Source organism: Aquarana catesbeiana, linkage group LG05, assembly GCF_042186555.1.
Source record: "Aquarana catesbeiana isolate 2022-GZ linkage group LG05, ASM4218655v1, whole genome shotgun sequence".
Classification (NCBI taxonomy): domain Eukaryota; kingdom Metazoa; phylum Chordata; class Amphibia; order Anura; family Ranidae; genus Aquarana; species Aquarana catesbeiana.
In genome coordinates this window covers 466,541,285-466,829,642 of record NC_133328.1, presented here as the reverse complement: position 1 = coordinate 466,829,642, position 288,358 = coordinate 466,541,285, and the positions used below count along the sequence as shown (strand labels likewise).

The window sequence follows — 288,358 nt, the reverse complement described above, 5'->3', positions numbered from 1 at the left end:
CATACCAGCACATTATGAAATACTTACCTTAGAACGAAGCCCTCCAGTGCCATGCTGTCACTGGCTTCAATCTTCACCTGGTCTCCCTTCCGGGTTAGTGTCCTCCGCCCGTCTGATTTGCTGTGCTGCGTTGACTTTACTCATGTGTCTGTGATGTCACCGGCTGCATGCCATGTGAATATCTCATAAACAGGCTTACCTGTAGGGACAAGTGCCAAAAAGCATTTACTTCCACTTTAACACACTTTTTGCTGCGTATTAACATGTGTTGTGTTGAAGCAGCGCTATAACACATACACATCACTTTAGTGCGTTGGAAGAGCCTGTCCTGCTGGCTCCAAAATGAAACAGACTAGGAACTGTGAGTGACAGCTTAGTCATAGTGCTGGGGGCTGAGTGGGACTAAGTGCGCTCCCAGCACAAAATATTTCGGAACCTGTGATGTCATTACTGGGTCTCTATGCTTCTCTATGCAATGTAGGCAGATCATAGCTGGTGGAAAGTGAGCAGAGAGCTGCACATAACTCCCTGAAAACATCACAGTCCCTGCCTCAGTACTCCTCTCAAGCACCTTCAGCCCTGATGCAAGCAGGAGACAGGCTTTTGGGAGGTGTTATAGATGTCAGTCTGGAGGAGTGGGTAGACTACACTTTCATACACCCCTAGGTAAAACCCACATGTGATGCTGAGACTCCATTATTATAAAAAACTGACTTCCGATAAATGAAAGGGGCAGGTCAAGGCCAGAGACTATTAGGCTGAAGAGGAAGGAGCTAGGTGATGCTGGAAGTACTCTAGACAGTAAATAAGGCAGGGTCCAATGGATTCACTGCAGCTTCTAATGTACACTGTTAGAAAGCTCACAATGTGCAGTGAGATCAGTAAGAGTATTTTCAGTATAGGAGAAGAGGCGGTACAACTGGGTGAGACCGGAAATAAGGCTGGAATATCACATTTGCCCATGGTAGGCTTTGACCGTAATTCACAAACTCTTTCTTCAGCTTATATTTCCAGTTAAATTCTTATATCCGTGCACAAAGTCTTTGTTATGTGCTTATAAAAAGGCAACTTTCTGTTGTATTTGCATCCAAACCAATAAATCATCAAATTGATGATCACCCAATACCATTTTTTAAATTTAATTGACTTATTTCTGTACATTTTCTTGATTTTAGTTCTGGAGATATGGAGAAATTTGAATAATTCTTCCTAGCATAACCAGATGTTGCCATGTCATATATTGCATACTTTTAAGAAAACCTCTGGCCATGGATTGCATGCAACTGGCATCTGAGCAATTGAATTATCCCTGCAATCATTTCTGCTCCTTGCTCAATATGTCCATGTTCTAAGGAAAACAGATGAAGGTCAGTAAATTAGATCCTTGTAATAAACCACAAAACACAATTACCTTTGTTAACTTTTTTTTTTAAAAGAAATTCTTAGTGGGAAAAAAAATCTTTTAGTATGTGCATTGGCTTTGGTTTGGACCCCTTAGATTGTAAAATTTCCTACTGCTATTCTAAGATTTCATTGGATATTTGTGAGGTAGAGCAAGGGCAATGTCCATGATTTAATTGCTCCAACATGTAGAAGAGTGTCCTGAGCTATATTTTAGGGGAAAGAAAAGGGTTGGGGGGCTGCTAAATAATATTGATCGGCTAGTTTTGATGTATTATGTGTCGCTTATTCCCGGAGTAGCCACTTGGCTTAATGGGTCCCCTGTTTTGCCACAACATCTTAAACCGCTTGGTCCCCACTGACACACCTGATATAGATTGGAGGCTGCTCATACTTGTGTGACTTAAAGGGTAAGTTCACCTTTGTACACTTTTTTTTTTTTTTTTTCCTAAATTCCAGCCCCCTATGCACCAATATAGCATTCATGTACTTTTTTTGCAAAAATATCAAAGCTTTCCATTAAATCTACAGTCACTTACTTTTCTTGTCCTAATCCATGTTTCCAGACGTTTCCATTAGTTATGTCTTTCTTCCTTCCAGACTGTAGATCATGACACAGGAAGGAGCTGCCCAGCTGACCTCATTAGCACACACCCTGTATCATCTACCCACCCATTCCCAGGTGCACGTTTTTTAAATGAAATGCAATCAATCAGTGATCACCCTTCTCACTAAATACACGATATACAATCTGATTGTATAATGTATGGCCATGTTTATACACCTAAAATTACCAGTTGCGCTTTCAGTGCCATTAATTGTTAATGGCACACCAAACACAGAAGCAAACACACATTTTGCCATGTAAAAAAACGGGAGGCAAATGCTGCAAAATGCACAGTAAAAAACCTGCAACCCACAAAACGCCAAAATGTCCCATTAACCACATGTAGTGCAGCCAATTGAAATCAACGGGCTGCCCTATGCGTGTCACAGGAAAAACGAGACACAAAATGTGCGCTCCCACTATGCTAGATGTGAATGGGGCCTGAAAGTAAAATTGGTGCATTAACACAAGAACGAGGATCCATTCACATCTGTGTTTCCTTGCATTTCAGAAATGCACTGCACCAAAAATCACAGTAAAAAACGCACCAGGCTCCACTCTAAAAAAAGTTTGAAAACTTCTTTGCTGTGTGTAGGGCAGCCCATTCAGGTGGATGGGCCGCCCTATGTGTGATGAGTGAAAATGCTCCAAAATGCCTTCTCTCCTCGCTAAAGAAAAAAAAAAAACGCATGTGGGAATGCGAGTTCCCGCTAAGCAGAGTTGTGAACGGGGCTTGACAGCTGAGTATTTCTGTCCACTGCCTCCTATGTACTTGTATAAATACACTATGAAATCTGATTGTGTATTTAGTGAGAAGGGTGATCACTGATTAAATTTCACTAAAAAAAGTGCACCTGGGAATGGGAGGGTGGATGATACAGGGTGTGTGCTAATGAGGTCAGCTGGTCAACTCCTTCCTGTGTCATGACCTACAGTCTGTAAGGCTCGATTCACACCTATGCATGTTGCTTTTGGGCGTTTTTGGAGGTTTTTTTTTCATGCTTGCCACGTTTTTGAGCAGCGTTTTTGCGGCGTTTTTGCCGCGATTTGCGTTTTGCGTTTTTTTTTTTTTTTTTTTTTTTTACAGTTTTTTTTTTTTTACAGTCTAAAAAAAAATTTTAAAAAAATTTAAAAAATTAAAAAAAAAAAAAAAAAAAACGGCAAAAACGCATCAAAAACGCATCAATAACGCTGCAAAAACGGTGCACTTGCGTTTTTGATGCTTGTCCATTGAAATCCATTACATGCAAAACGCTGCTTTTTGCATGAAAAAAAGTCCCCGACCCTTTCCAAAAATGCAGAGAAACAAAAAGGCATTGATGTGAACATGTTCCATAGGAACCCATGTTAAAAAATTCCCGTGCATTTCTGCAAAATGCAAAATGCATCAAAAAACGCGCTAGTGTGAATGGAGCCTAAGGAAGAAAGACATTACAAATGTAAACGTCTAGAAACGTGGATTAGGACAAGAAAAGTAAGTGACTGTAGATTTAATGAAAAGCTTTGATATTTTTGCAAAAAAAGTACTCAAATGCTATATTGGTGCATAGGGGAGCTGGAATTTAGAAGAAAAAAAAAAAGTGTACAAAGGTGAACTTACCCTTTAAGCATTAGTATAGTACCACACCATATCAGTATTCAGGAAATAGGTCACAGACTACTGGGTGTTAGATAAAGCAAATACAGTATATTGTAATATGGCAAGTCAAGTACAAGGCATAAAACAGTAGGCAGGCAACTGAAAATGTTTAAAGATGCTGAACTAAATAGGGCGAATATTGGCCTATATTATGGCAATTAACCATACTGCGGCAATGCTAAACCAAAAAAAACCAATGCAAACAGGATTACAGGTATCAGGATTAGCTAATGTCAAAAAATAAATGAGTGCACTCTGCACAGACAGCCCTTTAGTGGGTGGGTTTGGAGGTTCCTGTCAAAGGAGTACCCCTGGAGGTGACTACAAGTACCTGGCACCTAAATATCAGTATTAGCCGGCTATTGCTGGGTCCTAATGTAAGATGGTGCACGTGAAGCTGTCCCTTTAAGACTGTACACACGGGATGGCTGTTGGGCTGTTAATTAAAGGGCAGTCTCTATTGGAGTTAACTGTGGGCAGCAAGAGATTAGGCTGGGTTGTTCCACTCACCACTCCTGGTTTTGCAACGGATCCAGTCTCATATGCTTGGTGGTTAGTTGCCCCAAAAGGCTCAGTTCTCACAATTAAGTCCTCAGGATTAGGTTCTCGCAAGGCTCAGTCCCAGAATTCAGACTCTCAGGGCTCTCTCAGGCTCAGTCTCTCTAAAGGTGGACACAGACAGGTAGAAGCAGGAGGTCTGTGATTCATACTCCGCAGCACAAGAGGCTCTCAGTGGTTCAGTTCTCAGCCTCTCTGGACGCAGCACACAGGGTGGATGACAACAAATACACCATACACTGTGACCCCCGAACAGGAAGTTTTGTTTTCCTTTTGGCAATTAGGGACAGACTAGCTGTAGCAAATCATGGGCATAGGGGGATTGATCGGCCAAGACACTACAAACTTCAACCACAACATATGAGCTCATCATTACAAGATAGAGCAGACAAATAGCACAGGTAATATAATTACACTAATACCTATTTGAAAACAGCAAAAACAATTGGAATTGTACAATACCTTAAAGGGGTGGTCATCGACCCTGTCATCAGGGCCCACTAACAGGCCAGGTTTGCAAGATAACTGAAATACATCACAGGTGTTATCATTTGCTGCTCAGTGATTACAGTATTCTAGTCTGCATCTCCCCAAGGTAATACATAAAACCTGGCCTGTTAGTGGTCCCTGAGGACAGGGTTGATGACCATTGCCTTAAAGGATCTATTCAGAATATTGCAGTGCATTATTATGCATTGTGATGCCTAATGAACCCAAAAAGTGCATGTACCATTTTTGGCAGTGCTGCACACCAAAATGCCCACTAGTGCATTGCCGTGTATTACAATGCAACACACATCTCTCAGCAAGGTGAGTTGGGGTGCCATTTAGAAGGAATGGCACTGCATCACATACACGCATGTAACGTGCGCTGCCACAATGTAATACAGGTAGTGTGAATAGGCCCTAAGAGCCCATTCACACACAAGCTGCAACACACCACAATGCAGTTCCCCATAATTGTAAAGGTTGGCTATTTAGATCAATATGCTGCATTTCATAAACAAACAAAAATTTCCCAGCACACTTACCAGCTAGCCTGCAAGCAAACCAAATTTACCCTGTTTAACAATTAACATTAAAAACAGAGAGTTTCATTGCACATATTTGCAAACATATGTGGAAACCGCAGTGCCCACTTTAAGGCCCCTCTGTGTACTGTGGTCCTAACTCTATATTTTTGAGTCTCCACGTTGGAGCATATATAGCAGTCAGGGCCATAGCAAGGGGTGGGCAGGAGGGGAAGCTGCCCTGGGCGTAATGGTTTATTGCAGGGATCGAGGTGCCCTGACCCTAACCCTAAGGGAAGGGGGGTGCAGTTTGGCATCTTTGCCCTGGGTGCTGGATGACCTTGTATCGGGACTGATAGCAGTGGATAAATTAAAGTGTTACTAAACCCACAACAGTACAATCAGTCTGTATATGCAGTAAATCATGCTTGTTATTCTCTCTCTCTCTTTCTCTCTCTCTCTCGTTATATATTAATATATAACTAAAGTGTTTTGTTTTTAATATTTGCCTTCCATTCCATTTTGATTCCTAGCTATTATAAACCCAAAGGTAATTTCTCTTCCTGACAAAAGTCATCTCTGCCTAGCTCCCAGCTGTTCTGGATTTGGTTGCTAAATATATGAGCTAGAAGAGATGGTCTTTCAGAGAGTGTTGAAAAGTTTGCATACTGTGTGTCGGCTGACTTGAAGATGGTATTTATGGCATCAGACACAGCCTCTCTCGGCTGATAACTTACACCATGAGCTCTTTGGATCCCAAAATTTTTTTAAACCAAAACAGCCATTGAAAGCCTGATTTCAGCTTGGTAGGTTCCAGACAGTTATATTAGCCAAACTTGATTTGATTCTAGCCGTATAAACATCTCAGAACACTGGCAGACTCCTTCCATAAGAAAGGTTACAAAGACAAAACCATCAACAACAGCACAAACACAGCCTTGAAAACCCGAAGAGAAAATCTCCTCCAATACACAGAGAAAAAAACAAATAACCAAGTACCTCAAAGATTTACAACCCATTATAACAGAGGATGAAACTCTAAGGAATATTCCAACAACCCCCATTATTGGCTTTCAGACAACCACCCAACCTCAGACACACAAACTAATCAGCAGGAAACTTCACTCTGATTATGAAGTCACAAATAATGGAAGCAAACCCTGCAATAAAAAATGCTGCAAACTATGCAACCAGATCAAACTATCCAAAAGTGTCACATACACAAATGGGACCTTCAGTATCATGGGATCTTACAACTGTACCTCCAGTAATGTTGTGTACCTCATCTAATGCAAAAGGTGCAGCAAAGGATCTTATGTTGGTGAAACAGGACAGAAGTTGCAAGCGAGGATAAATTTGCACAGACATACATCAAGGAACATAAAGAAGACAGTTTATGCACACCCGTGGGACATCACTTCTCACAACTGGATCACACTATAGAAGACCTCAATGTTTTAGTTTTTAAAGGGAATTTCAGAACTATCCAGGAAAGGAAAATGTTTGAACTAAGAATGATACTTCTTTTTGACACGAAAAATAATGGCCTGAATTTAGATATTGGTTTCCTTACCCATTATACTAAAGTTTTACGACCCCCTCTGTGACTAGCATCCCCCCCTCCAGTTTATAGCTCTCCCTCTGTCTTATCTCACTAACTCTGCTGCTATCTTTATTACCATTGATTTGTATGTTTGTTTTTCTCTTTTTTTTTTTCTTTAACATTCTGCTTAAAATTTTTTTAATCAGTACTGCTTGGACCTTGAAGAAGGGGAAATACCCCGAAAGCTTGTCCTGAAAATTGTATGTTAATGCAAATAAAAAAAGTATCACGAACAGTACTCAATTTTCATTAGCCAAACTGAAATGTATTCATGTGGTGACATTAACCACTTGCCGACCGCCGCACGACTATATACGTCGACAGAGCGGCACGGGCAGGCAAAAGGACGTATATGTACGTCCTTGCCTGCCCGCGGGTGGGGGGTCCGATCGGACCCCCCCCCGGTGCCAGCGGCGGTCGGCAAATCTCCCCCGGCGATCGGAGGTGAGGGGGAGGCCATCCATTCGTGGCCCCCCCCTCGCGATCGCTCTCAGCCAATGGGATCATTTCCCTGCCTCTGTATTGTACACAGAGGCAGAGGAAATGATGTCATCTCTCCTCGGCTCGGTATTTTCCGTTCCGGGCCGAGGAGAGAAGACTGCAATGTAAGTGCACCAACACACTACACACAGTAGAACATGCCAGGCACACTAAACACCCCGATCCCCCCCCCGATCGCCCCCCGATCCCCCCCCAATCACCCCCCCCCCCCTGTCACAAACTGACACCAGCAGGTTTTTTTTTTTTTTTTTTTTTTTTTTTCTGATTACTGTATTGGTGTCAGTTTGTGACATTTACAGTGTTAGGACAGTTAGTATTACCCCCTGTAGGTCTAGGGTACCCCCCTAACCCCCCCTAATAAAGTTTTAACCCCTTGATCACCCCCCGTCACCAGTGTCGCTAAGCGATCATTTTTCTGATCGCTGTATTAGTGTCACTGGTGACGCTAGTTAGTGAGGTAAATATTTAGGTTCGCCGTCAGCGTTTTATAGCGACAGGGACCCCCATATACTACCTAATAAATGTTTTAACCCCTTGATTGCCCCCTAGTTAACCCTTTCACCACTGATCACTGTATAACTGTTACGGGTGACGCTGGTTAGTTTGTTTATTTTTTATAGTGTCAGGGCACCCGCCGAATAAAGATTTAGCCCCCTGATCGCCCGGCGGTGATATGCGTCGCCCCAGGCAGCGTCAGATTAGCGCCAGTAACGCTAACACCCACGCACGCAGCATACGCCTCCCTTAGTGGTATAGTATCTGTACGGATCAATATCTGATCTGATCAGATCTATACTAGCGTCCCCAGCAGTTTAGGGTTCCCAAAAACACAGTGTTAGCAGGATCAGCCCAGATACCTGCTAGCACCTGCGTTTTGCCCCTCCGCCCGGCTCGGCCCAGCCCACCCAAGTGCAGTATCGATCGATCACTGTCACTTACAAAACACTAAACGCATAACTGCAGCGTTCGCAGAGTCAGGCCTGATCCCTGTGATCGCTAACAGTTTTTTTGGTAGCGTTTTGGTGAAATGGCAAGCACCAGCCCCAGGCAGCGTCAGGTTAGTGCCAGTAGCGCTAACACCCACGCACGCACCGTACACCTCCCTTAGTGGTATAGTATCTGAACGCATCAATATCTGATCCGATCAGATCTATACTAGCGTCCCCAACAGTTTAGGATTCCCAAAAACGCAGTGTTAGCGGGATCAGCCCAGATACCTGCTAGCACCTGCGTTTTGCCCCTCCGCCCGGCCCAGCCCAGCCCACCCAAGTGCAGTATCGATCGATCACTGTCACTTACAAAACACTAAACGCATAACTGCAGCGTTCGCAGAGTCAGGCCTGATCCCTGCGATCGCTAACAGTTTTTTTGGTAGCGTTTTGGTGAACTGGCAAGCACCAGCCCCAGGCAGCGTCAGATTAGTGCCAGTAGCGCTAACACCCACGCACGCACCGTACACCTCCCTTAGTGGTATAGTATCTGAACTGATCAATATCTGATCTGATCCGATCAGATCTATACTGGCATCCCCAGCAGTTTAGGGTTCCCAAAAACGCAGTGTTAGTGGGATCAGCCCAGATACCTGCTAGCACCTGCGTTTTGCCCCTCCGCCCGGCCCAGCCCAGCCCACCCAAGTGCAGTATCGATCGATCACTGTCACTTACAAAACACTAAACGCATAACTGCAGCGTTCGCAGAGTCAGGCCTGATCCCTGCGATCGTTAACAGTTTTTTTGGTAGCGTTTTGGTGAACTGGCAAGCGCCAGCGGCCTAGTACACCCCGGTCATAGTCAAACCAGCACTGCAGTAACACTTGGTGACGTGGCGAGTCCCATAAGTGCAGTTCAAGCTGGTGAGGTGGCAAGCACAAGTAGTGTCCCGCTGCCACAAAGAAGACAAACACAGGCCCGTCGTGCCCATAATGCCCTTCTTGCTGCATTCGCCAATCCTAATTGGGAACCCACCGCTTCTGCAGCGCCCGTACTTCCCCCATTCACATCCCCAACCAAATGCAGTCGGCTGCATGAGAGGCATTTTCTTTATGTCCTCCCCCTAGTACCCCTACCCAACGAACCCTCCCAAAAAAGATGTCGTGTCTGCAGTAAGCACGGATATAGGCGTGACACCCGCTATTATTGTCCCTCCTGTCCTGACAATCCTGGTCTTTGCATTGGTGAATGTTTTGAATGCTACCATTCACTAGCTGAGTATTAGCGTAGGGTACAGCATTGCACAGACTAGGACACACTTTCACAGGGTCTCCCAAGATGCCATCGCATTTTGAGAGACCCGAACCTGGAACCGGTTACAGTTATAAAAGTTACAGTTACAAAAAAAGTGTAAAAAAAAAAAAAAAAAAACACAAACAAAAATATAAAATAAAAAGTAATAGTTGTCGTTTTATTGTTCTCTCTCTATTCTCTCTCTCTCTATTCTCTCTATTGTTCTGCTCTTTTTTACTGTATTCTATTCTGCAATGTTTTATTGTTATTATGTTTTATCATGTTTGCTTTTCAGGTATGCAATTTTTTATACTTTACCATTTACTGTGCTTTATTGTTAGCCATATTTTTGTCTTCAGGTACAGCATTCACGACTTTGAGTGGTTATACCAAAATGATGCTTGCAGGTTTAGGTATCATCTTGGTATCATTCTTTTCAGCCAGCGGTCGGCTTTCATGTAAAAGCAATCCTAGTGGCTAATTAGCCTCTAGACTGCTTTTACAAGCAGTGGGAGAGAATGCCCCCCCCCCCCCCCATCGTCTTCCGTGTTTTTCTCTGGCTCTCCTGTCTCAACAGGGAACCTGAGAATGCAGCCGGTGATTCAGCCAGCTGACCATAGAGCTGATCAGAGACCAGAGTGGCTCCAAACATCTCTATGGCCTAAGAAACCGGAAGCTACGAGCATTTTATGACTTAGATTTCGCCGGATGTAAATAGCGCCATTGGGAAATTGGGGAAGCATTTTATCACACCGATCTTGGTGTGGTCAGATGCTTTGAGGGCAGAGGAGAAATCTAGGGTCTAATAGACCCCAATTTTTTCAAAAAAGAGTACCTGTCACTACCTATTGCTATCATAGGGGATATTTACATTCCCTGAGATAACAGTAAAAATGATTAAAAAAAAAAAAAATGAAAGGAACAGTTTTAAAATAAGATAAAAAAGCAAAAAAATAATAAAGAAAAAAAAAAAAAAAAAAAAAAAAGCACCCCTGTCCCCCCTGCTCTCGCGCTAAGGCGAACGCAAGCGTCGGTCTGGCGTCAAATGTAAACAGCAATTGCACCATGCATGTGAGGTATCACCGCGACGGTTAGATCGAGGGCAGTAATTTTAGCAGTAGACCTCCTCTGTAAATCTAAAGTGGTAACCTGTAAAGGCTTTTAAAGGCTTTTAAAAATGTATTTATTTTGTTGCCACTGCACGTTTGTGCGCAATTGTAAAGCATGTCATGTTTGGTATCCATGTACTCGGCCTAAGATCATCTTTTTTATTTCATCAAACATTTGGGCAATATAGTGTGTTTTAGTGCATTAAAATGTAAAAAAGTGTGTTTTTTCCCCAAAAAATGCGTTTGAAAAATCGCTGCGCAAATACTGTGTGAAAAAAAAAAATTAAACACCCACCATTTTAATCTGTAGGGCATTTGCTTTAAAAAAATATATAATGTGTGGGGGTTCAAAGTAATTTTCTTGCAAAAAAAAATAATTTTTTCATGTAATCAAAAAGTGTCAGAAAGGGCATTGTCTTCAAGTGGTTAGAAGAGTGGGTGATGTGTGACATAAGCTTCTAAATGTTGTGCATAAAATGCCAGGACAGTTCAAACCCCCCCCAAATGACCCCATTTTGGAAAGTAGACACCCCAAGCTATTTGCTGAGAGGCATGTCGAGTCCATGGAATATTTTATATTGTGACACAAGTTGCGGGAAAGAGACAAATTTTTTTTTTTTTTTTTTTTTTTTGCACAAAGTTGTCACTAAATTATATATTGCTCAAACATGCCATGGGAATATGTGAAATTACACCCCAAAATACATTCTGCTGCTTCTCCTGAGTACGGGGATACCACATGTGTGAGACTTTTTGGGAGCCTAGCCGCGTATGGGACCCCGAAAACCAAGCACCGCCTTCAGGCTTTCTAAGGGCGTAAATTTTTGATTTCACTCTTCACTGCCTATCACAGTCTCGGAGGCCATGGAATGCCCAGGTGGCACAAACCCCCCCCAAATGACCCCATTTTGGAAAGTAGACACCCAAAGCTATTTGCTGAGCGGTATAGTGAGTATTTTGCAGACCTCACTTTTTGTCACAAAGTTTTGAAAATTAAAAAAAGAAAAAAAAAATTTTTTTTTTTGTCTTTCTTCATTTTCAAAAACAAATGAGAGCTGCAAAATACTCACCATGCCTCTCAGCAAATAGCTTGGGGTGTCTACTTTCCAAAATGGGGTCATTTGGGGGGGGTTTGTGCCACCTGGGCATTCCATGACCTCCGAAACTGTGATAGGCAGTGAAGAGTGAAATCAAAAATGTACACCCTTAGAAATCCTGAAGGCGGTGATTGGTTTTCGGGGTCCCGTACGCGGCTAGGCTCCTAAAAAGTCCCACACATGTGGTATCCCCATACTCAGGAGAAGCAGCAGAATGTATTTTGGGGTGCAATTCCACATATGCCCATGACCTGTGTGAGCAATATATCATTTAGTGACAACTTTGTGCAAAAAAAAAAAAAAAAAAAAAAAAATTGTCACTTTCCCGCAACTTGTGTCAAAATATAAAATATTCCATGGACTCAACATGCCTCTCAGCAAATAGCTTGGGGTGTCTACTTTCCAAAATGGGGTCATTTGGGGGGGGTTTGTGCCATCTGGGCATTTTATGGCCTTCAAAACTGTGATAGGTAGTGAGGAGTAAAATCAAAAATGTACGCCCTTAGAAATCCTGAAGGCGGTGATTGGTTTTCGGGGCCCCGTATGCGGCTAGGCTCCCAAAAAGTCCCACACATGTGGTATCCCCATACTCAGGAGAAGCAGCTAAATGTATTTTGGGGTGCAATTCCACATATGCCCATGGCCTGTGTGAGCAATATATCATTTAGTGACAACTTTTTGTAATTTTTTTTTTTTTTGTCATTATTCAATCACTTGGGACAAAAAAAATGAATATTCAATGGGCTCAACATGCCTATCAGCAATTTCCTTGGGGTGTCTACTTTCCAAAATGGGGTCATTTGTGGGGGTTTTGTACTGCCCTGCCATTTTAGCACCTCAAGAAACGACATAGGCAGTCATAAATTAAAGGCTGTGTAAATTCCAGAAAATGTACCCTAGATTGTAGGCGCTATAACTTTTGCGCAAACCAATAAATATACACTTATTGACATTTTTTTTACCAAAGACATGTGGCCAAATACATTTTGGCCTAAATGTATGACTAAAATTGAGTTTATTGGATTTTTTTTAGAACAAAAAGTAGAAAATATCATTTTTTTTCAAAATTTTCGGTCTTTTTCCGTGTATAGCGCAAAAAATAAAAACGGCAGAGGTGATCAAATACCATCAAAAGAAAGCTCTATTTGTGGGAAGAAAAGGACGCAAATTTCGTTTGGTTACAGCATTGCATGACCGCGCAATTAGCAGTTAAAGCGACGCAGTGCCAATTTGTAAAAAGTGCTCTGGTCAGGAAGGGGGTAAATCCTTCCGGGGCTGAAGTGGTTAAAAGGAATGTATGTGAACAAAGGAGCTTTAGACCCCTTTCACACTGGGTCCATGGGCGTGTTAGCGCTAAAGCGCCACTCATTTTAGCGGCGCTTTACCACTGTTTAATCTGCACTTTTGCACAGCTTTTCTGCCGCTAGCGGGGCACTTTTAACCCAAAAAAAGGGGTTAAAACTCCCATTTTGCAGCGCTTTTAAGGCGCTTTGAAAACGATGCCCATAAATTCCAATGGGCAGGGGCAACCCGCCCCAAAGATGCTGCTTGCAAGCACACCACCTCAGTATAAAAAGGCACACTGGAATGAATGAGAGGCGGTTTTCAGGCGCTTACCAGAGACTATTTCTAAAGTGCCTGAAAACCGCCCCAGTGTGAAAGGGGTCTTCATGGGCTGAATGTCGGAGAGACAACGGTCGGTTAAAAAAAAAAGTCTGACATTCAGTTCGTGTGTATGTCGATCTGTCCGACAGAAGCCGGTCGCTCATGTTGGAAAACCAGCAGCCGACCGACTCCCAATCAGCACTCTCAGCCAATGACAGCGATCGCTGATCGGAGTGTTCTGGCGGGGGGGGGGGTGCGTCCCCCTGTCAGAACACAACAGCTCATCGGGGGAGATTGCTGAACTAATATTGCAATTATTGTTTTCATGCAACCCAGTAATGTGTATCCGGCTTTAGGTATAGGGGAGAACTGTGCTGGGGAATGAGGGGGGACACGCAGTTAGTGTTAGCTGATGGTCATTTTAGCATACAAGGGTGGCTCCATAGAATGTTGCAAGAGAAAGGAGCCACCATATAACAGAAAACTCGGGGCAGTGGTCATGGCAAATGGGAAACATAGGCAAAGATAATAAGAAGCTCTTGAAGATTTACCCTCTTTCCTAACCAGGCCATTTTTTGCTTTTTTGGCACTGCGCTACTTTAACTGACAAATGCATGGTCATGCAATGCTGTACCCAAAATGAAATATATATCATTTTTTTGACAGATATAGAGCTTTATTTTGGTGGTATTTGATCACCACTAGGTTTTTTATTTTTTGCTCTATAAATGTAAAAAGAACGATAATTTTGAAGAAAAAAAAATATTTATTACTTTTTGCTATAAAACATATCCAATAAATGTATTTATTTTTAATCACATTTTAACATAAATTAAGGCCAATGTGTATTTTGTTACATATTTGCTACATGTTTTTGGTAAACAAAAATCCCAATAAGCATATATTGATTGGTTTGCATGAAAGTTATAGCCTCTACATACTATAGTATATATAATGGAATTTTCATTTATTTTTATACTAGTAATGGCGGCGATCAGCAACTTGCACTTATACAGGACTGCAATAGTATGGTGGGAAATCTGACACTTTTGACACTTTGTGGAAACCATGCACTATCACTGTACTAATGACACTGGCTGGGAAGGGGTTAACATCAAAGTCGATGTTAAATGTGTGCCTAACCAGTGTTTATGTGTGTACTGTGAGCTGTTTTTACTAGGGGATGTGCAGGTTTTTATTCCCTGTTTTGCAGGGAAACAAAAACCGGCATATCCCCACTGACAGGACAGAGCTCTGTATTGGTTACATTCACAGAGCTCTGTCCTGTCTTCCACCTCGCTGATCAGTGGGTGCCAGCGGTCAATCATTTGGCCGGCACCCACTGATCAGCTTGTGCAGTTACTAATCGCTGCACAGCGGCACCCTACCTGAAAGCGCTGGATCACGTACTAGATATGTAATCCGGCACAGGAGAGCTGCTCTGCCGCTGTACTCCTACGTGAGGCAGTCGGCAAGCTGTTAAATCTGCTGCTGAATGCCTCATGCACATTGGACTTTTGCAGCTGCTTCTAGGTGCATCAGGCGTTTTTTTTTCCTGCCTCTAAACTCCACTGCATCTAAGCCTATGTGTTCATGCATCAGAGATTTGGCAGAAAAAATGCTTGGCACGTCTAAACGTACCTATACTCTAGGTGCACTTAGCGCTTGAGTGTTAATGCGTTTCAATGGCCAGAATAATAATTTAAATTTAAATGAATTTACTTCTTAAGCTCTTGAAGCCTGTAAATGTACCTAAAGGCTTTAGACACTTTTGCAAGCGTCAGGCTTTTTTTTCTGCCAAAATGCTGCTGCCAGGAGGAAAGGTTTCTTGGAGAGTTTGCAAAACGTCCTGTGTGCATGAGGCCTAATAATACTATTGTTTTCTTTCACTTGCTTCAATACTAAGCATTAAAGAAACCCCTAAATATGAGAAGGGCAAGGGAAGGCACTGGAAATGTGCAAATGGAAGAATTCATATTTACTCCTAGCAGGTTCCAGCATTTGGAACATTGTTGCAACTACAGACTAGTGCTCAAGTGGCATACCTCCCAACTTTTTGAGATGGGAATGAGGGACACCTATCAGCAAAAGTATGCAGGCATAGGAGACACCCCATTGCCACGCCCCCTTAAAGGAGAATTGTACAAAAAAACAAGATTGGTTAAACCCACAAGTGCTTTTTTTACCACTACTCTTCCTTTATATTGGCTTTTGGAATTTACAAATGCAGCAATTTAGAATTTTTGATAGATAAAAAGTGCATTTTATATACATCTATATAGATCAGACCAAAATGAGGGACAAATGAAGAGGAATGAGGGACAGAGGGACATTGCTCCAAATCAGGGACAGTTGGGAGGCATAAAGTGGTGTAAAATTTGCAAGAAACTCTCACTTTAGTGGCCTAGTTAAACTCACTGCAGTATCATGTACTTTACTGCAATGTGTGGCAATACACCTTAAATGTGTTGGTGTGATGCAGTGCCCTCCATTCTGAATGGCACCTTAGTGCACCTTATGACGGACCTGCATTGCCGTGCAAAGCACGGCAGTGCACTAACATGCATTGTGCTACAACACACATCTGTTGGCAAGGTGCTTTAGGGTGCCATTCAAATGAATGACACTGCATTGCGCCAATGCATGTAGAGTATGTTGCCACTGCAACAAAATGGTGTGAACGTGCTCCACTATACAGGGGAAGGTTACAGAAACTCTTACTAACCTACCCCCCCCCCCCCCAAGTCAACTTATAATTACCTTCCCAATCCTTTCCTACTGACCCACACCTCCAGGAGTCAAATCCTGGGTAAGCTTCATATCTGTAAATACTCAAGGTCGATTATGTCACCCCCCCCTTCATGTTACAGTGCACTGCATAGTTACATAGTAGGTAAGGTTGAATAAAGACAATAGTCCATCCAGTTCTACCTGTGTAGGTGCACAAGTGTCAGTATCTGTAATTATTTCCCATATCCCTGTATGTTGTATTCTCTAAGATGCACATTCAAGAGTCTCTTAAAAATATCCATACTCCCCGCTGCCAACACCAATTGTGGAAGAGAGTTCCACATCCGTATTGCCCTGACAGTGAAAACCCCCCCTGCGCAGTTTAAGGTTAAACCATTTCTCTAATCTCATTGTGTGGCCCCTTGTCATCTAACACTCCGTGAGACTGAATAGTTTTTTTTCCTATGCTGGGGTCACCATTGAGGTATTTGTAAATTGCTATCATATCTCCTATCTCCAGTCCCCTATTTAGTTTCGTTGCCTTTCTTTGGACTCTCTCCAGTTCCAGCACATCCCTTCTGAGGATTGGTGACCACAGATGTGGTCCAACTAGAGTGCATGATGGACAGAGGTCACATGCTCTCCCAATGGATGTACAAAGGGGAGTGCAGGGAAGGGGAGTGCCCTGAATGGGCAAACAGACACAATTTCTTTTAAAGAAAGCTGTACTGGGAGAATATTGAAACTACCATTGCTGACCTCTCCTTCTGCAAATTTTACTTACCTGGCTATCATGTTGTTCTAATGCAGTGGTTCTCAACCTGGGGGTCGGGAACCCCACGGGGGTCTAAAGATGATTTGCCAAGGGTCACCGAACCCTGGGCTGTTACTGAAGTCCACACTGCTCTCCCAGCCTTTTTGTGGACGCCCAACAGGAGCTTGGAGCTTGTGGCCACCCACTCAGCCTCTTCGCAACCGCCCATTCAGTTCATGCTATGATTGGGGGGCAGAGAGGTCAGCTGACTGGGGAGGAATGTGAAGTGGGAGGGGCTGGAGGAGACCCTTCCTCCTGATTTCGGCATAGGTGTCACTGCTACGAAAAACAACAAAGTCAGAGACACAGTGAGTAACACTACCTGTGATTATAGTTGCAAATAAAAGTCCCCACGACAGTTCTCAGATCAGCAGATGACCTTGATCAAGAGCACCTAAGTTGGCTGATCAGAACTCCCCCCAGCACTGCCACTGATCCCACCCTCCACCCCCCACCCCCACCCCACCCCCAAGGAGTAAGAGAAGGAATAAAAATAGAGAATACATGGAAGGGAGAGGAAAAGAGGGGGAGGAACAAAGAAAAATTGATACGAAAGAGTAAAAGAAAGAACAAGAAAGAGGGCTAGAGAGAGGGATGGAGAAAAAAAAAACAAGAAATTAGGATAGAGAGAGATAAAAGGGAAAGAAAGGAGAATAAAGAGAGTGGTACATCCCAAAATGTACCATAAGGGGTTTTAATACTTTACGAGTGAAAGGGAGTGCTAAATGTCCGTGGGTTAGGGGCGCAAATTACTTGTCTTGCCTTGGGTGCTGACAACCCACTCTACAAAAATAATTTTACTGTTGTTATTCCCTGTACACACGATAGGATTTTCCGACAACAAAATCCATGTTTTTTTTTCTGACGGATGTTGGCTCAAACTTGTATTGCATATACACGGTCATACAAATCCTGTTGGAAATTCCGAACGTCAAGGACGTGCTGACATAAAACGTGTACGACGAGCCGAGAAGAATGAAGTTCAATAGCCAGTGCGGCTCTTCTTGCTTCTGAGCATGCATGGAACTTTGTGCATCGGAATTGTATACACACAATCGTAATTTCTGACAACAAATTTTGTCAGAAAATTTGAGATCCAGATCTCAAATTTTTTGTTACAGGAATTCCTATGGAAAATGTCTGATGGAGCCTATACACGGTCGTAATTTCCGACAACAAGGTCCCATCGAACATTTTCCGTAGGAAACTGACCGTGTGTACGGGGCATTAGGGGTCCCCACAACTTGGGAAATTTTATCAAGGGGTCACGGCACTAGTAAGGTTGAGAACCACTGTTCTAATGGCTTTCTGAGACCCAGATGGAGTCTGCATGTAGGCAGGTGCAGTCTACTTTCTCCCATGCAGGTGGCACTCTTCTGCAGCGGCACCACAGCTGGAAAGGAAGTCAAGAAGAACACAGTTTCTCTATGGTTTCCTGGGTCACTGGGGAAGCACCCAATTGGATGCTGTCGCCCTCTGTGACTCCGGCAGTCATCTCTTGTCAGGCAGATCCTTTTGAAGGCTGATGTGGTATGCTTCAGTGGTCAGCAGTTATACAGTCTTGAACGGAAGCATAGCAGGACAGTTAATCCCGAGATCCCGGGAACAACAGCACAGGACTGTACTGCTATGCATTCAAGACTGTTTAACTGCTGACCACTGAAGCATACCACATCAACCACTCTGGCTGTGAACTTACAGGGATCCTTGTGTGGAATCCCGGGGGCCACAGTTTTTCCCTTCCACCTGTGGGGACCACAAGTTCTTGCATATTAGGCACAGCAACATTTTGGTTTTAGAACACAGCCAATCTCTGGCTGACTGCTCTGTAGAATGCAATATCTTTTGTGACCTTCTATACCAAGGGTAGGCAACCCCTGGCACTGATGCTGCAAGCGGCACACGAAGTCTCTTTTGCCGGCACTTGACTCCCTCTCCATCAGCAGGGAAGTGTCAGTGAGACACTAATGCATTCCAATTTCAGATTTCTCCATGCCACACCTGCACTGAGGGGGAGGCACTGTACCCCCACACATTGTGAAATATGGGAAACATTGTTTGGTTCTCTAACTGCTGTAGCTGCGATTGTCAGCTTTTGTGATGGGGAAGAGATTGGGTGCAGTTCTGCTAGGGGGGTCCATGTTTCCAGGAGGAGGAGGACTGTCATTGGCCACTGCTAAAGCCAAACACAGTCCTGATACCATTTGGAGGAAGATGATTTGCTTGGCTGCTACTACCATACTCAGAAAGAAGAGATTTCACTGTGATTGAGAAAACCACAATCAGGTGACAGTTTGTGGAATTACTGTTGAGCTTCTGGGAACTTTGTTGAAATTATTCCTGAACCTTTGAGTCACTTACTACTGAACCCCCGCACTCTGTGTCCCTTTAAGCCAGAGCCAACATTCAGTGCAATGAAAATCACACCCAACTTTTTCTGTGGCACAGAGCGCCGCACTTTTTCTCAGCTGTGGGGGCCCGACTTATAATCCTGTACACAGGCCCACTGCTTTCAGAAAATGTCCCCAACCTGAGCTCATCATTGCGCATCCATTCCAGATTGTATGTGACATCACATACATTCCATAAATCACTTACAAGCACGTGGGCTGGATGCGAGAGGTGGATCAGCAGGATGAGTGACAGGTAGATGTGTCTCATCTCTACTTCCTTTCACCACTCTGCATATCACACATATCATAGATGAGAAGAGGGTACAGAGGTGGAGCAGATGAGCAGGAGGGTACAGCGGCGGAGAAAATGAGCAGGAGGGGTTCAGAGGTGGGACAGATGAGCAGGAGGGTACAGCGGTGGGGCAGATATGCAGGGAGGTACAGTGGTGGAAGAGAGGGGAAGGGGGTTCAGCAGTGGGACAGAAGAGCAGGGGGTACAGTGTTGGGGCAGATGAGCAGGGGGTTCAGTGTTGGGCCAGATAAGCAGGGGGGTTCAGTGTTGGGCCAGATGAGCAGGAGGGTTCAGAGGTGAGACAGATGTGCAGGAGGTACATTGGTGGGGCAGATGAGAAAGCGGGTTACAGTGGTGGGGCAGATGAGCAGATGGGTTCAGGGTTAGGACAGATGAGAAGGTGATTCTGTAGTGAGACAGAAGAACATGGGGATATGGCAGTGGAGCAGGTGTGCAGGGAGGTACAGTGGTGGGGGAGATGAGAAAAGGGGGTACATTGATGGGTTAAATGAGAAAAGGGGGTACACTGATGGGGCAGATGAGCAGGGGGGTTACAGAGGTGAGACAGAGCAAGGGGGTACAGTGGTGGGGCAGATGTGCAGGAGGTACAATGGTGAGAGGGATGAGAAGGAGGTTCAGCAGTGGGACAGAAAAGCAGAGGGGTACAGTGAGGGGGCAGATGAGCAGGGAGTTACAGTGGTGGGACAGATAAGCAGGGGGGAGTTCAGTGTTGTGCAAGATGAGAAGGGGGTTACAGTGGTGGGAAAGATGAGCAGGGGGGTTCAGTGTTGGGGCAGAGGTGAAAGGAGGTACATTGGTGGGACGGTGGAGCAGGGGGTACAGAGGTGAGGCAGAGGAGCAGAGGGGTGCAAAGGAGAAAGGAGGTATATCGGTGGAACACATGAGCAGGGGGTTACAGTGGTGGGGCAAAAGAGCAGGGGGTACAATGGTGCGATAGATGTGCAGGAGGTACAGTGGTGGGGCAGATGAGAAAGGGGGTTACAGTGGTGGGGCAGATGAGCAGATAAGTTCAGTGTTAGGACAGATGAGAATATGTTCAGCGGTGAGACAGAAGAGCATGAGGGTACGGCGGTGAAGCAGATGTGCCGGGAGGTACAGCGGTGGGGCAGATGAGAAAGGGGGAACATTGGTGGGGCAGATGAGCAGGGGGTTACAGTGGTGGGACAGAAGAGCAGGGTGGTACAGTGGTGGGACAGAAGAGTAGGGTGGTACAGAAGAGCAGGGTGGCACAGTGGTGGGACAGAAGAGCAGGGTGGTACAGTGGTGGGCAGAAGAGCAGGGGGGTACAGTGGTGAAACAGATTTGCAGGGGAACAGTGATCTGAGGTGTGGAGTTGTAGGAATTGGGGCTGATCTGAGGTGTAAAGGTGCATGAATTGGGGCTGATCTGAGGCGTGAGAGTGCAGGATGTTAATTTCTCACTACTAACGTAGTTTGTGGCATCTACTTTATAAAAAATCCTTTTCGTGATTGAGAGTGTAAAGTTGTCATTTTTTTGTTATAAAATCGGCACGCTCAATTTCTTTGAAAACATTTTTTGGCACACTGTGCTCAAAAGGTTGCCTACCCCTGTTCTATACACATGTGCCCCTGATGAAGGGACATATCTTGACCTGAAACGCATTGGTTATATAGAACACAAGACTACGCATGCTACGACAGTCATTATATGTGTTTTGACAATCCGTGTTTTTATTGGTGATGTATACACCATTTTATATGTTTGTACAAATAAAATTTGATACTTTTCTATATATGTGTTTTCATTAAGTTGCCTTCAAAGTCCCATTAGTACTGGGGGGGGGGGTACTTTCAATTTTATCATACTTCTATACCAGGGATAGTGGCAACTGTCTATGGCTTATCTGGGTGGTCAACAGTTTATCTTTGTATAGTAGACACTGCGCGCTACCCCCAGTTATAATAAACCAATGTGAAAAAAAAAAAAAAGTGTAAAAAAACTGATTAAAGTTTTGAAAAAAATTACTTAAAAACAATGTGAAAAAATACAGGTATGTGAGAAAATGATGATCACGGGTGCTGCAACTTAAAAAACCTTGAACATGAGGTTTAAACAGTATAAAAGAATTTTAGGTGCGCTACCCAAATTAAACAAAATTGATACATTGAATATATGTGAGTAAAAATATATAATCCATATAGGAACTGGTTGATATCGTGAACCGGAGGTGCAATTCCTCAATAAAAACGGTGTTGTCTTCAAAAGATCTTCATTGTATCTTCATAGGCAGTATAAAGATATAGAAAAGGGGGGCTGCTTACCAGAAGTGCTGGACCCCTATTACAGAGATCGTGCAAGCTCGAACAGATTATCTCCTATTTCAGGAACAGCTGATCCTAAGCCGAGACAGGATACCCTCCACGTCAGACAGTTCAAACTCCTGGGGCGGCAATCAGGAACAATCCCCACTGCTCACTACTCCGGCAAGACCACTCATAGCATGTGATAAGATGTTTGAGAGAAAAAGAGGCGCTTCATTGTGCAGTAGATTTAAAATACTTTTAATCCATAAAATGGACAAGCATTGGCAGAGCAAACACAGTTGCAACTAAAAAACACAGCCGTGGCTGAAGCCGATCAGCTGGGAAAGTGGTGACGTCAGGTCCTCAGGCTCCCCCCAACGCTGTGTTTCTGGGAGAGGAGGCTCCACCACTATTCAGCCTCCTCTCCCAGTCGATGCCTGTTACAGAGAAATGCAGCATTGGGCGGAGCCTGAGGACCTGACGTCACCACTTTCCCAGCTGATTGGCTTCAGCCACGGCTGTGTTTTTTAGTTGCAACTGTGTTTGCTCTGCCAAAGCTTTGGTTGTCAGTTGTCCGTTTTATGGATTAAAAGTATTTTAAATCTACTGCACAATGAAGCACCTCTTTTTCTTTCAAACATCTTATCACATGCTATGAGCGGTTTTGCCGGAGTAGTTAGCAGTGGGGATTGTTCCTGATTGCCGCCCCAGGGGTTTGAACTGTCTGACGTGGAGGGAATCCTGTCTCGGCTTAGGATCAGCTGTTCCTGACATAGGAGATAATCTGTTCAAGCTCGCACAATCTCTGTAATAGGGGTCTGTGACAGACCTAGCCAGGAGAGAGACTTTTGGAGGGGACTGTATGCTGGCCTCTTGCCGATCGATCGGGGGCCTTTGCATTTGGGGGAACGGTGCTCTTTGTGAGCTGTATGCCTGGGGACTCTTGAGGTGGTATTACTGTGGATTCGGGTCCTGGTCCCCCAGGACACACAGACTCTGGGGACCCTGGATTTGCCATATTGGAATAGTGGCTGATTCATAATGCTGGGACAGATACTGTTAGGAGATACTGATGTAAATTCCAACACCTGTCTGTCCATTGTCTGCTAAAATGTGTATTGCAATTAAGTCTACTATGGGATCTAAGAGTCATTAGATCACCATTGTTATTTGTGTTAATTAACTCTGCTATTGTGTGAAGAAGAGTCTATGTTGATTGTGATAATGTTGATTGGATTTTCTGAACTACAAGACGGCCAGTCTGGCCTAAAAGTCATGTCTGAGTCAACTAGGCTGTCTAAAGGGATTAGTTAATTAGCTCATGTTAATTAGGTTAATTAGGTTACAGCTGTATTGTTAGAGTAATATGAGCAGGAGGTCCGCACCTCCACTTTGAGTGTATAAAAGCCTGTATTTTGTCAATAAAGATAGATTCCTGTTTGAACTTACATACAGCCTGCCTGGTGTTTGTTCTGAGCTATCACAACTGGGTTAGAACGGCACATAGCTGAAGTTCTAATCCCGGAGCATTGGATGACCGAACCATCAGACGTTGCAATTTGATTCTATAGCTGCAGAGGAGTGTCGGGAGAGTGGAACCGAGCGAGCAAGGGGCTCGTTACAGGGTCCAGAACTTCTGGTAAGCAGCCCCCCTTTTCTATATCTTTATACTGCCTATCAAGATACAATGAAGATCTACTGATGACAACACCGTTTATATTGAGGAATTGCACCTCCGGGTCACGATATCAACCAGTTCCTATATGAACTATATATTTTTACTCACATATATTCAATGTATCAATTTTGTTTAATTTGGGTAGCGCACCTAATTTTCTTTTAAACAGTTTATCTTTACATCATTGGAAACTGTAAGTGTACCCAGTTGGGCAGGCATCCCTCCGGGATGTTGTGAACTGTCGTTGTATTACTTCAGTACAAGTTTTCCATTGCACCGGTCTGTGTGAGTTACTGCCGCTGAACCCCTCCTACATGCAGGTTAAAAGTGCTGGCTTCCTAAGTGACTTTCTAATCTGCATACTTGTTCCAAGTCTGTGACACAAAAATATATATAAGCTATAGTCAGTCAGGACACTAGTATTCATAGAAGGAGATCAACAATGACATTAATATTTTCTCAGTACAGATTTCCTTTAACATAACAGCTTGATATGATACATATACAAAACTTCAGACTGCAACATTTCCAATCAGTTCCCATATAATGTCAGACTGACTCATATCCTACTAAGTCATTGCTATGGTGAGGTTCTTGCTGCAGAGCTAGGAGGCTAAAAATGGCCATGTCTGGCAGCTTTAGAAAATGTTCTGGCTGCCAAATCACTTTTTAAACTGACGACTAAACAAAGAAAAAAACACATATTTACAGAACAGGCAATCCTGACTTCACTGTTATTATTCTGGAATACTCAGCCAACAGACCCTCTTTCCAAAATCTGTCAGGAAGTTTTGGTGTCAAATAAACACCTTGCGGAACCTCAGCTCATATGTGTAGCATCCGAATAAGATCATGCAAAGTCTACATTACCTCAAGCGTGTAGATAAGATGGAGGAGGGAATACATGCTACATGGCTCATTGGTGATTTCTGACATACAGAGTCAAAATGGAAGTTATCTTGGTGGTAGCTGAGGTTGGTTGCAGCATTATTATTGCTTTCTAGCAACAAATAAGGTAACCCAACCCAGTGTCAAAAGGCAAGTGTGTTAAATGTAACTGTAAGCTATAATTCAAGCTTTTGGGTGTTAAAGGCCAAAGACCAGTATGGAGAACTTATCATAACTGGGAATTGTAAAAAATGAAAATTCCTAAAAGTGGGGGCACAGTAGGAGGAGGTGGGTGGGGCTAAAAGCTGCACCCTAAGCGCACTGTGGCAAATGGTGGGTGAGGGAAAAATGCACTAACAGTCAGAGGGACTTAACACTTGAGCCTATGTAAAGAGTGAGAATGTAATGTACATAGTGCAGGGGTTTGGGGTGGGTAACAAATATAATGCAGGGGTATAATGCACAGAGTGTGGGGGTCAGGGGAGGGTAACGCACAGAGTGCAGGGGTCAGGTGTATGTATGTAACATGCATAGTTTTGGAGTTAGAAGTTTATACAGCTAGGCGCGCATCACATCCTGTGATTCTTTTCACCACTACCTTCTTATACATAGGACAGCAGTACCACCTATGCACAAACACATTGCATACACACGCATATACAATGTATTGGAAATTCAAGCGATGTAATGATTCAAGTAATGACCCGGCAACAGAAGCTACATTGTGGTATTGCCGGGTCAAATCCGGTAAGTTCCCAGGTATGACAATTATTCTACAAGCTAGTGCAACAAAAATACAAAAAATAACCGAAAAAAAGGCAGAAACAGCTAACATCTATTTCTATGGATTAAGTGTTCAAAAAAGTTTTTAAAAGGAGTTTACTGACAGCAGAGCCCGGTGAGGTGAGTTTCCTTGCAGTTTCCATTTATCTCCTTATTGCTATGGCACATTCATTTGCCAGAATTCAGAAAACGTGTCTGTTAAACTTTGGTAAATTTACTTCAAACTTCAGAATTCAATAATAAATTGCAGTGCCATTAACTGAACCAACCCTCAGGTTTATTTAATTATTTATTACAGGTACTGATATAGCGCCGTCAATTTACACAAGGCTTTACACAAATACATTGAACATTCACATCAGTCCCTGCCCTCACAAAGCTTACAATCTAAGGTCCCTAACTCACATTCATACATACGGTACACATAGGTTGGGAGTCTTTATTCAGTTCTATGCTTGGTGCTTTGTTTGGAGTCTCCTAATTGCTGCTTTCAGTTTACATACGGCCTTGGAATCAGCTGTTTTCTTTCCATCACTCTTTCCTAATAGATATCTTTAGTCACCAACCCTGGGAAAAGCAGAAGTGGGACAGAAGAATTATTATTAGCAACACCACCACTATTCTATCTCCATCAACACTAGTAAATACTTTCCAAAAACTACTCATGTGACACACTCTTCCTTCTAGAATTGTGAGGTTCCATATTAGCTAAGGAATTCCCATCTTTACTTTATATTTTTATGAAATCTGACTTCCTCTTTGTTCTTTAAGTGCAGTGAACCCCCCATTTGCATGGTCCCTCATATAGTTTTGCTTTTACATAACATATCCCCACACATATACAGTATATTATATATTATACACCTTTGTGAGGAGAACTGCAGCTTATACACTGTATATGTAGCTATACATAATGTAGCCCATACTGTCCTATATCTTCTTTTCTGTTTGCTACATGTCTGTTACATTTGGTTGGGGTTTTAATCAAATAAGTAGTGCTTCTTTGACCCATTTCACACTGAAGGCATTTTTCAGGTGCTAAAGGGCTAAAAATATTGCCTGTAAAGCGCCTGAAAAACACCTCCCCTGCAGCCCCAGTGTGAAAGCCCGAGTGCAACCCGCTGGCAGTGTGAAAGGGCTCTTTGAGTTTCAACTTCAACATATTTTTTGACTTTTTAGGAAGATGTGAAGGAGGTATATACTTTGTACAAATAAAATGTAAGCAAAGCAGTGTGTGCAATGATTTTCCTTGTTAAAGGGGTTGTAAACCCTTGTTTTGTTTTTTTTTAAATAACAAACATGGTATACTTACCTCCACTGTGCAGTTCGTTTTGCACAGAGTGGCCCCGATCCTCCTCTTCTGTGGTCCCCCGGTGGAGCTGGGAGCTCCTCCCTGCATCGGGTGTCCACGGAGAAGCGCTTTCCTTGGTGGACACCCATGCAGGCGTGCTCCCGAGTCCTGCTTATTGCATGTATTCACACACAAAGCAGGACTCGGCCCCGCCCCCCGCGTCATTGGATTGATTGACAGCAGCTGGAGCCAATGGCTGCGCTGCTATCAATCTATCCAATCAGGACCCGAGACACCAGCTAGAGTTGTTGTGCTCGTTCCCCAGCTGGAGGAAGACAGCATTCAGGTAAGTAAAAGGGGAGGGCTGGGGGGCTGCAGCACTACAGAAGGTTTTTCACCTTAATGCACAGAATGCATTAAGGTGAAAAACCACGAGGGTTTACAACCCCTTTAATCACTTGCTGCCCACCCACCGTCAAATGACGGCGGGGCAGCGCGGCTTCCATTCTGAGTGGACGTCATATGAGGGCCTCCCAGAACGACCTCTCTCGGGCGTGCAGCGCAGCGATCACAGCGTGATGCTAGGACATGGCGCGACCGCGATCTGTGTAAAGAGCCACGGCTCTTTAACCATGTGATCAGCTGTGTCCAATCACAGCCGGTCACATGTAAACACGGATATGCTGGTAATCGGCTCTCCTCGCCTCACACTGACAGAGTGTGAGGAGGGGAGAGCTGATCAGCGGCATCTCCTCACAGAGGACATCTAGGGATGTAATCATCAGTGCCCTGATTACAATTAAGTGCCAACAATGCCACTGATGCAATCAGTGCCAACCAGTGCCCACAATTGGCATCAATCTGTGCCCACAAGTACCAGCAATCAGTGGCCATCAGTGATGCCAGTCAGTGGCTATTAGTGCTGCCCATCAATGCTCATCACTGTTGCCCATAAATGCTCATCACTGCTGCCCATCAGTGCCCCCTATCCGTGCCACCTATCTGTGCCCACCAGTGCTGCCTATCCGTGCCCACCAGTGCCGCCTATCTGTGCCGCCTATCAGTGCTCATCAGTGCCACCTATCAGTGCCCAGAAGTGCGGCATATTCATGCTTCCTCATCAGTGCCACCTAATCAGTGCCCATAAGTGCCGACTCATCAGTGCAGCCTATAATTGCCCATCAGTGCTGCCTCATCAGCGCCCATCAGTGAAGATTAAAAATTAGTTATTTACAAAGTTTACTGACAGAAACGAAGAAAAACTTTTTTTTTTCTCAAAAATTTTTTTTTAATTTTATTTTTTTTAGGAAAAAATAAAAAACCCAGGAGTGATTAAATACCAGTAAAAACTCTATAAGAAATGTAGCGCATGAAAAATGTTAATAAGATGTGCTCCCAAAGACCACAAACCTGTCAGCCAGATGTGGTAAATGGAACAAATAATGGTAAAAGTCCATGTGTCATAAAAATTAAGTGAAGGCCAGAGTCTCTAAATGTGCACATAAAGAAAGTCACTGGTAATGAAAGATGTTCCGAATGTAGGAAGGAGACTTGGTAGATCAGTACATGGACACCTCCTCAACTCACAACGGCATCAAAACAGAAAATGGTAGGCGTAAACTCTTACCGGATCCAGTGGACTCCCCTGTCAAAGACATGGAGTCATGAAGGCATGGTGCCACCCAGGGCATGTGGAACGATATCCGGACCGTCAAACCTCACAGGTGAGTAATTCACAGGGAACTGGCAGGGTCATCGGATGGATGTTCACGGTGGATCTAGGCTGGATAATGCCGGCTGGGATGTGCTGCGTATGGTGGAGGTTGGGCATTCACTTCAAAAATAAAGCCTCCCTATGGTGCAGATAAAAAAGGTATCTTTTATTGCTAAAAAAAGATACATATATAAAAAAAGTGATCACAATAGAGGTCAAGGGTAACAAATGAGATTGTGTGGAAGCCCGATGCGTTTCGACCCATAGGTCTTCTACTGGGGCATAAACCACGCTCAAAGTTGCCAATATTTATAAATAATACATAAAATTGAAACCAATCACAAAGGGAGAAAATGGCTCGATGTAATTGGACCACTAGATGTCAGCTGGTCAGAAGATGGACAGCTGCACATAAGTCAGCCAATAATGTCCCACAAGTGAAAACAGATGGGCTCAGCAGCCAATCCGTAAACTAGCAAGGAACATGTAATGTTACAACTCTAAATGCCGCATGTCAAACAAAAGGATGTGATGTCCGGCCCGAAAGGGCGCCAAACGTCAATCCTGAGTCATGTGGCAAAGGACAGAGGACCTACCAACCAATGAACACAGCCTGCAATAACCCTGTCCATAGCTGTAGGTCGGCGGGTTCTACATTGGAGTCCCACATTGCGTACAGTGGCACGCCCAATGTCGGACTCCTAGCATATGACTAGGGGCAGAGATTGCACGTGATCACGTGCGGAGAAGTCTCGCAACATCTCCAACATCCCGGCCGCGTCTCCTAACAGAAGACGGAGATCGAGCGTGATCGCGTACGGGAAGATCTGACAACAGATCCGACGTGGTGGGGACTCAAAGCGTCTCGACCAGGAAGTACGTGCAGCCAGCGTGACACAAAACTCAGTGTCACCTAGGCTAATACAAACCGGAAATGGAAATGCAGAAATATCATATTAATAACCTGAAGTAAAAATGTTAATATTGAATACATATAAAAAGGCAGTCCTACAGACGCTACAAATATTCAAAAATAGAAAGAGAATGGTGATCCAATTCTCAAACATAAAAAATGTCCTAAAAAGAAAAATAACATATAGAAAAATACGTATATATCCCCTGTTAGTAGTAAGTGGCAAAACGGAAAGGGAAAGTCCCTATGATTGATTAATAAAAGAGTTGAGGTCCCATTCCACATTCAAACCGAACAGGAAAAAAGACCTCAACTCATATATCCAATACGTTTCGAGGCGAGAAAACGCCCCGAATACGTGATTCGCCCCTCCAATGAGGAACAAATCTGCCAATCACTTGGAAGAGAGTCCCGGTCGGATCTTTGTTGTGATACTGTAAGTAGTGGCGTGGTACCGTATGTTTGCTTTTCCCTCTTCTAATGCCAGTCACATGTTCATTAACTGGGATGGAGAAGGTTCTAATCGTGCGGCCTATGTACCTAGCCCAGAGAACCAGGTACCATGTACCTAGGATGTCGTCTATGTACCTAGCCTAGAGAACCAATTTGGGTCTCCAGGCGGCATAGACTACATCCTCTTTCCACTGGGCCATGAAGAGGTTGGCAAGGCTGGGGGCAAATTGTAAGAAGACACTGGAAGGTGCTCTTGAATGACAGGCTGCTTGGTCCAGTTCTTCCAGAACGGGCAGCAGTCATTTTTAGAGGGGCACGATCCATTCAAGGACAAATAGCCCCTGACATAATAGATCCACCTAAAAAAGTTACATTCTTCCAGGAATGTAAGGGCTATTACCCTTGCCGCAAATGCAAGGTGTGCCTCTGTAATTCTGGAGGAAGGTGTAAAAGTACTACCTTTAAGTCCACGGTTACCTCTAAAATATATACAACCCCTGGCAAAAATTATTATCGCTCATTAAGTCAATGCCTCAGAGACTGCAAGCAGTTATAAAAGCCAGAGGTGGTGCAACAAAGTACTAGTGATGTGTTGGAGTGTTATTTTGTTTGTTTTTCATGATTCCATAATTTTTTCCTCAGAATTGAGTGATTCAATAATTTATTCCCTCTGCTTGTTCTATATAGCTAACTGTTACTGGCCACCACAATTATTTTTCTTGATTTCTTTTAGTGTTTCTTAAAGCCAGAAAGTTGCCATTTGAAATGCCTTTAGTTTTTGGCCATGTCTGTGATCTGCTTTTTTTCTACAACAATAAACAACTGAAGGAACATCCTCAGGGACTGGTGATTCCATAATTTTTGCCAGGGGTTGTAGTATGAAACACTTTATCACCTGTTCATCACATACTTATGTGCAGCTGTCCATCTTCTGACCAGCTGACATCTAGTGGTCCAATTACATCGAGCCATTTTCTCCCCTTGTGATTGGTTTCAATTTTATGTATTATTTATAAATATTGGCAACTTTGAGCTGGTGGTTTATGCCCCGTAGAAAACCTATGGGTCAAAACGCGTCGGGCTTCCACACTCTCTCATTTGTTGCCCTTGACCTCTATTGTGATCACTTTTTTATATATGTATTGTTTTTTTTAGCAATAAAAGATACCTTTTTTATCTGCACCATGGGGAGGCTTTATTTTTCTCTTTACATAAAGAAGTGAATGCCCAACCTCCACCATACGCAGCACATCCCAGCCGGCATTATCCAGCCTAGATCCACCGTGAACATCCATCCGATGACCCTGCCAGTTCCCTGTGAATTACTCACTTGTGAGGTTTGACGGTCTGGATATCATTCCACATGCCCTGGGTGGCACCATGCCTTCATGACTCCATATCTTTGACAGGGGAGTCCACTGGATCCGGTAAGAGTTTACGCCTACCTTTTTCTGTTTTGATGCCGTTGTGAGTTGAGGAGGTGTCCATGTACTGATCTACCAAGTCTCCTTCCTACATTCGGAACATCTTTCATTACCAGTGACTTACTTTATGTGCACATTTAGAGACTCTGGCCTTCACTTAATTTTTATGACACATGGACTTTTAGCATTATTTGTTCCATTTACCACACCTCGCTGATAGGTTTGTGGTCTTTGGGAGCACACCTTATTAACATTTTTCATGCGCTAAATTTCTTATAGAGTTTTTACTGTTTGTTTTGTCACACTGTATGTAGCTGCTTTTCTTTGTCACCAGCTAGCGCAGTGTCTATTTTCACGTGATTAAATACCACCAAAAGAAAGCTCTATTTGTGTGAATAAAATGATAAAAAATTCACATGGTTACAGTGTAGCACGACCGCGCAATTGTCATTCAAAGTGTGACAGCTCTGAAAGCTGAAAAATGGCCTGGGCAGGAAGGGGGTGTAAGTGCCCTGTATTGAGGTGGTTAAAGTGAAACTCCAGCATTTCCCCCCAGGTATTTTTTTAAAATCGATATACATACTTTTTTCTCCTAATGCCCTTTTGCTCGTCCTGTAAATTCTTCTCTGATTTCTTGCCCTTCTTTCGGCAGAAGTGGGGGGGTGGGTATTTTTCAGGACTGAGCAGTGCACATGTTATGATGTGTGAACCCAGCCTGTATGATGAAGAGCTGGGCCCACGGGGGATGAACAGAATGACAGAACAAAAAAAATGTAAACACAATGAGCTGTTCAGAGGTGAAGCCGCTAGCACAAAGGTGATCAACCCTAAAATACAAATCTGTTGTAAAAAGGTGCAGCACTACATTTTAATTATAAAGTGCCACATATAAAAAAAATAAATACAGTATGTCACCTTGTTATATTAATAACAGTCCCAAACAGTCCATAAAGTGCAACACGCGTCCAAAAATGTGGAAATCATCTACTAAAGGTATGTTCACAGGTGATAATACACTCTATATGAAGGTATATTCTCAAGTGATAATACACTCTATAAAGTGACTAAAAAGTGCTTCCATGCAAAAAAGTGCCTCCGATGCAGTGCCCTTCACCAATATGCACTCACCAGAATGCCATTGGTAAACGGCATGTCATCAGAACAACCTTTTGAGGATTCCCAGCAACCATCCACTGGTAAATGGTACAACATCAGAATAGCCTTTTTAAGGTTTCTCCACAATCATCTGATGGATCTTCCACATTTCCTTGCATCATTGCCTTAGCTCTATAGGGGGTGATCTGGGACAAATAGAAAAGGATGTTTAACTGAAGTTTCACTGTAAAGGTGTATTTTTTTTGCCTTATTAAATAAGAAGTATCAGCATGTTTTCTTCAAGATACAGACAGAACACACAGTATAAAAACTCTTCTTCCCCTATGGGGAAATAAAATGTTTAGGATTATGCTTTGCATGTCAACAGTGATTTGTGTCATATTATAATGTGTCATCTAGCAAGTCATATGATTTTGTTATTCTAGGCATTATTAGAAGGTGCAGTTTAAATCAGTTTCACTATGCTATATTTTCTTTATTTGATCTTCAAAATAAAGATAATATTTTTGGCAAAATTTAAAATAGGACCTAAGACCTGCATAGTAACACAGAATCACCAGGTCACAACATTAGGTGAAGGGGAACACCAGGCTACACCTGTTATTGTGAGTCGAAAAAAAGAAAAAGAGAACATTGGGACTTTAAGTGAGGCGGGGACCTGGTAAGGTCAATTGCCTCCATCCCTATCTAAATGAGAAAAAGGGGACAGAGAATTGGGACTTTAGATGAAGCACGTAGGTGTAAAAGTTTTATTGGAAATCGGTTATATGTTGCATGATGGTGATCATGAGTAGGCATAAATAAATAAATATCCAATACAGTTCATTTAAATAGATATACATACAATAATGACACATTGCTACATAATAGCTGGCAGTAAATATCATATAATACATATGGTAAAACTGATCAAGTAAAACATGTAATGATCAAAAACGAGTTCTCAGTATTTTTCTATTTTGGTTTCAGCATTCATGCTCATTTATAACTATTTTTACCTCTTGGAAACTCCTTTCCTTGGATATCATCTTTGTTGAGTCCTGGGCCGTCCACACCACCTCAGCTCCTGCTAGTGATACCCCTAGGGGATCTCTTATTCATAGTGCCACACTTCCCTCATGTAGTTATTCATTAGAGAGTGGGGGGGGGGGGGGGGTCCAGTTAATTCTACTTCCTATTTACTTCATTTTAATTCCTCCTCCTTGACAGGGTCACACTATATAGATATTCTTTCCATCATACTACAATACTCATTTATTCCACGTGCATGCTCCTGAAGAGTGGATGAATCCACGAAATCCATAGAGCTACTATATGCCGTGTTTTTGCTCATTACATGTTTTACTTGATCAATTTTACTATATGTATTATGTGATATTTACTGCCAGCAATTATGTGGCATTGTACCATTAATTGTATGTATATCTAGTTAAACGAACTGTATTGGATATTTATGCCTGCTCATGATTACCATCATGTAACATATAACCGATTTCCAATAAAGTTGAACTTTTACACCTGCGTGCTTCATCTAAAGTCCCAATTCTCTGTCCGCTTTTTCTGGTATTGTGAGTCATCCAATCCATTTGATGTAGCCTTGCTAATTCCATCTAGAGGGGTCCACTGATGCTTAAACAAGAAGAGTGTTTATTTATGTTGTACACAGGTTGCTCTGACTCCTTTATTCTTACTCTGATTATTGTAATAGTGACTATTGCTTCCAGAGACTTCCGTGCCCGGCTTGAATATAGCAGAGACACTCACTGCGGACAATCTTCATCAGATGAGGTAACTAAACACTTGAAATCAAGGAGGATCTTTATTGCATTCAGAACATTGCGGCAATAAAATAAGGTGTTGTAGACTTGATATAGAAGTGTTTTAGGCAGGCAAAAAACAGCCCCTCACAACCTTATAGGACAGAATAGCTATAAATTGTAAGAGAGGACCCACCTCAGCATTCTCTGTATCTATTACCTTAGACGGGTGGGCATCTGTATGCTGAAATGAAGATGCAACGGGAAAGAAAAATTACGGAATGGTGAGTATACAATTTTCCGTTTTCCTGTCGCATCATGGCAGCATACATTTGGGAAAAAACTCGCCAAATGGGTGGGTTCAAGAAGAAATTACATTTAACAAGCAATTGAGGCATTGCTTTCATGATTGACCGCTCAAAATCCACAGTCGACAACTGTGCGGAATCTACTTTGTAGTGGGTCATAAAGGTGTTTTTGGAAGACAAAGTTGTGGCTTTGCATATTGTCTCTGCGGACACTCTGCAATACGCTGCCCATGAAGTTGCCACTGCCCTAGTGGAGTGAGCTTTTAGGCCCTCAGGTATTTGAACCTGCTGTAGGGGATATTTTTCTTTTTGATGATCTTCACCAACTACGAGGCGATGATCCCAGAGGAGGCCACCTGTCCCCTTTGAAGCCGCAATGAATGACTAGAAGGTTAACTGTCTTCCTAAATGTACATAAGGTATGCTGAGATGTTACCTTTTACATACAGTGGATGTGGATCACCTTGAACTGTAGGAAGTGCTGGAAGACTTATCTCTTGGTTAAAATGAAATAGTCCAAAGGTCTTAGGACCACTCTGTTTGGATAGAAGACTAAATAAGGTTCCTTCACTAGTAGCGCTTGCATCTCTGAAACCCTTTTTGCTGAGGTTATGGCAATGAGGAATCTGACTTAAGCATTAAATCCCATAAGAAAATGGCTCCGGTAGGGAAGAAAGGTTTGTGAGATAGTGCTTCCAATACAATTGATAGATCCCATGCCGGGAAAGTAGGTTTTCTGGGTGGTCCTATTTTTAGGCAGGCTTTTTGAAACTGCATGACGAGAGGGTCTTGGGCCCACTTTATTCCTCATGGCCGAGCTGAGACCTGAACTTTTAAGGTATTTGAGCCTAGGCCTTTTTCCAGGCCAGACTGGAGGAACTTGAGGACTTGTGCCACCTCTAGTGATGATGTGTCCCAACATTGTGGTTGTGAGAATGAGATAAATTTTCCCCAGATTCTCTTGTAGGTGTTGTTGGTAGTGGCTTTTCTGGCTTGGAGTGGAGTTTCTACCACTCTTTGAGAACAACCCTGGTCTAGTAACCTAGACCTTTCAGCCTCCATGCCATCAGATGTAGTTTCTCTGAAGAAAAAATTGTGGTGAAGAAATTGGCCCTGGAAGAGTAAATCTGATTTTACTGGAAGAGGCGGTGGATTCTCTTGGTTCATCTGCATGAGCGTTGTGAACCATGGCCTCCTCAGCCAGAAGGAAATCACTGCTAACACTGTTGATGTTGATCTTTTGAGTCGGAACAGGAACATCACAATCAGAGGAGTTGGAGGGAATATGTAGCCCAACTGGAAGATCCATGGATGCTGCAGGCAGTCTATCCCTTCCGCTGATGGGTAAGCAGCCCTCGAAAGGTATCTGGCATTTTGTGTTCTCTGGGGTTGCTGCCAGGTCTATGTCCAGAATACCCCAGGTCTGGGTTATGAGAGAGAAGGCCTGACGACTCAGAGACAACTCGTTGTTGTATAGAAATTTTCTGCTTAGGTCGTCAGCTAGATGATTCTGTGCGCCAGGGACGTACACAGCCCTCAGATCTGTCAGGTTCGCTTGTACCCATTCGAGGATGGGGCGAACTTCTTCCATCACAGAACAACACCTGGTGCCCCCCTGTCTGTTGATGTAAGTTACTGCCACTTTGTTGTCCATATGTAGTAACACCCCCTTGCCTATCAAGAGGGGACCGAATGCTAAGAGGGCTTGAAAGGCAGCTCTCAATTCCAGTATTTTGAAAACAATACTGAATCCTGGACTGCCTGGTCCGAAATTGGGCTCCCCATCCCTCCATACTGGCTTCAGAAGTGACCACTTCTTGTGGAGGGGGAACTATGTTCCTGAACCTCTTGAGGTTGTGTATATGGGTCCACCACCATACGGACTGTTTGACTTGATTGGTAATAAAGATTAGTTGAGACATCGACACTCCATCCCACTGCCTCAGAAATTAATTCTGAAATGTCCTTGTGTGCCACTGGGTCCACTGAACCATTGGTATGGTTGCTGACATTGAGCCTAGAGTGCTGAGGCATGCTCTGGCTGGAATCGATACTGCTGCCAGTAATGTTTTATTTTTCGGAATTAGGAGCGTTGTCTTCTCTTGGGGAAGTTGTACTCTGTTTAATCGAGTGTCTAGCTCTGTTCCCAGGAAGATCATATTGTGCGTGGGTTGAAGGTTGCTCTTTTCCCAATTTATCAACCAGCTGAAACTTTGTAGTGTGGCCGTGTATCCCGATGGAAAATTAGAGATTCCTTACTGTCTGATAGGAGGAGGTCGTCGTCCAGGTAATAATGGACTGTTCTCCCTCAGGAGGGTTATAACCAGTAACAGGACCTTGGTGAAAGTCCTGGGGCGGTGGAACTTAAAGTGTTGATGTTTTACCAAGAATTGAAGGAATCTTTGGAACGTAACGTGTATGGGAACGTGAAGATATACGTCTGATAAATCTATGGATAGCATCCAGTCTTCCAGATTTATCACGCAAAGGATTAATTGAAGACTTTCCATCTTGAAAGACTCAACCATGATTTTCTTGTTGAGATTCTTTAGGTCTAATACTGGGCGCAGGTCTCCCGCCTTTTTCTTTACTAGAAATAGTGGAGAGTAGAAGCCTTTACCTCTCTGGTGGAATGGAACTTCTACTATCGCCCGTTTCTGAAGCAAGTCCTGAATGTGCTTGACTAAGAGCATTCTCTTTTCTCGCAATGCTGGAAGCCTGGTTGCATAAAACTGGTCCTTGGGAATTCGGTTTTTGAATTTCCACCTGTGACCAAGCTGAACGATGGCCACCATCCAGGGGTCTCTTACGTTCTCCGCCCAAGCCTTCGTGAACTTCCCGAGCCTGGCTGCTACCACTGCAGGCTGGACGGACGCACCATCAAAAAGACTTTTGCTGTCCTCCTGTGTAGTAGGATTTTGTTTTTTGGAATTTTAAGAAGGCTGTCTGGGGATTCCTCCAGTTTCTCCTAAGTTCCTTTCCAAGTCTGTATGACTTGGTCTCTTTATACCTTTCTGGGAGAATACGCCTGAATTGTGGCGGTTTCTGTTGTTTGGATCTCCTGTCAGAGGGAATGAGACACGATTTTTCCCCATTGACTTTGGTTATGGCTGTGTCTATCTTTTCTCCAAAAAGGTTTGTTCTGTCATATGGAATCTTACACCAATTAGTTTTGGAAGCGGCATCAGCTGTCCAAGGTTTAAGCCATAGGGCTCTTCTGGTGATTACGGAGGCCAGCATTGCCCTTGAGGAGGATCTCATTGTGTCCACTGAAGCCTCTGCAACAAAGTCCCCTGACTAACTTCCTGAAGAGCTGTGATCACTCTCTCCTGTTCTGCTCCCTCCAGAATCAGCTTCTCAATGTTAGACGTCCAGCTGGAGATGGCTCTTCCTACAGCTGCTAAAGCAATGGCTGGCCTACAAGCCCCGCCTGCTGCCGCAAAGGCTCTTTTGAATCAAGGTCGATTTTTTGGTCTAACACATCTCTGAATGTCACTGCACACTGCATCCTCGAGAGGTAGTGTTACATGCCTGGCTTAACTGGAGCTGACACTAATGGATTTACGTTAGGATCTTTTAGTGGGTAGAGTTTTGTCAGTCTGTTGTCGAGACTGTTTTTTTTCTCTAGTTTTGCCACTCATCTTTGATCGGATCATCAGATTCATCAATGAATGTGCATGATTCTGGATCCTTCTTCAGGTTTGGAAAATATTTTTTTGGTTTTCCGTGGGGCTTCTTTAGGCCTCTCCCATCCGATTGCTTCCTTCACAGACTTAACAAATGGCTCTATCATGGTAAAGTCAAATCCTGTTGAGGCCTCCAATTCTTCACTGTCAGATGAGCTATCTGCTGTTTTTGATGTGCTGGGTGTAGCCGCTGAGGAAGCCTGAGCAGGCTCATCTGCTTCAGGTGTTGATATTTGTTGGATCGATTCTCTTACCAAATCTCTAATGAGGTCAGTCACCTCTCTGGCATCCATCTCTTTTTCTCTAGTAGCTTCATTGAAGCACGAACGACAGGCCAATTTGTCTGGAAGCACTATGGCGCCACAGACCCAGCAAGCGTTTGTGGTCAGGCGGGAGCGATGGCTGGCCAAAGATGTTCTGTGGGAAGAAGATCTTCTATGGTATGAGTGATGGTGTCGAGAGGGTGATTTTGAGCGACTTCATCTGCAACCCGAGTGGCTTCTCTGTGTTGAGCAACTTCTTCGGTGCCCTTTGGTTATCTGAGCATCTTCCTCTGTGTCCTGAACTGCTTCTTCTGCGTCTTGAGCCCGATGATCTTATGGACCTGATAGGGCCGGTCCAATAAGGCAGCATTAGTGGCGAGGCTTTCTTTTTCTCAATCTTCACTACGTACCAATTCGCCCCCTTACCTATTAAGCTGTGGATGGTTTGCTTGAGCAGTGGTCTCCATGAGGAGTGAACAGAGGCTTCCACCTAGATTATGCAGTAGGAATTAGAGATGTACATAGAGAAGCAGACCGGTCACCCATAAAAGAGATTAAATTAGTCTTACCTTAGTGGAGGAGCAGGGATAGAGAGGTTAGCGGGTAGTATTTAGCAGTAGGATAATCCAATATGAATCCTGGATGTCTTGCAGTGACAGGAGAAAGAGGAAGTGCTGGAGGTTTTTTGGCAACGTCGCAGCGGAATTATGTCACGATCGCGCATGTACGATATCGTGCCGAGGAGCCCATTGTCATGATGAATACTGGCAAAACGAGCTCCTAGCGGCACCAATCCCACTTGCGCATGTGCAGAAGCGATTGGACACTTCGGCGCCATCTTGGGATGTCAGGATGTCAGAGAAACCCTGCAAGTGTCAGGAAAGGAAAGACGGAGACCACTGCATATAATCTAAGCTATCTGGTTAGATATGCAATGTTCTGGGCATGTCAAGCTCAGTGTTTCAGACCACCCTGTACATCTGAAGAGCAGTTTAGCAGTGTCACCTGTAACAGATAAGCCCACACACACAGCACTGTTATCTGGCAAATATTATGTAGAACAGCCTATGTAAGCATGCTCTGTAGTGGGACTGAATTATTTAAATGGAGACCAGAGAAGAGTCTTTTGTCAATGGTAAACTTGTCTGACAACAAGCTTTATGTAATAGACTTGCCAGTGATTCAATACACCAGTATCTTAATCTGGGTATTGTTGAACGTGATTACTACACAGAAGTATTATTATCTGTTCTTAAATAGATATTGATGTTTTTCCACCTAGAAATAGGTGGGATACAATAGGGTTGTAAGCTCACAAGGAGATAGGGAAGCAGCTCACCATTAAAAGCCTTGTTCAACATTATTGATCTCTCCAGTTTACAGAATGTAACACCTGATTTACAGAATTCCTTATTTGTTTCCTTCCAGAGGTAGCCGATTGCTTGTGTTGGTGGATTAGTGGGAGGAGAGCCTGAAGCGGAGGACTAGGCTTGATTTACTAAAACTGGCGAGTGCAACATCTGGTACAGCTCTGCATAGAAACCAATCAGCTTTCTTTTTTTTGGTCAAAGTTTATTTGATCTTTTGCATTTTATCTCAATAGAGTTGTAACCCATTTAGACAGCTAAGGAGAATCCTGGGATGCCATATTTTTTTTACCAATGTATAAACTCTGTAGTCACAGTTAGTAACTAAACAGCCTTATTCGTGAAGCAAAAAAAAGCTTTCACAGGATGCAGTGTTTCTAACTGCATAGATGTTCTGTGATTGGAACGCAATTTAGTCAAGCAGAGTGTCACATAAAAGTGGTCATCCATGTTTAATGCATTTTCCACACTGGAAAACATACTTATTTTTTACTATAAGATGGCTGCTTGTCCCAAAAGACTGCAACATTTTTACCTCTAGAGTTCCAAGTAAATTTTACAGTTTCCCTTCATGCCAACTAAAAGGTGTCTTTTTTGGGAAACAAAGCTGTAACTTCTAACTGGGCAAACTAATTGTATGTATAGGGTAGGGCTGTTCCAGGCGATAAATGAATAATTTACTGATAATTAAATATTAGTTGTAGATTGATTGTTCAGTAAGCGTTAATTATATATATATATATATATATATATATATATATATATATATATACACACACACACAGTCCTCTATGCACTTTATATTTCACTAGGTTGTTAACCACTTCAGCCCCGGACCATTTGGCTGGCCAAAGACCAGAGCACTTTTTGCGATTCGGCACTGCGTCGCTTTAACTGACATTTGCGCGGTCGGGCGACGTGGCTCCCAAACAAAACTGACGTCCTTTTTTTCCCACAAATAGAGCTTTCTTTTGGTGGTATTTGATCACCTCTGCGGTTTGTATTTTTTGCACTATAAACAAAAAAGAGCGACAATTTTGAAAAAAACGCATTATTTTTTACTTTTTTGCTATAATAAATATCCCCAAAAAAATATAAAAAAAAATGTTTTCCTCAGTTTAGGCCAATACATATTCTTCTACATATTTTTGGTTAAAATAAGAAATCGCAATAAGCGTTCATTGATTAGTTTGCGCAAAAGTATTAGTGTCTACAAAATAGGGGATAGTTTTATGGCATTTTTATTAATCATTTTTTTTTTTACTAGTAATGGGGGCGATCAGTGATTTTTATCGTAACTGCGACATTATAGAGGACACATCGGACAATTTTGACACATTTTTGGGACCATTCACATTTATACAGCGATCAGTGTGATTAAAAATGCATTGATTACTGTGTAAATGTGACTGGCAGTGAAGGGGTTAACACTAGGGGACACTGTAGGGGTTAAGTGTGTCCTAGGGAGTAAGTCTAACTGTGGGGGGAGGGGCTACGTGTGACACATCACTGATCACCGCTCCCGATCACTGGGAGCTGTGATCAGTGACAGTGTCACTAGGCAGAACAGGGAAATGCTTGGTTACATTAGCCGTTCTTCCTCGGGACCCGCGATCCTACTCACGGAGCTTGCAGCGGGTGCGCGCGTGGGCCGCCAACGGCACGCTCGCTATGGCATGGCGGAAAATTCAAAGGGACATGCAGGTACGCCCATTTGCGCAGCTGTGCCATTCTGTCGACATATAAGTACATGCAGCGGTCGGGAACTGGTTAAAGGATCAGCTATAGGAGTTTTGTCGCGTTATCCTGCGAATGCCCATTAACCACTTCAGCCCAGGAAGATTAGGCTGCTCAATGACCAGGCCATTGTTTGCAATTGGCACTGCGTCGCTTTAATTGACAACTGTGCGGTTGTGCGACGCTGTACCCAAACAAACCATACGATAATTGCCAAAAAAAGTTCAAAGGAAACAGGCATCAGGAGCCAGCAGGAGGCCTGCCAGCCACTACCATACCCTCCTCTGAAAAGTGATCCACTGCAGATTGCTTTTCAGAGGGTGGTAAGAGCCCCCCAATGAAAGGAAAGGAACTCCCCTTGTGAGATACCTCACATATTAAATTAATTCCATATGCTCTTTCATTTAAAACCAACGACCTCCCAGAATTTCTCGTTACCCTCCATATGCTGTCCCAACAGTTACCACTTACTGATTTCCAATTGTACTATCTGGACGTGCAGTCGATCCCTAAATATGACTGGCTCCAACCAGAAAGAGATATTGCCTGTACAGCAGTGGAGGCAGCTTTTATGTCTTCATTTAAATCCCTGCACAATTATGCGTACTGATGACTAATGGAGAATATACTAGATATCACTCTTATTAACTTGGTTCTGAAGTCAAAATGTTTTTTACTTTAATGCATTGTATGCATGGTTTACTGGCACTGTGTGTGTCTATGGGCACACACAGCCTTGCTTCAGGGCATGCCTGCATTGGTCTTAAAAGAGAAGGGGGATCTAATGCGCAAAACTAAATTAGCTTAAATAACAATAATTAAAGGATCTAAGAAACCGCCAACATGAAAAAGTGTTCCCACACAGAAAAAGTAAATATATATATAAAGTATGTGGCGCTAACTAAAGTGACATGAAAAATAAATAAATAAATCTGAGCACAATGACTTCCAGTTGCTATCAGATATATGTTGCAGCCAGTATGTAAGTACATAAACATGACAACTCTTCACTACAACGTAGAGTAATTCAAAAAGGTGTAGGTAATTAAAGTGCAGATATTTACACTAATATGAACAAAGATGCGAAAGTTAATTAAAAACATCAAATATTCTCATAAAGTGCATATAATAAAATAAAGTGCAAAGTCCAAAAAGTGCAGTCAAGCTCCAGTGTGGAGGGAGTAAACCTCCATACAATAGTTCATGCAAACAAAGCAGCAAAGTGCAAGTGCAATAATTAATTAATCTGTGTCAGCTTTCTCCAATCATTAACACAATCCGTGGTGCGCCATGCGTTTCCCCCAGCCTCTCACCTCTATTGGAGACCTCTATGGGTCAAGTCAAGCCTTCAATATGGAATAAACAGATCACAGCAATTGATCGACTTCCAACGATCGTCACGAAACTGGCTGGTTTTTGGAAGGTGACTTCAGGCTTAGCCCATGCGCTGAGGACATGCAATACAAAGGGCTGGCTTCATCGTGCAGTAATTCCAAATAAATGAGAAGATTTGATGTTTTTAATTACCTTTCGCATCTTTGTTCATATTAGTGTAATTATCTGCACTTTAATTACCTACACCTTTTTGAATTGCTCTACATTGTAGTGAAGAGTTGTCACGTTTATGTACTTACATACCAGCTGCAACATATATTTGATAGCAACTGAAAGTTATTGTGTTCAGATGTATTTATTTTTCATATCACTTTAGTTAGCGCCACATACTTTATATATATATATGCCTGCATTGGTGCCTCCTTAGCACAAAGCTAGCTGTGGGGGCATCCAAAGGGTGGAATAGCAGACAGTGCTGGTGGAGGACTCCAGCAGATAAGGACTACTCTCTGCAGTATCAGTGCACAGAGCAGATAAGTATAATATATTTTTTATTTGAAAAAAAAAAAATATCCTTTAATATCACTTTAATACCTCTATTAACATTCTTTGTTATGTTAATACTTCCATATGTGCTACCATTTGGGCTTAGTCCTAAAATAATCCAATTTAGGGCAACCCTTTTCTGCTTGAACTATTATCAGCCCCTCCTGCAAGATATTGATCCTCTTTATGCCTCACACCAACTTATCTACTATGAAGGCAAGTTGAAGGACTTCTGCACTTTACAGTCAGAATTCTATATTCCTCCCACTAAATTTTCTATTATCACCATACTATGCCTTGTGTTTTTTAGTCAATTTAAATACCATGAGGTCCCACTTAAAATGTATCTGGAAAAACTATTATTATCATTTGACAATTTCAAATTGGTCTCCAAATACTATATGGAACTCTTAACAATTTATACCCCATATTTGCTCCAAATGGCATTAGATTATACTACAAATAGTGGCAGAAGACTTGGAGGATGTTGAAGAATATTGTATGCCATCTGTCATTTCTTACAAAGATAAACTGATTCAGCTTAAATTATACCACTAAACCTAATATACTCCTGTGCAGTTGTATACTGAAAAACAGACACTCTCCACTCTGTGTTTGCTTGTGTGGTAGCACAGCAGACTTTATTCATGCGAACTGGTCCTGCCCCAGAATACAATTCTTTTGAACACAAATCTATAACTTTACTGAAATTAGGCTTCCCTAATGTAAAAAGTTCCTAAAGTTTGCCTCTTGGGGCGATGCAAGACCTTCCCATTACCACCTATGACACAAAACTATTGAGAGCATTGCACTTTGAGGCCAAAAAAAATATTCTATTTATGTAGAAAATACCTCTTCCCCCTACTTAATGGGGAAAAAATGGTTAATTTAGTACTCTTTCTTTACCATCTCACACCACTAGAGGCTCCTTTTAAAAAGATTTGGTCCCCTTGGTCCTGCTCCCCTTTAACAGTATGATTCCTCTGTGGTTCCCAGGAGACCACATTACTGAATACTCTCCTTTTGTGTGGAGAGATGTTGTCATTTTTCACACTGTATTATGTAAGGTTTATTTACTCTGTAATAGTTTATTACAAGTGAAAACAATGATCAGCATGTTAAAGAAAAAGGGGCATGCTTACATGTTTTTTGTACTATACCGTGAGGGGAAAAAAGTATTTGATCCCCTGCTGATTTTGTACATTTGCCCACTGACAAAGAAATGATCAGTCTATAATTTTAATTGTAGATTTATTTTAACAGTGAGAGAAAAGAAAATTCAGAAAAACACAATTCAAAAAAGTTATAAATTGATTTGCATTTTAATGAGTGAAATACGTATTTAACCCCATTGCAAAACATGACTTAGTACTTTGGGGCAAAACCCTTTGTTACCCTGAAAAAATCTATATTTAAGATTTTTCATATCTCATAGATATGATGTGGGTTAAATGAGAGTTCTTTTCGACCAAGAGTGAAAGCTTCAAATATAATAACATTTATTAGGAAGCAGTTGAAAGTCTAGCTAATACACAGTCAGCTATCATCTTACACCAAGGAAGAAAATATTAGGTTGAAATAAACTATTTACATGAAGGAATACAGAGTATATTCCTCAATACAGTAATCTACACACATATTTAGTTACAAGTAAAAGGGCATTCCTTTCCCATAATTACCCATCCTTACCCAAGGTCCTTTCAGCTTGCTGGTCTATCAGAGAGCGTTACCTCCCCCTTGGCTCTGAGTATATCAAACCAGGCTGATGTCTCATTGGTTGCCCTAGCTTGGATCATGATTGGAGGGCTTACTCCATAAGTCGGCTCCTTTCATGCAAATCCTTGTGACTATGCTGGCCAAGTGAGTTAATTGAATTTCCCCAGGAAGTTAGGTATTGATTATGGGTTGGGCCCCCTCCAATGCATATCCCGGCATGGGACCCTTTGAAAGGAGTAGGTGTAAAACAATGGAATTGTCTCTCCATTGTTTGTATATACAAGCCTTGGCCCACATTCTCTACTCTTAGCAAAAGCTTAAATGAAACCCTTTTGCCCGGCTTTCATAGATGCCAGCTGAATGAAATATATTCATTATTACAATATTTTACAGTTATTAATGGAGATTTCACATAAACTCATAAGGCAACACCTTGTTGGCAATCACAGAGTTCAGACATTTCGTGTAGTTGGCCACCAGGTTTTCACACATCTGAGGAGGGATTTTGTCCCACTCCTCTTTGCAGATCCTCTCCAAGTCATTAAGGTTTCGAGGCTGACATTTGGTAACTCAAACCTTCAGCTCCCTCCACATATTTTCTATGGGATTAAGGTCTGGAGACTGGCTAGGCCACTCCAGGACCTTAATGTGCTTTATATTGAGTCACTCCTTTGTTGCCTTGGCCGTGTGTTTTGGGTCATTGTCATGCTGGAACGCCCATCCATGACCCATTTTTAATGCCCTGGCTGAGGGAAGGAGGTTCTCACCCAAGATTTGACGGTACATGGCCCCATCCGCTGCCCCCTTAGCAGAAAAACACCCCCAAAGCATAATGTTTCCACCTCCATGTTTGACGGTGGGGATGGTGTTCTTGGGTTCATAGGCAGCATTCCTCCTCTACCTCCAAACACGGCAAGGTAAGTTGATGCCAAAGAGCTTGATTTTGGTCTCATCTGATCACAACACTTTCACCCAGTTCTCCTCTGAATCATTCAGATGTTCATTAGCTGACGGGCCTGTACATGTGCTTTCTTGAGCAGTGGGATCTTGGGCGCGCTGTAGGTTTTCAGTCCTTCACTGGGTAGTGTGTTGCCAATTGTTTTCTGGGTGACTATGGTCCCGGCTGCCTTTAGATCATTGACAAGATTCTCCTGTGTAGTTCTGGGCTGATTCCCCACCATTCTCATGATCATTGAAATGCCAGGAGATGAGATCTTGCATGGAGCCCTAGACCAAGAGAGATTAACAGTTATTTTGTGTTTCTTCCATTTGCGAATAATCGCACCAACTGTTATCACCCTCTCACCAAACTGCTTTGCGATGGTCTTGTAGCCTATTCCAGCCTTGTGTAGGTATACAATGTTGTCCCTGACACCCTTGGACAGCTCTTTGGCCATGGTGGAGAGATTGGAAATGTTTTTGTCAGTGGGAAAATATACAAAATCAGCAGGGGATCAAATACTTTTTTCCCTGACTGTATGGTAGAGCCCTAGCTGACAAAAGGACTTCTCTTACACCTCCTGTCCTTTCCAATGCCCCTGGAGTTGATGACAGCATGTAGCTGGATGAGGAGTGACATGGGTGCCTGTTTTAAGTCCCAACAGACTGGTCAGTTCAACAACAATCTGGATACTGTTGGGATGCTCTGACTGGAACTTGTGCAGGATAGTGGCACACAGATGGAGCACAGGAACTAGCAGGTGCAGGGATCAAAGTCGTAGTCAAGGGTAGCCAGAGTCAGCAACAATCAGATAGCAGAGGTACCAAATCAGAAGGCAGGAGCAGGGTCAGAATCCAGGCCAGAGTCAATATCAGATGGGCAACAGAAACACAAAAGCAGCAGACACAGGATGACGTCAGAATAAAAAAAAGGTCAGCAACAGAAGATCAGGATAAGGAGGAGGAAGAGTCAGGAGGCAAGCTTGGTTAAACACAGCATAGCAGGCTGCAGGTCTGGTCACAAGTCACAGAAGTCAATGACCGCTCAGCAATTGTCTTTAATTCTGCTATACAGTAAAACCTTGGTTTGCGAGCATAATTCGTTCCAGAAACATGCTTGTAATCCAAAACACTTGTATATCAAAGTATTTTTTTTACAGGGTATAAAAGAGAAGAGAGGCACCTCTAAGTGTAGCAATAAGTTGCTAAATGTTGTACCTTCATTAAATGTAACCATATTGCTACACTTAGAGGCTCCTCTCTTCTTTTTTATACTCAGTTGTGACATGACACTACTCTTATATCAAGACATTGCTTGCATTTCAAGGCAAAATGTATTAAAACATTTTGCTTGTCTTGCAAAACGCTCTCAAACCAAGTTACTCTCAAACCAAGGTTTTATTGTACTTTAAATAAGCCTCTGGATGGCAAAAGCTGGTGCCAAATGTGCACACCAATGTGCAAGTGTGGCTGCATGCACAGCCTGGATTCTCTGCATAGGACCAAGATCTACACATGCAGACCTTCGGGCACTGCCATTAACTAAATCTTCCTGACACTTGCCCACAAGTGTTTTTATATTAAATACACCCTACAAAAGTTCCAAGACTGACTACAATGTATACATATTCCACATGTCAAAACTGTGAATTTGGCTCAGGAAAAAAACAATGATAAGGCAGAACACAAAACAGGCAATCATAGCCATGGGATATTTTTCGAAAATAAATAACTGATCACCATCTGTGCAACCTGATAAAACCATGGCTCAACCGATGTTTTATACTTTACATAATAACAAATAAGAGAATCTGGCTCTTTGAAAATATATAGGAGATGTAGCCATGTTGTAATATTTGTTATGGATAGAATCCAGTCCTTGATCTTTCTACCTATTAGGATGGGTTTGTACCCAGTCAGAGCTGCCTTTTAGGCCTGTGTGTACTAAAGCCTCATACACACGATCAGATTGTTGGCCAATAGAGCGTCAGACTTTTGTCCGAAGGGCGTGTGCCAGGAATTTGTCTTGCATGCAAACGACACTCAATTGTAGGCCAACAAACACGAACGTAGTGATGTACTACATGGAATTTCAGCTCTTGAGCGCCATCCTTTGGGCACCTTCTACTAGTGTCGTGTTTGGTGAGCATTGATTCCGAGCATGCGTGTTTGTACTTTGGACTTTTGTGTGACAGACTTGTGTACACATGATACAAAAATCTGACAACAGACTGTTGTCCATCGAAAATTTACTAGCCTGCCATCTAACATTTTATGGAAAGTTGGACAACAATCGCCTGAAGGAGCGTACTAACGGTCAGATTTTAGGCAGTCTGTCATCACAAAATTGCCTGCCGAAAATCCGATCACGTGTACGAGGAAGGCTCAGACAATCACAAAACAGGAGAGTGTAGTCCAGTCCTCCTTTAACATTTTCTATCATATGTTTGTCCTGGAACAGAATCAAGAATATAGTACTAATGGCAGATTTTTTTACAGTTAGAAATACAATTATGCAGAGGTGCATCTAGTGCCAGCATTGTTATCTAGATTAGTATCAAGAGTTTTATATACGTTGTTAAGGGTTGTATCACTTTCTCAAAACAATACTTAACATCTGATAGGAATAGCATACACTAATTTACCTAAAAGAAATTAATCATACAATTTGCAGAATATAAACCACTAGATCTGACAAGGATTTGCATGACTTCTCAGCCACAGTTTGAAGTTTATTAGTCTGGGAAGTATGAATGTGCTGAAATGAGTTTATATTAAAAAATGTGCTCTTCGGACAGTTTGCCAGACCCACTTCTATGTCTGTGTTAGCAAAGTTCAGATCACTCATTGTTTTTTTTTTTTCTTTTAATTTTTTTTTTTTTAGAAAAGGTGTCCCCCCCCAAAGATTCAACTTATACCAAAAGGGTCAGCAAACATCTAGCCTGTCCACCTGCATGTACAGGTCTTTCACCTTCCTTGTAAACAACACGGGGGCTGAAAGGCAATATGTGAATTTGTACCTTTAGGCACCAGAAGTTGTGGGAAAAAATGTTAGATAGATGGGATTGTCTGGCACATGAAAATGGCTGAAGGTAAAGAAAAATGACTTAAATAAAATTATTTATGTCTTTACTTTTGCCTTATAGACACAGCATAGGTGTATTGTTTTAAATTCATTGCATACTCCTGTGGTGCATGGAATCATGGGTTTTCCCACACTCCCATAGAGTAATTAGGTCATTCAGAAGAATAAAAATGAACATCTATACTTGTTGCTAGGAGTAATTAGTCACATTCAACTGAACTTGTTCTGTACTGTTTAAGACCGGGTTCACAATTGTGTGAATTGGATGCGGTTTTCATGACAGGAGAGTGTGACTGACTCTCAATGGAGCTGGTTCACACAGCTTCGGGGCGGCCACGGTCCGCATTGAAGGGTCCTGTGCGTCTTCTGGTCTGATTCAGGTGCGAATTCAGGCAAAAATTCAGACTTGATTCGCACCTGAATCGATGAACAGGGTTGCACCGGACCCCGTGCTGTGAGCCGCAGCCGCAGCATGTGTGAACGGAGCCTAAGATGCAAAGTAGCTCATTCAAGCCACGTCTTTAGATCTCATAGGTGCCATACTCCAGCATTTATATCATACAAGTAGCGCAGACACCCTTATCCAATCACCATGGAATGTGTCAAAACAAATTTTGATTGTCCAAGAACATGCTAAAGCCTAGTACACATGATGAAATTATCTGACGAATGATCGCCCATTATTTTTTTTTTGCATGCTAGTCTCATATCGAAAGTGAATAGGTTACTAAAGCACGAAAATTCTCGTACGACAGAATAAAAATTTGAAAGTGATGTCATGTATTTGTTTTCTATTTTTGGAAGAAAACTGTACTGATTAAATAAAATTTGTATAAACTGGTATCTTACGAGAAAAATGTTTGTCCCTTCGGGAAATTTCGGATGAAAACTGTGTACATTTAGATTATCGTACAATTGCTTCAAAAGTGATTTTTTTTGTCATGTGTACGGGGCTTAAGAGGTGTGAAAATTGTGGACCTGTCCTATTTTAATTGCAAAATCCCATCCTCGTTGTCAGGAAGTCTGCATACATGTTACTCCTCCTGTTATCAAATTGTTAGGGTAGGGACATTAAAACAGCATTACAGTGCCTTACAAAAGTATTCACCCCCTTGGCATTTTTCGTGTTTTGTTGCCTCACGACCTGGAATTAACATGGATTGTTTGAGGATTTGCATCATTTAATTTACAGAACATGGCCACAAGTTTGAAGATTTTTTTTTTTTAATTTTGAAGCAAACAGCAAATAGGAGAAAATAACAGAAAAAGTCAATGTGCATAACTATTCACCCCCCTAAAGTCAATATTTTGTAGAGTTGCCTTTTGCGGCTATCACAGCTCCAAGTCACTTTGGATAAGTCTCTATGAGCTTGCCACATCTTACCACTGGGATTTTTGTTTTGCCCATTCCTCCTTGCATAACTGCTCCAGCTCTTTCAAGTTGAATAGTTTGTGCTTGTGAACAGCAATCTTTAAGTCTGACCACAGATTTTCTATTGGATTGAGGTCTGGGCTTTGACTAGGCCATTCCAACACATTTACATGTTTGCCCTTAAACCACTCAAGTGTTGCTTTAGCAGTGTGTTTGGGGTCATTGTCCTGCTGGAAGGTGAACGTCCGTCCTAGCCTCCAATCACACACAGACTGGTACAGGTTTTGCTCAAGAATATCCCTGTATTTAGCACCATCCATCTTTCCCTCAACTCTGACCAGTTTCCCAGTCCCAACTGCTGAAAAATGGTGTTCTTTGGGTGATGTGATGTGTTGGGTTTGAGCCAGACATAGCGTTTTCTTTGATGGCCAAAAAGTTCAATTTTAGTCTCATCAGACCAGAACACCTTCCTCCATAAATTTTGGGAGTCTCCCACATGCCTTTTCGCAAACTTAAAACGTGCCATTTTGTTTTTTGCTGAATGTAATGGCTTTCTTCTGGCCTTTCTGCCATGAAGCCCAACTCTATGGAGTGTACAGCTTATTGTCGTCCTATGTACAGATACTCCAGTCTCTGCTGTGGAACTCTGCAGCTCCTCCAGGGTTACCTTAGGTCTCTGTGCTGCCTCTCTGATGAATGCCCTCCTTGCCCGGTTCATGAGTTTTGGTGTGCGGCTGTCTCTTGGCAGGTTTGCTGTTGTGTCATGTTCTTTCCATTTGGTTATGATAGATTTGATGGTGCTCCTAGGGATCATCAAAGATTTGTATTTTTTTTTTTATAACCTAACCCTGACTTGTACTTCTCAATAACATTGTCCCTTACTTTTTTTGGAGAATTCCTTGGTCTTTATGGCAGTGTTTGGTTAGTGGTGCCTCTTGCTTAGGTGTTGCAGCCTCTGGGGCCTTTCCAAAAGGTGTGTATATGTAATGACAGATCATGTGACATTTAGATTGCACACAGGTGGACATTATTTCACTAATTATGTGATTTCTGAAGGTAATTGGTTGCACCAGAGTTTTTTATGGGCTTCATAACAAAGGGGGTGAATACATATGCACATGCCAATTATCGTTTTTTTATTTCTGAAAAATAGTTTATGTATATATTTTTCTAATTTTACTTCACCGACTTACACACTATTGTGTTCTGATCCATCACATATAATTCAGATAAAAAGACGTTGAACTAAAGGCTGTAATGTAACAAAATAGATAAAAAGCCAAGAGGGTGAATACTTTTGCAAGGAACTGTATATATGGAAAAGATATTGTGTTGAAGGCCCTGAATTCTGTTCAGGGATAGTTGTTCCAGTTTGACTTAAGCCAGCCATAGATAGTTTGAATCTCGGCTACTTAAGCATGGACTGGCCGAGATTTGAACCATGTATGGGTACAACCACCCTGTCGGATGTTTGATGCGATTATTGCCAGCAATAATCACTGTATGTTTTCCAGGCCAGGATGACTCCCCCGCCAGGAGATCACAATAGCTCAATGGGAGAGATTTCACCATCAACACTGACTGTGTTGATGGGGGATCCGAGCAACTTTCTTTCCTGCAACCATGCTTTAGATGGCCTCTGTAGTTCCTCTTTGAGAAACCAATTTTCCTCTCTGCCCGAAATGTGCACCTCATTGTGCTTTAAAATGTCCTTTTGCCTTGAAGTGTAGAAGTCTTGGCCTGTAGAATTTACTTTACAAACCTTGAGCCATTTGTTCCTCCTTGATACAGAATAGATGGGAAACTGGATTAACTTTAAAACTCAACTAGCCCCTTCTAAAAAAAAAAAAGAAAAAAGAAAAAAACAGCATGATGCTGACAAGCCTGTGGACTGGTTTCAATAGAACTTTTTCAGCCTTCTTGCTATAGGGACACCAGCCGAGCAGAATGTATTCTGGGGATTGGAAAGTGAGGCACTTTTTTTTAAATGGAAAAACAATAAGTGTCTTTACATTTTTCTGGTACATTGCATTACTGCATGTTGGTTAATGCTCACTGCATTTAATCACAACATTTATTTTTAAATGGGTCAACACACCGCAAAAGATTGAGAAAAAAAAATAGCACCATTTTTGTTTTGCAGTGCCCCCCCAACACACAGCATGTGTGCTGCTATCCAGGTGCCTTGTCAGCTACAGTACTTGACCCACCCACCAATGTAAGGCATATATCATCCATTTAAATTATGTTTAGACTTTTCCCCTCTTTGTGGGGGTATTTTTCTATAAACCAGCTTCTATTAAGCTTATGCACTAGTTTCTAAGAAACGTCCATACCTTCAGTGAGTGGAATACGAAAGGCTCTGATGTTCCAAGAAACTGTATTTTACATCTGGTACTAATTTTCTGTAAAACTATGAGGCACTCTGCTGCCATCAAACTTAACAGCAAGCCCTTTCCTAAGGAGAACCTATCACTAAACATTGTTTCATGAAATGCTATTGTTCTTAAGATTTTTTATAAAAACAAAAGCATCAAGAACACAGAAGGAAATAGAAGAAGCATAACTAAAAATATATATATATATATAATATTTTTAGTTATGCTTCTTCTATTTCCTTCTATATATATATATATATATATATATATATATATATATATATATAGAAGGAAATAGAAGAAGCATAACTAAAAATATTATATATATATATATATATATATATATATATATATATATATATATATATATATATATATATATATATATATATTTTTAGTTATGCTTCTTCTATTTCCTTCTGTGTTCTTGATGCTTAGTTTTTGTTGTTGTTTTCCTCAATTTGATTTATTTTGGGTGTATGGTGTTCAATTTAGTTTTTGTGTTGATGCTTCCTGTATCCTTGTGCAGGCTTGGAGCTGTGATTGATATGGGAACTTTGCATCAAAGTAACAACACTCTGGTTTGTTGTTGAGTAATTTATGTATTGCCTAGAATCTAGGAGACAGATCCTGGAGGACTGATGGCACGGATGACATTATAAGACACAGATACAACATGTGCATTCCAAGGTACCAGGGCGTGAAACCGCCAGTTCCCACCTACCCAAATAGGACTTTCCTAGTTTTCCTGGTTTTAAAAGAGGAGCATGGTGGAAGACCAAGGTCTTCACCCTGCTTTTTGCACAACCCATCAGGTTGGTGGTAATCCAGTTAAAACTTTTGGGCTTGCCCTGATAGTAAGTTTTTAATTTGCTTTAGGGGGTAACTTCCTGGGCTGTCACCTTTTGTGACATTTGCCTATGACAACAGGTTGAGGATTGCAACTTTTTCTTCTTTTGGGGGAATTTCTTTTTATTGTATAAGCACAAGTTTTATAAAATGTACTAGGTTTATAAAATGGAAATACGTGTCTGACAGGCTGTTTGTGCTATACCACTTGCTATTCGTCTTAGATTATTGTAAAAACAGCTGTCTACAATACTATGGCTATTTGGTCTAAAGCCAGGTACCCACGGCCAAATGTTGGGAGACATTTGCTGACATTCAGCCCGTGTGTATGTCAGTCTGTCTGACAGAAGCCGGCTGTTTGGCCAGCTTCTGTCAGACAAGCATGCTGGAAAACCAGCAGCCGACCGACTTCTGATCAGCATTCTCAGCCAATGGCAGGGAGCGCTAATCTGAGTGTTCTGGAGAGGGAGTGTTCTGGAGAGGGGGGCCTTCCCCCTGTCAGATTTGCAGGAACGAGCCGACCTGCCGCCGTATGATGGCGGCTGGTCGGCAAGCGGTTAAACAAAATTTAAGATAGGTTAGCTGTTAGGGTCAGTGATTGCACGTGTTGAAGCAGTAACTGTCTGTTGTATAGAAAAAAGGTAAAATAAATGCCCTTTGAACAAAAATCGTCCTACATTTAGCCCGTGTGCATGGCAGCAGGTCCGACAGAACTTCTAAACCTTGGAAAACCAGCAGCTAAATGGCAATGGCTGAGAGCGCCGATCGGAGTGTTCTGACGGGGAGGTGGGGGCATCCCCCTGTCAGAACATAACAGCCCAGTGGGGGAGATCACTGTACCAATGTTGAATTGTTAGTACAGCTCCTCCAACCAAAGCTGACAGTTTTTTTTTGTTCAACCTGCTGTATGTTAGGGACAGCAAAGAGCTTGCATCACTGGCAGGGAGTTCTCAGATCATAGGACTATAAATCAAGGGTAATGGAATATGCTGGAACACATCTATACCTGGATGAAAAGCGAAGGTCTTGAAAAGGTAGGGTGTGCGCCTTGTGTTTCAATGCTTGGCTTTTTTATATTTGGCTAGAAGTTACCTTTTAAACTGATCCTGTTGATTTGTTAAAAAAAAAAATAAATTAACAGCCACCTAAGTAAAAGAAGCAAAAACTTACCAGTCCAGCAGTCAGTAAGTTACATCTTTGCTCTCTTACAGAGCTCTGCACACCAATGCTAATGGGCATTTCTGCGTGGGTCTGATAGCGTGTCCCCCCCGCTGGGCATTCTGGTTCCTCCCACCAGCTCTTATGTCACTACTGTTCCTTGCAGTGACATGACAGCTGGTGGAAAGAACCACAGCAACCAGAAGGGGCACACTATACATAATACATGCATTTTTATTACTGTCAAATTAATAAGAACATTATCCATATAAGACCAGGCACTACAATATAAAATATAGTTCTCTTTAATTTGCCATTCCTATAAAACACAGCTGGATCCACATCTACATGCCAGATCTATTTACAATCCTCACAAGCAGTTCATGCTAATTCCATATTTAATGTTCAAAAAACAGTCAGATCATGGTTGAATGGTTGAATTAAACAAAATGTGGTTAGATTATAATTTGATTGTTTACGAACATTTCCCTGCCAAGACATTACATACTTTGCCTTAAATAGTATTCTGTATGCAACTAAAGTTCAATTTACACCATTGAAAGAAAAACCTCTGTACAGCCAATTTCTTCAGTGCAGACTGAAAAAAAAAGTCTGAATCAGCGATTTTGAGGATAAACAGGTCTTTTCCAAGAACATTAAAACAACAATCCACCCACTTGTACATTTATCGCCCCTCTTCATCTGGGACTACTGACGTAGTTCATTTAAGAACACATGGGACAAATCCATTACACAAAGGTAAACACCTGAAAAGTGGAATTCATTTGGCGTACATGAAGTTAAAACATGTGATTAAACATATGACTATAATGATATATTGTATAAAGGCTAGCACCAGTGTAGCAATACATAGATAGAAAACATCAAGTATGTTTAACTACTTCAGCTCTCATACTTGATACCCCTTAGGAACCAGAGCATTTTTTACAATTCCATAATGGGCATGTTTATTCAGTGATAATTCTGTCAGAATTTAAGAAAAGGAAATAATTACAGTACATTCATTACTTTTTTGGGGGCAAACTCAGCTCTTTTGGCATTATAATTTAGCAAAAAAATATTTTCTTTGTGAAATCTTTGTTTTTCATAGCCAATTTTGTTTGGTGGGTGGATGGGTGACTTGTAGAAAAGTAGACATCTCATTTGCATGGAAACTCCACTTTGTATCTATGGCCTCTGCGACAAGTGTTATACAAGGATCATGGCTGCAGTTGCCTAGTACTGTTTTTTATTTTTTAAAGCCAACGATCAGCTTTCCAGTAAAAAGGATCTGAGTGGATTTACAGCTGCCCAATCATTTTTACGGCACTTGGCCCCCCAGAGCCTTTTACCACACTCGGCTGCCCGCACAGGAGATGGAGGAACATCCATTCCCCCATCTCCTCTCTGACTAATTAAGTCAGAAGAGATGAGGATTTTGTCAATTCCAGTTTAAGTGCCATTATTCCCTGATCTTTACAGCCAGGGAAACATCAGATCAAACAGATGTGTATTTGATCAGATGCTTTGAAGGACAAGGGAGACATTGGGGACCTAAATAGACTCCTAATGTCTCAGTAAAGAGTATACAAAGTTATCAAAAGGGCTTGTTCACCCGTTGTGATGGCAAGAAAATAAAAGTAAAATTTAAAAGCACCCCACCCCACTGTGCTCACATGCAAATGAGCACGTAGGTTTAGCATGCATAGGTAAAATGGTGATTGCCCTACACGTGGCGAGGTATCGCCGTGAACATTCAGAGTGAAAGCAATAATTCAAGCACCACAGCTCACGTTTAACTCTAAACCTTTTAACCTGTAAAGGCTTTTAAAGCATTGCCTATGGACATCTGTCACCATTTCAAAGGAGTGTGCAATTTTAATTTGTGACATATTTGATATCTTCTTGACGCAACATCATATTTTATAATGGACCATAAAACTGGGTATTAAATTATTTTTTACTGCACACAAAACACAATATAAGTGCATTTTTCCTGAAAATTTGCATTTGATAAATGAAACATTATGAGCCATAAAAAAATAGCAACGGCCGTCATTTTATTCTCCAGGGGCTCTGCTTTCAGAAAATATATCAAGTGTGGGGGTTAGAAGTAATTTACTAGCAAAAAAAAAATAAAAACTGCTGACATTAGCATGCATGTACCGCAATAGGCAAGCAGTTAAAAAGGTTGAAATACAGCTGTGGTGTATAATCGTAAAAATCTTTTATGTTCTTCTGACAATCATATTTTCTCCATATGCATTCATCTGAATGTTCTGTTTACATACTGTGTGTACAGCCAAAACTTTTTTTTGGAGTTTTTAAATAGGGAAAGATTAAAACGCCTGACAGTTTCTTTATTTTGTGGACTACTGAATTACTGTATATCAATGATCACCTAGACAAATAAAAAGGGTAAATAAGAGGAAGAATAGGCAGTAATAAAACTTTATAGGAGATCCAATACTTCCTTACCCATTCAAAATTGGCTATACATTTGCACAATTTAATTAATGTGTAATTATTTGATATTGATATTTTTGGTTACTATCCAGAATATGTTTACAATTGATAAAGTTTTATGATTAAGTAAGCGATGCAATAGAGGGGCCTGGTCACCCTCCATGTAACGATTTCCCCAATATAAAAAAGAAACTAAAATGTGAAAGCCATTTGGTTGTTAAAGGAAATCATTTTTCCTTTGCTTCAGATTTTATAATTAGTGATAATAAATGCATCTGAAGTTATCACATAACGAATGTTCCAATACTGGAACTAAATTGAAACAATTTTGGAATGATCCCAAATTTATCACAATTTTCTTAGCATTACGTTACTCGTTTTCCATTCTGCCATAAAGATTGGGAAATAGGAGTGGAGTATTTAAAGCACTGTTAAAACATCATGAAGTAGATAATACAACTTTCCTTACCACATAATAAAATAGTGTAGCAATAACATTTCCAAAAAAAAGGATTTGCGGATGTACTAATCTCAAGATTTTTAGTCCCTTGATGCAATTAAGAAAAAAAATTATGTGGTTGCCAAGTAGCTGTAATGATGTAGTGACAACAATTGTCCTGTAATATTTTTTTTTTTTTTGTGAGTTTTATCAATTTCATGTGTTCTAGTTATTATTAACACAAATGGAATTCAATTCTCAAAAGATAACATTGGTAAATTAAACAAGACAATCTTACATTATGCTTCAAGATGCACTTTTATTTTATACCAACAATCCTTTTCTTTTGAAGATTTGACTTTTCATGAGACCAGTATGGTCTGCAGATGCTGTGAATCAAGTATGATACTTTGGAAATTTAGAACTTTCATCATGAAGCCCATGACCCATTGTCCTGAATAGGGATGAGCCGAACACCCCCCGGTTCGGTTCGCACCAGAACCCGCGAACGGACCGAAAGTTCGCACGAACGTTAGAACCCCATTGACGTCTATGGGACTCGAACGTTCGAAATCAAAAGTGCTCATTTTAAAGGCTAATTTGCATGGTATTGTCCTAAAAAGGGTTTGGGGACCCGGGTCCTACCCCAGGGGACATGTATCAATGCAAAAAAAACTTTTAAAAACGGCCGTTTTTTCGGGAGCAGTGATTTTAATGATGCTTAAAGTAAAAAAAAAAAAGTGAAATATTCCTTTAAATATCGTACCTGGGGAGTGTCTATAGTATGCCTGTAAAGTGACGCGTGTTTCCCATGTTTAGAACAGTCCCTGCACCAAATGTCATTTTTAAAGGAAAAAATCTCATTTAAAACTGCTTGCGGGTTTAATGTCATGTCGGGTCATGGCAATATGGATGAAAATCAGTGAGACAAACGGCATGGGTACCCCCCAGTCCATTACCAGGCCCTTTGGGTCTTGTATGGATATTAAGGGGAACCCCGCACCCAAATTAAAATAAGGAAAGGTGTGGGGCCACCAGGCCCTATATACTCTGAACAGCAGTATACAGGCGGTGCAAACAAGACAGGGACTGTAGGTTTGTTGTTAAGTAGAATCTGTTTGTAATTTTGAACATTTTTAACGTGTTTAGCTCCAGCCAAAAAATCTTTTCTAAGCTTTTTGGAAAACATAGGGAAGGGTTATCACCCCTGTGACATTTGTTTTGCTGTCTTTCCTCCTCTTCAGAAGATTTCACCTCACTTTTTTGTCCCAATGAAAAATGTTTTTTGAAAATTTGGGTTTTTTTGTGGAACAAGGATTGGAAAGCATCAGTGGAAAGGAGAAATTGTTTTCCCATATTAACTCTTACAGGAGAGAATTTCCCTTCCTAGGGGTAGATTTCATCTCACTTCCTGTTGTCTCCTTCCGTTTGCAAGTAGGAGTCGTTTGTAAGTTAGATGTTTGAAAGTAGGGTCCTGCCCTATATACTCAGCAGAAATTTGGGCCTTAGGTGTTGCTGTGGCCACAACACTGTAAGCCCTCGCAGGGCCCTGCTGTGAAATATTAGATCAAGAATTGTAATTACATGCCCCTGTTGAACAGGAGCTGAAAAATTAGGCCTTAGGCACTGGTGCTGGTGCCACAACACTGCAACCCCTCACAGACACTCTAGTTGGAACGCAGGAACGAGCCCTGCTGCAAAGTATTGCTTCAAAAATTGTAATTACACGCCCCTGTTAGACAGGGGCAGAAAAATTGGGCCTTAGGCACTGGTGCTGGTGCCACAACACTGCAACCCCTCACAGACACTCTAGTTGGAACGCAGGAACGAGCCCTGCTGCAAAGTATTGCATCAAAAATTGTAATTACACGCCCCTGTTAGACAGGGGCAGAAAAATTGGGCCTTAGGCACTGGTGCTGGTGCCACAACACTGCAACCCCTCACAGACACTCTAGTTGGAATGCAGGAACGAGCCCTGCTGCAAAGTATTACATCAAAAATTGTAATTACACGCCCCTGTTAAACAGGGGCTGAAAAATTGTGCCTTAGGCACTGGTGGTGGCGCCCAGAACCAAAAATGTTCTTACAAGCTATCAGCGTGATGATTGAGGAGGAAGAGGATAATTACTCAGGGATAGTCACTCAGCATCAGCATAGGCAGTCTTTGAAGGGATCTGAGATTTCAAAAAAAATTATTCGGTTACATCAGCATCAGGTGCTTGGTAGCTGGTGGTGATCCAAGACTCATTCATTTTTATGAAGGTCAGCCGATCGACCGAGTCGGTGGACAGACGCACCCTGTGATCGGTTACCACGCCTCCAGCAGCACTGAATGTGCGTTCCGAAAGAACGCTGGATGCAGGACAGGCCAGTAGCTCAATTGCATACTGTGCAAGCTCTGGCCAGTGATCCATCCTCAAGACCCAGTAACCCAGAGGATTTTCGGTGGGAAAGGTGTCCAAGTCTGATCTTGCCCCTAGGTAATCCTGCACCATGTAAAACAGACGCTGGCGATGGTTGCTGGAACCGATCATACCTTGGGGCTGCGGACCAAAAAATTGTCTGAACGCATCGGTCAGACGGCCACCTTCTCCACCGCTCCTTCTTTGACTGACCGAAGCCTCAGCAACACGTTGTCCAGAAACAGGAGTTTGTAACCTCCCAGTCTCTGGGAACGCGTTGCACAGACCTTTCTGCAAGGCCTCCCGAAGATGTTTCATCCTCTGCTCCCTCTGCGATGGCAAGATAAGGTCCGCAACCTTACCCTTGTAACGTGGATCAAGGAGGGTTGCCAGCCAGTATTGGTCCTTCTCCTTGATACCACGAATACGAGGATCCTTACGCAGGCTTTGCAGGATCAGGGAGGCCATGCAGCGTAGGTTTGCTGAGGCATTCGGTCCGGAGTCCTCTGGGTCACTAAGAACGACATGGTCCGCAGCCACCTCCTCCCAGCCACGTACAAGTCCATGTGTTTCTTGGGACTGATCCCTTAAAGACTGCTGCTGATGCTGAGTGCCAGGCTCCACCTCCATACTGACACAATCTTCCTCCTCCTCTTCCTCCTCGTCCTCTTCCTGTGTGATCGGCGGGCACGCAGGAACACTGTCTGGATAAAGGGGGCCTTGAGAGCTAAGGAAGTCCTCCTCTTCCTGCCTCTGTTCTGCCTCAAGTGCCCTGTCCATTATTCCACGCAGCGTGTGCTCCAACAGGTGGACAAGGGGGACAGTGTCACTGATGCATGCACTGTCACTGCTCACCATCCTCGTGGCCTCCTCGAATGGTGACAGGACAGTGCATGCATCCCTGATCATGGCCCACTGGCGTGGGGAAAAAAAACCAAGCTCCCCTGACCCTGTCCTGGTGCCATAGTCGCACAGGTACTCATTGATGGCCCTCTGCTGCGTGTGCAGCCGCTGCAGCATGGCCAACGTTGAGTTCCACCTGGTGGGCATGTCACAGATTAGGCGGTTCTTGGGCAGGTTAAACTCCTTTTGGAGGTCCGTCAGCCGAGCACTGGCATTATATGACCGGCGGAAATGCACACAGACTTTCCTGGCCTGCCTCAGGACATCCTGTAAGCCCGGGTACCTGCCCAAGAACCGCTGCACCACCAAGTTAAGGACGTGAGCCAAACAGGGCACATGGGTCATTTGTCCCTGTCGGAGGGCAGAGAGGAGGTTGGTGCCATTGTCGCAAACCACCATTCCTGCCTTAAGTTGGCGTGGCGTCAACCACCTCTGAACCTGCCTCTGCAGAGCTGACAGAACCTCTGCCCCAGTGTGGCTCCTGTCCCCCAAGCACACCAGCTCAAGCACCGCATGGCATCTTTTGGCCTGCGTACTTGCGTAGCCCCTTGAACGCCTACGGAGCACCGCTGATTCCGAGGAAGAGGCCATGGAGGAAGAAGAAGAGGAGGGGGTGGAGGAGAGAGGTGTGTCACAATCAGCATTTTGGAGGCGTGGTGGCGGAACAACCTCCAACACTACTGCACCTTGTCCTGCATCCTTCCCAGCTGCCAGCAGAGTCACCCAATGCGCCGTGAAACTTAGGTAACGTCCCTGTCCATGCCTGCTGGACCATGAGTCAGCGGTAATATGCACCTTACCGCTGACCGCCCTGTCCAGCGAGGCATGGACATTGCCTTCCACATGCCGGTAGAGAGCCGGAATCGCCTTCCGTGAGAAAAAGTGGCGTTTGGGTACCTGCCACTGAGGAACCGCACATTCCACAAACTCACGGAAGGGGGCAGAGTCTACCAACTGAAAAGGCAGCAGTTGAAGTGCTAGCAATTTTGCCAAGCTAGCATTCAACCGCTGGGCATGTGGATGGCTGGGAGCAAACTTCTTTCGGCGGTGCAGCAGCTGGGGCAGGGAAATTTGCCTGGTACAATCTGACGTCGGTGTACCAAAAGCAGATTGCCCACAAGTACTTGGCTGTGACACACCTAATTCTACACCTTCATTCCTCTCACTGCAGGTCTCAGAGAGGACTGAAGGTCTAGTGGGGTTGGAAATCTCAGCTGATGAGGAGCAAGGAGAGATCCTCTTTGTTCTTTGGTGTGGGTCTTTTAGATACGCTTGCCAATGAACTGCATGGCAGGTCAACATATGTCTGGTCAAGCATGTGGTACCCAAGCGGGAGATGTTTTGGCCACGCGAGATACGCTTGAGACATATGTTGCAAATAGCAGCGGTGCGATCTGATGCACTCGTCTCAAAAAAGGCCCACACCAAAGAACTTTTTGAATAACGCGCAGAGACTGCAGCGCTCTGCACATGTGGAGCTTTGGGGTGTGATGCAGTCAATGTGCTGCCCTTAGGCTGGCCCCTGGAGGGCATCCTGCCTCGTTGGTGATGTGCCGCCGCCTCCTCCTCCTCCTCCTCCTCTCTCCTATCAGGCACCCACGTTGAGTCAGTGACCTCATCATCCCCTCCCTCCTCATCACTGGAGCAAACCTGGCAGTATGCTGCAGCAGGGGGAGCATGACTGCCAGATTGCTGTCCTTCTTGGGCACCCCCTCTGTCCGTGCTCATGTTACTGCCTTCATCGAGCTCAGTATCGTCATCAGAGCCTTCCAAACGCTGGGCATCCTCCTGGAGCATGTACCCAACACTGTGGTCAAACAGTTCGAGGGAATTCTCATGAGGACATGGTGGAGCTAGGGAAGGAGTCACTGATGACATTGAGCTGAGGGAAGAGGCCGCTGCTTTGCCAGACAAAGCACCCTGGGCATGGGTGAGAGAGGATGAGGAGGATGAGGACGGCTTGGTCATCCACTCGACCAAGTCTTCCGCATGTTGCGGCTCAACACGGCCAGCTGCCGAAAAAAAGGCCAAGCGTGTCCCATGGCCACGTGCTGATGAGGATGCACCGTCTCCACGACCAGCACTAGACACAGAGCCTGCTTGCCCTCTCTTATTGGCTTGTGACTGTCTGCCTCTCCTTCTTGGCCTTCCAGACATACTAATGGCCTGTAGCTGCACTAAGCTGGGATAGAACACCTGTAATTTTCTTCAGGTAGCTTTATATACTGTAACCAGACAAGCCTGCCTGTCAGTAGGAAGATAACAGGAACGGATCTAGCTGAACACTGTGAGCAGGACGCACTGTACTAAATGTAAATAGTCTAGCTGCCTGACCGTGGTACTAATAGGATCAAATAGAACACCTGTAATTTTCTTCAGGTAGCTTTATATACTGTAACCAGACAAGCCTGCCTGTCAGTAGGAAGATAACAGGAACGGATCTAGCTGTACACTGTGAGCAGGACGCACTGTACTAAATGTAAATAGTCTAGCTGCCTGACCGTGGTACTAATAGGATCAAATAGAACACCTGTAATTTTCTTCAGGTAGCTTTATATACTGTAACCAGACAAGCCTGCCTGTCAGTAGGAAGATAACAGGAACGGATCTAGCTGAACACTGTGAGCAGGACGCACTGTACTAAATGTAAATAGTCTAGCTGCCTGACCGTGGTACTAATAGGATCAAATAGAACACCTGTAATTTTCTTCAGGTAGCTTTATATACTGTAACCAGACAAGCCTGCCTGTCAGTAGGAAGATAACAGGAACGGATCTAGCTGAACACTGTGAGCAGGACGCACTGCACTAAATGTAAATAGTCTAGAAGATAACAGGAACGGATCTAGCTGAACACTGTGAGCAGGACGCACTGCACTAAATGTAAATAGTCTAGAAGATAACAGGAACGGATCTAGCTGAACACTGTGAGCAGGACGCACTGCACTAAATGTAAATAGTCTAGAAGATAACAGGAACGGATCTAGCTGAACACTGTGAGCAGGACGCACTGCACTAAATGTAAATAGCAGGAACGGCTCTAGCTGAACACTGTGAGCAGGACGCACTGCACTAAATGTAAATAGCAGGAACGGATCTAGCTGAACACTGTGAGCAGGACGCACTGCACTAAATGTAAATAGTCTAGAAGATAACAGGAACGGATCTAGCTGAACACTGTGAGCAGGACGCACTGCACTAAATGTAAAAGCAGGAACGGATCTAGCTGAACACTGTGAGCAGGACGCACTGCACTAAATGTAAATAGCAGGAACGGATCTAGCTGAACACTGTGAGCAGGACGCACTGCACTAAATGTAAATAGCAGGAACGGATCTAGCTGAACACTGTGAGCAGGACGCACTGCACTAAATGTTAATAACAGGAACGGATCTAGCTGAACACTGTGAGCAGGACGCACTGCACTAAATGTAAATAGCAGGAACGGATCTAGCTGAACACTGTGAGCAGGACGCACTGCACTAAATGTAAATAGCAGGAACGGATCTAGCTGAACACTGTGAGCAGGACGCACTGCACTAAATGTAAATTGCAGGAACGGATCTAGCTGAACACTGTGAGCAGGACGCACTGCACTAAATGTAAATAGTCTAGAAGATAACAGGAACGGATCTAGCTGAACACTGTGAGCAGGACGCACTGCACTAAATGTAAATAGCAGGAACGGATCTAGCTGAACACTGTGAGCAGGACGCACTGCATTAAATGTAAATAGTCTAGATAGAAGATAACAGGAACGGATCTAGCTAAACTGAATACAGTGTATATATATATATGCAACACCTGGGATGCATATATATACACAATACACTGTAAGTGCAGCTAACTGACTGACTGTTCTGCCTAATCTATCTAACTCAAATCAAATGACACTGTCTCTCTCTCTCTCTATCTCTCAGCACACCGGAACACACACTACACAGGGCCGCCGTGCAGGCGGCCTTATATAGTGTGGGGTGTGTACTAAATCCCCTGAGCCATAATTGGCCAAAGCCACCCTGGCTTTGGCCAATTACAGCTCTCTCTACTGACGGCGCTGTGATTGGCCAAGCATGCGGGTCATAGTGCATGCTTGGCCAATCATCAGCCAGCAATGCACTGCGTTGCCGCAGTGAATTATGGGCCGTGACGCGCCACACGAATTTAGCGCGAACGGCCCATATCGTTCGCAATTCGGCGAACGGGCGAACAGCCGATGTTCGAGTCGAACATGGGTTCGACTCGAACACGAAGCTCATCCCTAGTCCTGAATAATGAATACCACTCACCTAGGACAAAAGCTATCTACTGGGCTTATTACAAGGTTTTAAACATTGAAATACTTAAAGTGGACCTTTTGATATTTCACATTCCTGATATTTCACAAAAACGCAGTAACAGTATAATTCTCAAAAAAGTTCAACCTTTTATCATTAACCACTTCCCCCGGTTGATGTCATATAACATTGGAGACTTTAAATGGAGATATCTAAATTATGCCTGTAGCTACAGGCATCATTCAGATTATATCTTTTTCATACATCATGGGACACAGAGTTAGGCTAATATTCATTACCTACTGGGTTATACGCCATCTCTAGGTGAATTGACACTGGTAGACAAAGTCTTAGACAGGAAGTGATCCCCTATATAACCCCTCCCATACAGAAAGTACATCAGATTTTTACCAGTGTCTGCAAGGTGGATGGGCACATTTGTTTGAGCTCCCGGTCTCTAGTCCCACAAACGGCTCTTACTGTAAATGAATCAAGGGATTGACTGATCAGATCTATTTGATGCAGGCTCAATATGCTTAGATAAATGGTACCCCTCACAAAGAAGACACAAGATCCTGTGAGGTTTTGCCTGTAATGCAACCTCTGGGCGCTGGACCCTGCGAAGTGGAATCCTGGACACAGCACAGCTTAGCACAGCACCAATGCATTCCTGCAGGGTTCTGTACAGGTCCAAGGGAGTGGACCCCTAACATGAAAAAGGTACCCACTCCTTGAAAGTCCTCAAGAGACAGGAACCCGCCATGATGGGTAAAAATTGGGCTCTTAGTTTCTAAGCTGCCCTGCATATGTACGGGTAAGTGAAACCCCCTTATTTACTTATTGTGGGGTGTCCCAGTGATTGTAACAATTAGTCAAGCTAGCTGAGGCTGGACACCTGTGTGCAGTGACCATACAGGGGAGTTTTGGGCTAGCTGTTTGCAAGGTGTACCCTTTTTGTCTGGCTGTTTTTTACCTGTATGATGGCACACGACGGTGTGCCATTTTGCCTTGGTTCGCCATGGCGCATGTGCATTCGCAAGAGTGCTGCTGTGCTCAGCAGTCTGTTTGACAGCCATTGCGCACATGGCTTCGCCATAGGCGTTGTGTACACTCGGAGCTGCACATGCGCCGTAGCCTAATCTGGGCACACGGAGATTCTCGTCATATGCGAAAACTGCAGCGCCCGTTTTCCGGGACCGTGCACGTGCGTTCGCACACATGCGCAGAACATCCTGGTGTACAGCCAGCTTATGTAGGCTGTGTATGCCAAGCATGCAGTGCTTCCAGAAGGCAGCTATGGGACACAGAGCAGGCTCTGAACCAGGCATTTGCAGCAGTTCATTTCTCCTTACCTGGGTCACGTGAGTCACCAGGTGTTGCTTGGCAGGCTAAGGTGCTTAGCAGGATTGTTGCATAGGGGCTCGGTGAGCCCTATTAAAGGGTCTCCCTTCTGAGGTGTGTTAATACAACACCCAGGTACTCCCTTTTTGTGGCTTGTAAATGTCTTCAAAAAAAGGAGGAGCGGGACTAACACTACAGGGAAGGGCACACTTATGTCATCAGTAGCTCCTGATGAACCTAGTTGTATCCCCGAAAGACCAGAGGCTTCCAGGGCAATCTGAGCCACTGCGCCTATCTGGTATGGTGCCTACAGTCAACGCTGCTGCTTCACCCCTTATCACCAAGGATGAACTGTCCTCAGCCCTAGCTGGGTTAGAACACAGGATTGCTGGCACGATTGCCTCCATCACGTAGGGTGCCAAGAAGCGTGACAGGTCCCCCTCCCCTGAGCCTCCTAGTTTGGAACAGGAATGGGTTGAGGATGGGGAAGAGCTAAAAGCTCAGGATTCTGTGGAGGGCCTGGCGGATGAGTTTGCTTCTGAGCAATCTGGGAAAGAAGATAGCCAGTTGGTGTTGGCCTCTCAGTCGCAGAGGCTTTTGATCAAGACTCTTACCAAGATGGTTCATTCTGCCTTTAAAGTTGCCTCTTGCAGAGTTTACTGAGCCTCCCTGGTCCTCTTTGGGGTCCCTGGGCCCTCTTCAGGCCGCACAGGCTTTCCCCTTACACCCACTGTTGGAACAGGCTATGTATGCTGATTGGGAACACTCTGACAGGATTTTTGTTCTTCCTAAGAGGTTTTCCCTTTTATATCTCATTGATGAAAAGTTCATTAAGAAGTGAAGCATGCCAGTCATAGATGCAGCAGTCTCTTCCTTAAACAAGAACTTAACTTGTCCAGTGGATAATGCACAGGGCTTGAAAGACCCTGTTGACAAAAAACTGGAGTCATTTTTAAAGGCTTCCTTTTCTTTGGCCAGTTCAGCTATTCAGACAGGTGTTGCAGCAATTGGTATCTGCCAGTCTGTAAAGGATCAGCTCAGACGGCCTGACAGGCCTAACCAGGAGGATGATCTTGCTGAAAATATGACAGATATTCCTTGAGCGCTGTGTTTTGCTGTTGATGCCTTAAAGGATTCAATACAGCAGGTTTCTCATTTGGCTCTTTTGTCTGCACATATGCGCAGACTTTTGTGGCTTAAGAACTTCCTTGTAAGAAGTTATTGGCAGGTTCCCCTTTCAGGGGGAACGTTTGGTGATGATTTGGACAAATATATCCAAAAGATTTCCGGAGGGAAGAGCTCTCTACTTCCTGTAAAGAGAAGCACCAGGTGTCCCCCGTTTAAAACCTCAGGGACTACTTCCACAGGTGTCTCAGCGCCAAGGTAGTTCCGCCGCCAACAGGGCACTAGAGCCAGGGGCAAGCCACAAGGCCAGGGCCAGAAAAAGCTCTGGGTCCAAAGCTCTTCTAAACCTGGCACCAAGCCCTCCTTTTGAAAGGATGTCCCCACTCTATGGGGGGGGGTGGCTGCTGTACTTTGTGGACATTTGGAGAACATTGCTTCAGGACATGTGGGTCATCTCGACTATGTCCCGCGGTTACAGCTGGAGTTATAGGGGGTTCCCCCTCATAAGTTTCTAAGATCCTGGTTTCCCTCGGATCCTCCAAAAAGAAACTTACTGTTTAAGGCACTATATCATTTAGTGCATCAAGGAGTGATTGTACAGGTCCTGTATCCGAGAGGGGCGCAGGGTTTTATTCAAACCTGTTTATGGTTCAAAAACCAAACAGGGACACAAGGCCCATTTTGGATCTAAGATCCCTGAACCAGTATCTACTATTCCAGTCCTTTCAGATGGAGTCTGTCCGCTCACTTGTAGCCTCACTCCAGCTGGGAGACTCTCTAGCCTCCATCGACATAAAGGACGCATATTTACACATGCCTATCTTTAAGCCTCAAGAGGTTCCTGTGATTTTCAGTAGTGGAACGTAATTTTCAGTTTGTGGCTCTACCCTTCGGGCTTGGCACAGCTCCCCGGGTGTTCACAAAGGTCCTAGCACCAGCACTGGGTCTTTTAAGAGCTCAAGGGATCTTGGTGCTCAGGTATCTGGATGACCTCCTGCTCAGAGATCACTCACTACAGGCTCTAGAACAGAGTATAACCCGCACAGTGCGGTATTTGGAAAGCTTAGGCTGGATCATAAATACCGAAAAGTCAGCCTTAAGACCATCTCAAAGTCTGAAGTATTTACCTCTGATCCTAGATACGGTCCAAGCAAGGGTATTTTGGCCACCTGTAAGGATCTGTGCCAAGAAGGATCAGGTGAGTCAGATAAGGGGCACCAGACAACCCTCTATTCGGCTCTGTATGAGTCTTCTAGGATTGATGGTGTCCTCCTTCGAGGCAGTGCCCTATGCCCAGTTCCATTCCAGTCCTATACAAGACATTTTGTAGGCTTGGAACAGGAGAGGACAAGCCCTGGATTAGCCAATGTTCTTATCTCCTCGGGCACACTTAAGCTGGTGATTGCAGGATCAGAAGCTGTGAAAGGGAAGATCCTTCCTCCCGGTAACTTGGAGAGTACTGACCACAGATGCCAGTCTCTTAGTCTGGGAAACGACCCTAGGGGGGCTCACAGCTATAGGGAAATGGTCAAGGACAGAATAGAGCCTGCCCATCAACGTCCTGGAGGTACGGGCAATACGTCTGGCCCTACGGCCCTGGACGGGGGAGCTTCAGGACTGGCCTATCAAGGTTCAGTCCGACAATGCCACTGCAGTGGCCTATATAAACCACCAAGGCAGTACAAGGAGTTGTTCAGCTCCTTAAGGAGGTGAACCACATACTAGCCTGGGCAGAGGGACATGTGCCGATTCTATGGGCAGTCCATATCCCGGGAGTAGAGAACTGGAAGGCAGAATAACTACACCCAGGGGTGTTCCAGGAAATTTGCCAGCGTTGGGGATGGTCAGATGTCGACCTATTGGCATCCAGGTTCAACAACAAGCTACAAGCAGTTTGTGTCTCAAACAAGGGATCCTCTGGCAATCAGAGCCACTACTCCCTGCTTTATGCTTTCCCCCCGATCCCCCGCCTACCACATTTTTTGCGCAGCATTCGGAGAGAGGGGTCTAATCATTATGGTGGCACCAGCCTGGCCCAGAAAGCCCTGGTTCCCGGAGATTGTGAGATTGGCAATAGACGGGCCTTGGATACTTTCACGCCACCCCGACCTTCAGTCTCAAGGTCCTATATTCCACCCCAATTTAGTCTCTAAAATTGATGTCATGGCTACTGAAGCCAGGGTGTTGAAGGACCGTGGTATCTCGGGACCAGTGGTGTTTACCCTAGGGAATGCTAGAAAAGCTGTCACTAGGAAGATATATCATAAGCTCTGAAAGACTTCTATTACTGTGTGTGAAGCCAGAAAATGGCATCCTTGAAAATACGTGATTGGGAGAATTGCTCTCTTCTCTATAGCCAACTGTGGAAATCACATTGAGTACAATCAGAGGTCAGATTTTGGCCCTGTCAGTATCCTCCCATTCGGTGGTCTGAACCTTTATGCAGGGGGAAACTCGTTTGCTTACCCCCATTAGGTCACCTATGTGTCCTTGGGACTTGAACTTGGTGCTGTCTGTGTTACAGAAACAAGCATTTGAGCCCATCAAGGAAATTCCATTAGACTTGCTGTCATGCAAGCTAGCCTTCCTGATGACCATCACCTCGGCTAGAAGGGTGTCGGAGTTGGCGGCCCTTTCGTGCAGGGAACCATACTTGATCCTTTACCACGACAGGGTCATGTTACAACCTGTTCCATCCTTTTTGCCAAAAGTGGTGTCAGCCTTAAATTTGAATCAGGACATTATTTTGCCTTCTTTTTTCTCTCAGCCTCGTTCGGCGGAAGAGAGACGACTGCATTCCTTGGATGTTGTCCAGGCAGTCAAGGTTTATTTGTCTAGATCTGCGGAGATCCGAGGATCAGACTCCTTTTTTGTTTTACCAAAAATACCCAAGAAAGGGCAGACAGCTTCCAAAGCTTCCATTGCCAATTGGGTCCGTCAATTGGTCATTCGGGCCTATGGTCTGAAACATAAAGCTACCAGGGGTGTAGGGGTGTTTTCGCCATCAGGTATCTGTGACTCAGATTTTTAAGGCTGCTACCTGGTCTTCAGTACATACTTTCACAAAATTTTATCAAGTGGATGTTCGAGCAGCTGAGGATTGGTGGCTATTGTTTGGCAGGGTATCTCCCTCCCCTCAAGGCTATTGCTCTGGGACATCCCAGTAGGTAATGAATATTAGCCTCTGTGTCCCATGATGTATGAAAAAGAAAATAGGATTTTTTTTGTCATACCTTACCTGTAAAATTCTTTTCTTTGAGTACATCATGGGACACAGAGATCCCTCTCCTCTTTTTCGAGGATTCAGTGCTTGCTACATAATTGATGTACTTCCTGTATGGGAGGGGTTATATAGGGGATCACTTCCTGTCTAAGACTTTATCTACCAGTGTCCATTCACCTATAGATGGCGTATAACCCAGTAGGTAACGAATATTAGCCTAACTCTGTGTCCCACGATGTTCTCAAAGAAATGGATTTTACAGGTAAGTATGACAAAAAATCCTATTTTTCAGTCGGCGATTCCCTGCAATGTAAAAGCCATCCGCCGCTTGATTGCTTTTACAGGCAGTGGGAGGGGATGTCCCCCCCCGCCACTTCTCTGGGCTTGCCCATGTGCTCAAGGAGCCTGGAGAATGAATCCCCTGGCAGTGGCGGTTTACCATAGAGCTGGTCGTGACGTCACTTCCGGCACCGGCAGATGTAAACACAGTTTTTGGGTTTTTTTTTTTTTTTTAGATTTCAGGCTTTCCAGCATAGAGGAGTGATATGGGGACTTATAGACCCCAGATTTCTCCATAAGAGGACCTGTCATGCCCTATTACTATTAGGGATGTTTATTAAAAAAAAAAAAAAAAAATTGCAAACTTTTTTTTTTTAAAGCACCCCATCCCCTCGTGCACCCACATATGTAAATGGCATTCAAGCCACACTTGTGCGGTATCGGTGCGATTGTTAGAGCGAGAGCAATATTTTTAGCACTACATAGTTACATACTAGATGAGGTTGAAAAAAAGACTAAAGTTCATCAAGTCCAACCTATGTGTGTGATTATATGTCAGTATTACATTGTATATCTCTGGATGTTGCTGTCATTCAGGTGCTTATCTAATAGTTTTTTGAAACTATCGATGCTCTCCGCTGAGACCACCGCCTGTGGAAGGGAATTCCACATCTTTGCCGCTCTTACAGTAAAGAACCCTCTACGTAGTTTGAGGTTAAACCTCTTTTCTTCTAATTTTAATGAGTGGCCACGTGTCTTGTTAAACTCCTTTCTGCAAAAAAGTTTTATCCCTATTTGGGGTCACCAGTACGGTATTTATAAATTAAAATCATATCCCCTCTCAAGCTTCTCTTCTCCAGAGAGAATAAGGTCAGTGCTCGCTAACTTTCCTCATAACAAATATCCTCCAGACCCTTTATTAGCTTAGTTGCCCTTCTTTGTACTTGCTCCATTCCCAGTACATCCTTCCTGAGGACTGGTGCCCAGAACTGGACAGCATACTCCAGGTGCAGCCGGACCAGAGTCTTGTAGAGTGGGAGAATTATCATTTTATCTCTGGAGTTGATCCCCTTTTTAATGCATGCCAATATTCTATTTGCTCTGTTAGCAGCAGCTTGGAATTGCATGCCATTGCTGAGCCTATCATCTACTAGGAACCCAGGTCCATTCCATCCTAAATTCCCCCATTAGACTTCCTCTAACTCTAAACTGGTAAGCTGTAAACATTTTTAAAGCATCAATTTTTAAGTACTGTAGTTTGGCGCCATTCCCTGACTGTGCGCAATTTTAAAGCGTGACATGTTTTGTAGCTATTTACTTAGTGTAGCATTGTCTTTCATATTATACAAAAAAATTAGGGTAAATTTGTGTTTTGCTTTTTTTTTTTTTTAATTGATTAAAGCATTTTTGTCCTCCAAAAAAAAAAATCACGTTTGAAAAATTGCTGCGCAATTACGGTGCGACATAAAAAATTGCAACGACCACCATTTTATTCCCTAGAGTCTATGCTAAAAAAGTATATATACACACACACACACAATGTTTGGTGGTTCTGAGTAATTTTCTAACAAAAGAAAAAAAAGATTTTTACATGTAGAAGAGAAGTGTCAGAATTGGCTTGGATGGCAAGTGATTAAAAAGCAGTCCTTGAGCTATAGTCAAATGACTTGCCTACGCCGAAATCTCTGCTGCAGGGAGGAGCTAACATCTCACCAGTCACTTCACTCTCAGTGATGATACTGCAACGTTGTACATCAGATTGCTGATCTGCATCAGACATTTGTGAACAAAGGCACCAGAATTTATAGGGACCCCCGGAGCTAGCATCTCAATCCAGAAGGAAGATGGACAAAAATTAAATGTTTCTTTGTGAACAATCCTTTGAACACTGACTTCACCAGATCAAAAAAGATCTGCAGAGGTGGAGTTTTTGACTATTTCTCAGGAAAAATGATCTTGCAATGTCTATGTATCAATAAAACACAGTTGCAGCACCAAAAGTGAGACCCCCATTTCCATTGTAGTAATATTGCAGCATCAGAAATAAAGATGATTTTCTATTTATAGCCATTCAGCACCAACGAATACTACCCTAACTCACCAGAAGTCTTGACCTCACACTAAGACCGCACTCCCAACGGCGCCTAATGCAAGTATGAATGACAGCGGTAGGAATGTGCCGATTCCTGCAGATGTTTTTTCCCGCCTGGGGCTGTTGAGCCCTGTACACCTCAATGACAGGTCAGCGGCAGCTGCATAAGAAGAAGCTTAAAGGCACACTATGTGTTTTTTTTGTACACATCATAATAAAGATCCAAGAAGTATCAGATTTGTGGAAATTGATAAACTCAATCTGGAAATGTAATAGAACATGGGAAATTTCCAAAAGGAAACATGATGGATCTATGAATTAAAATCTCTTCCCCCCCCCCCCCCATATACAGTGGGGATGGAAAGTATTCAGACCCCCTTAAATTTTTCACTCTTTGTTATATTGCAACCATTTGCTAAAATCATTTAAGTTCATTTTTTCCCCCTCATTAATGTACACACAGCACCCCATATTGACAGAAAAACACAGGATTGTTGACATTTTTGCAGATTTATTAAAAAAGAAAACCTGAAATATCGCATGGTCCTAAGTTTTCAGACCCTTTGTTCAGTATTTAGTAGAAGCACCCTTTTGATCTAATACAGCCATGAGTCTTTTTGGGAAAGATGCAACAAGTTTTTCACACCTGGATTTGGGGATCCTCTGCCATTCCTCCTTGCAGATCCTCTCCAGTTCTGTCAGGTTGGATGGTAAACGTTGGTGTACAAACATTTTAGGTCTCTCCAGAGATGCTCAATTGGGTTTAAGTCAGGGCTCTGGCTGAGCCATTCAAGAACAGTCACGGAGTTGTTGTGAAGCCACTCCTTCGTTATTTTAGCTGTGTGCTTAGGGTCATTGTCTTGTTGGAAGGTAAACCTTTGGCCCAGTCCGAGGTCCTGAGCACATCTTTCCCTCGATTGCAACCAGTCGTCCTGTCCCTGCAGCTGAAAAACACCCCCACAGCATGATGCTGCCACCACCATGCTTCACTGTTGGGACTGTATTGGACATGTGATGAGTAGTGCCTGGTTTTCTCCACACATACCGCTTAGAATTAAGGCCAAAAAGTTCTATCTTGGTCTCAGACCAGAGAACCTTATTTCTCACCATTTTGGAGTCCTTCAGGTGTTTTTTAGCAAACTTCATGCAGGCTTTCATGTGTCTTGCACTTAGGAGAGGCTTCTGTCGGGCCACTCTGCCATAAAGCCCCGACTGGTGGAGGGCTGCAGTGATGGTTGACTTTCTACAACTTTCTCCCATCTCCCGACTGCACCTCTGGAGCTCAGCCATGGTGATCTTTGGGTTCTTCTTTACCTCTCTCACCAGGCTATTCTCCCCCTATAGCTCAGTTTGGCCGGATGGCCAGCTCTAGGAAGGGTTCTGGTCGTCCCAAACGTCTTCCATTTAAGGATTATGGCGGCCACTGTGCTCTTAGGAACCTTAAGTGCAGCAGAATTTTTTTTTGTAACCGTGGCCAGATCTGTGCCTTGCCACAATTCTGTCTCTGAGCTCTTCAGGCAGTTCCTTTGACATGCACTGAGAGCTGTAAGGTCTTATATAGACAGGTGTGTTGCTTTCCTAATCAACTCCAATCAGTATAATCAAACGCAGCTGGACTCAAATGATGGTGTAGAACCATCTCAAGGATGATCAGCAGAAATGGACAGCACCCGAGTTAAATATATGAGTGTCACAGCAAAGGGTCTGAATACTTAGGAGCATGTGATATTTCAGTTTTTCTTTTTTAATAAATCTGCAAAAATGTCAACAATTCTGTATTTTTCTGTCAATATGGGGTGCTGTCTGTACATTAATGTGGGAAAAAAATGAACTTAAATGATTTTAGCAAATGGCTGCAATATAACAAAGAGTGAAAAATTTAAGGGGGTCTGAATACTTTCCGTGCCCACTGTAGGTTAACTATAGACTGAGATGTTAATTGCTTTATAGACAATAATATGGATTTCACTGGGTATACTGTATATCTCTTGTTGTAAAGCGCTGCGCAAACTGTTGGAACTATGTGAATCCTGTATAATAATAACTATGATTGGGCCGACTGACAGAGGGGAGGTGCGGTTGATCTATCCAACCGGGGGTGGGTGGGTGTCGGTGGGGGTAGTATTGGTGCGGCTAATCTGATGGACTGTGGGTTTAGGGGTGGTTTTGGGTGGATTGTTTGCCCCCCCCCCCAAAAAAAATATAGCACCAGCCGCCACTGTGTTTGAGACCTGCATTTATAAAGCTTCATCTGTGGAGGTGAGTGTGTTTCCACATCGGTGGCGGGATTCATCGAACACTTTGTGTTAGGATAGATTGAGAACTGTGTGAAGGATCCACAGAACTGCATATTCATTTATTTGTTCAGAACATTTCTACATTTTGCAATTTTTAAATACTGAACTTTATATTGAGAACATCTATGTGCAAATGTATGAGATATTTTAGGCATGTAGAGAACAGTATTTATAGATTTGTTTGTAGCACAATGTTTTTTTCACAATATATGTACATTTGATGAATTTATATTTGGTTGTATAGATACAAGAGACGGCATAGCATATATTTCTTGTATTAATAAAGAATAAAAGACACACATGAATTATAAAACAAGTATAAAACATTTGAACACTTTATTTGAATAGATTTGAATATCATACCTACCACAATAAAAATGTGTTCACAGTCCCTAAATATCTGTATTCTGAAAAGGATATTCATACCATCCATAGCCCAGTGCTCCTGTACTATAAGAGGTAGGACATTATGTAGAAAACAGAAATGCACAATGACTTCTAGTAGCAACACATGGAGGGAGTGGCTGACATTAATAAAGCAACCTGCAGCCAGCACCACATCCTAAGTGAAGGGTAGTCAGGCAATGTTGGCTTATAACCCTGTAACTATAAAATGCAGCTTTGAAAACACCTCCTATCTACATCAAGCATTTGGCATTTTCGGATACTTAAACAAGAGTGGATGTATGGGCTGCCATAGCTTGATGGTGCACATCTTTACTTTAACAGCATTGTAGATTGTACAGATTGTAGAACTGAATAATGACATTTGCACTATCAGTACTGTAGTATTGTAATACTATAAAGGTATGTAACCTATCTTCAAAAGTTGTTTAAAAATGCATGTTCCTCTAGGCTGGGAAAGAGAAAATAGACAATTGTATCCAATAGCTTACAAAGACAATTATTATGTAAAGAACATATACAATCCTATCTGATATGTGACACGCCATTGTCAAGATTTGCACCTCAGAGGCTCCTGTAGAAGCCATTTCCAGCTATGTGTACTTTGCCTGGATAGCCACAGTACTGGAAGATTGTGGCACTGCTGGGAAAATAGTAGAAAGTATTTTTAGAAATGATTCTCCTTGCAGGTCAGCTTTGCTGGTGTTTGGGTGAATGCCAATCAGCTTGTAAAACAACCCTTTGTAGCATTCTGCTCCTATAGTAAAGCCCTAATAAGCTTGTTAAGCCTAGGGGATATAACTGAGAAACACATTTGCCTTATTCCATAGGTGTGCACACCCTAATCATGCTGCACATTGCCATTTCTTCATACTGCCCGGGATTCCCCCTTGTGGTGCACACCCCCCCCCCCTCGTTTCAGGATGGAGAGAAAAGGAAGGGGCTAGTTAATATGTATGTTATTTGCTGGCCCCTTCCTTTTCCAAATGAACAGAGTGAACACACGCAGTGTGTTCATAATTGAAGCATAGTAAACTTTATTATGCTTCCGTTTGTGAATGAACAGGAAGCTGCTCAGCACAGCCCCATTTATTTGGTTGAACTGGATAGACATGTCTTTTTTTTCAACCAGATCAGCTATGTAACATCACAGAGCCTGGGGAACGGTCATTCACTGTCCAGTGCAGCTGAGACTGCAGAGAAAGGCATATGTGTTTGAGCTTTGGGGTGCACACCCTAATGCAATAGGCTTTGCACACCTATGCCTTATTCTTTGTTCCCACAGGCATGCTTCCTGCTAAACAACCTGTCCCATTAACCTGCTCTTTTTTTCTGGTCGTGCAAGCCACCATTTGAATGTCATCACGTATAAAGCAGGACCAGTGATCCTGCACTGAATGTGAGGATGTTGGGAGCCTGTCCACACTACAAGAGAGCCATAGCAGCCAGGGGAGTGAGGAATAAGGTTGTTATAGCCCCTTAGACTTAGTGAGCCTCTGATGTAGAAGGGGGGCTAACAAAAGGGCATTTATACAAGCTGACCAGAGGTGAAATTTCCTGCAATAAGTGTGTACTGAACGTTTACACTGTCAGTTATGTGCTATTAGCTTTGTCCTTTTCTTTTACGCACAGGTTTGCTGTAAAGCCCGTGCACACAGGAACTTAGTCATAGATAACACTCTGTATTTGGCAAGACAGAGGTGCTGATCTGCCAAAGTTAGTTCCAGTTAAACTTACAGAGCTGGAGAGAACCCCATGCAATCTACTGTCTGTCATCACAGAACGTCTAAGAAAACTGCAATAAAATGGCATATGCACAATAGTGGCAGAGTGATTCAGCCTTCTGCATTCAGTAAAAGTGGATAATTTTTTTTAAACAAGGGAAACCTGAAATGAACATTTAAAGCACTGCTTTAACATTGACAAATTAAAACAAAATCAGCATTTATGTCAAACATCACTCAAGACAGCCTTAAATAAACAACTCTTAAAACAACATCACACAAAATGCCTTAAACATAATTGGAAACTTTATGAAAACCTTTTTAAGAAGAGGACTCTTAAAGAGAGGACTTTGGCTTCAGGTGAAGAATGATTAGGGTATCTGGTGTGTGAAGGCATTCTTTAAATTGAAGTGAAGATGGTATTTACTTTTGTAAGATACCACTACCAATTTCCTCTGACTTGAATATCGCAGTGCCTGTTCATCTAAAATCGCTAATAAACCATGTCTGGCAAAAAAAAATCCCCTGCAAAGTCAATTGCATACTAGGACATTATGAAATACTTACCTTAGAACAAAGCCCTCCAGCAGAGAGCTGTCACCACTGACATGGCTTCCATCTTCACCCAGTCTATCTTCCGAGTTCGCAGGCTCCAGCTGTATGAGTGCCTGGACCCGCGATGACGTCACTCCCGCACATACGCGCAGGACCTGTCGGCTACGTCACGGAGCTCTGAAAGTCCGGCACGGCATATCTATTGGGCATATCTCCTGAACATCGCAAGTTTAGTAAATATTCAATGTACTTACAGGTAAGGTTTATTGGTTGAACTAGATGGACTTATGTCTTTTTTCAACCTAACTACGTAACTATGCAAGCCTTATTATAGTCTTAACTGTTGGTACAAGTCCAAAAAAAGACTACTATCATGTTAATTATGAGTCAGCCCAACTGGATTTAAATGGGCAGGCACAGCATTTCACATTTAAAAGCAGTGGTGGCAGATCATCATATGAAGGCTCCCAAGAGTAGTATTGCCCTTTGCATACAGGTTAAATAACAATTACCTGTATATAGATGTGTCTTCCCGTCTCAGTACCATTAAAAGTAAACACGGGTTATAATATACAAAATGAGAAGGTCATAGCAGCAATAAATGCAAATGTCTACAGATCTGCCTAATGGCATGCCCTGTATTGTTTGTGCATTAAAAGGAGAACTGTACTTTTACTACACTTATTCTTTAACCAAACGCCCCTCCAGCTTCCCCACTATATCTTACTCTTACTTGTACCAACACCTCATAGACATGAACTATGCGGCTTCTAAAACTCAGTAGAGACCCTATTGGGAATGTGCAGCTCTCAATAAAGTCATCACTAAAGTTTATAGAAAGGCAAGTCATCATTAATGGTAACGGTGGATGGCCCTTCCATAGACATGAATGAGGATTCTACTCTACAACACAGTGGTCGGCCAAGCTGGGAAGCTTTTCATGAGTTGTCTGTGCGACTCCCAGTGGGCTGCACAGTGAAGCTCCAGAAGGGTCAATTACATGTAAGTGTAAGATGTTTGGGGGGGGGGGGGGAGGGGGGGGGGGGTTGGAGGGTTAAAATAGCTGTTCTAAAATAACAGCTATCCATGATTGGTCATATAGAAGGTAAAATACATCTAGACACATTTATACAGCTTGAATAACACACTACACACACCAGGTCACCAAATCACCCTCCAAACAAAGAGCTAATTATTCAGTTTTGGACAAAGTGCTTTTTTAAACAGAACTATGAAGAAAAGTTATGTTGTCCATGTACATTTTCCACAACCCCCTACATATTAGCTTCCATTAGTTCCCCCTTTTTTGTCTCAGTGGCTTGAAATGCAGAAATGCGAGCACAATAAATAATTGCACAGGAATTTCTTTTGAAATTTTCACTGCTGCTGAAAATAAGCATAAATAGTCAGTCTCTACTTGAACTTAAAGGCCTTCATTGCTAATTTGGGCTGCAGTTTATTGCCCTGCAATAGAAGCTGCATCCCAATGGCTCCGAAGAGGTACATTTAAAGAGGCACAACAAGATAAGAAAAAGAAATTAAACATTCTGAACCATGGGATGTTTGTTGAAAACAAAATAAAATTGTGTAATATGTTTTTTTCCAGAAAACTTGCTACAATGCCTTTAAGATATTGTAGTAAAATAAAAATCACATTTTTTTACATTTTCCCTGAATATATTGATCGTATACGATATATCTTTACTGGCTGCAAATTATGGACTGTAAATATGTACGGGAGAAAGGCATTGGAAACATTGGACAGAAATGCAGGCTCCCAACAGCAGTAATACTCCAGGTAATCAGTCACTGTCCACATGTGATTACATCTCTGTAAATAGTCCCAAGATGTTGTGATGGAGTGATTTACGTCAAGTCTGCCATGTTTAGTTCTGGTAAGGGATCTCTCCAAAAGGAAAATGTGCTGTACTCTGGGCAAGTGAAAGCAGAGTTCTGTTCTTTATCAAGCAAAGGAAAGACGTGTTCTACCAGCTCACTGAGTCTGCTATACCTAAAGGGAAAACAAACAAAACAGAGTTCAACCAGAAAACTAAATCTGTGCCTGGAGTCAATAAAAGTAATAAGCCGAAAAAAAAATACAGAATACAAAATACAAATCTACTTGCTTGCTATAGACCAGGGGTCTTCAAATTACGGCCCTCCAGTTGTTCAGGAACTACAATTCCCATCATGCCTAGTCATGTCTGTGAATGTCAGTGTTTTACAATGCCTCATGGGATGTGTAGTTCCGTAACAGCTGGAGGGCCGTAGTTTGAGGATCCCTACTATAGACAATCTCACCAGTTTCCTTCTTCAAGTTTCAAAGATACCTTGTTATTTCCTTGTCATCATTCTGCCTCATTTAGGTTTAGAACTTTGTTTTCATCATTACAAAATTAGAGCAAATAAACCCAAAATGTATTTGATTACTTACAGAAGAGTTATTAAAACTGGTTAAACAAAATTAAACTTACGATGTCTTATTCCCTTTTGTCCTCTCCTGTATTAATTCGCCTTTTGGGTTGACAGTAAAAATTCGAAAATCTTGTATTCCAACTTTCATATAGGCAAACACATCCTAAACATAAGTGGAAACATATTTATCTATACACGTTAAATGGTAAATATGATGATGAAAATATCATCTATTGTTGATTTCACTCAACATAACACACCTGGCATGTGCAGTTTTACCAACCCAATATCCCTCCTGCTCACATCCAGGGTGTCTCACACAATTAAAGTGAACCTTACCTAGCCTATAGACAGCCTAAAAGGAGAAGTAGGGGCAAAACTTTTTGGCCTTACTTTTGCTATGGATCACAGGACTGCAGTTCGTTCTGCACTCCTGTGACCTGTTTTTAGTCACTCAGCTGGTCTAGGCTGGGGAAAGATCCCGACTTTAGAGTCAGGATCCACCCAAATGCATGGACCGGCAGCTGGCTCAGCCTCTCAGCTGCACCACTAGGAGACGGAGCCAGCTGCTCCTTCCCCAGCCCAGCTCTCCAGTGAGTGCTGGAGGGGCAAAGCAGAGAGCTGGTGACTAAAAAATAACAGCTCTCTTCTCAGAGTTGAGAACTGATTGGTCAAGGCGTTTGATCACTCAGTTCTCAGTGCAGAGGCAGGGAGGGGACAGATGCAGCATCGAATCAATACTGTATACACCTAGGTGAATATAAGTTTTTTTTTTTTTTTTTTAATATGACCCATACTTCTCTTAAGGTAACAACAGTGCTAAAATGCAGGCTAACAGTGCAACTGGTAATCTTTACATCAACATTTGTTTAGCTCCGCTTGGATCCTAAGCCAAGGCTGTACACAGATCCTTCCATTCTCTTATAGTTACATAGGTCTGCCCTCTCCTAGTGCCAAAGACAACACTCAATCATTGAACTGGCAAATGAGCCTTTACAGCCCTCAGAGGGTCTGGTGGGAGTTACAGGAGGTGGGGTTTAGTGATGGGGGCAATGTTTTTGATGATCTTGAAAAGAAGCTAAATTGATTGTAAAGGCTCTATTTTTATACTTATATGTAAGTTATACTTACCTCCTCTGTGCAGTTGATTTTGCACAGAGCAGCCCGGATTCTCCTCTTCTCAGGTCCCTCTTTGCTGTTCCTGGCCCCTCCCTCCTATCGAGTGCCCTCTCAGTCAGCAGCTTCCTTTGGGGGCATTTGAGCCATGTCACAGCTCGGTGTGTCCATTCAGACATGGAACCTTCGACCATGCCCCGCTCCTCTCTCCCCTGATTGGCTGACTGACTTTGATTGACAGTCACGGGAGCCAATGCCACCACTGCTGTGCCTCAGCCAATCAGGAGGAGTGTCTCGGACGGCTTAGACATTCGTGGACATTGCTTGAGAAAGATGGGGCTCAGGTAAGCAATTAGGAGGTGCTGGGGAAGTTGCTACACACAGAAAGTTTTTTATCTTAAGATAAAAAATCTTCTGCCTTTACAACTCCTTTAGCAAAGGCAATTGTAGGACTGTTATTAGTGAGGGTAACTTTTAGGCTCTGTCAGGTTCACGTTAGGCCCCAATTCTGCCCCAGTGTTATACTTTAGAATTAAAGTAGCCTTCCAAAATGCTCAAGTGGACAAATGTGTCTATAAACATTCTGCAATTATGGTATAACTTATTGCCTTCAGAAGTCACACCAATAATCAATCTGCAGGTTTTTAGAATTACCACATGATATCACAGTAAATATAAGGAACATTGTACAATCGGGAAAAGCTGAGTGCCTAGATAAAGAAAGGCAAAAGAACAAACTGTAAATCTTAGGGAGTTGCAAAGATCCACGTTAGAAAAAAAAAGAAAAAAGAAAAAAAAAAGCTGGCGTAGAGGGGACTGAGAATTGTCATGTGACCACTCAGTTCTCGGGCTTAGAGCTGGTGGTGGACAGCTGCAGCATCACAACCATACTGCAGCCTTATAGGTGAGTATGAATGTTTTTATTTCCACACATCTCCTTGATGTATTTCTTGATCAAACAGTAAAACCTCAAACTCAATCCAGGTGTATTCCTGGTTGTAACAATAAACAATGTGGCAAGGTCCAAAATGAGTGAATACTTTTATACAGGGCACTGTAAACTACTAACATTTAAAAATAATGTTACCCCAACATTTCATATTCTGGATATGTGTCTGTTGTAGCATGTACTTGTGTTAAAAAGTATCTTGTTCTCTATGTGTTGCTTTCTTTGTGTGAAATATTTAGTGATCCTGCCAGCCCTTCTGTTTTCCTATTTCAAACTGACCATGCTGAGCTTGAGAGCACATCCTACCCGGTGTGGTAAGTTTTCTGGCTGTGCTGGAAGCACAGTCTGCCTGTCCTCAAATGGCTAAGACTTGAGTTGACACGCACCTCTGCACAGCCATTCACTGGGAAGATCAGTTTACTGCGGTTTCATCACCCCCACCTCTCTAAACCCCTTATGCAGATGAGAACAGAGATTACATGACCACATATATATATATATATATATATATATATATATTCCGCCCCTAAACACGTCCTCATAAATTATCTCATGAAATTACACTTAATTGTTTTATGTAGAATTAAGTTATAAGAATAAATATTAACAACTTTATCCATGCCCAACAGCCTGCCCGTGTCCACCAATACAGCCCGTGCCACTTAAACCCCTTATGCAGCTGAGGACAAAGAATATTTATAAAAATATACACACACACACATACATACACATATATATATATATATATATATATATACAGTATATACACACACACATATATATATATATATATATATATATATACACACACACACATATATATATATATATATATATATATATATATATATATATATATATATATATATATATATATATATATATATATATATATTCTGCCCCTAAACACACCCTCATAAATTATCTCATGAAATGTTTTATGCAGAATTAAGTTATAAAAATAAATATTGACAACAACTTTATCCGTGCCCAACAGCCTGCCCTTGTCCACCCATTCCAGGATTGGACGGGTGATCTGTCTATCAAAGTGCCCAGACAAAGAGGAGGGGCTGTATGTGACGGCGCGGCAAGGAACACACAGCTATTGAAATGAAAGCTGTTATGTTCCCGGCGTTCTGATCATCCTGGCGGCGGCTCTCCTCTCTCTTCCCCTCCGATTGCTGGGAGAACGTATCCCATACAACCCACCCGCTGGCGGTGCTCGCTCACCAGCCCTCAAAATTCACTCGCAAAATGCGAGCAGAATTTTTGAAGGCTGTATAGATCACACACGCACACATATATGTAGGCAAAACATTTGTATATGTGTATGTATATATATATAATATACACACACATACAAATGCTTTGCCTTTCACATTTACTTTAACATAGAAAGCAGTGGGAGCAGTACATGATAAAGGAAACTGTTATTTCATGCTATGTATGATCACAGGTTAAAATAAAGTTTTATGAGCCAACTATTCTAATGGTCCTCCAACAAAACGTATTTACTTACTTATTGACTTATGTGAAGTTTTAATTTAAATTCAATGTGTAACATGAATGAAGAAAGGAAAATAGGAAAGTGCTAATTTTTTTTTCTTTTTCTGTTGAAACTTGGTAGGACAACAGTTAATGTGCAGCCTGAGCTGAATGAAGGAATTTTTAAAAGCATTCAGTTCTAAACATTTCAACACAGAAGCCGAGCTGTGAGCCAGAGACATGATCTCTATCCCCACGCTGTGGGCCTCAGGAAACACTGAGTCATGGGGAAATGTGGCTTGCCTAAAGATGCTGGAAGACGGCACACACTTCCAGGGGGATCCCTTTGTTTCATGACCTCTGGCATTGATCCACTTTTGTTTAAGATATGGAAAAAACAAATATTCTGCCTGCACTTTTTGTCCTTTTAAGTATATGAAAAATCTGACGGAGGAAAAAACAGTATGTGCAGTGAAGGTATTCGAGGGTTGCTTCCATAAGTCAAAACCGCAATTTCTCCATAGCACAACAATAAACAACATCCAGCATAGAACACAAACAATTATATATAACCATCTGTGCAGACGATATGCTTACAGAAGTGCCCACAGGGGGCCAGGTCACTACAGCGTACGGACCTTATTTCTCCCTCTCCTGTAAGCTTATGGTTACGTCAATGACCATAAACTTATATCAGAATTGTTCAGCAGACTCTGCTGAACAATTCTATTACTCTGATCACTTCCCTGCCCCCCTAATTCTATAACTCTGACCTCTTCCCTGCCCCCCCAGCACTAATTACCCCCCCTGCACCCGATCCGACCCCCCCCTGCAAACCTGCAGCCACCATCATTAGCCGGCATCCCTCCTCTTCCACTCCTGCTGGCTTCAGGTGCTGCATGGGGGTTGGAGGGGGTCCAGATGTGTCCCCCCGCCAGTCAGATCACCCCGTAAATGCCCCCGCACCCCCGAAACTGCTAAACTCCCCCCCGTAGAAGAGAGGGCGCATGCAGCGATCACTACTGATCACTTATGTGCCCACTGACACTGACAGCTGATATTTTGTAACTGCGGGTGTTACAATGTATCAGACTGTTATTTTCTGAATGAATGGAATCTCTATACAGATTTCTCATTCATTCAAGTAAAGCGATACAGAAAAAAGGGATGATCTTCAGTCCCTTTCTCTGTCTCAAAAAAAGAGAATGGGAGTCTGTTTAGATAGACTTCTGATATCTTAAAGATAACCCCCCTAACAAACAGCTAAAAATAAAGACATGACTGAAAAAAAAAGTAAAAACTAAAAAAACAAAAACAAAAAAACAAAAAAACAAACATAGTTAGACCCCCCCCCCCAGGTCTGCCCGCACTCACCCCTCCAAGGCAACCCCCCCAACACTCACCCCTCCATGGATACCTCAGCTTCTCCTCCCAGCTAACCCGTTTCGTCCTGATTGGCCAGGAGGAGAAGCCAGAAGATGATAGTGAATATTAATTTGCTATTGGTCACAAGTGGGTGGGTTCGGGGCGCAATGCTCTGCACCCCGAGCCCAAACTTTTTCAAGCCAATTAGAGCCTCAGGCTCTAATAATATGGCTTGAAAAAAAAACAAAAAAACTCATACAAAACGTATAAGTCAGGTGCCCCAACGCCCCTAATGGACCGGTCGCTCCTGGTAAGACCCCTTTCACATGGAGCGGACTCTGTCAAGCAGATCCACCTGCTCAGCTGGGGATCTGTCTGCTGATCCTCGCTGAGCAGGCGGATGACAGGTCCGTGTCCCCTCTGCATCACCACGTACACAGCACGCTATTCTCTATGGTACCACCTGTCCAGTTCCATCGGATACCATCCAATCCGATCTGCTAGATGGATGGGGAATGGAATCCTCATCTGTCTGTTTTTAGCAGACTGGATCAGATACAGGCGGGTGTAAACGGACATATGTCCATTTGCATCAGTCTCTCGATAGAGAACAATGGGTGGTCCGATTCGGCCTGCCTGAAAAAACGACATGCAGACCCGATTGGTGTGCTTGTGTGAAAGGGGCCCAAGGCCTTATTCACACAGGGCATACACAGCGTATCTTTACAGGGATGCACAGGTGTTCCATGCATCTCTGTGAAGGCAGTCTCATTGATGTCTTTTGGGATGTAGCAACTGCACCAACAGAGCCCTTGCTCCCAATTTTACATCCATGTAGGTCTGCATGCATGTCCCTGAGCTCATACTGTCTGCGTTTGGGGTTATGTACCCACAACCACGCGGATGTCAGATTGGGAACAGAAGCTATGCCTGTGCAGCCGTTGCATCCCAATTGACATAAATGGGATTGCTTGTACGGGGATGCACGGAACACCTGTGCGGGTAAACATGGCCCTCCATGGGCGTACACTTTAGTATGCCACATGTGAACGATGCTTTAGTACTAATTTAGCAGGAATTTTGTAAGTCAAGTTGTGTTTATGTGCGATATTAGTGCATTTTAGTGTATTTTTAGTGAAAATATCGATATGATGAACATTTGCGCAATTATTGCGGTACTTCTAAAGCGGCTTTCTAAAGTGTTCCAACAACCTGCAAGCGTACCGCACCAGTGTGAAAGCCCGAGGCAGGGGAGGTAGTTTTCAGGAGCAATTTCTAGTGCTAAAACGCCTGAAAACTGCCCCAGTGTGAAAGGGGTCTTAGATGAGTGTGTAAGTGGCAACCATCCAGGTCACAACCCCAATGTGTTTTGCTCCGCCCTTCAGAGTTCCCACGAGTAAGCTCCGAGAGGCAGAGCGAAACACGTTGGGGACGTGGCCTGGCTGGAGTCCAGGCTGAGGTTGCCACTTACTCATCTTAGAGACAGCATCGATGTGTGGCTACAGGGTGTCCTTTCTTACCCTTCCCAGTAAGAGTGTGTGGGGGGTGTGTGTGTGCGTGTGGGGTGTGCGCGCGTGGTGGGGGGGTGTGGGTGCGTGTGCGTGGGGGGTGGGCGCGCGTGTGGGTGTGTGTGGTGGGGGCATGTGTGGGTGTGTGTGGTGGGGGCGTGTGTGGTGTGTGTGGTGGGGGCGTGTGTGGTGTGTGTGTGGTGGGGGCGTGTGTGGTGTGTGTGTGGTGGGGGCGTGTGTGGTGTGTGTGTGTGGTGGGGGCGTGTGTGGTGTGTGTGTGTGGTGGGGGCGTGTGTGTGTGTGGTGGGGGCGTGTGTGTGTGGTGGGGGCGTGTGTGTGTGTGTGTGTGTGTGTGGTGGGGGCGTGTGTGTGTGTGGTGGGGGCGTGTGTGTGTGTGGTGGGGGCGTGTGTGTGTGTGGTGGGGGCATGTGCGTGTGTGTGTGGTGGGGACGTGTGTGTGTGTGGTGGGGGCGTGTGTGTGTGTGTGGTGGGGGCGTGTGTGTGTGTGGTGGGGGCATGTGCGTGTGTGGTGGGGGCATGTGCGTGTGTGTGTGGTGGGGGCGTGTGTGTGTGTGGTGGGGGCATGTGCGTGTGTGTGTGGTGGGGACGTGTGTGTGTGTGGTGGGGGCGTGTGTGTGTGTGTGGTGGGGGCGTGTGTGTGTGTGGTGGGGGCATGTGCGTGTGTGGTGGGGGCATGTGCGTGTGTGTGTGGTGGGGACGTGTGTGTGTGTGGTGGGGGCGTGTGTGTGTGTGTGTGTGTGTGGTGGGGGCGTGTGTGTGTGTGTGGTGGGGGCGTGTGTGTGTGTGTGTGGTGGGGGCGTGTGTGTGTGTGTGTGGTGGGGGCGTGTGCGTGTGTGTGGTGGGGGCGTGTGCGTGCGTGTGTGTGGTGGGGGCGCGTGCGTGTGTGTGGTGGGGGCGTGTGCGTGTGTGTGTGGTGGGGGCGTGTGCGTGTGTGTGTGGTGGGGGCGTGTGGTGGGGGCGTGTGCGTGTGGTGGGGGCGTGTGCGTGTGGTGGGGGCGTGTGCGTGTGGTGGGGGCGTGTGTGTGTGTGTGGTGGGGGCGTGTGTGTGTGTGTGGTGGGGGCGTGTGTGTGTGTGGTGGGGGCGTGTGTGTGTGTGTGTGGTGGGGGCGTGTGTGTGTGGTGGGGGCGTGTGCGTGTGGTGGGGGCATGTGCGTGTGTGTGTGTGTGTGTGGTGGGGGCGTGTGTGTGTGGGCGTGTGTGTGTGTGTGGTGGGGGCGTGTGCGTGTGTGTGTGTGGTGGGGGCGTGTGCGTGTGTGTGTGGTGGGGGCGTGTGCGTGTGGTGGGGGCGTGTGTGTGTGTGTGGTGGGGGCGTGTGTGTGTGGTGGGGGCATGTACGTGTGGTGGGGGCGTGTGTGTGTGTGTGTGGTGGGGGCGTGTGTGTGTGGTGGGGGCGTGTGTGTGTGTGTGGTGGGGGCATGTGCGTGTGTGTGTGGTGGGGGCATGTGTGTGTGGTGGGGGCGTGTGTGTGTGTGGTGGGGGCGTGTGTGTGTGGTGGGGGCGTGTGTGTGTGTGGTGGGGGCGTGTGTGTGTGTGGTGGGGGCATGTGTGTGTGTGGTGGGGGCATGTGTGTGTGTGTGTGGTGGGGGCATGTGTGTGTGTGTGTGTGGTGGGGGCATGTGTGTGTGTGTGTGTGGTGGGGGCATGTGTGTGTGTGTGGTGGGGGCGTGTGTGTGTGTGGTGGGGGCGTGTGTGTGTGTGGTGGGGGCATGTGTGTGTGTGTGTGGTGGGGGCATGTGTGTGTGTGTGTGTGTGGTGGGGGCGTGTGTGTGTGGTGGGGGCATGTGTGTGTGTGTGTGTGTGTGGTGGGGGCATGTGTGTGTGTGGTGGGGGCATGTGTGTGTGTGTGTGGTGGGGGCGTGTGTGTGTGTGTGTGGTGGGGGCGTGCGTGTGTGTGTGGTGGGGGCGTGCGTGTGTGTGTGGTGGGGGCGTGCGTGTGTGTGTGGTGGGGGCGTGCGTGTGTGTGTGGTGGGGGCGTGCGTGTGTGTGTGGTGGGGCGTGCGTGTGTGTGTGGTGGGGGCGTGCGTGTGTGTGTGGTGGGGGCGTGTGTGTGTGTTGGGGGCGTGTGGGTGTGTGTGTGTGTGTGTGTGTGTGTGGTGGGGGCGTGTGTGTGTGTGTGGTGGGGGCATGTGTGTGGTGGGGGCATGTGTGTGTGTGTGTGTGTGGTGGGGGCATGTGTGTGTGTGTGTGTGTGTGGTGGGGGCGTGTGTGTGTGTGGTGGGGGCATGTGTGTGTGTGTGTGTGGTGGGGGCGTGTGTGTGTGTGGTGGGGGCATGTGTGTGTGTGTGTGTGTGGTGGGGGCATGTGTGTGTGTGTGTGTGGTGGGGGCGTGTGTGTGTGTGTGTGGTGGGGGCGTGTGTGTGTGTGTGTGGTGGGGGCGTGTGTGTGTGTGTGTGGTGGGGGCGTGTGTGTGTGGTGGGGGCGTGTGTGTGTGTGTGGTGGGGGCGTGTGTGTGTGTGTGGTGGGGGCGTGTGTGTGTGTTGGGGGCGTGTGTGTGTGTGGTGTGTGTGGTGGGGGCGTGTGTGTGTGTGTGTGGTGGGGGCATGTGTGTGGTGGGGGCATGTGTGTGTGTGTGTGGTGGGGGCATGTGTGTGGTGGGGGCATGTGTGTGTGTGTGGTGGGGCGTGTGTGTGGTGGGGGCGTGTGTATGTGGTGGGGGCGTGTGTATGTGGTGGGGGTGTGTGTGTGTGTGTGGTAGGGGTGTGTGTGTGTGTGTGTGGTGGAGGTGTGTGTGTGAGTGTGGTGGGGGCGTCAGTGTGGTGGGAGTGTGGTGGGGGCGTCAGTGTGGTGGGAGTGTGGTGGGGGCATGTGTGGGGGGGCGTGTGTGTGTGTGGGGAGGGCTTGCGGGGTGTGTGTGTGTGTGGGGAGAGTGTGTGTGCGTGTGTGTATGTGGGGGGAGTGTGTACGTGTGTGTGTGGGGGGAGTGTGTACGTGTGTGTGTGGGGGGAGTGTGTACGTGTGTGTGTGTGGGGGAGTGTGTACGTGTGTGTGTGTGTGGGGGAGTGTGTACGTGTGTGTGTGTGGGGGGAGTGTGTACGTGTGTGTGTGGGGAGTGTGTACGTGTGAGTGTTGGGGCAGTGTGTGCGTGTGAGTGTTGGGGCAGTGTGTGCGTGTGAGTGTTGGGGCAGTGTGTGCGTGTGAGTGTTGGGGCAGTGTGTGCGTGTGAGTGTTGGGGCAGTGTGTGCGTGTGAGTGTTGGGGCAGTGTGTGTGCATGTGAGTGTTGGGGCAGTGTGTGCGTGTGTGTTGGGGCAGTGTGTGCGTGTGTGTTGGGGCAGTGTGTGCGTGCGGGTGTGTGGGGAGTGTGTGCATGTGTGGAGTGTGTGGGGAGTGCGTGCGTGTGTGGGGAGTGCGTGCGTGTGTGGGGAGTGCCTGCGTGTGTGGGGAGTGCCTGCGTGTGTGGGGAGTGAGTACGTGTGTGGGGAGTGTGTACGTGTGTGTGTGCATGGGGAGTGTGTACGTGTGTGTGGGGAGTGTGTACGTGTGTGGGGGGTGTGTACGTGTGTGTGGGGTGTGTGCGTGCATGTGGGCAGGACAAGTCTGATCATTGGGGGAGAGCAGGCTTGGTTCCCATGCATAGCTACAGAACTGACCACGCGGTTCTTTCAAGCCTAGTGTGGTCAGTTTTTGATAGCAAAGCGCAAAGGACTGGCAGGAACACCAGAGATTTTTACACAAATTAAGCAATACAGAGAGAACAGGGTACTTTTTCAGACACGTACATGCTATAGCAGGCACATATCAGAAATATAAAATGTTGGGTTTACATATTCTTTAAAGCCTACGTTTATTTATATATATTTAGGCATTACACTTAATGCAAAGTGTTCCTTGTGCTGGTGCCAGCAGTCATAATGGAAATCTGCAGTCCTCTGCCCTACTCCCATATGCCGCAGACGTAATCTTTTGGTGCTGTGCAGGTTAAAGTGGTTTTAAAGGTAGAAGGTTTTTTTTTTACCTTATTCATTCTCTTTATTAAAATAAATACCTTCTGTGATCAGGATCCCCCCTAACCCCACGAAATACTTACCTGAGCTCCAGCCAGTGCTGTGCCCGAGAGCAGCAGCTCTTTCCACTCTCTCTCCCCTCACTGCCCATGGAGGCAGTAGCGGGAACCATTGGCTCCTGCTACTGTCAATCACAGCCTGTGAGAAGGAAGTGGTGGCGGCAAGGCCATGATACACTGTATATATCAATGGACACACACAGTGTGGCTCGGGATCAAGCAGCTTGCTATGGGTGCACCCAACAGGGGGGAGGGGCCAGGAGCGTTGGCTGAGGACCCCAAAGAGGAAGTTTCAGGGCTGTTCTGTGCAAAACTATTGCACAGAGCAGGCAAGTATGACAAGTTAAAAAAAAAAAAAAAAAAAAGTTTACAATGACTTTAACAACAGCGTTGGACCTGTGGCAGGCACTCATCAAGAGTGATGGCTATGCCAGCATTTTCAGCCTCCCTCCATTCCAAGAATCTATACTATTTATCTTCCATGAACGAAAAGCAAACAATGTATGAAGAGTGGAGACAGACCTTTCCTTCATCTGCCCATCCTACATTCACAGATCTCTGTTTATTCATGAAAGCTATAGTATGGTTTCTATGAATGGAGGATGGGGTGTGTGGAAAGGGCAGCCATAGTTGGCACTCTTGATGAGTGCCTGTGACAGGTCCAGCATTAAATGTAAGTATGTCCCTATTTTTCTTTTTTCATTTTTAGTAAACTTAGGCTTTAAATGTGTATTACCAGTAAACAAGCTTTGCACGCATGGAATATGCCATTTTAATTTTAATCACTTCCCGCCCAAGGACGTCATATGACGTCCTGTACTTTAAGTGGTTAAATCTGAATGATGCCTGCAGCTGCAGGCATCATTCAGGTATCTTCTTTTACTGCCGGCGATGTCATGTAAAAACAATCATAGTGGCTGTTTAGCCGCTTGATTGTTTTCATGGGTGGTGGGAGGGGACATCCCCTCCCCCCCTCCCGCTGCTTCTACTAGCTCGCCCATGCGATCGGTGAGCTGGAGAATGAATCAGCCGGCGGCGGCCATTTACCATAGAGAATACTGCAGACCAGATGGTCCCCGGAAATCTCTGACCTTTGGAGGCCAGGCGCGAAGTTATGATGTCACGTCCGACCTCGGCAGATGTAAACACTGTCGCTTCCCTGGCTTGGAAGCTGAGATGATTTTTTTTCTTTTTGTTTGATTTCAGGCTACCCCAGATCTTGATGTAAAGAGGCCCTGTTATGCCCTATTCCAAGGGATGTTTACATTCCTTGTACTAGGAATTAAAGTGATAAAAAAAAAAAAAAAATTTAAAGAGAAGGTGTCAAAATAAAAAAGTGAAAGTAAAAACAATTAAAAAATGTAATGCTCACACACAGAAGAACGCATACGTACGTTGTGCCCGCATATGTACAGGGCATTTAAACCACATGTGAGGTATCGCCATGAACGCCAGAGCAAGTGCAATAATTCTAGCCCAAGACCTCCTCTGTAACTCTAAACAGATAACCAGTACAAAATTTTAAAACGTCGCCTATGGAGATTTTCAAGTACCGAAGTTTGGCGCCATTCCACGAGTGTCATGTTAGGTACATATTTACTCTGCGTAACATCATCTTTCACATTGGACAAAAAAATAAATACATAAAAAAGTAACTTTCCAAAAAAAAAATGCTCTTGAAAAATTGCTGCGCAAATACAGTGTGACATAAAAAGTTGCAACAACCACCATTTTATTCCCTAGAGTCTCTGCTTAAAAAACATAAATAACGTTTCGGGGTCCTAAATAATTTTTTAGCAAAAAAAAAAAAAAAAAAAAAAAAAAAAAGATTTATACATGTAGGAGAGGATTGCCAGAATAGGCTTGGGCTGGAAGCGGTTAGCGATCCCGGTAACCAACTGATGTTGCTCAAATCATTATCACTTAAATTGCAAGCTCCAAGGAGCAGGGCCCCCCGATTCCTCGTGTTTAATTGTATTGTAACTGTACTGTCTGCCTTCATTTTGTCAAACCCTGCACAGACTGTTGGCGCTAAATAAATCCTGTATAATACTGGTCAGTTAACTTTAGTCTTAAAGTGGAAGTAACGTCCACTTTTTAACTTGTACCTACAGGTAAGCCTATAAGATGACTTAACCCTGTAGGTACAGTGAATATCTCCTAAACTTGTACAATTTAAGGATATATTCACACGGGATGCAGCCGGTGATGGCAGTTTACTACATCTTTAGTCACATCACTTATGTGTAATAGAGTATCTCCCGTGTACAGGCAACTGGATCCCATCACTGTCGCTCCGTCAGTGCCCCTCAGTTCCGTCTCATCAGTGCACATCAGTGAGCGAGAAAAAGTTACAAAATTTTACAACCGAGACTAAGTAAAACATTTTTTTCAAAATTTTTGGTCTTTTTTTGGTTGTTTAGCAAAAAAATGAAAACGCAGTGGTGATTAAATACCACCAAAAGAAAGCTCTACATGTCTCAAAAAAAAAAAAAAAAAAAAAAATGATAAAAAGTTTGTTTGCATGACCACGCAATTGTCATTCAAAGCGTGACAGCACTAAAAGCTGGAAATTGGCTTTGGCAGGAAGGGGTGAAAGTGTCTGGTATTCAAGTGGTTAAGTATTAAGGTAATATTAAAGGTTAATTTTTTTGTTTTAAAATAACAAACATGTTATACTTACCTGCTCTGTGCAATGGTTCCTCCCCCTGCCAAGTGCCCTCACGTTGCTGGATCAAGATTGGGCTCAGGTATATATTTGGGGGGGGGGGGGAGGTCTGCGGGGAAAGCTGCATGTAGAAGGTGTTTTACCTTATGTCATAGAATGCAGTAAGGTAAAGGACCTTCTGCCTTTGCAACCACTTTAACTAAGGCAATTGCTACATATGAATAATGCCTGGCATTCCAACAGGGCAGTGTGACAACTCAAATTACATATCCTGGCATGAAAGATTTTGAGTCTCAACTGTCCCCTACTACAGTTCGGTTTAAATGAATACCTATGACTATTCCAAGTGTGACTATTTCACTGGCACAGCAATAACGGGTTTTTACATTAACGTCTTATTTTTTTGGTTTGGGGAAAGAAAAGCTTATTGTTTCAGCACTAATAGGACATCAGTAGGGCTGTTCTCCCCGTCAGAGGAGGGTACACAATCCCCTTACCTCATGCTGAGACAGGAAAAGACATACTTACATTAGGTCGGTTTCCAAAAGCAGCATAAAATGGTTGTTGATTTGAGCCAAACAAATTTTTAATGTCATTTAGGCACGCTATCTTGAACTTCTCAGGCTTCTTTTCAATGACTTCCCTAAAATTACAACCAGTATTGTAAAATGAAATGTCAACTGTAACGGTGACATAAAAAAAAAGAAAACAAACTACAACAGGACACTGTGGCCATGTTAAAAGAACTCTCAACACTCCACCCAATGTTTTTGATGGAGAGGATTTTAAACAATTCTACTTATTCCTGTTGCTTCAATCAATTGCAGTCAACAGAAAAACTGTCAAGTGGTTTTAGTTTTCCACCATCTAACAATCTCAGAAATACCACTTTTTGGTGGCCCGATATTTTACTTTACTCTACTTGCCAGCTTTAACCTGCTTATGCAGAATAAAGATTTGTAAAATTCCAGGGGTTCATGTAAAAAAATGCATGATACTCCATCTACTATATTCCAAAATATAGATATATAGTTTATTTTACTTAAAGCGGAGCTTCACACTAAAGGGAAGTTCCATCCTATGTCCGCCTCCCCCTCTTCTTCTATTTTTGGCACTTTTTTGGAAAGGGAGGGGGTCAAAACCAGGTACCCGCTTCCACTTCTGTTTGGATCTCTGCGGCGAACCACCAGATGTTCTGCTCCCCACAATCCCCCCACAACTTTCTGGGACACGTTACAAGTCCCAGAAGATTGCGGGACCATTTACAAGGCAGGTATAGCGCAGACTGCACATGTGCAGTGGGCAGCCAGGTGTGAAGCCTCAAGGAATCAGAGCAGGATGCCCATAGTAAAAATGCCAGTGTCGGGGACCCGAAGACTGGCGAAGAAGAGGTTCGGTGAGCACAGGACTGGACCCCTGGACAAGCGAGTATTTTTTTTTTAAAGGTCAGCAGCTATTGTATTTGTAACTATTTTTTCTAGGTTGAAGATCCGCTTTAACTATTGTTCGAAATCCACTTCCCTGCATGTGGCATATCAATCAAATGGGTTATCGACTATAGATCGATTACTTTTATTAGATGAGATCGATCATTAAAGAAAATAATTTCTTGACGTGTGTATTTAATGTTAAAAAAAAAAAAAAAAAAAACCCCAAACAAACAAAAACACCAACAATATAAATACCCTTATGTCCAGATGTACACTATAATAGGTACAGAGGCGACACAGAACTGTAAAAGAAAGAAATCAGTAAGTAGTGTACAGTTGTGTATACCTGTGGAATGCAGAGAACAGACTGCTAGGAGACAGCATAAGTGGTCCTCTAGGTAGGATAGTGCCTTTATCATTTACCCAATGTAAATAGCCTCTAGTCATATCTGCCATGCCGATAGCACGGGCTGAACAATACAGAAATTTGTACCCATTCCTGAAATAGAAGGAAAAAAAAAAATTAGTTGAACATACAAGGACACAAACATTCAGTACATGCAAACCAGCAATTGTATATCCATAGCTAATGACAATGACAGTTGCTCAATGCGGTACAATGTGATGCAATATAATCACATTATTACAGCACTCATTCACATAGTATGCATTCAAAAATGCATAGTAAAGTGACACGCTAATACTTACCTCCGTTCAACAGTTTGACATCTTTTACCCAGCTTCTTCTGGGTGCCAGGCTGCGGCTGTTCTCACTGGCCGGTGCAGGATTACGGCAGTTCTGTGCATGTGCAGCACAGGCGCTGTGCCAGAGATCAGATTGAGCTGCGCTTGTACATTCCACAGAAGACAGAGAGCAGGCAGGTAGGTTTATTTTATTGCAGAAGAGACATTGCATGTCTCTTCTGCAATAAAGAGCCTGCCTGCTCGTAGGTTTCAAAAGTGGGTCTTCCAGCTATTACCAACCTCTATTTATATGTCATTTCCAATTATGTTACTTCACTTGTAATGAGCTTTGAAAATGCATATACAAAAAGACATCATGCACTTATATGCATATCTTGTTTCATATGGAGATTTAGGGCTTTTTTACATGTGAAGTGGTGCTTGCCTCTGGGCTGTGAGAATGGTACTACTTGAAAATGAGCGATTTTATTATCCATGCCTACAATGTGAAATTTTGTGGAATCACGTACACACAGGTAGAGAAAATGAGCCTATAAAGCTCAGACACACATGCAGAGATCCATGATGGAAAAACTTTAGCATGGCATTATTTACTGTAAATGTATTGGCAGGAGGGCTGACACTGTCCACATAACTACGACGTGATGCAGTACAGGATTCTTTAACAGAAAGCCAGGAGGAAAGAAAATCTAGTGGTATGATTTCATACTGCTCAACAATCTGATCCAATATGATTCATCAAGTCATTTCACACAAGCAGTGACTAATGTAGCTTTATGACCGAGCTTATAAAAAAGATATCACTCAGTATATGACTCTTCTCCAGCTCACTAGTATACCTAAAAGGAGTTAGACTGGCCAAGCTCTATGGCAGCACTCACACCCTCATAAAAACCCTGTTTTTTATCCACTTCAGCGCTCATTACTGTACAACCCTTATGGACTAGAGCGATTTGCTGCAATTAAAATTACACTAAATAATGTTTTTGGTACAAAGTATTACAGTTATTTGCATTTTCTTGTTATGCAACACTGGGAAAAAAGTAACAAATAAAATAAATGAAAACCAAATAAAAAAAAAAAAAAAGTAACAATCATTAGAGAAAAATTCAGCTGAACAAATGATAGTGAATAGGAGAAGGGGAAGAGACTTAAATAGGGCTGATTCGAGTTACCTTAAGGTTAATAAGGGATTAAATAGGAAAACAGTTTATAAAAAAAAAAAAAAAAAAAAGTGATGTCATACGCAGATCACAGGTCACACAAATGATACAAATGAATGAAATCGTAATTACAATTAAACAATACAATGTTAGACTGTATTTACTCAATGACACTTGTAGACTATCTGTAAATGTCATTTTACATAGAAGTGACTGCATTTTGACAAGGCGTTTCTCCAAAATCCAGAAGTAGTTAAAAAACATGCACATGCATTTAACACACACACTCCAAAGTTTAATATCGTAGAACGTACTCATGTATAGAGTGGTATAGTTTGGCAATGCCTTGATGCGTCCAGTCTTTCCCAAGCTGAGGAAGAATTTGTCCCAAAGCATCTGACCTAAAATGATGAAAATGCATCAAAAAATGGTTTAACATCTGCTGTTAAAGCTTATAGTCGGTTTATCACTTTTTCATGCATAACTAGCAAAGCATTAAATGTAACATAAATTATACCTGTGTTAGTGTGTATTACAAAGACCTTTCATGTGGGCAGTATAATATAATATAAGTCTTATTGTTAAACTATCAATACACTCTGACAAACTGAAAACAATGGACTATTTCTTTGGAAGAGATTTTGTTTTAGGCTGGGTTCACACTAGTGCGAATTGGAATTTGGGTTTTCCCCCGCATCCAATTCGCACAGCAGGAGATTGTGACTGGCTCTCTATGGAGCCAGTTCACATATCTCTGCAGCAGCTCTGGTGTGATTTTCACAGGAGCCCTGTGCGTCTTTTGGTCTGTTTCAGGTCCGAATACAGCCAAAAATTTGGGCTGAAATTGGACCTGAAATGGTGAACAAGAACGCACCGGACTCCTACTGTGAGCCCCGCCGTGCTCATATGTGAACCCAGCCTCAGAGGATGTTGATCAGGGATGCAGTGACTGTAGTAACAGGTGCAAGAGAAGTCCATATAAATACACATGTAATGCAGTAATGGAAATTTGGTACAACAAGCATTTAAAATATGCAACACACAATAACACTTCAAAGTAAACATTATAATAATTCCACCATGTGTACTGGCTAAAAACACATTATAGAAGGTTTTTTGTACAATGGGCCTGTTATTTATGTAAAAATTGGCAAAACACTTGCCTAGCACCCTTTATTGTCTGTTGTATTACTAATGGTTTATTGAAAAACTTACAAATCACTAACAGATATTACACAGGGGGCTAATGTCAAACTTAACTAAAGTCTAGAGACAAAAAAAAAAACAAATAAAAAATTGCATTTTTTTTACGCTTCAGTGGATATTTATACAACAGATATTTTTTGGTTCTACAACCAATTCAGCAAGTATTAAGTGCATTTCAAAAAGGCAAAATAGACCTCTTCCATCAGTATAAAATGTATGAGAAATTCAAATGCAATATACATTTTATCATTACTAACATTTTTCAATAAAAATTCTGCTAGCAATTTGCTGCTGGTTGTCAGTATAGCCTATAGTTAGCCAAGCACACATAGATTGTAGGCTAAATGAAAAAGTCAATGGATTCCACCATCCAAGTGAACAATATGGACAGAGGAATCTTCCCTCCTGGCTATTGAATTTATACAGAGAGTGTCAGGCCTCATTTTCAACAAAACCATTTCTTCCATTGATGCCAATAAAAATGATTCTTTAACTGTACCCATTCATCAGCTATCAAAAACCCACTTTTAAAGAGAATTTTCATACAAGTTTTGACTTGCTGTGAAACATCGAGGAAAACCAGATGATCATTCGTCCGATTTTCTAAGAGTGTACTGGGCTTTACTCAAATATAAGAACAAACATAAAACTAATTTCCGTATCCCTCTGGCCTAACCCACATGCTTTTATTTAAGTGTACGTAGTGGAAAATGTTCCCACAGTGAATAATTGGTGTGTGGGAAGTGATGACTCGACACTTCAGAAACTAAGAAGGCCACGTTCAGATTATACGTGCATCCATTCCCATACTATATACACAGCTCCTGAGACACAGCCAAAAACAAATTAAAAGTAGGCTAAACTTACTTAGTAATTGTTCCATCAATGTCGGAAATAATGATCTTATCGTTCCAGCTCCAGAGATAAATTGTGCCTTCACAACGACACGTGCCCTGATACTGGGTCGTAATACTAAAGACAATGTCATTTGGACCATCTCGAAGCCTTAACTTTTCCTGCAAGAGAAAGAACAGTAAGGTAGGTTAGGAGTATTCTAAAATACATTCCGTAAGAAAGTATGCAAATCTTCTACAAACTGAGCACCAGTTAGATCATAAATTAATGAGATTGTTCGCACAACAGCAGGAAAGATAAAACAGAGGGAAAGTGATAACGGAGATTTCCTCAGTGAACGTGGGTAGAAGACAATAAGCCAGAAGTATCACAAAAAATCCACAGCAACCCAATTTCATTTTAAAATTCTTGGTAGAATTAAGGCTATCCTCTGGGCAAACAGGTTAATTCACTTATATGTGATGAGAAAAATACCAAAGCGCTAATGGAAATTATAGGCAGCAGGAATAGTGTGCCACATCTCTGCCAGCCTCCCTTTATCTGGCGGTGAAAGCCATAGTTTAGACAAAAGGCCAACTAAATTATCTCCCCTCCACCCACCCAATATATGCAAATGGGGAGTCCACAAGCGCCAGCGATGTGCAAATTCTGAATCATGTTCACATCAGATCAGAGGGTGGAAATTTGTCTCAAGATAGACCACATTGTTAAGCCCAGTACACATGGGCTGAATGTCAGGAGACATCGGCCGGTTCAATAAAAACTGGCTGACATTTGGCCCGTGTGTGAGTCAATGGCTGAGAGTGCTGACCGGAGTGTTCTGGTGGGGGGCCATCCCCATGTCAGAACACAACAGCTCAGTGGGGGAGATCGCTGTACTAACGTTGGATCGTTAGTACAGTGGCTCCGACCGAAGTGGTCAGTTTTTTTTCATTCAACCCACTGGGTATACTAGTATAGTATACTATATACTGGGTATACTAGTGTGTACCAGGCTTTAGGCTTGCCATAGATAGTTAATTTCTTTTTTTCATTCAGCCAGCGAGCTGAATGAAAAAAACAAACAAAAAAAAAACAAACATATTCCTCCATCAACATAAACAAGGTAGATGGAGGAAAGCCCCCCTACTGGGATTGCAGTCATTGATTATCAAAAAGTCTAACGGTCAACTTCTGTTGAACGGGGTAGGCCACACACGGATCAACATTTGGCCTGTCTCTGATAAACTGGCTGAATTTTAGGCTCGGTTCACACCTAAACCAGCCGCGGATCGCACAGCAACACTGCCCGTCCCTGTTCTCCGTTCAGGGACAAATCAGGGCAGAAACTTTGCCTGAACTCGGCCCTGAAACAGAGGCAAAGACGCACAGCGTTTCTGTGCAGTGCGCTCCGCAGCCGTCCCGGAGACATGTGAACCGGCTCAATAGAGAGCCAGTCATATTCTCCTGCTATGTGAATTGGATGCGTGGAAACCCGCATCCAATTCGCATAGGTGTGAACCCAGCCTAACACAACAATCAAATCAAATTATCGGTCTGCAGGAAGGATGAATAAGGGGAAGAATTCAAATGAAACACTAAACTCAAAATGAATAAAATGTGAGTATGTCTGCAGTTCCAGGGGCAGAAGTCACGGAACAAGCGCAAACATTTATTTTCATCTAGGGGGAAAAGGGATTTCCCTTGTGAAATCATTTATCGGCACTTCTTCTAATACGCAAGTGAGAAACTTGTCTTTCCCAGCTGGCTCCGGCACAGAAATTGTTTCTCAGTGTTTAAGAAGCAGTCCTATCAGTGAGAGCACAGCTTCCCTTGAGAGTGTTGTACTATGATAAAGCCAAGTAATCTAACAGAGAAATAAGAGCCGTGTTTTTCCAGTTATCCCCGGGGTAAGGCTCAGCTAGCACTCAGTATGCCGTAGTCTCAGTTTTCTATGCATGCACTAAAACTCATATAAAAGTGTAAAATGGACACGGTCATATAAGAACTTAGTTTACAGACACTGCTGTTCTTTCTGTATAATAAAAGCACACGATAAGTATAAAATAATGGCTTAAAACAGACAATTTAAGGACCTTTAACCAATCCAGGCATATAAATCATGGTCAAAATTATACAAATATTCATGTTGTGTTCCAGCTTTACATCAAGCAAAAGAGTCTAATGAAAACGACATTCTTAAGAGCTTTAAAAAAGGAGTGATCCAAGGGTATCTACTGTCCTCACACACATCCCACACAGCTGGTCATCTTCAAAAAACACAGGTATCAAACAAGTCACATTTTACATCCAAGGTCTATTCCTTTCCAAACATAGTATGGTCTCTAACCTACTGTCTATTGATTTTGCAGATGACAAGGAAACTAAAGCCTCGTACACACGATCGGATTTTCCGCAAAGTGTTGGACTTTTGTCCAAAGGGCACGTGCCAGGAACTTGTCTTGCATACAAACGGAGCAAAATTGTCGGCCAACAAACACGAACGTAGTGACGTACTTCGTGGAATATCAGCTCTTGAGCGTCACCCTTTGGGCACCTTCTGCTAATGCCGTGTTTGGTGAGCATTGATTCCGAGCATGCGTGTTTGGACTTTGGACTTTTGTGTGACGGACTTGTGTACACACGATACGAAAATCTGACAACAGACCATTGTCCGCCGAAAATTTACTAGCATGCCATCCAACATTTGTTGGTGGAAAGTTGGCCAACAATCGTTTGGTGGAGCGTACTAACCGTTGGATTTTAGGCAAACAGTCTGTCATCACACAATTCCCTGCCGAAAATCCGATTGTGTGTACGAGGCTTTAGACTTGGAAATAATCAATTAAACACCAGAACTTGATCCCCGTAAGGGTGATTGGGCATTAGAATGCTCTTCTAAACAGCAGAAGTGAATTTAAATGTGAATGCCTTTGCTAGAAACATCCCTTAGCTGGCTATACACTACATAGAATTCCGTACATACTGCATACAGAGGAATTTTGTTCGAAATTCAGTTTCTAATCATTAGTGGGGTAAAATCAACGTTCATTTTTGACCATACTACCAAGAAAATTCCAAGGAACAGGACAGATATTTTAACAGTGTATGTGATGATTGTTTTGGGAAATTACAGTAGTTCCAAAATTGATAGGAAAAAGCAAACAAAATTTTAAGTGCAGTCAAACCACACTCGCCCAGTTATTAAATGTACAAAGAATTTTCGCACGAATGTTTGTTCAAAAATCTACTAATGTATATAGCCAGCCATCGTCTGTAAGCTTGTGTGGGTAAAGTTTTTATCTCCAGTTATATCTGGTTTTTATGGTACAATTTTTTGCACTTTACAACTGTACTGTATGTGCTAGTGGAAATATTTGAAGTACTAGCATCATCTGAATTACCCACACTTGCGTGCATCAATTTCTTTGTACAGCTTTAGCTGTTATGACACTACTACATAAATCAGTAACTATAATAGTCACCAGTGGAGGATGGTGGGGTTTTTTTGTTTGGGGGCGACAAACAACTACCCCCCCCTGGCCGCTGGTGGAGTGGCACTAGCACAACTGACACCTACCCCCCTGTGGCACAGCACTAACACACCCACCCCCTGCTGCCCTTACCCTGAATGCAGACGGTGGGAGCAGCAGTTGGAGCTCATGTGGCCATCTTCCAGCGTGGCAGGCTCGGGGACATGGAAAGCTGCTCCAGTATCCTCTCCTGGAGCAGCTTCCGCGGTGCGTCTCCTCTCTGCTCTTTCTGGCACTAGGCGTCCAATAGGATCGCCTGACATTTTGGCCAATTGGGAAACGGGTTTCATACCTGCTTCCCAAGTGGCCGGGAGGAGGATCAGTGTCGCAACAGCAAATATTCATTCACTGTTGCAGCACACATGGGTGGGCTCCAGACCCATCCTCTGTGACCCAAGCTCATCCTCTCTACGCCTCTCTGCCAATCCCTCCATTGGCTGGCACTCGCCCAACATATTCAATTCAAAATACTAACAATTAGTTACAAAGCCATCCACAACTCTGCCCCCAGCTACATCACTAGCCTAGTCTCAAAATACCAACCTAATCGCCCTCTTCGTTCCTCCCAAGACCTCCTGCTCTCTAGCTCCCTCATCACCTCCTCCTATATCCACCTCCAGGACTTCTCCCGAGCCTCGCCCATCCTCTGGAATTCCCTACCCCAATCTGTCAGACTGTTTCCAAATGTATCCACCTTTAGGCTATCCCTGAAAACTTTCCTCTTCAGAGAAGCTTATCCTGCCTCCATCTAACAACTGCAATATTTTCTCCATTAGCTCATCCCCCACAGCTATTACACTTTGTATAACTTGACCCTCCCTCCTAGATTGTAAGCTCTTACAAGCAGGGCTGTCCGATTCCCCCCTGTATTGAATTGTATTGTACTGTCTGCCCTAATGTTGTAAAGTGCTGCGTAAACTGTCGGCACTATATAAATCCTGTATGATAATAATAATAATAATCCTATTATGAAGCCTATTAGAGCCTCTGGCTCTAATCGGGTGCTTCAAAAAAAAAAACCAAAAAAAAAAACCTGGCCGCTGTAATTCTTTCTGCGGTGTGCTGAAAGGGGCCAGACGCATGAATAGGGGGCGGCGGCCATGGATAGATTCATGTTATGCATGAAACTATCCACTGCATATAGGGGGTGGCGAGGGGCCGGCGCCCGGGCGCCGCTAATAGATGGGCCGCCAATGATAGTCACCAATTAAAGCAAGTAGATTTCAGTGTAGCAGTTGATTTCTGATATTTGCCTGTTATTCTAATGATTAAAGTGTTATTAAACCCACTGCAATAAAGTGCATATCGCTTAATACTAATTGACATGCAGCCTCTGTGCACTTCAGATCTACCCAATTCCCTGCACGTCTCTCTGACTGTGTGGGCAGAAAGGTAAGCAGCTGCCTTTGACTTCTACTTACACATGTACATATGACTATTGCACACAATGCATCATGGAGTGCTGGCATCAAACAGGGGGGATATTTAGTGTGCACAACCCAGCCAGATGTGAGAAGGAAACGCAGGTGCAGAAGAAATAGTGGTGCCAGGTCAAGATACGTTCAAGAGGCACTTTACTCTCTCAATCAACATGGACTATTTGAAATCTTTATACTTCCAGTATTAGTAAATAGATAGGGAAGCACATCACATTTACTTTTTTGTTTTTTTGTTTTGTTTAGTTACTTCCTAGTTTCCATGCCTAGGCAAATTATGCCATACATCCCAGGAGTCTTCAGGAGGGGAGGGGTTTTCTCATTTAGGCACAGCCTCCTGCTTGCATTCCTGAGCTAAGGACAGATGGATTCCAGGAAGTAAATCCTACATGCATCATGTGCCCTGACTCAACAATGGCCACAGCCAGAAATGCTAGGGGGCATTTTTTTTTTTGATTCAATATTTTTTATTCAGAGTTTTCATCAGAACAGTACAGAGATTGCATATTAACTTTCATATATTAACTTGTAGTCTCATATAGTATTTGATTAGAAAAAAAGGACAGTTATAGGCTAAGAGTAACAATCGCGAATATAGGCATAACTTTTACCCACATACCATAAATTCAATTATGTAATATAGAGATAAGGGTTGATTTGGAGTGTCTGGTCCCCCGGTGCCCCATCTGGGAACAAACTGCACCTTAGGGGGTGGCCTAGGGGCATTTTTTGAAGTGACTTCTCAGCAAAAAAAAGCATGGAGACATGGATGGATGGGGAGTTTGCTTTGAATATTAAAAATGAATTAAATAGCATTTTTGGTTTGTGATGCCCAGATGCAGTGTAGTTCTGCTTTATACAACGGTTTGATAGTGGGTTGTTTGGAAAATCGAGTAAATATTGCTAAAAATACAAGACTTCTCCTGAATAGTGGAGAAGCACTGAGCCTGACTCTTTAGTTCTGGCAGCAGATGGGAAGTCGCCTATACTGCTAATGGAAGTATTTGTAGTATTACAGTGCCGCTGTAATACTACAAAAGTCCAGTAGAGCGCACAGACTGCATCCTTCTGTAACAAAAATAGTTAAAGCGTAACTCCACTTTTGTTGAGAAAAAAAACATTCCCCTCTGGGTGATCTATGTACGTTACAAGGATTTTAACAAACTGTTGCAGATTCCTACCTTTTGTTATTCTGAAGAAATCACCGTTTGTTCTTCTGTCTCCATGTGCAGAGTGAGTCTAATGGGAGTGGTTTTATAATTATTAATTAGCTGCTGCACCTGCAGGCCTCTAAGAGCTCATGCACACAGAACGTTTTAAAAAAGCCAGCGCTACAGCAGTGCTAAAAAACGCCCGGTTTTGTACGTTTAGTCACGTTTTTACATAAGTGTTATTGCGCGTTTTCCTGCATTTTTTGGGTGTTTAATTAAAATACTCTTTATAATGTAAAAACGCCTAAAATATTCAAACACGTCTGAACGCGGCTTGATGCGTTTAGACGCGTTTTCGTTTTTACTGCCCCTGGAAGCACAAGTGTTTTTTTTTTACTGCCCCTAAATGCTTATGCCTCCAAACGTCTCTGACAGTTTGTGTGTGCATGAACACATAGGCCAACAAGGAGGGGCTTTTAGAGGCAGTAAAAAAAAATGTGAAATGCCCCTAACAGCAGCTGTAAAAACGTCCTCTGTGTGCATAAGCCCTAATGTGGAAAGTTGCAGGGTCTGCATCCCTTTAGACATGATTTCCTATCAAAAGTATCCCACCAAAAATGACATTTTTGTTGCAGGGGATGCCGGATATCTGACCTGTATCCTAGGGCAGACTTTTGGGAAAATTGGTGAGCCAAACATACAAGTAGGAAATTATGTTTCTGGGGGGCATTCTGTACACATTCTATGTATAGAATACCTCCAGGTAGCCATATCTCATTGCACTTTACAAAAAATTACTGCAGACTGAAAAGGAAAGGTCATTTTTAACAACATTCAACATTCAATTACAATATGACTTGTGTCGCAATTGTATATGCGCTGTTATTTTTTCTTTATTTGCTATTTTTTTTCCCCATTAAAGTGGAGTTACCCTTTAACTTAGGTCATCTTGGCCATGGACGCACACTGCCTGCAACCAGGGCCAATCACTTGCAGGTAAACGTTCCATGGTCAAGTACATATGAGCGGTTGTGATCATCTGCGGGAGCTGTCAGGATCTTATTGCTTTCAATAGGACTGTCCGACTGCCTCCCACAGCTAATTGCCAGGAACCCCCGCTGGGTCTCCCACATGTAATTGGTAATGGCAAGTGTGAATGGGGCCCAATAATACTTTTTTCTTTTTTATTAAACAAACAGCAGCAGTTACCTATATAACAAGTAGCAGAACATAGTGAAGCCAAATTTGAACCAGCTGTCAAACTATTGATGTTGTCTCCCACATCTCCCTTCTGTTTTTCCTCATCAGTAGTAATGTTAGAAAGGTACAGCACACCAGGGGGTACTAATACACGAGAATGCACTGTGGAAGCTGAAAGCAGCAACATACACCCGGAAGGGATTTGGATTTATCTGTGGAAGGGCAGACAGCAGTGACTTCACATAGTCATTTTATTTCTACATGGTCAAAAGAGGCCCAGAAGATCAGTCCCATGGACTGCTGTAATAAATCTTATTGTCTTTGATTTACAGTATACAATGTGACAGCTACATACATCATACTACAAAAACGTACGCAGAGTGATTTATGTTCATACACAGCAAATAAAAGCATTTTGAGGGTTTATTGGAGGAAAAAAAAAAAATAGTTTTTGTATCTCCAGGTTGCCTTGTCAGCATGTGAATAATCAAAGCTATGTAGGTGCCCTACATCTTTGTTGATTTTTGCTAATTAGACAACAGAAAGGAATATGCATTAAAAATACACATTCTTACAAATGTCTGCATTTTGATGGTTACCAGACAGCCTAGAATAAGATTTGACGTAATCTCCAATAAATATTTGTGTCGGTAGTGCTGTGACTCACTGAACGTTGTAGATGTACAAGGACATGACCTTCCATCAATTCTTCTCCCCCTTAGAGCCCTCGTACAACGACTTTGTTCCTCCCATTGTGCACATACACACCTGGGTAATGTGGAAGCTGAGCAGCTGGTAATGGTTTTACAAGGCACATATACCGCTGTACACTATTCTTAACCGATGAGTAAATCATACAGACCCTGAACAGCTGCTAGGGTTATCAGACATTCCTCAGTCATCTCATTACCACAAAAGTTACACGGAACAGACACTTACTCACGCAGAACATTGATACACATTACTAAAGCAGAAAAGGGTCCGGGTCACATGCTTAGACATAGTCCTTAGGCTACCCATTAGATTTAAAGTGACATGTCTCATGGTTTAATTTTTTTTGAATTTTAGGTATAAAAAAAAAAAAAGCAGTTTATACTTACCTGCTCCATGCAAGAATATTGAACATTGCGCCCCCTTACCTCCTCTTCTGTGGTCCCCTGCCAGAGCTCTCTGCTTCTCCTCTTTTCCATGTGCCCCCACAGCAGCCGGGATGCTATGGTGGCCCACATGCTCCGGAGCTGGGCTGTGTGTGCCCACAAACACACACAGCATGGCTCAATTCCGCCACCTCCTCATTGGATTTGATTGACAATGGGCAATGGCTCCTGCCTCTGTGTCCTGTGAGAGCAGGGAGAGAGACAAGCGCTGTTGCAGACAGGCACACCGCTGGATCAATACCGGACTCGGGTAAGTATTTATGGAGGGGGCTGGGGAGCTAGTGGATGGCTTTTACAGGTTACAGGTAATGCATTAAGGTAAAAAACCTTTTTGGCTTTAGAACCACAGTACAGTTTATTTGCCAATTGATTTGTAATTTTGTATAGCCTTGTCTAGCCTAGTCTTGTGATTTGCACACAGCACAGCAGTTCACCTTCCTAGGTCATCTAACTGGACAGTGAAATCAGGATCACCTCCCCCTTCCAGTGAGCCAGCTGTAAGAAGAGATAATAAAGCCTATCTGGAAAGCAGTAACACTAAGGCTTAATGTATACGGGACGTTTTCACAACCTCTCCTGAACGATTGAACTTGACAGATAGTAACCCACGTTTAAAACGACCGTTTTGCCGCGTTTGCATTTAGAATCGTTTTAAAAAATGAAAAATGCCTGTCAACGAAACGTGGCTAAATGCAAGTTACCACGTTTAGAAGTGCTTGAAATGCCTCTAAACTCAGCGTCTGAACTCATTTTTTTGCTTTCCAAAAAAGGCCTATAAACTCAACTGTCTACTATAAATGAACCTGTGTACATGTACTGATAAGATAACAGAGGAGAGTTCAGGAGCAATTGAAAAAAATGCCCTACTGCTATTAAACATCCGTTTACCAACAGCATTGTACATGGGGGCCTTAAAGCGAAGTTCCGCTTAAAAAAAAAAAAAAATTAAAAGTCAGCAATCAGACACTTACCTGACCCAGGGTCCAGCGGTGCAGAGGATCGAAGCCCCGCTTGTCTCCCCCTCCTCTCTGCGCCATTGTAACTGTGGGCGCCGGGAACCCACTGCGCATGCGCGAGCCGTGCCACGTTCCATGACTGGTTGCGCAATCATCTGGGACCTGTGACTTGTCACAAATGATTGCCTAGAGCAGTGATGGCGAACCTTGGCACCTCAGATGTTTTGGAACTACATTTCCCACGATGCTCATGCACTCTGCAGTGTAGTTGAGCATCATGGGAATTATAGTTCCAAAACATCTGGGGTGCCAAGGTTCGCCATCACTGGCCTAGAGGGAGGGGGCAGAGCTGATCTCCCTTCCAACGCTGAGGGAAGTGACGTAAGGAGTCGAGGTAAGTAAGGAGGCAGGTTACGAGGGACCCCCTAGCAACAGGCATTAAGAGGTGAGTAAAAAAAAATTCTCCAAATGTTTTTTTTTAATTTTATTTCATGCAATGAAATTTTTTTTTTTGGGTGGAACTCCACTTTAAGCACAAGGTAGCAGAGTGATCATGCCAACCAGCAGAGGTTTGTTTATTAAAAGAACGGTTAGTCAAAATTACAAATCCATTGGCAAGAACAGTACACATCTGTAACGATTGTGTATGCTAACCCTAATAACTTCACTTTTTTGCTCCCCTTTAATCTGTTAAACATGCCATAGAAAGTTTTTTAATTATTTCTGTTAAATAAGTTAAAAAAATATATATTTTTGATCCTGCCAGAAGTCTAGTGAGCTGATATAAAAGTCAGAAAGTCAGCAGAGAACGCTGGAAGTTAATATTGTTAACTCGACCATAGAGCACATCCTGTATATTGGAGCAGGAGAGGGGGGTGTCCTGTATTCCTAGCACACGTCCTGTCCTAGGTGACAAAGCTGCTATGGAAACAGTAATTGAGCTTTGTCACCGTAGGACAGGAAGTGTATTAATGGCAGGATTAACAGGTGAAAATAAAATAGAAGTAACACAGCTACCACGTCTACTAAAGCCTGGTGCTGCAATATGTGAAATTTCTACTTTTGGGCTTCAATGCACTTTAATATCAACATGACATCCCATCATCAATGGTGTGGTGAGACTACCCAACTAATGCTGCATAATCTTCATTCCCCTTGGATCATAGGCATCCAATCAGAGTTCCGTTTAAAAACTCTGTGCATTTTAATTACCGGGAAGCATTCATTATTGTCCTCTAGTGCACTTCTAGAAGACCTATTGTCATATCTAAATCTAAAGCCGGCCATAGACAGAGTGATATTCTTTCCTGAAACCACAGGTTGAAGTAAACAAAATCGCTCGATTCCTCCATCAACACAGTTAGTGTTGATCGGGGAATCCATCCTGCTGAGCCATTGTGTTCTCCCAGGGGGGGGGGGGGCTAAGATGTCTCCGCCAGGAGAACACAATATTGTTAGCGGCTACTAGCAATAATTGCATGTAAACTCCAACAGGCTTGGTTGTGCCCAAGCTGATCAATTGATCAACTTGGGTACATTCATCCTGTGCGCATGGTTCCACTCTCAGCTAGAAAATTCTGTTTCTGTCAATTAGGGCGTTTGTTGTGTGCTTAAAATACATCTAGAATCAGAATTAGAAATCGGTGTTGGAGATGGCTGCAAAGAGCAAATTTTCACTCTAAGATTGAGTGTTGTGCAGGTCTTCAGCAGAGTGAATGTTCACCTGCAGTTTTTCAATGCCTCCCTTTCCCCTGGCCCGTGCCATATCTACCCGTGAAGCTATTCTCCTGAAGGGTGCAGAATATAGGCTAAGAGTGTCCAGAAGAACGCAGCAACCTGGGTGTAGACCATTATTTAGCGAATCTTAATGGCAAAAGGGGCGTGGTGCACAGTGGGCATACCCACAATGGGGTCTTCAGGGACTGGATTCATTAGTATAGGATCACAGTCCTGGAACTGTAGAGCAACCTGCAGCTGAATACACGTGTTGCATTAAGTGCAAAGGTGAGCGTCCATGCAGGATCCAGTGCCTAACGCAATATCACAGGCTATCCCTGCAGCAAGTGGTCCAGGTATGGCTCACAAGGTTTACAGAGGTTGCGCCGATCAGGAAGGAATTAACACATTTGAAAATAAAATAAGGAAAAGTAAATAAAGTAAGTAAGCTAAGAGCAACTTCTTAATGAAGGAGAAGAGGTCCATCGCCATAGCAAAAAACTGAGGTGAGGTGGGGTAGGCTTGATTGGAGACAAGCCTATAGTACTATTTACAAAACTCTGGTTCGGCCGTGTCTAGAGTATGCCATCCAGCTCTGCTCACCAGTCCTCAAGAAGGATGTGCTGGAACTGGTGAGAGAATGAAGGGGCTGGAGAAGCTCAGTTATAAGGGAACAGCTACACACATTAAACTTATTTACCCTGGAGAAGAGACACTTGAGAGAAGACATGAATATACAAATACATAAATGGTCATTCCTGGCATAGGGAGAAAACATTTCAGTCTCAGGTCGCTTAAGAAGACACGTGGACACTCAAGAAACCTGGACGAGAGGTGGCTTAACCTTAGACTTCGTAGAGGGTTCTTTACAGTTATAGCAGTATGGACTCCCTTCTACAATCGGTGGTATCAGTGGAAAGTGTTGATCATTTCAAAAAACTTTGGACATCTTAGCGAGCATAATATACAGGGATAAGGGAAGTGGTAGAGACATAAATATGCACACACCCACACTGGTTGAACTGGATGGACTGGTGTCTTTATTCAACCCGACCAACTATGTAAGTTAACTGATGCATACTGACACTGCTAAATTGCCATGGGCGTTTAAGCATCAAAAACCTCCAGTCACAAAAGGGTTAAGAATTAGATGTTCATGAAAAGAGATTACAAACAAAATCATTGCTACAAAGTGTGAAGAAAGAGGTACATACTATTTGTTCTGATGACAAGCGCAGGGTCTTGCGATAAGACATAGTACTTCCATGAATTGGTAGCTCCAGAGGAGCAGGTTCCATTTTTATCTGCTTCAGCTCCATTGAATCTTCATCACTTGAAGAATTGTCCTGAGCAGACGGTCTATGAAAATTTACAACATAAGAGTCATCATACATTCACAATGCATCTATTCTACTGGAATTGAGCAAGGTGTAAACTCATGCTTTAAATCAATTACTCTAAGTAGGACTGGTGGCCAAACATCCTGCCATATATGCTCTTCAGCTGTTTCATGCTACATCGAGTAAAACCCATGTGTAAACAGACATCTATTCCCATGTGCACTATTAAACATATTTAAATAACACTGAAGAAACAAGTCATAGCTAGTGTAGATAGAAATATTTTTACTTAAGGAAGACCAAACCACAGGCTTATGAAAACTGCAGAACAATGGAAGTAGAGCCCAAAGCATTGTGCAGAATTTAAATTTTGTTCTGGTAGCAAGGATACCTTGCAGCATAGCAGTCGTGAGTTGAGATCTTACTATCGCCGACAGGTGTCAACATTATACACTTGCATTGTCCTGGTCCTATGGCTACATGTTCATTTCAGGACATGAGCCTAAAGAGTATGCATAGCCAAATTTTTAAGTTTTAGATAGAGTAGGAAAGATTTAAAACCCTATCAGGTTATACTGTATTTTAAGGTTTGTCTCCTGCTGGGTAGATTCTGTTCACTCTCCCCAGTATTATGGAAATTCCATCTTAGATAGTTGTCCAAGGAATATTTGTCACCTTTGGAAGTTCTATACTTCCCCCTTCTAAAATTTGGGATCTTCCTTTACATTCTGTCTTGGTGACAATGGTCCCAGGACAAAAAGAGGGGTGAATCTCCCTAATGGGGACACATACAGCAATATAAATCTGACAGAGGATCTAACTATTCCCCACTCTAAGAGAAGTTTGGCCTATACATACACTTAGCCTCTGCCTACTTAGTAACAGGTGTCAGCTCTATATAAACCTATTGAAAAGTCTCTGATATTTGGAGTGACAAAAGGAGCTTGCTGCAGATAACAGAAATAAATTACGCTGGTATTTTCAACCAGCAGATTAGAGAATGAGCACCATTTACATAATCGATTCACTTTCCACTGATGTTCCACTTTATTAGATTGAAGGTCTTCTTTTAAGCTGAACTCCCTGAAAGCCCTCCTTTGCAGGGAAGCTGCTCCTGCAATGCAAGGGTTAACTGCTATGTTAGGGGACTGAAAAAAACAGTTTTACTTATCTGCTCCCTTCAGTCTTTTCTCTTCTGCACCCCAGCAGTCTAAAGTCCACTGATGTCATAAAGACTGATGCAGGACTGAAGTCCTGCACTGGACATGAGGACACTCTGGGACAGTCCACTGTCGCAGCAGGGGGCAATGTTGTTTGCCAAGGGAGTCAGAGAATCATGTAAAAATAGAAGTACTCAAACTTTCTAAACAAAGGGCCAGTTTATGGTCTTTCAGACTTTAGGGGGGCCGGATTGTGGATAGTGGCAGTAGAAAATGTCCTGGCATCCAGTGTGGGTAAACAATGCCCTATTTTTGGGGTCAGTGGGAGGAAACGTGGCCCCCACCGCTCGGGTCTGTGGGAGGAAACGTGGCCCCCACCGCTCGGGTCTGTGGGAGGAAACGTGGCCCCCACCGCTCGGGTCTGTGGGAGGAAACGTGGCCCCCACCGCTCGGGTCTGTGGGAGGAAACGTGGCCCCCACCGCTCGGGTCTGTGGGAGGAAACGTGGCCCCCACCGCTCGGGTCTGTGGGAGGAAACGTGGCCCCCACCGCTCGGGTCTGTGGGAGGAATCGTGGCCCCCACCGCTCGGGTCTGTAAGAGGAATCGTGGCCCCCACCGCTCGGGTCTGTAAGAGGAATCGTGGCCCCCACCGCTCGGGTCTGTAAGAGGAATCGTGGCCCCCACCGCTCGGGTCTGTAAGAGGAATCGTGGCCCCCACCGTTCGGGTCTGTGGGAGGAATCGTGGCCCCCACCGCTCGGGTCTGTGGGAGGAATCGTGGCCCCCACCGCTCGGGTCTGTGGGAGGAATCGTGGCCCCCACCGCTCGGGTCTGTGGGAGGAATCGTGGCCCCCACCGCTCGGGTCTGTGGGAGGAATCGTGGCCCCCACCGCTCGGGTCTGTGGGAGGAATCGTGGCCCCCACCGCTCGGGTCTGTGGGAGGAATCGTGGCCCCCACCGCTCGGGTCTGTGGGAGGAATCGTGGCCCCCACCGCTCGGGTCTGTGGGAGGAATCGTGGCCCCCACCGCTCGGGTCTGTGGGAGGAATCGTGGCCCCCACCGCTCGGGTCTGTGGGAGGAATCGTGGCCCCCACCGCTCGGGTCTGTGGGAGGAATCGTGGCCCCCACCGCTCGGGTCTGTGGGAGGAATCGTGGCCCCCACCGCTCGGGTCTGTGGGAGGAATCGTGGCCCCCACCGCTCGGGTCTGTGGGAGGAATCGTGGCCCCCACCGCTCGGGTCTGTGGGAGGAATCGTGGCCCCCACCGCTCGGGTCTGTGGGAGGAATCGTGGCCCCCACCGCTCGGGTCTGTGGGAGGAATCGTGGCCCCCACCGCTCGGGTCTGTGGGAGGAATCGTGGCCCCCACCGCTCGGGTCTGTGGGAGGAATCGTGGCCCCCACCGCTCGGGTCTGTGGGAGGAATCGTGGCCCCCACCGCTCGGGTCTGTGGGAGGAATCGTGGCCCCCACCGCTCGGGTCTGTGGGAGGAATCGTGGCCCCCACCGCTCGGGTCTGTGGGAGGAATCGTGGCCCCCACCGCTCGGGTCTGTGGGAGGAATCGTGGCCCCCACCGCTCGGGTCTGTGGGAGGAATCGTGGCCCCCACCGCTCGGGTCTGTGGGAGGAATCGTGGCCCCCACCGCTCGGGTCTGTGGGAGGAATCGTGGCCCCCACCGCTCGGGTCTGTGGGAGGAATCGTGGCCCCCACCGCTCGGGTCTGTGGGAGGAATCGTGGCCCCCACCGCTCGGGTCTGTGGGAGGAATCGTGGCCCCCACCGCTCGGGTCTGTGGGAGGAATCGTGGCCCCCACCGCTCGGGTCTGTGGGAGGAATCGTGGCCCCCACCGCTCGGGTCTGTGGGAGGAATCGTGGCCCCCACCGCTCGGGTCTGTGGGAGGAATCGTGGCCCCCACCGCTCGGGTCTGTGGGAGGAATCGTGGCCCCCACCGCTCGGGTCTGTGGGAGGAATCGTGGCCCCCACCGCTCGGGTCTGTGGGAGGAATCGTGGCCCCCACCGCTCGGGTCTGTGGGAGGAATCGTGGCCCCCACCGCTCGGGTCTGTGGGAGGAATCGTGGCCCCCACCGCTCGGGTCTGTGGGAGGAATCGTGGCCCCCACCGCTCGGGTCTGTGGGAGGAATCGTGGCCCCCACCGCTCGGGTCTGTGGGAGGAATCGTGGCCCCCACCGCTCGGGTCTGTGGGAGGAATCGTGGCCCCCACCGCTCGGGTCTGTGGGAGGAATCGTGGCCCCCACCGCTCGGGTCTGTGGGAGGAATCGTGGCCCCCACCGCTCGGGTCTGTGGGAGGAATCGTGGCCCCCACCGCTCGGGTCTGTGGGAGGAATCGTGGCCCCCACCGCTCGGGTCTGTGGGAGGAATCGTGGCCCCCACCGCTCGGGTCTGTGGGAGGAATCGTGGCCCCCACCGCTCGGGTCTGTGGGAGGAATCGTGGCCCCCACCGCTCGGGTCTGTGGGAGGAATCGTGGCCCCCACCGCTCGGGTCTGTGGGAGGAATCGTGGCCCCCACCGCTCGGGTCTGTGGGAGGAATCGTGGCCCCCACCGCTCGGGTCTGTGGGAGGAATCGTGGCCCCCACCGCTCAGGTCTGTGGGAGGAATCGTGACCCCCACCGCTGGGGTCTGTGGGAGGAATCGTGGCCCCACCGCTGGGGTCTGTGGGAGGAATCATGGCCCCACCGCTGGGGTCTGTGGGAGGAATTGTGCCCTTTTGATGGTGCCAGTGGGAGGAATAGTGCCCCATTGTTTGTGTCAGCAACAGGAATAACTCCCCATTGTTTATGTCAGTGGATGGAATAGTACCCCAAGGGCCAGATAAAAGTAAGCAAAGGGCCACATCCATCCCCCAGACGGCAGTTTGGAGACTGCTGCCCTAGACCAATCAGTTGCAGTGCAGGGACAACCCTTGTGTAAGGACGTTGGGCTTTAAAAGCTTTTCTCATCCTCATTTCTCTTTGTCTCTGAGGTTTAACTTTCCCAACAGAGCTAAGCCTTGTCCACTGAAGCCAAGCCCAATGCTCCAACTGCCCCCCTGTCCAATGAAGTGTTCTCTTTCAACTGGGAAGGGGGTGGTAAAGTTTATCTCCAGGAGAGAAGATGTAGCCGGAGAAGTCAAGCTCATACATTTGCCAATTTCTGTAATAAAAAAGATCATGCGCCTGATCACTAGTAACTTTAATAACTAGAGGCAACATTTTTTTTTTTTAAAGTTTTGGATAGAGTGGAGAGGGATCAGAATGCTTGTCAGTTTTTATTGCTGTCTGTACCCGCATTAAGCAGATTTGTCCTCTCTATTTGTACTGTTTACCATTATCATTGAAAGTGAAGGTTAAAGGAAACCCTACATTTTGGGTTGTCCCTGAAAAAGTAATAGGAGGGGAAATCTTCCAAAGGGGATACTACTTCTGGTGACCTGGATGGGTCCCCAAGGAAGGAATTCCTTTAATTTCCAGGGATTTCCTCTCACTTCCTGTTTGCCCATGAGGCAGGAAGTGAAGAGTATTCTTTACAATAGGACACAGATGATGAAAAAAATCTGACAAGGGTTATAACCCATCCTATCCAACATAAAAAATTAATCAAATAAAAACTTTTTGCCTATAGCTCTACTATACCACCCTCCTAAAATTGGTTTTAAAGTACAGGTACCAGGAGGCAACTTGGAGTGCATGCTTAAAAACTATATTTTCTCAACAAATTAAAGCAATGTATGGTAGATGTCAAACTGGTAAATGATGTAATAAGCAATTTAAAAGGTACAAAAAACATGTACATGAAAATGCAAGGAGACAGATTTAACAATCTGTATGCACCTCTGTTGCCCTGAGACGTGTACAATTACTTGCTGATGTGATGTGCTCCATAAAATGTATTTTGTATTCTTGATTTATGATACAGAGGTGAACAGCTCAGTCCATCACGGCATTGTAGTCAAACTTTTCTGCTTATTTATGGGTACTTGTTAAAATATGACAGAAAACATAAGAGTGGGAGCATAACCTAAGACTTGAAATATCCTTCATTTCAATGTTTATTTCCTTTAGAACTATGTGTCACAGATGGTAACTAGAATCTGAATGTCACAAAAGTCGCACGTAGCATAGATTAAGTAAGCAAACACAAAAGTTCAAGTAGGCAATGTAGCAGCAGAAACTAAACAGAAAAGCCTGGATCACCACAGGCTGTTCCTGAGAAGCTGAGAGGTCAAAGCTGTTAGCAGCTACAAATGACACTGCCGCAAAGTTCACCGTTTATTGATGGTTACATTGGAAGTATTCAGGGAGATGTAATGGTGGTCTAAGTTTTGGGAACAAGTTGGAAGAAAAAGCTGAGGCTGAAATCCCTTTCTTTCTTAAAGGGGATCTCACACAAAACAAAACGTCATAGACTTGGCTTTACTATTCCAAGCCTGTATTAGAACAGCTACTGATTTACAAAATATTGACAATGGAGCCCAGTTGAAAGAAAACTACCGAGTTTTTATTGGCACCCAGCTCCCACTTCCTCCCCGGGATCCATGACGCCGGAAGTTCACTTCTCCCCCCTCCCTCCCTGCAATCTTCTGGGACACGTTACAGGTCCCAGAAGATTGCCCGACCATTCGCAGCGCGGCTCGCACATGCGCAGTGCGTGCCCAGCTATGAAGCCACAGCTGGGCGCCCAGTGTTAGAATGTCGGCGCCTCAGAGAGGAGGGGGAGAGGAAAGGGGCTTCGTGAGCCCGCATCGCTGGATCGTGGGACAGGTGAGTGTCCAATTATTAAAAGTCAGTAGCTACACTTTTTGTAGCTGCTGACTTTTAAATGGGTGGAACTCTGCTTTAAAGGTAAAAAACAAAAAAACGAAACGTAAGCCTTTACAACCACTTTAAAAGGTCTGCTACTAATAGCTTGGTGCCAGATACCACAGCATACCTGCAGAGGTCTAATAGAGTCCTTAACTCGATGTGTAATGGTGGGTGGTCATAATCTTTTGGCTGATCAGTGTATACATATTATATCTGGAGTTTAGCTTTAAAACACGAGAAAAGTGTCTCTTGATAGTGAAAATACTGTCTTTCTCTTTTCCATTTCTCAATGGTGCCATGTAAGTTATCTCTCTCTATTCTGGCAAGACAGACGTGCAGAAGCTCAGAGGACGTGGATACAGGAATAGAGACAGATTTACCGATATATAGGCACATGTGGCCAGATCTGGGCTAAACACTTTCTCATTTTGGGAGTCACATTATTTCATCCACAATAATGAAAGTTGAATCCCTTCCAATTTGCATTAGTATTTTCAGTAGCAGTCATGTATGGTTACAAGCTGACATGGTGGCACCTACTGACCCTATATGGTACTTAAAAAAGACAAATCCCAAGTGTAACACAAAACAGGTGTAAACAGCATGTGCTAACTTTGGGTCACTGTTTTATTCCTGTAACAAGTGCCTTGTCTCAGGTGCATGGAAGGCCTCCAGGCATGAGTCTGAATGGGAGCCAATGGAAAGTAAAAGCCAATTACAGGCTCTTTTATGCGACAGTGTTAGCTTAATCACTCCAAACAGGGCAATGAGGAAAAGCAGCTTCCCAGCTCTGTTTGCTTTTTCTGTCATAACTAAATATCTATTGAATAAGTCATGATGACTTGGCTTCTAAAAAAAACAAAACAATATCACGTTATTTTTACAGATTTATTACTGCGCTGAAAAAGATTGGATGATGGAAATTACCAAGGCTAACATGAATGATGTAATTCATTATAAAAAGCTGAAAGAGACAATAGGCCTCACGCTTCAAGATGAAACAGCCGCTGACTGTACGCCTCCCTAGCAACCAATCGGATTCAAAATATTAAATTCTCAGCCATTCATCAGCACAGGGTGGATCTATTTTCCAGCTCTAAAGCAGCACAATTATTTTAATAAAAATTGTATTTTGTAGTAAGACATGATGGGTGGAAGGAAGAAGTGTATAATTAATTAATTAAAATATGCGTATGTAAAGGTGATGGACTGGCCAAGCATGTCTCCAGACCTAAACCCTATTGAGCATCTGTGGGGCATCCTCAAACAGAAGATGGAGGAATGCAAGGTCTCTAACATCCACCGGCTCTGTGATGTCGTTATTGAGGAGTGGAAGAGGATTCCAGTGGCAACCTGTGAAGCTCTGGTGAACTCCATGCCCAAGAGGGTTAAGGCAGTGCTGGAAAATAATGGTGGCCACACAAAATATTGACACTTTGGGCCCAATTTGGACATTTTCACTTAAGGGTATACTGACTTTTGTTGTCAGCGGTTTAGACATTAATGGCTGTGTGTGGAGTTATTTTGAGGGGACATCAAATTAACACTGTTATACAAGCTGTACACTCACTACTTTACATTGTAGCAGTGTTGTCACATGAGAAGATATAATAAAATATTTACATATATTTTACTCACTTTTGTGAGATTCTGTATAAATTATAAATGTAAACATCACAATAAATGTTCTATTTTCTTATATGTAATGTAATAATTATAATATGTACAGTGTAATGTGTTATTCCACACTTCAAAACTGTGCTTTTCTCCAAGGTTTTTATACCTGTGTCCAATAAAAAAAAATTTAAGAGTCAAAATTAAAAAAAGAAATAGTTTGATTTTAAAATATTATAAATATATAAATTTACATTATATATATATATATATATATATATATATATATATATATATTAACATATTATTAGTTTGAATATATATATATATATACACATACACACATATAATACACACACACACACACACACATATATATATATTTATATTTTTGTTTTTCCTGAGATGGGTATTTAGCAGAAAAAGGGTTTAGTTATAATTTTATAAATATTTTTGTTTTAGTTTTACTTTGTCTGTGAATATTGTTGGAATACTGGAATACTGAAAGAGCTTCCGATGCCTTACAGACAATGTTTATCCATTTTTGTAAGTGTCAAGCAAGGATTTTCACAATTGGTTTACATGTTACTATGTTGCGCCATCAATCCAGTCCGGAAGATGCAGCTTCTGACATCACTGCATTCACATTGACACACTGACAGTAGGACTGTATGACATACAGCTCGGCTTTTTCTCCATGAAGAGCATGTGTAGATCTATTCAACTGTAATTGCAATAATTTTGATACATTTTAGTAAATCTCTGTTGAGCACTATGAGTGGTTTAGCTCTTCTATGGGCTTATGTTGCCGTACTGAATTGACCTGTGAAAGTGGGGGAAACCTGTGGGACTTGGAGTGGAATCTGAAACATCTATACTAAGCAGTAGTCTTGGGGATAGCCACCGTTTTTTTGGAAAGCTTATTTTGACCTCTGATTTTATGTTGAGATCCATTAGTAAGGGTGAGAGTACACCTGATTGGGCACGGTGATGGTTGGATAAGAGTACAGTTTTAAGGTGTGAAATAAGGACTAACACCACATTACACTTTAATGTATTTAAGAAAAGTGGATAGTGATCACGACATTTACATTATAATTTATATATACACAGTACATTATGTGTTTCACGTTTATTTAACTATTGGCACATTTGTAGTATTTATATAATTTTGAAACCATACTTGTTGATATCATGTATAGTAATTTATTTTTCTGTAAAGTCATTGATAAGAGTGCTGCACTGACTATACTTTCACAATACAGAGAAGGTATTTCCTATTACTGAGATCTGGTGTGTATTCAACTCTGCTGTTGTGGTGGATTGAAAACAAAGCTTGGTTAGTTCCTGCCTCCTAGATCTCGATCTGTTGTATATGTATTCCATTGTCCTGTGGGATTGACAATGAGGCTTGGGTGCCTCTTAGTGAAACGGAGGCTTGGTATGCAAATACTGTGGGATTAATGCCCTCTAAGCAATGTGGGTTCATCCACTCTATTGCTTTTATGAGTGGCTGTTTCCTCTGTCATTTTTTCTTTCTGACCAATAGTGGCCATATGCTGTGATTAGAGTATCCGATCAGCTGTGCTCTTTCCGCTGTGGACCTGTTAAATAGCGTGATTTCTGGCATTCACACCCCCGATTATGTCAGTTATGACAAAACTAGTAGGGTGGAGTCTATGCTAATTCTCACGACGCCAGCTCCTAAGTGATCTGCAGACAGTTTTTTACCTTGGAAACTGTTTTATCCTCGTCTGTTTGGACTTATGCTACCTCAATAAACCCTCACGGTTTTATGCTATGTTGGCGTTCTTCTTCGCCTTTCTTTTATTGTACTTGGGAGCGAGAAACAGAAAGCAGCCACCTGTGTTGATACTTCCATCATCCTGTTTATATCCAAAGGACAGATCGTATATGTATTACACTCATTCACGCTTTACTAGGCTCTTATAACGTGGAGTCTAGACATCTTTCTTTTTTCACGGTGGAAGGTGCATTTGGTGTTCAATCGTTTATCATCATGAAGACATGAATATTTAAGAACTTTATTTATGTTGGATTTCCTCACGGCTTTGAACATTAATATTTTAGATGTTCTCATGGACTATCACTGTCTATTTAATTGGCATTTTGGTTTTATCACTTGCCATTTTAGCTCTGCAATTTTGGGTTATATATTTTTTATGCATAAATGTTCTGTTGTGTAATTGCCAGCTGCTGTTTTTATTATTTAGTATTTTACCTGCGCAATTTCTATCCACATTTTTACACACTATTTCCTATTATTACATCTAACACGTAGCACAGTTACCGGATAGCAGGTGGGTCTTTGTTTTCGGATACTTGCTCACCAACCATTTCTGTGTCCAGTTTCTCGTCCTTTGTGTCTGGCTGTAAAAAAAAAAAAAGGCAGAACAAATCATATAAAACTGAACAATGATAGTTAAACCATCTCATTTTACAGTAGGTTTTTTTTTTTTTTTCTTTTTATTAGGGAAGGGGAAGACCAATGTCACCAAAACAGAGGGCAAGTTCAGAATTCAGAGTTGTCACAAGAACAAGAGGTGAGGGTAAATCTTCCAGCAGGGACAGATGTTTCAATAACAGCTCTTAAGGTGGGAATTCTCCTTATATCGGGAAGATTTCTGTTCACTTTAGTGCGATTTCAGATAACACTTGAGTCACACAGAATCGCATTACAATGGAAATCACAATGGTGCTTATCCACATCAATGCAACTCAGCATGGTACCATTTTGGGAAAAAATACTTTACTACTTTTGGTGCAATTCCAGTGCAGTTCTGGCCCCATAGGAGATGCAAGCCACATCCAAGTTGCACTACATAATCACACTTAATATTGGATCAGAATTGGACTGCAGCAGTGTGAACCTAGCCTTCCTTTCATTTCCTGTTGCATCTCTGGGACAGGAAGTAAATGGACACAGAGGGGGAATAAAAAAACCCACAAAATAAACAATAAAAACTTAAAAATGGGTCTAACCCTTCCCTACTCTATCCAAAACTAGGAATTGCAGCAGTTTTATCTGCTAGTTATAAGGGTTTAAGTCCAATGAGGTGTAGGACACCAAATGGACTTATCTCTTCTATTTACTACTTACAGTTCCTTGCAAAAGTATTCACCCCCTTGGCTTTTTACCTATTTTGTTACATTACAGCCTTTAGTTCAATGTTTTTTTAATCTGAATTATATGTATTGGATCAGAACAAAAATAGTTTAAGTTGGTGAAGTAAAATTAGGAAACTATATACATAAAACATTTTTTTCAGAAATAAAAAACTGATAATTGGCATGTGCGTATGTATTCACCCCCTTTGCTATGAAGCCCATAAACAGCTCTGGTGCAACCAATTACCTTCAGAAGTCACATAATGAGTCAAATGATGTCCACCTGTGTGCAATCTAAGTGTCACATGATCTGTCATTACATATACACACCTTTTTTTGAAAGGCCCCAGAGGTTGCAACACCTAAGCAAGAGGCACCACTAACCAAACACTGCCATGCATACCAAGGAACTCTCCAAACAATTAAGGGACAATGTTGTTGAGAAGTAAAAGTCAGGGTTAGGTTATAAAAAAAAAATATCCAAATCTTTGATGATCCCTAGGAGCACCATCAAATCTATTATAACCAAATGGAAAGGACATGTCACAACAGCAAACCTGTCAAGTGACGGCCGCACACCAAAACTTACAGACCGAGCAAGGAGGGCATTAATTAGAGAGGCAGCACAGAGACCTAAGGTAACCCTAGAGAAGCTGCAGAGTTCCACAGCAGAGACTGGAGTAATCTGTACATAAGACGACAATAAGCCGTACGCTCCATAGAGTTGGGTTTTATGGCAGAGTGGCCAGAAGAAAGCCATTACTTTCAGCAAAAAAGAAAATGGCACATTCTGAGTTTGCAAAAAGGCATGTGAGACACTCCCAAAATGTATAGAGGAAGGTGCTCTGGTCTGATGAGACTAAAATTGAACTTTTTTGCCATCAGAGAAAACGCTATGTCTGGCGCAAACCCAACACATCACATCACCCAAAGTACACCATCCCCACAGTGAAACATGGTGGTGGCAGCATCTTGCTCTGGGGATGTTTTTCAGCAGCTGGGACTGGGAAACTGGTCAGAGTTAAAGGAAAGTTGGATGGTGCTAAATACAGGGATATTCTTGAGCAAAACCTGTACCACTCCGTGTGTGATTTGAAGCTAGGACAGAGGTCCACCTTCCAGGTGGATGACCCCAAACACACTGCTAAAGCAACACTTGAGTGGTTCAAGGGGAAACATGTAAATGTGTTGGAATGGCCCAGTCAAAGCCCAGACGTCATCCAATAGAAAATCTGTGGTCAGACTTAAAGATTGCTGTTCACAAGCGCAAACCATCCAACTTGAAGGAGCTGCAGCAGTTTTGCAAGGAGGAATGGGCAAAAATCCCAGTGGTAAGATGTGGCAAGCTCAAAGAGACTTATCCAAAGTGACTTGGAGGTGTGATAGCCACAAAAGGCGGCTCTACAAAGTATTGACTTTAAGGGGGTGAATAGTTATGCACATTGACTTTTTCTGTTATTTTGTCCTATATGTTGTAAATGGTAGACATGCTCTTTAAGTAAAAGCCTACTTGAGAAAGAATTTTTTTTTTTTTTTACACGTTTCACATGTTTCACAAAAATAGGGTTTGATTATTTGTGTACATTATTCAGCTCAGAAGACAACATTGGCTTACCTGTTTAACCAAACTATCTTTTTTTCGCCAGAACCACCATCTTCCAGATTTCTTTGGCATCTTTTCTTTCATCCAGGACTCAATGGTATTCTAAAAACAACGCAATGAATATGTAATGTTGGAGACAAAAAAGGTGCAATAATAGAAATGTGTCGCAGATAGCAAAAAGTAACAACGTGATATTAACCTTGGGTAAGTTTTTTTGAAATACTTGTAAACTCAGGATCATAGGTGCTGCCAGTACCCAGTTATAGTACCTGCAAAACAAATGCTTAGTAAGTACACTCACACACATATATATGCAGAAACAAATTAATTTGACAGACAATAAAACTCCAGCAGAATATCAGGAGCTAATAGAAGCACCAATAAATCAATAAATAAATAAAAAATGACCCAGAAATCATTTAGTTCCACTTCAGGCTTCTAAGAGAAACATTATGACAGCTTCTCTTAAAATTTCCAGTTGTGACATCATTCAAAAGCTAAATTCCAGCCATACATAAAAAACGCCACTAAATCCAGTTATCTATTCTTTGAAAAAAGTATGCCTTGTTCACATGGGTGTACTTAAGTATACACCTGTGTGTGGGCTTGTTTTGCAGTGCAGTATTCACAGGTGTTCCATGCATCCGCATGCAGGCAGTCCCATTCTATTGGGATACAGCAGATGCATGGACACAGCCTCTGCTCCCAACCTAATATCAATGTGGGTGTGGGTCCCCAAACACACACAGTGTGCGTTCAGTGACATGAACCCGCATCCACATGGATATCAAATTGGGAGCAGCCACTACGTCCGAACTGACAGGAATGGGATTGCCTACATGGAAAACCTGTGAATACCACACAGGTAAAACACGGCCCTCACACGGGTGTACGCTTAAAGAATATGTAAACCCAACATTTCATACTACCAATATGTGCCTGCTGTACCATGTACTTGTATGAAAAAAAGTATTGTTCTTTGTATTGCTTCCTTTGTGTGAAATCCCTGGTGTTCCTGCCAATCCTCCTGCTTTCCTATTAAAAACTGACTACAGAGAAGAAAGTAATTTATGGGAATAAAATGTGTAGGACTGCCAACATCCCTAAGGCATGAGAAGAAAGAAGCATGCAACAAGTGCAACATCGGCCACCCCCTTGGACTTTTAAGACAGAAATAAAGGTAATGGAGTAAGTAAAAGGCAACCATGTGCCACTTTTATTGAGTAGGCTCCCATTGTGGGTGACAAACTGGTAGCAAGCAAATACAGACTTTACAAAAGGTGATATATGCAAAACTTTGGGAACCTTTGCGTGTGGTGGATGTGCCTATTGCCAATACATGGATAGGCGTAGACACATCGATTTACCCAATGGACGCAATTTTTGTCCTAAACATTATATAAACTGTAGGACTCCTGGCATAGTGTACCTACTCACGTGTGAATGTGGGTGCTACTATGTCGGGAAAACTATAAATGAATTCTGGAAACGAATATACCAACACCTATCCATCATATGCAAATGAGACCTCGCTGTGCCTATTGGTTGCAATATGGCATTAGTTCACCCAGAATCTATCCGCAAGTTATACTTTCTGGCACTTGATTGTATCCACTTCAACTCCAGAGGCGGTGACTTTAACAAGCGTCTCCTCCAATGTGAGTTGAGATGGATATTTAATTTACAGGCCACCTCACCACCTGGCCTAAATGAGGCTTTCAACTTCAAATCTTTATTTCCGCGCTATGTGAATTTAATTTATAGCTTCTTTTTTCAAGTTCCGGTTATGGCATTTGCATGCTATATTACTCACACCATGGCTTCACAAATTTATTATGGAGGTGCTTCTTTTAGATAGACGTACTTATACCATCCTCAAAGGAGACCCTTTGAACAAATATAAACGGTCCCTAAATAGTTTAATACAGGAAGGTTATAGGAAAGGAATCATTAAAGAAAAAGAACAAGATTTCCTTATACCCTTGGCACCCAGAACACCTATATACTACATCCCCAAAATTCATAAAAACCCTATCCAACCCCCGGGCCGCCCTATTGTAAGCGGTATTGACTCCCTGACCTCCAGAATAGGAAAATTTATTGATTTTCATCTTCAGCCGGTAGTAGTTAAAACACCAGCCTTTCTAAAGGACTCAACGCAAATTATCTAGGAAATATCTGAGTATAGGGTGGAAGACAGCGTCTTGGTTGTTACGGCAGACATTGCCTCCCTCTATACCATTATACCTCACCAATTGGGATATCAGGCGGAGTTTTTTCTAAAAAAGGAGTCTTTACACAATACTACAACCATAGATTTTGTTATGAAATTACTCCAATTTGCTATGGAGCATAATTATTTCTATTATGGGGGAGAGTTTTATCTACAAAGCACTGGAGTTGCTATGGGGCTAAATTTGCCCCCAGTCTAGCTGGGTTGTTCATGGCCCTATGGGAAAATGGTAAACTTTTTTCCCTGGAGGAGCCCTGCCTCCTTTTTTGGCGTCGCTACATAGACGACGCCTTCTTTATGTGGAAAGGTTACGAGAAATCCCTTCACTCTTTTATGACCCAACTGAACACCAACGATTGGGGAATCAAGTTTACCTATGAATATAGCCCTACCTCGGTCGACTTTTTAGATTTGGTAATTTTCAAAGAACATAGTACCCTCCTTATGAAAACCTTCTTTAAAAACACTGACCGTAATGGATATATTCTATTGGACTGTGGACACCACCCAAAGTGGCTTAAAGCCATTTCTAAAGGACAATTCCAATGTATTTGAAGAAATTGTTCCCATATAGAAGATTTCCAGGTTCAAGCAAATGTCCTAAAAGACCGTTTTATTGAAAAAGGTTAGGAGTCCTCCTTATTAGATAGGGACCTAGATGAAGTTGCTCTTCTTGACAGACCAAGCCTCTTGGTCCCCAAAAATAGAGATGAGAACAAAAACACTAAAAAGTTGGAATGGTCTTTTTTGACCACCTTTTCTTCACAGTATTGGTGGGTGAACAAAATCATTCGCAAGCACTGGCAGACTCTGAAGTGCGACAAAGTGTTAGGACCTGCACTTCCAGATCGGCCAAATGTCCTATATAGAAGGAACCAAAATTTGAAGGACCTGTTGGCACCTAGTGTCATTGACCCACCTCGCAAGGTACAGATGTTTGGTAACAGAAAAAGGTTTCTGTCCTTGTAAAAAATGTGCGGTATGCAGGTCATCGCAAACCGTTAAAAGTTCCACCTTCTCTTCCTTTGTTACTTCTAGGATTTACTCTGTAAAATATTTTATTACATGTGGGAAGGTAGGGGTAATATATCTTCTTAGTTGTCCATGCGGGTTTCAATACATTGGTAGGACCACCCGGGCGCTCAAAATTCGGATTGACGAGCATTTGTCGAATATACGGAGGGGTTTCATTGGACATAGCATCTCATGGCATTTCCGTCAGTTTCATAATCGTGATACATCAGTATTGAAAGTTATGGCCATAGAAAAACTCCATTGGAGGGGTAGTAATTTAAAACGCCATATTTCACGATGTGAAACCCGCTGGATATTCGACATGCAATCCTATAGCCCTTGGGGCCTGAACATAGAATGGGATATAAATTGCTACATAGATAACAGCTAAAGCTATCCCTCCATCTCTACATTTAAGACATACTGTCAGGATGAAGAGTTCCCCTTTAGTTCATTAGCCTTTTTTTCCTCTGCTAAACAGTTCGCTCCTCTGCTAGACAGAAATTTTTCCTCTTGCTAAACAATTTCCTTTTTTCTATGCACACACATGCATTCTTTTTGTGGTTTCATAGAATTAGTACAATACGTTCAATGATATCTACTCTCTCCAACATGTCCGTTATCGGACGTCTCATCTTGCCCACAATGAGATTTCCCTCCCCCATTCAGGGGGAGGTGAATGGGTGACATGCGTTGCCCCAGCACAAATGCTCTGATCAACATTATATTTATTGATCTATGTGTATGAGCTGGTGGCATCCATTTATCATTCATATTTTTTGGTTCCAAATGCCACTTTAAGTCAAGTCATAATTTATATAACACAATAATTGAGGTTGCTCTTTTTTATGAATTTTATAAGATTTGGAGCAATACCATGTTTTTTTTATTTCCATGTATAAATTTTAACATGTTTTATATATAATTTTTTGATTATTCAGTTTTCTCCTTCCGGCATTATTATTATGATAATGTGACTGTTTTTATCATATATATCTGGCACAGCATATTAACACTTACAGACCTGTAAAGGATTTGGTCACACTGTGAACTGATTGGGAAATTATCCCAATCTTGTTTCCGGTGTCATCCTGCCTGCTGAGATACTTATAGAGGTGTGGTGTGTGACGTCTGGCTTCAGCCTACTTTCCCAGTCGATGCCTTTTACGGAGAAACGCAGGGTAGGGGGAGCCAAGAAACCTGACGTCACCACATAGCAGCTGTCTAGCTTGAATGTAGCAGTGCCGCCAAACTTTCCGTATTTTTGATCTTCTGCTAACAAATTTGATGCCGGTTGTGTTTTTGTTTTAATAAAGAAGTTTTTACATATTACACTATGGAGTTTCTCCTGCTTTTATAATCCACATATGGCGAGAGTTACTACCGAAGTCAGGATTTTCTTAGTTTGCCTTCCTTCAATTATCTATTCCTTCAGTGGACTTCTTTGCTACATTGTAACCATTTACAGATTACCTCACTGGAAGGCGCAATATCCAGCATTTATTTTGTTACTTTTTGTTATCTATTATTATTGCTCAAAGGTATAATTCATACACACATTCAGGCTGAGGGAGTTCCCTCAGTCTGATTGTTTGTGACAATAGTAGTGCACCTGAATATAGTTACCCTTCACAAATTTATTAGCCATGAAAACACCCCTTTTGACAGTATGGGGACATCACAATTAGTGACACTTTAGCACCTCTATACTGCGATTTATCTCTCACAGTACAGCTCTGTGACTATATCATCATTTCTATAATTGCATTGGATGATTCACTTCATTGTTAACCATGCCCATTTGATATTCAATCTCCATGTTTCTTTCTATTTTCTTTTGCATTTTTTATTGTTTGTTTTTGGTTATTTTCATGAGTTTTTCATTGTACACATGTTGGCTGTTATTATCCTCTTTGTCCACTGGGTGGCATATGGTGTGCTCTCTGGGCTGCGCTGTTTCTTCACAAACACCCGGCGGGGAGGCTCCACCCGTGCATGGCTAAATGGATGACGGGGTTCTCCTTGTTTCCATGGGGGATATATGTGCGGAGAGGAGCTCCTACCTGCCCCCACTGTGTTTCTCTAACACAGGTGGGGACCTTCCTTTCGCCGGTGATGCGCCGGCGCGTGACGTCATCACGCTCCGAGGGGCGGGGCTACGCTGCGCACCTACGTATCAGAGAGACGCTCTGAATTCTGGCGTCAGCTGTTTTTCATACAGCTAATGGGGCAGAATAACCAGCAATACCCAAACAACCTGTGAGGACTGCCTCTCTCATCAGCTGACTCACTATTTAGAGTGCTCAGACACAGCTGGCACGTCTTAGTCTGAGGACTGCTGCTCTGATGTCTGCACCTCTATCAGCACAGTGAAAGGTAACATACTAGTTTATATGGAAAATACCCCGCTAACGCTCAAAAATTAGTATATAAAACAGCCAGCACAACAAAAGAATTTGCAAGCAATGGATCATAGAAGAATATGGAGCGCTCAAATATACAACCAAATGATAATACAAAACTGTGTTGTATGAACAGATGTAAAAAATAATGAATAAATAAGTAAAAAAAAAAAAAAAAGATTAGTTAGCCCTGTGAAGGGAAAGAAATATAATACAGTGGAACCTTGGTTTACAAGTAATGCTGTTAACAAGCGTTTTGAAAGACGAGCTACTTTTTTTTTTTTTTAATTCTGACTCGGCTTGCGAGTGTTGTCTCGCAAAACGAGCAGAATTCAAGCTAATGGGCGGTGCAGTACCGCATTTGGCCAGAGGTGAGGGGCACCGGGGACACTCGGAACGTTTCTGAGTCTTGGAATGACTCCGAAATACTCAGTTCCTTAATGTTTCAGAGGCTTTCCGAGTTTCCGAGGTTCTCCAGCGCGGCGCCCCCCCCCCCCCCCACCCCCCCCCCCCCCCCCCCACTCTGGCCACATGTGGTATTGCATGTAATAGAAGTCAATGCGGAACAAATTTTCGTTTCCATTGATTTTTATATGCGAGTGCTTTGGATTACATCTCCTCATTCTCCTGGAACGGATTATGCTCATAATCCAAGGTTCCACTGCATAAAAAGATTAACCACCAACGTGAAAATACAAGGTGTTGTAAGCCAATACAAATCAATTGGAAAAAGTCATGTGATGTAAAAGGAAACAAAGTCCATATAGGATTCTTGATATAAATGAGCAAAAATCAGCTGATTGACATCACTGGAACCACGGTAAGAAAAGATATTTGCGGACAACCACCACCACCGACTTTGCAAAGGCTTACCGGAATGTATGGACTTAAAAGGGTATACACCTCTTAAGTCAAGTAGGCTTATGGTGTTAATCGCCGTATGTATGGAGATGTGACATCTACGATCGCTATCCCAGATCAAGACCGAACACTCCTCTTCAACAGATTCCCAGTATGATGTGCAGATATAGTTGTCATAGATGGACAGAGGACCACAACAAGTCTCGGTATTCACACGGTGTAACCAAAAAATTAAAAAAGGTTCCACATAGTGTGATATTGTAGATAAAATAATTTATTTAAAAGGAATAAAATCGTAAAAAACACTGACATTTCACATGGAGATAAATGCATTTGCAAAGGACAATATGGAACGGCACAATGATGTTGGCAGGATCCGACCCGATGCGTTTCGTCATCTGGGGTGCGAGTCTGCCCCAAGTACTGCGCAGTGTTTGGGGCAGACTCACGCCCCAGATGACATCTATGCAGACGAAACGCATCTGATCTGGTTCTGCCAACATCATTGGGCCATTCCATATTGTCCTTTGCAAATGCATTTATCTCCATGTGAAATGTCAGCGTTTTTACGATTTTAAATTCATTTATCTACGAATCTAATTGATTTGTATTCACTTACATTGTATTTTCATGTTGGTGGTTAATATTTTTATATTATATTTCTTTCCCTTCACAGGGCTAATATGTTTATTTTATTTATTATTCATTATTTTTTATATCTGGTCACACAGTTTTGTATTATCATTTGGTTGTATATTTGAGCGCTGCATATTATACTAGTTTATATAGGCAATTCTGGGTAACACATGCCCTTGTCTCCTTGTTACAGCACACTAGTGTCTGTATACTTATTCTAAAAACATTGATTGAATTTCCTTTGTCTATTTATGGCCTTTCAGACAGCAATACTCCTTTGCCGGTTTAACATCAGGGGCGCCTCTTGTGGATGTGAATCAGTGGCTGGCTCTGGGCTGCATGCTTGTCCATCTTTGTGTCCATGAGGACTCTTTCAGGAAACGTGGATTCCCCGCATTTGTTTTTACCATTTCCCCATGTCCTTTCAATGAACCCTATAGTACCCTAGTACCTTTAAGCCAAAATACTATATAGCTCATTAAAAAAAAATCCCTTTTTATTTTATGTACTATTGTACAAATACTATATCTATGTTGCAGATAAAGATAAAGTCACCCAAGTATAAATTTCTCCTGGGAAAATATGGACCAATAAAATTTCCGAAACATGTCGGGATGTATGCTACAAATCTTCATGGACTGACCTCAGCTTGACTATGGCAGTGCCTGGATTATTAGCTTTAGGTTTGATAAATATTAAGGGGGTAAAACCTTCCGGGGCTAGGGGCGTGGCCTGGACGGCAATGGGATAGGACGCAAGAGATCAGTGCTCCGCTCGTGGTAGATCCTGCATTCGGCATCCTGTGACCCCAAAATGCACTCTGTGCCCCACATCTGTGACACAAAAGCCCGCTGCACCGGTCGTGACATGTCCCCGCCGAAACGGAGCACTGCAGCCTCGTCATCCCTGGATAAGTTTCGGAGAACGGAGCGGGATGGCGAGGGGCAAGATGGCGCCTCCTCCACAGCACACTCCGCTCCTCACACAGAGCGGGAGGCAGCCGACACAGCGCGTGTCCTGGAGGCGATCTCCCTCTGTCAATCTACCCTCACGACCAAGCTGGAGGAGGTGAAGGTGGATATCTCCTTGATAAGGCAGGACATGACAAAGCTCCGGGAAAGAGTCACCGAAACAGAGACCAGAATTAGCCGAGCAGAGGACACCTTATACCCCATGCAACATTCACAGGAAGATCTGAAACGCCAAATTCAACAACTGGCACAGAAACAGGCGACCTGGAAAATCGAGCCCGCAGATCCAACCTAAGATTTATCGGCCTACCGGAGGGCTCAGAAGGCACTGACCCGGCTACTTTCCTTGAAAAAGTTCTTATATCCACTTATGGCAGGGAGGCCTTCTCCACCACATTTGTGGTGGAGCGCGCGCACCGTATGCCTGCCCGCCATCCACCTGAAGGAGCTCCTCCACGAACCTTCATTGCGAAGCTACTAAACTTCAGGGATCGAGACGCGGTCCTCCGGATGGCAAGAATTAAAGGTAACATTCAGTTCCAAGACGGATTTGTCTCAGCCTTTCCAGACTTTTCTGCGGAAGTGCAAAAACAACGCTACAGGTTCTCGGAAGTCAAGCGGCGCCTACGAGCACAACACACAAAGTATGCAATGTTGTTTCCAGCTCGCCTACAAGTTACAGGGGGGCGGGGTTCTTTTTCTTTTTCTTTCCTTTTTTTTTTTTTTTTTCCACCGGTCTACCTTCTCCACTCAACCCCTCATACTCCAAGATTGGTGACAGTTTTGTTTCAAACAGGAAGGGTGGGGGGGAATGGAACATAACGTGTTAACAATTTGATGCTATATACCACATAAGAGCGTAAGAATAGAGCATTTTATACCATTAAGTATTTGAAAGACGCAGAGTCTAAAATCTCATTGCTGGACTACTAACCAGCGTTTTTTTCGTCCCTACCATTAGTATGGTATATTGCCACCGGCGGGGCCCGTTAGGCTTCAGCCGATGGCGATATAGGTAGTGTGTACTACTTTGGATTGCAGCAGCCACATGTTGTCTACAAGTGGTCGCACAAGTTATGGGTTTGAGGCCCCAGCCAAGTTTGGGTGGCTGAGGGCAGGGAGGGGGGAAGGGAGAATGTTTCAGTTAAGTTTACAGAGTATGTATTATGGACTGTTGAATTATGCTGTTAATGATTGTGTATGGTACTACTTGTCAATGAGATGGAGTGTTCTGTGGAGGGGAATGGGGGGGAGAGTTGAGACTATCCTGGGAGGACGTACCCAGATGTATCACTACAAATATCCATATGACACATATGACTAACATAAAGTTCCTAACATGGAACGTCCGGGGAATCCGAGATAGAATTAGATAGATAGGTCTCAAGTCCTATCGTGCGGATATAATCGTGTTGGTAGAAACACACATTACAGGCCAATTGCAGATTGCGCTGAAGCGCCCATGGATAGGGTGGGCATATCATGCCACGTACTCCTCCGACTCAAGGGGAGTCTCCGTACTAATCACCAAAAATACCCCATTTGACTTAATTTCAGTGCGGACGGATCCCCAGGGCAGGTTCGTCTTCCTACATTGTCATATTAGTGGTTCACAATATCTGATCCTTGCCTTTTACATACCCCCACCATATAACTCTACTTTAATCACCGAAGGTATACTGTATATGTCACAATACCCTGCAATCCCCGCTATTTGGCTAGGGGATTTTAACACGGTCCTAAACCCTAAAAGAGACAAACTGCAGACTACTCAAAGCGCACAATCCCCCGACAGTACTAGATTTGGGCGGTTGATGTCTGAATTCTCTTTAACCGATACATGGAGATTCAAGTACCCAAATAACCAGGCCTTCTCCTGCTTTTCGGCAACTCACTCCACAATGTCTCGCATAGATTTCATACTGATCTCAGAAAAGCTTCTTCCGTTATTATCAGACTCAGGATATCACACTAGATCCCTATCAGACCACGCCCCATGTTGGGCTACTCTACACCTCGCCCCACACGCAGGATCTCACACATGGCGCCTCCATCCCTTTTGGCTGTCTGCCCTGAGTGAGCAGGAGGATATCCAGGAGGAATGGAAATACTTTTTCAATCGAAATAAGGGTACCGCATCGACGGATATAGTATGGGAGGCATTTAAACTACACGTCCGTACTATCCTTTCCTCACGCATAAATAAATTGAAGACCTCGTCGAAAGTAGCACTCCACCTAGCCTCTGAAAAAGTAGAATTGGCAACTAAAAACTTTAACCTAGATCCCACCCCAGCCAACGCATCAGTACTTAAATTACAAACCCGCATACTAAACCAATTACATTTTGAAAAAGCCAAACAAAAACTCTTTTTCTCAAAGCAACGGGTGTTTGTAACGGGTGAACGAGCGGGTAAAATATTGGCATACTTGGCCCGTCAGGACACTAGTCCTCCGGTGGTAGTATCCCTGATAGATTCACACAATGAACTTTTAACAGATCCTACATCGGTAGCAACAGCATTTCGAGTATACTATGCTGATCTTTACTCTTCTAAAGTGAGGGTCAATATACACGAAACCCAGTCTTTCCTTCACAATATATCGTTTCCCCAAATCTCAGAACCCCAGAGGAATGATATGGAGGCCCCCCTTACTGCGGATGAGATTGCGGCTGCAATCGCATCCCTAGCCCCAGCAAAAGCCCCTGGCCAAGACGGCATACCTCTGGACTTTTATGCAGAATATTCCGAGGTATTGATCCCTGAATTATTAAAATTGTACAATCACATTTTTGAATCTGGGTCCCTACCTGAATCTCTCCGGCGAGCAGTAATCATAGTGATCCCTAAACCTGGAAAAAATCCCCAATATCCGGACTCATACCGCCCAATATCATTACTCCAAGCGGATATTAAAATTTTAGCAAAAGTACTCGCCATCCGCCTCAACCAAATTATTCTCTCCATCATCCACCACGACCAAACGGGGTTCATGCCTGGGAAAAACACGGCTATGAACCTGCGGCGTTTATACATGAACATCCAAGCAAACCACGAAAATATAGGGGACCGAGCGGTGGTGGCGTTGGACGCCGCCAAGGCGTTTGACTCCGTGGAATGGGAGTATTTATGGGAATGCCTTAGGAGGTTTGGATTCGGGCCCAGATTTATTAAGTGGGTACAGCTGTTATACTTCTCACCAGAAGCCAGGGTGCTTGTAAATGGAACTCTGTCAGATTCTTTCCAGTTAGAACGTGGCACCCGTCAAGGATGCCCATTATCCCCACTCTTATATGCCCTAGTGGCCGAACCCCTGGCCATCTCCCTCAGGACACACCCAGAAATTCGAGGTCTCAGGGTTGGGACCCTGGTAGAGACGGTGAGCCTTTACGCTGACGATATGCTTTTATATCTAGAAGATACTGGCCCGTCTCTGCAGGCGGCCCTGCAAACCATAGAGGAATTTGGAAAACACTCAGGTCTGAGTATGAATTGGTCTAAATCACAGATTATGCACCTAGACCTAGCGTCACCCACACGTCAATCAGCCTCCCTTCCATTACAGAGAGTTGCATCCTTTAAATATCTAGGTGTACAAATCACTAGAGAACCCAAGAAATTTATCAACAATAATATTGAGCCTCTATTCACATATATGAAATCCCGTACGCAATCCTGGGCAAGAAGGCCCACTGGGAGTGATGGGGAGGATCAACCTCTTTAAAATGATCCTACTCCCAAAATTCCTATACATACTCTGGAACTCACTGTTACTCATTCCCCTTAAAATTTTCAAAGCCCTAGACCAAATAGTCAACTTCTTTACATGGGGATCCAACAGGCATAAGTTGGCCTGGAATACCCTCAAAAACCCTACTACCGCCGGAGGGGCTGCCCTTCCGGATTTACACGCTTATTACTTAGCTGCGCAGATCTCACATCTCTTTCACCTCCATAAAACGGACAAAGACAGATACCAGGCCCTAGTATGTAAAAGACTGAATAAAGATATGTATTCTCCCTTACAAGTGATATTTAGAGGTGGAGAGGGTGGAAGGGAAGGATTGGCCCAGAACCATCTGCTACATCAACACAAAAGAATTTGGGAAATCGCGCTTAAACTAACTGGAGCTGACTTCTATCACTCGCACACACCCCTATGGCGTAACCGCCAACTAAAAGAACTACTGCAGATGCCGAGTGCCACAATGTGGGCAACTAAAGGAATCACATTTCTATTTCAGGTACTCACACCGTTGGGGGTAAGGCACTTTCAGGCACTTAGAGAGGAGTTTGACCTTCCGGCACACATGTTCTTTGGCTATATGCAATTAAGACACGCTTTACAGACCCAATTTACAGATGGTTTCCCCAACACACAAATGATACCAATGGTCGAAGTAATCACAGGTGAAGAACCAGCCAAGCTAATATCCAGCCTATATAGTATCATAAGAACACGCACAGTCGCAAGAGTCATAGATAGAGCCAAAATTAGATGGGAAGACGACATAGGCCCATTAGATGACTCAGATTGGGAGGAGGCACTGGAGAATGTTAAGAAGTCATCCCCGACACTTTCCGATCGACTGACTCAGTTATATATCATCCACAAAGCTTACCTTACCCCTTCACGGCTAGCAAAATTCTCTCATGGACAGGACCCAAAATGTCCAGGGTGCTCAGCTGACCCGTGCTCTTTTATCCATTTACTATGGGAATGTCCAAATAATCAGCATTACTGGACACAAGTTATAAAATTTCTACATGACCACATGGGCTCACCCCTGCAACTTGACCCCAAAACATGCCTGCTAGGTATATTGCCAGACGCTGACAATGAAAAGTATTTAGCAACTTTCCTCCACGAAACTTTATTCTGTGCCAGGAAAGTAATGGCTAGACACTGGATGAGGGCTAACCCTCCCACTATTCAAGCTTGGATTGGTGAAATAAATAGGACACTACCGTACAAAAAGGTACTATATAGCCACAGGGGGTGCCCAGCTAAATATAACAAAATTTGGGACAGGTGGCTTAACTCGAGCGAAACCTGTGTGGAATAACTAACTAAACATGGGAATATTTGGTATGTGCATGACTCACATTGTATTATTTACCTGGATAAAACCTGAGAAATGACGTAATGAATAATGGATCCAGCTAAGTAATAATAAACGAACGAAAAAAAATAGTGATGTTCAATACACTGTATTAGTAGACACAATTACAGATGTGAAGGCTTCCAATGTTAAGACATATGCGCCCAAAGGGGGGGATCTCTCTCCCTCTCTACTTTCTATAGCAATACTTCTTCATATTGTACAAATGTAACTTGACTATTTGTATTGATGTAATATGTATACTTCATACATGTATGTTCCTTTTACCAGTGAATAAACATGCTCTTGTTTAAAGGAAAAGAAAAACCTTCCGGGGCTGAAGTGGTTAATAATCAACTAAAACAAGCAAACCACAAAAGGAGCCAGACAAGAAGAGCCGGGGCTATGGTGGCTTACTGTGCAATACCTGTTATAGATCCTCACAACTAGATTAGGATTGTCGATTATCCCCGGGTTTTCTGCAAACTGTTGATATGTGATGATGTGTTCCTTGAATTTCTCTAGAAAAAAAAAAAAAAAAAAAAAGGATTTACATTTCTATAAAAATAGGACTAAGAAACATCATATTTAAAGCCCAACGCCAACCATTTTTTTTTTGGTGGGATAGCGCTGTCATACTTTTATATTCATCTGGGAAGATTGTCCCTCACTTCCTCTCCCTATAATACCCATACAATAAACTGAAGGTATGGTTATCAAAAGACAAGATGGCACAAAGAACAAAAAAAAAAAACCCAGTATAGCAATAACCTATGGAAACCAATCAGGAATTTTTTAACAGAGTTTTCTACAGGTATCCATAATCCGATTGCCATGAGTTATTGTGTTTACTACTTGCACTGCTTTTTTTTTTCTTTTTAAGTAAAACATACATCATATAATGTCAAAGAGAAAACTGCTATAGATTTGGAGCAGTAAAACCAACACTTTGAGACACAACCCCTGTGCAGCAGGGAGAGTATAAATGATGGGCTGAGGCCTAAATCTTTGCACAGTTGGAGACTGCTTATTATAGAATTTCTACATTTCAGATTAGCCAAGCTGCTGCAAACAGCATACTTTCAGTTAGCAAATTTCTATGATGTCATCTAGTCCCTGTGAGGGGTCTGTTCCACTAACGGGCAGCATATGTCTGCTAATCAGTAACACAGCATACAGGAAAACGGCTTACAGGAAGCAAATGAAAGACAAGTTTATCTGCCACTCTAAAAATGCTAATGAATAAACGCCTGTGCTGGGGCTGCTGCAGGGGAAAATGGCCAGTACAATTCACCTTTAGATATCTCTCCATTTTCACTTAGGCCTCCACAAAGAGAGAGCGTTACATCTGGCAAGTCCATTGCTGAATCAGAGAGGCATTCTGTACCGCTATCCGCAGCAGCGCTACCCACAGACTGGGGGGACTGGGAGCCTGAGAGCATGTCTGATTCCATCCACTGCCTGGAACCTGGATCTGATTCGCTGCAATACAAGTAGATTATCTCAGTGTTAATACAAAGAGTATCATGCTTCTCATCAATGTAAACTTGAATGAAAGTGGATGTAAACTTTGTTACATCACTAGAATACTATAATAAGGCTTACCTGTATGTACTGTGAATATCTCCTAAACTTGCACATTTTAGGAAATATTCAGACTGCATGCAGCAGATGACATCATCAGCGCATGCGCTCTGAAGGTCAGGCTTACAGTGCCAGACCTTCAGAGCCTGTGCTGGAAACGACGGCTCCTGCGTGCATACACTGAAGTCATGTCATCGCAGCATTTTAGCACATTATGTTGTTATCGTACAAGTTTTTTTTTTTTCTTCAGCGGTTTACAACCGCTTTAAAATACTATAGACATTGTTGAAGATAAGAACATTAAGACATTTCACACCGAGCCGCGGGGGGCGTCGGCAGTAAAGCGGCACTATTTTTAGCGCTGCTTTACCGTCATTTTAGCAGCTTTATTCGGCCGCTAGCGGGGCGGTTTTAACCCGGTTTTAAAGGGGTTAAATCCACCCCAAAACACCGCCTGAGCGGAGTTTTGCCGGCGGTATCGCAGCGATGCCCCATTGGTTGAGGAGCACCGGTGGAGGAGCAGTGAGTTCACCGCTCCTTCACCGATCCAAAGAAGCTGCTGACAGAACTTTCTGTGACGTCCTGCCAGCGCACCAGTGCGCATCGCATACTAGCTCATTATGAAATACTTACCTTAGATCAATGCTGTTGCAGTGGTCGCCGCACACAGGCGACATGTCTCACGGAGCTATTCCCGGGTTCGTGGGCTCCGGCGCTGTGACTGGCCAGAGCCACGATGACGTCACTTCCGCGCAAGCGGCTGGGAACGGCACAGCTTCTGAAGAAACGGCATGAGTGGGCCGTTTCTTCAGTGCACATGTGCCGCCGTCATCGGCAAGTTTAGGAGATGTGCAAGTGTGCAAGTTTAGGAGATATTCACGATACCTACAGGTAAGCCTTAGTTTAAGCTTACCTGTAGGTAAAAGTGGTGTAGCAGGGTTTACAACCACTTTAAACGACAAAGTAAACCTTGTACCTGTCTAAATAAACGACTCCAAGTTCTAATTTCATCTGCGCTGTAGCTTCTCCAATATCAGCCTGTGAAGCCACAGTGTGTTTTCAGCGACACCAAACCTCCCCATGGTATCACTCACTCCCTCTTCCCATCCGCATCTTAGACTAGCAGGCAAGGGTATACAGTAAGCGCGTTTACAATTTTCCCTGCAATCTCAGCAAAGTACATGTGTCCAAACTGTGCTGATGCAACCCCTGGTTGAACGGACCTTGCAGAACCCTGCTGAAAGAATACATTTGCGCTCATGGACCGAGTAGCGCATTTCATTTTTAACAGGTGGGCATGGTTTACAGGGGACGGCTTTGACATCACTGACCCACCTGCCTGTGATTGAGTGGAAAGGAGGATCACAGGCAGGATTTGAACAGTCTAGCAATTTATTAAAAAAAGTATGAGAGACAATAAAAATGCACTTACTAATCAAAAGTGAATCAAGGCTGGTCATAAACCCATATAGACCTCCATAGGATCACCATAAGGCTGCAGAGCTTTACAGGCATGTGGATAGTTGAAGCAGAGTTCTTGATGGAAGTACTTTTAACTAGTGAGTGCATTTTTATTGTCTTTTATGCTTTTTAATGAAATCGCTACACCTAGATGGAGTCGCCCTCTTTTGTTTGTTTTTTTAAATGTGCATTAGAATCTCAAGATCTAATCTGAGAGGAGCTGCATCCACTCTCCTGGCCCTCTTATGTGCCCCGTTAAATGACATAGTTACATATTTAGTAAGGTTGAATAAAGACACCAGTCTATCAAGTTCAACCTGAGTGAGTGTTGGTGCGTGTCTACAATTATCCCTATTTTTTTATTTTATTTACGGTACCCATATAGCGCTGTCAATTTATGTAGCGCTCCACACATACATCGCACACTCACACATTGGTCCTGACCCTCAAGGAGCCCACAATCCAAGCTTCCCAACTCACATTCATATAATAGGGCCAATTCTGGACAGAAGCCAATTAACTGGAGTACCCGGAGGAAACCCACAGGGAGAACATGCAAACTCCAGGCAGGTAGTGTCGTGGTTGGGATTCGAACCAGCGACCCTTTTTACTGCTAGGCGAGAGTGCTAACCACTACACCACTGTGCCTCCAAATGACGGCCATGACGGTTGGGTTCTATGCAGTGCAATAGCTTATTCATTTTCTTAGGATTTGAACAGTAAATAGCTATAGCCTGCTACGTTTTTTTTTCCCCCATCAAACCCAACGGGCTGAATGGAAAAAAACTGAGGAGCTCGCTGTACTAACTATGCAATGTTAGTACAGTGATCTCCCCCGCTGAGCTATTGTGTTCTGACACTGGGACTGCACCCCCCACCAGAACACACCGTTAAGTGTTTGCAGCCATTAGCTGCCAGCGCTGATTGGTTTTCCAGCATGCCTATTCAACAGAAGTCGACCATTTAGTCAGCTTCCTGTTGGACAGGCTGATGTAAACACAGGCCAAACGTAGGCCGGTTTCTGTTGGGCCGATATTTGGCCCATGTGTACCAGGCTTAAGAGATAAGCACCTAAATCTGCGATTTGCAAATGTGGCTTATTTCTTTACATCTTTATGAACATTCGAAAGCTTGTCATTTACTTTGCAGGTTGTGATGATGAATTTCAACTTTAAATGACGTATGTTATATGACCCCCTCATAGCGGATGGTACAGGCACCAACTTTCTCTGCCCTTATGTTTGAGGGAAAAAAAAACGGTGTTTTGATGCATATTCACGCATTCTGATGCAAAATGCATAAAAAAAAAAAAAAACATGAACACATGCATAAAGGTGGGGTCTTTCAGTTATTGGCAAAGCAGGGATGACATGAGATTTTTTCAGCACAGAACATATACATCCAGACTGAGAAAAAAATGTTTGGATGAGATTACTTATGCACATGTACATACTAGGGTTGCACCGATACCCCTTTTTTAAGACCGAACACAAGTACCGATACTTTTTTTTCCCCAAGTACTCGCCAATACCGATTCTTTTTTTTAATGTCATTCGACAGTGGACTAGGTCAGTAGTTTTTTATTTTACAGTTTTATTTTTTACAATTCATATATGTTTTTACAATGCATTCTTTTTTTTTTTGGGGGGGGGGGGGGGTTATTTATTTTACAATTTTACCTTTTAAATATGACCTTTTTTTTTAATCAACCCTGTTGGGAGGGGCTTTGGTGATATATCAGGGGTCTAGACCCCTGAAATCTCTCTTTTGAGACAGAGAAAGGGACTGAGGACACAGATTCCCCAGTTTCTCAATCTGTAGCCTCAGCTGCACTGAAGATAAACGGACAGAAGACATCGGCTCCTGTTCAATAATAAACAGAGACATCGTAAATACCGCTTACTCTGCTCATATATGAATGCACAGAGTCAGTGCTCACCGACTCTGTGCATTCAGAAAAGGAAGGAGCCACTAAATTACAGATTTACCGGCTCCTTCCTTCACACTCCTATCCTGACAGATCTGAGATAGGAGGGGACTGGAGGAGGACACGGAGGGGGACCGGAGGAGCACAGAGGACACGGAGGAGCACACGGAGAAGGACATGGGACTGTCAGGGATGATCGATGCAGCGGTGGGGGGGAGTTACAAGCATCAATCTTTCTGTATAGATTTCAATAAAGCAGCTGAAAGCTGTGTGTGTGGGGGGGGAGCGGCTGTCAGCTGCTTTATCGAAATCTATACAGGGAGATCGGTGCTTGTACTCCCCCCCCCCCCCCCCCCCCCCACCATCGCTTCGATCACCCCTGACTGCCAAGGTGTTTGGTCAAGCATTGGAGCAAATGCTCGGTATCGGCACCAATACGGATACTAGTATCCGTATCGGTGCAACCCTAGTACACACGTTATTTTTGTCTCTAAAATATTATGCATATACACCGATCAGCCATAACTTTATGACCAATGACTAGTTAGGTGAATAACGTTGATTATTTCGTTATAATGGCATCTAAAAGTCGGTGGGATATATTAGGCAGCAAGTAAACATGTTGTACCTGAAGATGATATGTTGAAAGCTGAAAAAATGGGCATTACAGTTTGTTGTGTATGGGGCTGCAAAGCTGCAGACTGGTCAGGGTGCCAATGCTGACCTGTGTACACAGCCAAAAGCACTTACAAAGAGCAAGTGAGCATCAAAACTGGACCACAGAGCAATGGGCTGATGAATCACATTTTCTCTTTTACATCATGTGGTTTGCCAGTTGTGTGTGTGTCTCTTACATGCGGAAGAGATGGCACCAGGATGCAGTATGGGAAGGCGGCAAACTAACAAAGGCAATGTGATGTCTTGGGCAATGTTCTGCTTGGAGACCATAGGTCCTGCCATTCATGTGATGGCAGTGACCTCTTTAAGCAGGATAAGGCGCCTTGCGCTGCAAAAATGGTTCAAGAATGGTTTGAGGAACAGAACGAGTTTGAGATATTGAGTTCCAAATTCTCCAGATCTCAATCCGATCGAGCATCTGTGGGATGTGCTGGAAAAACAAGTCCAATCCATGGGGGCCCCACCTTTAAATTATAGGACTTAAAGGAACTACTACTGATGGCTTGGTACCAGATAGCACAGCATACCTTCAAAGGCCTAGTGGCGCCCATGCCTCAGCGGGACAGGGCTATTTTGTCAGCAAAAGAGGGACCTACTCAATATTAGGTGGGTGGTCATAAAGTTATGATCAGTGTATATATTATTTGAATCTGTGTAAAATGACATCATCCTACAGACTATTTTGTGTGAGAACCCATTTGTCTTTCATACATCTTTGTTTTGACAGTAAGTTATATACTAATAAGTTTGTTCTGTTATTAAATGGCTGGGAAACTATTTTTTGGCATGCATGTGGAAATGATGTAAACCAGGACCATTAATACTTGACACTTGCACTTCATTTATAAAGCAGCATGCAAAGGGGTGATAGAAAGGCACATATTATGCTAAATTAAAAACCAAAAAAAAACTAACCCTTATGTGTTATGCAAAAGCTTACAGTGTAAATAATACAAACCATATTTGTGAAAAACTTTGCAAATATTTCCCATACATGCCTGTATACATACACATTTCCTCCCGATCCTTATTTAATGTGGCTTATATTGATGCATTTTATATAGAAACATAACTATACCTTTTAGGAAAATAAAGTGCTGCCACTTCAGGCTCCAAAACATTCAAGTCATCCAGATAAATATCACCCGGGCCCTGATGCTGGCTTCTCTTCCTCACCCCTTTGTGAAAAAAACAAAAAAGGTAAATAAGAGAACGCTTTCATTTAATTTCAACAGTATCATGGCAAGATGAAAAATCAGCTGAGCCAAGCAACTTCACAGTGAATGGATAATATATATATTTTTTTTTAATATAAATGTATTTATCCTGTTTATCCATTCAAACCAAAAGGTAACAAAAGAAAAAAAAAAAAAAAAAAGGAAGATCAGCAGTTTTCTTTGACTGACAAGAGTGAGTTCTGGTTAGGGCTTATGCACATGGGCGTACAATCTATATTTAAATCCATAATATCTACACATTTGAAGGCAGCACTATTGTATCCTATGGGTCTATGCATGTATGCATGTAAACATTTATGCTAATGTTCACGTGTCCAGTGTACATGGACCGTACTGCTTAGGGCCAACAAATCAGCAATGTGTAATCAGTGGTGGAAACCAACATCATACATTTATGTTATAAGCATGTAAATGAAGCAGAAACGTTACATGCGTAACATCGTATGGACAGGTTTTAATGCAGGAACTTAGTGCAAGGTCCTATGTAAAGACATCCATTCTGTGTGCATGAGGTCTAAATTTAAAAAGGTAAATACATTCCATTTTAACACTTTTAACAAAGGATTAAAATAAGATACAGACAATTAGGACAGAGGATCTGCATTAGACTAGTTGCTGTATTTAAAAGGCTACAAGTAAAGTGGAACTACATTGCATCTGAGCACCACAAACCAAAAATGCTTTTTAATTAATTTTTAATGCAAAGCAAATTTGCCCATCTTTCATGTCTCTAAGCTTTATTTAGCTGGGAAATCACGTTGAAAAACACCCCCTAGCATTTCTGGCTGTGGCCATCTTGAGCACGTGATTCATGTACCATTTACTTCCTGGAATTCCTCTGCCCTTAGCTCAGGCATGTTGGCAGGAGGGGGCGATTAGCTGAGAAAACCCCTCCCACCCTCTTCCCCACCTGAAGACTCTTGGGACGTATGACATCATTTGCCTAGGCCTGGAAACCAGGAAGTAATTGAAGAAACGTAAAAAAATAGGATTTTTTTTATAACAGCTTACCTGTAAAATCCTTTTCTTTTGATGTACATCACGGGACACAGAGCCTCAGTAATTACTGATGGGTTATATAGGGTATCAAAAGGTGATTGGACACTGGCACACCCTAAACAGGAAGTTCAACCCCCTATATAATCCCTCCCCTTGCAGGGATACCTCAGTTTTGTAGCAAAGCAATATAAGTGTATTAGAAGATGTGCGGGACCTCTGTGTCCCGTGATGTACATCAAAAGAAAAGGATTTTACAGGTAAGCTGTTTTAAAAAATCCTATTTTCTTTCTCGTACATCACGGGACACAGAGCCTCAGTAATTACTGATGGGATGTCCCAGAGCAATGCTACCTGAGGGGAGGGGAACCACAACCAAGTAGGGTGTAATCAGACCTGAGGACCTTGTACCGCTGCCTGCAGCACACTACGCCCAAAGGCGATATCCTCATGCCTTCTCACATCCACCTGATAGAATCTGGTGAATGTATGAACTGAAGACCAGGTTGCAGCCTTGCAGATTTGAGCCATAGAGGCCCGGTGATGCACCGCCCAAGAAGCACCAATAGCCCTTGTGGAATGTGCCTTGATCTGAAACGGAGGAATTTTCTGTTTCAAACTGTAAGCTTGAATAATCATCTGTCGAATCCATTTAGAAATGGTAGATCTTGACGCTGCCTGTCCTCTATTGGGACCTTCAGGCAGCACAAACAAAACATCCGTTTTGCGCACTTGAGCAGTTGCTTCCAGATAAGCTTTGACTGCTCTTACTACATCCAAAGAATGTAGGGACCTTTCTTCCGAGAACAGGGATCAGGAAAAAAGGAAGGCAGAACAATGTCTTGGTTTAGATGAAAATCTGAAACCACCTTCGGTAAAAAAACTAGGATGAGGGCGCAATACCACTCTATCCTTGTGTACAATCAAATAAGGGTCTTTACAGGAAAGAGCTGCCAATTCTGATTCTCTTCTAGCAGAAGAAATGGCTACCAGAAAAATTAACTTCCTTGTCAACAAGACCAAGGGAATCTGACGTATTGGTTCAAAAGACTGTTTCTGTAACACAGACAGAACCAATTTCAAGCCCCAGGGGTTTAGGGGCGCCTTAACCGGAGGATTAAGACGCGTCACCCCCTGCATAAAGTTTCGGACCAAAGAATGTGAAGCAAGTGGCCGTTGAAATAATACTGATAAGGCCGAGACCTGGCCCTTGATGGTACTCAAGGCCAGCTTCATCTCTAATCCCAATTGTAGAAAATCAAGAATTCTACCTATCACATACTTTCTGGGATGCCAACCCCTGGATTCACACCAGGATACATAAGCTTTCCAGACTCTATGATAAATCACTCTGGAAGCTGGCTTCCTTGCATTGATCAAGGTAGATATCACAGGACCTGAAAGCCCACGATTCTTCAGAATGTGGGTCTCAATAGCCAAACCGTCAAATTTAGCGTTTGTAAGGCAGGATGGAACACTGGACCTTGAGATAACAGGTCTGGGCGTGACAGTAGGGTCCACGGGGAACCCACCATCATCCTTACTATTTCTGCATACCAAGTCCTCCTGGGCCAAGCGGGGCTACCAGAAGTACCGACTTTCCTGCCTGATCCTGCGAAGGAGTCGTGGCAGTAGCAGAATAGGCGGGAATGCATAAACCAGTGAGATCCGATGCCACGGAATTACCAATGCATCCGTCCCGCATGCAAGAGGATCCTTTGTCCCTGCCACAAATTTGCCCTGATGATTGATATAAGCCACTGCTGTGGCATTGTCGAACTGGATCCTGACTGGGCAACCCTGTAGCCTGAGAGTCCAGGCCTTTAGGGCTAGATATGCTGCACGGAACTCCAGAATGTTGATGGGTAGAGTCCTCTCGGTTTTGGACCATACCCCTTGGACCGCAGACTGTTCCAGAACTGCTCCCCAACCCGAAAGACTGGCATCCGTTGTTACCACCGTCCAGGTGACCGGTAGAAAGGATTTCCCTTTCTGAAAGCTTTCGGGTATTAACCACCAATTGAGGCTCTGACACACTGCATGAGACAGGTGCATCGGAAAATCTAATGCCTGAACCCTCTTGTTCCAGGCTGACAGGATACTGTGTTGCAACAGTCCTGAATGAAACTGAGCATAAGGAACTGCTTTCGAACGAAGCTACCATCCTTCCCAGCAGCCTCATACAAAGGCAGACAGAAGGACCCTTCTTGGTCCTGACTACCAGAATCAGCTCCCTTAAGGCAGTGATCTTTGCCTGAGGTAAAAATACCTTCTTCCTGGCTTGTATCTATGATCAGACCCAAATACTCCAGTCTTCTTACTGGTTTTAGGAAAGATCTTTCTAGGTTGAGGCTCCAACCTAGGTGTTCCAGATACTTGACTGTGGTCCTCAAGTTTCCGTTCAAACAGGCTACCGACCGGTCTATCAAGAGCAGGTCATCTAGGTATGCTATGACAGTTATACTTTGAGCCCTTCATCTGGCCCGAGGAGGAGCCAAGATTTTTGTAAACACTCGAGGTGCAGTGGCTAGTCCTAAAGGCAGAGCCACAAACTGGAAATGGTGCCCTCCTATCTCAAAGCGCAAGAACTTTTGATGAGCAGGAAAAATGGGCACCTGCAGATATGCATCTCTGATGTCTATCGATGCCAGAAATTCTCCTCCCTGCAGGATGGAGACTACTGTCCGAATTGATTCCCTGCGAAAGGACCGAATCCTTAGGAATCGATTCAGATCCCTTAGATCCAGAATGGGTCTGACATCCCCATCTGGCTTTTGGACCGTAAAAGGTTGGAATAGAAGCCCAATCCTTGGTCCTTCGTGGAACCACCATAATGACCTCTTGCGACAAAAGCCGCTCTAACGCTAGGAGCGACTGCTTTTTCTTTGAATCTCTGGGGACATCTGATCTGAGGAAACTAGGAGAGGGAAATTCTTGGAGCTCCAGTTTGTAACCTAAGGTTACCGTGGAGATTACCCATCCGTCCTGGCAGTCCTCCTGCCAGAGCTTTGAAAACTGTAGCAGTCTTCCCCCCACTCGAGTGAGCGGGGGCGCCCCTTCATAAAGAGGCCTTAGTGTCTTGTCTAGTAGACTTCTTCCCCCAGGACTTCTTTTGTCCCTGGGGTTGACTCTTGTTTCTTGACCCAGACAGAGGAGGCCGTTGCGACTGCCTGGAGGCTGATGCCCCTGGCGCTGGGGAAAGAGTCAGTTTGAAAGAGGGGCGCTTACTCTTTTTCTTAACAGGTAAGAGAGTGTTTTTCCCACAAGAGATCCTTTGGATATAGTTATCCAAGTCTTCTCCAAACAACCTTGCACCATGAAATGAAAACCCAGCCAGAAGCTTCTTACATGGTGCTTCAGCTGACCAATTTCTCAACCATAAGATTCTACGCATATGCACCAACTCAAGTGAAAGACGAGAGGTTTGGATGATAGAATCTCTGATGGCGTCAACAACAAAACATAAGGCCGCTGGAAGACTCCCATCGCTGCTACTGCAGGTTGAGCCACTGAACCTGCTAAGGAGAAAACATCCTTCAACAGGGACTCCATCTTTTTATCCACAGGATCCCTGAGCTCCTGAGCATTGTCTACAGGACAAGTCAGATTTTTATTTACGGAGGGAATGGCGGCGTCAACGGCCGGTATTCCCCACATTTTAATAAACTTTTCTTCCATAGGATAAAATGTTGAAAACTTTTTCGGCGGAAAAAACTTTATCTGGGTGATCCCACTAAGAATAAATGAGCTTTTCAAGTAAATTATGAACAGGAAAAGCATGTGTTGTTTGAGAAGGTTTCAGTGACCGCAAAGAAGAAGAGGGTTCTTTAACTGATTCAGATACAGGCAACTTAAATGTGGAGCGGACCAATCCAACCAGGATCTGTACTAAGACCTTCTCCTCCTGGGATGCTGAAGAGGATCCCTCTCCACCTGATTCCTCAGAAGAGGAATCATCCGTCCCATCCTGATCCTCTGAAAGGGATTCTTCTCGCCTATCCCAGAGCTCCTCTTCCTGAGGGTCCTGGGAAACAGAGGAAGCCTAGTACGTTTTCTTCCACTGAGTGAAGATGCAATTACGGCCATTAATCTTTCCTCTAAACCATTAATGGTTGAGGATAAAACCTCCTGTGTATTGTATACAGGGGCTGAAGTGCCAGAAGCAGGTATAGCCCCTGACCCCAACGGCTCTCCCTGGCTAGCCATCCCTGGCCCCTCAGGGGGGGAGGATGCTGCAGAAAGGGGGTCCTCAGAACCTGAAGAAGATCCCCTAGAGCCTCTGGTTCTTGGGCTATTTGAACCTCTTCTACCCATAGTGCAAAGCAACAAGGTGGAGGTATCACAAAATGAACACTGACTGCTGAGCGATGTAGTCCGGCAAAAGCCCTGCTACCAAATGCCCAGTCTAGTGTTTCCTTAGTAAATGCTGCCTAGGAGAATGCCTGTGTCCCGCCTTACATGCGACCGTCAGCTCTGTGTCCCTCCAAAGGCTGTGTGCACCTGTAAAGTGTGCCTCTTTGCAGCCAGCAATGTGGGCGTCTGAGCACGCTGGACGCCGCGCTGACGCTCCGCCCCCCCCACTCTACCGCCCCCCCTCGTTTTTCAAAAAAAGTGCGCTTGCCGCGCGAGCCGACCCTCCTGGACAAGCGTGGAGGAAAGGCTGGGGGTGGAGGAGGAAGGAGAGAGACCGGCAGTGATGGGGCCTGCACGTGGCAGTGGCGGCGGCAGTGACAGTGCGGTATACTACTGCCTCACAGACCACCTGCGGCCCCGCCTATTCTTGGGGGGAATCACCCGGAGGAGAGCCCCCCATCCCATCCTACCTGGAGCTCGGCTGGAGGAGCTTGTGCAGCGTGAAACACTGAGACAGACATCAGCATGAGAAGGTATGTGCTCTTGGCAGCCCCCGGTGGCGACAATAGGCATAGCATTTACTTTAAAGGAGAAACCTACTAGAATTAAAAAATTCTGTGGAATCTCCCTTACCTTATCCAGCCGCAGGGTTCTGTTATACAGACCCAATCTTCACCTCTCACGGTGGGCACCGTTTGGAAAAACCTTCAGATACTGGGGCCCCCTACGGATAGGGGGATCCACAGTTCTGGGCCTGTAAAGCACCCGGCCAGAAATAAGGCTAGAAAAACCGTTTTCTGAAATGCGGGGTCCAGCTCTCTAAAAAGAGGAAGTGTTACAGGTAAAACCTCGTTTCTTCGGACACGAGGCCCGGGTACCATCCAATTCGGCCTAGAAAGGACACTTTGAAATGGATCTGGTTTGCCTGTCTTGCCCCAGTATAGGATATAAGATATAGGATATTCCCTTTGGAGCTCAGCACAGGACATCTTTACACGTCCAACACCTAAGACACTGGCGTAAAAACTGAGGTATCTTTGCAAGGGGAGGGATTATATAGGGCAGTGGTTCTCAACTCCGGCCCTCAGTACCCACTAACAGGCCAGGTTTGCAAGATAACTGAAATACATCACAGGTGATATCATTTGCTGTTCAGTGATTGCAGTATTCTGGTCTGCATCTCCCCAAGGTAATACTTAAAATCTGGCCTGTTAGTGGGTCCTGAGGACAGGAGTTGAGAACCACTGATATAGGGGGTTGAACTACCTGTTTAGGGTGTGCCAGTGTCCAATCACCTAGTGATACCCTATATAACCCATCAGTAATTACTGAGTCTCTGTCCCGTGATGTACGAGAAAGAAAATGAAAGTTTAAAACAAATAACCATGATATACTTTCCTATTTACTAATGCTAGCAGCATAAGGATTTAAAATAGTCACTGTTGATTGGGAGAGTGAAGTTCTTCTTTAATGCTTACTGCTGCAACTCCAGCCATAATCGCAACATTGAAAACTGTTTTCCTATGTTTCTTTAACTCTGGTATGCTATTTGTTTCTTCCCTATGCCTTTCCTAAAGTATGGCCTTTTCTTATCTTTATTAGCTATCTGTTTCTGAAGTGAGAATTTTGCTTTGCATAGCCAGCCATGTTTTATTAATTTCCTGATTAGCAATTAGAAGCACACACCCTCCTATCCCAAGCAGTACATAACTAAGCATCTCTTGGGAAAGGCACATTTGCAGATGGGGTTCTTTCTATAAGTGGGAGCACTTCAGCGAATGCACAAAGCAAAAGGGACACAAGAAAACACCTTGAAAAATACCACACAGACTACAGGTGACCTTATTTACACCCTTCAGCTCTTCTTCCCTCTTTTAAAATGCACGGTCTACCACTCCTTCTGACAGCTGTGTCCTCTATCCTTAAACTAACTCTCCTGCACACCTCTCCTTCACCCCACACCATAATATATATTATAATATAATTATTAATAATAATCTGGTAATTCTAAATCCTCAGGCACAAACAATCTGCAGGACACTGGGGCATGTCCCTTCATATAAAATCGCACTCCCACATTACCTCCCTCACCCTTCTGCTTCTCCTAAGCTCTGGTGATGTATCCCCAAACCCTGGGCCTCCTTCTTTTAACTGTATTCAACGCACCCATTTCCCTACACCCTCTGGCTGCGGCCGCAATGCACACAATCTAGTTCCCATTTCTCTTCTTCCCAAGACCAGACTCCCTTTCTCTTGCGCCATTTGGAATGCCCGCTCTGTCTGTAACAAACTAACCTTTCTCCATGTTCTCTTTATAGCGAACTCATTTAATCTACTTGCCATTACCAAAACCTGGCTTCATGAATCTGACACTGCGTCTTCTGCTGCCCTATCCCACGGTGGTCTTTGGACTCACTCCTCCAGACACACTGGACACAAGGGAAGGGTGTTGGAATCCTTTTAGCCCCACATAGCACCTTTCAGGTTCTTCACCCACTTCCCTCTCTGTCACTCTCCCCAATTGAGGCACACTGCATTTGGTCTCTTCTCCCCAGTTTCTCGAAGGATAGCTGTGATCTACCGCCCCCCTGGACCTGTATCAACCTTTTTTGATGACTTCTCCGCCTGGCTACCCTACTTTCTCTCTTCTGAAATCCCCACTATCATTCTCGGGACTTCAACATCCCCACTAACACACCTGCTACTTCCAAACTTCTCAGTCTAAACTACTCCTTTGACCTGAAGCAATGGATACATGTTTCTACTCACTCTGAAGGCAATACCCTTGACCTTGTTTCCTCACACCTATGCACTCCGTGCAACCTCTCCAACTATCCTTACCCTTTCTTTGATCACTAGTTTATTAGTTTCAGTCTCTCCCTCTCCTCCACCTCCTCTCCCTCCAACCGCCTAATGGTTAACCGTAGAAACCTATGCCATCTCAACCCTTCTCTACTCTACTACTGACCACCTCTATGACAAAATTGCACCCCTGTTCTGCACCAACCTAGCCACTTCTGATTACAACACTTCACTTCTAGCCTCACTGGACACACTGAATCAGGCCCTTTCCCCTTCAACCTTGGCAAACAGATGACACTAGAAGTCTGAAAAAAACACAGCCGTGCTCTTGAGTGCCTGTGGCGTAAGAAAGTCCCAGAAAGATTTCAGCCAGTATAAATCTGCCCTCCAAAAATACAATTCCTGCCTCCTCACTGCCAAGCAGACCTATTTCATCTCTCTCATTAACACCTTATCATCCCTGTCCCGTCTTCTTTACCTTCAACTCTCTACTTCGTCCTCCACCCACCAACTCACTCACAGCCCAGGAGATCGCCAAACAGAAGATTGATACAATTTGTGAGGAGATCTCTACTGTTCAGATACCCTCCACACTTTACACCTCATGCCCACAGGTACAATCATTACTTCCCTCTTTCAACCCCACCACTATAGACGAGGTTGCTAAATTACTTGCCAACGTCCATCTTACCACCTGCCCTCTGGATCCTGTTCCCTCAAAAATGCTACATTCACCCTCTAGCCCACATCTTTAATCTCTCCCTCTCTTCTGGCATCTTCCCCAACTCTTTAAAACATGCACTTGTCAGCCCCATACTCAAAAAGCCCTCACTAGACCAATCCAATCTTAACAACCTACACCCCATCTCCTTGCTCATCTTTTTATCCAAACTCCTTGAACATCCAGTCTACAACCGGCTGAGCATCCACCTTGCCGATAATAGCCTTCTTGATCCCCTTCAGTCTGGATTTCGTCCTCAACACTCCACAGAAACTCCTCTCCTAAAACTAACAAACTAACAAACGATCTACTGCCGGCCAAAACTAAGGGACACTATTCTGTACTCCTACTCCTGGACCTCTCTGCTGCCTTTGATATGGTTGACCACCTCCTCCTCAAAAAACTCAATGCCTTTGGTCTTTGTGACTGTACTCTTCACTGGTTCTCTACCTACTCATCCAACCGCACCTTTAGCGTTACTTACAATTCTACTTCCTCCTCTCCTCTTCCTTTCTCTGTTGGAGTCCCCCAAGGTTCTGTTCTTGGACCTCTCCTATTTTCAATCTACACCTCCTCCCTGGGTCAGCTGATAGTCTCCCATGGCTTCCAATACCATCTCTACGCGGACGACACAACACTCAAAACTACTTCTCTACCCTTCAACCCACTCCTTCAGTCTCCTCACGTATCACTAATTTACTATCAGATATATCAGTCTGGATGTCGCACCACTTCCTCTAACTTAATCTATCCAAAACCGAACTTATAAAATTTTCTCCCCCTCTTTCCCTGATCTCTCTGTCAAAATCGATAGCACAACTATCAGTCTATCCCCCACATGCCAAGGTCCTAGGAGTAGTCCTGGACTCTGAACTCTCCTTTAAGCCCCACGTCCAATCACAGTCCAAATCTTTCCGCCTCAACCTCCGCAACATCTCCAAAATACGTTTCTAACCAATGACACAACAAAGCTCTTAATTCACTCTCTGGTCATCTCTCTCCTCGATTATTGCAATTCTCTCCTCATTGGCTTATATCTACATACTTTATCCCCCCTTCAATCCATCATGAATGCTGCTGCCAGACTCATCCACCTTACCAACTGCTCTGTCTCTGCTACTCCTCTTTGTCAATCCCTCCACTGGCTTCCGCTCACCCAACAAATTAAATTCAAAATACTAATTACCACCTACAAAGCCGTCCACAACTCTGCCCCCCGCTACATCACTGACCAAGGCTCAAAATACCAATCTAATCGTTCTCTTCGTTCTTCTCAAGACCTCCTGCTCTCTAATCACCTCCTCCCATGCTCGTCTCCAGGACTTTTCCAGAGATTTCCAAGCCTATGGAACTTCTTACCCCAATCTGTCGGTCTATCTCCTACTCTATTCGCTTTTAGACAATCCCTGAAAACCCTCCTCTTCAGAGAAGCCCTATCCCCTACCCACACCTAACAACTGTATTTTCATTTTGTCCATCTGACCATCCCCCACAGCTCCTACATTTTGTTCCACTTAACATTCCTTTCTAGATTGTAAGCTCTAACAAGCAGGGCCCTCTGATGCCTCCTGTATTGAACTGTATTGTCTTCCCCCCGTGTTGTAAAGCACTGTGCAAACTGTTGGCGCTATATAAATCATGTATAATAATAATAATAATAAAGATGTGGACCCAGAACTTTCCCCTTCTCATCAACCACATAAGTTTACTTGTATAGCGAAAAAAAAATGAAGGTACAGCAAGGCAGTTGGATGACAACAGTGCTGATTCTTCAATCACGGTGAATTGTAATGTGTACTTTTTTTTTTTCTTAAACACAGACTTTATTGAAATGTCACACAGTGACAGTTCATTAATTTCTATTGGCTGCAGCACTGTGCAAGGAGATGGATTACTTCACACTGTGTTACATTAAAAAAATGTACTGCATGCTGTATATTAATTGAGTTGCGGTGGTGTGAACTGTCAAGGTAGGAGGTAAGGCATTTTTGTCAGGTCTTTCAGTAGGATTGCGATGGAACAGCCGACCAATGTTCTACAGTTCTACTGCACCTGGTGTGAACAGGTCCTAAGGGATTCATTCATAAGAGATTAATGGAGGCTGCCATTGTTGAACTCTTCTCTTGAAAATGACTGTCATTCTAACGCTTTGATTTTAATACTGTCTGAGTTACTGACACAAAACAAGTATAGCGATAAGTAGTTGACACTCATTTACAACATATTTGTCTGAGACTGTGCCTAAAAACGTACCATTTTTAAAGCGGAAGTAAACCCATCCATAGAACAGTTTCATTTATGGCACGGGCCGGAAATGTAACACTCCCATTGATTGTGCTCTGTCAAACCATCCAATAGCTGGTGTCATAACTGATCACGTGTGCTGCATCATGGCAGTTGTAGATTAAACAGAGGCAATGATGGCAGCTTCCTTGGCTGAAAACAATAGGAGGGTTTACTTACACTTTAAGACTTAGTTGCCATCTGAGTCTCAGTGGGTATCTGGCATTTTCAGAAAGATCAGCAATGGCAGCACCCATGTTCTTCATGATGGAGTTCACTTTAAGATAAGATACCTCTCACGTTTCATGATGGGAAGAGCCCTGGATATCCACTTAAAGCAGAACTATAGTCCCGCTGTAAAAAACTGCAAGCAGGCAGGCTTTTACTGCAGGAGAGACAAGCACTCTCATTTCCTTAATAAAATGCCCCTACCCACCCGCTCGCCTTCTCCTCTGGAAATGTAAGCTGAGCTGCACATGTGCAACTCAGCTTACAGTGCCGGGTTGATCTCAGATTGCCAAGCTGACTGTCTCCTGCGCATGCGCAAGTGTGATATCATCCCTTGCCAGCCAGCACTCAGAAGAAGATGCTGGAGCAGGATCATTGGACAGGAAAGTATGGAGACTTTAGTTCGGCTTTAACCTAAAATTGATTCTATACTGTTTGATTGCTTATATTTGTCTCATATTAGTAAGAAAAAGCCCTAGGCTTCACTAACTTTGAGCAATGTCCGATATGCTGTGGTTCAATAAGTACCTTTTTTCCTGCTTGGAGAGTCTGTTTTAAAGGATGGCTTCATATCTGAAAGAATATCAGCAGTCTCCCGGGGGAGGATATCTTCTGGCTCACAAGGAGAGGTTGGGGTGGTTTCAGCAGTTGTTAACTGGTCTGGATCTAGCTGAACACTGATGGAGCGAGGACGTGGTTCTGGTTTAAGGACTGTGCAAACAGAGTCTTCAGTGGATGAATCCTCAGTTGTGCCCGACAAGGCCTCAGAGCTGATCACCCTAAAATGCGTGTTCTCAGAAGGCGTAATTGTCGCTATCCGCAAGTACTCTGTTCTTTCCTTCTTGTAAGCCTTAAAAGATGCAGATTTTGTTAGAAAAACAATGCATTACTCTCAAAGCAATAGGTGGCTATGAAATTAACAGATTAACAGAGCCCCCTCCCCCCATAAAGCTCTCCACTTTCATACTACATCAGCTTTCCATTTCACAGTAGCCTTAAAGTGATTATAAAGCCTAAACATTTTTTTGCAATACTTGAATTAAGGTAAAAAATGTTTAGGTATCAGTATCCCCCCTGACTCCCTCTTACTTACCTGAGTCCTCATTGGATCCAGCAATGTGCCTATCTGCAGCGCTTCTCTCCCCTCAATTCTCGTCTCACTGGCTTTGCTGAGGCTGTATAAGCCATTGGCTCCCGCTGCTGTCATTTAAAGCCAGTGACGAGGGAGTAGGGGGGACTCAGGCAGCAAGGCTCAGAAGCGAGCCTGCACGAGTGCCCCCATAGAAAGTGTCTTTATACTGGGGCACTCAGCAGAGAGGGGGAACCAGGAGCGCCCGCGGGGAACACGAGAAGAGGGGGTTCGGGGCCACTCTATGCTATTCCTTTGCACAGAGGTGGCAAGTACTAACCTATTTGCCGTTGAAATTTGAAATAGCAGCATGACCATAAAACACAATGGGGGACATTTATCAATCCTGTTGCAGGGCAAAGCAAAGCCAAACAGGTGCAGTGAGACGCATCGTGACACACATTTATTACAAGGTTCGAACCATAAAATCCCCCTATGTGAGAACGGCTGGAAGAAACCTGACCCTGACCACTTTTTAATGCGGTGTCTGTTTAGCCCTTATTCACACCAGTGAGATTTGTCATGTGATTAGACAGTTCAAAATTGGATGACAAGTCGCACCCCATTGCCGGCAATGGAAACATGCAAATTGTTGCGTCTCAAGTCACGACTTTGAAAAATATTCCTGCACTACTTTATTGTGACTTAATTGCAACTTGCATTGACTTCTGTTAAATGAAGTCCCAAAGAAATCAGAGATCCAAAATCGCATTGAATCGGGTGGCTTTGAAATTGCGCTGAAGTAGCGCAATTTCAAAGGTGCACTGGTGTGAACCAGGGCTTAAGGGCTCGTTTACACTTGCTTTGGCTTCAACACACATCAACATGCTTTTATGATGTGTTACATAGTAGGTGAGGTCGAAAAAAGACACAAGTCCATCAAGTCCAACCTATGTGTGTGATTATATGTCAGTATTACCTTGTATATCCCTGTATGTTGTGGTCGTTCAGGTGCTTAACTAATAGTTTTTTTAAACTAATCGATGCCCCCCCGCTGAGACCACCGCCTGTGGAAGGGAATTCCACATCCTTGCCGCTCTTACCAGTAAAGAACCCTCTACGTAGTTTAAGGTTAAACCTCTTTTCTTCTAATTTTAACGAGTGGTCACGTGTCTTGTTAAACTCCCTTCCGCGAAAAAGTTTTATCCCTATTGTGGGTTCACCAGTATGGTATTTGTAAATGGAAAGAGAGAATAAGTTCAGTGCTCGCAAACTTTCCTCATAACTAATATCCTTCAGACCCTTTATTAGCTTTGTTGCCCTTCTTTGTACTCGCTCCATTGCCAGTACATCCTTCCTGAGGACTGGTGCCCAGAACTGGACAGCATACTCTAGGTGCGGCCGGACCAGAGTCTGGTAGAGTGGGAGAATTATCGTTTTATCTCCTTTTTAATGCATGCCAATATTCGGTTTGCTTTGTTAGCAGTAGCTTGGCATTGCATGCCATTGCTGAGCCTATCATCTACTAGGACCCCCAGGTCCTTTTCCATCCTAGATTACCCCAGAGGTTTTCCCCCCAGTGTATAGACTGCATTCATATTTTTTGCCACCCAAATGCATTATTTTAAATTTTTCTACATTGAACCTCATTTGCCATCTAGTTGCCCACCCCATTAATTTGTTCAGATCTTTTTGCAAGGTTTCCACATCCTGCAGAGAAATTATTCCACTGCTCAGCTTAGTATTGTCCGCAAACACGGAGATTGAACCATTTACCCCATCCTCCAGGTCATTTATGAACAAATTAAACAGGATCGGACCCAGCACAGAACCCTGGGGGACCCCACTACCCACCCATGACCATTCCGAGTACTCCCCATTTATCACCACCCTCTGAACTCGCCCTGGTAGCCAGTTTTCAATCCATGTACTCACCGCATGGCTCATGCTGATGGACCTTATTTTGTACAGTAAACGTTTATGGGGAACTGTGTCAAATGCTTTTGTAAAATCCAGATACACCACATCTATGAGCCTTCCTTTATTTAGATGGCAACTCACCTCCTCATAGAAGATTAATAGATTGTTTTGGCAAGACGATTCTTCATGAATCCATGCTGATTACTGCTAATGATACCGTTCTCATTACTAAAATCTTGTACATAGTCCCTTTTCATCCCCTCCAAGAGTTTACATACTATTGATGTTAGGCTAACTGGTCTGAAATTCCAAGGGATGTATTTTGGGCCCTTTTTAAACATTGGTGCTACATTGGAGAAAAGCCAATCAGCTGGTACCATTCCAGTCAGTAAAAATTAGGAACAATGGTCTGGCAATTACTTGACAGAGTTCCCCAAGTACCCTCGGTGATTTATTAATGTTAAGTTTCCCAAGAATTCTGTCCTCTGTTGACCATGAAGGTGCTTCCTGTGATGTGTCATGAGGATAAACACTGCAGTTTTGGTTACTCAAGCCCCCCCATTCCCTCGTGAAGACTGAGGAGAAGAATTCAATACCTTCGCCAACTCCCCATCCTTTGTAACCAGATGTCCTTCCTCATTCTCTATGGGGCCAATATGGTCTGTCCTTCCTTTTTTACGGTTTACATACTTAAAGAATTTCTTGGGATTGCTTTTGCTTTCCTCCGCTATGTGTCTTTCATGTTCTATCTTAGCCGTCCTTATTGCACCCTTACATTTATTGTTGCATTCTTTATAAAGTCTGAATGCTAATCCCTCAACCTGTATTTTTTGATGGCCTTCTCCTTTTCTTTTATATGCATTTTTACATTGGAGTTAAGCCATACAGGACTTTTGATCATTCTTTTAAATTTATTACCCAATGGGATGCATTGACTAATGCTCTTAAAGCAAACCCATCTCTCCTCCGTGTTCTTTGTTCCTAAGATTTTATCCCAATTTATGCCTTCTAGCAAGGTTTGTAGTTTAGGGAAGTTGGCTCTTTTGAAATTCAGTGTCTCTGTATTCCCCTTATGTTTCCTATTTGTGTGATTTATACTGAAGCCAATTGACCTGTGATCGATGTTACCTAAATTGCCCCGTATTTCCACATCCGTGATCAGGTCTGTATTGTTGGTAATCAGTAGATCCAGTAACGCTTTATTTCTAGTTGGTGCGTCTACCATCTGACTCAAAAAATTGTCCTGCAAGACATTTAGGAACTGGCGAGCCTTAGATGAATGCGTGGTTCCCTCCGCCCAGTCTATGTCTGGATAATTAAAGTCCCCCATTATGATAACACTTCCCATTCTTGCTGCTAATCTAAATTGTGATAGGAGATCTGTCTCCCCTTCCTGCCTCAGGTTAGGGGGCCTATAGCATACTCCCAGTATTATTTTCCCCTTAACGTTATCCCTTTGGAGCTCTACCCATAAGGATTCCACCTCTTCCCTAGCTCCCTTAAGGATGTCATCTCTCACATTCACTTTTACATTATTCTTGATATATATAAGCATATCCCTCCCCCCTTTTTTACTCTCTCTATCCTTGCGATAATAGGATTTTTTTATAACAGCTTACCTGTAAAATCCTTTTCTTTCGATGGACATCACGGCACACAGAGCCTCAGTAATAACCGATGGGATGTCCCAGAGCAATGCCACCTGAGGGGAGGGGAATCACAACCAAGTAGGGTGCAATCAGACCTGAGGACCCTGTACCGCTGCCTGCAGCACACTATGCCCAAAGGCGATATCCTCATGCCTTCTCACATTCACCTGATAAAATCTGGTGAATGTATGGACTGAAGACCAGGTTGCGGCCTTGCAGATTTGAGCCATAGAGGCCTGGTGATGCACTGCCCAAGAAGCACCAATAGCCCTTGTGGAATGTGCCTTGATCTGAAACGGAGGAATCTTCTGTTTCAAACCGTAAGCTTGAATAATCAATTTTCTAATCAATTTAGATAAGGTAATTTTGGACGCTGCCTGTCCTCTATTGGGACCCTCTGGCAGCACGAACAGAACATCCGTTTTGCGAATTTGAGCAGTTGCTTCCAGATTGGGTGTAGTAAGAGCAGTCAAAACCTAAGAATGTAGTGACCTTTCTTCCGAAGAACAGGGATCTGGAAAAAAGGAAGGCAGAACAATGTCTTGGTTTAGATGAAAATCTGAAACCACCTTCGGTAAAAAAACTAGGATGAGGGCGCAGTACCACTCTATCCTTGTGTACAATCAAATAAGGGTCTTTACAGGAAAGAGCTGCCAATTCTGATTCTCTTCTAGCAGAAGAAATGGCTACCAGAAAAATTAACTTCCTTGTCAACAAGACCAAAGGAATCTGACGTATTGGTTCAAAAGGCTGTTTCTGTAAAACAGACAGAACCAAATTCAAGTCCCAGGGGTTTAGGGGCGCCCTAACCGGAGGATTAAGACGCATCACCCCCTGCATAAAGTTTCGGACCCTTTTTGGTCCTGACTGCCAGAATCAGCTCCCTTAAAGCAGTGATCTTTGCCTGAGGTAGAAATACTTTCTCCTGGCTTGTATCTATGATCAGACCCAAATACTCCAGCCTTCTTACTGGTTTTAGGAAAGATTTTTGTAGGTTGAGGATCCAACCCAGGTGTTCCAGATACTTGACTGTGGTCCTCAAGTTCCCATTCAAGGAGGCTACCGACCGGTCTATCAAGAGCAGGTCATCTAGGTATGCTATGACAGCTATACCCTGAGCCCTCAATCTGGCCAGAGGAAGAGCCAAGATCTTTGTGAACACTCGAGGTGCAGTGGCTATCCCAAAAGGCAGAGCCACAAACTGGAAATGGCGCCCTCCTATCTCGAAGCGCAGAAACTTCTGATGAGCAGGAAAAATGGGCACATGCAGATATGCATCTCTGATGTCTATTGATGTCAGAAATTCTCCTCCCCGCAGGATGGAGACTACTGTCTGAATTGATTCCATGCGGAAGGACTGAATCCTTAGGAATCGATTCAGATCCCTTAAATCCAGAATGGGTCTGACATCCCCATTTGGACCGTAAAAAGGTTGGAATAGAAGCCCAATCCCTGATCCTTCATGGGAATCATCATAATGACCTCCTGCGACAAAAGTCGATCTAACGCTAGAAGGAGCAACTGCTTTTTCTCTGCATCTCTGGGGACACTTGATCTGAAGAAACGAGGAGAGGGAAAATCTTGGAAAACCAGCTTGTATCCTAAGGTTACCATGGAGATTACCCATCTGTCCTGGAAGTCCTCCTGCCAGAACTTTGAAAACTGTAGCAGTCTTCCCCCCACTCGAGCGAGCGGGGGCGCCCCTTCATGAAGAGGTCTTAGGGTCTTGTCTAGTAGACTTCTTCCCTCAGGACTTCTTTTGTCCCTGGGGCTGACTCTTGTTTCTTGACCCAGACGGAGGAGGCCGTCGCGACTGCCTGGAGGCTGATGCCCCTTTCGCTGGGGAAAGAGTCTGTTTGAAAGAGGGACGCTTACTCTTCTTAACAGGTAAGAGAGTGCTTTTCCCACAAGAGATCCTTTTGATATAATTATCCAAGTCTTCTCCAAACAACCTTGCACCACGAAACGGAAACTCAGCCAGCAGCTTCTTACAATTTTAAACCATCATTTTTCAACCATAAAATTCTACGTATATGCACCAACCCAAGTGAAAGACGAGAGGTCTGTATGATAGAATCTCTGATTGGGTCAACAACAAAACATAAGGCCGCTAGAACGTTAGCCAACCCCTGGGCCTGCTGTTCAGGTAGAACTTTGATGACCTGCTTAACATGGTCTCTTAAGTATTGACAGACTCCAATCGCTGCTACTGCAGGTTGAGCCACTGAACCAGCTAAGGAGAAAACATCCTTCAACAGGGATTCCATCTTTTTATCCACTGGATCCCTGAGCATCTGAGCATTGTCTACAGGACAAGTCAGAGTATTATTTATGGATGGAATGGCCGCATCAATGGCCGGTATTCCCCACATTTTAATAAACTTTTCTTCCATAGGATAAAGTGTTGAAAACTTTTTCGGCGGAAGAAAACGTTTATCTGGGTGATACCACTCAGAATAAAGGAGCTTTTCAAGTAAATTATGAACAGGAAAAGCATGTGCTGTTCGAGGAGGTTTCAGTGACCCCAAAGAATAAGAGGGTTCTTTAACTGATTCAGATATGGGCAACTTAAATGTGGAGCGGACCAATCCAGCAAGGATCTGCACTAAGACTTTCTCCTCTTGGGAAGCCGAAGAGGGTCCCTCTCCACCTGATTCCTCAGAAGAGGAATCATCCGTCCCATCCCGATCCTCTGAAAGGGATTCTTCTCCTTTATCCCAGAGCTCCTCTGCCTGAGGGTCTTGGGAAACAGAGGAAGGCCTAGTACGTTTTCTTCCACTGAGTGAAGATGTAATCACTGCCATTAATCTTTCCTCTAATCCATTAATGGTTGAGTAAAAAACCTCCTGTGTAATGTATACAGGGGCTGAAGTGCCAGAAGCAGGTGTAGCCCCTGACCCCAACGGCTCTCCCTGGCTAGCCGTCCCTGGCCCCTCAGGGGGGGAGGATGCTGCAGAAAGGGGGTCCTCAGAACCTGAAGGAGATCCCCTAGAGCCTCTGGTTCTTGGGGTATTTGAACCTCTTCTACCCATAGTGCAAAGCAACAAGGTGGAGGTATCACAAAATGAACACTGACTGCTGAGCGATGTAGTCCGGCAAAAGCCTTGCTACCAAATGCCCAGTCTGGTGTTTCTTTAGTAAATGCTGCCTGGAGAATGCCTGTGTCCCACCTTACATGCGACCGTCAGCTCTGTGTCTCTCCAAAGGCTTTGTGCACCTGTAAAGTGTGCCTTTAATAGTCTGCAGCCGGCAAATGTGGGCGTCTGAGCATGCTGGATGCTGTGCTGACGCCCTGCACTTCCCGCGCGAGCCAACCCTCCGGGACAAGCATGGAGGGAAGGCTGGGGGTGGAGGAGGAAGGAGAGAGGCCGGCAGTGATGGGGCCTGCACGTGGCAATGGCGGCGGCTGTGATAGTGCGGTGTATAACCGCCTCACAGACCACCTGCAGCCTCCCCCTAGTCTGGGGGGGAATATCCCTGAGGAGAGCCCCCCATCCCATCCTACCTGAGCCGGCTGGAGGAGCTTGTGCAGCCTGAAAACACTGAGACAGACATCAGCATGAGAAAGTATGTGCTCTTGGCAGCCCCCGGTGGAGACAATAGGCATAGCATGCATTTACTTTAAAGGAGAAATCCTACTAGAATTAAAACATTCTGTGGAATCTCCCTTACCTTATCCAGCCGCAGGGTTCTGTTATACAGACCCAATCTTCACCTCTCATGGTGGGCTCCGTCTGGAAAAACCTTCAGATAGGGGGATACACAGTTCTGGGCCTGTAAAGCACCTGGTCAGAAATAAGGATAGAAAACCATTTTCTGATATGCGGGGTCCAGCTCTCTAAAAAGAGGAAGCGTTACAGGAAAAACCTCATTTCTTCGGACACAAGGCCCGGGTACCATCCAATTTGGCCTAGAAAGGACACTTTGAAATGGATCCGGTTCGCCTGGCTTGCCCCAGTATAGGATATAGGATATTCCCTTTGGAGCTCAGCACAGGACATCTTTACATGTCCAACACTTAAGACACTGGCGTAAAAACTGAGGTATCCCTGTAAGGGGAGGGATTATATAGGGGGTTGAACTTCCTGGTTAGGGTGTGCCAGTGTCCAATCACCTAGTGATACCTATATAACCCATCAGTTATTACTGAGGCTCTGTGTCCCGTGATGTTCGAGAAAGAAAAAGGGTATATCCTTGAATGGTTGCCAGCCAATCATGAGAGCTGTTGAACCAGGTCTCTGAAATTCCCACAAAATCCAAATCCTCCTATTAAAACAGTATCTCAGGTTCACCCATCTTGTCCGCCAAGCTCCTGGCATTAGTTAACATGCCACATAGTTTAGGCCGGTCACATATTAACCTCTTCTTGGGGTGTTTTTTATGCTTCAGTGATGCTTCGATGAAGATTTGGTGATACTTCCGTAATGCTCTGTTGAAGTTTGACGGATGCCCTGTGCGTCTGTGTGGATATCTCATACCTGCAATTGCTCCAAAACAAAGTGAAGCTAAAGCTCAATCAAAGCCTCGCAAAAGCCGCATGTGCTTCATGCGAGCTTTGTCAGAGTTCTGTGGAGGCTTTGAAGATACTTTGAAGCACCACTGAAGCTACATGGGGTATAATTTTTGAAGCAAAGCCGAAGCAAAGAAAACGCAAGGTGTAAACAGGACTGAAAGGTAACCATTTTATTTGGTGGCAGGGGATTTGAAGGTGTTCAAAGAGCTTTAACAAAGCCTGTCCGAAGCCTTGTTTTGAAGCAAGTGTAAAACTAGCCCTAAAAGTGAAATCGGTTTTATCTTCAGTAATAAATCCATCCTAAAACTTTGCAAACTGTCACACTTGAGTGCCAGGGAATAGAGATGCACAGATCTGTAAACCTGGCGCAGAGACTTTGCTGAAGGATAAACAGCCCGATTTGCAACAAATTACAAATCTCTGCTATGTTTTTTTTTTTTTATTTAGATTACGGTATTCTGTTGGCTAGTTTCTAAAAACCACTGGATTTCCATTTTTATTAAAACTCTTTAAACCTTTTACTTGCCAAGGACAACATTGCAAAAACACTGCAGAAAAGCAACACATCCAGCATTCCTCCAGTTTATTGTTACACAAGTACCTTTGATTTCTGATAAAAGGATAGTGGCTGCTCATTACATATGAAGGGTAGGTGATCTACTTAATATCGATGCACATTGACATTAACTTGTTGTTCCTCTATCTCAATGTGCATTCTGTGTAAGTTATACAGAGTTTTAGCTCGGCATCTGTTTAGCAAGGTTCCCCATTTTACTCTTTGATGCACAGCCATTTGAGTGATAAACTACAACCATAGATATGAAATAAATCCAAGAAAATAGGAAGCATTTAACATACAGAAAGACAAGTTACACATATAGGTTTTCTCTTACCAGCCTGTGGGCAGAACTAGAGAAAATCACTTGATTCACCCATGCAGGCTAAATAGCATGAAGGGAAGAGTCTCCTCTGCCGGATATTGTATTCAGGCAGCCGCTGCACCTGTGGCTGTCTCAATACCCAAACACTGACTGTTTGATCATTTTCCACCCAGCTCAGTCAGTTTAAATTGATTTTTTTTTTTTTTAAACAGGTAGTGCCGACAGGACAACCACAGCTTGCATTTTGGTAGATTCGGCAGGAATTGGCCAAAATCCAGTCTGTTTACGGCTAGCTTAAGGTCTCTGAATTATCCCACAATTCTTAACAAAAGTGCATGGCAAAAGGCAAAATGGCCTTTATTACAGTTCCAGAGACAGAGAGGCTAAACAAAAATGTTTGGCAGTAGTGTAGACATGAAATATGTGTAATATCTGTCTATTTTTAAAGACATACAATGACTGTGTCTCCAACTGTGAAGCTTGTAAAGACAACATGCTTTACCTTGGCAGACTCTGGGAAGCCTCCCCACGTCCACTCCATCTGAGGTTCTGTTCTGAGCATATTCTCTGTGGGTTTAACTTCTAGTTCCGAATCACTCTTTGGACCAAAAGACTGTGAATAACCACTGAAAACAAAGTAAAGCAAGACTGTAAAACGGCTTTGGTGAAATTCAAATTAGCTGTAGAGTTTATAAAACATCCAATAGGACTGGTATTCTATGTAGGCAAGAAACACACCTACATCCCCAGTTATGAGAGAGTGTGCACACTTATGCAACCACAATATTTTATTTTTTTTATTTTTACACCCCCCCCCAAAAAAAAAAAAAAAAAAAAGATTTCAGTTCGTTTTTCAATTTGAGTTGTACAGTTTACAGGTCACATTAAATGTGTAAAAAGTTCTGAAATGATTTATCTTTATCTCATTTTTTTTTTACATCACAGAAACCTGACATTTTAACAGGGGTGTGTAGACTTTTTATATCCACTGTAGATTACACAGTCATAACCAAAAATAAGGTAAACTGATAACATTCAGGTCAATGTGTTCAAAGAAGCGACAGATGAACTTGTGAATACTTTAACACAATCCTTCACAAAAAACATTACAAGAATACAGAGCTGGCTGCCCATCATACAAAGCAGGTGTTGGATGTGGAGCTCTATACCTGTCTTGTGGAGACCAGTCTCCATCCGACAAGGCGTAGTGATCAGATGAATGGCAGATAAACTGTTCTCTATATTCCTCCTCCTTAGAGGCAGAGCCTGAAGATGATCTGTTGGAAGATATTTAATATACAAAAATGTATTAGTGTTACAAATAAAATAACCCACAGATTGGTAAAAAAAAAAAAAAGCCTTCAGGGACTATTGATGTATAAGAATTTCAGGCTGACTTACATTTCATCACCAAAAGTGAACACAGCATTTATATTTAGATTCTATCATCAAATATGCAGAACATTCTTACTGGGCTGAAACCCTTTTCTCATAGTGTGGATTATGATTTATTAAACAAATTAATAAAAGTAAATCAGATGTCTAGGTTTCAACTAACCAGTATTGACAAGAATCATCATTTCTTACACTGTATAAAATATTTACTGCTTTTTACTACAAGAACGCATGTTCAAATATTATAATAAAAAGAGATGATTTTCTTATTACCAGCATACAGAATTCAGTCAGCATCACCTTGTGGTGGTTAAAGTGTACTGCACACTGTTGCATTCTTATGTCAGTTTGTAAAAAAAAATATACTTTTACATTATTATTATTATTATTATATAGGATTTATATAGCACAGACAGTTTACGCAGCTCTTCACAACTTGGGGGTGGACAGTACAAATACAATATACTTTATTACAGTAGGAATCAAAGGGACCTGCTCGTTAGAGCTTACATTGAATCTTTCATCAGAAATGAACACCTACAGTATTATCTCACAAAAGTGAGTACACCCCTCACATTTTTGTAAATATTTTCTTCTATCTTTTCATGTGACAACACTGAAGAAATGACACTTTGCTACAATGTAAAGTAGTGAGTGTACAGCTTGTATAACAGTGTAAATTTGCTGTCCCCTCAAAATAACTCAACACACAGCCATTAATGTCTAAACCGCTGGCAACAAAGTGAGTACACCCCTAGGTGAAAATGTCCAGATTGGCCCCAAAGTCTCAATATTCTGTGTGGCCACCATTATTTTCCAGCACTGCCTTAACTCTCTTGAGCTTGGAGTTCACCAGAGCTTCACAGGTTGCCACTGGAGTCCTCTTCCACTCCTCCATGACGACATCACAGAGCTGGTGGATGTTGGAGGCCTTGCGCTTCTCCACCTTCAGTCTGAGGATGCCCAATAGAGTTTAAGTCTGGAGACATGCTTGACCAGTCCATTACCTTTACCCTCAGCTTCTTTAGCAAGGCAGTGGTCGACTTGCAGACGTGTTTGGGGTCTTTATAATGTTGAAATACTGCCCTGCGGCCCAGTCTCTGAAGGGAGGGGATCATGCTCTGCTTCAGTATGTCACAGTACATGTTGGCATTCATGGTTCCCTCAATGAACTGTAGCTCCCCAGTGCCGGAAGCACTCATGCAGCCCCAGACCATGATACTCCCACCACCATGCTTGACTGTAGGCAAGACACACTTGTCTTTGTACTCATCACCTGGTTGCCGCCACACTTGCTTGACACCATCTGAACCAAATAAGTTTATCTTGGTCTCATCAGACCACAGGACATGATTCTAGTAATCCATGTCCTTAGTCTGCTTGTCTTCAGCAAACTGTTTTCTTGTGCATCATCTATAGAAGAGGATTCCTTCTGGGACGACAGCCATGCAGACCAATTTGATGCAGTGTGCGGTGTATGGTCTTAGCACTGACAGGCTGACCCCCCCCACCCCTTCAAACTCTGTAGCAATGGTCTCATACACACTCATATGTCTATTTCCCAAAGACAACCTCAGGATATGAGGCTGAGCATGTGCACTCAACTTGGCGAGGCCTGTTCTGAGTGGAACCTGTCCTGTTAAACCGCTGTATGGTCTTGGTCACTGTGCTGCAGCTCAGTTTCAGTGTCAATCTTCTTATAGCCTAGGCCATCTTTATGTAGAGCAACAATTCTTTTTTTTAGATCCTCAGCAAGTTCTTTGCCATGAGGTGCCATGTTGAACTTCCAGTGACCAGTATGAGAGCGATAACACCAAATTTAACACACCTGCTCCCCATTCACACTTGAGACCTTGTAACACTAATGAGTCACATGGACATTTTCACTTAGGGGTGTACTCATTTTTGTTGCCAGCGGTTTAGACATTAATGGCTGTGTGTTGAGTTATTTTGAGGGGACAGCAAATTTACACTGTTATACAAGCTGTACACTCACTACTTTACATTGTAGCAAAGTGTAATTTCTTCAGTGTTGTCACATGAAAAGATATACATATTTACAAAAATGTGAGGGGTGTACTCACTTTTGTGATATACTGTATTTCTAGTACTGTGCCCTAATGGATTATTTAGGGGACTCTGTAGGAAAGAGGTAGCATAAGTACATACAGTGCATTTTGAAAGTATTCACAGCGCTACACTTTTTCCACATTTTGTTATGTTACAGCCTTATTCCAAAATTAATTAAATTCAAAATTTTCCTCAAAATTCTACAAACAATACTAGAGAATGACAACGCGAAAGAGGTTTGTATGAAATATTTGCAAATTTATTAAAAATCAATGTATATACGTGTACACAGCCTTTGCCATGACACTCAAAATTGAGCTCAGGTGCATCCTGTTTCCACTGTTCATCTTTGAGACGTTTCTACAACTTGATTGGCGTCCATCTGTGGTAAATTCAGTTGATTGGACAAGATTTGAAAAGGTTTTTATAACCTGTTTATATAAGGTCCCACAGTTAACAGTGCATGTACGAGCACAAACTAAGCCATGAAGTCCAAGGAATTATCTGCAGATCTCCGAGACAGGATCGCAGCAAGGCACAGATCTGGGGAAGGGTACAGAAAAATTTCTGCAGCATTGAAGGCCCCAAAGAGCACAGTGGTCTCCATCATCCGTAAATGTAAGAACTTTGGAACCACCAGGACTCCTAGAGTGGGCCGCCCGGCCAAACTGAGCGATCGGGGGAGAAGGGCCTTGGTCAGGGAGGTGACCAAGAACCTGGTGGTCACTCTGACAGAGTTCCAGCATTTTTCTGTGGAGAGAGGAGGACCTTCCAGATGAACAACCATCTCTGCAGCACTCCACCAATCTGTCCTGTATGGTAGAGTGGCCAGACAGAAGCCACTCCTCAGTTAAAAGCACATGACAGCCTGCATTGAGTTTGCCAAAAGGCACCTGAAGGACTCTCAGACCATGAGAAACAAAATTCTATGGTCTGATAAAACAAAGATTGAACTCTTCGGCCTGAATGGCAAAGGTAATGTGTGGAGGAAACCAGCCACCGCTCATCACCTGGCCAATACCATCCCTACAGTGAAGCCGGTGGTGGCAGCATCATGCTGTGAGGATGTTTTTCAGCAGCAGGAATTAGGAGACTAGTCAGTATTGAGGAAAAGATGAATGCAGCAATGTCCAGAGATATCCTTGATGAAAACCTGCTCCACAGTGCTCTGGACCTCAGACTGGGGGTGAAGGTTCATCTTCCAACAGGACAACAACCCTAAGTACACAGCCAAAATTTACAAAGGAATGGCCAAGGGACAACTCTGAATGTCGTGTAAGGATGCTCCCCATCCAACCTGATGGAGCTTAAGAGGTCCTGCAAAGAAAAATGGGAGAAACTGCTCAAAAATAGGTGCACCAAAAAGACTTGAGGCTGTAATTGGTGTCAAAGGTGCTTCAACAAATTATTGAGAGAAGGCTGTAAATACTTATGTACATGTGATTTTTTCATTTTTTATTTTTAATAAATTTGCAAAGATTTCTAACATACTTCTTTCACATTGTCATTATAGGGTATTGTTTGTAGAATTTTGGAGAAAATAATCCATTTTGGAATACGGCTGTAACATAACAAAATGTGGAAAAAGTAAAGCGCTGTGAATTATTTCCGGATGCACGTTAGTGAGGTTGAAAAAAGACACAAGTCCATCAAGTCCAACCTGTGTGTGTTTCCTTATATGTTAGTAGTACAGTGTATACCCTGTATAGTATAACTTTGAACTGCAGCTCCTCATTTGTCAAGGTGCCAGGTGTAATTCTGGACTCCAACTTCTCCTTTTGGCCTCACATCCATTCACTATTCAAATCTTGCCACCATCAACTTCATAACCTTTTTCAAAAGCACCCCTTCAGCACCCCTTCATAATCAACGACAAGCGTAAAGTGAATCTGACTTTTCTTAGCAGCGTTCACAAAAGGTAGAATAGATTCATAATAAGAATAGAACATACATAACAGCAGAGACAATTCCTGTCTGCTTTGGGCTCAAGGGCAGCCGTTGGTGAATTAAAGTGAATCCTTGTAGTGAGTTTGTGGAAAACGTAACACAACACATCTCAACATATATCAAAGCCACTCATTAATATGTATTCTGGTATGGAAAACCCCTGGACAATTTAAAAGTGAGGACACCAACTGGACAAGATACATTTTCTAGAGGTGGAGTTTCTTTGTTGTTTGCATACAGTTTATTATAGAAGATTTTGTTTTTGGAAATTAGAGTAACTTGTTATACAACATTCTGCATGGCTGGTAACTGATAGAAAAATCTGACTCTGCATCCCCTTGAATTCACATTCCTTCCTCTTTCCCTGAATTCCAAGACTAACTGGTCTGCATAAATTCAAAGTCCCACGATTGTATAATGTATAACAGATCAGCTGAAATATTTAACATTCATCATGGGATTTGTATATGAAAACTTGGAAAAAAACAGGAACTGTTGCAATCTATTATTTTGCAATATCTAGTCTGCCATGTCACTATTACTAAACAATTTATTGTGAAAGAAGCTGCAAATAAAGGACTGGAACATGCCCAGGGCAATAGATTCTGCTTATTGTTTTCAGAAATGGTATTTAACCTGAAGACAGATACACCAAATTTACAACTCATTCAGTATAAAAATAGTCAAATTTGGAGGAAAGGTTTACAGAACTTGACCATTATCTACAATCTCAAATTTCTATGGCATCCTGGCACTTTAAACCAAGTCACAGGTGCCCATTATCAGCTATGCTCACTTGCCCTGCTTTCTACCAAGGGGCATTCACGTGCTGACATGTCAGCTTTTTACTGTGCCCAGTCACTTTTCAGTCAATAAATTCTGTTCAGCTTTTAAAAAATAAAATGTCTTCCTCTCCAGTGTCATTAGCCACATGCACGGTAAGCATCAGGGCACCAGTTTTACTTCTGGAGTAAGCAGGTGGAACTATTGTGACACTGTCTTCACCCACCTGCTAACCATTAACATCAATACTTGACTTATTCTAGCAGATGGCCATAGATCACCACTTAATCAGTCATAGTCAGCAAGCAGTGTGAAGTGTTCCAAATACACTAAAGGAGATTTATCAAGAGTCTGCATGGAGCACAGGCAGGAAAGAAACCGTATCTCAACTTGTCTGAAATGTTGCTGCACAAAAGACAAAAAAGACTTCAACAGATTCTCCCGGAAGTGATCCAAGACAGCTCAGTGTAGATGTTCCCTAAAAAGCCCACTACGAAGCATTTCCCTGCATGGAGAAGAGATGTAAAAACCTGCATACATATCTACAGCAACACTAGGTGGTACCAGTACTGGGATCACAGTAAGAGTACAGAATACAGGGCATTTTTAGCTGAGGATCCTCAGATCTGGTATTATCCATAGGTGTGTAAAATGCACAGGATCTACAGGACAGTATGCTGGGGACAGGTCAAACCTTTCACCAACAAATAACCCTTTATACATTTTGCAACAACAAAAGAGATGTTCTTACAGAGGCCCCAGCATAAGCAATCCCATAATTATGGTACTAATGGAGAACTTCAAATCACACAGAATGGCAAAAATGGGAATATGCAGACTGTGGACAGGAATTTTATGTGCCACTTTAATGACTTCATTGAATTTCTGACATCTGACAAAAAAAAAAAAAAAAAAAAAAAAAAAAACCTTTAAAAGGCCTTTGATCAAAGCTATATGGAGATTTCAAAAGAACTGCCATTCTCACTGATGTGGCAAGTGTGCCTAGAATTCATAGCGCCTAGTCAATTAGCACACCCATTAAGCTCTGATTACGGTACTTACAATAACCATTACTATACAAGGGTGTCAAGAATAATAGCTGTATATCAATAACAGTTGTAATTCATTGCTTCCTTTGTATACTATCATTTCAAAAGAACTCACATTTCAGGTGATAATTGTGCCTGGAGTTCTGGTCTCTGAGTCAATTACCCCAATAACACTCCTGATCTCTAATTTTAAAGAGCAGGTTCTTCCAGGAGGTTGCTAGGGGTTCCTTGAGCGATGAGCAATTTCTGCCTCTCAAATAAGTTCCCACTGACACCAATGATCTTTTTAGCTATTTCCAACAAACACAAGTGTAAGAGGCATTCTTCCCATTGACTATCACACTAATGCAGTGCTTCTCAATCTTTTCACCTTGGAGGAACCCCTGGAAAAAAGTTTAAAATCTCAGAAATGGTTTTCACAGGTCACAGAACATTGGTGTGATCCGCAAGCTGTGATATAACAATTATTTTTTAAAAAGCATTCAATTCTAGAATAAATATTAAAATGTACCTATTTAATAAGTAAATTGTACATGATTTTTTTCTGCACATATGCTCAATTCTGGATCCAACTTAATAGCAGTGTACAGGGGGGCAGCAGCAGGGCCAGGGGCCAGAAGGGGAAGCGATCTATCCGTCAGCAGCTTGCGATTGAAAGGTATATTTCCAGGGAACCCCGCACTAATGTATCATGAGTGGTAGATATAGTCCTTTTTAGCAATGGTTCCCTGAAAGCAGAAAGTTATTTCAAGGGTTGCTCTGTGTTGAAAAGGCTGAGAAAGGCTGTTATAGACTGAAGCTGGTCATGCACAGTGAATTTTGAGACATTGGTGACCCTGATGGCACCCTCCTGCAGGACATCCTTCACACTCAAAATTAAGGGGGCAGGGCAGAAAATTGTTAGATGAGCATCGGCTGCATCCAATTAGAGATACAACAACTGGCAGGAAAGACTGTTCGGTTTCTATGTATGGCAGTTCAACCCTTTACAATTGCCAATACAACTTGACATAGGAAAAAAAAAAAGTAAATTGTTATATTTTATTGTGTATAAAGATGTGGTTTTCTGAGCTATTTTTGAATTGCAGAAGGCCTGAAGAAGGAATCCAAGTAATCCTAAAGGCTTGCATCTTTAACCACTTGACAACTGGGCACTTAAACCCCCCTCGTGACCAGACCAATTTTCAGCTTTCAGCGCTCTCACACTTTGAATGACAATTACTCAGTCATGTAATACTGTACCCAAATGAATTTTTTGTCCTTTTTTTCATACAAATAGAGATTTCTTTTGGTGGTATTTGATCACCTCTGGGTTTTTTATTTTTTGCGCTATAAATGAAAAAAGACCGAAAATTTTGAAAAAAAACGCATTTTTCTTTGTTTTTGTGATAAAATTTTGCAAATTAGTAATTTTTCTTCATAAATTTTGGCCACAATTTATACTGCTACATATCTTTGGTAAAAATAACCCAAATTAGTGGATATTATTTGGTCTTTGTGAAAGTTAGAGAGTCTACAAGTTATGGTGCAAATCATAAAAAATTGATCACACCTGATGTACTGGTGGCCTATCTCATTTCTTGTGACCCGAACAAGTCAGGAAAGTACAAATACCCCCCAAATGACCACTTTTTTGAAAGTAGACATTCCAAGGTATTTAGTAAGATGCATGGTGAGGTTTTTGATGTTGTCATTTTTTCCCACAATTCTTTGCAAAATGAAGATTTTTTTTTTTTTTTCCCCCCCACAAAATTGTCATTGTAATAGTTATTTCTCTCACATGGCATGTATATACCACAAATGACACCCCAAAATACATTCTGCTACTCCTCCTGAGTATTACGATACCACATGTGTGGGACTTTTTCACAGCCTGGCCACATAGAGAGGCCCAACATGCAGGGAGTCCCATCACGTGTTCTAGGAGCAAAAATTACACATCTAATTTGTTGACTACCTATTACACTTTTGAAGGCCCTGGAGCACCAGGACAATGACACTGACGTGGCACTGATGACAAATGGCACTGATACGTGGCACTGATGTGGCACTGATGACAGATGGCACTGATACGTGGCACTGACACTGATGTGGCACTGATGACAGATGGCACTAATACATGGCACTGATGACAGATGGCACTAATACATGGCACTGATGACAGATGGCACTAATACGTGGCACTGATGACAGATGGCACTAATACGTGGCACTGATGACAGACGGCACTAATATGTGACACTGATGACACGTGGCGATGATGACAAATGGCACTGATGACAGATGGCACTAATATGTGGCACTGATGAAAGGTGGCACTGATGACAGATGGCACTAATACATGGCACTGATGACAGATGGCACTAATACGTGGCACTGATGGCACTGATACGTGGCACTCATGACACTGATGACAGATGGCACTGATACGTGGCACTGATGACACGTGACACTGATGACAGATGGCACTATGTGGCACAGATGACAGATGGCACTTATACGTGCCACTGGGGACAGATGGCAGTGGGGACAGATGGCAGGGACATGACAGCAGGGACAGATGGCACTGGGGACAGATGGCACTGGGGCAGATGGCACTGGGGCAGATGGCTGGGGCAGATGGCTGGGGCAGATGGCTGGGGCAGATGGCACTGGGGCAGATGGCAGATGGCTGGGGCAGATGGCAGGGGCAGATGGCAGGGGCAGATGGCAGGGGCAGATGGCTGGGGCAGATGGCAGGGGCAGATGGCAGGGGCAGATGGCACTGGGGCAGATGGCACTGGGGCAGATGGCTGGGGCAGATGGCTGGGGCAAATGGCAGGGGCAGACGGCAGGGGCAAATGGCAGGGGCAGATGGCAGGGGCAGATGGCTGGGGCAGATGGCTGGGGCAGATGGCTGGGGCAGATGGCTGGGTAGGAGCAGATAACCGTGCTGACACTTTTTTTTTTTTTCGTTTTTTTTTTTCCCTGTTTACTCACCGCCGCAGCGGTTCCGCTCTCCCTGCTCACACGCTGTCTTTGTGTGAGGAGGGAGAGCCAGCGATGAGAGATGATCTCATATGTTTACATATGAGATCATCTCCCATTGGCAGAGCGATCGCACTGTAAACGGCCGCTGTCATTGGCCGTTTACGGCGATCTGTCACTGGCTGTGTCCGAGGGACACGGCCAGCACAAAACTTCCGCGATGCGCGCCCGCGGGAGCGCGCAACGCGGAAGTAAAAGGGAGGACGTCCAGGGACGCCCTCCCGGCAATTGGAGTCCGCGCTGTAGCCGTCTTTCGGCTATAGCGCGGACGCCTAGTGGTTAAAGTGATTGTAAAGGTTTGTTTTTATTTTTTAAAAGAACAAACATTAACATGTTAATGTTAAACATTAACTTACCTGCTCTGTGCAAGGGTTTTGCACAGAGCAGCCCAGATCCTCCTTTTCTGGGGTGTCCCGGCGGCGCTCCTGGCACCACCTCTTCATTGGGTGGCCCCCACAGAGAGACGCTTTTTTCCATGGGGGCATCCGTGAGGGCCCGCTTCAGATTCCTGTTGCTGCATCCATTGACACAGACAGCAGGACTCGGCTCCACCCTCGGCTCCCGTTTCACTGGATTTGATTGACAGCAGCGGGAGCCAGACAGCGCCTGGAGCTGTTGAGCTCGTGCTCATTGCTGGACCGACTGGGTTCAGGAAGGAAAAAGGGGGGCAGCTGCAGCACAGAAGGTTTTTCACCTTAATGCATATTTTGCATTAAGGTGAAAAACTTTGAGACTTTACAACGCCTTTAATAAGTTAGCCAATAACTAGGATGCAATGTAAATGCCAAACTTTCAGTTTGATCTGTTAAAGTCTATTTACAATAAAGCTTTCTTTTTGCAATTGTCTCCATCTACTGGTTGGAAACAGCACTGCACCCCTCTAAAACAAACCTACTTGTATCACTAGGCCTCATTGGGTGTAACTGTTTGGAGAGAAAAATTATGTGGAAACAGCAAGGAGTTCCTCTCAAAAACACCACATCACATGACAGCACAAGTGTTTACAAACTGCAGAAAAAAATAGTCGGCCTGATCAATTCTGCAATGGAACTGTTCATATCGCCGTGACTCATGTTTCAGCAATTATGAAAAAGTTTCCTGCGCTGCTTTTTACAGATTTCATTGCGATTTGCATAGACTTCTGTTAAATGAAGTCGCAAGCCTCAATCAAATGGGCAGTGCAAATCGCAATGATGTGCGGCTTTGAAATTGTGCTGAAATAGCGCACTTTCAATGCAGCACTGGTGTGAATGGGGGGCTTATTCTTTGCCTGGTTTCCAGGAAGCCTGTGTTGATAGAAATATGCAGGCTGCCATTGTGGATATCCATCTGAGAAGGATCACAGTCAAAAAGGAAAAGTACAGTCATTCTGCACTCCTGTGACCCATTTTCACAGACCGGTCCAGGCTGGGGCAAGATCATGGGGGGGGGGGGGGGGGGGGGTGTTAATGGGCAGAGACCTGGTAACTGAAACTCACTAGCTCTCTGCTCACAGAATTCTGAGAACTGAGCGATCAGCAGTCTTTGATCGCTCGGTTCGCAGTCTTTAAACTGGATGGGGGAAGAGATGCAGCATCCACCTAGGCAAGTATGATTATTATTTTTTTTTTTTAAAGCCAAACTTCTCTTTTAACAGTTTAAAGCCTCATATGGAGCAAACGTGAACCTGGTAACACTCAGAGGAGAATTAGTGTAGGTTTTCTTGAATATGAAAAAGATGCAATATATGTATATATCCTCTCCAGTGTGGCTGCATACCTGAGACCTGCTCTCAACTCCCTGACTTAGCTGACAAGGAGACGTGATGACCTGCAGACAGTTTGTTTTCTGTTCTATAGAGCAATCAACATATACTCCCAATGAGATTTTCCAACAAGCTGGAAATCAGTATGTGACCAGAAATGATTTAACAGAGAGAGGCACTTGGCATTCCTAAACAGTTGACTCTTTCATGGCCCGGTCCTTACAAGCCATCTCTTTATTTACAAGTAATATTCTATGCACAACTCAAAAAAAAATAGCTACCAAATACAAATCAAATATGTAAAAGGCATTTTCAAGAGTACAGACATGCCCTGGAACCTAAAAAATATCAACGTAAAACTATTGTCAAATGTTTTATTTAGCATTGAATAGGGAAGGGAAGGATAAAAATCCTTGCCAAGTTTCTGGTGTTCTTTGTTCTATTGGGAAACTTTTCTTTCACTTCTTGTACCTAAACCACTTGCTGATCAGGCTTTTTCTGGCACTTTTTGTTTACACGTTTAAATCAGTTCTTTTTTGCTAGAAAATTACTTAGAATTCCCAAACATTATGCATCATTGCAATTTTTTTATGTCACACGGTATTTGCGCAGCGGCTTTTTAAAAACGCTATTTTTATTTTTTTTTTTTAGAAAAAATAAAATAAAATTTGAATAAATTGAAAAAAAAAAACCACACACAATATTTTTTGTAAAATGTGAAAGATGATGTTACGTCGAGTAAATAGATACCTAACATGTCACAGTTTTAAAATTGTGCACGCTCGTGGAATGGTGACAAAACAACATTACTTGAAAATCTCCATGGGTGAAGTTTTAAACGCCTTTACAGGTTACCCGTGTGACAGACCTAGCTGGGAGAGAGACTTTTGGAGGGCACTGAATGCTAGCCTCTTGCCGATAGATTGTGGGCCCTGGCATTTGGGGGAATGGCGCTCTTTGTGAGCTGTATGCCTGGGGACCCTTGAGGTGGTACTACTGTGGATTCGTGTCCTGGTCCCCCAGGACACACAGACTCTGGGGACCCTGGATTTGCCATATTAGAAATAGTGGCCGATTCATAATGCTGGGACAGATACTGTTAGGAGATGCTGATGTAAATTCCAACACCTGTATGTCTGTTGCCTGCTAGAATGTGTATTGTAAATAAGTCTATAGTATGGAATCTAAGAGTCATTAGATCCCCATTGTTGTTTGTGTTAATTAACTCTGCCATTGTGATAATGTTGATTGGGTTTTCTGAGCTACAAAAGGGCCAGTCTGGCCTAAAGGTCATGTCTGAGTCATCTAGGCTGTCTAAAGGGATTCGTTAATTAGCCCATGTTAATTAGGTTTCTGGTCACAGGTGTATGTTCAGAGTAATATGAGCCGGAGGTATGCACCTCCACTTTTAGTGTATAAAAGAGCCTGTATTTTGCAATAAAAGAGATTCCTGGTTGAACTTACATACAGCCTGCCTGGTGTTTGTTCTGAGCTATCACAACTGGGGTAGAACGGCACATAGCTGTAGTTCTAATCCCGGAGCATCGGATGACCTAACAATCAGATGTTGCGATCTGCAATCTGATTCTATAGCTGCAGAGGAGTGTCGGGAGAGTGGAACCGAGCGAGAAAGGGGCTCGTTACAACCCGTTTTTAGTTACAGATGGGGTCTGGCACTAGAATTATTGCTCCCTCTCTAATGTTCGCAGTGATACCTCACATGTGTGGTGCTAACAACGTTTACATATGCAATCGCTTCTGCACGCAAGCACGGAGGGATGGGGACGCTTTAAAAAATGTTTTCTTATTTAATTCTTACACTGTCCCTTGTAATAGAAATAAGGATGGCAGATCCTCTTTTATGGAGAGATCTGGGGTCAAAAGACCTTTACCTTTAAAAGCAAAAAAAAATAAAAAATACGTTTTTTTTAAAATTTTTTGCGTTAAAAATAAAATAAAAAATAATTTACTGCTAGCCTGTACCAGAAGTGACATCATAAATTCGTTTGGGTCCCCCAAGGCCATAGTGACAATCAGAGAGTATCTACTCTTCGATTGCATATGGGAGCAGCCAGACACACTGAAAAAAATTATACCGGGGTCATGGCTGATATATTCAGCCATAATCACAGTAAACCACTTGCAAACCGCAACATATATAGGAGTTCGTTTTTTTTTTCAGGTATTTACCAAAACATATTCAAGATATAGTTTTATAATGCATATGGGCTGAAAGTTCACACTCTTGTTTAATTTGAGGGTATGTACATCCAAATCGGAGGAAGGGTTGAGGAATTACAGCTCTTAAGAATAGCCATCCCCCCTTTTTCAAGGGACCAAAAGTAATTGGACAATTGAATCAAAAGCTGTTTCATGGCCAGGTGTGGCCTACGCCTTCATTATTTCTTCATCAATTAAGCAGGTAAAGGGTCTGGAGTTGATTCTAATGCCATGTACACACGGTCGGATTTTCTGACGGAAAATGTGTGATAGGACCTTATTGTCAGAAGTTCCGACTGTGTGTGGGCTCCATCACACATTTTCCATCGGAATTTCCGACACACAAAGTTTGAGAGCTTGCTATAAAATTTTCCGACAACAAAATCTGTTGTCGGAAATTCCGATCGTGCGTACACAAATCAGACGCACAAAGTGCCACGCATGCTCAGAATAAATTAAGAGACAAAAGCTATTGACTACTGCCCCGTTTATAGTCCCGACGTACGTATTTTACGTCACCGCGTTTAGAACAATCGGATTTTCCGACAACTTTGTGTGACCGTGTGTATGCAAGACAAGTTTGAGCCAACATCCGTCGGAAAAAATCCATGGATTTTGTTGTCGGAATGTCCGATCAATGTCCGACCGTGTGTACAGGGCATAAGTGTGGTATTTGCATTTGGAATCGATTGCTGTGAACCTACATCATGCATACAAAGGAGCCTTTCTTGCAAGTGAAACAAGCCATTGTAAGGCTTCAAAAACAAAACAAATCCATCAGAGAGATAGCAGCAATATTAGGAGTGGCCAAATCAACAGTTTGGTACATTCTGAGGAAAGAACGCACCGATGAGCTCAGCAACATAAAAAGGCCTGGACGTCCACATAAGACGACAGTGGTGGATAATCGCAAGATCCTCTCTATGGTAATGAAAAACCCATTCACAACATCAAGTAAAAGGACACTCTCCAGGAGGTGGATACCATTGTCAAAGTCTACAATCAAGAGAAGACTTCACGAGAGCAAATACAGAGGGTTCACCACAAGGTGCAATCCATTTACAGCACAAGTCTGAAGAATAGAAAAGCCAGATTAGACTTTGCCAAAAACCATCTAAAAAAAGCCAGACCAGTTTTGGAAAAGCATTCTTTGGACGGATGAAACTAAGATTAATCTGTACTAGAAGGACGAGAAGAAAAAAGTGTGGATGAGGTTTGGAACAGCTCATGATCCAAAGCATACAATGTCATCTGTAAAACATGGTGGAGGCAGTGTGATGGCATGAACATGCATGGCTTCCAGTGACACTGGGTTATTGTAGTTTTCCGGTTCCTGCCAAACCAACTGTTTTCAGCCTGTGTGTACTTGGCACTGGACACAACAGGGAAAAAGAGGGAACCTGTAAGTGAGGCAAATCCCTCTTAAGCTGGCCATACATGGAGCAAATTTCAGCCCATTCCTGATGAATCAGCCAAAAGTTGAGCCGTGGGTGGCCTTGTTATTATTCTTCTGCCTGGAATTCTTTGATCTGAGAATCATAGGAGCTGGACGGGAAATTAGGCAGCTGCACACCTACTGCATCCAATCAGATGCAGTGGGTACCAGCTGTCCAATACCAATAGCCGGCAGGGGAGAACCATCCATCCACACTGTTTAGCAAGGATTGGGGAATCTAGTGATTTCTCTTGTGCCGATTCTGGGGCTGAAAGAACTTTGTGGAAGGAGATGCATAAAGGTTTTTGAGGAGTGGGAGTCTTATGGATACTTATATAACCAAGCATAATATTATAGTTTGCCCTTCACCCCCTGGTACACTATCCAGACTCTAATTTGGTCCTTCTTTATGTTATCTTTTTTTTTTTCATACAGCTGGTTTCTACTGTTGAGCAATTTTCTTATTGCCGTTTCATGTTAATGTGCACCACGTATTTATTGCTGTATACTCCTTTATTTCTTGTCACATTTACTAGAATGTGACTCGTGCACTTGGTCTCTTTCTCTGTCTTATTTGATCTCTTATTCTCAGTCTCAAAAAGTTATCTCAAAACACTGTGGGCGTTCAGTTCATTATTTCAGAAAAAGATTATAACAGAGCTCTTTACCATAGTCTTGAAAAGGCAACATGCCAAATTTATCACACTTGAATAATTATTTCTGAAAAATCGGCCATTCTGAAACATTTTATATTTTTTTTAAAAATTAAAAAAAAAATATTTTCCTGCTAAGCAAAAATCAGAGGGAGGGAAAAACTCTTGTATGATAAAAGATATGTCTTGATGAATATTCTGATAACTTTCTTTGACAGACTAAGATAAATATCAAAGTATAACTCAGCCAAGCAGTATTCCTATCAATGGCAGCATAAATCATTATGGCAATTTTAGAAGAAAAGGACCGTAGAATAAATTTTGAGTCTTCTAAGTCCTCTTCTGCTCTTTGTGTTTCATACCTGGCCTTCCTTTAAAACGCACTATAAGACTGCTATTGGACATACATATTTCTACTAAGTCCATGGCAGTAAAAGGGTTCATTTTTATCCCGTTTATTACAGTAAATCTGCTTTAAAAGAACCATGGGGGCTGCTGTTGCTGACCTCCTTGTAAAAATGTTAATTACCTGCCTCTTATACTAACCCGCTGGCTTCTGTACTTTCTGATTCACTGACTCGGAAAAAGTATGCAGATCAGGAAAGTCGGAGACCAGGCAGAAGTCTTTATTTGCAGACTTCTTGTATTTTAGTAACTAAAAGTACTAAAAAAATAGTCAGATGACAGCAAGGCAATGTGTATTTTCAGGAGATGTCAGCAATGGCACGTTCCCTGCTCATCTCATGACAGGTTTCCTTTAATTCAGCAATGTTGTGGGGTTGATTTACTAAAACTGGAGTGTGCAAAATCTGGTGCAGCTCTGCATAAAAAAAAAAAAAACAAAAAAAAAACAAAACACAATCAGCATCCAGGTTTTATTGGTCAAAGCTTAATTTAACAAGTTAAGTTAGAAGCCAATAGGCTACCATGCACAGCTGCACCAGATTTTGCACTCTCCAGTTTTAGTAATTCAACCCCTGCTAGAGGCATGTCTATTGTCAAACCTTTCATAGTAATAGAGGACAGTTTCTAATGTAGACTACAGAGTCATTAAGGATTTTTTTCAATTAGCTAATCCAAACAAGTGTGCTAAGGGCGCTCTCTTGTGGATAAACTATTTATTGCAAATGATTCAAATGGACCAACCTAAAGCAGCAATTCATTTTATGCCAGAATCTCCATATCAGCCAGAGACTCTGGACCAGAAGAAAATAGGAAGCACCAACAATACAGCAATGAGAGAGAGTGCAGACATCTCATCACTCAAGGAGGAAACTTTGCAAGGTAAGCATGCTGTGATGTGCAAATATGCAGACAATACATGCATATATGGCAAGAGCTTCTGGGGGCCCCAAAGTAATATATACTACGTGCAAAAGTTTTATGTAGGTGTGAAAAAATACTGTACATTAAGAATGCCTTCAGAAATAGAGATGTTAATAGTTTATTTTTTTATCAATTAACAAAATGAAAAGTATAGGAACCAAAGAGAAATCCAAATCAAACCAATATTTGCTGTGACCACCCTTTGCCTTCAAAACAGCATCAATTCTTCTAGGTATGCTTGCACACAGTTTTTGAATGAACTCGGCAGGTAGGTTGTTCCAAACATCCTGGAGAACTAACCACAGATCTTCTGTGGATATAGGCTGCCTCAAATCCTTCTGTCTGTCCATGTAATCCCAGACATGTTGAGATCAAGGCTCTGTGGGGGCCAAACCATCACTTCCAGGACTTCTTGTTCTTCTTTACATTGTAGATAGTTCTTAATTACATTGGCTGTATCTTTGGGGTCGTTTGCGGCCAATCACACACCGCCCTGATGGTATGGCATGCATTAAAAGGGGATCAACTCCAGAGATAAAACAATAATTCTCCTGCTCTTACAAGACTCTGGTCCGGCCGCACCTAGAGTATGCTGTCCAGTTCTGGGCACCAGTCCTCAGGAAGGATGTACTGGAAATGGAGCGAGTACAAAGAAGGGCAACAAAGCTAATAAAGGGTCTGGAGGATATAAGCAATGAGGAAAGATTGCGAGCACTGAACTTATTCTCTCTGGAGAAGAGACGCTTGAGAGGGGATATGCTTTCAATTCACAAATACCATACTGGTGACCCAACAATACGGATAAAACTTTTTCGCAGAAGGGAGTTTAACAAGACACGTGGCCACTAAATAAAATTAGAAGAAAGGAGGTTTAACCTTAAACTAAGTAGAGGGTTCTTTACTGTAAGAGCGGCAAGGATGTGGAATTCCCTTCCACAAGCGGTGGTATCAGCGGGGCGTATCGATAGTTTCAAAAAAACTATTAGATAAGCACCTGAAGGACCACAACATACAGGGATATACAATGTAATACTGACATATAATCACACACATGTTGGACTTGTGTCTTTTTTCAACCTCACCTACTATGTAACTGTGGCATGATAGATAACTAACTGCCTGTATTTCTCAGTATTGAGGACACCATTTCTGACCAAATCTCCAACTTCATTTGCAGAAATGCATCCCCAAACGTGCAAGGAACCTCCACCATGCTTCATTATTGTACCACTCTCCAGTCCTTCACAAACAAACTCCCTTTTGCTACATTCAAATACTTCAAATTTTGACTCATCAGTTCAGAGCACCTGCTGTCATTTTTTTCAGCATCCCAGTTCTTATGTTTTTGAGTATAGTTGAGTCGCTTAGCCTTGTTTCCACTTTGGGGGTATGGCTATTTGGCCGTATCTGGCCAGTTCTCTTTGTATTAAAAAGGGACACAGGGTAAGAAAGAAGTCTGAGGCAAAAGGTGCAAGACCCGAGGGCATCACAGGGTTGTAATAAAGAAAGTTTGCTCCACTTCTAGTGCCCCATTTGATGGCTTATTTCAATAGTCTTAGAAATGGCGTGATATCCTCTTCAATTTCCTTGAAAGCCCACGTTCCCATGATCCCCAAGACCAATGACGAAGCAGCCAAGGCCCAGGCTTGTTGGACGATCTCTCTTTTGAATGACGATATTAAAATCCTTGGGAAGGTTTTAAGTTCGGATCAACTGCACACACTTGTCCACAGGGACCAAGTGGGCTTTTGTCCCTGGCTGACAGGTGGGTGATACTGTCTGCAAGATAATCCACCCAATTCATTTGTTGAACCATCGCAAGATCCCAGGCTTCCTACGCTCATTTGATATTTATAAGGCTTTTGACTTCCTTTCCTGGGATTACCTTCAATATGTTTTGAGAAGATGGGGCTTTGGTGATTCGTTCTTAGCGTGGCTAATGGCCCTTTACCCCTTCCTGTCAGATGTAGAGCGATGTGCAAAACATCTTTCCAACCCTTGTCCCCTTTTTCAAGGCAAGAGATAGGGGCACCTCCTATCCCCAGCTCTCTTTGTCCTCATCTTGAAACTCCTAGCCATAGCATTCAGAGGCAACCCCAACATCTCAGAGGTCCAATATGCAGAAAAGCACCAAAAAATATCTGTTTGCTGATACACACTGCTGACCATGACAAACCCTATTACCAAATTGCCTAACTTGCAATTCTCCAATGTTTCTGGTCTCCGGATTAATCCACACAAGACGACTGCCATGAAAATCGCACTCCACCCATCCACCTTCAATCCTGTTTTCCATACCACTGGACAACATCTTTGGGCATCAAGCTGAACTCATCCTACACCTCTCTCTTTAGGGCCAATTATTATCCTTTGTTATGCAATGTAAGAGCTCCCATGCAAACGTGGCAGTTCCCCACGCTTTCCTTGATAGGCCACATAAATGTAGTCAAAATTACGATCTTGCCCAAAATCCTTAATTTCTTCCGTACCCTACCCATACACGTTCCTGCCTTCTTCCTGCGCCTTCTACGGGATAGAAGTGTATCGTTCATTTGGGCCTATAAACGCACATGAATGGTAGGTTTCACCCTTTTCACACATATGCTATGGGGATTCTTGGGAGTCCCCAAAGTTCCTACCCTTGCTTCCTCTCCTGAATAATTATCTCTTCCTTCTGGGACTCGAACAATCAGGGTCGTTGTTTTGGTGGACCTTGCATGGTTTCACACAGGTACACCACTTCCTTTCATCCTTGTTCCTTTCCATTTTGGCCAACCATTCAGAAACCTATGAAGCACCGATACCTCCAGTTATGCCATTTGTTGACCCCTCTGCGATGCACCTCCACCTTCCCATTCCAAAAAACAGCATTTGAGCGTATATGTTTGCACTTCCCCAGGGACTCGGGCACTATCTTGCTGATTTACTCTACCCTGCATGTGGTTTGTCCCTCTAAATAATCTTCTTCCTACATGTCTCTTTGGGAGTACGACTTGGTGACTCATTTTGACTCTGAGGACTGGAACAAAGCCTGGTCTATTATTGCAAAATGCTCACTTAATACTTTGACCCTGGAGGCAGCTTAAAAGGCATTACTAAAATGGTAAACAAAAAAGTGTAATACCACGCTATATCCAAAAACATTATAAAGGAAGCTGCTGCTAGAAGTGAGATACACCAAATAGTACAGAAAGAAAAAACAGTAGCAGCGCTAAAATTAAATAAAAAATGGAAATGATTAAATCCAATATAAAAACTGAAAAATGAAAATCCCAAATAAAGATATTAAATCTTTGAACATTAACAGATAATTCACTCTGTGTAAATAATTAGGTAAAAAATCTTGAAATCGTGAAAAATTAAATATATAAATAATTAATACATTTCTCCCAAATATTAAATGAAATGTTCAATAAAACTGATATTGATATACAACACAAAAAATTGTGAAATATATAAAAAGTATTCAAAAAAATGTAAATAAAGTGTGTGAGTTCATATATAAATTGACTTGATTCCGTGACAAACCACCACCGTATCCAAAAAGTGACCACCAAACAGCAAGCAAGATAGACTTGTGACCTCAAACCCGGTCCGGGCCTCTATTCCAAAAACCAGGCAATTGGCTCTGAATCCGGTGCTGGCATTAAGGACATAGCAGATGTTTCAGGGGAGTTAAACATTCACCAAATGACGTGGATATTTGCCAGACTCTCCTGAGCCAGAGACCTCCGACAGGCAATCATAAAAAGCCAGGATAGAAAAAACTCACCATAGTGTTTTATAGGTTGTACGTACAATGAATTAAAAACAAACAGCATAGGAAGCCGGGCGGATATGCAGAACACCCGTCCAATAGAGACGCTAGTACGCGGTGACGTCAGACCGTCAACACCTCCCCAAAAAATGGTATTGGGTTTCGGCTCGCATAGCACATACAAGTCCTTCACAAGAGGTTTTAGGAACTGTAGGCAACGCGATGTCCTCCTATTGGGTGGATGTGCCAGCGCCTCATTGGATTCCGGTTGAGGACTTTTGGACTCTTGCATACCATGTTTTACTTACATATCCCCAAGGACACAAAGCTAGCCTTATTGTTCTGTTCTATTCATGGCCTGTTTTCCTATCAAGAGAAACTGGCCAACTACTTGTTTCTTGCGGCCAAGCGTACTGTAGCTAAGAATTGGAAGAAACCTATGGTCTCATTTGCAGCAGTGAAGGACAGTTTGATCTCTATGATGCTCAACGTAAAGATGTTAAGAATTTTATATGATTTCCAAACTAGGTTTCTAAAAATATGGGAACTCTTTCCCTACACTACACCCAGCCTACAGTGCCCTAAAGCTTTCAAATGGATTAACACCAGGATCTCTCTGCCCCCCCCCCCCCCCTTTCTTCCTCATTTTTCTATTCTGTACGCGGATCTTCTCCTTTTTTTTCTTCTGACTTATTCTCAGTACTTTCCTCACATGTTCTTATACCTGGATCCTTAGACTCCACCAATTGTTTAGGCTGCTGACCCGAGTTGTTTAATCGTGGCAGTATTGTTCATTAAAACGGTCATGCACGTGTCCCACAGCAGTCCAACTGAGAGGTGGGCAACACAGTAACTAATACACTAACATGTTAAAAAAACAACAGGGTAAGCTGGGGGCTAGTTGCAGCTCAAAAGAGCTGCCTGAAGAAACTTGGCATCAGATGAGGCCTAAACATCCACCTAGCAAGAATTACAGAACGTGTGAACAGAAGACCAGGTGGCAGCTTTGCAAATATGAGAAACAGATGCCCGATGCCAAAAAGCTCAAGAGGCACTTAATGACCTAGTGAAGTATGCCTCGACAGGAAAAAGATGAAACCTGGCCCATAAGCCTATAAACTTGATTGAGGAGCTGCTGAAGTTACCTTATGGAGGACTCTTTGGAATAATGGAGAGACACTCAGTCAGCCTGAAAGAAGTGTCAATACAAAACCCAGTGAAACATGTCACATTGCAAACAGCCTTCGTCTTTCAATTGGGTGTTTTCAGGGACAGAATTATGCCAGCAGGTGTGTCATGGTCCCTAACCTGTAAAGTGCTCAAGAGCCAACACAGGGCACTAGGCAGAGCCTAGTGCCAGAAGTTCACATTACAGGCAAGTCCCACATCTTCAATTGGGTATAGCTTCCAAGACAGCGCCAAGGATCAGCCATTCTAGCAAACTGCAAAATGACATTTAATGGACTTACAGTAAACACTTGAAAAAAATAGATTGAGATCATGAGAAAAATTCTCCATTCTCCTAGTATGCTAGCAAAAAAACTGAAGCATGACGTGAGTGGTATAACTAGCTGGTTAACAGGTTTTTTGCTTGCCAGTGCCTATTTCTCTAGCAGGCAGCAGTACCTAGTTGTCTGACCCTGTGTCCCTAATGAAAGATAAAGAAAGGTGGCAATCTTTGAAGGGTAGTGAGGTGCACATGATTGCAAGTGGTGTAAAAGAGGCAATCCACAACATTCTGGACAACCACCCCCTTTTTTTGGGGGGGGGGGGGGGGGGGAGTGAAACCTTTGACATCTGTCACCTACACACTGTATAATGCAGTTTTAAAATCTCTACCCAACAAACAACGACGAAACAAAGAATTAACACCTGTCCCAGATTGTTTTACTTGTCCCCGGCACCATGGTGATTGGATTATACAACTGGGCAGGTTCATAAACTTTCAGACCTCCCTTCATATTTAACAATCAACATCTGCCTAGATACATTCCACATTAATTGGTTAAAAGTGACTGAGTTACCCTGTGTAGCTTTAAATTTTAGAGAATGTTTTTGACACTCAGTGCAGAAGAAGCTACATGGATGAAGATGAGCAGTGAACGTCATATAACAGTACAAGTCCAGTTGAATGTGATCAACTACTACTAGCTATACCCTGACGCTGATAAATAAATAACCATCACAGACAACTGTTTTATGTTACCTTGGTGGATGAACTGGACTCTCCTCATCTGAGCTGATTTCGATTTCAAATATTTCCTCAGCTCCTGAGATAGCGGGAACATCCTCCTTCTTCTCATGCTTAGCTCTTCTTTTTTTCCTCTTCTTCTTTTTCACAGACCCTGTGCTAATGTTCTCAGGCTCTGTGGTGTGAGACAATGGGGAAGTTTTTTCCTCTTCCCCAGAGTTTGGCAAGTGGCTATGGACATTCTTAAAAAAATGGTCATCTGTAGGTATAGGTGAGGTAGCCAGGTATGCAGGAACCAGTTCCTAAATGCAAAAGCAGAATAGAAAACATAAAATAAGTTAAAACTATATCTTATCAGCATCGTGGCCTTAATTTTACTTAAAATTGACCAATGATTCGAATGGCACAATTGCTATATGGGGTGTCTTAAGATACCACACTCTTAGCAAAAGGTATTCTTCTAATGACAGTTCTCAGATTTAGGCCAGATTCACACCTATGCATTGTGCCAAAAGCATATGTTGCCACACCATTAACACACCAAAGAGCACAGCTCTGATGCACATCACAACACGGTTGGGCTGCGTCTGCATTTTCTTGATGGTCTGGTGCATTGGCAGCCTATTCAAATAAACAGGCCGCCCTAACGCAACATATGTTACGACAATACACCAGATTGCTCAAATGCGAATGGGGCCTTACAAAAAAAAAAAAAGCCCGATATTGAACCACATATAAAAGCCATAAAGCAGTGGTCTCCCTAGTGAGTAGCCAGTGTGCCAAAGGGCCTGAGACATACCACCTTTATTTCAAGTACATCATATGCTCATATAACTATGGCATGCACTTAGAACAATGCACAAATGATAACATTATACAATACTTGGTCTAACATGCAAATTTAACACCATGTTCACGCCAATAAACGTTGGCAGAAGGGCATGTACAGACAGATTAACGTACCTGTACGTTGCCCTTTAAGAAGCGGCCTCCGTGAGTGTGATCGCGGGTCCCACTGACTCGATGTCCACGGGATACCCGCGATCATCTCACGGAGAGGAAGAACTAAAAAATGCTGATGTAAACAAGCATTTCCCCGTTCTGCCTAGTGAGAGGACACTGATCACAGCTCCTTATAATCGGGAGCGGTGATCAGTGTCGTGTCACACATAGCCACGCCCCCCCACAGTTAGAATTTCTCCCTAGGACATACGTAACCCCTTCACTGCCCCCTATTGGTAAACCCCTTCACTGCCAGTGTCATTTACACAGGAATCAATGCATTTGTATAGCACTGATTGCTGTATAAATGACAATGGTCCCAAAAATGTGTCAAAAACGTCCGGCATCGCAGATAGCCGCCTTTACTAGTAAAAAAAAAATTTTAAATGCCATAAAACTATCCCCTATTTTGTAGACGCTATAACTTTTGCGCAAACCAGTCAAACTTTTATTGGGATTTTTCTTACCAAAAATATGTAGAAGAATACGTATCGGCCTAAACTGAGGGGAAAAAAATGTTTTTTTATATATTTTTTGGGGATATTTATTATAGCAAAAAGTAAAAAATAATGTTTTTAAAATTGTCGCTATTTTTTTGTTTATAGCGCAAAAAATAAAAACTGCAGAGGTGATCAAATACCACCAAAAGAAAGCTCTATTTGTGGGGAAAAAAGGACGTCAAATTTGTTTGGGAGCCATGTCGGACGACCGCGCAATTGTCAGCTAAACTGACGCAGTGCCGAATCGCAAAAAGTGCTCTGGTCTTTGGCCAGCCAAATGGTGCGGGGCTTAAGTGGTTAAACAAATAAAACAAAAAAAAACTAGCCCAACTGTATAGTTTATAGCAACATCTTTTCTTCCAAACTTTCATTTGGAAAATGGTAATATTTGCACATTTTACCATTAGTAACAGGACAGAACAATTTCACTTTATTGCACCAAATACATACATATCGCTTTCCCTCAAATAATTTTCATGAACGTAAAATACAAATTCCATATTCTGCAGAAAACTTATGGTGCCAGAATTATCATTACAGCTGACCCCAAAGGCCCCCCCCCCCCCCCCCCAAGAGTTTTCCAAATGAAAGTTTGGAAGAAAAGATGTTGCTATAAACTATACAGTTGGGCTAGTTTTTTTTTTTTTATGTATGAGCTGTAGAACAATTTAACCAATATGGAATCTTCATGGCTTGATTTTAGGGATTTAAGACTGCTAAAACCTCAGGCCAGCAGCACACAACCTTTAGAGATGAATTAATGCAGAATGGGGGCCCCTGAGTAAGGTGGCATCTTTGGCCTTCCCCCATTCCTTTAATTTACACTGACAAAGGATTGCAATAGGTACAGTCACCCCATTTGCACTGTCTGTATTGGCATGGCCTGGCTCATCAGACACCAACTGCATATAACTGCATGCATCCTCCATTGTGAAATGACAAGCTAGTGTACAGCTTTGACCAACTTGTCCATCTCCCCTAATAACTGCAGTAGCATTAAGGTTGTAGCTTGGCCCCCTGGAAGCCCTTCGGACCCCTAGGTTCCTGGCCAGCCGGCCTTTTGAAAAATCCAGCTCTGCATTCAAACTAGCAGCATTAAATTATCTCATGTTTAAACTAAGGAATTTTATTGCTTTAGAAGGGATTACAGCTGAACAGTGCAGATTTGCTCAGCAGGATATACACAAGTCGTAGTTTCCTGAGCTTTAGCTTGCCTAAAATATAATATTAGTTTGAATTCCCCTTTATCTTATTTGTGTGAACCCCCAGTACATACAGTAGACTTATATACAGTTGTACAGGGAAGAAAATATTCCACAACACTTACATCTTCTTCTTCAGTTTCTTCTACAAAAAATGCTTCACCGTTATCACCAAGCTTCATGTGCAAATCCACAGGTTCTCCATTGATTTCTATATCAATCTACCGCACAAAAGAAAAAAGAGCCTTTAGCTTTTTCCAAAACAAACTGCTACATTAGGCAAATGATTTACATTACAGTGATGCATTACAGTGAGGAGAACAAGCAAAATTAAAATGTCTCTCAAGGAACTTTTTTTACATTTTTGGTTAGAAAATGAAAGTGTTTTTAAATCCCCTGTCAGGTAGTCTTTTTGCTTTCTGTGCCCCATTGGAAAATTTCCCTTTGCATCTCACTTGAAAGAGAGAGACCTTCCAAAGTGAGCGGAAATCCTGTCTTAAACAGTTGTCATCAGAATCACTGCCCCAACTGGAAGGAGTTCTCGCACTTTATTTTCCAGTGATAATATTCTGGATATACCAGCACTTTTTTTTGTCCCAGCGAAAACGGTCACCAGGAAAAAACAGAATGAATCTACCCAATGGGAAGAGGGACAGCAGTTTTAAAGTTAATATAAAGGTTTTTTTTTTTCTTTTAAATAACAGAGTGGCCCCGATCCTCCTCTTCTGAGGTACCCAGCTGGCTCTCCTGGCTCCTCCTTGCCTTTTGAGTGCCCCATAGCAAGTCGCTTGCTATGGGGGCAGCTGTGTGTCTATTAACACACAGTGTGGCTCTGCCTCCCTCTGTGTATGACCATTTTGTGTGGTATCTAGTGCATAATTACCAAGCTCAATGCTTTAACCCCCTCACTACCTCTATGTTTCTTAATTTTCAAAAAAATGTGGCAAAAAATTCAATCACCTTGGCAATTCTACTTTAAAAAACAGGTCATTTTAGTGGTGTCTGTACTGTTCTGGCATTTTAATTTCAACAAAAGGGGTACTTTTTTTTTCAAAGTTTCTTATCTTTTTCCTTTATAGAATTAAAAAAGAATAAAAAAAAATACAATAGTTTTTAAATACTACTGAAGGAAAGCTCCCTGTGACAAAATTGGGGTACCCAAATTTATTCAGGAACAGTGTTGCATAGCCAATTATCAAAGTATTACAGCACTGGAAAAATACTGAAAAATGGCCTAGTATTTAGTCAACGAATTGGCGAATGGAGAGCTCTACTCCCTTCATAGGCAGGAGGATACATTCAGAAAGGCTTGGTTCGTCTTTTCTCTTACCTCTACCCTTCCACATTTCCAGAGAATCCTTTTGCCTACATCTCTTCCCTCGATCTTTTCATTTTTTCCATCCAAACCCTCCCTTGTTCATTTACAAAATCGAATGGCCCTTTTGTGATCCATCAAGCACAGAATAATGCGTAGAATCACAAGCAGTGGAGAATTTACTGCTCAGTTGTCAATACCTCTGTTCCTCTTTTTTTGCTACATTTCAAATGCTGATGGTTAGGATATTACAAGGGGCCAATTCAGGTACTGTTTTTAGAAAACAATGTTAAATGCAATTTTATGTAGGGTGAAGCATCCTTAATTAATGTACTGTATTGTGGATGGAATAAACATTGTTATATCTGTGCAAGTATGTGTCGAAAAAAAAAGTGGCCTGGGAATTCAGGGGTAATACAGGCTGGTACTCAAGTGGTTTAAAAAAAATGACAAGAGTTTTCAATATATCAGTGCTTGGAGATGATTATGAAAGGATAAGTACACCTTTTGAAAAAAAAAGTAATAAATGCGCATATTTTTGCAGAGAAAAAAAAAAAGTGCATTTATATTTTTTCGCTAAGGAGCCTGGAAAGCATCGCACCTGTGATCAGTGGATCAAAGAGAGAAAGAAAAATTATGATAGCATTCCTTCAAATATTGCCTATTTTCAACACAATTTTTGCATTCACTGAATTTGGGGACATCAATATTAATGAAAACATGATTATATATGAGCTTATCAAGAGGAAGTCAGAAAAATTTGAACATGACAGAAATGATTAATTGCAAGGTAAATGGAAGAGAAGAGTAAAAGGTCCAATGTAGACAGGATGAGGGGGCAAAAGACACCAGAAGAAAAACAGAGAAAAGTAAACATAATAAAATTAGGTCTAACATTATCTTGAAACATGAGAACTACGGGGCTACATGGAAAAACAACAATAAAGTAGTCAAAAGCAGTAGAAGAAATATCATCAGAAAAAAGTTGAAGAAGAATGGAGGGCCTTCATCGAGAGTTCAGGAACTCCAGAAGACTTGTGACGGTGCAGGAAAGTATTTTGGGGGAGAGAGATATCCCCAAAAGTGGGAATCAGTAAGGTAGCGTCCCTCAACATTTTTACCCCAGAGTAATTCTTAAAATGTTTTTCAGGTCTCAGCGAACCCCCAGTAAGATTAGTCCATCAGGAGTCATTTGGACAATGCCTGGCGGTCAGAGGGAAGAATGCTGACTAGGCAATGTTGATTAGAATGCCACTCTTAAGCTAGCCATACACAGATCGAAATTTGGATGTTTGACTTCTGTTGAACAGACAAGCTGAAAAACTTCCGTAGACTGGTGTCTACTAATCAGTGTTTTCTGACAGTGGCGGGTTGAGCTGTATGAATACAACGTACCAGAAGGGGGGATTCCTCCATCTACATTTGTGTGGATGGAGAAATCTGTTCATTTGTGAAAAAAAAAGCTGGATGGAGGTAGCAAAATTAATGGGCTGCTTTAACATAAGGCGCGTAAACATGCCGTAATGATACTCAAATATATCCACTTCAGGACCACCCTCCACACTTCTACTGCAACAGGGTAGCCATGCCACACTGGATCACGTACATGTACACGATGTTGTATTTTTCAGGTATGGGGCATGCGCATGTGAATTCGCCACCCCAGCTGTGCTGCCATTCAACCCAGCAGGGCTGAATGAATAAAAAAAAAACAGAAAGCTCCAGACGACCCGCTCTACTAACCATGCGATGTTCTGTGAAAAGTCTTCGCAACCGACAGTACAATGCAGAACCGACTTACCACTTTTTCCTTGGACCGAAGAACTCCCAACTTCCCAAAGCGGACATGAAAAGGTGAGCACAGGAAGGTGCCATCTTGCTGCTGGACCACAATCACATCGATGCAGCCTGAAAGGGTAGCCTGGTTGATTCCTTTATACAGTTCCCGCACAGTAACCAGGACCTGCCCGGCCAGTTGTCCAACATAGTTCATGGTTTGTGACTAGAATAAAAAAAGAATTGCATTAAGAAAGACGACTCAAAGAAAACAAGAAAATGTGAACTTCAGATTATTTGATGTAAGTGAAGTGGCACAGCAAGCAAACTTAGTGATATTAAACTCAGTTTTTTTAAGCACGTTCAAAACGTGGATTTATTCACTAAATGATTATACATCTTGTTTACATTTTAATCCTTACCCATGTTCCAGTTTAAAGCGTTATTAAAATCAAAAGTGTAATACATTGCAGCGTACAAATCATTAGCTACATTTGTTCTCTTTTTTTTTACTTTTTCCTTCTGTTTTCACCTGGTAATCTAGCCAGTAACACACCTCCTGTATTAGACCCCTTTCACACTGGGGCGCTTTGCAGGCGCTACAGCGCTAAAAATAGCACCTGCAAAGTGCCCTGAAAGACCTGCTGCTGTCTCTCCAGTGTGAAAGCCCCGAGGGCTTTCAGATTGGAGCGGTGCGCTGGCAGGGCGGTAAAAAAAGTCCTGCTAGCAGCATCTTTGGAGCAGTGAAGGAGCGGTGTGTATACTGCTCCTCCACTGATCCTGCCCATTGAAATCAATGGGCAGTGCGGCTATACCGCCGGCAAATCGCTGCTGCAGCAGCGCTTTGCGGGTGGTTTTAACCCTTTTCAGCGGCTAGCGGCAGGTAAAAGTGCCCCGCTAGTGGCCGAATACCCCCGCAAATACGACGGTAAAGCTCCGCTAAAAATAGCGGCGCTTTACCGCCGAAGCCCGAGTGTGAAAGGGGCCTTAGAGTGCCCCCACTCTGGAAGAAGGAGAACAGGGGCACCTTTAGACATCAGCATTGTCAGTCTGGGGAAATGGGAGCGTTAGATGTACTAGCAGATATAGATACACTAACAAATTGAAGCCAAACTCCAGCTAACACTGAAGGTACACAAGCTGTTACAACAAACAGATTTTTTTCTTTTGAGACAAAGGTTTTTTACATGAATAAATAAAAGCAGATAAATTCCCGTTCCAGGGTGGCTCCTTTCTCTTGCCGCATCCCATGAAGCCACCCTTGCATGCAGCAGCGACTAGAGTTGCATCAATAGAAACGCACAGCCCTGTAGCCTAGGATGGCAGGGCACTCACCTGCTTCTCCATCCTTCTACCACTTCTAAACCAATGACGACTTTAGACCCCTTTCACACTGATGCGCTTTTCAGGCGCTTTCACGCTAAAAAAAGCAACTGAACAGCACACGAAAAACTATTTCAATTAAAATCAATGAATGCTTTCACACTGGGGCAGTGCACTGGCAGGGGGGTGAAAAAACGCCCCTCTCCATCAAAATGAATGGAAAGCTCTTCAAAAGCGCCTGGAAAGTTCTTCAAAAGCGCTCAGTGTTTTACTGGCAGTTTAGAAGTGCTTCAGTGTGAAAGGGGTCTTAGAATGCACTTTCCAGTGCTAACTGTTTGCTGTGCTCAATGGAGGGAATTTGGGGCAGATGTGTGGCAACCAGGTTGAAAATTACCATCATTCTTTAAATGGTGCCCATGCTGGGCGGCTGACCGGGTTGAGTGCTCTGGATTGTTTGTTACTTGCTGACTTACCGTGGCTGAGATACATAGGGAGCTTAATGGGATATATAAGCAACTACAAGAAGATTTCATTTTGCCAATCAGCATCACTTAAAGCGGTGTTCCACCCGCAAATTTTTTTTTTTAAAGTCAGCAGCTACAAACACTGTAGCTGCTGACTTTTAATGAGGACGCTTACCTGTCCAGGGAGCCTGCGATGTCGGGGAAACCGGCAATGGAGCACTACCCGTTTCCTACTGAGCAAGGCGCGGGTCGCACGGCACTTTGTGAATGGCCGGCTGTCTTCTGGGACACACAAATGTCCCAGAAGATATCCAGGGGCCTCGCCAAAGAGGATATGACGTCCTGCGCCGCTGACTGGATGGAACGGAAGTACAGGCTGTGCTTCATAAAAAGGTAAGTTAGAAGAACATTTTTTTTTTTTTTTTACTAGCCAAAAAACAAGCGGTGGAGAGGTGGTCTTTCATTTAAGACCACCTTTCAAAAGTGGGTGGAACTCAGCTTTAAAGCAGGGTAGACCATGAAACAAGGATTCTGAAGGGTTGACATAGTAAACAAGAAATGTTTTTTAATACAGTACATTGGCCCCTATACAGTTGTGCTCATAAGTTTACATACCCTAGCAGAATTTATGATTTCTTGGCCATTTTTCAGAGAATATTAAGGATAACACAAAAACTTTCCTTTCTGTCACCGTTAGTGTTTGGCTAAAGCCATTTATTATCAATCAACTGTGTTTACTCTTTTTAAATCATAATGACAACAGAAACTACCCAAATGACCCTGATCAAAGTTTACACACCCCAGTTCTTAATACCATGTATTGCCCCCTTTAACATCAATGACAGCTTTTAGTCTTTCGAGGTATTTGTGGATAAGGCTCTTTATCTTCTCAGATGGAAAAGCTGCCCACTCCTCTTGGCAAAAAGCCTGCAGTTCCTGTAAATTCTTGGGCTGTCTTGCATGAACTGCACGTTTGAGATCTCCCCAGACTGGCTCAATGATATCGAGGTCAGGAGACTGAAATGGCTACTCCAGAACCCTCACTTTATTCTGCTGAAGCCAATGACAGGTCGACTTGGCCTTGTGTTTTGGATCTTTGTCATGTTGGAATGTCCAAGTACGTCCCATGCGCAGCTTCCTGGCTGATGAATGCAAATGTTCCTCCAGTATTTTTTTGATAACATACTGCATTCATCTTGCCATCAATTTTGACCAAATTTCCTGTGGCTTTTTTAGCTTACACATCCCCAAAACATCAGCGATCCACCTCCATGTTTCACAGTATGAATGGTGTACCTTTCATCATAGGCCTTGTTGACTCCTCTCCAAATGTAGCGTTTATGGTTGTGGTCAAAAAGCTCAATTTTGGTTTCATCACTCCAAATGACTTAGTGCTAGAAAGTTTGAGGCTTGTCTCTGTGCTGTTTGGCACATTGAAAGCTGGATACTGTGGCATTTGCATAGTAATGGCTTTCTTCTGGTGACTCGACCATGCAGCCCATCTTTCTTCAAGTGCCTCCTTATTGTGCATCTTGAAACAGCCACACCACGTTTTCAGAGAGTCCTGTATTTCACCTGAAGTCATTTGTGAATTTTTTTTTGCATCCTGAACAATTTTCCTGGCAGTTGTGGCTGAAATTTTAGTTGGTCTACCTGACCATGGTTTGGTTTCAACAGAACCCCTCATTTTCCACTTCTTGATTAGAGTTTGGCATTCTCATTTCCTTGGATATCTTTTTATATCGCTTTCCTGTGTTATACAGTTCAACTACCTTTTCCCGCAGATCCTCTGACAATTATTTTGCTTTCTCCACGACTCAGAATCCGGAAACGTCAGTGCAGCACTGGATGAAAGATGCAAGGGTCTGTCGAGAGTCCAGACACTCACTGACCTTTTATACACACACTAATTACAAGCAAACAGATCACAGGTGAGGATGGTTACTTTAATAGCCATTCAAACCCCTTTGTGTCAACTTGTGTGCATATTATCAGGTCAAAATCACCAGGGTAGGCAAAAATACTGGCCAATAGATTAGTTAAAAAAACCACATCATTTATTAAACCTGACCAAGTAGGCTTCGCTGAAGGGAGGCAAGCACCCGATAGTACCAGAAGGCTGTTAAACATTATCAATATGATATATAATGTCAGAATACCCTCTCTACTCCTAGCATTTGATGCAGAGAAAGCATTTGATAGAATGCACTGGGAATATATTTCAAAAACCCTATCCAAATTTGGCTTTCAATGCTTCATTCACTCTGCCATTATGGCATTATACATTCATCCCACTGCAAAAGTTTTCTCTTCAGGTATGCCTTTCAGAACTTTTGCCTTAACCAACGGGACCAGACAGGGTTGCCCTTTATCTCCAATAATATTCTCCCTAGCGATAGAACCCCTAGCGGAATATATACGCTCCTTCTCAAATATCAAAGGTATTACCATTGGCCAAGACGAACATAAATTAGGCTCGCAACAATTAACAGCTTAAGTACAAAACATGGATTTAGTTAGGACAATACTGCGATAACATATTTAGGGGTACAGCTCGCCTTTCCACTAACAAAAATTTATGACGCAAATCCCCCCCCCCCCCTATTAAATCAAGTTAATCGAAACCTAAAAAAATATACAGAAAACCCATTTATCCTGGTAAAAATAGTGGCATTCAAGATGCAAACCTTACCCAAAATTCTATACTATTTCAGATGTCTCCCTATCCCACTACCCGCCAAATTCATCATGCAATTGAATACTAAGCTCAAACAATTTATATGGAACAAAAAGAAACCCAGAGTAGCATTTTCAATTCTAACCACCATAAAAACCTTTGGAGGAATGAATCTAACAGACATTAAGAAATACTATTTTGCTTCCATTTTAGACCAGATGAAATATTGGTTCTCTCCGGAGAAAAATAAACTCTGGCTAAAAATAAAACAAGAAGCGACTAAAAATGATGACCTATCTGCCCTAGCACTAGCCAATGCCATACTACCTAAAGTAATCACTCCCAATCTCCTAAGTAGCAAAGCTACAATATTTGCTTGGAAACACATACTTTCTAAAACTAGACATATGGAAAATAAATCCAAAATAAGTATTCCTACAGAAGTTAATTACTGTAGAATTTGCCTATCAGTAGACGAATGGACCAAAACAGGGATACAAGTTATATGTAAACTTACCTATGGTTTACAGGGATGTTATGAGTAAGCTTGGAAAGTGTAAACGACTGAAGGATTTCAATCCCAATAACAAAATAGAGGTTCCATCGATTATATGGGAATATATATCTAACCATAAGGAAAATAATAGGAAGGGAATTTCCCTCTTCTATAAGATACAATCCTCTCAACCAGTCAATAAAAATGCTCACGTGGTAAAACGGGAGAGCGATTTAGATGAAAACTTCTCCTGGGAACAGTGGAAAAAATCTCTACAAATAATGAACAAATCATCATCATGTATAGAACATTGGGACACTGCTCAGAAAATTAATTAATAGGTGGTATTTAACCCCTTATAAATTATCTAAAATGTACCCATCCATAACCAATATGTGCTGGAGGTGTAATGAGCAAACTAGAAATCTTATACATACTCTCTGGAGTTGCAAAACCCTGAAAAGCTTTTGGAACTCAGTCTCATGCTTTATAGCAGATATCACAGGAAACCTCTCCACGCTTACTCCAGCTTCAGCCCTATTAGGTATTGACCTTGAGAAATATCCCATTATACATAGAACTATATTGGTCCACATCTGAATAGCATCAAGACTTACAATAACTAACCTCTGGAAATCTAAAGAAGCCCCCAACCTATCTACTGTTATAAACAGATTGAATACCCAAGCACAATTTGAATTAATGCTTGCTTACAAAAACCACTCCATTACCACATTTAGAGCCTCCAATTATTTAAAAGAATGCAAACTCTAACTTACCCCACAGCCTGAAATAATTTGTACACTTAAGTAATATGCGGACGTAGAACTTTACTTATGTTGCCCTCTAGTTTCTGCTTTTCCTTTTTTGTTACCCTCCCCCTTCCCAATTGATTCCCCTATTAAAGTTGTACAGGCTGACTAGCGGCTCAATGGGTACAGCGTGAACCCATTAGGGGTAGGCTGGAATAGGCCATCAAGATCTGATCGAAGCCTATTTTATATGCCTTTTCAATGTTTATTATTATAACGTTATGTACCATTTGCAACAACTTTAATTGTCATGTTCTTATTTGAAAAAATAAACATTTTTTATGGTGGAAAAAAAAAAAAAAAAATCACCAGGGTATGTAAACTTTTGATTAGGGTCATTTGGGTAGTTTCTGCTGTGATGAAGATTTAAAAACTGTAAACACAGATTGATAATAAATGGCTTCAGTCAAACACTAACCATGAGTGAAAGAAATGTTTTTGTGTTATTCATTATCTCTGAAAAATGGCAAAGAAATTAAATTCTGCCAGGGTATGTAAACTTATGAGCACAACTGTATGTATTAGTAAAGCAACAAGTGGTAGCACATGGGCACTTTCCACTCTCCCCATTAGACAGGTACTGACCTGCATAAGTAGTAAAGAGGAAACACTGGTGATGTTACTCACTGCCAAGCCTACACTGATAATACTCATTGTAGAAACAAAGGAAGCAATTTGTGGTACTGTCCTCAGAGGCTCAATAAATAAAAAATGACTACAGTAACCACATAAAGATAAAACAGATTAGAAAACTATCCGATTGAAGACACTTCTTCCTCTTTTGCTGACAAATATAACATTCCATATTTAAAATCTACCACAGCAGGATATATTACAAATTCAACTTCAAAAATAAATGCCTTTTGCAGAGCAAAAAAATAAATAAATTGAACAATCAAACTGCAGTAAAGCCACTGAAAAATGAAAAATGATCCATTTCCGCTTTGAGTTAAAGACGTGGATATTTTTGTAGAGAGACTCCACATCCTGCCCTGCTCTGGATTAGAAGATAAACTCTACAAACTGCAGACTCAGCAGCTGGTCCAGCGTCCGCCCAGCTATCGGACATTTCCAGGTATTCACTCTCTGATCAGCTGACACTCATCATTTTGCCTGGTTATCTTAGAGTCCCACTTTGCCAAGACCAAAGAGGAAGAAACAGAACTGTAGATCACTAATCAAGATTATACAACAAAAACATATAAAAATCATTGGTTTACTTCTAGGAGTGAACTCAGCTGAACTATAGTCATCTAGGCAATGCAGACGGACTTCTCTTAATTGAACCCATTTTACTTTTTAGGCTTCATTTACATTACTGGTTGGGGGGGCGGTAAAAACATGTGGTTGTGCCACATTTGTGATGCTCCCCATTAAGCTGTAAAGGCAACGGATAGGGGTGGGCACCTGCTGCAGATCAGGCACGATGCTCTGCAAAAACGATCTCTTTCGCATTTGGTGGGCTCTGTTCAGTTAAATAAGTCATGTTCGGCGGGCAGTTGTGCCCGCCAAACGCAAAAGAGGGATAATTTTTGCAAAGCATGGTGCCTGGCCTGCAGCAGGTGTACACCCCTGTACACTGCCTCTGTAGCTTAATGGGGAGCATCACAAACAAGGCACAACCACGCGTTTTTACTACCCCCCCCCCCCCCCCAACCAGTAATGTACCTGTAATAAGGGATGTTGCAGCTGGATTCTGGAGAAATCTGCACTGCAGAGATGCCGGTCCTCTTCCTGTCTCTGAAGTTCCGGCGCTACAGTAATTAAAGCGGCAGTAAAGTTCACTTTGTGATTTATTTTTTTTCTACCTACAGGTAAGCCTATAATAAGGCTTACCTGTAAGTAAAATGAATATCTCCTAAAACGGGCTCTGGTTAGGAGATATTGACCCTGGATGTAGCTGCTGAAGTCACCTGGAGCATGCGCTCTCAAGGTCCGGGACTTCAGAGCACAGTGCCATAACCGAGGGCTCCCACGTGCATGCAGAGGAGTGACGTCATCGTGGCTCCAGCTACTCACACAGCCAGAGTCTGCGAACCTGGAAAAGAAGAGCGGGGGAAGATGGAAGCCCTCCCAGCGGGGATGGAGGGCTTCCTTTTAAGGCAAGTATTTCATACTGTGTTTATATGTGATGCATTCTAGCACATTATGCAATTGTTTTGAGGGGAACGTTTTTTGTTTTTTACAGCGATTTACTACTGATTTATATGCTACCGGTGTCCTGTTAGAAAGCCGCTACCCATCAGAAAGTGCAACGGAAGTGACGTTCTGTCGTGGCCATCTTGGTACACCCACCCACACCCAAATCGCCTGCAGTAAGCCTACAGTCAGAAGGCGGCAAGCAGACATCTTTTTACACCCACCGAAGTCTTGCATTTCACACCTATTTTTACCAGTAAACTGAGCTTATATAGTGAAATACAGTATTTTGAAATCCGTGACACTGTTTTGATGTTGAATTTTAAAAGCCTGCTGATCTCACAGGTTTGCTGATCTGACAGAACACCGCTGCTTTTAAGAATCAACATCAAAACAGCTTGACGGATTTCAAAATCCTGTATTTCATGATATAAGCTCAGTTTACTGGTAAAAATAAGTGTGAAATGCAAGACTTCGGTGGGTGCAAAAAGATGTTTGCTTCGTGACTTCAGACTGTAGGCTTAGTGTGGCCGAGTGATGGTGTACCAAGATGGCCGCGACGGAACGTTACTTCGGTTGCACTTGCTGATGGGTGGCGCCGGCAGGCAGAACAGCAGTACAGATAGTCTGATGGGGGCTCCTCCATTGAGAAAAGTTCTTTCACTGATTACACTGCTTGTAACCTGATCTCTGAATAGAGGAGAGAATCCTGTGACTGAGCAGACTCTCTTCCATTCACAGATGTGCTACAAGCAGTGTCATCAGTAAAGCATTTTTTCCTTATTAGTAATCATAGACAGGAGGACAAGCATCCCTGCAGTGAAGATTTCAGGATCCAGCTGTCTGCACAATGGGGGAAATACTTCATTAGTGATAATTAACGTAACTAAAGCTACACATTTATTTTATTTTATAGTTAAACTTCAGCTTTAAAAAGAGAAGTATGGGGTTTTTGCAGATTTATACTTACCTAGGTGGATACTGCATCTGTCCCCCACCAGCTCTAACACTGAGAACCAAGCAATCTAAGGGCCCTTTTTCACACCTGCAGGTTCAGGTCCCCCTGTCAGTGTTTTAGGTGGACCTCTATGGAGCGACGGATGTCAGTGGTGACATGTCCGCTGACATCCGACCCGCTCCGATCTGAAAAAGTGTGATGGAGGAAAACCCTATTTTTCCATCCGTCTGGGGATCAGATGAAAACGGACAGGCAGTCTGTAATCATCCTATCCCCCCATAGGGGAGAGCGGTGCTCTGACAGATAGGTCCCTGCACAAAGTGCAGAGACGGACTTGTCATCCGCCGGCTCAGCGGGGATCAATGGAGCGATCGCAGCTGAGCAAGCGGAGGAGTAAAAATGGATCCGCACGTGTGAAAGGGGCCTAACACGGAGAACCAAGCGATCCAACACGGAGAAACAAGCGATCCAACACGGGGAAACAAGCGATCCAACACGGAGAAACAAGCGATCCAACACGGAGAACCAAGGGATCTAACACAGAGAACCAAGCGATCTAACACGGAGAACCAAGCGATCTAACACGGAGAACCAAGTGATCTAACACGGAGAACCAAGAGATCTAACATGGAGAACCAAGTGATCTAACATGGAAAACCAAGCGATCTAACACCGCAGATCCCTCGGTTCTCACAGCTCCCCGAGCAGAGAGCTGGCGACTGTCAGTCATCTCTCTCTGCCACCTCCTTGCTTACTGGAACGCTGGGCTGAGGAGGAATCAGGAGCGGCCGGCTCAGGCTCCCATTGGCCCAACGAGAGGCTGAGCCAGGCATGTGGGCAGATCCCGACTCCAGTGTCGCGATCTTGCCGAGCCTAGACCGGCTCTGTGATGTCGGAAGACAGCGGACTTCAACCTGCTGTCTGCTAAAAACAGGGAATATAAAAGCAGCTTGATTTAGATCAGAAAGTAGTTTACTGCACTTCAAATGCACCCGTCATTGAATTCTGAATGACCTCAGAAGCATCTCAAACTGTCAAATGTAAACTCAAAACAGCCTACAACCAGTTGACACTGGTCCTTATACACTATGCAGAGAATGCATTAATGTAAAAAACTTTTAGGTGTATGAATTCAGAAATTTTTACTCCTCTCTATATAACCTCCCGAAATCAGGAGTCACTGACACTGCAATAGGGGACTATCTTGCTCTAGCTAATATTCCCAAAATATCAGCAGAAGATGCATCTGCCCTAGAAGAACCCATCACAATGGTAGAACTACAATGCGCACTCAAAAACATGAAACCAGGTAAAGCTCCGGGTCCGGACGGATTGACTCTGCAATACTACCAGACACTCCTACCGATTCTAGGCCCACATATGCTGAAACTCTTTAACAATCTTACAGAAGGGGGCCACTTGCAGAGAGACACCTTAAGCGCTCATATTTCCCTTATACCTAAGGAAGGGAAAGATCCCTCTGCCTCTGGTAGCTACAGGCCTATATCTCTTTTAAATATAGATCTCAAGCTCCTCACCAAAGTCTTAGCAAATAGATTATCCCAACATATGACAGACCTGATACATTTAGACCAGGTGGGTTTTGTCCCTACGCATGAAGCTAGGGACAACACCACAAAAGTGCTTAATCTAATACACAGAGCTAACATGACTAAAGCGCCACGTACCTTTCTCAGCACAGACGCTGAGAAAGCATTCGACTGGGTGAGTTGGGAATTTATGACAGCAGTCCTTAAACATATCGGACTAGGTAGCGATATGCTACAGTGGATCTCTAATGTTTACTCTCTACCAACAGCTAGGGTCAAAGCTAATGGAATTTTGTCTGCTCCCTTTAACATTTCTAATGGTACCAGACAAGGATGCCCACTATCACCCATCCTTTTTGCCCTGGTACTCGAACCCTTTCTGAACACGATACGCAGAAACCCAGATATCTCTGGGATCACTATAGGTCACAGGCAATATAAGATCTCCCCATATGCTGATGATCTCCTATTTTAATTAACCAACCCGATCATTTCCCTCCCAAACCTAATTAAAGAATTCCAGAAATACGGGAACATATCTAACCTAAAGATTAATTTTGACAAATCAACAGCAATGGGAATCAATATGCCGACAGAACAGCTTTCCCTGCTGAAGACCAAATTCAATTTTAAATGGTCAGATAGTCACTTCAACCATCTAGGCATTAATATACCTAGAGATTTGAAACGCACATTTGAGCTGAACTTCCCTCCAATCCTAAGCAAAGTTAAAGAGCTACTTGAAGAATGGGGCATGGTTTGGGAGGTACAATTTAATTAAAATGTGCATTCTCCCAAAATTTCTATACCTATTTCAAGCCTTACCAATAAAGATACCTGCTAGCTACTTTAAACAAATACACTCTCTGTTTATAAAATTTGTGTGGTCACATTCTAAACCTAGACTAAAAAGACGTTATATGACTCTGCCGAAACACTGTGGGGGTCTTGCCCTCCCTGACGCAAAACACTATTATCAAGCAGTGCACCTAGGGAGGATCATTGACTGGAATAGACATGACAAAACCAAACTATGGGTCCAAGTAGAGAACCATCAGGTTAATGTACCCTTGAAAGGGGCTGTCTGGTGCTACGATCGACTACCTAGGGACATGATTTCACATCCGATCATTGGTGCCACGCTGTCCGTGGGCTTAAATATACTCAAAAACACTTCATTGACTTCCAAACAGTCCCCCTTATTCCCCATTTTGGGAAATTCAGCGTTCGAACCAGGACTAGACTATTTAGACTATGAGACGCTCTGGAAGGCAGGTAAAGACTGTGCAACACATTATGTAGAGAACGACCACTGGACCTCAATTCAGTCCCTGACGAATGGTAAAGGGGGTTTTCAATTGTCATTTTGGAAAGCGATTCGGTTACATCATTTTTTACATTCAATACCAGAACCTACGCGATTTAAACGCGACATGACGACACTAGAAGAATACTGTAGAGGGGAAGGCACACTGTCTCAGGTGCTCTCCAAGACATACTCCCTACTCAACACACCAACGGAACAACCGGACTTGCTGTTTTTACGAAAATGGGAACGGGATCTACAATGTAATTTTACAGCAGCACAGACACAAAACATACTTCAACTCACACTAAAATCATCCATCTGTACAAAAATTCAGGAGACAAATTACAAAATTCTGACTAGATGGTACTATACACCTCAATTACTACACAAATTTTTCCCTAACACTCCTGATAGATGTTGGAGGTGCGGTTCGGATAAAGGGACACTCCTGCATATTTTTTGGACCTGCCCACTATTACAGAATTTTTGGATGGTGGTTGAGACTATCGTTAAAAAATTTACGACTCACATAACGCAGAGAGATCCCGCAATTTTTCTGTTACACGCCACCTCAGCTCCAATTAAATCATATAAGAAGTCAGTGGTTAGACATCTGCTTAATGCAGCGAAGTCCTGCATTCCAGCCATGTGGAAACAGAGTGCGCCCCCCACGGTGGGGATGTGGCTGCGCAGAGTTGAGGAAATTAAAAAGATGGAAGACCTGATACTGACTGCCCAACACAAACAAGATAAACACTCAAAAAATTGGTTATCTTGGAACATATACATTTTCTCAGATGAAGGACAAACTTTATTAAATTCTTGAGAGTCCCTTGAATGGGTCGCGGCTGCAGGACAAGATCCTGGCCTGATCCATCAAGCTCGCGTCAACCTGTACCCCCCCCCCCTTCTTACCCCTTCTACTCTGTCTATATGTTTATATATACATTTCTTTTTTCTTTGCAATCAGTGGTCTAATACTCAAGTAATAGACGACTTTCCATTCACACCAGTTATGTTGGATTTATGCAGAGGTAAACAACTATTTGGGAGATGTTATTCATGTTGTATAGTAATACTGCACGGTTGTTGATATATCTACAGGTTGCAAAGACGGGCTCACGAATTTAATGAGGATAAGTGATGTCATAGACTAGCTTCTCTGCAGATAGAATGGAATATTTTAATGGAAAGGATATATGATAGTTATGCTTGTCAGGATGTTGAAAAAGACCACTGTTGTATTATATCTTTTTTATTTTATGATATGTCTTTCCCTTTATTTTTATTGCTTCTTTCTTTTTGCTAAAAATTTTCAATAAAAATCATATTTGAAAAAAAAAAAAAAAAAAAAACTTTTAGGTGTTCGTGCAACTTTAAATGTATTTTTAGAGATGTGCTGTCTATGTCATTATCAGGGTCCCAGACATCCATTCATTACATATAGTATTACATTACATATCAAATAGGGTTGTTTTTTGTAACTTGCATTTAGTGAAACTTTAATGAATCTGTTGCTACTGCATGGCACTTATAACAGCAGAAACCAACTCACTTCAAGTACAAACCCTTGGAAATTATGGAATATAAAAAAAAATCACATCACATCAAATTAAGATACACACACACACACACACACACACAATATAAAAATATCTTTCTCCATTGTCAACATTTAATTTTTAAGATCCTCTCTTAGGTTGCTCATTCAAAGCAAAACAGTCTCTTACTGTCCAACACTGGACTAACTTATACTTACAATCCCCGCACACCCCCTGCTGCTCCATTCCAACAGAAGTCAAATCCAATGTAAGCTCTGCATTAGAACTTACACAGGTTTACTGATGCGGTCTACCTTTTCAGGTGAGTGTTCAAGCCTGGCGCGCAATGCACAATGGAAGGAGCTCACATACTCCCATATCCAGGAGTTCTATCATGTGTACCAGTAAATGGGATATTCCCATCAATGTAGTGAAGTCCCAGAACTGCTACTGAATTTGGTTTGGGTATGAGGCACAGTTGGTTGTTCTGCGATACCTGCTGTGCACCTGTGAAAGTTGCATGGGGGGGTGTAGAGGAGTTTGGAGTAAAGAGTTGCAGGGTGTCATGGGATTCCACAAGTAGTCATTGCTGTCTAGATGTCACGGGTAAAACCATGAGTGTGTCAAACTTGCTTGTGTTTTTATATACAGAAATTAGAAACATTTGCCTATGTCCAATATTTTAAGTTAAACAGATACAAAAATATATAAGAAATGCTCACACAAAGGCCCTGGAACAAGCAAAAGTTCAGTCCAGTAGGAGCACTGTGGGCTGGCTTCCTAGATCACTTGGATATTCCAACAGTCAGATCTCCCTGCTATATAGATCTTCTTTGTGTACCTCTCCAGAATCACCTTTGAATTCTCCATAGTTTTAAATAAAAGAATGGAACAGGGAGAGCGATATTTCCTCCTAATGGCTAGTGTAAACAACCAGGAAAGAAGGTACACTGATTTAAACCAGGGTTCCTCCAGAGGTTGCTAGGGGTTCCTTGAGCAATAATTCATTTCTGCCTCTCAGATAAGTTCCCACTGACACCAATTATATTTTTAGCTGTCTGTAAGGGGGTCATTATTCCCAATGACCACGAATGTAAGGATCATTCTTCCCAATGTCCATCACAATAATATATCATGAGTTGAAGATATTGTAATTATTAGAAGGAGTTCCCTAAGACCAGAAAGTTATTTCAAGGGTTCCTTTGTGTTGAAAAGGTTGAGAAAGACAAGGCTGATCTAAACTAATACAAGACCTGAGAGATATAAAAACACTGTCTGGCAGTTTTACCAAAAGCTCAATTGTTAGTTTTGGGTGGACTTTAACTTCAGTTATATTCTGCATATCTAATAACGTGTCCCACTAGGGAGACTTCCCTTCACCCCGTCTACCATAGCCAAAACAGGAAGTAGGAGGAAATCTGTCCAAAGTGAGGGAATATCTGGTTTTCACCACGGTCACCAGAACTAGCTTCCCCATTGAAAGATTTTCTCTCTATTCAAATTTGGGGATTTTCTTTTACATTGGGTGGTAATGGTAAACAAATAGAGAGGGTGAATCTCCCTAATGGGGCAGACAGCAAGAAAAACAGATGTTTCCTTTAACCACCTCCTGATGGCAAAAGTGCCAGAGCTTGGACTGTGGGGAGGTTTCCTGTCCAATTCCCTACCCCCCTTTTTTTTGTACCACAATGGGACCATGACAACTATCCCAGTTATATTTGAATTGTGAAAGATGAATCCTCTCTATAGAGCTGAACCCTTTTGTGGTCCGCCCTACTGTCACATCCCTATTAGGACCAATGCTTGCCAGACTGAGGGTACTAAGGTATTTTACTTTCTGTTCTATTTTGTTGTTTTTACTCTGTGTCTTCTGCAGGTTTCCCCTCAGTGTGGGCTTTTTTTCTTTTGATCAGAATTGTATCTTGTTGCCTTGCAAAACTGCTAAATAAAGAACTGGGAAAAAAAAAAAAAAAAAAAAAAACTTGACAGATGTTCTAATCCCTCTTCACTCTATCCAAAACTTAAAAAAATAAAAAATGCTAGTTCTACTTTAATTATATAACCTTGTTATTCTTGTTATTGGTTTAATGTAAAACTAAGGTACAAAGTCCAAAAAAACACATTGTTCCGGTAAAGAATATCGTTGGGATTTTTACAATGAAAGCTTTTATCAGGCAAGGAGATAATGGCTAAGTGAAAGGTAATTTCAGTATACATAAGAAAAGGGCTCTAGCCATAGATAGATGTAAATGAAGGCACGTGTCCATCTGCAATGCTTCAAAATAGCAATTTAGTTTCTTTAAACTTATCCCAGAACACATAATTATACCTCTCTGTCATTGCTTATGGTGTCCCTCTAATTAGACAGCAGGAAGTCTTCTCTCGATTTCTCAGCAGATGACATGCCAATTAAAGGAACACGTTCTGATGGGCCCAGGGATCAGACAATACAAAGGAGGGCATGAAAGCCCCAGAGTTCATTACAGAGAATATCAATGTGTTACAAAGGCGCAATGAACATCACAAAGCTTACAGCAGTTCAGATTTGTAGTGTAAGACGTATAAAGTGGGTGTTCTTAATAAGATTATGAACTAACAATGACAGCAACATTTAATACACATTGCACTGTATGCTAAATTTGTCCAAGGACATGAATACTTGGGAAGAGAGGTGCAAATTGTGGGTTAGAAATGACAAGAAGGGAATCACGGTGTCAGGAATCTCATCAATTGTGAGAATCACTTATTGTCATCAGATGTTACAGATCAATATCCAATCAAATCTGGACACCCTCAAAAGGGGTACTGAAGACTGGTAGCGATTTCCTCTGTAACAATAAATATAAAAAGTTACATTCGTTCATTATGCAGAGTCAAGTCTACTGCTTTTCTATTATATTTTTGCAATCTCATAAGGCCTCATGCACACGAGACTCTGTTAAACGCGCGTTCAGAGGCAAGTGGACACTTTTTTCAACTGCCCCTGAACTCATTCAATGTTATCCTATGTGTCCATGTACAGTGTCTCATTTTTTGGCGTTTTTAGGCAGTTGCGTTTAACCTCGTTTTTCCAGAAGCAAAAAAATGGGTTCAGACATTTTCCGTTTTGCGTTTATAAGTGTTTTTAAAGGAACCCTATTTTTTGAACCAGAAAACACAGAAATATGATGGTAAACTGCAGCAGAGAATGACATTTTGCGACCCGACTTTGGGGCCCCATATCTCGGGGTCACTTGGTGCTAGGAACCCCAAAACAGCAAACACATGGGAACTAGCACTACAACATATCCAAATTTGGGGTTCCTAGCACCAGGTGGCCCCGAGATATGGGGCCCTAAAGTCGGGTCACAAAATGTCATTCTCTACACTGCAGACGCTTCTAGATGCAAACGCGGCTGAGCGCTGCTTGCAAACGTGGCAAAACAGGCGTTTCTAAATGCCGGTTTCAGCTTTTAAAAACATGTGTTCAGCAGAGTTTGCATCGGCGTCCTGTTTGCATAAAAAAAGCCTAAATGTAATACCAAGCAGTCACCTTCACAGAGATCCTTGGGTGGTTTTGCTTAAAACAAGGAAAGGCCATCTTGCTAACCAAGCTTTACATGTTGTCTACTCACTGGCTTTATTATGCTGCATGCCATTTGTAATAATTAGCCGCATAAATACCTTTTTAAACCAATTGACACCAAATCACGCACATGTGTGTAATTGGCTGCAAGTGGTTACCCTGATGTTATGACTGTTTCTTTTTACAGCTGGCGATGAGTTTTCATCTAAAAGCAATCCTAGTGGCTAATTAGCCGCTGGATTGCTTTTACAGGCGGCAGGAGGAGATCATGACGTCACTTCCAGTTAGGCAGCTATAAACACTGCCTTTTTTTGTAAAGCATGAGGTCAATATTTTTGTTACTGTTCTCATGCTTTCCAGAATAAAGGAGAGACCTGGGGTCTTACAGACCCCAGATGTATCCATAAAGAAGACCTGTCATTCCTTATTTCTATCACAAGGGATATTTACATTTCTTGTGATAGGAATAAAAGTGAGGCAAAAAAAAAAATAATGATAATTAAAAGGAACAGTGTAAAAAAAAGTGACATGAAGAGCAATAATTCTAGCGCTAGACCTCCTCTGTAACTCTAAACTGCAATTATAAAGTGTGATGTGTTGGGTTGCTATTGATTCAGTGTAACACCATCTTTTATATGTTACATACATATACACACACACATACATACATACATATACATACATACATACATATACACAGTAGGGATGGAAAGTATTCAGACCCCCTTAAATTTGTCACTCTTTGGTTATATTGCAACCATTTTCTAAAGTCATTTAAGTTCATTTTTTCCCTCATTAATGTACACACAGCACCCCATATTGACAGAAAAACACAGAATTGTTGACATTTTTGCAGATTTATTAAAAAAGAAAAACTGAAATATCACATGGTCCTAAGTATTCAGACCCTTTGCTGTGGCACTCATATTTAACTCAGGCGCTGTCCATTTCTTCTGATCATCCTTCAGATGGTTCTACACCTTCATTTTAGTCCAGCTGTGTTTGATTATACTGATTGGACTTGATTAAGAAAGCCACACACCTGTCTATATAAGACCTTACAGCTCACAGTGCATGTCAGAGCAAATGAGAATCATGAGGTTAAAAGGAACTGCCTGAAGAGCTCAGAGACAGAATTGTGGCAAGGCACAGATCTGGCCAAGGTTACCAAAAAAAAAAATCTGCTGCACTTAAGGTTCCTAAGAGTACAGTGGCCTCCATAATCCTTAAATGGAAGACGTTTGGGACGCCCAGAACCCTTCCTAGAGCTGGCCGTCTGGCCAAACTGAGAAGGGGAGAAGAGCCTTGGTGAGAGAGGTAAAGAACCCAAAGATCATTGTGGCTAAGCTCCAGAGATGCAGTTGGGAGAAATTTGTAGAAAGTCAATCATCACTGCAGCCCTCCACCAGTCAGGGCTTTATGGCAGAGTGCCTCTCCTGCTAAAAAACACCTGAAGGACTCCAAGATGATGAGAAATAAGATTCTCTGGTCTGATGAGACCAAGATAGAACTTTTTGGCCTTAATTCTAAGCGGTACGTGTGGAGAAAACCAGGCACTGCTCATCACCTGTCCAATACAGCTCCAACAGTGAAGCATGGTGGTGGCAGCATCATGCTGTGGGGGCGTTTTTCAGCTGCAGGGACAGGACGACTGGTTGCAATCGAGAGAAAGATGAATGCGGCCAAGTGCAGGGATATCCTGGATGAAAACCTTCTCCAGAGTGCTCAGGACCTCAGACTGGGCCGAAGGTTTACCTTCCAACAAGACAATGACCCTAAGCACACAGCTAAAATAACGAAGCAGTGGCTTCACAACAACTCTGTGACTGTTCTTGAATGGCCCAGCCAGAGTCCTGACTTAAACCCAATTGAGCATCTCTGGAGAGACCTAAAAATGGCTGTCCACCAACCTTTACCATCCAACCTGACAGAACTGGAGAGGATCTGCAAGGAGGGATGGCAGAGGATCCCCAAATCCAGGTGTGAAAAACTTGTTGCATCTTTCCCCAAAAGACTCATGGCTGTATTAGATCAAAAGGGTGCTTCTACTAAATACTGAGCAAAGGGTCTGAATACTTAGGACCATGTGATATTTCAGTTTTTCTTTTAAATAAATCTGCAAAAATGTCAACAATTCTGTGTTTTTCTGTCAATATGGGGTGCTGTGTGTACATTAATGAGGAAAAAAATGAAATTAAATGATTTTAGCAAATGGCTGCAATATAACAAAAAGTGAAAAATGTAAGGAGGTCTGAATACTTTCCACCCCCCCACCCCCCCCAAAAAAAATTCCAAGTAATTTTCTAGCAAAAATAATGAAGATTTTTACTTGTAAACAAAAAGTGTCAGAATAGGCATGGTCTTAAAGTGGTTGCAATCTTTTTCCTAGGACTCGAGTTATCACACAGCTCTGGGTCTTGGGTGGCTGGTAGAAAGGCTACGACAATGCCCAGAGAATTGGCGCTGGTGGAGTGATGTCACTGCTCTAGGAATTCAGCACGGTCGTCGGCCCTCACCAAGCTCCATGGGACCTGGTAACATGGTCACGTGAGTGGTAGGGAAAAAAAATGTGTTTATACTGCTATTTATTAGAAACAGTATGCAGCTTTACTAAAAGCAGTGGGCACTGGCAGGCAACTTTGTAAGTAGAGCTAAAAGACAAAATTTTTTTTTTTCAGTTTGGATAGTTTTTTCATGTATATCCTATTGGAGACATTTTCCTTCACTTCCTGTCCCATAACCAACAAAAGAAGTGAGAGGATAAACCTCCAAAGTGAGGGAATCTCTGGTTGTCACTAGGATCACCAGAACTAGCAACCCCAATGGAAAATCTCCCTTCTATTCCTGCTCTGGTGGCAACACAACATTTGGAATTATCTTTACCTTTCACTCTTGGTGATAACGGTAAACAGTACAAAGAGGGTGAATCTTCCTAAACTGTAAAAAAAACGAACGGGTGTTCTAACCCTTCTCCACTCCATCTAACACAAAAATATAGTTTTGCCTACATTTCTATGTTAAAGGATAAGTTCACCTTTTCAAAAAAAAAAAAAATAATAAATGCACTTTTTTTTGCAGGTAAAAAAAAATGTGCATTATTTGTTGCAGGAGCCTGTAAAGCATTGCACCCCTGATCAGCAGATTGCTGATGCCATGCAGGTCTCCTGCAGACCCGGCAGTGTATCTACTTTCTTGTACCTTGTATGAGGAAATCAATACATTCTGACAGGAAGAATGAATGAATGAACTACCACAGCACTCCCAGCGTCATGGTAGTTAAGTGAAAACTACAAGCCGACAGCCACAGAAGGTTGTCGGACCTTGTGGTTTTCCATTTACAGAGCGCTATGAATGAGTGACATGGCCGGGTGGGCAGAGCCCCGCAGGGCTATGGGGGTTTTTCTTTTTTTAAATTCAGACAGCTAGCGGGTGGACCCCCTCCCCCAGCTGGCTTGGCAGGGATCAGGGAGGTGCGGGGGCTGGTGCATTCATAACATGTTACATCCCGATAATGGGTGTAACATGTAGCATGTTATGAAAGGTGAACTTTTCCTTTAATGCGGTAGTAATCCGCTTAAAAGAAAAAAAAAAATGAAAAAAACAAAACGAAAAACTGCAAGACAATAGCATAATGTGCTAGTGTGCATCACATACTAGCACGTTATGAAATACCTTAGAACGAAGCTCCCACAGCTCACCCGGTCACCACCGAGGGGGCCGACATGTTCCCTTAGCGATTCTTCTGGGTTTGCGGGCTACGGGCGCTGTGAGTGGCCGGACCTTCAGCGTGCATGCACCACTGTCGTCAGCGGCTGCATGAAGGGTGAATATTTCCTAAACTGTGTAAGTTTAGGAGATATTCATTTTACCTACAGGTAAGCCTTATTATAGGCTTACCTGTAGGTAAAAATGACCAAAAGGGCAATACAACCACTTTGAAGCAAAATTGCAATGGCTTTCAATAGGCTGCCCAACCTAAACAGAGAATTTGCAAACACTCCTCTAGAAAGGTTAAGTAGAATGTGTGGTGTTTGAGTTTAATGGGCAATAAAAGAAACATGATGAAAGCCAAAAGGGAATAAACAGTGTTGGAGAGAAAATACCAAAGGAACGTCATAAGATTTAAACAGTTAAACCACAGTAACATGAAAAAGTGATAAAATGGCTCAAGTCTAACCACTACTTTACCACCATACGGCAGGGTGGTAGATATTTATTTCTGCACAGCAGAATTAAGGTGCAGGCAGCCACTGCCACTGTTAAAGCATATGTAACCCCAACATTTCATAGTCCTAATATGTGCATGCTGTACCATGTACTTGTATGAAGAAGTATCCTGTTCTCTTTGGATTGCTTCCTTTATGTGAAATCCCTGGTGTTCCTGCTAGTCCCATTTCTTTCCTATTAAAAAATGACCACACTGGGCATAAGAGCACGGCATGGTCAGTTTTCTGGCTCTGCTGGGAACTCAGCCTGAGGTGTGCAGAAAACTGTCTAGTTCAGGCTTCTTAAAAAAAAAAAAAAAAAAAAACACACAACAAAAAAATCTGCTCAGTTCAGCTTCTAGACTCTCCGCACACTAAACTTTATCCCCATAGACTTAAATTGGACACACCTGTAATGCAAGAGCAACATATCACTCATGTCTATAGGATATCATTAAGAGCCCATTCACACAGGGACGACTTGTCAGGCGACCTAGTCGCCTGACAAGTCGCCTCCCATTCTGTGCTATGGAACCGTTCTAAGGGGAGCGACGCAAGTCGCTCCGACTTAGAAAAAGGTTCCTGTACGACTTCGGGGGCGACTTGGGGCGACTTGCATAGACTTCTATACAGAAGTCGTTTTGCAAGTCGCCTGGGCAGTCGTTTGCAGGTCGCCTCGCTGAGGCGACCTGCAAGTCGTGTTGCCCCTGTGTGAATGGGGTCTGAGCAGGCACAGGCAGCCACACAACAGACAGCAAGGGAGGCCACACCTATCAAAAAGGAGAGGATACTATATAGAGGGGGGCTAGGGAGAGGGGCTAGGCGGATTTTTTCCAATTCCTGAATTCCATTTCTAAATTTTGGCGGGCATAAGAAAAATGCAAATCAGTTTATCTTCTAATTTAAGAACCAAGAATAATTTTGCATCTATGCCCATCTGCTTTAAAGGCGACCTTTCAAAGTGTGTATGGTAAACCCCAAAACCTGTGTCAGCCTGTGTTCAAAAGGCAGCCCTCCTGCTCTTGTACCTTTCTACTGGCCAATGAATCCTTCTATCAGAGGACTGAGGCCTTACGGGTCTTAGTGTCCACATACGGGTGCACATGTATTCACTGCACAATCCCATTCTTTGCTATGTATTGTTGGGACACATTGAGAAACTGATGGGAGTTCTTCTAAATCAGGAGTCTTCAAACTTAAAACAAAGGGCCAGTTTACTGTCCTTCAGGCTTAAACTGGGGCGGGACTGTGGCCAATGGGAGTAAAAAAAAAAAAAAAAGTCACATCGTCAGTGGGAAAAAAATAATGCTCCATTGTTTCTGTGGGAGTAATTGTGCCCTATTATTGGTGCCAGTGGAAAGAATTGTACCCCATCTTTGGTGTCATTGGAAAGATTTGTACCCCATCGCTGATGTCAGTTGGGGGAATTATGCCCCATTGTTAGTATCAGTGGATGAAATAGTGCCCCCAGATAAAAGCAAAGGGCCACAGTTTTGAGACCACTGTTCTAAATGTTTCATATACAGTTGTGCTCATAAGTTTACATACCCTGGCAGAATTTATGATTTCTTGGCCATTTTTCAGAGAATATGAATGATAACACAAAAACATTTATTTCACTCATGGTTAGTGTTTGGCTGAAACTATTTATTATCAATCAACTGTGTTTACACTTTTTAAATCATAATCACAACAGAAACTACCCAATCAAAAGTTTACATACCCCAGTTGTTAATACCATGTTTTGCCCCCTTTATCATCAATGACAGCTTGAAGTCTTTTGTGGTATTTGTGGATGAGGCTCTTTATCTTCTCAGATGGTAAAGCTGCCCATTCCTCTTTGCAAAAAGCCCCCAGTTTCTGTAAATTCTTGGGCTGTCTTGCATGAACTGCACGTTTGGGATCTCCCCAGAGTGGCTCAATGATATTGAGGTCAGGAGACTGAGATGGCCACTCCAGAACCTTCACTTTATTCTGCAATCACAGGTCGACTTAGCCTTGTGTTTTGGATCATTGTCATGTTGGAATGTCCAAGTACGTCCCATGCGCAGCTTCCTGGCTGATGAATGCAAATGTTCCTCCAATATTTTTTGATAACATACTGCATTCATCTTGCCATAAATTTTGACCAAATTTCATGTGCCTTTGTAGCTCACACATCCCCAAAAGATCAGCGATCCACCTCTGTGTTTCACAGTAGGCGTGGTGTACCTTTCATCATAGGCCTTGTTGACGCCTATCCAAATGTAGTGTTTATGGTTGTGGCCAAAAAGCTCAATTTTAGTCTCATCACTCCAAATGACTTTGTGCCAGAAGGTTTGAGGCTTGTCTCTGTGCTGTTTGATGTATTGTAAGCGGGATACTTTGTGGCATTTACGTAGTAATGGCTTTCTTCTGGCCACTCTACCATGCAGCCAATCTTTCTTCAAGTGCCTCCTTATTGTGCATCTTGAAACAGCCACTCCACATGTTTTCAGAGAGTCCTGCATTTCACCTGAAGTTATTTGTGGGTTTTTCTTTGAATCCCAAACAATTTTCCTAGCAGTTTTGTCTGAAATTTTAGTTGGTTTACCTGACCATGGTTTGGTTTCAACAGAACCCCTCATTTTCCACTTCTTGATTAGAGTTTGAACACTGCTGATTGGCATTCTCAATTCCTTGGATATCTTTTTATATCCCTTTCCTGTTTTATACAGTTCAACTACCTTTTTCCGGAGATCCTTTGATAATTCTTTTGCTTTCCCCATGACTCAGAATCCAGAAACAACAGTGCAACGCTGGATGAAAGATGCAAGGGTCTGTCAGGAGTCCAGAAACTCATTCACCATTTATACACACACTAATTACAAGCAAACAGATCACAGGTGAGGATGGTTACTTAACCACTTGACGACCGCCTCACGCTGATGTACGTCGGCAAGGTGGCACGGACAGGCAGAATCACGTACATACACGTGATCTGCCTTCCGCGGGCGGGGGGTCCTATCGGACCCCCCCCCCCCGATGCCAGAGGCGGTAGCCATCTCTTCTCGGGCGATGAGAGGTGAGGGGGAGGCCATCCATTCATGGCCACCCCCTCCCGATTGCTCCCGGCAAATGAAAATCCTTCCTGTGTCTCTGTAATGTAAACAGAGGCACAGGAAGTGATGTCATCCCTCCTCGAGCCGGTCTTTTTGATCCGGCGCCGAGGAGAGAAGACATCCAAGTAAGTGCACCAACACTACACTGTCAGTAGAACACTCCAGGCACACTTGTCACCCCCCTTTACCCCCCGATCACCCCCTGTCACACTGACAATAGCAGTTTTTTTTTTTTTTTTGCATTGGTGTCAGTTTGTGACAGTTATAAGTGTTAGGGCAGTTAGGTTAGCCCCCTTTAGGTCTGGGGTACCCACCTTTAGGTCCAGGGTACCCCCCTAATAAAGGTTAACCCCTTGATCACCCCCCGTCACCAGTGTCGCTAAGCGATCGTTTTTCTGATCGCTGTATTAGTGACACAGGTGACGCTAGTTAGGGAGGTAAGTATATAGGTTCGCTGTCAGTGTTTTATAGCGACAGGGACCCCCATATACTACCTGCTAAAGGTTTTAACCCCCTGATTGCCCCCTAGTTAACCCTTTCACCATCGATCACCGTATAATTGTTACGGGTGACGCTGGTTAGTTGGTTTGTTTATTATAGTTTTAGGGCACCCGCCGTTTATTACCTTATACAGGTTTAACCCCCTAATTGCCCGGCGGCGATAGAAGTTAAGTTTTTAGGGTCAGATAAGGTCTGCGTCGCCCCAGGCAGCGTCAGGTTAGTGCCAGTACCGCTAACACTCACGCACGCAGCATACACCTCCCTTAGTGCTATAGTATCTGAGCGGATCGATATCTGATCTGATCAGATCTATACTCCCCAGCAGTTTAGGGTTCCCATAAACACAGTGTTAGCGGGATCAGCCCAGATACCTGCTAGCACCTGCGTTTTGCCCCTCGGCCCAGACCAGCCCAGCCCACCCAAGTGCAGTATCCATCGATCACTGACACTTACAAAACACTAAGCACACATAACTGCAGCGTTCTCAGAGTCAGGCCTGATCCCTGCGATCGCTAACAGTTTTTTGGTAGCGTTTTGATACAGTGCTGACAGTCAGGAGCTTTTTTGCCTGTGAGTCTCACTAGTGTACCCCTAAATTTAGAGCCCAAAATGGCAAATTGAAGGTACACTAGTGAAGAGGCCTACACGTTTCTGAGCATGACAGATAGTGAAGAGGAAGTCACTCATCTGTCAGATTCAGGCTCAGAATACGATCCTGTAGAGGACAGCGGCTCCATGACAGATAGCTCTGACGACGGAGTTGTGGTCCCAAGGCGTACCAGACCCCAATCTTCTTCTGTCCTTGAAGTGCAAGAACCGCAGGGCTCTCGTATGGAGCAGAGAAGTACTAGTGCCGCTATTCCTTCTGGTGAACTGGCAAGCACCAGCGGCCTAGTACACCCTGGTGGTACATCCAGCACTGCAGTAACACTTGGTGACGTGGCGAGTCCCATAAGTGCAGTTCAAGCTGGCGAGGTGGCAAGCACAAGTAGTGTCCCGCTGCCACCAAGAAGACAAAGACAGGCCCATCGTGCCCATAGTGCCCTTCCTGCTGCATTCTCCAATCCGAATTGGGAACCCACCACTTCTGCAGCACCCGTACTTCCCCCTTTCACTGGCCAACCCGGAATTCAGGTGGAAACAGCTGATTTTACGCCACTGAATTTTTATTCGCTGTTTTTCACCGAAGATCTCTATAGATCTATTGTGGACCAAAGCAATTTATACGCTGGTCAACACATCGCCGCTAATCCCCAGTCCTCCCTTGCCAGAGATTGGAGACCAATTACGGTCTCCGAATTTAAGATCTTTCTGGGCCTTTCCCTCAACATGGGCTTGAATAAAAAGAGTAAGTTGCGGTCATATTGGTCCACTGACCCAATTTACCATGCGCCCGTGTTCTCTGCTTCCATGGCCAGGGCACGATACGAGCAGATTTTGCTGTTCATGCACTTCAACGACAATGAACTCTGTCGTCCTCGTGGAGACCCTGGATACGATCGGCTCTACAAAATTCGGCCCCTCGTAAACCACTTCAACCAACGTTTTGCAGACTTGTTTACTCCCCATCAAGTTGTCTGCATTGATGAGTCCCTGATTAAATTTTCTGACCGCTTGTCATTCAAACAGTACCTTCCCAGCAAGCGTGCCAGATACGGGGTCAAGATGTATAAGCTCTGTGACAGGGCCACAGGCTATACATGTAGTTTTATGGTTTACGAGGGCAAAGATAGTCACATAGAGCCGACAAACTGCCCTGACTACATAGGAAGCGCTGGCAAGATAGTGTGGGACTTGGTGTCACCCTTATTCGGAAAGGGGTACCACTTGTATGTGGACAATTATTACACGAGCGTGCCACTTTTTAGTCACTTGGAGCATGTGGCACCGTGCGACCTAATCGCTTTCCCCAGCGGTTTGTAGATTCCCGTCTTAGGCTGGGGGAGAGAGCCTGCTTGAAGTGTAATAACTTGCTCGCTATGAAGTGGAGGGATAAGAAGAATGTTTTCGTTCTCACCTCCCTTCATGCAGACACGACGACCCAAATTACTACGGCGACTGGTGTTGTGGAGAAACCCCTCTGTGTCCAGGAATATAACCAAAATATGGGAGGGGTGGACCTCAACGACCAGTTGTTGGTGCCGTACCTAGTTGCCCGTAAGGCCAGACGCTGGTGCAAAAAAGTGTCTGTTTATTTATTTCAATTGGCTTTGCTGAACGCTCATGTGCTATACAGAGCTTCAGGACGGACTGGATCCTTCCTTAAATTCCAGGACGAGATCGTCAGAGCCCTTCTGTATCCAGACGGTGCTCCACCTCACCATCCCCAACCAAATGCAGTAGGCTGGCTGCATGAGAGGCATTTTCCTTATGCCCTCCCGAGTACCCCTACCCAACGAGCCCCCCAAAAAAGAGGTCGTGTCTGTAGCAAGCGCGGATTTAGGCGTGACACCCGGTGTTATTGTCCCTCCTGTCCTGGCAATCCTGGTCTTTGCATGGGTGAATGTTTTGAACGCTACCATACACTAGTTGAGTATTAGCGTAGGGTACAGCACTGCACAGACTAGGACACACTTTCACAGGGTCTCCCAAGATGCCATCGCATTTTGAGAGACCCAAACCTGGTACCAGTTACAAAAGTTAAAGTTACTAAAAAAAAGTGTATAAAAAAAAAAAAACACAAAAAAATATAAAATAAAAAAACCAAAAATAGTTGTTGTTGTTTTATTGTTCTCTCTCTCTCTATTGTTCTGCTCTTTTTTACTGTATTCTATTCTGCAATGTTTTATTGTTATTATGTTTTACCATGTTTGCTTTTCAGATATGCAATTTTTTTATACTTTACTGTTTACTGTGTTTTGTTGATAACCATTTTATTGTTTTCAGGTACGCCATTCAGCTGCAGAGCGGATTTATTTATCTTGACAGCAACAGCGTTTGCTCCCACGATATATATAAAGCCGTGACTCCAGCACTGACGGAGGTGATTTCACCACCACAGTTACATACTTCAGCATATATGCCGAAGCGTGGGGGCAGCAGTGGGTGGAGGAGCGATTTGCTCCTGCCTTTTGTGGGAGGATGCCCCTATGCTTCGGCATATATACATTTTAGGTAGGCACAGGTTGCATTAAATGTTTTATTTTTTGCTATGTTTTTTTTGTATTTGCTTAGCAGGTATGGTAAGTATTACTGTTATACTGTAATGTTACTTTGTTTTTTGGTTAACCATCATTTGCTTAGCAGGTACGCCATTCAGTTGCAGCGCGGATTTATTTATCTTGACAGCAGCAGCGTTTGCTCCCACGATATATAAAGCTGTGACTCCAGCACTGTCGGAGGTGATTTCACCACCACAGTTACATACTTCAGCATATATGCCGAAGCGTGGGGGCAGCAGTGGGTGGAGGAGCGATTTGCTCCTGCCTTTTGCGGGAGGATGCCCCCATGCTTCGGCATATATATACGGTGCATGTATGCCCATCATTAGAAGTGGGTGGATGAAGGGAGGTATTCTAATGGTGGGCATACCCACCGATCAATATCTTTTTTTCGTTCAGCCCACAGGCTGCATGAAAAAAAAGTTTACAATAAACGCCCAACAAGGACCAGCAACGTACTGGTATGTTGCTGGACTTTGAGTGGTTATACCAGAATGATGCCTGCAGGTTTAGGTATCATCTTGATATCATTCTTTTCAGCCAGCGGTCAGCCTTCATGTAAAAGCAATCCTAGCAGCTAATTAGCCTCTAGACTGCTTTTACAAGCAGTGGGAGGGAATGCCGACCCCCCCCCCCCACCGTCTTCCATGTTTTTCTCTGGCTCTCCTGTCCCAACAGGGAACCTGAAAATGCAGCTGGTGATTCGGCCAGCTGACCATAGAGCTGATCAGAGACTAGAATGGCTCCAAACATCTCTATGGCCTAAGAAACCGGAAGCTACGAGCATTTCATGACTTGGATTTCGCCGGATGTCAACAGCGCCATTGGGAAATTGGGAAAGCATTTTATCACACCGATCTTGGTGCGGTCAGATGCTTTGAGGGCAGAGGAGAGATCTAGGGTCTAATAGACCCCAATTTTTTTTAAAAAAAAGTACCTGTCACTACCTATTGCTATCATAGGGGATAATTGCATTCCCTGAGATAACAATAAAAATGATTAAAAAACATAAAAATGAAAGGAACAGTTTAAAAATAAGATAAAAAAAAAAATAATAAAGAAAAAAAAAAAAAAGCACCCCTGTCCCCCCCCTGCTCTCGCGCAAAGGCGAACGCAAGCGTCGGTCTGGCGTCAAATGTAAACAGCAATTGCACCATGCATGTGAGGTATCACCGCGAAGGTCAGGTCGAGGGCAGTAATTTTAGCAGTAGACCTCCTCTGTAAATCTAAAGTGGTAACCTGTAAAGGCTTTTAAAGACTTTTAAAAATGTATTTAGTTTGTCGCCACTGCACGTTTGTGCGCAATTTTAAAGCATGTCATGTTTGGTATCCATGTACTCGGCCTAAGATCATCTTTTTTATTTCATCAAACATTTGGGCAATATAGTGTGTTTTAGTGCATTAAAATTTAAAAAAGTGTGTTTTTTCCCCAAAAAATGCGTTTGAAAAATCGCTGCGCAATTACTATGTGAAAAAAAAAAATGAAACACCCACCATTTTAATCTGTAGGGCATTTGCTTTAAAAAATATATATAATGTTTGGGGGTTCAAAGTAATTTTCTTGCAAAAAAAAATAATTTTTTCATGTAAACAAAAAGTGTCAGAAAGGGCTTTGTCAAGTGGTTAGAAGAGTGGGTGATGTGTGACATAAGCTTCTAAATGTTGTGCATAAAATGCCAGGACAGTTCAAACCCCCCCCAAATGACCCCATTTTGTAAAGTAGACACCCCAAGCTATTTGCTGAGAGGCATGTCGAGTCCATGGAATATTTTATATTGTGACACAAGTTGTGGGAAAAAGACAAATTTTTTTTCTTTTTTTTTTTTTTTATGCACAAAGTTGTCACTAAATGATATATTGCTCAAACATGCCATGGGAATATGTGAAATTACACCTGAGTACAGGGATTGCTTCTCCTGAGTACAGGGATACCACATGTGTGAGACTTTTTGGGAGCCTACCCGCGTACGGGACCTCGAAAACCAAGCACCGCCTTCAGGCTTTCTAAGGGCGTAAATTTTTGATTTCACTCTTCACTGCCTATCACAGTTTCGGAGGCCATGGAATGCCCAGATGGCACAACCCCCCCCCCCCCCCCCCAAATGACCCCATTTTGGAAAATAGACACCCAAAGCTATTTGCTGAGAGGTATAGTGAGTATTTTGCAGACCTCACTTTTTGTCACAAACTTTTGAAAATTGAAAAAAGGAAAAAAAAAAATACATTTTTCTTGTCTTTCTTCATTTTCAAAAACAAACGAGAGCTTCAAAATACTCACCATGCCTCTCAGCAAATAGGTTGGGGTGTCTACTTTCCAAAATGGAGTCATTTTGGGGAGTTTTGTGCTATCTTGGCATTTTATGGCCTTCAAAACTGTGAAAGGTAGTGAGGAGTGAAATCAAAAATTTACGCCCTTAGAAATCCTGAAGGCGTTGATTGGATTTCGGGGCCCCGTATGAAGCTAGGCTCCCAAAAGGTCCCACACATGTGGTATCCCCGTACTCAGGAGAAGCAGCAGAATATATTTTGGGGTGTAATTCCACATATGCCCATGGCATGTTTGAGCAATATATCATTTAGTGACAACTTTGTGCAAAAAAAAAAAAAAAATTGTCACTTTCCCGCAACTTGTGTCAAAATATAAAATATTCCATGGACTCAACATGCCTCTCAGCAAATAGCTTGGGGTATCTACTTTCCAAAATGGGGTCATTTGGGGGGGGTTTGTGCCATCTGGGCATTTTATGGCCTTCAAAACTGTGATAGGTAGTGAGGAGTGAAATCACAACTTTATGCCCTTAGAAATCCTGAAGGCTGTGCTTGGTTTTCGGGGCTCCCCAAAAGTCCCACACATGTGGTATCCCCATACTCAGGAGAAGCAGCTAAATGTATTTTGGGGTGCAATTCCACATAGGCCCATGGCCTGTGTGAGCAATATATCATTTAGTGACAACTTTTTGTAAATATTTTTTTTTTTTGTGTCATTATTCAATCACTTGGGACAAAAAAATAAATATTCAATGGGTTCAACTTGCCTCTCAGCAATTTCCTTGGGGTGTCTACTTTCCAAAATGGGGTCATTTGGGGGGTTTTGTACTGCCCTGCCATTTTAGCACCTCAAGAAATGACATAGGCAGTCATAAACTAAAAGCTGTGTAAATTCCAGAAAATGTACCCTAGTTTGTAGACGCTATAACTTTTGCGCAAACCAATAAATATACGCTTATTGACATTTTTTTTACCAAAGACATGTGGCCGAATACATTTTGGCCTAAATGTATGACTAAAATTGAGTTACATAGTAGGTGAGGTTGAAAAAAGACACAAGTCCAACCTATATGTGTGATTATGTGTCAGTATTTCATTACATATCCCTGTATGTTGCGGTCATTCAGGTGATTATCTAATAGTTTCTTGAAGCTATCAATGCTCCCCGCTGAGACCACCGCCTGTGGAAAGGAATTCCACATCCTTGCCGCTCTTACAGTAAAGAACCCTCTACATAGTTTAAGGTTAAACCTCTTTTCTTCTAATCGTAATGAGTGGCCACGAGTCTTATTAAACTCTCTTCTGCGAAAAAGTTTTATCCCTATTGTGGGGTCACCAGTACAGTATTTGTAAATTGAAATCATATCCCCTCTCAAGCATCTCTTCTCCAGAGAGAATAAGTTCAGTGCTCGCAACCTTTCCTCATAACTAAGATCCTCCAGACCCTTTATTAGCTTTGTTGCCCTTCTTTGTACTCGCTCCATTTCCAGTACATCCCTCCTGAGGACTGGTGCCCAGAACTGGACAGCATACTCCAGGTGCGGCCGGACCAGAGTCTTGTAGAGCGGAAGAATTATCGTTTTATCTCTGGAGTTGATCCCCCTTTTAATGCATGCCAATATTCTGTTTGCTTTATTAGCAGCAGCTTGGCATTGCATGCCATTGCTGAGCCTATCATCTACTAGGACCCCCAGGTCCTTTTCCATCCTAGATTCCCCCAGAGGTTCTCCCCCCAGTGTATAGATTGCAATTATTATTTTTCCACCCAAAAATGCATTATTTTACATTTTTCTACATTGAACCTCATTTGCCATGTAGTCGCCCACCCCATTCATTTGTTCAGGTCTTTTTGCAAGGTTTCCACATCCTGCGGAGAAGTTATTGCCCTGCTTAGCTTAGTATCGTCTGCAAATAGAGAGATTGAACTGTTTATCCCATCCTCCAGGTCGTTTATAAAGAAATTAAATAGGATTGGTCCCAGCACAGAACCCTAGGGAACCCCACTACCCACCCCTGACCATTCTGAGTACTCCCCATTTATCACCACCCTCTGAACACGCCCTTGTAGCTAGTTTTCAATCCATGTACTCACCCTATGGTCCATGCCAACGGACCTTATTTTGTACAGTAAACGTTTATGGGGAACTGTGTCAAATGCTTTTGCAAAATCCAGATACACCACGTCTACGGGCCTTCCTTTATCTAGATGGCAACTCACCTCCTCATAGAAGGTTAATAGATTGGTTTGGCAAGAACGATTCTTCATGAATCCATGCTGATTACTGCTAATGATATCGTTCTTATTACTAAAATCTTGTATATAGTCCCTTATCATCCCCTCCAAGAGTTTACATACTATTGATGTTAGGCTAACTGGTCTGTAATTCCCAGGGATGTTTTTTGGGCCCTTTTTAAATATTGGTGCTACATTGGCTTTTCTCCAATCAGCTGGTACCATTCCAGTCAATAGACTGTCTGTAAAAATTAGGAACAAAGGTCTGGCAATCACCTGACTGAGTTCCCCAAGTACCCTCGGATGCAAGCCATCTGGTCCCGGTGATTTATTAATGTTAAGTCTAATTTTAATTCCGTCCTCTGTTAACCATGTAGGTGCTTCCTGTGTTGTTTCATGAGGATAAACACTGCAGTTTTGGTTACTGAAGCCCCCCGATTCACTCGTGAAGACTGAGGAGAAGAATAAATTCAATACCTTTGCCGTCTCCCCATCCTTTGTAACCAGATGTCCTTCCTCATTCTTTATGGGGCCAATATGGTCTGTCCTCCCTTTTTTACTCTTTACATACTTAAAGAATTTCTTGGGATTTTTTTTGCTCTCCTCCGCTATGTGTTTTTCATGTTCTATCTTAGCCGTCCTAATTGCACCCTTACATTTCTTATTGCATTCTTTATAAAGTCTGAATGCTGAGGATGATCCCTCAACCTTGTATTTTTTGAAGGCCTTCTCCTTTGCTTTTATATGCATTTTTACATTGGAGTTAAGCCATCCAGGATTTTTGTTCGCTCTTTTAAATTTATTACCCAATGGGATACATTGGCTAATGCCCTTATTTAATATGCTCTTAAAGCAAACCCATCTCTCCTCCGTATTCTTTGTTCCTAATATTTTATCCCAATCATGCCTTTTAGCAAGATTTGTGGTTTAGGGAAGTTGGCTCTTTTGAAATTCAGTGTCTTTGTGTTCCCTTCATGTTTCCTATTTGTGTAATTTATACTGAAACTAATTGACCTGTGATCGCTGTTACCTAAATTGCCCCGTATTTCCACATCTGTGATCAGGTCTGTATTGTTGGTAATCAGTAGATCCAGTAATGTTTTATTTCTAGTTGGTGCGTCTACCATCTGACCCATAAAATTGTCCTGCAAGACATTAAGGAACTGGCGAGCCTTAAATGAATGCGCGGTTCCCTCCGCCCAGTCTATGTCTGGATAATTAAAATCCCCCATTACGATAACACTTCCCATCCTTGCTGCTAATCCAATTTGTGATAGGAGATCCGTCACCACTTCCTCCCTCAGGTTAGGGGGCCTATAGCATACTCCCAGTATTATTTTCCCCTTAGCTTCATCCCTTTGGAGCTCTACCCATAAGGATTCCACCTCCTCACTAGCTCCCTCAGTGATGTCATCTCTCACATTCACTTGTACATTATTCTTGATATATAGGCATACTCCTCCCCCTTTTTTACCCTCTCTATCCTTGCGGTATAGGGTATACCCTTGAATGTTTGCCAGCCAATCATGAGAGCTGTTGAACCAGGTCTCTGAAATTCCCACAAAATCCAAATCCTCCTTGTACAACAGTATCTCTAGTTCACCCATCTTGTCCGCCATGCTCCTGGCATTGGTGAACATGCCACGTAGTTTAGACCGGTCGCATATTGTCCTCGTATTGGGTGTTTCAAGATTGCAACTAGGACTTGCTACTGTACTCACCTTGTGTTTTTGTGCTTTGGTTAACCTACCACTAATGCCCCCAATACTACCCTCTGGAATATCTTCCGCGCTGGCTATCACTGTCTCTGGACCCTCCCCCCCCCATCGCCTAGTTTAAAAACCCCTCTAACTTTTTGGCCATCTTCATTCCCAGCAGATCTGCACCCTCCTCATTTAGGTGCAGTCCGTCCCTTCTATAGTACCGGTTACCGACTGAGAAGTCGGCCCAGTCCTCCAGGACCCCAAACCCCTCCTTACTACACCAGCTCTTCCGCCACTTGTTTACTTCCCTAATCTCCCTCTGCCTTTCTGGTGTGGCTCAATGTACCGGTAGTATTCCTAAGAACACTACCTTGGAGGTCCTTTTCCTCAATTTAGCACCTAAGTCCCTAAAATCGTTCTTTAGGACACTCCACCTGCCTCTGACTTTGTCATTGGTGCCAACGTGCATCATGACAGCCGGGTCTTCCCCAGCCCCTCCCAGTAATCTGTCCACAAGATCCGTGATGTGCCGAACACGAGCGCCCGGTAGACAACATACTGTTCAGCGCTTCAGGTCTTGGTTACAGATTGCCCTCTCTAACCTTCTAAGAATTGAGTCCCCTACCACCAGAATCTGTCTTTACTTTCCCTTTGCTGCCCACTCTCACTGGAGGAGTTCTTCCCCTGGCAGCTAGGAGAGTCCCTCATCTCCAGCAGTGCTGGTCCCTGACTGGTTTCACCAATGTCACTCAATGGAGCTTACTTATTGGGATGCTCCAGTCCTGGATCGGCCTCTCTGGCACTTCCCCCTCTACCCCTCCTGACTGTCACCCATCTACTCTTTGCTAGTGCCTGCACCTCTTTGTCTCCACCCGCCTCTGTGCTGGCCCCTGCCGGCACTGACAGTTGCTTCCCCAGATTCAGAACCTGGGCTTCCAGGGAAACAATGTGCTTACATTTTGCACAGCAGTATTCGCCCTCGATCGGATGATCAAGGAACGCATACATGCCGCAAGATGTACAAAGAGTCGCCTCTCCACACCCGCCGGGCATCATACCTATTAAATTTAGTGAGGATTTGGGGATTTTACCCTGTCCAAATTACCTAACAGCTAGCTTCCTGGCACTAATACTCAAGACAATACACAGGTACACAAGACAATACACAGGTACTCACAGACCTACGTGCAATCGCAGAACAGTCGCGGACCTACGTGCACTCGCAATACTCAAGTATACAGTACACAATACACAAGTACTAACACACACTACTCAGACAACACTCAGATACTCACACTACACAGGTACTATGACCCCTGTTATAACCTCCTGTTTTAAACTCTGGTTTTTAACTCCCACTTATACCAGCTCCACTTACACCAAGTTCCACAGCCTCAGACTGAGCACGCTCAGACTGAGTCCTACACCCAGTTAAATAGGCACCTGTGAGCAATTAACCACCCCCCTTAATTGATAGGCTGAAGGAACCAGAGGAGAACAAAAAAAAAGCTATTTAAAAAGTGACAGAAAAAAGCAAATGAAAAACTAAAAGGAAAAGCCCCAAAAATACAACCCAGCAAACAAACAGCAAGACTTGTACACTCTAATGCCCCGTACACACGGTCGGATTTTCCGATGGAAAATGTCCGATCGGAGCGTGTTGTCGGAAATTCCGACCGTGTGTGGGCTCCATCGGACATTTTCCAACGGATTTTCCGACACACAAAGTTGGAGAGCAGGAGATAAAATTTTCCGACAACAAAATCTGTTGTCGGAAATTCCGATCGTGTGTACACAAATCCGACGGACAAAGTGCCACGCATGCTCAGAATAAATAAAGAGATGAAAGCTATTGGCCACTGCCCCGTTTATAGTCCCGACGTACGTGTTTTACGTCACCGCGTTCAGAACGATCGGATTTTCCGACAACTTTGTGTGACCGTGTGTATGCAAGACAAGTTTGAGCCAACATCCGTCGGAAAAAATCCTAGGATTTTGTTGTCGGAATGTCTGAACAAAGTCCGACCGTGTGTACGCCCTATAACTCTGGTTTTTAACTCCCACTTATACCAGCTCCACTTACACCGAGTTCCACAGCCTCAGACTGAGTCCTACACCCAGTTAAATAGGCACCTGTGAGTTTATTGGATTTTTTTTATAACAAACAGTAGAAAATATCATTTTTTTTCAAAATTTTCGGTCTTTTTCTGTTTATAGCGCAAAAAATAAAAAACGGCAGAGGTGATCAAATACCATCAAAAGAAAGCTCTATTTGTGGGAAGAAAAGGACGCAAATTTCGTTTGGGTACAGCATTGCATGACCGCGCAATTAGCAGTTAAAGCGACGCAGTGCCAAATTGGAAAAAGTCCTCTGGTCCTTAGGCAGCATAATGGTCCGGGGCTGAAGTGGTTAATAGCCATTCAAACCCCTTTGTGTCAACTTGTGTGCATGTTATCAGGCCAAAATCACTAGGGTATGTAAACTTTTGATCAGGATCATTTGGGTAGTTTCTGTTGTCATTATGATTTAAAAAGAGTAAATACAGTTGATTGATAATAAATGGCTTCAGCCAAAAACACTAATCATGAGTGAAAGAAATGATTTTGTGTTATCATTCATATACTCTGAAAAATGGCCAAGAAATCATAAAATTCTGCCAGGGTATGTAAACTTATGAGCACAACTGTATACATTCAGGGGAAGCTTCAGCTGGAAGTTACCATTCTCAGGCTCCAAGGCTACATACTAGTTCTATGAGAGTGAGGCCGTACCCCAGCAAAAGGCATAGAGAAAAGATATTCCATTACAATAAAGGTATGCATACACCAGTGCTTTGTGAAAAAGTCCTGTATGCTGCATTTTGGGTGCAATGGGCTGCATTTGCAATTCCACTTAACTGAATGAAACTGTTGACGCAAATTTAGGCATGGCTACGCAAATCACATTAATGCATTTATTTAATATCAACTTTTCCTCGGGGTTCCCCATTTTCTCCTTTATGTGGAATACTACGTTAAATGGAATGCACAAACTCACAAATAGTACAAATAACTTACAACTCCAGCAGTACTGAAACTTCAAAGCAAATTTTATACAAGCCCAAAGTAATCTGATCTTTTAATATCATTATCTCTATGCAATGCTCAGTGGCAAACTTACATCCTAGAATGTCATAGAACTCCGATATGAAGGGAGAGGGGGGGTTCTATATTGCCGTTTCATCTGGTTATTGTGTGGGGAACGTTACTTCAAATAAATTGTTACATAAGCAATCATTTGAGGCATGTACCAATTCTAGTGCTGATCTGAGCAATGCTTAGAAAGCTTCACAAGCTGGCAAACAAAGTTGCTGGAGGAAATCAAATCTCTTCTGAACATTAGCTTGTTATAAAACATTTAAAAAGACTTCAAGGGAGAAGCTCCGACATCCTGTCTTCTGTAGGACTAGATGATCGATGTACTGCGAAGATGAAGCACAGCTCAGAGACAGATCAAATATTTATGATATCAGGAGATGGAGGAAAGAGCTGGAAATTGAACATTTGCAACTGTGACAATAGTTTATCAAACTGCAGCGCTGAAACTTTCTAGAGGTCCCTTGCCAAACTGACTTTAACCGCTTCAGCCCCGGAAGAATTTACCCCCTTCCTGACCAGAGCACTTTTTACAATTCGGCACTGTGTTGTTTTAGCTGACAATTGCGCGGCCCTGCGATTTTGTACCCGAACACAATTGATGTCCTTTTTTTCCCCCACAAATAGAGCTTTCTTTTGGTGGTATTTGATCACCTCTGCAGTTTTTATTTTTTGCGCTATAAACAAAAAAAAGAGCGTCAATTTTGAAAAAAAAAAACGCACTATTTTTTACTTTTTGCTATAATAAATATCCCCCAAAATATATTAAAAAAAAAAATTTTTTTCCTCAGTTTAGGCCGATATGTATTCTTCTCCATATTGATTGGTTTGCACAAAAGTTACAGTGTCTACAAAATAGGGTATAGTTTTATAGCATTTTTATTATTTTATTTTTTTACTAGTAATGGCGGCGATCTGCAATTTTTATCACGATTGCGACACTATAGCGGACACATTGGACAATTTTGACAAATTTTTGTAATCACTGGCATTAATACAGCAATCAGTGTGATTAAAAATGTACTGATTACTGTAAAAATGTCACCGGCAACGAAGGGGTTAACACTAGGGGGCGGTGAAGGGGTTAACTATGTTCCCTGGGAGGTGAATCTAACTGAAGGGGCACTAACTACAGGAAGTGACGGATCGTAGTTCCTAGCTAACAGGAACACACAATCTGTCACTCCTGTCAGAACAGAACAGGGAAGTGTTTGTTACTTTATACACACTCGCCCCTGTTTTGTGTCTCCTGGTCATGATCGCTTGTGGCTGGCAGTCATCGCGACCGTCGGCCACAAGCATCGGCACCCCTGCTGTGCAGCGGGCGCCTGCTATCCGGACCTCGCGAGATCACGTACAGCAACGTGATTTCGTGCAGGGGAGCCAGCCTGCCGCAGGAAAACTGCGGTGGCTGGTCCAAAAGCGGTTAACATGGAATGATGGTCTATTATTGTCAGTACACGTTTCCTTAAAGCAGGGGTCTCAAACGCAAATTACTTGAGGGCCACAAGACAAGTTTTCATATCCCATGGGGGCCGCATGCAAACTTTCAAACTTCAAAAACATCACTGATGTCAGGGGATGCATTATTACCTCAGCACTGGTGTCTATTAACCCCCAGCACTGGTGTCAGCGGACGCTCTATTAACCCCCAGCACTGGTGTCAGCGGACGCTCTATTAACCCCCAGCACTGGTGTCAGCGGACGCTCTATTAACCCCCAGCACTGGTGTCAGCGGACGCTCTATTAACCCCCAGCACTGGTGTCAGCGGACGCTCTATTAATCCCCAGCACTGGTGTCAGCGGACGCTCTATTAACCCCCAGCACTGGTGTCAGCGGACGCTCTATTAACCCCCAGCACTGGTGTCAGCGGACGCTCTATTAACCCCCAGCACTGGTGTCAGCGGACGCTCTATTAACCCCCAGCACTGGTGTCAGCGGACGCTCTATTAACCCCCAGCACTGGTGTCAGCGGACGCTCTATTAACCCCCAGCACTGGTGTCAGCGGACGCTCTATTAACCCCCAGCACTGGTGTCAGCGGACGCTCTATTAACCCCCAGCACTGGTGTCAGCGGACGCTCTATTAACCCCCAGCACTGGTGTCAGCGGACGCTCTATTAACCCCCAGCACTGGTGTCAGCAGACGCTCTATTAACCCCCAGCACTGGTGTCAGCGGACGCTCTATTAACCCCCAGCACTGGTGTCAGCGGACGCTCTATTAACCCCCAGCACTGGTGTCAGCAGACGCTCTATTAACCCCCAGCACTGGTGTCAGCGGACGCTCTATTAACCCCCAGCACTGGTGTCAGCGGACGCTCTATTAACCCCCAGCACTGGTGTCAGCGGACGCTCTATTAACCCCCAGCACTGGTGTCAGCGGACGCTCTATTAACCCCCAGCACTGGTGTCAGCGGACGCTCTATTAACCCCCAGCACTGGTGTCAGCGGGCGCTCTATTAACCCCCAGCACTGGTGTCAGCTGTTTAATTTTGCCTGGTAACACAAATTGCTAATCAGCCAATCACATGGCTGCAGCTTAATGCATTTTGGCATCTAGACAGGGTGAAGACGAAGTTCAAACCAAGCATCAGAATGGGGAAGAAAGGGGATATAAGTGACTTTGAACGTGGCATGGTTGTTGGTGCCAGACGGGCTGGTCTGAGTATTTAAAAAATTGCTGATCTACTGGGATTTTCACACACAACCATCTCTATGGTTTACAGAGAATAAAAAAGAGAATATCCAGTGAGCGGCAGTTGTGTGGATGAAAATGCCTTGCTGATGTCAGAGGAGAGTGGGCAGATGGGTTCGAGAAGATAGAAAGGCAAGAGCAACTTAAATAATCACTCATTACAAACAAGGTATGCAGAATACCATCTCTGAATGCACAACACAGCAAACCTTGAAGCAGATGGGCTACAGCAGTAGAAGACCACCACAGGTGCCACTCCTGTCAGCTAAGAACGGGAAACTGAGGCTACCATTTCAGCTGCGACATTCAGATAGTAGGGTCAGAATTTGGCATAAACAACATGAAAGCACGGATGCACCTTGGGGATGTGGTGGAACGGGAGATTGGTATCATGGATGTGCAGCCGACAAATCTGCAGCAACTTCATGATGCGAATACATATACACACACACATATACATACATATATATACCCACGCTGAAATGGGGCCTGACATGCGGCAGTGAAATCGTGGGCGTTCAGTGAACTCGCACAGCTCAGTGTGAACCCGGGCTCACATACACTTTAAGGATGCCCGTGTCCTAAATGCACTGCAATAACAGATAAACTTCTTGGCATTTCAGCGACGTTACTGGGAAAAGAGAGCAAGGTTCATAAACAATCAACGTATAAGAATCTGACACTGGAGATTTAAAATTGCATAACATTTTTTTTGAAGTTCACTTTTCACTCTTACTGCCCTGGAGATACGTATTGTACATTTACTACAATAGTAAGTTATATAATCAAACTCTGACCTACAAGAAGGCAATGTTCACATTCTCGAGTTCGATTTACAAAGAAGGTGTAGGCAGCAGTGTATGATAAATAAACAGTCCATCCTGGCTACAGACTAGAGTGTAATAACAAAGGACAGACATTTAGCACACCAAGGCCCAGGGACAGGTGATCATTAGAAAATATGATAGTGCTGCATGCCAACATTATGTCAGTATATATTCAATGTATTTTATGTCCCTGTGAGCCAACTTCCCATTCCACAAAGTGATTTCACTTTAGGCCTTATGCACACTGGACATTTTTGGAGGTTTTTACAGCAGCTGTTTTTGGCTGTAAACGTTTTTTTCTACAATCATTAAACTCTCCATCATGTTATCCTATGTGTCCATGCACACATAGGCTGTTATCAGCAGTTTTGGGCAGTAACATTTTTGAGCAGTAAAAAAAACCCCAAAACTAGTCGGTTCAGGGAGACATTTTTCAGCTGTAAAAACGCTCTAACGCTGATAAACGTCGATAAACACTCAAAAACGTTGCTCACCATCGTTTTTTTTAATGTTTTTGATCCATTGAAGAAAAAATGTATTTAAAAAAAAAAAAAAAAAAAAAAAAAAAAAACAACGCTAAAAAATGCTAACGCGGAAAAACGCTAATAAACACTAAAAACCGCTATTGAAAAAATGTTGAAAAACTCACTGCAAAGCTACTGACGTTTTTATAACGTTATTTTAACGCCCAGTGCACATGAGGCCGTATGTTTCAAGCTGGTTATACACAGGCAGAGTTATCATTAGAGCAATCTCCCTTGAGTTCATATTCCTTTGTGAAAGAACACAACATTTTCAGCCATACGACTACATAGAAACATTTCTGATGGTTTGGCAGCCATGGATTGATTATATTAAAAGGAGTTGTAAAGGCAGGTGTTTTATCTCAATATATTTTATGCATTAAGATAAAAAACCTTCTCTATGTAGCCGTCTCCCCAGCACCCCCCCACCCCCCAATTACCTACCTGAGCTCCTTCTCTCTCCAGCGATGTCCACGATCCCCTCAACCATCCAGGACACTCCTCCTGATTGGCTGTCTGACTTTGACAGCTGTGTCTCAGCCAATCAGGGGATAGATGGGGCGGGACCAGGTCGGGGCTCTGTGTCTGAATGGATACACGGAGCTCTGACTCGGCTTGGGTGCCCCCTGTAGCAAGCTGCTGGCTGAGTGACACTCAAAGGAGGGAGGGGCAAAGAGGGACCCAAGAGGAGGATTTGGGCCCATCTGTGCAATACCAACTGCACAGAGGAGGCAAGTACAACATGTTTGTTATTAAAAATAAATAAAGAAAACACGTCGAGCCTTTACACTCACTTTAACACAAAAAAAAAAAAAAAAAAAAAAAAAAAGGAAAAAAAGAAGAACACACGCCCCTGAGTTTACTATGTTCTACTGATAATCACTCCATGCTCCTCTGCCAATCCATAGCTGCCGATGCCATTTTTGCAGAAGCTTCTCCAGCTAGAGTTAAATTTATTGTTCTTCATTAGGGTGGCCAGTGATAATGAATTTCCCCCAAATGTGCGAGAAAAGGGTGCACCATCTTTTTTTTTTTTTTCTTTCCAGGTACTTTTATTGTAATAGTGAATATAAAAGTGTTTTTCTTTTTACAAAAAAAAACTGTGAAAACTAGTTATTACATTGGGTAGAGTATGGAAGTTCAAGAATTGCACAACCTGGCAGGGTTTACAGTGCTATACACTATTAGGAAATACAACTGCAAGCTCTCTATTGCTTTCAAGTAAAGTGAAAACAAAAAGCGAGACATGTTAGTTTTAGAATGAACAAGTTCAACCAGAATACTGATGAAACCCCTTTAGAGAGGAACTCGAGGAAAACCTCTAAGGTAGAAATACACACTATATATGTGAATGAATAGCCTTTCCTGCTCAAAGATTTGTAACTCTTAAGATACATCTGTCATAACATATATATGTGGCAGTCACTGCCGATCTCTCCTGGAAAAAGATAGCCATCACTGGCCCAGAACAACATATAGAGATAAAGAATTCTAACATTTGTTCATCTATTTATTTCTGCATGCCTGTTTGGGGTTGTTGACTTTACAGAGTCAGAAAGGGGCCAGCAAAGGCAATCTTCATGAATCTTTAATAACAGGTGTACTTTAGGTCATCGTTGCGATTCTGAAATCCCTACTGTACACCATGGTCTACAACAGGGGTCTCCAAAATTTCTAAACAATGGGCCAGTTTACTATCCTTCAGACTTTAGAGGGGCCAGACTGGCCAGTGGGAGCGAACAGTGCCCCCATCCTTGGTGTCTGTGGCAGTGAACAGTGCCCCCATCCTTGGTGTCTGTGGCAGTGAACAGTGCCCCCATCCTTGGTGTCCGCGGCAGTGAACAGTGCCCCCATCCTTGGTGTCCGCGGCAGCGAACAGTGCCCCCATCCTTGGTGTCCGTGGCAGCGAACAGTGCCCCCATCCTTGGTGTCCGTGGCAGCGAACAGTGCCCCCATCCTTGGTGTCCGTGGCAGCGAACAGTGCCCCCATCCTTGGTGTCCGTGGCAGCGAACAGTGCCTCCATCCTTGGTGTCCGTGGCAGCGAACAGTGCCCCCATCCTTGGTGTCCGTGGCAGTATACAGTGCCCCCATCCTTGGTGTCCGTGGCAGTATACAGTGCCCCCATCCTTGGTGTCCGTGGCAGTATACAGTGCCCCCATCCTTGGTGTCCGTGGCAGTATACAGTGCCCCCATCCTTGGTGTTCATGGCAGTAAACAGTGTCCCCATCCTTGGTGTCCGTGGCAGAGGACAGAGTATGAACAGCGATCGGTCATCTCCCCTGCACAGTCCCATCTCCCCTTCAGTTAGAACACACACTAGGACACACTTAACCCCTTCACTACCCCCTAGTGGTTAACCCCTTCACTGCCAGTGACATTTTAACAGTAATCAATGCAATTTTATAGCATTGATCGCAGTAAAAATGCCAATAGTCCCAAAAATGTTTTAAAATTGTATGAGCGTCTGCCATAATGTCGTAGTCCCGATAAAAATGGCAGATCTCCGCCATTACTAGTAAAAAAAAAAAAAAAAAAATGATAATAAAAAAAGCCATAAAACTATTCCCTATTTTGTAGACGTTATAACTTTTGCGCAAACCAATCAATATACGCTTATTGCGATTTTTTTACCAAAACTATGTTAAAGAATACATATCGGCCTAAACTGAGAAGAAAAAAAAATTTGTTTAATATATTTTTTGGGGGATATTTATTATAGCAAAAAGTAAAAAAATATTGGGTTTTGTTTCAAAATTGTCGCTCTTTTTTTTGTTTATAGCGCAAAAAATAAACACCGCGGAGGCGATCAAATACCACCAAAATAAAGCTCTATTTGTGGGAAAAAAAGGACGTCAATTTTGTTTGGGTACAGCGTCGCACGACAGCGCAACTTTCAGTTAAAGCAATGCAGTGATGAACCGCAAAAAGTGCTGTGGTCAGGAAGGGGGTAAAATCTTCCAGGGCTGAAGTGGTTAATATACACACACATTATACATACACACACAGTTTGGGGGTTCTAAATAATTTTCAAAAAATAAAATGCAGATTTTTACATGTATGAGAGAAAATGTTAGAATTGCCCTGGACTGAAAGTGGTTAAAGGCACAATATATGAATGAGGAGAGAAGAAATGCCCTGAAGCCAAAGAAAAACTAAACATCTATTCATGAAACAATTATACCCTGCAACAGATCTCCAACAAAATAAACTGAACAAAACCCATTTAAAATAAATTGCAGTTATCCTGAGCTCAAGTGTTAAAAGTTATATGTTATGCTATATCCTACTCACTATGTAAAGCAAAGAAAAAAACAGGGAAAAGAATAGTACATAAATACAGTATAGACACAGATGGATGGGACTCAGTATGCAGAAATGGGAATATGCTGTATGCCTTAAAACAACAGAACTTACCAGCAGCCCAGAGGTGATCTTGTGGTTCTGATCCACAAAATCATCAGAATCCTCAGAACCCTCGGATTCATTACCACTATCTAGCTGGAACATTGCACATTACTCCAGGAGCCCCAGCACTGACGGTGACAGGTATGTGTTCTCTTATTGATAGAAAGGGAAGCACCACCCTTCGGTCTACCATAAACTTGTTGTGTATGTCACAGCTCTCGTTCTCACAGTGGTTTCTTGTAAAAGGAAACGACTTTCTTATTAAGGCACATTATTATCTGGAAGCTGAAGACCAATAATAGCTTCTGATGAAGAGCCAGCCTCCTCCATCTATGGGGAGACAATAACCTGTACACACTCTCATGTAAAGGGCATGGCCTTGTACTCAGTCACATGCGGTGTACTTCTATGAAAACCAGAGTAAGTTAATGATTTTTTCATACTCCTTGGCACAGCTTCTCCTTGATACAATGAATCGATATCATAGCTTTATTATCAAACATTGGCATTACAACCACCCCGGGACCTCAACATCAAAACCCAGAGGCTGAGAATGGAGTTTAAAATAAAAACAAATTGTCATGATGTGTAGGACAGGTTCTTGCAGTCAAAAGGAATAAACAACTTTCTTTCTTTCTCACTCCCCAGGCTTGAGGACATCCCATATTATGATGTCACAAGGCCACCAATGGAGTCTTTCAGAACTGTGTGAACCTTACTGATGGACAGACAATTGTAAGTGTCTATCCACATCAGCAAGTCAGCCCATAAAACTTAGATGTTTTAGGTGCCACACTCCTAAATAAAGTATAAGGAAGGCTAAATGATGGGTGGGATTTTTAAGGCCCCACAAAATTTTTTTATCAAAATACACAAAAAAAAAAAAAAAAATAACATATGATTATCATCAAACTCATCAATCCACTTGAGGGGCCTACAAAGTCCCTAATACACGCTGCAGCTTTATTCGTCTTCTTCAGGGGGTTGATGAAACAGATGCTTTAATATTGGGAAATTAAAATGAATCCACTCAAGGATGCCTCCACCCAACATCAATCACCACAGTGGATAGAGATGATCACAAGGGACACTAGGAACTGCCACATGAGAGTGTGTGAAGACACAACATCACTTCCAAACCGAGGGCAGCACACACTGGTGACCGACGTTCCTAAGGCCCCTTTCACACTGGGTCGGTTTGCAGGCGCTATTGCACTAAAAATAGCGCCTGCAAACCGACCTTAAACTGCTGCTGCTGTGTCTCCAGTGTGAAAGCCTGAGGGCTTTCACACTGGAGCGGTGCGCTAGCAGGAGGAAAAAAAAACTCCTGCAAACAGCATCTTTGGAGTGGTGAAGGAGCGGTGTATACACCTCTCCTTCACCGCTCCTGGCCATTGAAATCAATGGGGCAGCGCAGCTATACCACCGGCATAGCGCCGCTGTAGCGGCGCTTTGTGGGCGGTTTTAAACCTTTTTTTGGCCGCTAGCGGGGGTTAAAACCGCCCCGCTATCGGGCGAATACCGCCGCTAAAACAACGGTAAAGCGCCGCTAAAAATAGCCGCGTTTTACCGCCAACGCCCCCAACGCCCCAGTGTGAAAGGGGCCTAATTGTTTATTCTTTGGGACCCACACACATATACAGTATCTCACAAATGTGAGTGCACCCCCTCACATTTTTGTAAATATTTTATTACATCTTTTCATGTGACAACACTGAAGAAATGATGCTTTGCTACAATGTAAAGCAGTGAGTGTACAGCTTGTATAACAGTGCAAGTTTAGCGCCGGTTCACATTAGAAGTGGCACGACTTGCAGGTCGCCTCACCGAGGCGACCTGCACACGACTGCCGCGGCGACTTGCAAGACGACTTCTGTATAGAAGTCTATGCAAGTCGCCCCCAAAGTAGTACAGGAACCTTTCTTCTAAGTCGGAGCGACGCAACGGTTCCATTGTACAGAACGGGAGGTGACTTGTCAGGCGGCTAGGTCGCCTGACAAGTCGCCCCCGTGTGAACCGGCTCTTACTGTCCCCTCAAAATAACTCACACAGCCATTAAATGTCTAAACCGCTGGCAACAAAAGTGAGTACACCCCTAAGTGAAAATGTCCAAATTGGATCCAATTAGCCATTTTCCCTCCCCGATTTCATGTCTCATTAGTGTTACAAGGTCTCATGTGTGAATGGGGAGCAGGTATGTTAAATTTGGTGTCGTCACTCTCACTCTCTTACTGGTCACTGAAGGTTCAACATGGTACCACCTGGCAAAGACCTCTCTGAGGATCTGAAAAAAAGGATTGTTGCTCTACATAAAGATGGCCTAGGCTATAGACACTGAAACTGAGCTGCAGCACGGTTGCCAAGACCACACAGTGGTTTAACAGGACACAGGTTCCACTCAGAACAGAAGAGAGAAGGGCGGGCAACTCCATGTCCATATCAAATGTAAATACTTTTATTGGCACGTTAGAAAAAAAAAAAATAAAAAAATAAAAAGAAAAGCAGACTTGTTCCGGCACACCGCTGTAATCATTTCACACAATTAAAATGAGAAGCATGATAGATATATATATATATATATATATATATATACATATACACATACACACACACACACACACACACACACACACACACATATATATATATACAAAAAGGGGAGGAAAGGAATCCCACCCACCGGATGGGCAATTATCCAATTAAAGTGAAGAGTCCATTGAGTTGTCCAAAAGGTGGGAAGGAGGGGAAAAAAAAAAGAGAAATATGTACCGCAAATCAGATCATCAATAAGAAACGTAACGTAAACAAAAAAACACAACACACAAAATTCATATTGAACCAGATTTTGGAAAACAACTATGCCTAGAAACCTCCATAGCAGCTTTCCTACAGGCTTGAACCACAAGTATGTTGTGGACCTTTTCCTTTAGTAGTTTCTAGGCATAGTTGTTTTCCAAAATCTGGTTTAATATGAATTTTGTGTGTTGTGTTTTTTTGTTTTGTTTCGTTTCTTATTGATGATCTGATTTACTGAAGCAGAGCATGATCCCCTCCTTTCAGAGACTGGGCTGCAGGGAAGTATTCCAACATGATAACGACCCCAAACACATTTCTAAGACGACCACTGCCATGCTAATAAAGCGGAGGGTAAAGGTGATGGGGGGACCCCATGCCTAAGAGGGTTAATGCAGTGCTGGAAAATAATGGTGCCCACACAAAATATTGACACTTTGGGCCCAATTTGGATAATTTCACTTAGGGGTGTACTCACTTTTGTTGCCAGTGGTTCAGACATTAATGGATGTGTGTTGAGTTATTTTGAGGGGACAGCAAATTTACACTGTTATACAAGCTGTACACTCACTACTTTACATTGTAGCAAAGTGTCATTTCTTCAGTGTTGTTACATGAAAAGATAGAATAAAATATTTACAAAAATGTGAGAGGTGTACTCACTTTTGTGAGATACTGTACAATATATATATATATATATATATATATATATATATATATACACACACATACACATACATATACACACACCTCAGCATAAATGAGTACACCCCTTTTAAAAAGTAGGATCTTAATCAATATCCCAATGAACACAAGAACAATTTCTAAATTTTTTTGTTTTATATAACACCTGTTAGTAAGGTATAATAATATAAGTTTGATTACAAAATCTTCTGAACACAGAGCTGCTCTCAATCACCGGAGGAGGAGAGGATTGGCTTTTTGGGATATATATATATATATATATAAAAATAAAATCTGTCATAAGCAAACCTGCAGAATAAGATATTTTGATAACTGTATATGGCACTCATGATGGGTCCCCTAAGTACAAAAAAATTTGTTTTGGTATGAGAACACTGAAGACATGGAGGTGAAGGTCCTAATGGGTTGAAACATTATGAAAGAGGTAGTGGGCAATAGAGAAAGAGGAAGAACATTATGAAGACATGACAGCTCTGGAGACACAAGACAAAAGCTGACCAGTTGCAATATTCGCTGCTGTCTCAGCCTAGGCAATATTATTGGGTTGTGTAGTTCCACATTTGCAGAGCCTTTATCCAACATCCTGTTTGTTCCTGGTTTTAGAATTCTATTCATGTGTCTACTTATTCAAAGGGAATGGCAAATCTATTATATTGTAATTTATGTATTGGTGAGCTGGTGTGTTCTCAACAAAACTATTTATATATTTGGAATATGCTGTTTTTGTAACCCACTGGATTTCAATAGTTAACAGTTAACTAACAGTTAGTAAACAAAGAAAAAAAAAAAAAAAAAAAGAAGTCTTTCTGCTCTACATATCTGAACAGAGATCCAGTGCCTGCAGAGTCCATACCCTCAGATTTAAATGTATGCAATCTGACCAAAGTTTTCTGGTATCAACAAGTGATTGGAAAAAAAAAAAAAAAAAAAAACGGGGTAGAGACAGTAAAGCTGGACACAAACATAAATCCTTCCTTGCCATGGGGCTACCCTGCAGTGCAAGGGTTAAAATGCTCATTTAGGTTTAGAGAACCAGAAAAAGTAGTTAAAGTGGAGGACTGTTCCTCAGCATCCTCTCATCCAAAGCAAGGCTATATAGTATAGACCTTGCATTTTAGTTGAAGACATCAGAGGACCTGGGACCACCAAAGTGTAGGGGAGAAAAGGCTACAAGGACTGGTCGAGCAGCATGGAGGTGGCCTGGGGGACTGGAGGATCAGTAAGTAAAACTGCTTTTTCCAGTACCATAGACCTAAAGGAGCATTTAACACTTGCAGTGGGGCTGGATTTTTTTGCCTTTTCCTTGAGACAGGCTTTAAAGTGGTTGTTAAGCCACTACTATAAAATCCTCCCATCCCCTCAGTAACATAACAATATGTGCCCTAGTGTCTGTGTTATATAAAAAATATGCTGATCTGTATCTATATCAGAGTGGCTATTGCGCTCACCTGACTCCTCGGCTCTCTCCTCTGCCTGGGTGGCAGCTCAGCGGCAGGGCCGAGCACTCCCGATGATGTCAGCCGGGGAGGAGAGAGAGCCGAGGAGTCACGTGAGCTTCTCTGATATAGGTACAGATCAACATATTTTTTTTTATATAACACACACAGACACGTATAAAATCCTCCCAGAGGGGATGGGAGGATTTTATAGTAGTTATGAGAGCAGCAGGAGAGGAGGACAGAGCAGGGCTGGAAGCACGTAAACTGACCACGGTATCAGGGCTCAGCATCCATGATAAAACGTGGTCAGTTTACAGAGGGTAGGGTATAGCCAGGCAGGATCAGCCAGGTTTTTTTAGGTGATAGAAGGGGCCAAATTACACAGCACAAAACACTGTGCTGTATAACATGCTTTAAGGGAACAGGATCTGTTTTTTTTTTAGGTTAACACTTTAACCACTTGCCGACCAGCCGCCGTCATTATACTACGGCAGGTCGGCATGTTCCCGAGAGCCGTCATAGCTATACATCGGCTCCTTTAAGCGGGATAGCAGGCGCGCCAGCTGCACTGCGGGGGTGCCGTTGCTCATGGCTGGCGGTCATCGCGGGGACGAGAGACAGAACAGGGACGTGTGTGTAAACACACAAATCCCTGTTCCGTTCTGAGAGGAGATGCAGATCATGAGTTCCTAATAGCTAGGACCCACGATCTGTCATCTCCTATAGTCAGTCCCATCCCCCTACAGTTAGAATACACAGTCAGGGAACACAGTTAACCCCTTGATCGTCCCCCCAGTGACATCTATACAGTAATCAGTGCATTTTTATAGCACTGATCGCTGTATAATTGTCAATCGTCACAAAAATGTTTCAAAACTGTCTGATGTGTCTGCCATAATGTCACAGTCAGGATCAAAATCGCAGATCGCCGCCATTACTTGTAAAAAAAATAAATAAATAAATAATAAAAATGCCATAAATCCATCCCCTATTTTGTAGACGCTATAACTTTTGCGCAAACCAATCAATATACACTCATTGTGATTTTTATTACCAAAAATATGTAGAAGAATACATATCGGCCTAAACTGAGAAAAAAAAATTTGGGATATTTATTATAGCAAAAAGTACAAAATATTGTTTTTTTTTCAAAATTGTCGCTCATTTTGCTATTTGTGGGGAAAAAAAAGGACGTCAATTTTGGTTACAACATCGCACGATCAGGCAATTGTCAGTTAAAGCGACGCAGTGCCATATTGAAAAAAATGTTCTGGTAATTGAGCAGCCAAATCTTCCAGGGCTGAAGTGGTTAAGGAAAAACAAGGAATTTTACAATTTCTTAAAACCACGGTAAGGCTAGAATATAGAGATGCATATCATCCCTTGATTGGCAAGAGTGGAATGAATTCACAATGTGCATAGAATAGTGGCGGGGGGTAAACGATTTTTTGCGGGCAATGGCTGGTGTTAGCGCGTCAATCATCACGGCACCATGCTTGATATGGTGTCAGGGTGATTGAAGGGCATTATTTCTATTATTACATTATAGTAATAAATGAAATAGTTCATCTCATCATAATGCAGAATCAGTGGGAGCCCTGAGCGTGTCACTTGCCACGTCGCCTTCCACCAGATGTGTAATGTCACTTGGCACGCTGCCTGCCATCATTGCATTGGTGGCAGCACTGGTCCATTTAGCGCAGAGGCAGGCCTCTGTGCAGTGGTGCGTTCCGAATGCGCCTTCGCCTCGCCCCATTCAGAATAGCAGCAGCGGTTCTGGATGTAGAATGGAGAGGAATATGGAGGTTGTCATTGCTCGTTCTGAAAATGCTAGGTGCCTGGCTATCATGCTGGCCTGAACCCCCCATGTAGATCTGAAGCTGTGCCATCACTGGCTACATGCTGCTCCCAGGCACGGAGGATCAGACCCCAGGGACAGCCAGGCACTCAGGGTGACCACTGACAGACATCCACCAAGCACTGTGAGTGGAGCGCCCCTTGTGGTATGTCAGGCAGACAGCTGAGGGGGTGAACTACAAGTCCCAGCACACCCCACCTGTACTCCCACACACAGCTCACCTGTCACTGATGACACCACATCTCTGTGGGATCGCCCCTCTGGACATAGCAGGGTTTCTCCCTCCTCATGCTGCAGCCGGCCTCACCTTGCAGAGGGAGGATTCGGGACTCCTTTGGCCGTCACTCTGGCTCCACCCTCGGGCAGGGGCGGGGGGGGGGGGGTTTGCTTCTTCTATCCACCCAGCTCTTTCATGCCACCCGCCCAGGTGTCTCATGCCGGCCACCCGCACCCCGGCTGCAGAAAGGCCACAACCCGGTAGTGGGCCGTGGCCTGGGGGTTGGCGACCCCTGTCTTACAAAGTCCCCTCAAGAAGCCATCACTGGCAAAACATGTCGGGAGCACACACTACAGTACCAACTTCTGTCTAACATGTATAAGTTGACCATATTTTGACATGTGCTTTTTATCAATTATCATGTTTTTACCATGTATCAATTAAAGTTTGTTAATTTTATTATCTCTTTGAATCTTGTTTTTGGCACTGCTTTAATCCCAATACCAATTCATTCCACTAATGGAATTTTAATAGTTGATCATTTTTAGTTTGCATCAAAGAATAACAAAATGATTGCGTGTGTGCTTTCACATTGTCAAAGGATTCCTGTGTGGATGAAACAGCATTGTTACAGTTTGGTGTGATTCTTTGCCAAAAGATTATTCATTCTTGGGGACACGGAAAACAAAATATAACCCCTACAGGGATCCTAGCCCTAACCCACGCTATCCAAAAATAAAAAAGCTTGGTTTTAGATGCATTTTTAAGCAAAACTGCAGCCCCTCTCAAACTGTAGAGGCTGATACAATTATTTTTTGCCACCCTCTCCAGTATTTAAAAAAAAAATAAATAAAAAAAGCCAAGCTCGACATATCATCTCAATGCTCTGGTGCGGTCCCAGCCACACTGGTCCACTTTAAGCCGAATGACCGCGTTATCCTACCCATTTCCTCTGAGCGCAGCCAGTCCACACAGCCTGGGATCACAGTACTTTAGGACTGAGTGATGCTCATGTGTCCTTACGTGAGCACCACTCAGTCCACCCAGAAGGCCACCACCACATGAAAGAACCGGTATGTCAACAAACTGGCTAGAAGACGGCAGAAAAAAAAAAGGGTATGTATAGGGGGTTTAATAAATAAACAAAAAAAAAAAAAAAAAACTTTTTAGCACATCACATGATTTTTTTTTTTCCCCTTTAACTTTATTTGCAGTATCACTTCATTCATGTCACTGCATAGCAACAGGATGCATGATTGGTGATCGGTGACGTGATGCCACCCAGTGTGCTGTGAACAAATGGAGGACGTAGCTACTGGTGTATAAGGGCAGGTCACATTTCTGCTGGTTAGAGCCGAGATGGTGATGACCACCTTCCAAAGCCACTGAAGTCTCCTGCTGGAACTAACAGAGTTCTGGGTTAAGAGAACCAGAAATATTTTTTTAATAGCACTATGGTATTATAATTAAAGGCAGACCTGTTCTGTGACACACCAATGACTTAAATCTCACATGACTTTACATTGTTTCCCAACTTCAAAAATAAAAATGTATTCCTCAGAGCTTGAACATACAGGAGCGGTATGAATCCACTGATAATAGGCATTCCTATTGACTCAGATGAAAGGTAATTAGGGGTCATTTAGGTGATGCACCTGTTCCCGACTGAGAGCCTCTTACCGGAGAAGACACTAAACTGATTATTTTCTGACTCATCAGATTAGAGAAGATAACACGGACAAACCATCTTCTTCTCATACACTGGATCTAACTATATAAGGGATACAAGACACATTTTATCATTCATCATCAGCTTCTAGCTGGCTCTCTGCTTTAAATGTCAATAACTGTGGACATGTCATCCATCTGAAGAAGGTCAGTGACAGACAGGTGTTCTAAACTGCCTCATTAACTACTTGCCCACCGCACTATAGCAAATTTACACACACAATAATATAAGATAGATAGATAGATAGATAGATAGATAGATAGATAGATAGATAGATAGATAGATAGATAGATAGATAGATAGATAGATATACACACACACACATACATATATATACATACAAACATCCCGCAATTCCAGGTAGAGGGCGCAATTGTGCGCAGCCAGCTCCCGCCCACTGTGGATTACCCAGAGCAGAAGCTGATCGGCGGGTACGGGGTACCGATTGGCAGGCAGAGACAGAACTGCAATCTATCAAAAGCCACAAAAGCCACACTGCACTACCGGAATATACCACTGGGAGGCTTCTGTATGTGGTATATTACCCATGTGAATTAGTGCCCAGCAGTTATAAACACCTATGCAATACCTGTACCTAGGAATACATAGGCCTAACATAGGGTTTTTGCAAATCACCTTTCTCTTTTTATATTTATTTTTATTTATATCCTTTGTACATACATTTGTTAATATTACTCTGCGTGAAATATGTCTGCCAATCTATGTAAGGGTCAGCGGAGATGCACGGGTCCGTGATAATTATCTTTGTCTACGGACATAAGGATCCGAACTGGGACTCTTCCAATGAGGTTGCACCTGGAGGGGGGACTTTATGATTGAATATCCAATCACAGTCCCCATAGCGATGGGAGAAGGGAGGACCCAGCATGTCCGCTTACCATATAACCTGTGAGGTGTAGTAAGATGGCGCCGCCTTTGACAACGTCGATGACGAAACGCGTAAGGCGGAGCTACGCACTTACGTCATTTCCGGGTACGGAGCGAGAGAGCTTGGAACGCAGCTGGACCGCACGCTGCGGGATAGCATTTCCTGGCTTTCGGCTTCACCCATAGTGTAGTGTATTGTGGATTTTACCTTTTCCCGATTGGGGAGTATATATTTTTAATAAAGATTTTAATCATACTACACTATGAGGAGGCATCTTTTCTTATGAGGATTCCCCTGGCGATCCCCTTCTTGGACGTGGTATGGAGAAGTGATCTGACATTCCTGGGAGAGAGGATACCATAACTCAGCAACCACGGGATACGTACCAAGAGGACGGCATTGGGATTTCAAGGTGTCTGTCACCCCTGCAGGGGTATTGGGAGTCGGTGAGTGGGGAGCCAAAAGGGGGAGCACAGAAGTCACGGATACTTTCCTCTGTGGGCACTACAGTCACCAAAGCGCTTGGAACTTTGTCCTGATATTTGCATTTTGGGAACGTATCACCTATGAATAGACTTTCTGCATTTTGAATTTTTTTTTTTTTTTATATTTATGATGATTTACAATATTTTTTTCGTTTATATATTTTTTGTCGATTGGATTGCATTTGTCACTTACCTTTGAAACACGCTGGAATCACCACTTAAGCTGCATAATTCATATTGGTGGCACCCAGTGTTCACTATTTGCCACTAATTTATATTTGTTATTACATGCAAATGCTATTTAGGGATGTTTTCATCACTATTTTTTGGTTTCACGATTTATTAATGGTTTAGGGTTTCATCCATTCATGAGTTTTTGTAATATCCTTATTAGCATCATTGCATCATTATTTACCGTATCACTTATATACCCCTCACAAGGGAGCGCCATACCCCCATTTACCTTTTCCCAGAACTGCAATCTATGTAAACAAGGAAGTTGGCTCTTTGATCGCCCCTGATGTTAACCTTTTCCCAGCCAGTGTCATTTGTACAGTGACAGTGCATATTTTTAGCATAGATCACTGTATTAGAGTCACTGGTTTCCCAAAAGTGTCAGAATGTCCGCCGCAATATCGCAGTCCCGCTATAAGTCACTGATCGCTGCCATTACCAGTAAAAAAAAAAAAAAAAGAAAAAAAAAAAACCATAGTTTGAAGACGCTATAAAACTTTTGCACAAAATCAATTAACGCTTATTGGGATTTTTTTTTTTTTTTTTAACCAAAAATATGAAGCAGAATACATATTGGCCTAAATTTATGAAGAAATTCAATTTTTCAATTTGTTTTATAATTGGTTATGTTTTATAGCAAAATAAAAAAAATAGTTTTTTTTTTTTTTTTGCTTTTTTTTTAAATTAAAAAAAAAAAAATGCAGGAGGTGATCAAATACCACCAAAAGAAAGCTCTATTTGTGGAAAAAAGGAAATACATTTTATTTGGGCACAGTGTCGCATGACCACACAATTGTCAGTTAAATTTTCGCAAAAAATGGCCTGGTCAGGGGGGTAAATCTTCCAGAGGTCAAGTGGTTAATGTCCATGCAGACAGCTCTTTGACATTTGGCATCTGTCTGTCACAATAGTTCTTCATCACAAATTCCTTGTTTTTTTTCCTATATAAATAATAAACATGCTATACTTACCTGCTCTGTTGCAGTGGATTTGCACAGAGCAGCCCTGATCCTCCTCTTCTCGGGTCCCTCTGTGTTCTTGGCCCCTCCCTCCTGTTCAGTGCCTCCACAGCAAGCAGCTTGCTATGAGGGCACCCGAAACGAGTCACAGCTCCCTTGTGTCCATTCAGACAAGGAGCCCTGACCTGGCCCTGCCCCCTCTCCCCTGATTGGCTAGCTTACTTACATTTACAGCAGCAGGGAGTGTTAGGGAGGTACACTGGGGGGGGGGGGGGGGGAATGGGGGCTGCTGCACACAGAAGGCTTTTTATATTAATGCATAGAAAGCATTAAGATAAGAAACCTTCTGCCTTTAGAATCACTTTAAATCATTTCCTTCTCCTGCCTAGGACTGCATGTACCATGAGACATTGCTCCTCACGCATTCACAAGTTCTTGGGAACTTAATGACATGCAGATGGTGTATTGAGCTGTATGCGTGTTACACTCTGTATACTGACATGTGTAAACAATGTGTTGAGCTGTATGTGTGCTGCACTCTGTATACTGACATGTATACAGAGTGCAGCACATACAGAGCTTAGCACACTGTCCAGTTCATACAGTAACTAATGCATGCTGGCTAGTTAATCAATAATGAAAGTTGCCGACAACTATTTTTATTCTCGATTATGCCGATTATTCATTTGAATATTATGTATTCAGCCCTAGTTGAGACAAGGATCTAAAAAAAAATAAAATAAAAATATGTCAAACAGTTTAGACCAGGATCTAAAAATAGATCAAGGATCTAATCATAGATCATACCATAAAATAGAACCAGGGTCTAAAAATAGAACCAGGGTCTAAAAATAGAACCAGGGTCTAAAAATAGAACCAGGGTCTAAAAATAGAACCAGGGTCTAAAAATAGAACCAGGGTCTAAAAATAGAACCAGGGTCTAAAAATAGAACCAGGGTCTAAAAATAGAACCAGGGTCTAAAAATAGAACCAGGGTCTAAAAATAGAACCAGGGTCTAAAAATAGAACCAGGGTCTAAAAATAGAACCAGGGTCTAAAAATAGAACCAGGGTCTAAAAATAGATCCAGGGTCTAAAAATAGATCCAGGGTCTAAAAATAGATCCAGGGTCTAAAAATAGATCCAGGGTCTAAAAATAGATCCAGGGTCTAAAAATAGACAAAGGATCTAAAATTGGATCAAACTGTTCAGACCAGGATCTAAAAATAGATCGAACAGTTGAGACCATGATAAAAAAAAAAAAAAAAAACCCTTTAACCACTTAAAGACAGAGCCTCGTTGAGATTTGGCGTTTACAAAATTAAAAACAGGTTTTTATTGCTAGAAAATTACTTATAACCCCCAAACATTATATATTTTTTTCTAACACCCTAGAGAAAAAAAAAATGGCGGTTGTTGCAATACTTTCTGTCACACCGTATTTGTTCAGCGGTCTTACAAGCGCACTTTTTTTGGGGGGAAAAAATACACTTTTTTGAATTAAAAAAATAAGACCCCTTACCCCTTTTTCTTTTATATTGTGAAAGATAATGTTACACCAAGTAAATTGATACCCATAATGCCACGCTTCAAAATTGTGCCCGCTCTTGGAATGGCGACAAACTTTTACCCTCAAAAATCTCCATAGGCGATGTTTAAAAAAAAATCTACAGGATGCATATTTTGAGTTACAGAGGAGGTCTAGGGCTAGTTTTATTGCTCTCACTCTAACGATCGCGGTGATACTCACTTTTTTTTTTTCCTTTTACACATACACAAATATGAATACCTTCACACATTATAAATTCCTTTTTTTAATAATCACATAATCTCTGTTCTCAGCTGCCTAAGGGTCCCAAAGAGGTGGGGGTGAAGACTGCAAGGAGGCGTGTCAACAGGAGGCAGGGAAAGATCTGTACACTGTACTGCCTTTACAGTTCCCTGTAGAGAGCTGTGCAGGGGGACATGTCAGCACAAGTCTGATCACTGGAGGACAGGCAGGCTGTGCTCTCAACACAGCCAGTAAAATTAACCATTCTGGGAGGAATATACTTCAAAGCCTAGCATGGTCAGTTTGAAATAGGAAAGCAGGGGACTGACAGGATCACCAGGTATTTCACACAGAGGAAGCAATACAAAGAAAACAGGATACTTTTTAACACAAGTATAAAGTACAACAGAAACATATCCAGAATTTTAAATGTCAGGGTAACATTCACCTTAAAACTATGTAATTTAAAAGAAGAACTATTTGTCTATTTATATAAAAGCGGTTTCAGCCTGTTGCATTAGTTCCATAGACATGACAAGGTAATGAGGGAAACAGTGATGCAGACACTCTTCTAAAATAAGAAAAGAGAGCAGATCCCGCCTCTAATTAACAAAGGGGACACAGGACTTTGTTAATTAGGAACCTTCTGCTTCAATTTACTATGCCATGGGAGCTGGGGCTGCTTGCTTTGGCTTCCTCTGCCTGGCACCACGGTAGAAGCTTTCCCTGCCTATATGCAGACTCCGCATAGTGTGGTATGTGGTAACTGGCAGACAGTTCACATGCTGTATGCCAGGTCAAATCTGGTGGGAACCAGCGGCAGGTTTGAAACAATAACTTTGCCAATTAGCTGCAGAACCTGCACCAGTTTCTAGAACCCGGTGTGGTTGGCACAGATACATCAGAAACAGGTCCACCTGGTTTGATAACGTGGCATACGCCACTCACAAGAAGCTTTGTTGTTATGTTGAAACCTGTGGCTGCCATGTTTTTTTTTTTTACTTGACTCATTTTTGTCTGTTTCTGCTGCAAAAGAATTCCCCAGTTCTGGTCTCTTAGTATGACTGCAGTAAACTATACCCAACCCAAGATATTCCCTGACTTGGAAGCACCATCTCCACCTACCTTACCACTTTTGGCCCAACCTCTAAAAAAAGGCAAGACTGAGTGGCTACCCAATTCTGCTCAAGAGGCTAGTCAGGACCAGTAGATGTATGAGACTAGGAACTTTAGGTTCCATTTGAACTGGTGTTTAGTCAGAGAGTGAATCCCAGTGGCAGGAATCTACCGATCCCTGCTGCAGGCTTTGACAACAGCTGCAAGCAGATAGTAGTAGTAGTACTAGTAGTAGTAAAGCCTCTTGGCCTTTTGGATCTGGGGCCTACAGCAGCTGTAATCCACCACCAAAGCACTGACCTATAGACTTCTATGCCGCATCCTAGTTCTAGCTACTGAACTTTGCAGTAAAGCTGCAAGTAATTTAGATTTGTGAAAAAAAAAAAAAAATAAATAAAGCTGCAAGTAACGTTGCTGCCGAGTTTAGCAGGCATAAATTCAAAAATAGTTTCTATCCGAAGCAGTCATCACTGGTATTTTGTATTGTAGAATTGTCCCCTTAACCTTGTAATATGAAACCCAACCTCCTTCCTGTACTAGGATGTCCTTATCTGCACATTTATGTGAAAGTAAAACTGAAAAGAAAATGTCTAAGACTAAAACATGTATGCAATGCTACCACAGAAGTAATCAGTCCAAATCAAGACCAGCACTTCTCCAGTAGCTGAGTATGTTTCCCGTAAATGACTATTATAGTTGTTGGATCTGTTGCACTAAAAGGCTACAGAATAACCACTTGCAGACCAAGTTTTTCTGTCACTTTGTTTATATGTTACAATCAGTATTTTTTGCTAGAAAATTACTTAAAACCCCAAAACATTACATTTATTTTTAAAGCATAGGCCCTAGAGAATAAATTGGTAGGTTTTGCCATTTTTTATGTCACACGGTATTTGCGCAGCGGTTTTTCAAATGCAATTTTTTTTAAAATTTTTTTTGAAAAAAAAAACAATACCCAATGCAACTTTTGTACAATATAAGAGATGTTACACAGAGTAAACAGATGTCACGCTTTAAAATTGCGCACGCTCGTGCACCAGCGACAAACAAACGTCAATTTTACTATCCATAGGTAACGCTTTATAAGCATTTACAGGTTACCACTTTAGAATTGGAGAGGTCTAGTGCTAGAATTACTGCCCATGATCTGACGTTTTGTGGTGATACCTCACGTGTGAGACGATCGCTGCTTGCATGCGGGACCAACGTGTACTGGGCGGGGGGGAATGGTACTTTTTTTCCTTATTTCTATACTGTTGTTTACATTTTTTTTATCACTTTTATTGCTGTCACAAGGAATGTAAACATTCCTGTGACAGCAATAGGCATGGGACAAGTCCTCTTTATGGAGAGATCTGGGGTTTATAAGACTCCAAATCCCTCCTCTGCCCTTAAAAGCATTCAAATCACACCAAGAACGGTGTTTTTGAATGCTTTTGATTTTTGTGAATGGCGCCATTGACACCCAGGTAAACCAGAAGGGATGTCAGGTCATTGCTTCTGGGTTACCATAGCCGAGAGTCAATCAAAGTCAATCCAGGCAGCAGTCGCTGTGTGGTCCCTTGGGTGGGAAGAGCCCGAAAAAGCTGCGGATGGTAGCAGGAGGGCGGGGGGCTGGGGTCAGATCGTGGCTAGATAGGGGCTAGGATTGCTTTGACAAGACAGCCGAACGCAAATATAGTGCTAGCCATTAATCAATGCAGAACCTCTAGAGCAGAGGTCTCCAGACTTCCGCCTTTTGTTTTCCTTTATGCTGCCCTTGAAGCATTATTCCAACCACTGACACCAACAATGAAGCAGAATTCCTGCCACTGACACCAACAAATGGGTACTATTCCTTCCACTGACACCAACAATGGGGCATAAATCCTTCAATTAACAAAAAAGAAAAATATGGGGCACCAATCCTCCCACCGACACCAATTATTTCTCCCCTTAATACCAAAGATCAGGCATGGTTTACTCCCACTGGGCAGAGTCTGGCCAGCCTAAAGCCTGAAGGACAGTATATTGGGGCCTTTCTTTTGAAAATTTAGAGACTCTTGCTCTAGAGAGAAAGAAAGGGCCAGTTTACTGCCCTTCAAACTTTTAGGTGGGCCAGACTGTGGCCAGTGGGAGTAGAAAATGCCCTGGCATCGGTGGGAGTAAAACACTGCCATAGGCTTGGTGGTCAGTGGGAGTAAAAAAAAAAAAATGACATCATTGGTGTCATTGGTAAAATTAGTTCCCCATCTCTGGTGTCACTGGGAGGAATAATGCCCCGTCTTTGGTGTCAGTGGAATGAATAGTGCATTGTATCAGTGGAAGAAATAGTACCCGGAGGGCCGAATAAAGGCAAGCAAAGGGCCACATCTGGCCAACAGGCTACAGTTTGGTGACCCCTGCTCTAGAGTATAAGTGATACCCTTTATTGGCCAACTTAAAGCTGATGTCCATGTTTCATGTCATTTTAAATAGTTTGTTTGGACCAAGGCGGTCCAAACAAACTATTTGCTTTACTACATGCTACAGTTATGTACTGCATGAAACTTCAGCTACATACAGTACACAGTTCTTGGTTCCGGCTGTGAGACATAGACTTCCCAACACCTGGAACAAAACAGAGTCTGGCTGAGTGGCACTGAATACAAAGCTTTCTTCTCCGATTCGAGCTGATGAAGTCAGAGGCTATTACAGCAATCAGGTGATCGGGAACCGGGCCTCCCAAAGTTCTACCTAAACATAGGGTTACCACTTCTGTCTGTCAGGCATGTTTCCCCAGAAATGTTAACGGTTCCTACTGTTAGAGGGGTCATAGATGTCTCCACACCTTGTATACTCAGGAAGAGAATTGCCTGCCAGCATTTTGCAGCACTGGGTAAAATACTTTGCATATACAAAGCAAAAAAGAAAACGTATTGTTTTCAGATTTTCTACTGGTAAATGTTTAGACCAGCTTCCAAGAACCATTGTGGCATGTAACAAGGACAAATGAAGTGAATTTCCGTACAGACACTACGTCATTATGGTAGGAGTTCTCAGTTTACATTGCTAGCATCTGCTTAACACTGGAAAGTACACATTGGTTGTATAGAGGAAAACAAGCAGCCCTTTGTTAGCAATGTAAGAAAGCTCTACAGAAAAGGGTCTTTACACTGGCAAAAGGTCAATTCTCACAACCAGAGAAGGAGTTATAACTCACAGGCCTACACACAGAGGTAGCATTGCCAGAACACAAGAATTCACTACAAGGGATCTGTAGTTTCAGTTACTTGACTGAATGTTTTAATGTATTTTCTGGAAGATCCAAATAAAACTGTCTATAATCAAAGATGATGGTCAGAAAATACAACAAATCTTTAGTATTTCCCTAAAACATGCATAATTGTTCCTACAGATACCCCAAACCTGTCTCTCAGGATGGAGGCGTTGGAATTGTCCAAACTGGATTTTCTAGATGAGTGTTAATGTTTCTACAGGATCAGGCTGGTGTCAGAGGTGTCCGCTCAGCACATAAACAGGTATGTTCCACAAAAACAATTGTGCTTGTATACGTAAAGATATTTAGGGTGTAAAGTAGGGTTGTCCCGATACCACTTTTTTAAGACCGAGTACAAGTGCCGATACTTTTTTTCAAGTACTCACCGATACCGATAATTTTTTTTAATGTCACGTGACAGTGTTTTTTGGGGGGTTTTTTACAATTTTTTTTTTGTTTTTTTACAATGCTTTCTTTTTTTCCCTTTTTTAGGGAGGGAGGGGGTGGATGGTGTCTGTGCGTTTTTTATTTTAATTTTTATTATTTTTTACAATACTTTTTTTTTTTTTAAATCAGCCCTGTTGGAGGGCTTTGTGAGATATCAGGGGTCTTAATAGACCCCTGAAATCTCCCCCTTGAGACAGAGAAAGAGACCGAGGATAGAGATTCCCCAGTTCCTTTCTCTGTAGCCTCAGCTGCACTGAAAATGAATGGAGAGAAGACAGCGGCTCCTCTCCATTCATAACACATCATAATCACAGGAGGTTACAATGTTTCAGTTATGTGAATGGACAGAGTCAGCTGACTCTGTCCACACAATAAAAGGAAGGAGGAGGACATGGAGAGGTACAGCACAATGGAGGGGGACACGGAGGAAAACTGGAGGGGGACAGCAGCAGAACGGCGGGGGACAGCAGAACGGAGGGGGACAGCGAGGAAGAAAGGAGTGGGACAACAGAACGGAGGGGGCATGGAGGGGGACAGGAGGAGGATGCGGTGACAGTCAGTGGTGATCATGTGTGGGGGAGTTACAAGCACCGATCACCGCTGTATAGATTTCACTAAAGCAGCTGAAAGGGGGGGGGGGGGGGGAGAAGCTTGTAACTCCCCCACTCGCCGATCACCGCTGTCTGTCAGGAAAATGCTTGGTATTGGTGCCGATACCGATACTAGTATCGGGACAACCCTAGTGTAAAGGGATGGCATTATCAGTGTCTGGGAGTCGTAGGTGGTGCATACAGCTTGCTGCCAGCAGCCTGTCCAAAATCAACGGCAGGCTGAAATACACAATGGATGTATGCACAACCAAGCAGTACTCACGTACAGATATATATCCCGAATGCAGACTTTGCATGAGCCCTTAGTACAGTGGTTCTCAACTCCAGTCCTCAGGACCCACCAACAGGCCAGGTTTGCAAGATAGCTGAAATACATCACAGGTGATATCACTTGCTGCTCAGTGATTGCAGTATTCTAGTCTGCAACTCTCCAAGGTAATACTTAAAATCTGGCCTGTTGGTGGGTCCCGAGGACTGGAGTTGAGAACCACTGCCTTAGTAAGAATGATCTTTCAGCAGCTTAAATTGGAGCTCCACCCAAAAGGGTAAAATCCACTTGTTTGCTTCCTCCCCCCTCTGCTGCCACATTTGGCACCTTTTGGGGAGAGTGGGTACCTGGTTTTGTCAGGTACGCGCTCCCACTTTCGGGTGATATTGCCCCAGCCCCGCTTCTCCATTCCCCACTGTCAGGCCATTCACAAAGCACAGCGCGCTTCACGCATGCTCAGTAGGGAGCCAGCTGTTAAGCCGCAAGGCTTCACTGCCGGTTTCCCTTACAAGAGCCGATTGAAAAATCGGCTGGGGTGAAGACACTGCTGGATTCCAGGACAGGTAAGTGTCCTAATATTAAAAGTCAGCAGCTACACTATACTTTTTGCTTCCTAACCATTTGGCATATACAGTATATGTTTTTATGATGGATTTTTTAAATAAATACTACAATAAACAAGCTTTTTTGGGCTCCTCTGCGTGAGCTTTTTACCTATTGCCTGCTTTTTGTGGTGATCTCCCCATTTGTCCATCACTCCGTATTAAAACAATGCTAAGCTTCAAGATACTGATACAAGGCCTCTAAAGGTTTTATCTCTGGTGAGTGCATATTATTGGTGAAGGGTTACCGTCATTAAGGAGCACTGAGGATTATATCGAATTTCAGGAACTTATTTATGCATTTTCAGAGAGTGTTTTGGCACACTGTACTGACGTCACAGACTTCTGGAAGCTCAAGATGGGTATATTTGATTCACTTGGGACTTAACATTTATGGACTTTTTATTATATATTATTGCTTTAGTGCTGCAATTTTCATGTTGTGACTGGTTAAAGGGAAAGTTGTATATTCACCTTTAAATGCCAGCTGCATGATTTTGATTAGCGCTCACCTTTTATATTGTTGATCTAAGCTAGGATAGTTACTTCTTTAAAAAAAAAAAAAAAAATTAATATTTTAAAAATTAAGTTATGTTCTGAAGTCTATTGTTCCATTTTTCTCCACTTTAGGTTTGGGGTGGCCAAAGTCAGGCAAATCGTTCTCTCCGAATGGAAAATAATGACAAATCTGCCCTTTCTTGCTAAACTCCCTGTACGTCGAATCTCACTGTCATCTTCTCACTGACCTTGTTAACAAATGCATACGGTATATGTAATAAAACATTTGTTCTTTTTCTCCTAGGGAGAGAAAAAAGATTTTCCAATGTATTACAAATATACAGAAAAAAACATTTCAAGGCTACTGGGGACCTCTTTCTCACACAAGAATGGTTGTCACTGTATTCAAAGAAGAGGTCCTCAGCATCTTCGAAACGTCATTTTCTGAGGATGGTGAATAAATGTCCTGTTGGCATTTGTGAAGATGGTATGCTGGTGATATTGCATTCTTTGGGCTTTTACTTTGACAATACCATTCGCCTTGTTAGCATTGTACACACCCGCTGTAAGGTCGAGTACTGTAAGTAGAGTGCTGGTACTTATGTTTGATGTAATAACATAGACGCTCACTTTGACTAAAGCCTGCATCTGCAGTACAGTAGTGACAAAATCTCACTCCAAATCTCCTGAGACTAGTAGTCAGAGGTAACAGTGCCTTAGGTCTCACACTGCAGATATACAGCTATAAATCTGTAGGCACAGTGCCTAGGAACATTTACATACCAGGAAGTGTACTGTTATTTTTCAGGTACATTTTTTTAGGGCATAGCCAAGGCACAATTAACACCTCTAAATATTCCCTATAACATAGCAAATTTTTACTTTTTGGACTATTATAGCTCTCCTTCTGCAATCTAAAAAGCTCACCTTTTTTCTATTATGTTTATTTACCTTTTTTCTTTCCACTGCAGCCCACCCCCTGCCTTCATTCTCACCTAGGTGAGAATAATGTGGACCCCATTGCTGGCACCTCCTGGGATATTCCAGGAGGCTTCAGCTTCCAAAGAGTGTCTGGAGGAGGGTGGATCCAAGGCTGGAGGAAAACAGACTTTTGGTTTATCATTAGGGGGCTGGCTGGACACACCAAGGGACAACCGGCATCAGCGAGGAAGCGATAACATTAGCGAGGAAGATGGCACCATGGGACCTGACGTATAGCCTCAGACCAGTGGATTACAGCAGATCAACAACAAATTCGCTAGCATGAGTATGTTTATTGTCGACCCCAAGAAAAAGGGAATTATAAAAAAAAAAATTAAAAAAAAAAAAAAAAAGCACGGGACAGGAAGTTCCTCTTTAATGCCACATTATTATGTGCTTCCTGTATTTTCAGATTTGTTTTTACTGTTTGAAATGTAGAATTTGTTGCCTATATCCTTTTTGTGCTTAAAGACCCGAATAAATGTGGCTTTTTTTTTTTTTTTTTAAACGGAACCTTATTGAGATAACCCTTCACCAGCAGGCTCAGCACCTTAGACATCTAGCAATTTTAGAGAGGATACATCGTTTTAAGTAAATAGTAAACTCTACAATTTTTTTTCGAAATAAGCCCTCTGTAGGTCTGTGTCACAATGTACCTGCATAATAACACATTATGACAGACTTGCCTTTCAAACGAAGACCTCCAGCGTTAAGCTGTCACTGCTCCTGGCACTTGCATCTTCGCCTAATTTTCCTTCCGGGTTCATGCTCTCCACCCGTTTCATTGACCAGGCCACGATGATATCACTCCCCCCCCCCCCCCATGCCCACAGGAATCACCTTTGTGGCATGGTGTTCTATGCAATGAATGCCCTGAATGTACTGCTCATGCACCAATAAGGTCTTCAGCTGGAACTGATGTGAATATCTGCTAAACAGTTTTAAGTTTAAGCAGATGTTCCCCCTCAACCCCCTGTTTTTTTAAAACCCCTACTTACCTGGTGGTGAGTTCTACACATTTCAGATACAAACCCAGCAGATCCAGCTCTGTCCAGCTGAGATCCTCCTCTCTTCTGGCAGTGCTCTGTCCGGTGCCACCATGTTTTCCTAGGACATCATCGATAGGCTGGAGGCTGTTTCAGGTTCGGCTAGCATGCCTCCCGATGACATGGCGCTAGGCCCATCCTCATATTTTAGTGAATGAAAGGCTTTGCCTCCTGGCATGTGTGACATGCATATCCCAGGAGGCAAAGGGAGGATAACGCATATCATTCATCTAGGTGAATTACATGCAAGGGGTAGTTAGTGAGGACGGACATTTTAATTAAAAATAAATATTAATAAAAATAAATATTAATAAAAATAAAGGGTAAAAAACAGCCCTATTTGTGCAGAGGCACGGAGGAAGGATCATGAATTGGAGGGTGAAGATTTGTTTTAGGAGATATGCATGGTACTTATAGGCAAGACTTATTATAAGGTTACCTGTAGGGACAAGTTTTTACTACGGCTTTAATTTGGGTCTCAATCTGCAAGCGACTCTTTTAGAAATGAGTATGTGTAAAAGGCTTGGGGAATGTGGCTTCCTAAGTAGGATGAAGGTATCTGAATGAGGAAGACTGTCATTGTCCTTCATGTAAAGCACATTCAAACTACTACAGGCATGAGTCTGGGAGACAGCTGTAAAAGCACACTGTATACAACAGCAGAGATTTGAATAAAATAATCTGCTTCTCCTATGTGGATACTATGTGATGGACAGCTAAAGGGTTCTGAATGTTTGTTGTAGTAAAGTCAACCACCAGACAAAGCAAGGCAGCCAGGTATTTACAGAAGACCAGCAATGGTAGCCCTATGTTTCTCTTATGACATGTACTTTAAAGTGAAACGCCAGGAGAAAAAACTAAAATATATATATATATATATATATATATATATATATATATTTATTTATTTTGTTTGCCATGTGCTGGATTCAACTTAGTTATCTCAAACTCTTGGTAGACTACATCTGGAGGTTTGCTGGGGATGCTAAAAAACCTTAGCTGTATACCAACAAACACCAATCTAGGATTTGATATTCTGGCTCAGCTGCTGCGAGTTCCGACACTCATGCAGTGATATGAAAGGGGGTCTCTCCATTTTCAACTCCTCCATTCATAATGTCTTTAACGCTAGGTTCACACCTATGCGTGTGGCTGCGGGTATCGCAGCGATTCCCACACACACAATGAAAATGCGCTGCTGTCAGAAAAAGTACAGAACTGCCATTCTTTTTGAATTGTACCACGAAACATGTGAAATTCTGTGTGCAGGAACTGCAAGGAAAATTGCATGGTCGATTTCCCTTGCTATTTCCCTGCGGGCCAAGATTTAAAAAAAAAAAAAAAAAAAAAAAAAAAAAAAGGAGGTACATGCATCTTTTTCTGTGGGAAATGCAGATACGAAAGCACAATGAAATAAATAGGCTGCTGTGCCCACGCAAACGTGGGCCGCAAAAACGCTAAGGTGTCAACCTAGAATTATTATTTTCAAAGCAAGGCTTCTTCTGGATGGACAAGGTGGAGATCTGGATATTCATCTCCTCCTCCCCTCACCTTATCAATTCAGAAAAAGTCTTGTGTTCTGTTGAGAGAATACAAGACCGTTTTCTGAATGGAGAAGCTAGAGAGGATCACCGTATGATCAGCGGTACTCACGGCAACTGAGCCAGTAGATTGAAGCCAAATGTGGTATTACAAATGCATTTCTGCAACACACATTATGTGCAATGCCATTTTTTTTTAATGGTAGTCCAATGCACCTCCACAACATGCTTGAGCTGCAGTGCACTGTAACAAACTGCCATGCGTTGTACTGGGGTATACTATATTAAAACTGTGTCAAGTGCGTTTGATACAAAAGTGCAAAGGGACAAAGAGCACTTCAGATACAAAAGGATGAAAACAGAACACACAAAGGGGGTAATTTAATTAAACTGGAGAGTGAAAAACCTAGTGCAGCTCTGCAGAGGAACCAATCAGCTTCCAGAACTTCAGTCATTTTTTCAACTTTCCATCTATTAAATCCTCTGCCCTTGTTATTTTAACTTTGGACAGTAAAACATTTTTTTTCTGCCAGTAAATACCTTAGGCCCCTTTCACACTGGGGCGGTTTGCAGGCGTTATTGCGCTAAAAATACCGCCTGCAAACCGCCCCAAAACAGCCTCCGTTGTTTGTTCAGTGTGAAAGCCCGAGGGCTTTCACACTGAAGCGGTGCGCTGGCAGGAGAAGAAAAAAATCTCCTGTCAGCCACATCTTTGGAGCGGTGAAGGAGCGGTGTATTCACCGCTCCTAAACTGCTCCTGCCCATTGAAATCAATGGGACAGCGCGGCTATAGCCGCGCTATACGAGTGGTTTTAACCCTTTTTCGGCCGCCAGCGGGGGGTTAAAATCGCACCGCTAGCGGCCGAATACCGCGGTAAAACAGCGCTAAAAATAGCGCTGTTTTACTGCCGACGCCCCCTACCGCCCCAGTGTGAAAGGGGCCTTATACAGCCCACTTCCTGTTTCTTGTCTGGTCATTAGCCTAGGCTTATGACATCATGCACAGCTCTCTCTCTCAATCTTGTGAGACTTTGCCAGGAAGGGAGGGATCTGAGTCAGAGGGCTAATGAGAGCTGCAGAGCTGGAGGGGTGTGTGTGTCTGTGTAAATCCAGGAAGTGAACAGGCAGCAGCTTCAGCTGCCAACAGTTAAAATGGTTGCAGCCAGACTCAGGGTAGGGAGATTTCTGCAGCATATTTGGCAAGTACAGAATCACAGTATATATAAAATGAAATACAAAGTGGTTGGAGGGAAGCTTCAGAATGGCAAAGATGTTTTTATTACAAATCATGTGAGCAGACCGCAGTTCTTCTTTAATTGAACAGACTGAAGCTGATTGGCTACCATACACAGCTGCTGCAGATTCTGAGTAATGGCCCGTACACATGATCCAAATATCGTACGACCATTCTCGCTTAATAGTCGCAAGTAGAATAGCTAAATAAAGTCACGAAAATTCTCGTACGACAGACAAAAAAAAAAATCGGAAGTGATGTCATATGTTGTAATGTATTTGTATTATATTTTCGGACGACAACTATACTGACTAAACGAAAATCGTACGATCTGGAATCGTATGAGGAAAATTTTCGGGTATGTCCGATCGAATAATATCGGATGAACGGTCGTGATCGGCTGTCGAAAGTAGTGTACACATGATCCGAATATTGTACGATCCTTCCTCGGACGACCGTTTTCGTACGATATTCGGATCGTGTGTACGGGCCATAAGTCTCCCCCAAAGTGTCAGTTCTCTGGCACAATCCAACACTGACTTCTAACCAATCGGAATGCTGTCCTCACCATGTAAAAGAAGAACGTAAAGAGTTACTAGTCAAAAACTGTCAGCATAAACAATGTATTAATCCAGCTTCTAAGAGGCTCATGAATTAGCCAAGATTGCTACAAGAATGCAACCCCATTCCCAGGCACAACAATACATGGTTAAGAGGTTGGCCCCTACTATGTTGGCACAGAAATGATAACGGCAGTCACAAGAAATCAGACCCCTGAAGTAAGAATAGTATTTCATATTTCAACAGTTGTGTACTACTGAACCTCTGATGGAAAAAGACCGCTGTGCATCTGTTCAGAGATGTCAGCAGTGAATAATAGCAGACGTGCCAAGGATACTATACTTATCCCAAACAACCAGTACAGCGAGTTCAAAAACTTGGCAGTCACCGGACAAAATGCACAACCACACATTAGTCACATGTACAGATTGCTCCAAAACAATGACGAGTACCGGGGCAGAAAACGGGAAGCCTAATCATAGGCTGAAAAGTCCAACGTTACAACAAGGTAACATGCCAATGGAAGGTTGTCAGATCTGTAATTACCTTGTCAGAGCACAAGCTGCATCCAAATGGAGAGGGTGGCTGTGCGAAATCCCCAGGGAGGAGCAGGACTTTGTCCTTTATTCTAAGAATTCCTTACTGACTGGCTGCCAACATTTGATGGTTTTTCAGGAACACTTTGTTCCTGGGTCAGCTGTCACATGACACCTATGACTGGCTGGCACCTTGACAGCTGTCATAGGAGACCTGTGCCTCCACTGTTGCTGTAGGACTACAATTCCCAGAAAATCCTGCCACCTAGAGGCAGCTTATAGTTCCTTTGTATACCCTTTAAGAGATTATATTGCCACTTGTACTACTAATGGCTTAAATGCAATGAGTTCCCTGCCAATACCTGCAATCCTAGGTATTTGTATCATTATATTAGTATATATGTATATATATAAGGAACCGCAAGCACAAGAACCACATCGTTTAGAGCAGTGATGGCAAACCTTGGCACCCCAGATGTTTTGGAACTTCATTTCCCATGATGCTCCACTACACTGCAGAGTGCATGAGCACCATGGGAAAAGTAGTTCCAAAACATTTGGGGTGCCAAGGTTCACCATCCCTGGTATAAAGACAAATACTGTGCAGTCATAAAGAGGGGTAAATCCCTCTTCTATTCTATTAGGGGTTCATTCATACAGGCAAATAAGCTGCGAGTTAAATGCTGGATGCAGTAGCACTCTGCTATGGCTGCATGCAAACTGGATGATTAGCTGTGGCCCGTTAGTATAAGGAACAGAAATGCTTGTCCTGGGTGCAAACCATCCGTGTCCAGGGCCTGTCAGAACCCCTAATTGCATGTAACTATCGAACAGCGGCAGTGCTGGCCATTGATCTGTACAAGGTACAAATCTGACCTCAGTGGTAAAGTGGGCATGGGGCAACTTTCTCAGCTAGCAAAAAAAAAATCACAGACACTCCTGGGTGGACGCTTGTCTGAAGGAGATTCACCCTATTCATCTTGGTAAGAATTATTACTGGGTCACTGTGGGGAAAATTCCACATTCTGACTTGTCACCACAGCTCTAAAAAGGGAAAATTTTACAGTGTGGACATGGGTTCCAGAGACGGTGCAGAGGAAATTTTCCTCACTATGGAGAGATTTCCTTGAACATCCTGTTGTCTCTACAGGACAGAAGTAAAGGGATGTCTCCCCAATGGGACACAGATGGCAGAAAACAAAAAAAGGGTATTAACTCTTCCCTACTCTATACAAAGTAAAAGTAGAACTATAGACAAAACGCTTTATTTCTTTTGGATAGAGCAAGGGAGGGTTATAACCCCTGACAGATTTTTTTTTCTATGTCCAATTGCAGAGATTTCCCTTCACTTCCTGTTCCAAACAGGAAGTGAGAGGAAATCCCAGTAAATTAAGGAAACTCCTTGGGAAGCTCCAGGTCACCAGAACTAGTTTCCCTTATTGGAAGATTTCCACGCTATTACTTTTCTGGGGACAACCCAATATTTGGGATTTTCTTTTTACTTTCAATGATAAAGGTAAAATGACATATAGAGAGGAAGAATCTCTTTTTTAAGAAGGCACATACAGAAATAAAAACAGACAGGTGTTCTAATCCCTCTCCACTCTATCCAAAACTAAAAACTAACTGTTTCTATTGTATATAGGCAAAGACTAGTACCGGCCTTCTTTACCAACAGCAATAGAACCTATATTACCCATGGATCGGCTGCGACAACCCCTAGCCACTCATAGATCAGCTATGGGAACCCACAGAAGCCATAGAACAGCTATCAGAAGCCATATCACCCATAGATCAGGTATCAGAAGCCTGAGATCAGCGAACGGAACCCGCGGCACCCACAGATCAGCGAACGGAACCCGCGGCACCCATAGATCAGATGCCATGGAACCCATAGATCAGCAATCAGATGCCACAGCACCAATAGATCAGAACCAACGGCACCCATAGATCAGCTATCAGAACCAACGGCACCCATAGATCAGCTATCAGAAGCCAAGGCACCCATAGATCAGCTATCAGAAGCCAAGGCACCCATAGATCAGCTATCAGAAGCCAAGGCACCCATAGATCAGCTATCAGAAGCCAAGGCACCCATAGATCAGCTATCAGAAGCCAAGGCACCCATAGATCAGCTATCAGAAGCCAAGGCACCCATAGATCAGCTATCAGAAGCCAAGGCACCCATAGATCAGCTATCAGAAGCCAAGGCACCCATAGATCACCTATCAGAAGCCAAGGCACCCATAGATCACCTATCAGAAGCCAAGGCACCCATAGATCACCTATCAGAAGCCAAGGCACCCATAGATCACCTATCAGAAGCCAAGGCACCCATAGATCACCTATCAGAAGCCAAGGCACCCATAGATCACCTATCAGAAGCCAAGGCACCCATAGATCACCTATCAGAAGCCAAGGCACCCATAGATCACCTATCAGAAGCCAAGGCACCCATAGATCACCTATCAGAAGCCAAGGCACCCATAGATCACCTATCAGAAGCCAAGGCACCCATAGATCACCTATCAGAAGCCAAGGCACCCATAGATCACCTATCAGAAGCCAAGGCACCCATAGATCACCTATCAGAAGCCAAGGCACCCATAGATCACCTATCAGAAGCCAAGGCACCCATAGATCACCTATCAGAAGCCAAGGCACCCATAGATCACCTATCAGAAGCCAAGGCACCCATAGATCACCTATCAGAAGCCAAGGCACCCATAGATCACCTATCAGAAGCCATGGCACCCATAGATCACCTATCAGAAGCCAAGGCACCCATAGATCACCTATCAGAAGCCATGGCACCCATAGATCACCTATCAGAAGCCATGGCACCCATAGATCACCTATCAGAAGCCATGGCACCCATAGATCACCTATCAGAAGCCATGGCACCCATAGATGAAGGTGCTGCCACTGCTGGAAGCTGTCTCCCTACATTAGAGCCCGTAAACACTATGTGTAGGTCAGAGAGAAGCTGAAAATGACGCTATAAATAAGCGCTGTCACCACCCCCAGCAACTCATGCTCTCCACCATCCAGTACATGGGCACAGAAGCTGCCATAGCCAGAGACGTGCGGTGCCCACCCACACAGTCCGGAGGGAGCCGGTGACCTCTCACCTTCTATCCAGTAGACGATGATGTAGATGAAGCCGGGCGGCCTGGGAATGAATGGAAGGTGATGCAGGCTCTCCCCTTCCTCCTCCACCTCCAGCGCCTCACTGAGAGCCGCCAACTCGCCGTTGGAAGAGCCTCACAGCCGTGTTCCAGGGCTACAGGAGGCGGGCCCGACTACCGGCTGGCGTCACACCGTCCCCGCCCACTAGTGCTGACTACACAGCCCCGCCCCTTCTCTTCTTCACCCGCATCGCTGCAGAGCGGAGTGGGAGGGAAGGTGTCGGGTGACGTCACTCAGCAGGTGTTACAGACAGTTCACCATTCAGAGGGACATTAGTATGTGATTAGAGTCGTGCGGCATTGTCGTCATTAGAAGGAGACTTCTTCATTCATTCTTCTTAAATGTCTATGTGTTTTACCTGCTGCTTATGGAGTTCAATGAACACTAGTTCTACATGTGACACCTTTGTGCCTCTTCCCTGACTACTCTGTGAAGATCAACCCATCCCCCATCCCATTGTACTAGGTGTAATCCTGGACTCTGAACTCATCCAATCACTGTCCAAATCTTCCACCTCAACCTCCGAAACATCTCCAAGATAAGTCCCTTTCTGATACCACAAATCTCCTAATTACTCCCACCCCTAAGTACCCCACCCCTAAGTACTCCTACCCCTAAGTACTCCTACCCCTAAGTACCCCCACCCCTAAGTGCTCCTTCCCCTAAGTACCCCCACCCCTAAGTACCCCTTCCCCTGAGTACCCCTACCCCTAAGTACTCCTTCCCCTAAGTACTCCTACCCCTAAGTACCCCCACCCCTAAGTGCTCCTTCCCCTAAGTACCCCTTCCCCTGAGTACCCCTACCCCTAAGTACTCCTTCCCTTAAGTACTCCTACCCCTAAGTACCCCCACCCCTAAGTACTACCCCTATGTACCCCCACCCCTAAGTACCCCACCCCTAAGTACTCCTACCCCTAAGTACTCCTACCCCTAAGTACCCCCACCCCTAAGTGCTCCTTCCCCTAAGTACCCCCACCCCTAAGTACCCCTTCCCCTGAGTACCCCTACCCCTAAGTACTCCTTCCCCTAAGTACTCCTACCCCTAAGTACCCCCACCCCTAAGTACTACCCCTAAGTACCCCCACCCCTAAATATACCCACCCCTAAGTACCCCCACCCCTAAGTACCCCCACCCCTAAGTACTCCTACCCCTAAGTACCCCCACCCCTACGTATCCCCACCCCTAAGTACCCCCACCCCTGAGTATCCCCACCTCTGAGTATCCCCACCCCTGAGTACTCCTTCCCCTAAGTACCCCTAAGTATCCCCACCCCTGAGTACCCCTACCCCTGAGTACTCCTACCCCTAAGTACTCCTACCCCTAAGTACTCCTTCCCCTAAGTACTCCTTCCCCTAAGTACTCCTACCCCTAAGTACCCCTTCCCCTAAGTACCCCTACCCCTAAGTACTCCTTCCCCTAAGTACCCCTACCCCTAAGTACCCCTACCCCTAAGTATCCCCACCCCTAAGTACCCCTACCCCTAAGTACCCCTACCCCTAAGTACTCCTTCCCCTAAGTACTCCTACCCCTAAGTACTCCTTCCCCTAAGTACCCCTACCCTAAGTACCCCCACCCCTAAGTACCCCTTCCCCTAAGTACCCCTACCCCTAAGTACTCCTTCCCCTAAGTACTCCTACCCCTAAGTACCCCCACCCCTAAGTACTACCCCTAAGTACCCCCACCCCTAAATATACCCACCCCTAAGTACCCCCACCCCTAAGTACTCCTACCCCTAAGTACCCCCACCCCTACTTATCCCCACCCCTAAGTACCCCCACCCCTGAGTATCCCCACCTCTGAGTATCCCCACCCCTGAGTACTCCTTCCCCTAAGTACCCCTAAGTATCCCCACCCCTGAGTACCCCTACCCCTGAGTACTCCTACCCCTAAGTACTCCTACCCCTAAGTACTCCTTCCCCTAAGTACTCCTACCCCTAAGTACCCCTTCCCCTAAGTACCCCTACCCCTAAGTACTCCTTCCCCTAAGTACCCCTACCCCTAAGTACCCCTACCCCTAAGTATCCCCACCCCTAAGTACCCCTACCCCTAAGTACCCCTACCCCTAAGTACTCCTTCCCCTAAGTACTCCTACCCCTAAGTACTCCTTCCCCTAAGTACCCCTACCCCTAAGTACCCCCACCCCTAAGTACCCCTTCCCCTAAGTACCCCTACCCCTAAGTACTCCTTCCCCTAAGTACTCCTACCCCTAAGTACCCCCCACCCCTAAGTACTACCCCTAAGTACCCCCACCCCTAAATATACCCACCCCTAAGTACCCCCACCCCTAAGTACTCCTACCCCTAAGTACCCCCACCCCTACGTATCCCCACCCCTAAGTACCCCCACCCCTGAGTATCCCCACCTCTGAGTATCCCCACCCCTGAGTACTCCTTCCCCTAAGTACCCCTAAGTATCCCCACCCCTGAGTACCCCTACCCCTGAGTACTCCTACCCCTAAGTACTCCTACCCCTAAGTACTCCTTCCCCTAAGTACTCCTTCCCCTAAGTACTCCTACCCCTAAGTACCCCTTCCCCTAAGTACCCCTTCCCCTAAGTACCCCTACCCCTAAGTACTCCTTCCCCTAAGTACCCCTACCCCTAAGTACCCCTACCCCTAAGTATCCCCACCCCTAAGTACCCCTACCCCTAAGTACCCTTACCCCTAAGTACTCCTTCCCCTAAGTACTCCTACCCCTAAGTACTCCTTCCCCTAAGTACCTCTACCCCTAAGTACCCCTACCCCTTATTACCCCTACCCCTAAGTACCCCCACCCCTAAGTACTCCTACCCCTAAGTACCCCCACCCCTAAGTATACCCACCCCTAAGTACCCCCACCCCTAAGTACCCCCACCCCTAAGTACTCCTACCCCTAAGTACCCCCACCCCTAAGTATACCCACCCCTAAGTACCCCTACCCCTAAGTACCCCTACCCCTAAGTATCCCCAGCCCTAAGTACCCTCACCCCTAAATATCTCCACCCCTAAGTACCCCCACCCCTGAGTATGCCCACCCCTGAGTATCCCCACCTCTGAGTATCCCCACCCTTGAGTACCCCTACCCCTGAGTACTCCTTCCCCTAAGTACCCCTACCCCTAAGTATCCCCACCCCTGAGTACCCCTACCCCTGAGTACCCCTACCCCTGAGTACTCCTACCCCTAAGTACTCCTTCCCCTAAGTACTCGTACCCTTTCCCCTAAGTACCCCTACCCCTAAGTATCCCCACACCCTAAGTACTCCTACCCCTAAGTACCCCCACCCCTGAGTATCCCCACCTCTGAGTACTCCTTCCCCTAAGTACCCCTACGTATCCCCACCCCTGAGTACCCCTACCCCTAAGTACTCCTTCCCCTAAGTACTCCTTCCCTAAGTACTCCTACCCCTAAGTACCCCTTCCCCTAAGTACCCCTACCCCTAAGTACTCCTTCCCCTAAGTACCCCTACCCCTTATTACCCCTACCCCTAAGTACCCCCACCCCTAAGTACTCCTACCCCTAAGTACCCCCACCCCTAAATATACCCACCCCTAAGTACCCCCACCCCTAAGTACCCCCACCCCTAAGTACTCCTACCCCTAAGTACCCCCACCCCTAAGTACTCCTACCCCTAAGTACCCCCACCCCTACGTATCCCCACCCCTAAGTACCCCCACCCCTGAGTATCCCCACCTCTGAGTATCCCCACCCCTGAGTACTCCTTCCCCTAAGTACCCCTAAGTATCCCCACCCCTAAGTACCCCCACCCCTGATTATCCCCACCTCTGAGTATCCCCACCCCTGAGTACTCCTTCCCCTAAGTACTCCTACCCCTAAGTATCCCTTCCCCTAAGTACCCCTTCCCCTAAGTACCCCTACCCCTAAGTACTCCTTCCCCTAAGTACCCCTACCCCTAAGTACCCCTACCCCTAAGTATCCCCACCCCTAAGTACCCCTACCCCTAAGTACCCCTACCCCTAAGTACTCCTTCCCCTAAGTACTCCTACCCCTAAGTACTCCTTCCCCTAAGTACCTCTACCCCTAAGTACCCCTACCCCTTATTACCCCTACCCCTAAGTACCCCCCACCCCTAAGTACCCCCACCCTAAGTACTCCTACCCCTAAGTACCCCCACCCCTAAGTATACCCTCCCCTAAGTACCCCCACCCCTAAGTACCCCCACCCCTAAGTACTCCTACCCCTAAGTACCCCCACCCCTAAGTATACCCACCCCTAAGTACCCCTACCCCTAAGTACCCCTACCCCTAAGTATCTCCAGCCCTAAGTACCCCCACCCCTAAATATCTCCACCCCTAAGTACCCCCACCCCTGAGTATCCCCACCTCTGAGTATCCCCACCCTTGAGTACCCCTACCCCTGAGTACTCCTTCCCCTAAGTACCCCTACCCCTAAGTATCCCCACCCCTGAGTACCCCTACCCCTGAGTACCCCTACCCCTGAGTACTCCTACCCCTAAGTACTCCTTCCCCTAAGTACTCGTACCCCTTCCCCTAAGTACCCCTTCCCCTAAGTACCCCTACCCCTAAGTATCCCCACCCCTAAGTACTCCTACCCCTAAGTACCCCTACCCCTAAGTATTCCCACCCCTAAGTACCCCCACCCCTGAGTATCCCCACCTCTTAGTACTCCTTCCCCTAAGTACCCCTACGTATCCCCACCCCTGAGTACCCCTACCCCTGAGTACTCCTACCCCTAAGTACTCCTTCCCCTAAGTACTCCTTCCCCTAAGTACTCCTACCCCTAAGTACCCCTTCCCCTAAGTACCCCTACCCCTAAGTATCCCCACCCCTGAGTACCCCTACCCCTGAGTACCCCTACCCCTGAGTACTCCTACCCCTAAGTACTCCTTCCCCTAAGTACTCCTTCCCCTAAGTACTCGTACCCCTTCCCCTAAGTACCCCTTCCCCTAAGTACCCCTACCCCTAAGTACTCCTTCCCCTAAGTACCCCTACCCCTAAGTACCCCTACCCCTAAGTATCCCCACCCCTAAGTACCCCTACCCCTAAGTACTCCTTCTCCTAAGTACTCCTACCCCTAAGTACTCCTTCCCCTAAGTACCCCTACCCATAAGTACCCCTACCCCTAAGTACCCCTACCCCTAAGTACTCCTACCCCTAAGTACCCCTACCCCTAAGTACTCCTACCCCTAAGTACCCCTAGCCCTAAGTATCCCCACCTCTAAGTACCCCCTACCCCTAAGTACCCCTAAGTATCCCCACCCCTAAGCACCCCTATCCCTAAGTATCCCCACCCCTAAGTATCGCTACCCCTAAGTATCCCCACCCGTAAGTACCCCTACCCCTAAGTATCCCCACCCCTAAGTACCCCTACCCCTGATTACTCCTACCCCTAAGTACTCCTACCCCTAAGTACCCCTACCCCTAAGTACTCCTTCCCCTAAGTACTCCTACCCCTAAGTACTCCTTCCCCTAAGTACCCCTTCCCCTAAGTACTCCTTCCCATAAGTACCCCTACCCCTAAGTATCCCCACCCCTAAGTATCCCCACCCCTAAGTACCCCTACCCCTAAGTACCCCTACCCCTAAGTACCCCTACCCCTAAGCACCCCTACCCCTAAGCATCCCCACCCCTAAGCATCCCCACCCCTAAGCACCCCTACCCCTAAGCACCCCTACCCCTAAGCATCCCCACCCCTAAGTACCCCTACCCCTATGCACCCCTACCCCTAAGTACCCCTACCCCTAAGTACCCCTACCCCTAAGTATCCCCACCCCTAAGTACCCCTACCCCTAAGTATCCCCACCCCTAAGTACCCCCACCCCTAAGTATCCCCACCCCTAAGTACCCCTACCCCTAAGTACTCCTTCTCCTAAGTACTCCTACCCCTAAGTACTCCTTCTCCTAAGTACCCCTACCCATAAGTACCCCTACCCCTAAGTACCCCTAAGTACCCCTACCCCTAAGTACTCCTACCCCTAAGTACCCCTACCCCTAAGTACTCCTACCCCTAAGTACCCCTACCCCTAGGTATCCCCACCTCTAAGTACCCCTACCCCTAAGTACCCCTACCCCTAAGTATCCCCACCCCTAAGCACCCCTATCCCTAAGTATCCCCACCCCTAAGTATCGCTACCCCTAAGTATCCCCACCCGTAAGTACCCCTACCCCTAAGTATCCCCACCTCTAAGTACCCCTACCCCTGAGTACTCCTACCCCTAAGTACTCCTACCCCTAAGTACCCCTACCCCTAAGTACTCCTTCCCCTAAGTACTCCTACCCCTAAGTACTCCTTCCCCTAAGTACCCCTTCCCCTAAGTACTCCTTCCCATAAGTACCCCTACCCCTAAGTATCCCCACCCCTAAGTATCCCACCCCTAAGTACCCCTACCCCTAAGTACCCCTACCCCTAAGTACCCCTTCCCCTAAGTACTCCTTCCCATAAGTACCCCTACCCCTAAGCATCCCCACCCCTAAGCATCCCCACCCCTAAGCACCCCTACCCCTAAGCACCCCTACCCCTAAGTATCCCCACCCCTAAGTACCCCTACCCCTATGCACCCCTACCCCTAAGTACCCCTACCCCTAAGTACCCCTACCCCTAAGTATCCCCACCCCTAAGTACCCCTACCCCTAAGTATCCCCACCCCTAAGTACCCCTACCCCTAAGTATCCCCACCCCTAAGTACCCCCACCCCTAAGTACCCCTACCCCTAAGTATCCCCACCCCTAAGTACCCCTACCCCTAAGTATCCCACCCCTAAGTACCCCTACCCCTAAGTACCCCTACCCCTAAGTATCCCAACCCCTAAGTACCCCTACCCCTAAGTATCCCAACCCCTAAGTACTCCTACCCCTAAGTACCCCTACCCCTAAGTATCCCAACCCCTAAGTACCCCTACCCCTAAGTATCCCAACCCCTAAGTACTGCTACCCCTAAGTACCCCTACCCCTAAGTACCCCTACCCCTAAGTATCCCAACCCCTAAGTACTCCTACCCCTAAGTATCCCAACCCCTAAGTATCCCAACCCCTAAGTACTCCTACCCCTAAGTACCCCTACCCCTAAGTACCCCTACCCCTAAGTATCCCAACCCCTAAGTACTCCTACCCCTAAGTACCCCTACCCCTAAGTACCCCTACCCCTAAGTATCCCAACCCCTAAGCACTCCTACCCCTAAGTACCCCTACCCCTAAGTACTCCTACCCCTAAGCACCCCTACCCCTAAGTACTCCTACCCCTAAGTACTCCTACCCATTCACCAAAAAAGTGTCAAAAAGTAATAAAAACACAGAGACAGTTTTTGACAATTCCTTTATTAAATAATAAAAAAAAAACAGTGTCCCCAGATGTAAATCCATCGTCAATCACGACGCCCACCAGACCCGAAAAAAATAAAAGCTCCGCTGTCATCTGAGGCAAACCACCAAATGCCTGGCTTGCCATTTTAAAGTTCTTCTATAGGTAAAGGCGGGGCCACCTGGCGATGTCGCATGGTGGCACCACCCCCTTGTGATTTCACCGAGCCAGCATGCACATTTTTTTATTTTATAGTAAAGGAATTGTCAAAAATTGTCTCTGCGCTTTTATCTAGGGGTCCCTTTTGTTGAAGGGGCTTCCAGATTCTGATAAGCCCCCTGCCCGTAGACCCCCACAACCACAGCCCAGGGTTGTGGGGAAGAGGCCTTTGCCCCCCATCTTCACGGGGACAAGGTGCTTTGGGGTAGGGAAGGCAGAGCCCCCCTCCCTGCCCCAAAGCACCCCCCCATGTTGAGGGCATGTGGCCTGGTATAGTTCAGGAGAGGGGGTGTGCTTGTTCGTCCCCCCATTTTCTGGCCTGCCAGGCTGCATGCTTGTATAAGGGTCTGATATGGACCCCACCTCATTTTTTTTTTCTCTTCACTTTTTTTTTTTACTGCGGCCGGCTTTTGCCCAATCAGGACTTAGAATGCACTTTGCAGCACGCAGTGCATTGCAGGGAGTTCTGCAGGGCAAACACCTGCTGAACCCCCTGCAAATTCAGATATTTACCAAATGGGCAAACAGGCAATGTTTGGGCCGAACGTTTGCTCGTTTCTGAACCGTTCCCCCAATTCTACACCTTACCAACCATTCCATGTCTGCTACCCCTCTCTGCCAATCTGTCCATTGGCTGCCACTCACCCAATCAATTAATTTCAAAATACTAACAATAACTTACAAAGCCATCCACAACTCGACCCTCAGCTGTGACTGCAGGCTGAGTGAGCCAAAAGAGAGTTCAGAGAGCCAGGAGAGCTGGTCAGATGGTCTGAGAGACCAGTGCAAGAGCGGAAGTGCTGCTGAAGAGTTAGCCAGGTGGCTCAACATTTACTGTTATGCCCCGTACACACGAGCGGAAATTCCGCCAGCAAAAGTCCGATGAGAGCTTTTAGTCCGAAAATGCGACCGTGTGTATGCTCTATCAGACTTTTGCTGGCGGAATTCCAGCCGGAAAAAGATTGAGAGCATGTTCTCAATTTTTCGGTCAGAAAAAGTTCCGATCGGAAATTCCAATTGTCTGTACCAATTCCGACGCTCAAAATTCCTACGCATGCTCGGAAACAATTCGACGCATGCTCAGAAGCATTGAACTTCATTTTCTTGGCTCGTCGTAGTGTTGTACTTCACCGCGTTCTTGACGGTCGAAAGTTCAGCGACTTGTATGCAAGCCAAGCTTGAGCAGAATTCCGTCGGAAAAACCATGCAAGATTTTTCCGACGGAAATTCCGCTTGTGTGTATGCGGCATTAGCTGTTTTGCTGTGTGAAACTGAAACACCTGTATGGGAAAATCTGATGTAAGGGCTTTACTTCTCCTTTTAAATAAAAGTGGGTGTCAGGGCTGGGCTCAGCCCTTCCTTCTCTGAGCTGGTTGCTCAGCTGTCAGCTAATTGCCAGCTCCTATCTCTCCACAGTTACTCAGCTGTTGATGGTATCCTGCTCGTCAGTCCTGCCGACTTAAGCCGTCCAGTCTAGGGGAGCTCTGCCTTCGTTTTGGTCAACATCACAGAGACGATCTCCTGCATTCCTGTTTAAAGACTTGCTTTGCTGACATCCCTTTTGGCTCCAGATCCTGCTTGCTGTTTCACTACATTGATCCCTGACTTCTGGCTTGGCTGACTATCCGTTCCGGTTACTGAACTTTGGCTATGTTTTGACTACGTTTGTTCTTTTTACTTTTATTATTAAACAAGTGTGATTTAACTGTACTTCTGTCTGGGTCTGATTAAATGGTTTCTGACAGTGGGCTGCCATGCTGTCAGGATGAGCATGCCAGTAGACAAGTCAACTCCTCTGTACGGACTTCTGTGCACAGGCTAATACATATTCCATTTCGTGTTTGCAAGAATTGGCACTGCATATGCACATGCGTGAACCCGCCCGCGCACATGAGGCGTTGTGCATCCTCGTGCTCGCCAGAGCTTATGTGCACCTTTGACAGATGCTGGCGCTAAACAGGCTTTTTAAACTCAGCCAGTGCTCAGGATCAGTGCTGCTTTGTCTTCAGCCTCCTGTGTAACCTGTTATCCTGTGAATCTGTACCCAGCTCCCAGTTGCTGACCCAGCTTGTCTTGACCATAATCTGAACTCTACCTGTATCAACCTCGGCTTGTCCCCTGACCTCCGCTGTCTGCTCCTTTGGCTCCTGCTTCACTGATTGGTTCCAGACCCAGCCTGTTTCATGAACATGCACCTGTCTGTGCCCTGTATCCGATCCATCCTATCTGTGTATGATCCAGACTGCCTGAAGCTACTCTGTCTGCTGTTGCCAGTACCAGATGCCTGCCTGCTTGTCTGCTTGCTTAAGCCATCTGACGCCTTTTCCTGCCCACTCATGCCCCTCTGTGCTCCTGCCCCTCTTGTCTACACATTATCAGGGGGCACAAGTTAGAGGTCTAAGAGAGGCATTTCTCATCATATCAGGCTCTGCTACCAGGTACGTGATACATGCCCCTAAAACTGCAGTTTGGATTGACATAACTCACTAAAAGCACATCTACCACAAGAGTTTTAATTACCCCATATCACAAGATATACAATCAGTACTGTACCGACACCACCATAAAACATGTCCACAAATATACAATCCTTATCGTACTGACATCACCATAAACATGGCAAATTAGAAATACATTATAACCCATAAACAGGTTATATTGCTGTAGCGGGGACACATATTTGATGTAACTTAATGTTAATGTTATATCTTATCCTCTGGCGCCATCTAGCGGCCAAAGTGTAAAAGGACTGAATCTTTATTTTCATTTTGCTTTTCAAGTTGACCTAGAAGTTTTTGTTTGTTTATATCTGGACATTAACTTGACCTGCCCACAATGCACAGTGACTCCCATGATCCTTGGGGAGCAGAACTGCATTGTGGGAAGCTTATAAAGAGGCTGGGAGCGGCCATCTTAAATCTCTTGGAGAAGCATTGGCCAGCCTGGGAGGATCTGTGTGAGGTCCCCAGCCCAGTGCGGTCTACCCTGTGCGGAGCAGAACAGCAGCCAGCGATCCTGCCTTAGATCGCAGCGTGCTGAAGCAGCAGTGTGATCGATCCAGAGACCCTTGAAGGAGGTAACCGAGGACTCCCGGTCGTCTGTGAGCAGTCTTTGATCCGGCCTTACATCACAGCGTGCTGGAGCAGCAGTGTGATTGTTCCAGAGACCCTTGAAGGAGGTAACCGAGGACTCCTGGTCATCTGTGAAGTGGTACAGCGTGGCGGTGTGGCCACAGCGAACTGAGATACTGTGGAGGAAGTACCCGGCACACCAGAGCGGAGTCTCCTGACAGCATTGTCCTGGTTGGGTGAGAGGGCTGAGGCCCACAAGTTTCTTGACGCACTTTCATACATCAGCTTACACAAGACAGAGTTGCTGGGACCTGTAGTCCCACAGGCAAAAGTCAAGAGGATTCAACACTAAGTCACTGCATCAAAGTTAGTTATAGCTCTGCTGCATCAGGACTTTGCTTTATGTATCAGGTTACTTTGTTAAGGAATCATTAACCCTTGGGTTATTTTACTATATCAGGGTGGTGTGATATTACAGGAGGGAGCTCCCTAGTGTTGTATTATACTTAATCAAGTTGGTCATTTTATTTAGTATAGCTTTAAGCGCGCAGGAAATAGGACAGTGCTTAGAGTGAGATACACTAACTCTGACGGTATCCTATTTACTTTGTTATACTTCTCATATATTACTTCAGACACTATACACCTGTATTGTACCTTTGTAAAATTTAGTTGTCTGTCAGACTATGTTGGTCTGACAGTACAACCATTGTAGTTTAACCTTTCTAATACAACTACAGTAAATAAGGTTGTTATTCAGATATAACTGTGTAAGTGTTGTTTTACTCTTAATCACCAGCCAAGAAGAGGGTAAGGTAACTACAGGCAAGTATATAATATTGAGTATTGTGAACTTGCCTTTATGATTCTGCTTTGATTGCACACCATTACACCACAGCTGTGTCAGGGGGACTGAGATATTCTGGGGGGACACAAAGCAGAGTACAGGCCCAAATATATCAGCAGCTCCTTCGGGGGTCAGTGCTACATGTGGGGGCTCGTCCGGGATACTGTGACTCTGCAAACAACCCCCCAGAACCCCCTTGGCACCAGTATGGAACCTGCCACTGTGGTTCAGTGGTGCAGAGAAGAAATCGCCCGCAGAAAGGCGAGTGTGACCATTGAGCATCCTGGAAAGGCCCAGGAAGAAGAATGTCAGTCCAGTGTCCTGAGAGCGACCACTGACACAAAGTCTTGGTCCCCACCTATCCAACAAAGCAGGGGGAGCGACCCTGAATTGGAGGAGCTGTTGCTTCAACTGCAAAGAGAGATGACCAAGATGATGAAGATGTTGATCGGGTCATCGGATCCCATGTATGAGTTAGACACCTTGAAGATGCAAGTGTCCCAGATGGCAGAGATGATGGACAAATTGATGGCAGAACGTACTGAGTTGTCTGGCCAGAAGCCCACGAAGCAAGACGTCTGTCAAAATTGTGGAGGTGTAGGTCATTACCAGCAAGTATGTCCAAGACCACGAATGGAGACAGAAGACTGGCGGAGACCTCAGAGAAGTTACCCAAGGATGAAGAGAAGATCTGAAGAAGTTGGAAGACTTAATGGTTCAGGGTATTCAAGCAGAAGATTACCCTTGTGATGGATGTCTACGGGTCAAGTTGTCGTGTGATCTGCTGAAGGATGAGAAGCCTCAGAACTTTGAGACACTGGCCATTGTCTGTCTTTGGCTGACAAGGCCCTCAAGAAGTTTGTTGATTGTTGGGACCAACACAGACCTGGTGAAGCGGCTGTTAGCCCCTGTTGTCCCCAGATGTAACCCTCTACCTTCACTGCCAGAAGAAGGGTTGGAAGTGTCTACCTTTCCCACTGTGGATGGAGAAAAATCTGAAATAGAAGTGGAAGAAACCTACCTGCAGGAGGCAGAAGTAGTTGAACTGAAAGAGAAGGCAAGTGAGCCTACCGTGTCTGAACCAGTGAATCAGAGGAAACGAAAAGTTATTTCCAAACTCAAGAGACCAACCTGTGATGTGTTGGATGAGAGTTCCATAGAAATTGTTCTCAACCCTCAAGGGTTGTCGAGAGAGCCTGACCTTCTCACCGCAGATTTGGTGAGAGGTAACCCTAACTCACCCCTTGATACACCTGTATCAGACACCGAGGTGTCAGCAGTAGGTACACAGAACAGCTCCCCATCAACTGAGAATTGGTGGGAGGCTCCTCTGTCAGTGTTATGTAACCGTGTAGAATCAAAAATGTGTTACACAAACAAAATTTTGCATCTTTTTGGGGACCAAAGAGTTTAAGCAGGGGGAGTGTGTAGCGGGGACACATATTTGATGTAACGTAATGTTAATGTTATATCTTATCCTCTGGCGCCATCTAGCGGCCAAAGTGCAAAAGGACTGAATCTTTATTTTCTTTTCACTTTTCAAGTTGAAATGGAAGTTTTTGTTTGTATATATCTGGAAATTAACTTGACCTGCCCACAATGCACAGTGACTCCCATGATCCTTGGGGAGCAGAACTGCATTATGGGAAGCTTATAAAAAGGCTGGGAGCAGCCATCTTAAGTCTCTTGGAGACGCATGGCCAGCCTGGGAGGATCTGTGTGAGGTCCCCAGCCCAGTGCGGCCTACCCTATGCGGAGCAGAACAGCAGCCAGCGATCCTGCCTTAGATCACAGTGTGCTGAAGCAGCAGTGTGATCGATCCAGAGACCCTTGAAGGAGGTAACCGAGGACTCCTGGTCGTCTGTGAAGTGGTACAGCGTGGCGGTGTGGCCACAGCGAACAAACTGAGATACTGCGGAGGAAAAACCCGGCACACCAGAGCGGAGTCTCCTGACAGCATTGTCCTGGTTGGGTGAGAGGGCTGAGGCCCACAAGTTTCTTGATGCACTTTCATACATCAGTTTACACAAGACAGAGTTGCAGGGACCTGTAGTCCCACAGGCAAAGTCAAGAGGATTCAACACTAAGTCACTGCATCAAAGTTAGTTATAGCTCTGCTGCATCAGGACTTTTCTTTATATATCAGGTTACTTTGTTAAGGAATCATTAACACTTGGATTACAAAATTACCTTGTTGCTAGCAGAAGAAAAGAAGATGAAGAAGGACTGTTAAGTAACATATAAGGCCTTGGGTTATTTTACTATATTAGGGTGGTGTGATATTACAGGAGGGAGCTCCCTAGTGTTGTATTATACTTAATCAAGTTGGTCATTTGATTTAGTATAGCTTTAAGCGCGCAGGAAATAGGACAGTGCTTAGAGTGAGATACACTCACTCTGACGGTATCCTATTTACTTTGTTATACTTCTCATATATTACTTCAGACATTATACACCTGTATTGTACCTTTGTAAAGTTTAGTTGTCTGTCAGACTATGTTGGTCTGACAGTACAACCATTGTAGTTTAACCTTTCTAATACAACTACAGTAAATACGGTTGTTATTCAAGTATAACTGTGTGAGTGTTGTTTTACTCTTCATCACCAGCCAAGAGGAGGGTAAGGTAACTACAGGCAAGTATATAATATTGAGTATTGTGAACTTGCCTTTATGATTCCGCTTTGATTGCACACTATTACACCACAGCTGTGTCAGGGGGACTGAGATATTCCGGGGGGACACAAAGCAGAATACAGGCCCAAATATATCAGCAGCTCCTTCGGGGGTTAGTGCTACACTGCATACCACAAAATCTCCCCCAAAATACCAACAGAACTATTTTTAAAAACAAAGCCAGAACAGGATCACCCACACATCATAGGCACACAAAAGGATATAACCTTCACATCGTGACAGCCTCTTTACCTAAGCAGGAATTTGGAAGCACAATTTATGCCAAGCCTGGCACATAAACTCCTTTTTACTGCCATGCTACTATACCTGCCGTCAGCCTGTCGAGTCCCCAAATACCGTATAACAGCAATATACGCTGCTTACCCTGGCGTTGCGATGTCCTGCCCCACCAGTGCGCCTCATTTGCTGGTGGCTCTCAGCACAGGGATCTCATTGGAAGGTTTTCTGGTCACTCAAAGTTACTCAGATTTTTTCAGTGATGATGACTCCCCCCCAGCCAAACTCCTCAATACAGACCCCCTAGTACAGCCCCCCAGTATAGTCTCTCTTCTCATCATCTTAGCCCAACCCCTTGGTACAGACCCCCCAGCACAGGTCCTTTTACTCACCCCCAATACAGACGCCCCTCAGTACAGACCCTTCTCAATACAAATGCCCCATTACAGATACCCCTACCCAACCCCAATACAGACACCCCTCAGTACAGATTCCCCCCCAGCACAGACCCTTCTCAGTACATATTTAAATAAACTGTGCTGTGCTGCTGGCCATAAACAAATCTGAAGAGATTTGCATGAAATTACATGTAAAAAAAACTCAGTGTGAAAACAAAATAAAACACAAATTATAAAACATATGTGCATATAATTAAACTGCATAAATGTCCATAAATAGTCCCAAGTGTCTTCAATCCAGTCCAAAAAAATGCCTCCTTTCACACCGTGATATCAAATTTCCACTGCAATTCTATTTTCCTGTTGGACACTGATTACAACAGTCAGTTTTCCACTGGCAAATTCCGGTTGGCTGTCCCTTTAAGGGCTTGATAATGCTGCTATGTGCTTCTATAAAATAAACTCAAAACCACATAGATGCTGCCCTTGTGTAGCATTTTAAAACACACATGAAATGTATTTATTGTATTATTTCTTTTATTTCATCACTTCATCAGGCGATCCTCTGATGAAGTCACTTATCAGAGACGATACGTGTGGGGCAGAGTTTGATGATGCCAAAGGAGGAGGACTGGATGTGTGGGAAGTTTGCTGGATACTTAATGCCTTTTTTTCCTGTATAAATGCGAGTGCAATTTTAAATAAATTTCATGCCAAGGAGGAGCCCTCTCTTGGCTTTGAACTGCTGCTTTCAGACAGGCAGAAGCAGCACTGTAGTGCCTAAATTACTGGCATCACACTGCCACTTCTGTCTGTCTGACAGCAGCAGTTGCACAGTGCAACAAAAAAAAATTGTCCAGTAGCCAGCAGCCACCCTAACAGTGTTGGTACCTGTGCACCCCCTTAAAATACTCCTCTGCCTATACTCACAAAGTATAGAATTTACAAAGCACAGTGTATATTATATAATGTAATATAATACAATATAATATACACTCACTGGCCACTTTATTAGGTACACCTGTTCAATTGCTTGGTAACACAAATTGCTAATCAGCCAATCACATGGCAGCAACTCAATGCATTTCAGCATCTAGACATGGTGAAAACGACTTGCTGAAGTTTAAACCAAGCATCAGAATGGGAAAGAAAGAGTGACTTTGAATGTGGCCTGGTTGTTGGTGCCAGACGGGCTCCACTGATTATTTTAAAAACTGCTGATCTACTGGGATTTTCACACACAACCATCTGTAGGGTTTACAGAGAAAATATCCAGTGAGTGGCAGTTGTGTGGATGAAAACGTCTTTAAAAAGCCAGAGGAGAATGGGCAGACTGTTTTGAGATGATAGAAAGGCAACAGTAACTCAAACAACCAATCGTTACAATCAAGATATGCAGAATATCATCTCTGAATGCACAACACATCGAACCTTGAAGCAGATGGTCTACAGCAGCAGCCGTACCGGGTGCCACTCCTATCAGCTAAGAACAGAAAACTTACAATTCACACAGACTCACCAAAATTGGACAATAGAAGATTGGAAAAATGTTGCCTTGTCTGATGAGACTTAATTTCGGCTGCAACATTCAGATGGTAGGGTCATGCTGCGTACACATGATCGGAATCCAAGATTTTTCCGACGGAATTCAGCTCAAGCTTGGCTTGTAAAAAGGAAAGTTCAATACCAAGTGTGCCACCCTTTGGGCTTCTTCTGCTAATCTTGTGCTTATCTATTGTTAGTAGAAGTTTGGTGAGAGACGATTCGCGCTTTTCAGCCTCGTGTTTTTCAGATTGTTACTGTTCTTCAGTTTGTGCTTGTAAGTTTGTATCTGTTCTTCAGTGCGTGTAGTCAGTTCGCATCTGGGTTTCAGTGTGTATTATTATAGTACGTATTTGTTCCTCAGTGCGTTCTTGTCCGCTCGTTTCTGATTTTCAGCTCGCTCTTCCCAGGCCTTTCTGTTTTTCAGTGCTTTCTGTTAGTTTGTTCTGACCAGCCAACTATTTTGAAGCCATGTTGCGGTTACGTACTCGTCATAGAGTTCGTGCTATGCGGGGGCTTGGTGTTGGGGTTCTTGCTTTGACCCAAGCCAAGTCCATGAACAGGGTGGGGAGGAGTTCATGGACGAAGAATTAGTTGCTCCAGCGTGACCAATTCGGTCATATGCCTTTGTTGCGGGAGATCCAGGAGAATAATCCTGATGATTTCAGGAATTTTCTCTGGATAACGGACCCCGTTTTTCACCATCTGTTGGCTTTGCTGTCCCCTTATATTACCAAGCAGGACACCTGCATGTGGCAAGCCATTACTCCCGAGCAGAGGTTCATCACCACGTTGCAGTACTTGGCGACAGGGAGATGTCTGCAGGACCTGAAGTTCTCAACAGGCATCTTCCCCCAGGCTCTGGAGATCATTATTCCAGAGACCTGTTCTGCCATCATACAAGTCCTGCAGAAGGACTATATTAAGGTAAGTTTTCTCCTTTAACATCACATTCAATGTATTTAATGTTTGCTAATGTATTGTATTTTTTTATCATTCCCTAATTACCATGATTGTAATATGCTGTGAATGTCCTCTTTTTCCTCATGCATATTGTAAGTTTTTAATGCTCCTTTTTTGTCCTTCATGCATATTTGCCTTCACTAACCTCCCCAGTATGCTATCCTGGGCCCATACACACCTAGCCTAGTCACTTAACAATGTATTTTGTCAGCTCCATAGTAGTGCTTTACCCTAAACATACTCTAAAATGTGTACAAATGTTATTGTTGTCCTTAAATTCAGGCAGAGTGCCATAATCTTTTTTGGGGGGTCCCAAACTTATCTAGAACCCCCCCTAAAATTTTTACAATGGCCCATCAGAGGGGGTGAGGAATCTGATAAGTGTACCTTATCTTTTTGTCTTTAACTACTCCTTAAAATAAATGTTATACTGATGTTGGCCAAGAATGTGTCTAATCTACTTGCAATGTTAAGTGCAAAAGTAGTAATTTTCTTTTTTCTGGTTTGACTCCACAGTTTCCTTCAACGCCACAGGAATGGCAGACTGTGGCCTCCCAGTTTGCTGAGCGGTGGGACTTTCCCAACTGCGGAGGGGCAATCGATGGGAAACATGTCCACATCGTCCCACCATCCCACTCGGGGTCATACTATTTTAACTATAAGGGGTTTCATAGTATCGTGTTGATGGTGGTGGTGTCGGTGACATATGAGTTTTTATATGTGGACGTGGGGAAGAATGGCCTGATGTCTGTGGTGGTCTTTGCCCAGACCGAGTTCTACCGACGTCTCCAGGGTGGTGGCTTGGGATTGCCACCTGCCGAAGAAAACGTGGAAAGACTCCCATTTGTGTTTGTTGCAGATGAAGCATTTGGTCTGGGTGAACATCTGATGAGGCCATTCCCCCAGAGGACCCTCACCCCGGAGAAGAGGGTTTTTAATTACCGGCTGGTCAGAGCCAGAAGAGTGGTGGAGAATGTGTTTGGTATAATGGCCAGCCAGTTCCGCCTATTCCTTACGTCAATCAACATGGCGGAGTATAAACTGAATCACATAGTGCTAGCATGCTGTATTCTACATAATTATTTAAGGAGAAATGCTCCAAATTATGTGGCCTGAGGCCGCAATTCAGGACATAATCCAATGATGGCCCTGGAAGCTGGCCGTCCTGGCTTGCCCCCCCAAAGCGCCCTTGATGTACGGCAAAAGTATCTGGACTATTTTACAGGTAGGGGGGCCATTGCTATGCCAGCAAATTTTTGATTCTTTTCTAAAACTAAAAATTATTTTGATCTGAAATCATCTTGAATTTGATTTACTGCTTGTGTTTCTTTTAGCGGTCTCCTAAGTCCTCCTAGTGCACTTGTAGTGCCAAGTGGAATTTGCTTTATTAAATAACCCCAATAATTGTCACTGTAAACACCAACTTAATATAAAAATTGGTATTGAGCATTGAAAGAAGAAGCCACACATTGTTGAGTATAAAAACTTTTACTCTGTGCACACTCACATGTGCGTTGTAAAACATTTTTCCACCAAAAATACATCTTTGTTTAATTAAGTTTGACATTTTTAGTTTTATATTTTGCTTTAACAGGCATGTTTAAAACCATAACATAACTAATGTCAACATGTGCTATCTCCCATCATGGGGGATCAAAGGACTTGTTTTGGGGGTGCAACCCCTTCCTCTCACCTACTTGAGTTGCGAGGAAGGGGTTGCGCCAACAAAACGCGTACATTGAGATCCCATGATGGCAGATAGCACATGTTTTTTTTTTGTATATTCTCTTTTTATTGGTATAGATTATTTAGGTTAAACAGCCTTGTTAATTATTACATTTTAAAGTTGGTATCTCCGTCTTACATTTTCAATACATTAATCTATATTAGACTTACTATCCCTCATCACAAAACCTGAAAAGGAAATTTCAAAGTTTAGTAGAAAATTAAATAAATCCCATAACCACCCTCCCTCCCCCCCTTCTCTCTCTCTCTCTCCCTCCCCCCCACCCCCCATGCATCAACTTTCATGACTCCTCTTAACACTCCACCATCATCAAATATTCTGATGATTTTTTAAACTCTAGCCACCTCTCCCATACACTGTTATATGTTTCCATGGAGTCTTCACTTCTATATATTGTTTCTTCTATTGATCTCAACCAATCTATTTTTACTATCCATTCTTTCATTGAGGGGGGGGATCAGGAGTTCTCCACACTTTTGGGATCAGGCTTTTGGCTATATTCAAAAGGTGGGGTACCAAGGTATTCTTGTATTGAGCTACTGTTTTATCCGTATCATGGAACAGACATATCCACGGCTCTTTCCAAACATGCTCTCCTGTTATTTGGTAAATGTTATCTATGATCCTTTCCCAATAAGGCTGGATCTTCACGCAGCCCCACCATAGGTGTGCAAAGGTCCCCAGGGCGCCACATCCCCTCCAGCATGTTGGTGGGGTCTCTACACTATACTTCTGTACTATTTGCGGGACAACATACCATCTCGCCATCAGTTTATAACACATTTCTATTGTCTTAATATCCCTAGAGGTAGAGCACGCTACCCTAAGAATCTTACACCTATGTTCCTCATCCCGTAGGTCACCTATATCCTCTTCCCATTTCCCCAAATAGGGTGGGTATTTAGGTTCTGTTTCTTCTACCAATATTTTATTTATTTTAGATATACTCTGGCCCAAGCACCCCGGGGAAGAGAGTAGCCTCTCCATAGGCCTTATATTACCTTTTCCCCGTAGTGGTTGGGAGAGTGTCTGTGAAAAGTGCTGTATTTGTGCAAATCTCCATCTATCCAGTGGTCTGTTTCCCCATTTTTGTGTTAATTCAGAGAACGTGCATAATCTATTTCCCGTCATTACATCTTGTAAATGTAGCACGGTGGAGCTGCTGGTTT

General features: G+C 43.5%; 1 protein-coding gene and 2 long non-coding RNA genes across 5 annotated transcripts; 1 reads left to right on the top strand and 2 right to left on the bottom strand.

Moving 5' to 3' along the window:
• Nucleotides 1-25,593: 25,593 nt before the first annotated feature.
• Nucleotides 25,594-33,250, bottom strand: LOC141145930 (uncharacterized). The gene is made up of 3 exons (XR_012244707.1): nt 33,125-33,250; nt 32,139-32,311; nt 25,594-25,782 (listed from the first exon to the last, which is right to left on the bottom strand). It is a non-coding gene; the product is annotated as an uncharacterized lncRNA (long non-coding RNA).
• A 42,536-nt stretch (nt 33,251-75,786) lies between these two features.
• LPIN2 (lipin 2) lies at nt 75,787-268,374 on the bottom strand. Of its 3 annotated transcripts, none has more exons than XM_073631426.1 (20): nt 268,180-268,374; nt 194,744-194,944; nt 191,753-191,848; nt 188,939-189,225; nt 166,496-166,603; nt 165,829-165,952; nt 155,823-156,144; nt 143,752-143,851; nt 138,318-138,505; nt 137,451-137,544; nt 124,003-124,072; nt 123,816-123,905; nt 121,383-121,462; nt 111,379-111,523; nt 99,049-99,197; nt 97,290-97,376; nt 95,454-95,606; nt 94,206-94,320; nt 80,624-80,727; nt 75,787-80,160 (listed from the first exon to the last, which is right to left on the bottom strand). In XM_073631426.1, the coding sequence occupies exons 2-20, from the start codon at nt 194,933-194,935 to the stop codon at nt 80,016-80,018; spliced, it is 2,649 nt and encodes an 882-aa protein (XP_073487527.1). In that variant the 5' UTR covers nt 194,936-194,944; nt 268,180-268,374; the 3' UTR covers nt 75,787-80,015. The 3 variants fall into 3 exon arrangements, with proteins under 3 accessions (XP_073487527.1, XP_073487528.1, XP_073487526.1); XM_073631427.1 differs by lacking the exon at nt 268,180-268,374 and adding an exon at nt 265,059-265,315; XM_073631425.1 differs by lacking the exon at nt 268,180-268,374 and adding an exon at nt 239,301-239,526.
• Nucleotides 248,043-260,939, top strand: LOC141145087 (uncharacterized). The gene is made up of 3 exons (XR_012244510.1): nt 248,043-248,178; nt 256,862-256,985; nt 259,282-260,939. It is a non-coding gene; the product is annotated as an uncharacterized lncRNA (long non-coding RNA).
• Nucleotides 268,375-288,358: the final 19,984 nt, after the last annotated feature.

Bases quoted from the DNA above. Each gene is read 5' to 3' on its own strand.
- LPIN2 (XM_073631425.1), bottom strand. From the start codon at position 239,393: ATGTTCCAGCTAGATAGTGGTAATGAATCCGAGGGTTCTGAGGATTCT. The intron at 97,377-99,048 runs GTAAGTTTAGCC...TCATCATTTTAG, and splicing joins ATTGATGGAACAATTACTAA to GTCAGATGCTTTGGGACAAA. The intron at 95,607-97,289 runs GTACGTTCTACG...CTTCTATTTCAG, and splicing joins CTATACCACTCTATACATGA to GAATGGGTACAAATTTCTGT.